At 45.2% G+C, this 255,656-nt stretch overlaps 1 protein-coding gene across 1 annotated transcript; it reads right to left on the reverse strand.

Moving 5' to 3' along the window:
* Positions 1-85,047: 85,047 nt before the first annotated feature.
* On the reverse strand, positions 85,048-243,075 carry LOC146829901 (baculoviral IAP repeat-containing protein 5.1-like). Its single transcript, XM_085606746.1, has 4 exons — positions 242,685-243,075; positions 210,102-210,211; positions 155,387-155,504; positions 85,048-85,492 (listed from the first exon to the last, which is right to left on the reverse strand). The coding sequence occupies exons 1-4, from the start codon at positions 242,787-242,789 to the stop codon at positions 85,376-85,378; spliced, it is 450 nt and encodes a 149-aa protein (XP_085462872.1). The 5' UTR covers positions 242,790-243,075; the 3' UTR covers positions 85,048-85,375.
* Between the last annotated feature and the right edge of the window lie 12,581 nt (positions 243,076-255,656).

The raw sequence follows: 255,656 nt of genomic DNA on the forward strand, positions 1-255,656 counted from the left end.
ATGTACACATTTAGTGATTGCCTATCTGAAGCCTATGTAGGAGGAGTGTGGTGTGACTTACAAGTTCACCACTCCCTACAATAGCCAAGAAAATGGTCTAGTTGAAAGATCCACTAAAAGCATGAAAGGCATGATCCTGGGGGTACCTGAAAAACTGAGGAGGAGATGGGATGTCCTTACCACATGCATGCAATTCACCTTCAGTGAGGTCCCCCCAAAAGGTGTTGGCTTTAGTCTCTTTGGCCTAATCTTTGGACACCCCTTAAGGGGTCTACTAAACTTGGCTGGAGAGAGTTGGGAGAGACCCCTCAAGGAACTGAAATAGGAAATAGTGGACTATGTGCTTGGCCATTGCTCCAAGATGGCTGAGTACATAAAGAAGGCAAATAACATTTGATGGCCAGCCATGAGTTTGCTAAACACTGGTATGACCAGAATTCTACCATGGTTGAGTACCAACCAGGAAAGATGGCATAAGTCCTGGAGCCTGTACCACCCTTGAGCTTTGCAAGACAAGTGGACTGGGCACTAACCCATCATAGAGAAGGAGAAAGTCACAGACTCGGTAGACCTAGGAACCCCCAGGAGCCCTCACAGGGTCATTCATGGTAATAAGCTGAAGTTGCAGCATGACAGGGCAGAGCTGGCCATGATGATGGTCAGATGGAGACAAGGAAGAAGAGGGCGAACCTTTGCCTGACCCCTTGTCCTCTAATGTCAAGATGGGCATGATGAAGGAGTAATTCTATTCTCCACCTTAAAAGAACAGCAACAGAGGGACTGCTATCAGTTACTGAGGCAGTTTGCTGGACTGGTTTCTCTGAACCCAGGTCTGACAACATGGTGTACCCATGATTTGGCCACTGGTGACAGCTTGCCTGTCAAAAGCAAAATATACAGGTTGCCTGACCAGGTCCAGGCCAGCATCAAGGTGGAAGTTGCCAAGATGTTGGAGCTGGGGATGAAAGAGCCTTCTGGAGCTCCACGGGCCAGCCCCAGTAGTTCTGGTGACCAAGCCCGATCCTAAAGTGGGGAAGAATGAAATGAGGTCCTATGTAGACTACAGAGGCCTACATGCAGTCATGAAGACGGATGCGCACCCCATACAAAGAGCAGATTTGCTCATTGATAGGTTGGGGGGCATCCAAATATCGCAACACCTTTGACCTGACATCATGTTATTGGCAGATAGCTCTCACTCCAGAGGTTAAGGAGAGGTCTGCTTTTTCCACACCTGACGGCCACTTACATTTCAAAGTGATGTCTTTTGAACTGTAAAATGCACCTGCCACCTTCCAGAGGTTGGTGAATAGAGTGCTTTAAGGTCCTGGAAAGTTTTAGTGAAACTTATCTTGATGATATAGCTTTATTTAGATCTACCTAGGAGGCTCATCTGGTCCACCTGAAGGAAGTTCTTCAACCCCTGCAGCAAGAAGGCCTGATTATCAAGGCTCGCAAGTACCAGATAGGGCAAGGCTCTGTTGTGTAATTGGGACACCAAGTAGGTAGAGGCCATCTATGACCTCTTCAACACAAGATCCAGACAATTCTGGCTTACAAAGTTCCTAAGATTCTGAGCCAAGTCAGAGCCTGACTGGGTGTTACAGTAGGTTTGTGAAAGGGTATGGTACCATTGTGGCACCACCCATGGAACTTACCTCCAAATAGTAACCCAAAAAAGAGCAGTGTCAAAAGACGTAAAACCCTCAAGGAAGCTCTGTGTTCAGCATCTGTCCTGAAGGCATCTGATTTCAGTAAGGAATTAATTGTTAAGACAGGTGCCTCTGAACATGGGATTGGGTCAGTGTTGTCACAAGTAAATGAATTGGGACAGGATCAGCCAGCTGCCTTCATTAGCAGGCAACTGCTCCCTGGAAAAGCAACATTGGAATGTCATTGAGAGGGAAGCCTTTGCTGTGGTTTGGTACCTGAAGAAGCAAAGACCCTACAGGTTTGGATCTCACTTCAGAGTTCAATCCGACCAGTGACCACTCAGATGGCTGATGCAGGTGAGAAGAGACATCCCCAATTGGTTGAGGTGGGCCATTTCCCTACAGGAAATTGACTTTACAGTGGAACACAGATCTGGGAATGACCATGCCAATGCAGATGGCCGTTCCAGGTTCCACCAACAGGATAAAGGCTAGTGACTTAGCCCCTCTTCCAGATAAAAGGTCTTATGTAAGGAAATGCCTTTTTTTGTATGGTCACTCACAAAGTTTTGGACTGCTGCTGCTGGTTTTTTGACTCAGCAGACCTCAGTGCCTTGGCAGTTGGTGTTCAAGGGCAAAAGGGGCATTGCACAACCATCAATGGGAAGGAGAAGGAAAAAAAGCAGCTCATGTTAAATAAATTACATTTGATTTTTTTTTTTTTTTTTTATTTGGTGAGAGCTTGATGCCGGAACTGAACATGTGTGGAGCCAGGAAAACCTCACCCTGCAGGCACAAGCCAGGGCAGTGATAACAGGGGCAGCCGTTGGAAGGGATAGCAGTGCTGAATCTGTTTGCAGTTGTTTATAGGTCTCGCCCAGGGTGGAGTCAGCAGAGCTTCATTCAAGTAAAGTGGGGGTGCGCATCGATGAGCGCAAGGAAAGAGTGGGTGAAAACCACCATAGCGTGGACTATCTTTCCTCCACTATCACCCCTTGCTGGTTTGATTTTCAAAGCCAATGGGCAGGCTGGAGGAGTCCGGAATCACTTGGGTCTAGCTTTCAGTGTTATTTGTTGGACAAGTGTTGAAGAGCACATTATTGCAGAGGACAGCTCTTCATCTTTCGTCTGCTCTGCCAACTCACACCACTGGTTGATTGATGTGTTTTATTTGGGCCTGGGCAGAGCTTGCGGAGTTGCGCTACCCGGAGTTCCGCAGAAACTCCATTTTGCTTAGCAGAATTCCAGAAGGGGGCAGAGCTGCTCGGCGCGCCCCTTTGCGTGACTTTTTCACATTTTACACAGCGTGAAAGGCGTTTTGGAGCCAGAAACCACAAGCGAATGGCACCACTCAGTTTAAATGGGTGCAGCCATTTTTTTCCTGTTGTGTGCATGGTACTGTGCCTGGTTTTTCAGTCTGTCTTTAAACTTTTCAATCCTGTCGCTATGTAAATTATCTACTCCTCATTTTTATTTATTGTAGAAGTGTGTCTATGTGTTTGTATATTTTTCGTTTTTGCAATTTTCTTTTTTTTCATGACTTTTTCGTACTTTTTAAAACGTTTCCCCTGGACTTCCTTTGTCCTTCGTTCCTTTTCCTGTTTCTTTTCTTCCCCCCACCCAGTACCATGGCAGAGGAGGGTAGCAGTGGCACCAGGCCCCGTACGACTATCCACAAAACTTTAAGTCACCTGCACCACTAAGGGGAGCAGCTCTACGCAATTTCTTTTTTATGCAGCGCCACCTCCCTTCCATGCTGGCAGCAGGCCTGGCAGCGATTCCGCCTGGGGAACGTCGGCTGCATTGGGGGAGGGTGTGCTGGTGTGTGTGCCACACGACCCAGGTCCAGCGCATCCTAAAGCAGCTGAAGCACCGCTAGGTGGATATCATCAACTGCAAGCAATACCTGCTGGACCTACTAGACATGGAGATTGCTGGGCTTGGGGAGTAATAAGTTAAATTTATGTTAAGAATATTATGCGATCCAGTTTGTGCCAGCCAGGTGCTCAGCAATACCTACTCGTAGGCATTCGCTTTGATTATTTAGGAAGCCATTGCAGACTCCTCTGTTCTCCTGCCACCAAGATAGTAAATTAGTGATATCAGTGAGTTAGCGTTCTCTGTGACTTTTCAGTGATGTGTAGTATAAATCTATGCATTTCAAAAAAGGGAGACCGAGTTGGTCCATCAAGAAGATTGAGAAATGAGAATAGAATCAAAGATCATTCATTGCAATGCATTAGTTCTAAATGTAGTCTTTGTTAAGGAAATTTGTAATAGGGATTTTAGGACCAATATGGCCAACTCAACAATAATCGATACTAGTACTATCGGCGATCTGATTTAGAAAAGTACATATTTTTGGGGAGATTAACTGTATCGCTAATCTTTTTTTCTTTTCTTTATTTGTTGCATCAGAAACCAACGGTAAGAAGAAGAGGGATAGTTCAGAGGCAGGTCCGGGAGCCGGCGAGAAGGCACTGACCACAAGAGCAGCTGTCAAAGGTTCAGCTCATCCTAGTAAGTCCTAATATTTATTTTTATTATTTCCCAAACATTTTCCTCTGCCCACTATCATACTACTTTTAATGTTGCCTTGTTTATTTTATTCATAGTCTCCTCTTTTTCCAACTCCGTTATTGAATTTTTATTTAATTCTGGTTATCCTTGTTTTTTTACATATTTCATGGATTTTGTTTTGTAGCTGACTTTCTCCTGACTGTACTAGTTTCTAGTTTTCTTCTGCTTAGTTAGTAAACTTTCCCTCTCCCCTTTATATCTTGTGGTATTGAAAGACTAAGAACAGATTTTTGGTACTCTACAAGAGAGTGACCATGGTCAATGGCCCCCACATTGTTGTGTTATAATTCATTTATACAAAATACCATCAGTTTCCATGGCAGTGAAGCTGGGCCGGAAAGTATGAGGTCCCATTGTATTTGCCAACCAACACCATAAGTCCTTCATTGACCATTATTCCACCTCTTCAATCATTCAGAGTCATCATCATAGGCTATAGCTATGGCTCTCCATTACGAAACATTTTTGGTTGGCTTGACTACCTGGCTTTTCTAAAACTGTCAACCAACAAAATGCTTAAAGTGATTTTTAGGTCTCGCCTAGCTATTGCGTTTACGCAATCGCAATGCGAGACTCTAGTAAGAGGGGCATTTCAAAGTGCTCCCAAAAGTGGATTGCATGGCGAGCACGCGCACAATCACGTGCATCGTGCCGCCATGCAATCCACTTTTGGGGAAGCGCTTAGCTGGCTGGCCACGGGCGTGCGGTTATGCGCACAATGACGAGCAGAGGCGCCATATGGCTTTCCTCTCTCGTCATGGTGCGCGCACATCTCACACCACTCGCCAGCCAGCTTTCACTTTTGCGCCTCAGTATTGCCTGCTCGGCTTCAATGCTCCTCCCCCTCCACAGAGCGCGTCTCGCGGCCGCGTGTCTTTTTGTTGCTTGTTCTTGCTGTCCCTGCCTTCTCTACTCCCCCTCCCGTTGTCCACGCCTTCTCTAACCCGCACCCCTCTTGTTGTTTTCGCCTTCTCGACCCTGTCCCCCTCCCGTTGTCCACGCCTTCTCATTTGCAACTCCTCTTCGACTATCTCGCGCACGTTTATAGTTATGTAGAAAGTATTCACATTTTGCGATGAAAATAACTGATCCCAAACCTGCTTTATTTAAAGGATAATGCATTAATTAAGAGGGGACACAGATACTTAGCCTGGTGTCATTATACTGGAGTCGTCCAATCTGTCAAGCGGCACACTCGAACAGCGGGAAACTAACTTGGCGCCTACAGAGAAAGCATTGTTTGTGTGAGCCACATTTGTTCACATCCTGTTGGACTGCTACCAGCCCTTTCCTCGCTCACAGTGTGCACCTCAGCCAGCCGAGGGCTTTATAATGTTCTTAGTCATCTTCCAATGTCCATCCATGTCCTCAGGATCGCGTAATACAGCTGTTGTGTTCTACCAGCAAGTGTGCTGTGTGTCAGCATGTGTTTATGACGAAGAACAGCCCTGCATATCCCACATGTATCCCCCTCGCTATTTACGTGCAGCACATTGCCCGTTGATATCTCTCTCTCCCACTAATTATTCTTCCCTCTCCTGGTCTCTCTGTCTCTCTCTCGCCTTCTGCCTTTGTCGTCTTCAGTCTTTTTCTTTTTCTCTCCCTCTCTCTTTCACACATTCACACAGACACTCTCTCTGCATCTCATTATTTTCTCTCGGCATCTCTCTGTTCCTTCCCGGTCTCTTTAGCTCTCCGTTTATTCCTTACACCCTCTTTCATAGCTACGTTTATTTTGTATCGCAGTAACATATTTAGTTACCTGCCTTTTCAGGTCGCAATATCTATTATATTACCTACTGGCGGTCGCCAGTAGGTAGTTATAGTTAGGACCACGTTTCCATAGGAAAACCTCAACATTCTATTTTGAATAACTTTGGCGCCGGTCGACGAATCCTCGCGAATTTCTCAAAATAGGTGGGGCGCTATGCTCCACTCCTACCCTGAAAGTCTCGGGGGGATCCGTCAAGCGGGGGCTGAGATAAAAGGGGGGTCCCAAAACGCGTTTTTCCCATGCATTTTTCCATAGGACCTTTAGAACGAGCTACAGCCCGAACGGCTGAACAGAATTACTCAAAATTTGGCAGAGAGGTAGTCCCTAGGTCAAGGAAGTGCCTTTTGTAGGTTTGGTGTAAATCTGTTCAGTAGATTCTGAGGAAATAGCCTTTAAATCAATATATATATCTGAGCCCGCTTACGGTACGCTTACCGTACGCTTACGGTAAGCGTACGGTGGCGTGCGCGAGCGCGATTCTGATTGGCTCTTAGATCTTAGTAAACATTCGAATCGGCCGAAACCAGGAAGCGGCGGCCGCCATTTTCTGTGTTTCACTCTGAAAAAAAAAGAGTGAAAACAAGAAAAGGGGGCAATGAGGAGAGTTACAGACCCCCTTACATTTGTGAGGGGGACAAAGAAGGACTGTAAAGTACAAAACAAACATTTATTGATTTTTTAAAAAAATCACGGGGTACGCGTACGGTAAGCTTACGGTAAGCGTACGGAAGAAACATGGCGTGCGCGAAGGAGATTCTGATTGGCCCATAGATCTTAGTAAACATTCGAATCGGCCGAAACCAGGAAGCGGCGGCCGCCATTTTGTGTGTTTCACTCAGAAAAAAAACAGAGAAAACAAGGAAAGGGGGCAATGAGGAGAGTTACAGACCCCCTAACATTTGTAAGGGGGTCAAAGAAGGACAGAAAAGTACAAAAAAAACATTTATTGATTTTAAAAAAAATCACGGGGTACGCGTACCATAAGCTTACGGTAAGCGTACGGTAAAAAAAATAAAAATAAATAAATGAAAAGCAGATTTAAGAGTTTAGAAATTAGGGAGCTCTAAAAAGAGCTGTTGTGTTTATGAAGTCATTTTTTTAGTGGTACCTACAAGTAAGTACCGATGCAGAGTCTAAGGTTCAAGAGGAAGACTCTGTTCCCTTCATCATTGAAGTGCACACCATCTCCTCTATAAATGTCTTGCATGTCATAACGCAAGTTGTTGTGGTAAATGGCACCCATACCATAGTCACGGAGGAAAGCAGAAACAGATTTGTTGACGTGCTTTCTTGCTTTGTCAATCTGCGGACAGAAATGATTGGACCAGTTCCATTTTTGCCTTTGGCATATGTTGGAAAACACAAAGGCAGTTTTAGGGAAAAGTGTAAACAGTTGTGCAAAGGTGTCCTTCATAAGCATTTCCAGACCTACCCCAGTCAAAGTGCCTAGGTCATTGCCACCACAGTGCACTATTATGAGGTCAGGGTGTTGGATTTGAATGAAGGATTTCACCAATGGCATCAATTGGTGCCACTTTAACCCTCTCTGACCAATCCATTTAATGTCTACATTTGGCAAAGCAAGGTCTCTCACCATATCTGTTTTCTCTGCAAACTTTTCACTCCAGAAGACATAGCTGTGCCCTACAATCCACACTGTGAACATCTTCAAAGGAGAACTGGATGCACTCAGGAGGTGTCTTTCAGTAGAATGGCAATATGAAAAGAAAGACAGTTTGGAAATGGAGGCATACATATTTTTTTCAAAACAAAAAGAACTGATTGGCTGTTTCATACCATTCTAGAATAAAAACTAGGCTGTATGTGTAAATTAATAGAAGCATGTTTTGTATTGGTACAGAAAAATGTGTAACCAAAGAACAGTACTATGGATTTGCTGTAAGGTTTGAAAAGTCAAGCACTCTTGCTCTGTGGAATTGAAACATTGTGTGTCGAACTTCTGACCTAACTCCACATAGCAGTGTTCCATGAGCTGTTGCTATGGTAGCAGGCAGAAGTCAAGTTGGGGGAAGGGTACTAGGCAGAAGTCAAGTTGGGGGAAGGGTACTTTTGGAAAAGGGTTGGTTTTCAACCAATAGAAATGTGTGATTACATTTGAAAAAAAGGGGGAAGGACTGAGATTTGAAACTTACATGTATATGTGTGGAAAAATAGAGGGAAAGTTTGCCATTATCTGGTTCTGCTGAGAGGAGAGAGGTGAACACAACAGAGATCCTGGCTCTGATAATCTGCTGTTTGAGTGTCACATTTCTTTCACAACTAACTAATTTTAAAGGTGAGTTTACAGTTTGAGAGGGGATGTATGTGGTAACTTAAGAAATGAATAATAGAAATGGGAATTGTTTTTGTTGTAGTTACACATGGTGGTTTCATAATGTGTCAGTCTGTAAAAGTGATTTACACTTGCCCCGAAAAAAAAAAGAGCAGTAAGTGTGCTTTCAAATTGGCAAAGAAATTTCGTTTTGGGACTAATGTGAAAACATGACTCTGTGTGCATAGAAGAATTATAGGCAGAGATTTATTGCGTCTTGCTCTGGTGATTTCACAGTTGCATTAGATGGAAAGGGGGAGCGAATTTTTGGGGGAAGAAGCAGAGTCTTAGCACACACCCATGTGCTTGCCATGTATAGTCATGCACAGTATTTAGAAGCGAGTGGGGTTTTCAGGTTTAAGTCTGTAATGCAAATACATTCAGCATCACTAAGGCTGGTTGCCCTTGCTGGAGTGTAGGCAGTCACAGAGAATACACATGGTGGTGGTCTGAAAAAACAGCTTGGACATGTGCATTTAAATAAATCAAAAAAAGTGGTTTTATAATGTGTCAGTCTGTAAAAGTGATTTCCAATTGTAAAAAGTGATTTTCACTTGCCCCGAAAAAAAAAAGAGCAGTAAGTGTGCTTTCAAAATGGCAAAGAAATTTCGTTTTGGGACTAATGTGAAAACATGACTCTGTGTGCATAGAGGAATTATAGGCAGAGATTTATTGCGTCTTGCTCTGGTGATTTCACAGTTGCATTAGATGGAAAGGGGGAGCGAATTTTTTGGGGGAAGAAGCAGAGTCTTAGCACACACCCATGTGCTTGCCATGTATAGTCACGCACAGTATTTAGAAGCGAGTGGGGTTTTCAGGTTTAAGTCTGTAATGCAAATACATTCAGCATCACTAAGGCTGGTTGCCCTTGCTGGAGTGTAGGCAGTCACAGAGAATACACATGGTGGTGGTCTGAAAAAACAGCTTGGACATGTGCATTTAAATAAATCAAAAAAAGTGGTTTCATAATGTGTCAGTCTGTAAAAGTGATTTTCACTTGCCCCGAAAAAAAAAAGAGCAGTAAGTGTGCTTTAAAAATGGCAAAGAAATTTCGTTTTGGGACTAATGTGAAAACATGACTCTGTGTGCATAGAGGAATTATAGGCAGAGATTTATTGCGTCTTGCTCTGGTGATTTCACAGTTGCATTAGATGGAAAGGGGGAGCGAATTTTTGGGGGAAGAAGCAGAGTCTTAGCACACACCCATGTGCTTGCCATGTATAGTCATGCACAGTATTTAGAAGCGAGTGGGGTTTTCAGGTTTAAGTCTGTAATGCAAATACATTCAGCATCACTAAGGCTGGTTGCCCTTGCTGGAGTGTAGCACTCTGGACATGGGCTTTTTAAAAAATCTGAAAAGTGGTTTCATAATGTGACAGTTTGTAAAAGAGATTTTCACTTGCCCAAAAAAAAGAGCAGTTTGTGTGCATTCAAATTGGCAAAGAAATTTTGTTTTGTGACTATTGTGAAAAGAAATGTAGTAATATATTTAAATACAATAAAGGATTTTTTTTTAGTTTTTTTCAGGTATTGCTGAAGAACAGTGAACAAAATTTAAGATGCCTACAAAATCTCGAGTTCAAAAAACGCAAAAAAAAAAACTATATTTGAAGACAACTGGAGGACCAAAGTTAGTAGAAGATGCTCATGTTGGGAAAAAGAAAAAATCTTCTGGTAAGCAGAAAAAAGAATTTCTTAAAAAAATATTCAAAACAAAGAAAAATGTACAAAATGTCTGTCCAGGGAAGAATGTAACAAAACGAAGAGAACAGCAAAAAATTGAGAATTTAGTTAATGCAAATATACCTTCTGCAACTGAAAAGTTTTACATAAACAGAAAAACAGCGTTTAAAGAGATACGTAGAAAAATGTTTCAGAGAAGAGTTATGTCCAATTTGATAAAGGATGTGAAGAAATATAAGCAAAAGGCAAAATATTACAAGAGAAAAAAAGAAATTGAAGCCATTGCAGCAAAAGCATTAGAATTAAAAAGGAAACTATTCATATTAATTTTGAATAGGATGCGTACATTAGATAAAATGGTTAATGTACTGAAATCACAAAGCAAAAGCAAAAGAGTAGTGAACAGAACAAACTTTTGTAAAGTGTTTTTAGGAAAGTGGATGCATAGTTCAAGTAGTGAACCTTTTTTTAATGAAGAGAGCTATTTTCAAAGTAATAGTTTGCTGCATGCAGTTGACACCAGAGGTCGTTCATACGAAGTAAAAAATGGTTGCATAATGGAGAAGGAGATAATGGTTCCAAGAGATGAGGTACAAGTGATGGCAGATGAGGCAATGGGGAGACGTCCTAAAGCCCCAGTGTACACTTGGAATTGTAGTAGTATTTGCACTGTGCGTCAGGAATCTATTGACAGATTTCGAGAGTTTCTAAGAGAATATAGTAAAAAAAGTGTAAAACAGAAGATTAAGGTGCTTCAAAGTCTGGATCCATGCAGAGTGAGAGAGAATACTGGTTTGCAGGGTCATTCTCTGGCTTGTCTATCTAGAAAAGTGTGCAATAGTGTTTTCCATCATTTTAGGATGCTGGCTGTTCATCATACTGAAATGAGAAAGTTTGTGAGACGGTTGTATTTTGCCAAAAGTCCAGCAATAAAGTTAAATGAATTGAATAGGGCTCTGTTCCGAGGAACGGTATCAGATGTAGAGAAGGTTGTTGATGAAATTCAGTTTTGTTACTTTGGTCCTGAACAAAACAGTGCAGAGAAGGACACAGTAAATGAGGAAGAAGTGGAAGAGAATGTAGAACCTTCTGTAAGTAAGACATTTAATGATCACATAACAAAATTTGCAATAGTCTCTAATGAAAGACCAAATGTTACTTGTATTTGTTGCCGCAGAACTCATTATAGAAAACAAACTAGGAATGTTGATCTCTACAGAAAGAGTGAAAATGAAGATAATTATAAGTGGATGGATTTTGCCACATATATATTTCTTGAAAATTGTTTTGAATGGGGTGAAGATCAGCGTATTTGTAAATACTGTTACAACAAGTTAGAGGAAAATAGAATGCCGACCAGAGCTGTACATAATAATTTAGAATTGGATGCTATTCCTGCTGAACTTTCTGAATTAAATACATATGAGTCTATACTCATTCAATGTGTTCATCCGTTCCAGACCATAGTACGTATGGAGCCCAAAACTGGTAAATTACCTCCTTCAGATTTACTGAGAGGTTTAAAAGGTAGAGTGGTGTATTTGCCCTTGGATTTGAAAAAAAATATGGAAACTATTGATGCGGATACTTTGGAAACTGAACCATTAATTATTCTGGTTAATGGTGTACCTACAAAGAATAAGAAGATTTGGCAGGAGCTGGTAGATGTGCGGAAAGTACAAAGAGCAAATTTGTATTTGAAAAAAAATAACAAATGGTATGAATCAATTTATATAGAAGAAGAAGAAGAAGACGAAGATTTTCAAGAAGACACAGAAACACCAACTGGACAAATTGAAAAAGTGGAGAAGACAAAGGAAGAAGAAATTTATGAACATTTTAGCATACATCCTCTTCATTCGAAAGAAGTTATGGGAGACAATATTGATCTCTTTCAGATGAAGAAAGCAAAAGGAACTCCCGTGAGTGTATGGGAGGAGAGCTTGGAAGCTCGATGTTTTCCCCAGCTGTTTCCTACGGGAAAAGGAGGACGATACGATGAACGTCCAGAACAGATTCCAGCTTCAGAGTATCGGACTACAAGACTATATGCTGAAGATCCCAGATTTCGACAAAGTATTCCTTATTTGTTTCATCTTTTATTTGAAAGCGACTTGTCTGCACTGTCTTATGCAGTAAATCACATTTTAAAAAGTGGAGTACATTTACAAAATGTGTCTGCTAAGGATTTTATGGAGAAAGTGCAGCACCGAGATGATCATTTGGAAACACAACTGATCAATCTGATGGCTTGTCAGCGTGGGACAAATGAATATTGGTACCGACGCCATGGTGAACTAAAATGCATGTTACGCAATTTAGGAACACCAACATGGTTCCTTACCCTAAGCTGTGCCGAGTACGCTTGGGATGATTTACTGGATTTTCTACGAGAGGCCAATTCAAACATTAAAAACATCGAATACAAGACAGCAGGAGAACTGTGCTCATTGGATCCGGTTAATGTTTGCAGATATTTCAATCATAGATTTGAGGCTATGATGTCCTTCATCTGCAATAAAAAAAATCCACCCCTTGGAGAAGTAGTGGATTTCTTTTGGAGAAAAGAGTACCAGGCAAGAGGTGCTCCTCATATTCATATGCTGTTGTGGATCAAGGATGCCCCAAAGTTTGGAACAGATACTGATGAAGCAGTGTTATCTTACATTGAAGAATATGCAACATGTGGTATACCAAAAAGCACAGAAGAGAACAAGTTAAAGGAGCAAGTTTTACGTTTCCAAAGTCATCGGTGTGGAAAATACTGTCGACGGAAATACAAGAGCAAAGAAAAATACTACACTAAATGTCGATTTGGATTTCCTAGACCTGTTCTTTCAAATGGAAGAGTAAACAGTTTTATGTCAGCTGTGAGACATACTATCACAAGAAAATCACCTAAGAATACCTACAACCTTAAAAGAAAAGAAGAATCAAAAAATATAAATGACTACAACCCAGTCATTTTATCCATGTGGAACGCTAACATGGATATACAGTATGTAGCTGACAATTCCATTGCTGTTGCACGATATGTAACGTCTTACATTACGAAATCAGAAAAAACAGAATTGAAGGAAATGTGGGAAGAGATTTCTCACGAGAAGACTGTCAGTAAGAAGCTGTACAGTTTCAGTTTGAAGATGTTATCGCATCGAGAAATTGGATCCTACGAATGTTCAGATAGGTTATCTTCTGCAAGTCTCTACTCGAAGTCAAGAAGAATAATTTGGGCAAGTTTAGGCCTTGCAGCAATGAGAAATCGGGTACTGAAATCTGTTGGAGAAATAGAATATTTGTCCGAGAATGACCCAGAAAGTACAGATATATTGAAAACAAACATGTTGGACACATATTATCCCAAGAGAAGTCATCATCTGGAGAACATGTGTCTCTATGAAGTGTTGCAGAACTACATTTATTCACGGAAAGCTGCAGAAGACATTAATAATGGAAAATATAAAGTTGTTGGTGAAGAAGGATGTTTGGTGAAGCAAACCAAAGGAAGTTTGATAAATCACCGGAAGCTGAGTTGCGACACTACCGACAAGAAAGAATTTTACTACTTGGCTCTTTTACAGTTGTTTAAACCATGGCGTACAGAGGATGAACTACTGGGAGAATTTCAAAGCTATGAGGATTCATTTAATGCTTGCAAAGACAGCATACAATGCAATACATTCACAACTTATCTGCAAATGTTAAATGAAGAAATTGAACAGGAAACTACAATTGCAGCAGAAATAGCTAGAGACAGTTCTCAGGACAGCCAAAGTTCAGGAACACACAGTCAAGATCCCCTAGGACAAACAATCGTTGAAAATGAAGCATCAATAGCCATGAATGAAGTGGAAACAGCTATGAATCAAGCTCAAGAAGAATTTATAGACTTAGAAAATTTGGAAAGACAACTGAATCAAGAGCAGCAACAAATTTATGAAGAGATCAAAAACAAAATTGATCACGGATTTCTACATGTAAAAAAAGAGTGCTCATGCACATCATTTCATCCAATCAGGATGTATGTAAGCGGACAAGCTGGCACTGGAAAAAGTTTCCTAATTAAAGTCATCAGAAGCTACCTAAAGCAAAAAACGGATTCTACTTTGTCTTGTGTGGTTACTGCTCCAACTGGGTTAGCAGCATATAACATAAAAGGAATCACCTTACATCGTTTGCTAATGTTACCAGTGGAGCATGAGAACAAAATACAATTCAACAAGCTAACTGGAGAAGCATCCTTGGAAGTTTCACGAGTATTGAAGAAGATGCAAGTTCTCATTATTGATGAGGTGAGCATGGTATCAAACTTAATGCTTGCCTTTGTGCATTTAAGAATGCAGCAAATTTTGAAGACAGACTATGACATGTTATTTGGTGGAAAACACGTCATAGTTTTTGGAGATCTTTTGCAACTTACTCCAGTTAAAGGACAACCAGTGTTTAATACTGTGACACATGAAGACACGAAGAAGTCATTGGGAAGTATCGGTAATACAAATATTTGGTCCTTCTTCGAGTACAAGGAACTTACAACTAATATGAGGCAAGCAAACGATGAAGAATATGGAAGTATTCTGAAAGATATCAGGATTGGACTACTCACAGAGGCTGGCAAAAAAGCATTACAGACTCGGCTGCTACATAATTTATTTCCAAAGGAAGAAATAGTTGCAGAGAAGATATACAAGAACATTGCAGAAAACAAAAGTGTCATCTGCTTAATGCCTACTCTACGTGAATGCTCAATATTCAATGAGGAGCTTTTGAAATTGGAAAAGGAAGAGATCAGGAAATTGGAAGCAGTGGACAAAATTGAGGATGGAAGAATTACTGTCACAGTAACAGGCAAACTGAAAAATAAATTGGACTCACTAGAGAAGAACATCTCCAAAACAGCTGGATTAGAAAAAAATCTATATGTTTGCATGAACTGTAGAGTGTTTTTAAGGAGAAATTTGGATGTTGAGAAAGGTTTAGTTAATGGAGCGATGGGAAGAGTTGTGGGTTTTATTAATTATCAGAAAAAAGAAGGAATTGAATGTTTAAAAATAAAATTTGATCAGATAGATGAAGTTAAAGATATTTGTCGTTGTACAGTTCGTTTTATGCTTGTGAAAGACTTATATGTACGTAGGAAGCAGTTTCCGTTTTCTCTAGCATATGCTGTAACTATTCACAAGTCTCAAGGATTGACTGTAGATTGTGCATTTGTGAACATTGGTTCAACTGTGTTCAAAGAAGGTATGGCATATGTTGCTTTGTCACGAGTCAAAACATTATCAGGTTTATTCATGATAGACTTTGAAGAATCAAAAGTTAGTGCTGATACAAATTGTGTAAAGGAGTATAATAGATTAAGAAGAAGCTATGCTCCTCATTTAGGTCAGTATCCTGTGTTGGAGAAACGTGTAGTTTCTCGTAAAAGAAAAAATGAGAATATCTGTAGTGAAGATGTAGAGAAGAGGAAAAAAAAGAGGAGTGATGTAATTGCAAGCAAAAAGAAAAAGGAAAATGAAGAACAGGTTGTAGGATGTCATTTTGAAAATAGCTCTGGTGTCAACTGCTACGCAAATGTAGTGCTGAATGTTGCATTTTATCTGGAAAGTTTGCAAGAGCAGATAATAGTAAATCAGGGAAAAAGATTCTGTTCAGAGCTGAGTCTCCTTTTTCAAAAGTTGAGTAAAGATAAAACTCAAATAGAAAGTGCTACTGACATTAGAAAACTTTTAGATGTATGTTCAGGACGAACACAGTTTTCTCAAAATGAACAGCAAGATGCACATGAATTTTTGATGTATTTTCTTCAGGTAGTGGAAGAAGAAGGAGTTCCCATTGACATTTTTTTTGGTCTCTCTTATAAATGGGAACATAGTTGTGATAATTGTTATAATATATGTGGCTCTATTGTTGATAATGAAAGGTTTATTTATTTGACATTGCCAGAGAGTAAAACAGTCACTTTTGCAAAATTAGTTAAAGATGCTAATCATAGCATGAAATGTGGTGAGTGTAATTCTGACATGTTTTCAACATTAATTTTAAAGGAATACGGACAGTATGTAATTTTAATGATGCAACGATGTAGAGCTGATGGTTCAAAATTGGATACTTTAATAAAGAAGTTTACAGGACAGCAATTATCAATTTCAGGAAAAACTTTTGTAACTGTTGCAATAATTTTCCATGATGGACCTACTGTTACTTCTGGACATTACACAGTTTATCTAAAATGTGAAAAAGGCTGGACACTGTGTAATGATTCCCAATTGATTTTCAAACAACGTTTGCCTTTTGATTTAGCAAATTCCTATCTAATCTTCCTGAAACCTAAATTTTAGAGAGACTTGGCAAGATCTGGACAAAATAATTTTACCATTTTACTGGATTACCATTGCAATTTTGTAAAAAAAAGATTTTTAAAATTATCATTTGGCCTAATGGAAAGATAACCAATTGTAATGTGGACTTTTTTAATTTTTAATGCAATTTTGAAAAACCAATAATTTAGAGATTATCGGTAACTTCTGCACATTTTAAATTTTGGAATGTTATTGGACTGCCATTGGAAATTTTTTCAAAAATGATTTAAAAAATTACTATTTGGCCATGTGGAAAAGTAACCAATTCTATTGTGGACTAAATAAATTATTCAAAAAATTTTCGTGAACCAAAATGTTAGAGAATCGGTGAGATCTGGACAAATTAAACTTTAGAATTTTATTGGATTTCCGTTGGAAATTTATTCCAAAAAAAAAAATAAAATTACTATTTGGCCTAAAGGAAATGAAATCAGATGTATTTTGGAGTTATTTGAGATATAATATTGTGATTATAGTTCTGAAACAAACATATCAGACGGTATTTTAAAGAAATAAGTATTGGTATTAGATGATATTTTTTTACAATATTATGCATTTCTATAATGTTAAGTTTAATTAAAAAAAGAATCAGGGCTTTTTTAATACAATCTTTGTGATTGGTATTTTTTTTTGCCCGCTGTAAAATGATGAATGCAATTGCTTTCACAATTTATAGTGAAATGCAATATATTCTGAAAACAGCAAAAATAAGGCAAAAAGATGTTTTGGTAAAAAATGTAAATATGTGTACTGTATTATAAAATGTTTAAAAAATATTAATACTTTTTTCTTTTTTTCCAGATAGATATAGAAAATTTTCGAAAACTACAAACATTTTTAAAACTATTTCTTAAAAAAAGAAATGAATAAATATTTTTTCAGTGAGTATGGTAAGTCAATAATAATAATTGTAGTCTCTCAAGGACAATGTAATGTGATAAATGATTTTTAGTGTTTTTTTTTTAAAATAAAAAAAAAGTACGCGCACCGTACGCGTACGGTAAAAAAAAATAAAAAAAAGTTTTTAAAAACATATGTAAAAAAAAGATGAAAGATAAGGTTGGCTCTTAAAAGAACCGTTGTGTTCATGCAGGGACAGAGGAAAGGAAGCATGGGAAAATTATTCAAAGCGACAAATGTGCTGATCTATTTTGTTGTTCACTAGGGAAACACTGGTCTCCCTATGGCAAATTAGATCTTTACAAAATGTGCAATGAATATCAACCTTCCGAAATCGAGGGTTCATTTCCAGAGGGCCAGCAAAAGGAGATTCTCCCCCCACAGATGAAGGGCTCACCTGACCTGCAGAAGAAGGAGTAAGCCCTGCAGGTGATGGTCCAGGCTGAGCTGCTGTGGATGTACTGGCTCGTCTTTCTGAAGAGTTACCTCCAAAAAGATGACCATGTGTCCTTCTGTGTACATCCTGGAGGTGTCTCTTCATGGTGTGATTCCCAAAGGAATACTTCCTGTTAGGATTACCTCTAGAAAGTACACGCTGACACAGCTTGCAAGTAACTAAGGGTGCATTCACCTTTTGCTGGCCTTCTGGAAAAGTAAAATAATCCCAAACATAAGAAGGCTTTTGTTTCCTCGATCTCTGCCTCAAGACAGTGCTGCTAGTGCTAGCCTCACTCTCAGAAGAGCTCTGCTGTTCTGCCATCGTATCCCAAAGACAAACCAGCTCCTTCTCCCAAGGGATCACAAGCAGAAATGAGGGGAATGGGTGTGGTGTAGGAGAGTTCTAGAACTGAAAGTAGTTTCAACCAATCAAAAGTTGTGTTTCAAGATCACATGACCTACCGTACGCTTACGGTACGCTTACGGTACGCTTACGGCAAAAAGTACGCATGCGCGTAAAAAAGACACGCGCTTGCGCGCATGCGCATAACAGTCATTTCCCGGCACTTCCGCGTAAAAAAAAAAAATCTGAGCCTTGCTCACTGCTTGCTGCTTGCTGCTCCCACGGCTGGCAGTTGGGGTAGATGCAAGACACGGCCTGGACCGGCAAGTCAAAGACTGTCCTTGGAGCAATACCTCCTTGTTTCTGTGTTTCCGGCAGGGCAATCGGAATGAGCTCAGGGGCGAGCAGGGCACGCAGGTGAGCCACAAGCAACAGCGACCCAGGGCTACCACCTGGCTCGCACTCCGCGGCCGCTACTGATTGCGACCGCACCTTGGCATTCACCAGTCTCTTGCTCTCTGCACGCCGCTGATGGATTTGCTGTCAATGCAGGTGAAAGGCAGGCGTTTTGCGCGCTGTCCGCGTTGTCCGGGGTTTTCACTGGGGTGGGCAGGGGAAGGTTTGGCAGCCTTGTTGTCCCCCCCCCCCCGCGCGCTACTATTTTTCCGGGGAGCAATCGGGTCGAGTCGCGGGTGGAGTCTCGGTAGATTCTGAAGCCGCCCGCGGTGTATTTACTTTCCGTCCCTCTACCTTTAATGCTCCGAACTTTCCCTGAAAGCAGCTGGGCTCGTAAAAAGGTGTTTCTCTGCTTCCAGCCCCGGTGTGTACGGAGTGCGTCTCCCGGTTCTGCACCACTTGGGTAGGTGCAACACCAACTTATCTGCTAGGGGCTGAAGTGTGTTTGCCTTTCTGCCAATCAGTCTGAGTGTCTGCATGGTTCGGTGGGGGGTATTACGTAGTGCATAGGTGTATGAATGAGTGACTCACTGTTTGTATGTGTTGAACACAGCATGTGTGCAGGACTGTATGGGTGGATGAGTGTGTGCATGGATGTGTTATTGAGTGAATGACTGTCTCAATAGTGTCTTTATGAGTAACTACATATGTTTTAAACTAGTATATGTGACTATTGGTGTATATATGTGAGTATATGTGAGAGTGAGAGATTGAAAGAGTTCTTGTATGAATAAGTATGTGTTTCTATAAGTGATTGTTTAAAAGACTACGTATGTGTATGTTTCCGTAGAAGTAAGTGTGGTGGTGTGTGTATAACTGTATATGCAAGTAAATGTATGTTTGATTCTTTGTTAGCATGAGTGACTATGTGTGTGAGTAACTCTATGGATGAGTGGCATTGTGTAACAGGATGTATAGGTGTATGAGTACATATGATGAGTGAGTACATGTATGAGTGACTGAATTGGACTGTTGGTGAATGAGTGGATGTGTATGTGGATCTTAGAATTACTGAAAAGGTTGTTTTATCTGGTATTGGTATGTCCATTGTTTTGAACATTGTAGTTTCTATTTTTGAATGTGTGTGTCAAAGGTTATATTAGGGGAAGAGGAGGTCTGCCACTCTATCACAAGGATGATGTCATCAGTGATGTCATCAGTGATGTCATTTGAGATGTCATCAGTGATGTCATGAGTGATGTCACTGACCATGTCATGAGTGATGTAATATGTGACGTCATCAGCAGTGCATTGCGGGCGCGCGAGTTATAGTTAGCTGAACTAACTATAACGGGGCAATTTCATTGGTTTTTTACGAGTAAAATGTCCAGCTAACTATAACATGTGTGAAACCTATGGTTTTTTCACTGAATATATATATATATATATATATATATATATATATATATATATATATTACCTACTGGCGGTCGCCAGTAGGTAGTTATAGTTAGGACCACGTTTCCATAGGAAATCCGCAACATTCTATTTTGAATAACTTTGGCACCGGTCGACGAATCCTCGCGAATTTCTCAAAATAGGTGGGGCGCTACGCTCCGCTCCTACCCTGAAAGTCTCGGGGGGATCTGTCAAGCGGGGGCTGAGATAAAAGGGGGGTCCCAAAACGCGTTTTTCCCATGCATTTTTCCATAGGACCTTTAGAACGAGCTACAGCCCGAACGGCTGAACAGAATTACTCAAAATTTGGCAGAGAGGTAGTCCCTAGGTCAAGGAAGTGCCTTTTGTAGGTTTGGTGTAAATCTGTTCAGTAGATTCTGAGAAAATAGCCTTTAAATCAATATATATATCTGAGCCAGCTTACGGTACGCTTACCGTACGCTTACGGTAAGCGTACGGTGGCGTGCGCGAGCGCGATTCTGATTGGCTCTTAGATCTTAGTAAACATTCGAATCGGCCGAAACCAGGAAGCGGCGGCCGCCATTTTGTGTATTTCACTCTGAAAAAAAAGAGTGAAAACAAGGAAAGGGGGCAATGAGGAGAGTTACAGACCCCCTAACAATTGTAAGGGGGTCAAAGAAGGACAGAAAAGTACAAAAAAAACATTTATTGATTTTAAAAAAAATCACGGGGTACGCGTACGGTAAGCTTACGGTAAGCGTACGGTAAAAAAAATAAAAATAAATAAATGAAAAGCAGATTTAAGAGGTTAGAAATTAGGGAGCTCTAAAAAGAGCTGTTGTGTTTATGGAGTCATTTTTTTAGTGGTACCTACAAGTAAGTACCGATGCAGAGTCTAAGGTTCAAGAGGAAGACTCTGTTCCCTTCATCATTGAAGTGCACACCATCTCCTCTATAAATGTCTTGCATGTCGTAACGCAAGTTGTTGTGGTAAATGGCACCCATACCATAGTCACGGAGGAAAGCAGAAACAGATTTGTTGACGTGCTTTCTTGCTTTGTCAATCTGTGGACAGAAATGATTGGACCAGTTCCATTTTTGCCTTTGGCATATGTTGGAAAACACAAAGGCAGTTTTAGGGAAAAGTGTAAACAGTTGTGCAAAGGTGTCCTTCATAAGCATTTCCAGACCTACCCCAGTCAAAGTGCCTAGGTCATTGCCACCACAGTGCACTATTATGAGGTCAGGGTGTTGGATTTGAATGAAGGATTTCACCAATGGCATCAATTGGTGCCACTTTAACCCTCTCTGACCAATCCATTTAATGTCTACATTTGGCAAAGCAAGGTCTCTCACCATATCTGTTTTCTCTGCAAACTTTTCACTCCAGAAGACATAGCTGTGCCCTACAATCCACACTGTGAACATCTTCAAAGGAGAACTGGATGCACTCAGGAGGTGTCTTTCAGTAGAATGGCAATATGAAAAGAAAGACAGTTTGGAAATGGAGGCATACATATTTTTTACAAAACAAAAAGAACTGATTGGCTGTTTCATACCATTCTAGAAAAAAAACTAGGCTGTATGTGAAAATTAATAGAAGCATGTTTTGTATTGGTACAAAAAAATGTGTAACCAAAGAACAGTACTATGGATTTGCTGTTAGGTTTGAAAAGTCAAGCACTCTTGCTCTGTGGAATTGAAACATTGTGTGTCGAACTTCTGACCTAACTGCACACAGCAGTGTTCCATGAGCTGTTGCTATGGTAGCAGGCAGAAGTCAAGTTGGGGGAAGGGTACTAGGCAGAAGTCAAGTTGGGGGCAGGGTACTTTTGGAAAAGGGTTGGTTTTCAACCAATAGAAATGTGTCATTACATTTGAAAAAAAGGGGGAAGCACTGAGATTTGAAACTTACATGTATATGTGTGGAAAAATAGAGGGAAAGTTTGCCATTATCTGGTTCTGCTGAGAGGAGAGAGGTGAACACAACAGAGATCCTGGCTCTGATAATCTGCTGTTTGAGTGTCACATTTCTTTCACAACTAACTAATTTTAAAGGTGAGTTTACAGTTTGAGAGGGGATGTATGTGGTAACTTAAGAAATGAATAATAGAAATGGGAATTGTTTTTGTTGTAGTTACACATGGTGGTTTCATAATGTGTCAGTCAGTAAAAGTGATTTTCACTTGGCCCGAAAAAAAAAGAGCAGTAAGTGTGCTTTCAAATTGGCAAAGAAATTTCGTTTTGGCACTAATGTGAAAACATGACTCTGTGTGCATAGAAGAATTATAGGCAGAGATGTATTGCGTCTTGCTCTGGTGATTTCACAGTTGCAGTAGATGGAAAAGAGGAGCGAATTTTTGGGGGAAGAAGCAGAGGCTTAGCACACACCCATGTGCTTGCCATGTATAGTCATGCACAGTAATTAGAAGCGAGTGGGGTTTTCAGGTTTAAGTCTGTAATGCAAATACATTCAGCATCACTAAGGCTGGTTGCCCCTGCTGGAGTGTAGGCAGTCACAGAGAATAAGTATGTGTTTCTATAAGTGATTGTTTAAAAGACTAAGTATGTGTATGTTTCCGTAGAAGTAAGTGTGGTGGTGTGTGTATAACTGTATATGCAAGTAAATGTATGTTTGATTCTTTGTTAGCATGAGTGACTATGTGTGTGAGTAACTCTATGGATGAGTGGCATTGTGTAACAGGATGTATAGGTGTATGAGTACATATGATGAGTGAGTACATGTATGAGTGACTGAATTGGACTGTTGGTGAATGAGTGGATGTGTATGTGGATCTTAGAATTACTGAAAAGGTTGTTTTATCTGGTATTGGTATGTCCATTGTTTTGAACATTGTAGTTTCTATTTTTGAATGTGTGTGTCAAAGGTTATATTAGGGGAAGAGGAGGTCTGCCACTCTATCACAAGGATGATGTCATCAGTGATGTCATCAGTGATGTCATTTGAGATGTCATCAGTGATGTCATGAGTGATGTCACTGACCATGTCATGAGTGATGTAATATGTGACGTCATCAGCAGTGCATTGCGGGCGCGCGAGTTATAGTTAGCTGAACTAACTATAACGGGGCAATTTCATTGGTTTTTTACGAGTAAAATGTCCAGCTAACTATAACATGTGTGAAACCTATGGTTTTTTCACTGAATATATATATATATATATATATATATATATATATATATATTACCTACTGGCGGTCGCCAGTAGGTAGTTATAGTTAGGACCACGTTTCCATAGGAAATCCGCAACATTCTATTTTGAATAACTTTGGCACCGGTCGACGAATCCTCGCGAATTTCTCAAAATAGGTGGGGCGCTACGCTCCGCTCCTACCCTGAAAGTCTCGGGGGGATCTGTCAAGCGGGGGCTGAGATAAAAGGGGGGTCCCAAAACGCGTTTTTCCCATGCATTTTTCCATAGGACCTTTAGAACGAGCTACAGCCCGAACGGCTGAACAGAATTACTCAAAATTTGGCAGAGAGGTAGTCCCTAGGTCAAGGAAGTGCCTTTTGTAGGTTTGGTGTAAATCTGTTCAGTAGATTCTGAGAAAATAGCCTTTAAATCAATATATATATCTGAGCCAGCTTACGGTACGCTTACCGTACGCTTACGGTAAGCGTACGGTGGCGTGCGCGAGCGCGATTCTGATTGGCTCTTAGATCTTAGTAAACATTCGAATCGGCCGAAACCAGGAAGCGGCGGCCGCCATTTTGTGTATTTCACTCTGAAAAAAAAGAGTGAAAACAAGGAAAGGGGGCAATGAGGAGAGTTACAGACCCCCTAACAATTGTAAGGGGGTCAAAGAAGGACAGAAAAGTACAAAAAAAACATTTATTGATTTTAAAAAAAATCACGGGGTACGCGTACGGTAAGCTTACGGTAAGCGTACGGTAAAAAAAATAAAAATAAATAAATGAAAAGCAGATTTAAGAGTTTAGAAATTAGGGAGCTCTAAAAAGAGCTGTTGTGTTTATGGAGTCATTTTTTTAGTGGTACCTACAAGTAAGTACCGATGCAGAGTCTAAGGTTCAAGAGGAAGACTCTGTTCCCTTCATCATTGAAGTGCACACCATCTCCTCTATAAATGTCTTGCATGTCGTAACGCAAGTTGTTGTGGTAAATGGCACCCATACCATAGTCACGGAGGAAAGCAGAAACAGATTTGTTGACGTGCTTTCTTGCTTTGTCAATCTGTGGACAGAAATGATTGGACCAGTTCCATTTTTGCCTTTGGCATATGTTGGAAAACACAAAGGCAGTTTTAGGGAAAAGTGTAAACAGTTGTGCAAAGGTGTCCTTCATAAGCATTTCCAGACCTACCCCAGTCAAAGTGCCTAGGTCATTGCCACCACAGTGCACTATTATGAGGTCAGGGTGTTGGATTTGAATGAAGGATTTCACCAATGGCATCAATTGGTGCCACTTTAACCCTCTCTGACCAATCCATTTAATGTCTACATTTGGCAAAGCAAGGTCTCTCACCATATCTGTTTTCTCTGCAAACTTTTCACTCCAGAAGACATAGCTGTGCCCTACAATCCACACTGTGAACATCTTCAAAGGAGAACTGGATGCACTCAGGAGGTGTCTTTCAGTAGAATGGCAATATGAAAAGAAAGACAGTTTGGAAATGGAGGCATACATATTTTTTACAAAACAAAAAGAACTGATTGGCTGTTTCATACCATTCTAGAAAAAAAACTAGGCTGTATGTGAAAATTAATAGAAGCATGTTTTGTATTGGTACAAAAAAATGTGTAACCAAAGAACAGTACTATGGATTTGCTGTTAGGTTTGAAAAGTCAAGCACTCTTGCTCTGTGGAATTGAAACATTGTGTGTCGAACTTCTGACCTAACTGCACACAGCAGTGTTCCATGAGCTGTTGCTATGGTAGCAGGCAGAAGTCAAGTTGGGGGAAGGGTACTAGGCAGAAGTCAAGTTGGGGGCAGGGTACTTTTGGAAAAGGGTTGGTTTTCAACCAATAGAAATGTGTCATTACATTTGAAAAAAAGGGGGAAGCACTGAGATTTGAAACTTACATGTATATGTGTGGAAAAATAGAGGGAAAGTTTGCCATTATCTGGTTCTGCTGAGAGGAGAGAGGTGAACACAACAGAGATCCTGGCTCTGATAATCTGCTGTTTGAGTGTCACATTTCTTTCACAACTAACTAATTTTAAAGGTGAGTTTACAGTTTGAGAGGGGATGTATGTGGTAACTTAAGAAATGAATAATAGAAATGGGAATTGTTTTTGTTGTAGTTACACATGGTGGTTTCATAATGTGTCAGTCAGTAAAAGTGATTTTCACTTGGCCCGAAAAAAAAAGAGCAGTAAGTGTGCTTTCAAATTGGCAAAGAAATTTCGTTTTGGCACTAATGTGAAAACATGACTCTGTGTGCATAGAAGAATTATAGGCAGAGATGTATTGCGTCTTGCTCTGGTGATTTCACAGTTGCAGTAGATGGAAAAGAGGAGCGAATTTTTGGGGGAAGAAGCAGAGGCTTAGCACACACCCATGTGCTTGCCATGTATAGTCATGCACAGTAATTAGAAGCGAGTGGGGTTTTCAGGTTTAAGTCTGTAATGCAAATACATTCAGCATCACTAAGGCTGGTTGCCCCTGCTGGAGTGTAGGCAGTCACAGAGAATACACACGGTGGTGGTCTGAAAAAAAAACAGCTTGGACATGTGCATTTAAATAAATTTAAAAAAAAGGTTTCAGAATGTGTCAGTCTGTAAAAGTGATTTCAAATTGTAAAAAGAGATTTTCACTTGGCCCGAAAAAAAAAGAGCAGTAAGTGTGCTTTCAAATTGGCAAAGAAATTTCGTTTTGGCACTAATGTGAAAACATGACTCTGTGTGCATAGAAGAATTATAGGCAGAGATTTATTGCGTCTTGCTCTGGTGATTTCACAGTTGCAGTAGATGGAAAGGGGGAGCGAATTTTTGGGGGAAGAAGCAGAGGCTTAGCACACACCCATGTGCTTGCCATGTATAGTCATGCACAGTAATTAGAAGCGAGTGGGGTTTTCAGGTTTAAGTCTGTAATGCAAATACATTCAGCATCACTAAGGCTGGTTGCCCCTGCTGGAGTGTAGGCAGTCACAGAGAATACACACGGTGGTGGTCTGAAAAAAAAATAGCTTGGACATGTGCATTTAAATAAAATTAAAAAAAAGGTTTCAGAATGTGTCAGTCTGTAAAAGTGATTTCAAATTGTAAAAAGAGATTTTCACTTGGCCCGAAAAAAAAAGAGCAGTAAGTGTGCTTTCAAATTTGCAAAGAAATTTCGTTTTGGCACTAATGTGAAAACATGACTCTGTGTGCATGGAAGAATTATAGGCAGAGATTTATTGCGTCTTGCTCTGGTGATTTCACAGTTGCAGTAGATGGAAAGGGGGAGCGAATTTTTGGGGGAAGAAGCAGAGGCTTAGCACACACCCATGTGCTTGCCATGTATAGTCATGCACAGTAATTAGAAGCGAGTGGGGTTTTCAGGTTTAAGTCTGTAATGCAAATACATTCAGCATCACTAAGGCTGGTTGCCCCTGCTGGAGTGTAGGCAGTCACAGAGAATACACACGGTGGTGGTCTGAAAAAAAAACAGCTTGGACATGTGCATTTAAAGAAATTTAAAAAAAAGGTTTCAGAATGTGTCAGTCTGTAAAAGTGATTTCAAATTGTAAAAAGAGATTTTCACTTGGCCCGAAAAAAAAAGAGCAGTAAGTGTGCTTTCAAATTGGCAAAGAAATTTCGTTTTGGCACTAATGTGAAAACATGACTCTGTGTGCATAGAAGAATTATAGGCAGAGATTTATTGCGTCTTGCTCTGGTGATTTCACAGTTGCAGTAGATGGAAAAGAGGAGCGAATTTTTGAGGGAAGAAGCAGAGGCTTAGCACACACCCATGTGCTTGCCATGTATAGTCATGCACAGTAATTAGAAGCAAGTGGGGTTTTCAGGTTTAAGTCTGTAATGCAAATACATTCAGCATCACTAAGGCTGGTTGCCCCTGCTGGAGTGTAGGCAGTCACAGAGAATACACACGGTGGTGGTCTGAAAAAAAAACAGCTTGGACATGTGCATTTAAAAAAAATTTAAAAAAAAGGTTTCAGAATGTGTCAGTCTGTAAAAGTGATTTCAAATTGTAAAAAGAGATTTTCACTTGGCCCGAAAAAAAAAGAGCAGTAAGTGTGCTTTCAAATTGGCAAAGAAATTTCGTTTTGGCACTAATGTGAAAACATGACTCTGTGTGCATAGAAGAATTATAGGCAGAGATTTATTGCGTCTTGCTCTGGTGATTTCACAGTTGCAGTAGATGGAAAGGGGGAGCGAATTTTTGGGGGAAGAAGCAGAGGCTTAGCACACACCCATGTCCTTGCCGTGTATAGTCATGCACAGTATTTACAAGCCAGTGGGGTTTTCAGGTTTAAGTCTGTAATGCAAATACATTCAGCATCACTAAGGCTGGTTGCCCCTGCTGGAGTGTAGGCAGTCACAGAGAATACACACGGTGGTGGTCTGAAAAAAAAACAGCTTGGACATGTGCATTTAAATAAATTTAAAAAAAAGGTTTCAGAATGTGTCAGTCTGTAAAAGTGATTTCAAATTGTAAAAAGAGATTTTCATTTTAAAAACTATTTTTTAAAAAAACAAATGAATAAATATGTTTTTTGAGTGAGTATGGTAAGTCAATAATAATAATTGTAGTCTCTCAAGGACCTTCTAATGTGATAAATGATTTTTAGTGTTTTTTTTAAAAAATAAAAAAAAAGGTACGCTTACCGTACGCGTACGGTAAAAAAAAATAAAAAAAAGTTTTTAAAAACATATGTAAAAAAAAGATGAAAGATAAGGTTGGCTCTTAAAAGAACCGTTGTGTTCATGCAGGGACAGAGGAAAGAAAGATTGGGAATATTAGACGGTACGACAAGTGTGCTGATCTATTTTACTGTTCACCAGGGAAACACTGGTCTCCCTATAAGTAATTAGATCGTGACAAGTGGCGCACCGTACTTCAACCCTCGCAAACCGAGGGTTAATTTCCAGAGGGCCAGCAAAAGGAGATTCTCCCCCCACAGATGAAGGGCTCACCTGACCTGCAGAAGAAGGAGTCTGCCCTGCAGGTGATGGTCCAGGCTGAGCTGCTGTGGATGTACTGGCTCGTCTTTCTGAAGAGTTACCTCCAAAAAGATGACCATGTGTCCTTCTGTGTACATCCTGGAGGTGTCTCTTCATGGTGTGATTCCCAAAGGAATACTTCCTGTTAGGATTACCTCTAGAAAGTACACGCTTACACAGCTTGCAAGTAACTAAGGGTGCATTCACCTTTTGCTGGCCTTCTGGAAAAGTAAAATAATCCCAAACATAAGAAGGCTTTACTTTCCTCGCTCTCTGCCTCAAGACAGTGCTGCTGGTGCTAGCCTCACTCTCAGAAGAGCTCTGCTGTTCTGCCATCGTATCCCAAAGACAAACCAGCTCCTTCTCCCAAGGGATCACAAGCAGAAATGAGGGGAATGGGTGTGGTGTAGGAGAGTTCTAGAACTGAAAGTAGTTTCAACCAATCAAAAGTTGTGTTTCATGATCACATGACCTACCGTACGCTTACGGTACGCTTACGGTACGCTTACGGCAAAAGTGCGCATGCGCGTAAAAAAGACACGCGCTTGCGCGCATGCGCATAACAGTCACTCCCCGGCACTTCCGCGTAACGTGCGCGTGTTGCGTAAGCGCGCACGCGTCCCACGCGCAGTACGCGCGGCTACGCAAAGTACGTAACTATACGCAAGCAGCGTAGATAGATTACGGACGTTGCGTAAACCGTACGCTTACCGTGAGCTTACGGTACGCGTACTATAAAAAAAATAAATAAAAAAAAAAAAAATCTGGAAATAAATTTTACGTTTATTTTAAAAAATATATATAAAAAAATATTTAAGGATTTTAAAAATTTAAGCATAGTCTTTATAAAAGATAAGAAAATTAAATTAAAAATATGTTTGAAAAAAATGAAGAATAAAAAAAAAATAGCATTTAAAAAACCTTGCAAATTCAATGAAAAAACCATGGGTTTCACACACGTTATAGTTAGGAATTAGCATTTAAAAAACCTTGCAAATTCACTGAAAAAACCATGGGTTTCACACACGTTATAGTTAGGAATTAGCATTTAAAAAACCTTAGAAATTCACTGAAAAAACCATAGGTTTCACACACGTTATAGTTAGGAATTAGCATTTAAAAAACCTTAGAAATTCAGTGAAAAAACCATAGGTTTCACACATGTTATAGTTAGCTGGACATTTTACTCGTAAAAAACCAATGAAATTGCCCCGTTATAGTTAGTTCAGCTAACTATAACTCGCGCGCCCGCAATGCACTGCTGATGACGTCACATATTACATCACTCATGACATGGTCAGTGACATCACTCATGACATCACTGATGACATCTCAAATGACATCACTGATGACATCACTGATGACATCATCCTTGTGATAGAGTGGCAGACCTCCTCTCACCTTAATATAAGCTTTGATACACACATTCAAAAATAGAGACTAAAAATTTCAAAACAATGGACATACCAATACCAGTTACAACAACCTCTTCAGTAATTCTAAGATCCACATACACATCCACTCATTCACCAACAGTCCTATACAGTCACTCATACATGTACTCACTCATCATATGTACTCATACATCTATACATCCTGTTACACAATGCCACTCATCCATAGAGTTACTCACACACATAGTCACTCATGCTAATAAAGAATAAAACATACATTTACTTGCATGTACAGTAATACACACACCACCATACTTACTTCTACGGAAACTTACACATACTTAGTCTTTTAAACAATCACTTATAGAAACACATACTTATTCATACAGGAACTCTTTCAATCTCTCCCTCTCACATATACTCACATATATACACCAATAGTCACATATACTAGTTTAAAACATATGTAGTAACTCCTGAAGACACTATTGAGACAGTCATTCACTCACTAACACACCCATACACACACTCATCCACCCATACAGTCCTGCACACATGCTGTCTTCAACACATACAAACAGTGAGTCACTCATTCATGCATCTATGCACTACGTAATACCCCCCACCGTACCATACAGACACTCAGACTGATACTCAAAAAAACAACTAATAACCTATATAGACACCCATGTAGCTACTCACCAACCCATGCAGCCACTTATACACAAAGTGAGAGATACACTTAATCAGTCAGTTACACAATCAATTTTTCAAAAACAAATCATCCATTTAGACACTTATATACCCATTTATTCTTCCATCGACCTTGAGATATACATATATAAAACATATTTAATTTTCAGAAAAACACACATTCACTGGATGATGTCATCAGTGATGTCATCAGTGATGTCATTTGAGATGTCATCAGTGATGTCATGAGTGATGTCACTGACCATGTCATGAGTGATGTAATATGTGACGTCATCAGCAGTGCATTGCGGGCGCGCGAGTTATAGTTAGCTGAACTAACTATAACGGGGCAATTTCATTGGTTTTTTACGAGTAAAATGTCCAGCTAACTATAACATGTGTGAAACCTATGGATTTTTCACTGAATTTCTAAGGTTTTTTAAATGCTAATTCCTAACTATAACGTGTGTGAAACCTATGGTTTTTTCAGTGAATATATATATATATATATATGAAAAAAGCCTTACGCTGCTCCAGCATAAGAAAAGAGTCGCACTCAGGATTCAAATAGGCGAAAAACAATTTTATTGACTCTGACGCGTTTCAACGACAACCGTCTTTGTCAAAGAGTCATGCAGTAACCCGGAAGTGGTCAAGGGTTTAAAAGTACTTCCTCACAATTTAGTAGACATAGAGAACAGGGTGAGTTGCAAAGTGAAACTGCAGAGTTGATTCAATGAAAAACAGACTATCACAATAAATAAATGTGAAATCCATACATAGAATCACACAATTTCAAATACATATACATGATTCATCAAAGTAAAATACAGAGAATAAACATATATGTATGAAAAAAATAATAAAAATAAAAATTATAAAAAATATATATATATAATAAATGCCAAGTGGCAAAGAAGGCCAACATCGTAAGAGCAGTTTCTATCTAATTACTAGATGGTATTATGCAAGTGCATGAATAGCAGATGTCTCACCCACATTTAACATATATAAAGGCAATTGCCACTCCAAACACCGTAAAGGATATATAACCTTTCTCGTAGTTACCTACTGCGGGGGAAAGCTAAGTCACCCTATTCGACCACCTACGGGTTGCTAGTTAAACACAAAAAGGGGAACAATGTACAAGGATAGAACGTACCAGCAAGTTAACATCATCATATGTTGAAAACAAAAATCACATAAAACAACCTAGGCCAACCAAGATACACCTCGAGCAGCCGCTCAAGAGGACTAGCAAAAGGCCCAGGCATCAATGCATATATCCAAAGTGGATATAGGCAAGTCATAACCCAAAGTTACCAGGGCTGATGTGAGAAACAAGGGGATATAGAGAGAATAAAGAGGGAATAAAGGGACAAGGAGCTAGGATAAAGACAAAGGAAGAAGGGAGGGAAAAGGAAAGAAAAAGATAGAAAAAGATAAAGATAAAGATGAAGGTTAAGATAACAATGAGATAAGGGGCCATAGTGTCAAGGAAAAGTATGTATATGTATATATACTCTTAAAGATTCATTGGAAACTGTAATGGGCAAAAACACCAAAAACATCAGAGAAGGGTAGGAAAAGACCAGAAGTGATAATACCGAACAAAATTGCCAAGAAAAGCTACAATTCCATAGCAGGCACAAAGAATAATATCATGCTAATCATAAACAAAATAGAATCTGGTCCAACTATCCAAGATGAATGTGAAGATCCTCCTCCTGATTGAGCCCACCAGGGAACTTGCTGCATAATTTAATAATATATTCTGATTCTAGGCGCCTCAATCGCCGTTGCCGGTCACCACCTCTAGTATTAGCAGGAACCCTGTCGATACCAAAAAATGCAATCTTAGTATTGATATCCTTGATGTCACCATGCATTACATGACAATGTTTCGCAATAGCATAAGACATGTCACCATTTTTCACTGCGCGCAGATGTTCCAAAATGCGTTTCTTTACAGGGAAGATTGCACTCCCCACATAGCGTAGGCCACAAATACAGCTGATGACATATACAACATACTCTGTGTTACAATTGATGAAATTCCGTATTTTTCCTTGCTTGCCATTGGGGAGAGAAAAGGTTTTAACATTGGAACTGCAACTACACGCCTTACATCTACCACATTTGTAGAACCCTGGGAGTTCCCTCAACCAGGATTTGGATGTAGAACTGGGTGTAGTCAAGTGACTGTGAACTAAGAGGTCTCTTAAGGATCGACACTTGCGGTAAGTGATGTGAGGAGTAGGGCTGACCAATTTACCAATAATAACATCACTCCTAATAATATGCCAGTGTTTGCGTATTATCTGATGTAAATCTCGTGATGCGGAATTATATGTGGTGATCAATCTTACTTCTTGTTTATCACTAGCCTGAGGTTTAGGAGTAAGTAAACTGCTTCTTTCTCTAGTGTCCACTTTCCGAATGGCTGTTTTTAGATTCTTGGCAGTGTAGCCTCTACTCCTAAATCTTGTCTGCATGTTAGTGACCTCTTTCTCAAACAGTGCTTGGGTACTGCAATTTCTCTTTGCTCTTAAAAATTCACCATAGGGAATACTACGTTTTAAACCCACTGGATGGTGACTTCCAAAATGCAAGATACTATTGCCTGAAGTAGGTTTCCTATACAGTTTCGTTTGTAAGGTGCCCCCTCCTACCTCAACCTGAACATCTAAAAATTCAATGGTCTGAGGATCGGTTTTACTCGTGAATTCCAAATTCAGTTCATTCAGTGAAAGACCCTGGATAAAACAGTCAAGGTCATCCTGTGGACCGTCCCAAATCATGAAAATATCATCTATGTACCGGGTCCACAGGATGACATTTTCCTGATATTTTGCATTACCGTCATGCCACAGATGTTCCGCCTCCCACCACCCCATCATGAGGCAGGCGTAGCTCGGTGCAAAACAACTGCCCATCGCAGTCCCTGTGTATTGTTCGTACCACTGATCTTCAAATAAATAACAGTTATTATGCAAACAAAAGTGTAACATCTGTAATAAGACAGTGGTATGGTCAAACAGGGTTAGCGGTCTGTCCCTCAAGAAATATTTACATGCTGCAATACCAACGTCATGTTCAATGCAGGTATATAACGCGACAACATCAATTGTTGCCAGAATGTAAGTATCCTGCCAAGGGATCTCCTGTATTTTAGAGAGAAAGTCCATAGTATCCCTACAATAAGAGGGAAGGTTACATACATATGGACTAAGAAAATAGTCCAAATAAATGGAGGTGTTCTCTAAAAGACTCTGGTTCGCTGCAATTATTGGTCTTCCTGGAGGATCTGTCGGATGTTTATGCACCTTGGGCAAAAGGTAAAAGACTGGAACCATAGGTTTCTGTACGAGCAAAAAAAGATATTCATTTTTGCTCAATAAGTCGTTTTGTTGCCAGTCTTCTAGCATACCATGATATTCACATATGGTTTTATTGTATCTGCCCAAACTGGAACGTAAATAACTTCCAGAAAACTCCAATTGGCGCTTAGCCTCCGTGCGATATTTGTCAATGTCCCATAGGACCACATTTCCTTTGTCGGAAGGTTTTATGACAAAATTGGTCGCTTTTTCAAGGGACGCCAGTCCACTTCTCTGTGCGGGTGTCAAATTATGTGCAAAAGTATTCTGCTGTCTCCTCCATAAGTCAAGCATATCCTTAAGAATGACCTCATGAAAAGTATCGATCCCATCATGTAAGGTTATAGGATTAAACCTAGATTTTGGTTTAAAGTCATTCCTGGATTTCCTGCTAATCTCCATATCCATATTAATCAAAAGTTCTCGGTCCGTAGACCAATCCTTTGTACCTGTCTGAAATTCCCTGAGTATGGACAAAGTTTCGATATCACTGATAGATAAAGTACCCTCAGCCGGCTCCAAGGTGATAGTGCCATCATGTTTGGGATTACCAATATTGGTATTGCGTGCAGTGTGAATTTTGAGTAATTTCAGTTTGCGCATAAAGAAAAACAGATCTATACGTGTTTTTGCATAATCAAAATTCGCAGTAGGGCAAAATGAGAGGCCCAGCTCCAATACTGATCTCTCTTCTGGGGTGATTTCGTGGGAGGAAAGGTTAATAATAGAAAGATTGGTTTGCTCACCTTTCATCTGTTCCGTTTTGATCGCCTGGAGCCTCTCCCACGTGGCGTTTCGTTTTCGCTCCCCTTCCCCACCTCTCCTGCACCTTCTTTTCCTCGATCTCTGCCTCCTCCTTTGCCTCTTCCCCGAGCCGGTTTTTTTGTTGAATTGAGGCTCAGTTGGACAAAACGGTATTCCTCAAGTGCTGTGAAGGGACCTCTTTCTGAGCCCACTCGGCTTTCATCCTCCGACGAAGCAATTGAGCTGGACCCGGAGGCCTCCGATTCCTGGATATGAAGTGCTTCAACGTTCTTGTAGTCCCGTCTGATGGCATCGTACTTACGGCTGAAGGTCAGAATACGCCCTTGTGCGTAATCATTGCGATCCCGAATGAATTTCCATCTTTTCCTAGCTTTAATCCCATCTTCGTATTTTGTCAACCTTGTCGTCATTTCCTTAATGAAATTGGTAATTTCTTCCTGAGACGTTGATTTATTTAACTCTTCGCGAAGCTGTTTAAGCTCCTCCTCAATCTGCTGAAGTTCGATGGCAGCATATTTAGAGAGGAGCCCTAACATTTGTTTGCAGGTAGTCGCCATCAAACCCGACCATTCCTCCAATAGTTTCGGATTTGGATTTTGGTATGTGGGGGTCACCAGGATTCGCAGCCCCCTAGGTACACGCCCCACTTCGATATAGTTGTCGAGTGATATTACTTCCCAACTCCTATTAATTTGCTTCTTGCAAAGCTTCTCGAGTCTATTAAGGTCCTGACGCAGTGTTCTTTCACCACTGGACTCAGTGCCCTGGTCACGCGTGGGTGCTCCTTGCAGGTCCCCATCTATTTCTGAAAATAGTGTTTTCGCTTCGTCAAGTCTACTCCGAATAGATTCACACATAGTCCTGTTACTTCAGGATGTTCAATACACTTGCTGGTTTATATTCACCTCAATCGCCATTCACGAATCCTCTCTAGTTCAACCGACAGACACAGAAGTGTGATGTCAGGAACGAAAGGTCCCCTGCCGTTTTCAATCAGGTACACAGGAAAGGCCACCGTCTCACCAGGTCCCTCAAAAAGACGTCCGCCTCAAACAAATCGGCTCCGAGCTCGGAGTCGGCGTGCTGCAGCGGCGGCCAATCAGGACTCGTGTGGTGTGGAAATCCAAGCCTATTCCTTATCGGGGAAGGACTCCCCGTGATCCAAAAAAGGCGGCGGGAATCGGGAAAGAGAAGGTTTCGAGCCGTGTCCAGCTTTACATCCGATCACTTCCACCATGCGGGGACGGTGCGAACAAGCGGGCGCTGGACCCGCTATAATTTGAAAAAAGCCTTACGCTGCTCCAGCATAAGAAAAGATTCGCACTCAGGATTCAAATAGGCGAAAAACAATTTTATTGACTCTGACGCGTTTCAACGACAACCGTCTTTGTCAAAGAGTCATGCAGTAACCCGGAAGTGGTCAAGGGTTTAAAAGTAGTTCCTCACAATTTAGTAGACATAGAGAACAGGGTGAGTTGCAAAGTGAAACTGCAGAGTTGATTCAATGAAAAACAGACTATCACAATAAATAAATGTGAAATCCATACATAGAATCACACAATTTCAAATACATATACATAATTCATCAAAGTAAAATACAGAGAATAAACATATATGTATGAAAAAAATAATAAAAATAAAAATTATAAAAAATATATATATATAATAAATGCCAAATTATATATATATTCACTTAAAAAACCATAGGTTTCACACATGTTATAGTTAGCTGGACATTTCACTCATAAAAAACCAATGAAATTCCCCCGTTATAGTTACTGCAGGCAACTATAACTCACGCGACCGTAATCCTCTGCTGATGCTAATACTGTATTTAGACACTTATTTACCCATGTCTTCTTCCATTAATCTTTAGCTATACATATATTACAAATATTTATTTTTCAGAAAGACACATATGTCATCAGTGATGTAATATCTGACGTCATCAGCAGAGGATTGCGGTCGCCTGAGTTATAGTTGCCTGCAGTAACTATAACGGGGGAATTTCATTGGTTTTTTATGAGTGAAATGTCCAGCTAACTATAACATGTGTGAAACCTATGGTTTTTTAAGTGAATTTGCAAGGTTTTTTAAATGCTAATTCCTAACTATAACGTGTGTGAAACCTATGGTTTTCTCAGTGAATTTGTACGTTTTTTTAAATGCTAATTTATTTATGTATTATTTTTTTTATATATTTATTTTACAATAAACTACGTATTAAAAATGTATTATTTTTTTTTTTTGGTTTTCACCCTGCGAAGAATTATTTTTTTTTTGTAAAAAAAAAATTTTTTTTGTGTTTTTCAGGGTGCGCGCACTGTGCGCGCACCCCCGCGATTTAAAAAAAAAAAAAATTTTTTTTTTTGCCTTCGGGGTCCTTCAGGGACCCCCTGACAAAGGCTAGGGGGTCAGGAACTCTCTACCCTGCCCCCTTTTCACGTTCGCCACCTTCCTTTTTCACTCTCGCACTGAAAACAAACAAAATGGCGGCCGACACTTCCTGATTTCGACCGATTCGAACGTTGACTAACATGTAACCACCAATCAGAATTACGCTCGCGCACGTTAGGGTGCTCGCACGGTGCTCGCACGGTGCGCGCACCCTGCGCGCATATAGATATATATATGCTTTTAAATGCTATTTTCTCCGGAAATACTGAACAGATTTACACCAGACCTGCAAAAGGCACTTCCTTGACCTTATGGCTACCTCTCTGCCAAATTTCAAGTAATTCTGTTCAGCCGTTCAGGCTGTAGCTGTGTCTAAAGGTCCTATGGAAAAATGCATGGGAAAAACGCGTTTTGGGACCCCCCTTTTATCTCAGCCCCCGCTTGACGAATCCCCCCGAGACTTTCAGGGTAGGAGCGGAGCGTAGCGCCCCACCTATTTTGAAAAATTCGCGAGGATTCGTCGACCGGCGCCAAAGTTATTCAAAATAGAATGTTGCGGATTTCCTATGGAAACGTGGTCCTAACTATAACTACCTACTGGCGACCGCCAGTAGGTAATATATATATATATACACCACCATGTTTGTAAACAACGCTATGTCATGAACGTTAAAAAAAAAAAGGCAAGTGATGGTCCATTGCTGAATAAGTAATGCATGTAGGCACCAGCGGGCAGTGTAAATTCATGGCGATTGTCACAGAAAACGTTTGTGATAAGTGTACCTTGGACTTGCACCATGGAAAAGATAAACAGGTGGCAGCACTTAAATAGCCCGGGGCAACTCCGGGCACTGTTCATACCAAGAGGGCAAACAAAGAGCTGGCGACCAAGCACTGCCTGCGGTGATCAGCAGGCCGTGGAACACTGGTTAATCTCACCTGCTGTCAGTAGGTACGTGTGCACGATGGCTCGGTGGACTTATGCATTCGCTTCAGAAGTTTAAGGTCAAAGGTTCGAATCCCGGCAGGCCCTCTCAGCCTTTACCCTTCCGAGGTCGATACAGAGTGCCCTGTATTTGTGTAATAATTATCAAGTGCTACACAGCCGTGACGTGTAAATGTGTGCTTTACAGGTGTCATGCCAGACATCTGTACATGCTGTAGGACAGCACATTCATCTTTGTTCTCTGTCCGCCTGTACTGCTGCAGCCCTATCTGTATTTAAACTTGTCAACTCATGAAGTTGTATGGAACAGTCATATGGGGCCTGGGGCATAGGCATGTGCCTAATATGCCAATCTGGGCCATGCACAACCATAAGTGTGCTAGGGGTATCTAACACTGTGTACCCATGCCAGTCAAACGTTAATCCCAAGAAGTCTTTGATTTGCTCCAGAGACACCTCCCCCCCCCCACCAGATACACACACGTGTCTACCAGCACAGGGGCTCCCTTTCTTCAGGGTTCCCTGAAAGAGGCTGCCCCTGCCAAGGGTCGTGGCCACAGCTTCGAAGCGCTTGCACCTGATGTCAGAGTTTTCAATTGTGTTTATCGCACACCGCTGAGCTGGCTAACTTGTAATAAAACAGCTTCACAGCTCGGTCACTGGTAGTGTAAAGCACATGAGGAATAGTTCGGGAACATAAAATATCAGTTAACAAGCATTTGCAATGCAATAGGTCTTGCATTATTAAAGTTTGAGCTATTGGTGTTGCATTATTTAGCAATGCCAATAGCTCAAAGTTTAATAATGCAAGACCTATTGCATTGCAAATGCTTGTTGATAAAAGATACTACTAACCAACCTGTAGTGATATATTGCAGTTGTAGTTGTTTGATTAAAAATAAAATAAGGTGAGGCATATATGGCATCTAGAAAACGTGTAAAGTGGTTGTCTAGCTGCCTAGATCACCAGTGCAGAACCCATTTCTGCTGCAGAGGCAGATGGAGGGGGAGACACAACAGCGGCAGGGACGGGCAGTGGTAAGTCCCATTGCTTGCTTGTTGACAATTAGTATTATACTCACTATAAGGGCGTTGTGAGACTCATGAACCCCCCCGCATTAACAGCAACTGAGGTGGGTGAGATCTTATGGCCTTTTCTGTCTACAACTCAGTAAAAGCTCACATAATGAACACTAAAAAATTATGGATTGATAGAAACGGGAAAAACTGAATGCTAAAGGAAAGGATGCATGAGTGGGTCAAAGGATTTGTTGGTGTGTATTGAGTAAATGGATGGATGGGTGAGAGGATGGCTGAAAGGGTAGATACTATATGGACGGATATATGGATTTGAAATTTCTGTTAAAGACTTGATGAGAGGAAGTAAAGTTTATATAATGATGGCTATCAATGGGAGAACATAGAAGAGCGAAAGGATAAATTATTAATTGGTTGGATGAGGAAACAGGGGAGTTCTTCTGGAGAGGGGCATGCACACCTACTAAGCTTACTTGGTATTTAAATTTTTGGTCTACTCTCTTGACTTACTGTATTTGTCAAGCAAGGCAGATATGCATCCCACCCATCATCATTTATCACCACCCTCTCTGCCCATGGCATTTCGCCACCCATGACCTCAGTGCAGCATTGTGACTGCAGTGTTGGCGTGCAATGTGTGTCTGCTTCAGTTAATGCACCATTTACAAAGTTTTCAATGCATTGCAAACCAACCACAATGTGTGTTTCCCTTCACACACTCAATCACCGCTTAGCACTTCACATCTTTATTCTTTCCTAAGTTCTTTCTCATCTCACCAAAAGTTGAAAAAAACATTCTTGGCATGTGCCACATTTTTATGGCCATGGGAAGTGATTCATAAATATAGTTCATAGTTTCCATAACAGATTTACACCTGTTTATCCTACCCCTGGTCTGGTTGGACCAATGCCTCATTAGCTTTAGGGTACTTAGCACTGGGACCCTCACCCAGACTTTCCAGAGTAGGGAGGAATACAAGTATTGAGCCCGGCACAGGATTTCACTTCCATCTCTGGCAGTCACCCTTGAATCCTCTGTACCCTCGTTATCAGGCAACCCTGAAGAGGATGCACTTAAACTGGAATCTTGGTTAAGGCGGAAAGCCCATGAGCTTGACCCTTTGACGACACACTCTCCCAAGAAGGCCAGACCCTCAGCTCCCTGGCACAATGAGTCTCTGAGAACGAGTAAAAGTGCATGTAAATGCCTGGAGAGGAAGTGGCATACAAACTACAAACCTGAGGATAAAGTGGGGTATAAGGTGGCTCTGAAATCTCACTATACCAAGGTCATGGGTGCCAAGAAGAGCTACTTGGAGAACTAAATCATGACTTTCAACAATAAGGGAAAGGAGATTTTTAATATTGTGAAACTTTTCCCAGCCCCCACGGTGGCAATCAAGGCACTCCTGCACTCTGCGGAATGGACTGGCCTTCTGGCATAATTTTTCCTCGAAAAGATTGTGGCTATCCAGAAGTCCTTCTCAGAGGAGCCTCTGGATAACCAAGCACTTCGGTGCGCTCCTGTGAGGGAGCGCTCCATCGGGTAATTCCCCACGTTACTACATATCCCTTTTCTACAGTCTGAGACATCGCTTGTTAGCTTGAAGGGTTTAAAGTCCGGATCACCGGCAGACTCATATCCTGCTAAACTGCTGGCCTCTGTGGCCGCGACCATGAATCCTGTGGTCAATAAGGTGCTGAACTCTTCTCTCTCAACGGGCCACAGGCCTTCCATTTGGCAGCAGGCAAAAATCCTTCAGCTTCTGAAGAAACCTTCAACTGACCCAAATGTGCTGACTAATTACAGGCCTATCTCTCTTCTACTGGCTCTCTCTAAAGCGTTGGTGAAGTATCTCTGACTTTGCCGAGAATAATAATCTGCTTCATATCAGTCAATCTGGTTTCAGGGCTAATTTTAGCACTGAAACAGCCATTTTGGAGGTTACTGAACAAATCAAAGACAAGCTTGATCATGGTGGTAGAGCCATCCTTATTTTACTAGATTTGTCGGCGGCCTTCGACACGGTCCCTCACGATAGACTCCTGGAGAGGCTGAGGGACCTTGGTATACGCGGATCGGTCTGGAATGGCTGGTGTCCTTTCTGGAGGGCAGACACCAGGAAATTTGGACACCTCCTTTCGCTTCCCCCATTCCCAGCCTGAAAGTGGGGGTCCCTCAGGGTTCAGCTCTGAGCCCCACCCCCTTTAACCTATGCATGTCACCCCTCACATCTCTGGCAGAAGCCTGAGGGGCAAAAATAATATCTTATGCTGACAATACTCAGCCGATTTTCACCTGTGAGAAGGGAGCTGATTTTGACGGGGATAGGATTAGATCATGCCTCACCATGGTGTTCAACTGGCTCAGCAGGAACCAACTGAAATGTAATTCAGAGAACTTGATAATCGACTTTTTTGGCACCCCATCTGTGATTGGCACCCCATCTCTGATTGGAGACGGTGGTGGCCTGAGGAGATGTCCCCGCCTCTCTCAGCCCAAACCACAGTAAATAATCTCGGTATCTACATTGACAGCTTTCTCTCTATGAGATCACAAGTCCAATCCGTAGTGGGCATTGGCTGTGGCCTATTTCATATGCTGAGGAACTGTCTCCCTCTTCTCTCTCTGGACACCAGGGTGGTCCAGGCTCTGGTTACTTCCACACTGGACTATGCCAACATTCTGTATTTAGCCTTCACTGTTATCTCCTCCAGCGCCTCCAAGTGGTTCAAAATAATGTGGCCAGACTGGTCCTTAGGCTCAAGCCCAGGACTCACATGCCCCCGCACCTGAAGGCATTACACTGGCTCCCTATAAGCAAAAGGATCAATTTAAACACCATGGTACTGTTCTTTAAGCCCTTCATGAATAGGGCGCTGGTTACCTCAGGTCAACAGTTAGCCCCTACTTGCCGCCCAGAACTCTGAGGTCATCTTCCATGAGCCTGGCCTGTGTCCCAAGAATACGCCTAGCCCGGTCTGGGGGAAGATCTTTCAGGCTCTTGGGAGCTCAAGCCTAGAATCGACTCCTGCCTCACTCAGATCTACAGCTGACTTGGCAGTGATTAAGAAACTTCTAAAAACTTGGTTTTTAAAAGGCTAGGGGTGACAGTCAGATATGTTAGGCTGAGATTATAAGCGCCACTATACTCTTGCTGAGTAGCCGTGCGTTCTACAAATGTGCATCATTTATTCATTCATTTGTTTACATTTTTCACTTTTGACTTTTGCCAACTACAGTGACTGAATAAGCCAAAGCTTGGGCTCATGATGATCAGTGACGCCCCACTATTCTATAGCAAAAGCTCTACCTACCCGGCCTAATCCCTCTAACTTGCCCTGCAGTAGAGTAACTTGAGTTTGATTTCCTCACAGCCAAGCAAATGAATGGGTTAGAAATTATTTAGGTGGAGTGGGAGTAAAGTGAGTAAAGTGGGACTAAGTGTCTGATTTTTTTTTTTGTTTTTTTTTTTTTTAAAATGGGACTTTTATAGCGCAACGGCTACTCCAAAGGAGTGTCCCGGCGCTTTTGTGCTCCAGACCAAAGAAAGAGCTGGAAAACATAACAGTAAAAAGAGCAGGGGCCTAAAGAGGGGGCAGATTATCCAGTGAACAGCCAGGTTTTTAAGTCTTTTCTGAAGGCAAGCAGGTTAGCGGTGTTTCGCAAGGACACCGGTAAGGAATTCCATAGCTGCGGAGCAAGAAAGCTAAAGGACCGGCCGCCTAGCCGAGCCCTTTTGATGCGTGGCACCCGAGCCAAAGCCAAAGCTTCTGACCTGAGGGATCGTACAGGTCGATAGAAGTCCAGCCTCCTCTGAAGATATTTGGCACCATTGCCATGCAAGGCCTTATGGGCGAGAGTCATGGCCTTGAAAAGTATCCTCTTCCGCACCGGAAGCCAGTGAAGGGATACGAGGAGATTGGAGGCACTGGTGCGGCGGTGCAGGCCAAAAATTGCACGAGCAGCAGCGTTCTGAGTAACCTGCAAACGCTGGAGGAGGTATTCAGGCAGACCCAGATATAGGACATTTGCATAGTCCAATCTGGACCCTATGAGTGCCTGAACAGTGATCCTCCGATGTTCCTCCGAGAGAAGGGGAAAGAACTTGCGCAACATTCTGAGTATCCCAAAGCATGTTCCCGTAAGAGTGGAAACCTGGGATTTGAGCGAGAGCTCGTTGTCAATTTTAACCCCCAGGTTCTTAGCCCACTTAGAGGACTGAGTGGGAGGGAACATGTCAGCAGGCCACCATCCCTGCCAATCTGGTTCTGATGGGCATCCGAAGAATAGTATTTCGGATTTGTCCGAGTTGCATTTGAGGCTGTTGTGTGAAAACCAGCTAAAGACAGCCCCAAGGCACTCGCAGATCCTTTCTCCATCGAACTCTTCGCTCTTACGACAGGTGAATAGAAGCTGGGTGTCGTCAGCATAAGAGACGATCCGGGCCCCGTAGGACTCCGCCAGTGTCGCCAGAGGGGTCATAAGGATGTTAAATAGAGTGGGGCTCAGTACAGAGCCCTGAGGCACTCCGACTCCCAATGGCGGCATCTCGGCGGACCCGGGTGGGACCCATACCGTCTGCCGGCGGTTGGCCAGAAAGGAACGAAACCAGTTGAGCACCGTCCCCCCTAGACCGATGTTATGAAGTCTAGTGAGGAGATCCTCGTGGGGGACGGTGTCAAACGCCGCCGACAGGTCTAACATGACTAACATCACCCTGCCTCCTGTGTCCAGCACCTCCTTCACGATCTCCGAGACTTCCAGGAGCGCCGTCTCGGTGCTTAAGTTGGAACGAAAGCCCGATTGGGATTCATGAAGTAACTCATTAGACTCCAGGAAGTTAGAAAGCACGCTGTGCACGTGTTTCTCCAGGATCTTGGTCAGTGCTGGAAGGAGCAAGATTGGCCTATAATTAGAAGGCGCCTCTGGATCAAGATTGGGCTTCTTGATCAGGGGGATGACCATGGCTTGCTTCCAGGCCTGGGGCAGAAAACCCTGACTCAGGGATAAATTGAGGATAGGATTAGCTATGGGATTAATGACATCTGCCATTTTCGCTAAGAATTTTGCTGGACATGGATCTAATGGTGAGCCTGATTTAAGGTTCCTCATCAAGGCTAAGGATGCGGCAACCGGAAGGGGAGGAAAGTCTAGCAAAGCTGGGCCAGGAGGAGACAGGAAGACTGTCTCCGTCGGCATCGTAGATAAATCATCTAACGCTCTCGACGGGAAAGAATCCTGAATTAGCCTGATTTTGGTGGTGAAGAAATTGGCAATAGTGTTAGCCCAGGTCTCCACCGGGGCACCCTGAGTAGAGGTTGTCCGGGGGCTGGTGAATTCACGTACAATTGAAAAAATCTCCTTACAGGAGTTAGCTGCGTCTTCAATCCTTTTAGCGAAGTAACATTTCTTGCCCTGTAAGATAAGATCGTGGTAGGACTTCATCATGATTTTATAGCGTTGTTTGGCTTCAGGCTCATACTGGACTCTCCACGCCCGCTCAGCAGCTTTACATTGATTTCAAGTTCGGCAGATGGGAAACTCTGTGACGAACAGCCAAATGCAATCTATATATCTAGGTTTCCTCACTGTAGTGCAGTGCATTGTTTTTCCCACCGTCTACTTTCAGCAGAAAGGATATGTGCATTTTATATGTGACGTGTGTGAGCTGCAGACTGCAGAGAGTAGCAAAGTGACCGACACACTGGCTAGCATGCCTCCATTAATTTAGCACAACAACCTGAATGCCAAAGTGCATAATGCCATACTCATTAATGAGAGGTTTAAAAGAAAAAAAGAAAAAAAAGTATTTATTTCAATATGGTGCTATTCTGCCTTAATTCTTTTCAGCCTTACTAGCCAATTATTTTTAGGTGAGGCGTGTGTGGGTAAACCATGGCCCTGTGACTCTCCTAATCACATCAAATTATCATTGCCCCAGGGGACCAGCAATGTACTGCTTCTGTGCCACTATTAAATTTCAAACCAGCGTTTGCACGGAGCATTGTTTCCAATTTGTCTTTTTTTTTGGGCTGTTGGATTTTTCTTGATATAGTTCCTCCTGCTGGTACACACCACCATCGACATGGCAGGAGATAGCGGCCTGGCAATGGCTGGAGACTATACAAGCAAAATGCCACTGGATTGTGGCCCTGTAGGAGCAGGAGGAAGCAACATCTGCCTTTGCCCCAGGCCCCAGTTTCTCCAGCCAGCCACAGCCTAATAGCCAATACATCACTGCCAAGGCAGCCACTAGCTCTCAGGGTCCCTAACCGCTACTGCGGCCCCCTATGATCACCAATTCCAGGCCAGCCTCCTGCAGCTGATTTTTTTAGGTCTCGTGAGGTAAGCAGCGTATGCGCTGCCCTCGTCTTACGAGGCTTCTTGGAATCGATACGATTCCAGAAGCCTCGTCCCAGCTCGACCTTCAGTTTTGATTCGTGCGCGTCGTTTGGCATCACAAATTAAGCCGAAGGCAGTGCAATGATTGCATGCAAGGCATGTCAATCACTGCTTGTTGCTACCCTGTCTCCTTCTAGCCACGCCCACCGGGATTTGATCTTTTACCGCCGGCGTGACACACTCGCCTTTATTACTCCCGACGCACTTTTTTGTTTGCATTCCGCTTTGGCAGTCAGCTGGTGTTTACTTTCGCATCGCGCTTTCACTTAAAGTGAAATCGCGATGCGAAAATAAACACGCGGCTGCCTTTGCCAAAGCCGAAAGCTTGTTTACACCTGCGCACACAGCGTATTCAGTCCTCACTTGACTTTCCTGCCTTCACGTGTGGCATGCGGCATTCGATTCTATTCAGCGCCAGACACTCCACCCCACCACCTCCCCCAGAAGGCACAAGCAACACAAACCTCCAAATCCCTGGAGCAGTAATCGCAGCAATGCACAGGTGGCCTGTGTAAACAACGCCATTTCCATGCCTTACCTCAAGCCTGTAAACAAGGTTCATTCAATACCAGGTTCTGTGTCAATTGAAAAGACACTAACTTGTAAACTCGTCTCCGAGGGTTGTTTTTATGTTACTTTGTAAAAGAAGTATGTGTAAAATTCAAAAAGGAAACGTAAAAGAACGACATGGGTTTACAGTTCAAACAGATTACAAACTGGTTGCTTGAAAATAAACGGATTGTTTTCAGTACAGCACAGTTCTGACCTAATATTCATCTCTTGGTTCTTTCCCTTATTAGATCATGAACCAAGTGGAATAACATTAATATATTTGAAGTTTCAGTAAAGCCTATAATACAGTTAATGCACGTCTATCGCAGAAGACAGCCTTGCAAAGCAAGGCTTTTGTTTGCAAAAACATATGCATTCTTGTAACACCTTTTAATAATTGACAATAAAAAGCGAGCTCCAGGAGCATGCTTCCAACATAGATAGCACGCGATCCATGCAGCGTGGGATGGCGAACACCACAAAAGTCAGGGTTGTGTGTCACTCAGGGGTGTAGCAAGGCCCCTGCAGCGCGGGTAGGGGGGGGGGGGGGGTTTCAACCTTCCAGGAACCCCCATCCCTAACTCTTCAAGGGAGGCCCTATGCAGCCCAAGTGAGACATGCGAGACATAGGGGTGCTCATCACATTCTGGAGAGGGGGGTAAAGGGGGGGGGGGTCATTTCGTGACACGCCACTGCTGTCAATCAGTGCAAGTCCAAATCAGCATTTCTGACACCGTCAGCTCTCCGCATCCACCTCGACGGGCTCGCTGCATTGCGCCTAAACATTGGCTGCATCACATGCTCCAGGGTGCAGTCACGACAGGAGGCTAAAAGCGCATCTCGATCAATAGAACAAAACGGACTTGGGCGGGGACAGCAGGCATTACCCCACCCTTCCAGGGGCGTAACAAACACCCCCGCAGCCCCTGCAGTGCGGGGGGCCTCCAGTCATCAGTAGGTGAAGGGGGCCCCCTCAGCTATTCGGTAGAGAGCTGTGTGTCTCACCCTCTAAAGCAGCTGCATGTGCAGTTCATTGACACATCAAAACCTGGCATCTAAAACTAGCGCTGCACATAGCAAATCAATAGCGCTTCACATAGAGCCTTTTAACATAGTGCTGCACATAGCAAATCAATAGCGCTTCACATAGAGCCTTTTAACATAGTGCTGCACGTAGCAAATCAATCGCGTTTCACATATGGCACTTTAACATAGCAAATTATTAGAGCTTCAAATAGGGCATTTTAACAAAGCGCTGCACATAGCAAATCAACAGCGCTTCAAATATGGCACTCAGCATAGAGCGCTAAACCTGGCCGGTCATGGAAGTGAGGGACATTGGAAATCACTGAGGCGCTAGACAGCAAGCAGAGCACAGTCAATGCAAATATAGCACTCTGGCAGCACAGCGCTGCAAGACCCATGCATCTTCTTCTCCTGGGCAGGGGCTGGAGGCAGCACTCACGAGGCGCTAGATGGCTCACAGTCCCAGGGTCCCACCAAGGGAGTAGCGCCCACACTCCTCACCTCCTGGGCAATGGAAATCTAGCACTCCAGGGACAACAAGATAGCGCCTCTCTTCTGGCACTCCACATGCAGCGCTCACGAGGCGCTAGGGCCCAGAAGCACCGTCCCACACACCAAAGTAGCGCCCACGCTCCTCACCTCCTGGGAGTACAGTCCAGTCCAATAGAGCCCTCTCAAGGAGCTAGGTCCCACAGGATAACGCTGTAGCGCTCACGAGGCGCTAGGGCAGGAGAGCAGGCAGGCAATGCTGGGCCAGATCAGCAGACAGTGGGCACTCATCAGTACAGGACAGCAGCTCCTAGAAGCAGTCATCTCCCATAAAGTGGCACTCCTCCTGACATAGCAGTCTTCACTCCAGCAAGGGGGCTCTCACTAGCCCTGTGGACAGCAGCGGGGTACAGTTGGGCACAGGGGCCAGCACAGAGGCCCATGCGGCGGTACCTCCTGGCAGAGTGTCCCCTCTCATTCAGGTCAAAGCTCAGTCTGAGCACATGGCATCTCTACTGCTCTACATATCCACCCCTCCTCCCACCTACCAGCAAGGGCTAGAAGCTTCCAGAAGGCTCCTGGCAGTTCCCAACTGTCACTGTGGGGGAAGTGTGGAGCACCTTGTCACTTCAGACACTAGACCGCCAACCCACCTCAGGCAGGCAGCACAAGCAGACAGAAATGGCGTCCATTTTAAAAGTGACATTTTACAAAGGTGCATTTCTACAATGGTGGAAATAAAGGTGCGTACACCATTGCACAACATTTATTATTTTCCTCTCACACCACACATGGCATATACATTTCCTACCATGGGGGAGATGTGCCCTAAAGGGGGGGGGGGGTTCCTAATATAAGCCTATGTAAGGCAGAAAGCACCCCAAACAGGGTGATATTTTAAATGTGACATTTTTAAACAGCACAAATAACCCTCTGCACACCACTGCGCAGTATTTAACATTTTCCATTCAGCCACCCCCTGTCAGTAGAAAGGCTAGGGGGAAAAGCAAACAAAAATTCAGGGAAAAGGGCCAAGTCCAACAGTAGTCATCCCTTAATTACATAGACCACCCCCGTTTCAGAGACCCCGCTTTTTTGAATCCCACGTAAAGCCCTTGTCAGTGGCATCAAGAAGGCTCTGCATGGGACTGGCTGCATCATTCTGTATTAGGCCGGTCCCTACACATTCTTCTGCTGTATCTCGATTCTTGTATGTGAAGTCTTTTATAGCGCTTCGCAACCCACTTAATCGGCTCTAGTTAGGGTGACCAACTGGCATGGGTGCAAATTTAGGACAGTGACTAAAAATTCAGGGCAAAGGGTCAGTATTCAGGACAAAAATTCAGGACAGGAAGTCGAAATTCAGGACAAAAGGTACATTTTACAGACACATCAGAGGAGGTTGCACAAAAGTATATCAGTAAGTAAATAGACAACCACTTAAGTAAAAGTGAAAATAGGTTCATATTAGGTTGAGCCAATTGTGCACTTAATGGTTTTTCAGTATGCACAGCTTTGAGCAAATGTGCAGGTCTTTTTGTGGTAACAAAACCGCCACCACCTTTCCAGCCTCCCAGGGAAACGCATGATGCCTGGACCGGCCAGTCCGGTCTTGCCACCACCCTCCAGTGGTCCCCCTAATCTCCACAAAGACCCTCTGTCATGTGTATTTAATTTCTTTTATAGTGCTACTCATCCCAAGTAAGTAGGACAGGGTGTTGGGTGTGTTACATCACACACATATTATATAGAGACAATGACTCATATAAATGTGAAGGTCAATGTATAGGAAATGTTACTTAAGATAATGGGGGTAACAAGGTGTAATCATTCTTTCATCCATCATTCAATCTTTCACCATTCATTCTGTCCTTCCATCTGTGTGCCCATCCATATCAATATTCAACCATTTGCAAACCTATCCATCCTTCCATCCATCCATCATTCTACTCATCTATCCCTCCATCCATCTTTTCACCCTATCCATTCGTACACTCATCCATCCACTCTTCCACTCATCCATCCATTCACTCATCCATCTAGCCATTTAAACTTTCACCCATCCAGCCATACTTTCACTTACTCATTCATCCACCCAGTCACTCATCCTCCCACCCATTCACCCTTTGTCATCCATCCATCCTCCCTTTATCTCTCCATCCCCTTTCACTTAGTCATCCATCCTTCCATCCACCCAACCGTCTACTCATCCACTCATGAATCCATTCATTGACCCTATGACTCATCCATCCTTTCTCTCATCCATCCACCCTTTTACTCCTTTTTGTTTAAATCTTTGTATTAACATTTTCTTATAGCATTTTGCACATTTTTAGGGAAAAAATCCCAACAGTGTACAGGGTGCATGTGGCAGGGTTAACCAATAGAATAGATACAAATATTCCATTAGTCAATGTATTTCTTTTGAGATACATGGTAGCCCATTGCAAGAGTCCAAGTATCCCACCCCCTGGTAAAAGGGGGGTATCTAGTCCCAATGACCGCATCGCCAGAGTATGTAAACACAGCTAGAACATGGTGCGTTAGGCGTCAACCGTGGACATAGGGTACAACATAATGAGGACAACATAAGATGATGAGGGGTGCGAGGAGTCGCCTGGGACCTGTTTCTGTGCCTTGTAGAGCCCGGGGGTGGGGGGGGGGGGGAAGAGGAGAGGACTAGAGTTTGCCAGATCCAGTGACAAGGACAGGATTCATCCACCCTTTTACTCCTTCACTCACCTATCCACCCTTTTGTCCATTTACCCTACATTGCACTCACTCATCCAGCCTTACATCCACCCTTTCACTCATCCATCCATCCACTCTTCCATCCATTTACCCGTCCATCTACCCGTCCACCCATACATCGATGTATTTACCTTCTCTAATCCATCCGTCCACTCACTTATCCATCCATCCTTTCTCTCATTATCCATTCATTCAACCTTTCATTCATCCATTCACCCTTTCACTAATCCATCCAGCCATCCACCCATCCCTTCACTTACTCACTTTTTCACATTAATTATGAGCTGAGCCTTTGTCTGCAGAGTTGCAGACAGGAGAGGCCCATCAAGTGCTTCACCCTCGCTGTAGCTCCTAAAGCAAGGGGCGGGACGGGGGAGGGCTCACTAGACCCCTGTACATGGGCAATCCGAAAAAGTGGAAGTCATGAGTCATGCATGGAGCACAGTGCCACTGTGACATGGTGTTGTTTTCAGGGCTTTAAGTGGGATGAAAAAACTGGGGGGTCTCTCCAAAGGGGGTGTTCAATGTAACTAAGGGCATGGCTTAAAACAACTAAGCTAAATATTTGTGCTTAGCATAGTGTGCCGCTCGACTGGTAATTTGCTGCTTCTTTCATTGCATCCGGATATATAACACAACAAGTAGAGTTACACCTACAAGCCAGAACTATTGGCTTTGTCAATGGTTGTCAGTTGCCTAAAATAAAAAAGCAGCAACCATGGCTTTGTTGAATATAACACTGAAAATGCGTCAGTTTTAAAATGTTTTTTTTAACTTGTTTCACCGCCTTCTTTTCGTGAACCCGATTCTCGTGTAGCAGCATTGGCGTTTTTGTGCATTTCTTCCACCCGACTGAATGCCCTGCCCTAGACCGAGTCTGCAGGAGGCTCACCACATGCATTAAGAGTACAGACTGTCCCATTGTCATTCTGTATGTGGTAATCAGCCCATACAGAATGACAATGGGTGGATGGGGCTTGCCTTGCATTCTGTGTGCTCAGAGGATGAGCGCGTGGCGGCCCCATCAGGGAGGTGAGGCTTCTGGCAGGAGAACAGTGATGTTCCCCAATGCCCAAAACTACGGACAAAAGGCGCCCGTAAAAGGGATTGTCACGGACAACGGACGTGAGATCCAAATTACGGACGGTCCGTAAAATTTACGGATGGTTGGTCACCCAAGCTCTAGTTGAGTCAATAGGATCACATTTCTCTGAAAGAAGTATATGCATTCTCTTTTTTTACAGAGCACAAAACGCAAAGCCAACCTGTTAAATGTATATAGATTTAGTCGTTTTTCAGTAAAACGCAAGCACACAGCTGGTCTGCCTTTAGTTATTTAGGCTCCGGTCTGCTTTTAGTTATTTAGGCTCTCTCAATACCACGAAGGGTGTTTGATGTATTTCTTCACTAGCTCGGATATATTGTGCCGTGTTGATTAAATTCCTAATTAATTTTGTAACTGCACTAGATTGTACCGACTCTGTTTAGGGAAATGAATAACATCTCCAAAAATGCAACATGCTATTGGCTCGGTCAGGGCTGGCTGGAGTTTGTCAAATCTGGTATAGCTGACTTGGTGGGGTGTTCTCAATATCTATCAGATATACAATCTCCTCTTCATCAGGCCCATAGACTGGTATTAATGTATAGTAAGTTTACCAGATAGGCCATGTCACCAGGGGCATCTATTCCTTTTCGAAAGCATTGTAATTTGGAATCTATCTATCTGGCCAGAATAGAGAAATAAGGCTTTACATTTTAAGGATCGTATATTGTATTAATCTTTGCAATCAAGACAACCGAGGAAAGTTTTTCAGAGCGTACATTGCCAGGATTAATATATTTATTCCACAAAACAGAAAGCAGCTGACACAAGAACGAGAAGTTTCTGAAAGTAAACAGTTCTTATCGCATCCTGTTTGCCTTCTGCTCTTCATTTTGATCTACTTGCCATGGGTCGCAAGGGGAGTGCCATGGGTCGCAAGGGGAGTGCAATGGGTCGCAAGGGGAGTGCCATGGGTCGCAAGGGGAGTGCCATGGGTCGCAAGGGGAGTGCCATGGGTAGCAAGGTGTCGCAGGTGCGATCCCTGGCGACTTCTAAATGATAGTCCATGGCTGCATCCTTCCTCTTGGCTCTTTTCATTGGCTCCTGCCTCTGCTGCGGTGCCTCACTAGGAGCCCCGGCCTCGCAGCCAGCACTGACTACTAGAGAAGAGCACCAGGCACCAACATCTGGAGGGCCTAGGATGACGAGGTGTACTGGATTTGCCGGGACAGACCAGGTTTTTCACCAGCTGTCCCATTAGATTTCGACAATTTTAGCACATGTCCTGGTTTTCAGAGAGGGTCGACTAAAGACATAGGAAGGCACGTTTTTATGTGTTTCATGGGCAGTATGGCGGGTCGCTGGCTTGAGAGCTCTTGACTGGCATGGAGAATGGGGGAGTCATATCCATGTACTTTGCAGGGGGGGCCCCTCAAGTTTCGTTACGCCACTGCCCCTTTCCAGATTCCAGGAGAATCGTAAAAAGATTCCTCGTAAGTAAAGGACCGGCTTGCGGCTTCCTTCTCCCGCGCACGCCCTAGGCTCGGATCCTCACATACATCTTGCGTTTGTATAGGAATCTTGACGTCTATTCGTGTGAGCTGAAGGTCAGGGGAGATGTTTTGCCTTCAGCCAACCCCACTGCTCGGCGCCCTTATCTTGTAGGGCTGTCTCTGGTGCCCTGTGCAGAGCCAGTCCGCGTCCATAGAGTAATCTTTGGTGCCAACCTCGACCCCCACCCCGCCCTCCCTCTGGAACTGGGCGTTCATTGGTGACCAGCCTTGATGCGGTTTCGACCCTTGAGCTGCCAGCCTGTACTCGTCTCTCTGTGATTGGTCATTATTTGGTGGGGGTGCTGAGAAACCGGAAATAATTGCATAGGGTGTAATAGTTACATCCTTGCCCTTTTAAGAACGTTTCTTTTTTAATTTTGGAAGCTTTTAGTAATCGTGAACAAGGCTGGCTCAGAGCGTCTCTCGTTTATAATGGATCGATCGATCGGGGGAAATAAAACTGCGACGGCGCTCGCTTATATCCTTCTAATCAACCGTGTACGTCTGTGGTGTTTGGGGCCCTAGGCCCTCATGCTAGTAATAACAGACGCAGACACCTCGTTAGATGGTGGGTTAACTGGCCACGAGCACGTGCGCTCGGCCCTTTTATTAGCCTAGTCACCTGACCCAGTGACGTAGGTGGTGGGTGGGTGTAAAGTGTAGAGCATACACTTCTGAACACTAGAACGTGTCCATGCTAGGACACTACATACGTCCATAACCTTTGGCTTACATTGAAGGCAAGCATCTCATCTTGAACAAAATACGGTTTCATGGTCATTTCAAATTCATTTATTATTGAACAGGTTCATGGCCTTTTTTGTTCCATGGAGTTAGGCCCCGTATGCGTCTGGTTGGCCTTGGCGCCTCTTAAGGCAGGGTTTTAACCTGACTACATATGTTGATACCATCGTCCACAATGAAAGGTCTGCCAGTGGGTAAGGGATGTTTCCAAAGCTGTTGGTCTGCGGTCAGTGCTGCACAGATGTCTGCTGGGGCTAAGATGGAGGAGTCCTAGAGGCGCGCGCTCGGTTGGGTGAGAGCATTTGGCCACCTGTCTGACTGATGGCCAACTACAATAGCCTTCGAGGTGCTCACTGAGAAAAGGTAATTGGAGACAGGGAGATGTCACACTTCAAAATGTCTGCAGCTGCAGAATCCCCAGAGCAGGTGGGATCGGAAGTCGAAGGAGTCTAATGGCCAGTGATACTGTATGGTTGGCAGGCAGTTTTATTGTTTTATGTAACCGCTCTGTGTTGGGAGCCATTCTAAGGAGGAAAGGACTGGTGCGCCCCGGTCTGAATTTGCAGCCGTTTGTAATACGAGTGGTCGCAGATGCACGCGTAAGAGCCGCCAGGCTGCTGGTCACCAGCGGTGAGAAGGGCAGCGCTATAGTCGAGGTGGCAAGGGACGTTCTTCCGCCTTGTTAATGGTTCTCGTGCTTGAACTGCGTAACTCCACCACTGCCTCGTGGGATTCATAATATCATGAGGCCTGACTATTGTGCACATTAGCAGGCTGTGTGCACTGCACTTATAGGACACGCAAAGCCCTTCGAAGGCATCGGAACTAGGCGAGACGGCGGCTGTTTGGATACGTAAAGAAATGTATGTAGGAGAGGATGTGGCGTTACGCTAAAACTGCCGACCCTGGAACTCGTCGGCTCACTACCCTATGATTCTGGGCAAAAAACGTAATCTCTCTGTACCTAACAAATGATGATCTCATATAATTTAACTGGTACTCTCGTACAGCGCTCCAATAACTTTCTGTCAGCTTCGCGGTGTATAAAACTGCAAAAAACAACAAAAGTGGGGCAACTCTCAGAAATTAGGGCAGACTTAATTTTGAGCCTGAAAGCGCCAATGTGCAAATTTCTTCTACATTTCAAACTTACACGAATGCACAGGTGACCTGCGCAGTGGATGCTAAATGAGGGGAGGGATTTGTGGACACAATTACTGGGGGTAGGGGTTGCACAGTTTAACGTATTGGCATTGTAAATAACAATGCCTTTTATGTTTTAAAAACCATCACGTAAATAAAAGGCATTGCCATTAACAATCCCAATAGCTCAAAATTGTGTGAATGCACGACCGATTGCATTGCAAATGCTCGTTTGTTCTTTACTTTTACATTGCACTGCTGCCATTTTGTGAAGCCTGTGTTTCATAATAAGCTTATCAAAGTGTTTACTGGTTAGTTCTATACCCTTGTCTTGATACCCTCTGTAAGCAGCTTGACCATTAAGGGGGTATGTCTCCATGACCTACATGGCCTCCAACAACCTAGTTAAATAATGACTTATCTGCAGGAGATGATAGTTACTTACTAACTAAACTAGTTCACTTCACTCCATAGTTCTCTTACGTGAATGTATGAAGCAACGGATGCTCCCTCTCTCAATCTTTCAAAACCTTATTTACTGTAGGGTTTCCTAAGGTACCGTTCTTAATGGTGGTGGTAGCAGCAGCAGGCTAGTGCACTAACAGGGAAGGTATCACAGGCGAGGTGCCCCTCCCACCTAGGTGAGCTCCAACTGTAGGATTAATCAAAAGTGGCTTCTATTTATAACATAGCTGTACAAAGATTGAGACCAGACTACTACTACCGTGATGCAACAAACACCACCCGGCCTGGTAACAGAACAACAAATAGCAATAGGAACTTCTTCTGAGCAATGGGGAGCGAATATCTATTTAAAACTAAAGTTATGAAATCCTTGAGTCAGTAAAAATGGACATGAAGTTTGGACTGGATAAGGGTAAGCATTTACGCAACACAAGGTCTGAATGATGATGCTGACAAATGATGTTCTCCTGTACCTAAAATATGGATTACGTTTATGCCTGTCTCCTCCGGGCGTGTTAGTCAATTCTCTTAAATAGATCCCGAGTTTCAAGTTACTTGGAGCGGGGCTCAGGCATACGTCCTGTCTCCTGTGACCGTGTCGAAGGAGACAGGACGAACGCCTGCGCCCCTCCTTTAGTATCCTGAAACGAAACTAGACTGAAGAATTAGAATACGACCACATTTCAGCACTGGAATTAGTATGGTACAGGAGATCCTTGCTCCTGGATGAACATTTGCCAAACGAAGAGTTTTGAACACGTCCCATAAGCCACATAGGGCCGTTTTAGGCTGTCACCTCCTTTCTATGTCCTGATGAAGACCCGCATTGACTGGACAGTAGTGCGCTTCCAGGGTTGAAACGTCGACATATATACCCCCCGGACCAGTAGAAAGATTCTGCATAAAGACCCATTCACTCAATCTGCAGACCTATTCGATTACCTGTTTTTCTGGCCTTTTTGAATCTTCGAAACCTTCACAATCACTTTGTATATATTCTGCACCATCACTGAGCACCACATGTCACCTTGTCACAAAATTCTTTACTTGTTTTCGTATTTTGACAGCCATGCAATTCTATTTGGGTATTTATAAATGACGTAATTTATAAAATCTTGAATACCCCTTATGGTCTCATTGTGTGTATTATTTGTGATTTAATTGCCTTTCCTTGTGAATAATTCAAGGAGTGCTTCAACAGTTTAAAGAAATTATTCGTACCCGACAGAACCAACTGTTAGCTGACCGAAGCTCTGGCAGGGGAGGCCTGGACAATAGGTTTCCTGTCACAGGGATGATTGCCAAGGTTTGAGTTTTGGCGATGACATAGCTGCAGAAATTCTACGAACTCCGTCTCTTTTGGGGCCTGATAACAGTTCCACTTCTGGAGCCCAATCAGACGACCTCATGACCCTTACCACACTGAAACGGGAATGGCTTAAAATCACATTGCATGGAGCGATGATGACAGAATACCTGAGGGCCAACATCGCCCCGAATGGGTTAATTGTAAAAAAATTTCCCCGCCTCTTTCTTGACGATATGATCTTCAAAAAGGAATGGTCCCTGGTGTCATGGAAATGCACCAGGGATTGGTTGATTCTAATAATTAATACATCCAAGAGACTAGCTGATGCTCTACTGATCAGAATTCAGAATGCGGAGGGGGCTGTTAAAGTCACCTTAACCACGGCAATTTTTAAAACTAAATTGTCTGAAATCAACAATGAAATAGCGGAGAACAAAGAGTTTCTAATGAAACAGAAAATTACCAAACTACAAAAAGATATAAAAAAGTTTGATAAGGAAAAGGTTTACCCCTACCTTAAGGCGGATTATACATCAACGCTTAACAGCTACTCTTCTGAAGAGGAGTCTAGTGGTTCCAGACGCAACTCCAATACGAGTAGCGATTCTAGTGGGGGCAGCTTCTCTAACAATCGGAATAGACAGAGACAACAGAACTATTCCCACTACCCAATGATCCCGTTCCAGGGACAATATCAGCCGACCCCACCATTCTGGCACTTTCCCAACTTCCAATCTGGTCCCCCTCCGCCTCCTCCCTTCTACCAACAAGGCCCCCCTTTTTTAGGCAGAGGCTGGGGCAGAGGAAGAGGGCGGAGAAGAGGAGACGACAAGAAAGTACACTGGCAGGATCAACCCTCAACATCTATGGAGACCAGGAGCCAAGCCCAGAACAAGAGACGCTAGTTGTTAACCTCTCTTCCCGCACTCTAGATGACACAGAAAGGCGGGTACTTGAGAAGGGTCTGGGCTTCGTACCTACACCTAAGGTCGATTACTTTAAAGAAATGTGTGAAATTCAGGCCTTTTTTCGCAAAGTACGTCTTAGAGCTTACTTTCAGGATGGACCAGAGGGTCAATGTGAAGACTCTGGCCTCCATAAACCCTCTACCTTTACACCACATAGCGGGATGGTCCCTAACGAGGTGCTAACTTATGAACAGGCCGTTCTTAAAGATTGGAAGCAAGTTAAACCTACTGCGACTTTCCACAATATCACTAACGAGGAAGAAGCAGCACTACGCTCACTTAATGACGACCCCCTGATCACCATCAAACAAGCAGATAAGGGTGGCGCGACGGTAATCATGTCAACCTGTGATTACCGCACTGAGTGTGAACGCCAGCTACGGGATAGGAAATACTATACTCCCATCCAAGAGGATCCCACCAACAGGCTCAAGACCTTGATCACGAGCATGGTCTTCCATGCCGAAACTCAGGGCTGGATCACGAAAAAAGAGGCTAACTTTTTAGTCACTGGCGAACCTAGAACTCCTTACTTCTACTGTCTCCCCAAAATACATAAGGGCACTAATCCGACCCCAGGGAGACCTATTGTTTCTGGGATTGGTTCCCTGTTGGAACCCCTTTCCCAGTTTGCAGACTACTTTCTCAAACCTCTAGTCCAAAGCACCCCTTCATTCCTAAGAGACACCACCGATGTACTCAGGCTTCTAGAGGACACCCAACATCAGGGAGAGGTTGACTTCCTCATCACCCTTGATGTTGAGGCCCTCTATACAAATATCCCCCAGAGGGCTACCCTTGATGTTATAGAGGATGCACTGAGTAGTCTAGAATGGGTATCACCTACCCCCCGCCCTTTCATTATTGAATGTGCCACTCTAGCTCTAACAGAAAACTTTTTTGAGTTTGAAGGCCAATTATTCCATCAGACACAGGGCACGTCGATGGGGAGTACCTTTGCCCCTAGTGTGGCCTGCCTCTACATGGCAGCATTTGAGGAACGAGCCATCCATAATGAATCGAACCCTTATAGAGCTAATATCCTATTGTGGAAGAGGTTCATTGACGATATTTTGATCCTTTGGAAGGGTGATCAGGCACACTGCAATGAATTTTGCCAATGGATAAATACTTTAAATCCATATTTAAAATTCACGAGTACCATCTCTGACCACCAGCTTCCCTTTCTGGACCTCCTGATCATACTAGACGATCATCAAATGAGCACCACACTACATCGCAAACCTACTGACAGAAATAGTCTACTACATTTCAACAGCTACCACCCTGGGGCACTCAAACAAAATTTACCCTTTGGTCAATTCCTCCGTATTAGGAGGAACTGTAGCGCTGTTACTGACTTTAAAAAGGAGTCCAAAACCCTTATGACCAATCTTCTCCAGAGGGGGTACCAGAACCGGGACATCCAGAGATCCTACAAACGTGCCCGTAACAATAACAGGGAAGGGTTACTTGAACCAAGAGAGAAAAAAACTGACGACTGCCTCACCTGTGTGATTACCTACACTCCTAACTCTTCACAACTCAAGAAAATCATTAACAAACATTGGGGTATCCTCCACACCGGGGAACTTACAATACCGAACCCCCGTTTTGCCTTCAAACGCACCACCAATTTGAAGGAGAGATTGATACATACTAGACCCAAACCCAAACCACCAGTGAATACCACTCAATCGACTTTATGGAACCTTCCTCCTGTCAGGGGCCACTACCCTTGCGGTTCCTGTGTGGTGTGTCCTCAAACTAAAATAACCAAGGACATCGTCTTTCCTAACGGGACCACGTGGGAATGCAGAACGCACACTAACTGTAACACTGCCTACTGCGTGTATCTGATAACCTGCCCGTGTAATCTACCCTACATAGGGATGACGACTAGATCAGTGAAGACGAGAATCATTGAGCATCGGAGTAATTTCCGATGCAAAAAAATGAACACTAGGATGACCAAGCACTTCTGTGAAAATAACCACTCCCCTGACTCTTTCAAGTGGGTAGTTCTCCAGTCCCCTAAAAATGTCACCAAAACAAAACTATTCACCCTGGAGCAGAGGTGGGTGATGAGACTGTCTTCTAATACCGATGGATTGAACGAGGACATCCCGTGGAGCAGCCTTACAAACATTTGACGTGACAGAACTAGCTGTCTCCAATAGACGTTCTATACCTGTTTGGGTCCACCCTCGTTTGAGCTTGTGACGCTTAGACACCATAGCATATTAATACATGTACCTATAGGCATCCTCTGATACATTTATGTCAGTTTCCCAAACATGCGAGTTGGCAACACAATGATTACTTTACATCAGATACCTATAGATATCCTATGATACATGCATGTCAGTTTCCCTAACATTCGAGCTGGCAACGCAACACATGCGAGTTGGCAACACAATGATTACATTACATCAGGTGCCAACAATACGCATTTGTCATATATATAGATATGTTTTCTCGGCTCGAATCGTGGAATTACGTCCATACCAAGCATTCCGGACTGACACGACATCATATGGTTACCACAGCAACCCCAGCTCTAGCAACCAATAAGGGCTCCTCACGTAACACTGTTGTTGTTACATGTGACCCCGCGTCATCACTTCCTGTTGTTTACGCGGCACGTCCTGCTACACGCCCATATCCATCTCTCTTCCTCTACCGGAAGTAAACCTCGCGCACTAGTCTTTCCGCCAGCACCTCTCTGACGTACCAATTGGCACGCGGATCAGATTGGCTGGTCTACGCTAGATAATCCCTTCGGGAGTTCTGAGATTCGTCCCCCGAGTCGGCGTGGATCAAGGGTAGGTGGATAGGCGTCCTGTACTACGGACTTCTGTAAGTATTCTCTCGTGGGTCCCAGTGCCTGGGTCCTCATCTTGTGCGGATTTCCATGCTATATGATTAAGCTACTAAGTGAACAGCTCTCAATTCTATCTTCTTGCGGCTGCACTTTCTGCCCTCCCCTCCGGTCGCCGCTTTTTGTACCATTAGGACACTGTACTATCCGGTGTCTGCCTCCAGCGCCAGCTCGTTGGATCTCGCAGCCCTGCAGTTAAGGGTGAGTGGTTGAACCAAATTAACTGATATCTCTGCCCTGATGCCACTAAATACCTCCCGCATCCGGCGTTCTTAAATTTCTGCCCTAGCACCAGTCACAGTGGGAATCGGTCAATTTTTAAATACTCTCGTTTTAGTCCACTTCTAAAGGGTGTTCACAACTAGTACCACCTTATAGCTGAACACTTGGCAGTAGTGAAATTGCATGACAACTGATTATCGTAGTTGTTAAGAGATAAGATCTATAATGTTTGTCGCAATGCGATTGTTATTTACATGTATGTTTGTGTCCCTGTATATTTTTCTCTTTCAGGCATTTTACCTAACCTGCACTAGTCACCACTTATTAGGGTGCTGTATGTGTGGTAAGTGCCACAGTAGCCACTACCACTACCAATAAGTGTGTGAATCACCTGGTCCTGAAGAATTGCGGTTACTTTACTTAAGCAAGAAACATGTTGACCATCTATGACCACAGCGTAATACAGTCAATCTAACTGTAATATTACGCACTCTATTGTTTTTATTATAAGAGTGGGACCCCAGTCATTTAATAAACACTATTCAGGTTCCCCACTACTTATTTTTAATACACTCCCTTCACCACACACTTTCTCACTTGAAGGCCCTCACCTGCATTCACCCACCGGCAACTATGGAATAAAGATCTCCACTAAAAGGCGCCATTGGGGTCGCCGATCGGGGATTGCAGCGCCGCCCCGATTCGGAGCAGACCCGATGATGACACTTAACATCTGGGCCACATGCTGACGACATATGACAGCTAGTCTGCCGGGTGTGTGAGGGTCTTTTTCCTAAAGGAGGATTCTCCTCCTGACCTCGGGGACACATTTATCTCTTTACTCACCAATAATTCTCTCTAGGAACAGCATACTTTCTTATTTATTCGAGTACATCTGGGCTATGTATGCTGGACCTGTCATAAACAGCCCCTGTTCCTCCTCTTTTTAAGTACCGAGGTGTGACCACCTCCCAGACAGGCTTTAGTGTATTGGGGCTGGGTGGGTGCACTCTGAAAGTGCTTTGAAGTCTGCACTGGGGGCACATTTGGTGTCCCTGTGCATAGTCCAGCTCAAACCAGTTGCAGGGGCTACCAACCCCTGCCCTGGCGCGAAACTGGACAAAGGATATGGGTGTAGCCACCCCTCTATCCTGACCCTCCCATAGGTGGGTCCCCAGAGTTTGTCCCACCCCTTCCTTGGGTATAAGATAGGAACCCCTGGCTACAGGACTTTAGATTTACCTGGACAAAACTCTGACACAGAATCCCAGAACTTCAACTATCTACACGACGTTGGATGACCGAAGAATCTCCCTTGGAGTAAAGGAGTTACTCCCCTGCAAGGCAGGCACCAAAGACGCATCTGCCCGGTTTGCATCAATGCTGCTCCTGAAGGACACCAACGCTTTTGCAACACAGGAGGTGGGTTTCCAAGCTTCCCCGAGGCAGATACGTGCTCTCAGCAAACCTGAGATCCAAAGTCCTCGTGGGAACCGTGCAACCCGAACCCCTGGACACCATGACGATTTGCAGCAGCATATGCTTCTTAGTGATCCTTAGAGCTGTGCTTTGGGCTACTTGTAGTCCAGACCCCGAGCAGTGATTCCACCAAAGATTACTGGCCTACACTCCATGAGTCTCCCGTGGGCTAGTATTTAATGATTCCTCTCGAGGTCCCTGCGCGATCCCTTGTCCGTCGACTTGTGGGTCCCTGAGAAGGGTACGTTTACTTTCAATGGGATTTCCAGATGTGCCCTAATTCTCCACCGCGTGGGGAGTCCACAGAACCTTGCTGGTCTACACCAAAGCCAATTTTCTCTTACCGCGTGGGTTGCAGTTGCCAAGGCTTGTTGGTCTCCAATCCGGACACCGACCCCCCAGCACTCGACATCCTTCATGGGACAGCTCGCCTGCAGACTGTGGTCATAATTAATGTCTCCTGGTCCCCGTAGCAGTGGAGTCAAGCTTCATCTCTTCACACCTGAAACACCCAACATCAGTGGGCATTCATCTATCGTGCCCCTGGTCACTGGCAAGTGACCCAGACTCTGTTCCCTCTGCTTTCAAGTTCTTCACATCTTCGATCCAGGCTTGGATCACACCAGACACTTCTCCTTTCCACAGCAGCAACACTTTGCAGCAACTCTCCATTGACGACGATTACAGACACCATTTGACACCTATGCACCCCGCTTCCCTGGGTTAGGTAACACGAGTACTCCGTTGCTCACTTGGGTGCTGGCCTTAGAACCTTCTAAGTCTGAAAGGGTTTGCTCCAAATCCTCTCCTAAGTGTCCTTAAACTTTAAAGTTCCAACCCCGACTTTCGCATAGAATAGTATGGAGCTCGCGGCTGTATTCTCACACTGCACACGACCCCTGTGGGTCTTCTGTGTCACTACCTTGGGTGGTTCCTTGGGGTCCCAGTGATTCTATGTGCTCTAGGCACTGTGTCTAGTCAAGTCGTGGTTCTTATACCACTTTACTTTCTTAATATATGGTTTGGTCTCCTCCTGGGGCACAGTGTATATTGTGCTATTTACTGTCGTTCTAGTGTGTTAATATTGTGTATCATGATCTCATAAAGAGGTTAGTAGAGAGTGTTTACAAATAAATACATATATTTTATATGTACCTTGTGTGGATCTCTTTTCATTTGGTCATTCAAGAGGTTATAATCTGGTAAACCACTCCTTCAAGACTTAGCCTGAAGGCTGCTCTCCAGAGCTACCACTAGGATAGCTTTCAATAAAGGTTCTCTTTAATCTATAACCAATAAGGGGTTGTTTGAACTGGTGCAAGGTTCCCACTAGAACTAGTGGACAGCACATACCAGGCCAACTTCTCACAACGGCTAAATTTGCAGAAGTATCTGCAATTCTGTTGAGTAACAAGTACTCCTTAAATGTTTCTTTAATTCGTACTATAGTTGTCACTGGGTCTGTTAAATATGCCGAAGTCAGATTAAATGTACTCCTGACCATACCAAGGCACCATTTCCAACAGTTTTTCCCTCCCGGAAAATTGTGTTTAGTGCACCTCACAAGGACTCTGGACTCGCCCCGGTGGTGGAAGTTTATATCTTTTTTGCACTCAATGTCTTTGTTCACCAAATCAAACTCAGAATGGATCAATGTTTGCCGGGTGTTTTTTTGGGATGCTACACCTGTTCCTGTATGAGGGTGTGTGGCTGCGCTCTAGTCGGTCAGTAAGCCTGCCAGGGAAGGAAGGCCAGGTGGCCGCAGTTTATTGTTGGTAGTCATTCTGCCCTTCTGACTCTTTAGATCGCCTCTGCCAGTGACCGTTGAGTGTATAGCTCAGTTTAGAGAGACTATACAGAGTTTTGGCGGCTTTTCCTGCCAATGCAATGGCCTGCACTGTAGGTTTACCAGTATCTGACAGCCAGACTCCGAGATCATTGTATTTACTAGTCGTGCCTGTTTTCAGCGGGCCTAGTTGCCATTCAAGTTTATATTTTTTAATTCTTTGGCCGAAAATCTGGACCTTGGTGTTATCGGCCTTCGTTGCAGAGCGTTCCTTGTATTACATGAGTGACGTACATCTCGGGCCCCCGTGGCAGTGCAGGCTTGAGCCAGGAGTGGTCGTTGTGTTTCCAGACCATTTACATATTCTAGAATTCCCTGTTCTTGCCAGGGGCAGCAGCACCTATGAATGCTTCCATTGCTGCTCGGTTGGCCTTGGTTTTAGCTTTCAGGGTATTTTATTGTAAGTTGTTTCCTGGCCTCTTCCATTTTGCTTTCCATGAGAAAGTTCGTCTCTTTCCTATATTCTACAGTTCAAAGTTTGGCACTTTAATTTACTCTCCTGGGACTCTCTGGTCTCGAGAGTGGGAGACCCACCCTCTTGTGGGCACTCTAGGCCACTTTCTGTACTTTTGAGCTGTTGGTGCTTCCTGGAGCTTTTCTATCAATAAACCCCATTTCTCCACCAGGATAGCCTCATTTCCCCCACTCTGGCAAACATAGGCTGATTTCCAGTGTTCGTACTGGTCCATGCTGGCTGGGCCCCTTTGAGTCTTTCCATTAATGAACCAACATTATCTAAAAGCAAGAAAGTGGCCGATTTACAGCTTGAGCCAGGAGTGCCAGCCGTGGGCATGCAGGATTAGAGGAAGGGAGTGAAGTACATCTCGGGCCCTCGTGCCAGTGCAGACTTGAGCCAGGAGTGCCAGCCGTGGGCATGCAGGATTAGAGGAAGGGAGTGAAGTACATCTCGGGCCCTCGGGCCAGTGCAGACTTGAGCCAGGAGTGCCAGCCGTGGGCATGCTGGATTAGAGGAAGGGAGTGAAGTACATCTCGGGCCCTCGGGCCAGTGCAGGCTTGAGCCAGGAGTGCCAGGCGTGGGCATGCTGGATTAGAGGAAGGGAGTGAAGTACATCTCGGGCCCTCGTCCCAGTGCAGGCTTGAGCCAGGAGTGCCAGGCGTGGGCATGCTGGATTAGAGGAAGGAAGTGAAGTACATCTCGGGCCCTCGTCCCAGTGCAGGCTTGAGCCAGGAGTGCCAGGCATGGGCATGCTGGATTAGAGGAAGGGAGTGAAGTGCATCTTGGGCCCTCGTGCCAGTGCAGGCTTGAGCCAGGAGTGCCAGGCGTGGGCATGCTGGATTAGAGTAAGGTTCGTCTGGCCTAATGCGAGAGGGAATGTGTGCCCTTTCAGCAATGCCCCACCTAGGTCTGCTGTATATATGTAAAATAATGATGGGGGCAATGATGCAGCCGATAGAGCCCTTGGTTGGTGTAGATCGTCTCCGCGGCGTGAATCTGTGTACTCCTGGCCCTCACCCAGGGGTCAGTGCCTAGCCCTGTCATTGCCACCAGCAGTTGCCTAGGTATGCCCCATCCGGCAAGTTTCTTCCGGAGGATGTTGCGCTCTATGTCACCAAAACGCCGTGATGTAATCTATGAAACAAGCATATGGCGTGGCTCAGTCGTTTCAAAGGCCCCGGCGCCCAGACACAGAGAGCAATGACACTGGGCATCATAGAGGAGTGAGGCCTGCCCCCTGCCAGATCTAGAATTGCATCTCTTTGATCCATTCTTCCACCTCAGATAGGAGGCTGTTAGCCTGTAGTTTTCAGGTCGGTGTGATCCCTTTGTATGTATTGGATGCAGAATGAAGTGTTTCTAAACTTCTGGAATGAGCGAGGAAGCAAGGCGCTCATTGAGACTGAGCATCGGTGGAGCCCGGAAAGACTGACTATCCTTGAGAATGCTCCCGGGTGACCCCTTGGTCCAGGTCCCATCTTTACGAAAGCTCTTCGAGATATTCAGTGTCTCCAACTCAGTGACTGCCATTGGACCATGCTGCAAGCCTTCTAGGGCAGTGACCAACGGGTTCTTATTGATAGCCCTTGGTTTATCCGAGTTCACATATTGTTTTTTTTTTTTTATATGCACCTGCTCCATCGTTCTCCTTGCTGGTCGTTGTGTTTCCAGACCATTCATATATTCTAGAATTCCCTGGACTTGCCAGGGGCAGCAGCGCCTATGAATGCTTCCATTGCTGCTCGGTTGGCCTTTGTTTTAGCTTTCAGGTTATTTTATTGTAAGTTATTTCCTGGCCTCTTCTATTTTGCATGAGAAAGTTCGTCTCTTTCCTATATTCTACAGTTCAAAGTTTGGCACTTTAATTTACTCTCCTGGGACTCTCTGGTCTCGAGAGTGGGAGACCCACCCTCTTGTGGGCACTCTTGTGGCAAGAGGTTAACCTGTTTGGTCACGTGATCGGGATCGAGAGCAGGTGGAGCAGTTGGAGCTAGCAGCAAGCAGTTGCCGCGCTGAGATCGCTGAGACCGAAGCCGGGGGAAAAACTAGCATAGGCACGGGAACTGCTCGATCCCGCGGAGGCGGCCGGCGGTAGTCTGGTGCGGCTTGCGGGAGAAGCAGCCGCTTTAGAACCTCAGTGTGTCTGCCCGCCATGTCTGCCTAGTTTTGCCCTGCCCCGCCTTTTCTCGCCTTGATTCACCTTGTTCCACCCTCCTTCCTTCCTCTGGCGGCGGGCGGCGGCCCGCAAACTGCGTTGGGTGGAAAACTGAGGAGTGAGGTGTGGAGCCGGAGTTAGGAACCGGTCCAGAGTGGCGGTGTGGCCGTGGAACGTTGAGTAACGTGCTGTGTAACTCTTGGGTAAAGCTGGATTTGGCCTGGAATGTCCTCCTTGGCGGCTCTAGTGCTGGTATTGGAGGCACTGGTACTATAGTTCATCTAGCCAGGTAGGCCCAATCGCAGACGGTACACGGAGAGGAGGAGCAAGTGGCGAAGGAGGTAAAGGGAGGAGCAAGAGGTGCCGAGCTTGGAGTGGAGCTCTGAGCCGGATTGTGTTACGGTCTCCCGAAGGGCTTTTGTTCCCGCCTTCTCCCGGCTTCTCTCGTTCTGATTGCGTCCTGTTGTGCGGGCGCTCAGGTGGGGCGGTAGCGGCAGGAGAGGCCATTAACGGGCACTGACGGTGCCGCTGCGGTGCTGCTGGTGCAGCGCTGCGGAAGTGGAGTGGAGGGACTTTAAGGGACTTTGCCCTGTGATTCGACTATTTCAAGCGGTGGTGGAACAGTTGCTGTTGTGGTGTTAAGATGGTGGAGGAGGTGCCCTGGCTGGCGGTATTGCTGGTGCAGAAGATCAGAGGAGCCCTGGTCTGTTGCCTGCTGCTTGGTTCATTGTAACACCAAGGATACACTAAGAGCAGAGCCAAGCCTAGGAGTGGAGTGGAGTGGAGAGGAGGGAGGAAGTTGTTTAACATCTACTGTCTACGTGACCTGCTCTAATTTCTGCTCCCGTTACCGGTATCTAAGGTGTAAACAGTAAGTCGCCGAGCCGCAGGAGTCTCCTTGGAGGGTGCACTATGAGGTCGGGAAAGGAGCAGTCCCCTTTTCCTCCTATCAAAAGGAAAAGAAAAATACAACAAAAATTAATACTGGACACGTTTAAAATAAAACAGACAGGCGACCTACAGCCCCTTAAACCATTTAAGGTCCACACATTTGGGAAATTGGGAAAATAGCCGTCAAAGTTTGACTATATGAAAGATCCAATTGGTGCTATGCTAACAATGCTAACAAACTCATGTGAGCTTCAAACACCAATTAAACCACTGAATAGAGAGAAAACTATATCTCCAAAACAAGGAGCAAGTGAACAAGCTCACACGGAGTACGAAGTTGAAGCCGAACGAATCATACAGTTAACTAAAGATCAGCCTAGCCATTGGGGTCAAATAACGGACCTAGAGATGTTAACTATCCCACTTACGGGTTGTTCACAACAAGAGGATCCAAAGTGTACGAGCCCAATGATGGGAGATACTCCGCAGTTATTACCAACTAAGCACCCAATGCCAACAGAAGTGCAAGTAAAAATCAGAAAAGTTAATGGAATAGAGGGATCATCTAATCTGGGCCAAATAAAATCAACCAGATCAAACAAATCAACCAGATCAAGAAGCTGCAAATGATCTAAATAATGGGGTGAAAACTGTAAGGGACGTTAATACCCCATTGAAATCAGATCTTAATTTGTCTAAAATAAACTCCAAGCAAATACTGGACCAGCCAAAATGTATTCAAAATAACAGAGCTCAAACTAATAAGGACAAATACAAGAGCAACCCAGAATCTCTGCAGCGTTTGAGTACACCATATCAAAAAGATTGTTTTGAATAGTAATGCGCAATATATTAATTCTTATGACGAAGGTCATGAGTTTCAAGGATCACAAAAAGAGGAGTATAAGGATCTATCATTCATAAATGGGCAATATCATAGCCCAGGAACTCAGGTACCAGGAAGTGGAAATACAGGAGCAATTTGGGATTTATTTTTCAAAAACTCGCAATTAACCATGGAAGCCTTAACATATCAATCCAATAAAATGGAGGTACAAATAGATCTCCTGAGCACTATGGCTTCCTCTGTTGTCGGAATTGAGCAGAAGATAACAAACAATGTTAAATAATTTATTAGTAAGGGCACAATCTCAGCCAATATCTACATATGCAGCGTGTAGTTGAGCCCCACTAATTAATAAACTGGCGACCATTCCGGATATTTTAAAAACAATAATAGACGATGTAAAAGGGAATTTTTCTACTGTGGGAATCCAACCCACTAAGGTTGTCTGCCCTTCTAAAGATATAATAAAAAGTAAGGACAACAACATGGTTGCTAAAGAAAAAACAGTTGATGAAACAAAAGACCAAGAAGTGATAAACTTATGTTCATCACAATCAACAGTGACGGATGTAGCTCCGGAAGTCCACCTTACAAAAAGACAGAGAAAAAAACTGCGGAAAGCAAGAAACAAAATCTTTAAAAGTACAAAAAATATAAATACATCGAGTATAGTGAGATTGAATACAGGTAACAACCACGACCAACTATCAGATTGCGAAGGTGATGGCAAACAAATGTCTCCAACAAAACCCTTTTATCCTTTATTTAATAAGGATCTAATGGAGGCTCAAGCAATTATAAAAAATAAAAATCCAAATAAGCAAGCAGATAATATAACAATGACAGAGAACGGGAAAAATCAATCTATAGAGATAGTGCCAATGGAAAAAAATAAACACAAGGAAAATGAATTGGAAATAAAAAGATTAAAGAGTGAGAGTATCAGTCGGGATGAAACAAATAGAGATTTGTCAAAAATCTGGAAGGATATAAAATTATCACAAGATTTGGGAACCGAAAAGAAGCAGTCACACAGTTATCAATAATCACGGTCTCAAACTGTTAGTAATCATAATGGAAGGTTTATTGAGCAAGCTCAAGGTGATAAAAGCCTGCAACAAAGGGAACTAAATAATCCAGATCAAAAGGATGGAGCGATGCAAGTAATATTTACGCCGGAATATAAATCTAGGGGTAACAATGATATTCTGAATTGTGGAAACATTAAAATTGTGCAACGCAGTACCCGCATTGAAGAAATTCAAATGTACAGATATAGAACCAATTGAATTTTTCACAATTAAGAACAATAATCAAGAATCAACATTAGTAACTTGGACATCATCTACTGCTGCCAGTCTTATTATGCAAGAACAAACTTTTTCAGGATTGGGGAATAAAAATAACTCCCCCTCAACCTTCCTACCCTAGCCCCTTTGTTTTATCAAAATTATAATCAAATAAGAACTGAGAAGAATAAGAAGTACTGAATATTAAAAAACTCCATAGGAATGACCAATGGGTATCTTTTAAAATCATTAGAAGAAAAAAAAAAAAAAAAAAAGGAGACCCACTACTTGACACTGTCAAATTAGTTTGGTTAACAGCTGTTCTCCGCAATGGCAGGCAGGACTGACACCTACTAACTGAAGTACCTTTAAGAGGTCCAATAATCATGAACGAAAGGGTCAGATTATGTTCTTGGAATATAAATGGGGTTCAAGCAAAGATTCAAAATAATCAACTAGATACCCTGGGTAGTTTCCAAATCATTTGTTTACAAGAGGCGTGGGCTTTAGTCCCTTTTAGATTAGAAGTGTATAAAGGCTATTACTCATTAGCTAGGAGAACAAGTAACTACGGCAGACCAAGTGGGGGTTTGGCCACTTTTATATCAACCGGTCTAAAAATAGAAAGTGAAATGGACGTTCAAAGTCAAAAGGATTATTTAATTGTTAAAATACGATACAAGGAACAAAATGTAACTAAAACTCTTGTAATAATTAACATATACATTCATCCTGATATTAAGACACGAAGTCAATAGCGAGCAATCTGTTAATTATGATACTGCAGTTATTGGATAATGATATCCAACCAGAGCTCATTATTACCGGAGATTATAACATGAACATGCTATGGTCTTACGTTAGAGATGTTGATATACAATGGCAAAATTACTTATGGTCAATTCCACGTTTGTCATTAACAACGGATACGAAAGAACAAAAGAATGAAAAAATAGCCAAGACTCTAGTAAAAGAATTAGAAACTATAGGCCTAAGAGTGCTAAATGGTCGATTTCCTCAAGATTCACCACTTGCATGGACTTTCCAAGTTGGGGATCATAGGTCCAGAATAGATTACACCATAGCTTCGTTGAATCTATTCCATAAAATTTTCTCTTATCAAATAGAGAGAACAGATATAAGCGACCACGACCAACAATTAATTGAGCTAAACCTAAATGGCCTAAGATTCGAAAATTATATGACACTACCGGGAGAAATAGCGACAGTAAACTATAAGAAACTTTATTGGTCAGATAGCACCAAAGATTCTATTACAAACACTGCACAGGCAATTGCTGATTTTTACTTTGAAGGAGATTACTCGAACGCTATTGAAAAATGGTCTCTCTTCACTAAGGAATTAATTACCAGTGAATTTAAAAAATATGCCAATAAAGGTCAATGGAGAAATAAACCAGCATGCTCAATGGTGAAAATTTCGTTTGAAAGCCATCAATTAAAAAGAGAACGTAACAGAATCTTGAAACTGGTAAAAAAAATCCCAGTTAATTTAGTTTATAGAGTGAAACTTAAATAGATAAATAAAGAAGTTAGGAAAATGGTCTGGAAGGACAAAATGCAAGAAAAGCAATTGTTGTGGGCGAAAGCGCTATACGCTTGCAAAAGGAGTAATTCAAGAGACTTCTGGATTTTAGTAAACAAACTAAGTAGATCCAGTAGTAAATCTACTTCATCAACAGTGACTGAATCTGAATGGGTATCGTTTATAGATATGCATTTGAATCCTACCCCTAATATGGCTAAGAATCTTACTGATAGGATTATAAACGGAATAGGAGAAGAAAAGAATAACAACTCAATAGATCTAACAGAAAACCAAGTATGTAAATTAATAAAGAATCAGAGATCCAATGGTGCCCCTGGCCCTAATGGGATTCCCGCAGCATTGTATAAGAAGGAAGTTTCATACTGGTCGAGCTATTTAACACCAGTTTTTAACCACGCTCTTCAATCAAGAATAGTTCCGGATTCATGGAAGGGATCTATTATTTCACCTATATACAAAAGTGGGGACTGGTCCCTCCCATCCAATTATAGACTAATCACGCTCCAAGATATTGAAGCTAAATTATTTGCATCGGTTCTACTTAAGGAATTAATTGATCGGGCTAATGAAAATCATTTAATTCCATCAAACCAATCGAGTTTTGTACAAGGGCAAGGTACAACCACAAATGTGTTAACACTGGGAATCTTAATGGAAAAATATAAAACTAAAAAACAGCCATTATATTTATGTTTTGTTGATTTTAAAGCTGCCTTCGACTGTGTGAATACGCAGATTTTATGGAGGAAATAGGATCGTTGTGGTATTAGCTCCAGCCTTTTAAATGCAATACAATTGTTATATACTGATAATTGGACAAGAGTCCGGCTAGGAAATGGATCAAGGCTCTCGAGGAAAATTGAAACAACTCAAGGCCTAAAGCAAGGGTGTGTTTTAGCCCCATATTTATTTAACTTATTTTTATCAGATTTCACCCTTGAAATGAATAATGAACTAGCAGACTCACTGAAGCTGGCGGAGAAACAAATATCGAATTTATTATATGCTGATGACGTTGTTCTGCTAAGCCAAACAAGGATAGGGCTGCAGCGATTATTAAACAAAACATCAATGTATTCAATTGAGAACAAAATGAGTATAAACGAAACAAAAACAAAAGTAATGGAAGTTAGTAACAAGAAAAGGAAGGACAGTCATTATAAATGGTATCATCAAAAGCGGGAACTAGAAAAAGTACAATGTTATAAATATCTTGGGATACTATTTGATGAGAATGGAACCTTTAAATTCCATAAAAAGGAGGTGGGGAAAAGAGCCAAAAGTATCCAAGGGGCCTTCCGTCTACTTTATAGCTCTTTGGGAGGTCCAAATTATACCCCATTAATAAAAGTTATAAAAGTGAAATTGCTTCCAAGCCTTCAATACGGAAGTGAAATACTGCGTGGAATAGATTCTGCATTATTAAATAATGCTATTACAAACACATTTAAACATCTATTTCGGCTTCCACCTAATGTATCACCTGCTCAGATAAGGCTAGAATTTGGCTTTTGTAATCAACAATATGCAAGAATGGGTCAGTACATTAAGACCTGGAGACAAATTAAAACTAATATTAATAATCCAATGTGCACATTCTTGTGGAAAGAAATTGAACAAAATAAAAAACGGTCCTTCCATAAATATTTACAAAAAGTACTTGAAGATTTGTCAGTTGCTGAAATCTGGGAAATGTCCTTAACAGCACTTGGTTTTAAGAAAATAATAAATAAATCAGTTAAACATTTGTCCCTTTTAAAAGATAAAGAACTGTTTATTAAGAGATCCCATGCATGAATGTTGGTCCAGGAATATACAAGTCTTAAGGTCCAACCATACGTAGAAATACCATGGTCTGCAGAAACTAAAAACACTTTTATTAAAGCTCGATTTGGCAACTTACCTGGCTTAAAACATGCAGTGCCCTGGTTGAGACCATCTAAACCGACTATGTGCAGATTATGCAATCTATGGGATGAAAGTATTCTACATCTTGTTTGTATATGTACAGTAATGATGGTGGAAAGAAAACGATATTTGAAAAACTGCTTTATTGACAGAGGTGTTCGTACCTGCAGACACGCCATGGTAGTCTGTTTTAGACCAACGGATATTCAAATTATTTCCAATTTTACTAAATTTTTAATACTTGCTAAAAAGAAGTTGGATGCCTGTGAGTTGGACACAGGAAATCTGGAAGTCTTAAATAGCTAAGGACAAAACTTAGGACTAAATTTATGATCTCATGCATAAGTTATAGAAATATTAATTGATATATTTTATATTAAGTTCTGGAAAGATTTAGGTCTAGAAAACTTTTTAACTTTTAGAACTCTTTTAAAAAAAATTAACTATATTTCTAATTGGTGCGTTTTCGCAAAGAAAGTAGTAATTGTAAGATTTTTTGTAATTATGCAAATAAAATTTACCTTACCTTACCCCTCTTGTGGGCCCTCTTGTGTGCCCTCTTGTGGGCCCTCTTGTGGGCCCTCTAGGTCACTTTCTGTACTTTTGAGCTGTTGGTGCTTCCTGGAGCTTTTCTATCAATAAACCCCATTTCTCCACCAGGATAGCCTCATTTCCCCCACTCGGGCAAACATAGGCTGATTTCCAGTGTTCGTACTGGTCCATGCTGGCTGGGCCCCTTTGAGTCTTTCTATTAATGAACCAACATTAGTTAAAAGCAAGCAACCGGCCGATTTACAGCTCCTGTGTATTGTGGCACCCACACTGACTTCTAAAGATATGGGACGGTGATCACTTTCGCTTCTTTGTAGGACCTGGCAGCTTATGCATCTCTTTAACAAAATCCTTGCTCAGGAAGATGTCATCCAAAGTTGAAATATCTTTGGAATTTGAGTTTAATTTGCCCCCCAGACCCTTCTTGATCATTCAATAGCCGCTTAAATTCAGAGACAAGCTTCAGGGGTGGTTGGAGAGTGACCCCCTAGATTGTCTCAGATTGGCCCAGGTCTTGGGTTTGAAGCCGCCAGCCACAATGCACTCGTACCCCAGATGCTCAAACAGAAATGCTTGCATTTACTCAGTCATATTCTTGGAGTTGGTTGTTATAACAGCTCCGTGGGTGTAAACATAGATTTAGGAACCAAAATTGAATTAGTTCTGGCATCCAGTGTGAGGCGTTCATGTTAACTGCCTGTACATCCCAAGAGTTACTAATCCATTCTTTAACTTTTACCAGCAGCTCTAATTTCACACATATAGAAAGGTTATCCACAGGTCTTCCACACACGTTTTTCGTATGTGCAACAGTATTACTTGTTTGGAACCCTGGAAAGGGGATGGAGCAGTCAACCATCTTTCTTGTAAACATAATATTATATGTCGCAATGGTAAGTACTCCAGTGTCTTTGTGTTCACCCCAAGGGAAGACGAGCCTGCCACTATCCAGCTGGTTATTTTTAGCGAGGTTCTTAGGAGCTTTGCGAGGTTTCCATCCACTCTAGGATTTCAACCCCCCTTGTTACGAGGACTAAATGGAGCCAAGCCTATTCAGACGTTTCCGCGTGTGTGCATTGTTGACTCATCAATACAGTGACTGTGTTTGGGCTCCTTGTCAATTGAACTGTGATCTATCCCCCCTGGAAGAGGGCGTTCCTTGGTGGTCCCTCTGCAGGATGCAGGTTATTTCTTTGTGTTGCACTAAGCGGTGTTGCCTCTGTGATAGCACATAGGGATATTTTTCAGTTTGAGGAGTATGCCCCATTCTTTAAATTGTTTACTTTCTAAAACAATGTTCTGAACGTCACTATTGTTGACCCACTCCGTTAGAGGGGATTCTCTTCCCCTGATCCATGGGGAGCACATGAATCTCACAGAAGTCAGATGCGCCGATGTGAAGTAGGATAGGGTATGTTCTATAAGAGCTGCATAATATTAGACCGGTTTAGAATATCCCACTGACCGCAGGGATAAATATTAACGCGGATGCTAAGGGTGATGGGAACTGTTCATTTACTCCCTTTTATTGGGTGGTTTGAGGATGGCAGTTTGGTCTTATGTTGTTGTTAATTTGTGGTGGGTTTTATCTAGGGTCCTGTTCGTTTTGTGCGGTCACACCTACATGCAGTAGCCATCTGCGAACTTCTTTTACCTCCCATGTTGGTCTCTTCCTCCCCCACAGATCATTATAAGTGTGCAGGTTCGCTGCATGGGGTCCAATTGGTGGAGTTTTCCATTCTATATTCCGCTTTAGTGCCCTTGGTGAGTCTTGCTGCATGGGGCGGGTGTAGTGCGTTCCTGGCCTGTTGCTCTCTCCTGGGCGGCCACCTGTGGCGTGGTTGGACGTTTGGATAAACAAGAGTTTTTTAATTTTGCGGCACTGCCTTTGATGTTACTAATCATTGCCTGTGAGAATGTTATTATTTAGTCATTGAGTGCTGTTTGGGGGCATAGTCAGTGTAATTTTTACCTTTCCCCTGTGTATCCTGGTGTACTTCTGTTTACTAGTGTGGGTTTCCTTTCTCCCCATTCCCCAGCTTGTTTGATGTTGCTAGTTTATAACTTATAACATCACTTGCCCTACAGGCTGCCATGGAATTTAACCTTGCCTTTGTTTACACAGCGGTCTATTTTCATCTAATAAGATCAAGCCTCCCAGGCTATCAGGACTCACCTGCCAGGAGTAGGCTTTTAAACTGGCTTTAAAATGGATTCAAACTGAAGTATATTTGGCACCGGGTGGCAATGCATGAGCAATCATTAGGCTTTGGTCCCCTTGAGAGTGGTAATACCAAACACTGATCGCAGACTAGGATTAATACTAGCTGCTCATGAGAGTCTGGCTTCTGCACACGCCAGGGTGGTTGCTACAATTTCATACCATAGCTCGACTACCACAGACATCTAGTGATTTCAAACAAGCCATTCGCTTGTGTTTATCTGGACCACTGCGGCCCTCTACAATAAGATGGCGCTTACAAGATATCTTAGCAGCAGTGGATTCCTGCTCTGGGTTCCTGCAGGTATGGCCACAGCAGCCGACTGACGCCTGAACTGTTATAAAGGATATGCAAGTCTTTATCGGGACATATGCAATTGTCATATTCCACTCCAAACAGGGTCCAGCGTTTAGCTCTCTGGCTTACAGAGGCCATGGCAATTTTATGTTTGACATTGCATTACTCCTTACACTATCATCCTGAGGGAAATTCGGTAGGGGAGAGGAAAAACCATGACTTAAAGCAGTCTTTAACAGCAAGGTTCCTAGACTCCGGTCGCAGTTGGGACCATCACCTATATGGGGTCCAAAGGGCGCTCGACAACATGCTGACAAAAACCCGGAGTGGTCAGGCTTCCTATGAAATCCTGTTTGGTGTGAAGATGTCGGCCCCAGACCGTGAAAATCCAAGCACAGGGGCAGCAGAAACATCATTTGACATCAATGAACATTTGACTCTTTTATAGGAACTGAATGATTTTCAGGATGAACAAAGCAAAATAGTACTGGTTAGGCATGGCTGGGTCCCTAAGGTTGGGAATCTTGCCATGCAGAAAATTCTGGGGGGGGGGGGGCCGGGGAGGGTTTGGGCCAACCTACAGAGCACCTATACCTGTCCTGGCTGTTGAAGGTACCACACCTATACTTCTAACGCCCCTTTCCGGTCGCAAAGACAAACAATTTGTCTACATTGATCTGATCAAACCTCACTATGTGGCTGATTCTCAACAGTAAGCCACATGGGCTCCTGTGTAGCTACCTGCCTCCTCTCATGGCCATACAGGAAGTTCAGATAGAAGCTTTGATAATTGAAGAAGCATCCTCTCTCCAATGAGAGACAACTATCAACAACAACAAAGTATGTCTTCTACCTGTTACTACTACAACTGTACAGTCAACTAATACAAAAATACAAATTTCAATTAGGAAACCCAACAATAATAAGGTCTAAGTCAATGTACCACAGGTAGAATGATCTCTCAGTTCTACCTGTCAAGCTTCCAAAAACTGATCGGACGGCCTCAGGCTACGTCATTGACTTTGATGACTTCTCTTCTGAAGTAACAATAACAATGCCAGTACTGATGGACTTTTTGACTCCACTTTCTTATGTGGGAACATTTCGAAAGAAAACAAAATGAACGGGGGACCTTTTGTTTAGTCGATTTAATCAATCTATTTATGCGTTTTGTTTTGAATTCCACAAAAACTTTTTTTGTGTATTTCCACAATTAACATTGAACTAATAACACAAAATATTTACTGTACATAGATAGACACATTCAACCACAGTCATATCAACATTCATTCCCATACCACACTGGACAGTCCAGAACCAAACATACTATGTATAAACAGACAATCTGAATTCTCTTTAAAGACACAATTTACAATTTGGCCATAGAGAATGATGTATTCTGTAGGGAACAATATTAAGGGTTCCAAAAGATTCTTTGAATTCATTAGGCCAAAAGATAGAGGTCGACGCGTTTCAAGCCCCTTCTAGTGCTGGGGCTCTCATCAGGACCTGGGAGCTGAAAGGAGAACACAAAGGGACTCTTACTAGACTGCTTCCGCCTTTTAAATGCAACAGCCTCGTTATTAAAAGTGAGTTGTACCTGTGGATGGTGTGTACACCAGATCTTTTGCCGTGTAAAATCTAAGTAAAAAAGTTAGACCCAGAATTAATCCAACTATGTCGTATTGCCAAACCAAAATTCAAAAAACCACCAAACATACAAGTGACATTTATACTGTTTGACTTACGTGTATAGATGATGGGACAGAATTAATCTAAAGAAGAATAAAGGAATGATGTCAGGTCGTTGTCTTAACAGGCACGGGATATTACAATCAATTACCTGTGATGTATCAGATGCGCTGTGCACGCGGCTCAGAGGTGAATAGCCTACCTTGAATCAACGACTTCTCTTCTGAGGCATCGGATCCACCACCATAATCGCCACCTCTACCTTTCAAGCTGAAAGTGCGTGTTGATCTTCAGCTAAAAAGGACCTATTTTGTTTGTCATTGGTTACATCTTTGGATTACAATTGGGTTACTTTTCCTGATCCTCTGGATTGGGGACTCTCTTTTTCCTGCTTCTAAATGGACATTATCTTCCAGAACATTCTGCAGTGCAACTGGTAAACTTGGTACTCAGACCACATACAGCATCGCACTGTGAACGGAGAGACCTTTTCCTGGTTAACATTTTCAGAGGTTCCAGGTCCTAAGGGGATTGTTTGGGATAGAGTATCGTATGATGTGTTTGCTCACACTGAACTATTACAAATTCCACATTGGTTTGAAATTCCTTTGAATTATGTCACTGCCCCTTACACGGTTTGATGTTCGGTACATTAATACAGTGCATGAACTGCTAGAAGATCTAGAGCAGGGTTCTCAAGTCAGTCCTGGAGCGCCGGATCGATGCCAGGTTAAGACAACATTTATCTAAATGGGGATATGCTAAAAATCTGGAATGGATCTGGCCCTCCAGGAACAACTTTGAGAACCCTGATCATGATCATTCAATTATGTTTTCCTCTGATGAATTGTATGATGGTAAATCGAATTATGAGAAGATACTTTGATTCCAACATTACAGTCTTCACTTTCTGTATATGACTAGTATTCGTGGTGCTGTTTTCAAATATACACAATGGTATCATTGCCTGACATCACCATGGGGTAGTTAAAAAAATATTTGCGCAAAAATGAGAGAGGGTCTATTTTATATCATAGGGTGCCCCAGGCCCGTTCTGTCCACACCTGAGGTGTCCTTGCCCTGCCAGCCTTATTTGTAGGCTGTGTTAAATTGACCAGAGGGTCCTGTGTTACTATATAACAAGTACCCTGAGCCATCCTTGTCACTCAGCAAAGCATGAACCCCTGTGTAGGCCCTGTCAGCCCAATTTGTAGGCCTACTGTTAAGTTGACCAAACTCCTGCACCCATCTTTACTGAACAGCATGCCCTAGGCTTGTCTGACCAAAATCCCTGACAGCCTCTCTCAGCGAGGCCTCCTGCTCCAAACTATAGAGCCCCCACCCTACCCGTGTGCAAAGTTCACTAGCGCAAAGTTCACCGTTTCCCTGTTCTTTCGACAGGCAGCAGACTGCATCCTGGGCCAGAACATACTTTTAGGGAAGTTGCCACCGCAGATGTGTCAGGCTGAGGCAGGAATGTGGCAAAACAGGACGTGCAGATTTATATATGTATATTTTATTCCTTTGCATTACATATTTTCTGCTTGCCCTATGCAATTTACGACAAGCGTTTGGCCTGAGAAAATAACCTTTCCACCTAGTCTACGTTCCGCATTTAGTGGGATAGCGACGACATGTCTGATAAAAGTTGCAGACCAAGCTTTTAGGGTAGACTGACCCCCCCCCTAGGTAGAAGTAGCATGAGATGACGTTATTGTAGGCGCTTCTCATAGCCTAAAACCATATAAAAGGGGAGCTCACACAGTCCTCGGCGGACTACCCCACCCGTCTGTTAGTAGATGGCAGGCGTGTGTGGGTGCTCCCCAAGAGCTCTTGTTTTTAAGATACAATTTAACTTGCCAATATATTTGCTGTATATGCTATGTATTCTATTTTGCTATGCTATTTTGTTCCTAAATTGGTGTTTTCTAATTGAGCAGTTCATACTTAGATCACATTTGCAAAGTTGCTTTCTTTTAGGTTTTAGATAGGTACGCGAGTATTCTCAGTATTTTAGATCAAGTGTGTTTTGCCTTCTGAGAACATTTTCCTTGATGTAACTTATGTTTTTCATAATGCATTTATAAATGGGTTGTTGAAGTTTTCTGAAGTGTCTCTCTCCAAACGAGTTCAATGCCTTCTGATTCATGCGAGGTCACTATATATGTATTTTTCTGCCCGTTTCTTGAAGTTGCATCTTCTTAATAAAGCTGTAAGGCTTTCAGCCTCAGTTTCCATGGCTCACATATCTGTTTCCTTCATTTTTAGAGCGAGCGTTCCCAGACACCGCGGCTCAAATTAAGGTGCCCCTTTTGCCCCTAACTCACTCCCTCGATCATACGGTGAAGGTTCCCTGAGCCCTGTGCTCAACCCCCTGCCTTCTTTACCCTTAAGAAAATCTCCCTCCAACAAAATTTTACTTATGTTTCTGGTTATGATACAGCTGATCCGGCCTCATTTTTTTGTAGGCATGCAACAAAACCTGCAAATTAAAATATGCTGACACCAACCTGATATATTCAACCTTTCTTTCCCGGCTGTCTGTACAGGATTTCTACTTTTAGAGGGACACTATAGATGTAACATCTATTTGGGGTACAAGAGACTGGCAGGTTTGGGGAACTGAGGCATTGTTTGGAGCATGCCTGATACCACAACAACGGACATTCCTGAATAAAACTGTCCAACAAGCAACATGTCTTGGAACAGCAAAGATAAACAATTTGTACACACCATGAACTCCCAACATTTGCATGGTTCGAAAATTGGCACAATTTACACACTACAGTGAGGATAGATTGGATGTACAATTCGTCTGACCCCCAACTGGAAGTGATGGTAACTTTGGCCACTGGACACTTACGGGTGCCAGGCATGATTCCTGGGTAACCGACTTTTTATTAGGTCCCTGGAAGCGACGTTAAAAGTGCTTCTTGTATGCCATGTACAATGAATTATGGAAAGTTTTCAGCAGGATGCTGCTGAAAGAATGTGCAAAATTGACAGATTTAATTTAGAAAAAGCTTGGGTAGTGGTTGACAATGGTATGACCACCTTATTCTCTAGGATATAATCTTTGGGCAACATAGTGTCGTCTGCAATAGCCATTATACAACAGGATATGTCCTCATTACAACATGGGCAGTCACAATTTAGGACTATTATGCTATTGACCTGGACACTTAAAATATTACGTCCTGGCCATGTGCCAAGGCAACGTGCTAATGCCACTAGTCTGTTTCCCTACATCACCTGACTGAACAGCAGATACTCACAGCACAAAGATGAAAAAAAAAGCCATGTTACACATTTGAAAGCTAGCGAAGTTACCTTTCAGAGTTGCGGAAATACCGTCCACGGAATTAATAATCCATGGGTATTACTTTGCCAATTTCGACATTTAATTTCCAATTTTGTCAGCAACATCACCAAGTAGGCAGATATGAAGCATTAGAGGAATGGTTTGTACATGATGCTGGCTTGCACAGAACTCACAAAGATGCTTCTCATTATAAATAAACAAGCAGAGCATTTCTGGATTTAGTGACAGGAGCGCTTTGCGATCATTGGTGAGATCTCATACGCTGAAGCTTTGGCACAGCAATGTCCCGATATCTCTACAATGGTGTCCAGCTGATGACCAAGATGGGGCCCTACATTTTTTCCCTTCAGGTAACATCATACAATACAGGGAGTCTTGGCAGAACACAAACTCACATACCCTAGATATTTAGGTTAGGGATTGTATAGTAAGAGTATGTCTGATTTTTTATAATGTTTTATATGTTTGAATATTGTCTTATCAGAATGGCAGATCCTTTAATTCTGTTCACTGTCCTGGTACCAATAACTTTCATTGTTTTATACAAGAATCATGTTGATTCAATAAACATTGAAAACATCCCTCTGTGTATTTCTTGTATATTTCTCTTAGAATTAGAGAGCAGGAGTGACTGAGTAAAAGGGTTTTAAATGGGTTACAATGATCCCGGAGGGATCAGGGTCATCATATTCAGTTGTTGCCAGAACCATTTGCTCCCTGCCTAGGTTTAGGGGAACTTATGGTAGCACTGTGAGTTAGCTGGTCTATAGGACAACAAATCCTGAGGGGGGTGTAAAGAATTAGTCTGGCACAATCATAACAGTTATGCTATCCACAAATGCAGAGTTCTTACCGCACGGCAAAAAACACATCAGTATTTCAGAATTAGGTGGTGCATCTGCATTCTTCTCAGATTGTCCGTCAATCTTGAATGTCTGGCTGAAGCGGTCCGGTAAGATAAGCAGGAGTGTTATGGAGTTTTCACCTTTTTTGTCAAGAAGAGAGGGCCTTCTGATGGTAAAAAAGAAATAGGCAGAGCAAGAGTATATTCTGCTGCAATAATTCATTTTAGGACTCCTGTGCGATCGATTAACCGAAATGTGAGAGCAAATTACAACCAATCTCAGACAAGTGGCAGGATGTACAGGGCTGATAAATCTTACAACGGTCATCAAAACATTTAGCCAAGTGCATGCATAATGTGATGATGTGATATTGAGTCTGTCTCCAGTTACTTACAAGAACACCCCCCACAATCCCACCACATATTAGAGGAGTTAGAAATTTGAGCAAGCACATACACTCAGCATCGCAATTTCCAAATTAATGCACCTCTCATCAGTCACCAGAGCTGAGTGGGCCTCTTAGAGTCTTCATCATGTTAGTTTCCCTGAAGTTGAAAGCTTTGTATTCTGGCTGTTGTTCAGGTAATCCTGCCCTGAGTCTTTCCATCATTCTCCTGACTCAGAGTAATGAATCTGTCCAACCCCATCCTGACTCCCTACCCAAATGAGAGAGATCAGCCTGCAGACAGTGCACGCCTGTTGATGAACAAGAAGGGAAACGAGGAGTAATTTTTTGTGTAGATTTCTGTTTTTTAACTAAGTGGACTGGTCTGATCTTTCAAGATTAATCTGTTAACCAGAAGAAGAAAACAAAAAAAAACCAAAAAAACAAAAAAAAACAACAAAAAAAAGAGTGGACCTAGTAAGCAAATCTCGCTAAGTGTCAAAAGGAAAAATGTTCACCCATTAGGCCACAAACGTTTCAAATCATCACGATAAAGCTTACCAATTATAGTTTAACACCCTCCCTCACTATCTGCCATCACATGCATCATCCCTCGCTATCAGTCACTCAATATTTTACTAATTGGTGGAATATATTTACCGGTTCCAATCAAAGCAGTGTGGTACGCAATTTTCAATCCTCTTTGATGCACACAACACACATTGTGACAGTCTTGTGAATCAAATGTTCTGGGGCATGCCTGCTAATGGATAAAAAAAGGTTAGGCATGGGATGAAGGCATGCATTGCCCCTCCAATATCCTTCAAGAGAATGGGGGAGGTTTCTTGACTGTACACTGCTCCAACTCCAATTCAGCCATACATGTGTCTAAAATGGTGGAGCTGCATAAGTCAGTCAGACGCAAACACAACATATAACGCTCCCCTAGCTATATCCACCTTTTTTTCGCCAAAACAGTTGGGTGATAAAAGGTTCTAGTGGTTCATACTCAGTGAGGGATATAGAGTTGGTGCTCAAACTCAGGTGGTTCACCCAGACGTTGGTCAGCTAACAGACCAATTGCCCTCATTCTCCTCCTGTGTAGGACTGGGTGGATCTTGTGGTGTTTCAATCTGCGGAATTCCACAGAGTTACCAAAAAAGTCTGCCAAATCCCGCAGAGTTCCACGAGTGGGCGAAGTATTGCTCGGCCACCTCTAATGAAGTCCCCTTGGCTACCGAGGGTCGTTGGGGCCAAGAACCCCTACTGTTGCCACAAGTACAACCTAAGAAACATTTTAATCGTATATTTTCATTGCAAATGCTTTCAGTTCTTCATCACTCGAAGCAATTTCCCTGAAGCAGCTCTACTGCAATCAACTGGAGCACAGTGAGAAAGAATATTTTCTCCTTTCAATGCTTTATCATGCGGTAAAGCAGCAAATGCGGGGCTCCTTTATTTAAAAAGGACTTCGCTTGTTGTGAATGATTTAGTGTTGAATGCCTGCTAGACATTTTCCCACAATGGTGCACGGGTAACTTTCTTACCTTGTGTTATGGAGCCGCATTAATGCACTCATCTGGATGTACTGAAGAGGAGGGGCTTTTATCAAAAGTCTGGCTCATCAGTGAATTCAGACTTAAGGTGAAGATGATGTGTGTGCAACAGCAGATGTTCCACGGACCCTAATCAGTACTTAAGTTTTAAAAAATAGAAATGCCAGGGCCATACGTTTTGCTCAGGGGTCACTGCTGATGCTGCAAACTATCGGCGCCCAATGCAACAATCTATGTTGGGCACCTCAACCCCAAAGAAATGCCTTCTAAAAGACATCCCTCAAAACTGGCACCCAGGCAAGCCTCTTTGGCCTCCGTTTCCGTTGGTTCGGGACGGGAGTACAGATGGCGTGTAGACATGCAGAAAAAAAGCTGAGCCGTCAAGCATGCTTGAAATGCGTGCACACAGGGGGAGAACGATTAAGTAAACAAGCACAGGGTAAGCGCTGTGCATGCAAAACATTTAAAATGTTCCTCAAAAGCAGATGAAAACAGTACTTTGGTGACGGGACACAAAGCACAGCACGAGGAAAACAGGACATGGTGTGCTACAGCCAATAGAAACAGGAAAAGTAAGTGACAAGCATAGGAACCAATGAAAAAGCAATGGGCGGGATGCAAGCCTCTTAAGATTTATATTGCATACAATATATTTCACAAGCACTGCGCAAGTGCTGTGCAGGCAAAACAAAAGAAACCAATTGGAAAGGGAGGAGGTAAGGAAAGACGGCACAGTCACAAAGGGAGAAAGAGGGAACCTGCAAGGGTTAGCTAAGGGGATCAGGAGTTTGGGGTAGTGGGTTAAAGATTAACAGACATTGTATTCAGCCTTCCAACCTTTAATTACATGGGCCCCAGGCTTCTAAGTAGAGCTACTGCACTCGCTCACAAATTAAGTACTGCTCAGCCACATTCGTTTTATGTGAAGTTCAGGGTTCTTGATCTTCATACGTGATAATATTTAACAGCACAAACCTAGCAAAGCAAATATCATTTAAATCAAGATGTTTATTGAAAACACAGGGGGAAAAAAAACACCATAAACTACAATATCTAATTTGTTTAAAGACAGATCTACCATGTATAAAAAGTGTAAAACCTACCAAATGTTAATGCACTTCCTCCTTTATACCAAAGAGAGCAGCATTGTGCAAGATGTCAGCAGTGTCAGATTTCACCAATGGGGATATTATTTAGGAAAAGAGGACCATTTACAGTGAAGGAGTATGACGTTGTCTACTTAGTAAAGTAGTAATTATTGCATAGGATACACTCATTTGAGCAGATGTGGGACAGATGTCGAACTGGATTGAACAGCATCCCCAATATCCCCGTGTAGGGCGTTTTACCAAGGCTGTGACGTGGTGCAGAGGAGGGGCAGGGTGAGGGGTTGCAAAATGCGGCATACGGCCGATTTCAGGTAAGTTACGAAAAAAATTAATAAAACGAATTTCGTTGCGCGCGCTGCATCGCCAAATGCAATGCAGCGCGCGCAACGAAATTCGTGTTATTAATTTTTTTTGTAACTTACCTGAAATCGGCCGTATGCCGCATTTTGCAAACCCCCACCCTGCCTCTCCTCTGCGCCACGTCACCGCCCCGGTAAAACGCCCTACACGGGCCGTCGCTGCCCAGCTGAATGATCACCTGGTTCAGGAAAACTCAGCATTTTGTACATTCCTATCTCAAAGTGCAAGTTTAATGACGAGGAAGTGTTCATGGGCCGCGACACATCAAGGTGTAGAGGCGAAGAGCCATCCCCAGTGGAGGTCTTGTTTCCTTGAAGCTCTGTATCCAAGAGGCCTCCTTTGCTCTGATGTGGACTGTGTCTACAGCCACCACCGCTGCTTGAGAAGTTCAGTATCCTTCCTAGGGCTCCAAGTCCACAACACACCCGTGCTCAGCTTCAAAGTACTTCTGGAGACGTTTGGTGGTGCTGGCCAACTCTTCTTGGATGTGAACAATCTTTTCCTTGGTCTTTTTATGCTGAAATTCCAAACATATGTAAAGTTCAGTAGATTTACATTCAGTTTATAAAAGAAAAAAGTAAAAAAATTAACAGACGACCGCAGGTGGATATACTCTTGCTTGTTCCTACCCAGCATACATAGATTTGGTTTAGTGAAGGAATCTACCCCAAAGTGGTTCAAGATTCAGTCACATATGAAGTCAGAGTTCCTTTCACTGTCGACTCAGTTTTGTGCATTTGTGTACTGGCAGGTGGGATGAGCATAAAAAGGAGTGGGGTATTCAATGTATACATTCCCTAAACCCAGACCTGGAAACTTCACATTCCACAGAGACAATTCACACCATAGGTAGGAAAGTGCCCCGTTTGGCATGGTTACCCCCTACCTTTTTACCAGATATCTGATGCTAACTTGACTGAGTGTGTGCTGAGATCCTGCAAACTAGTCCCCAGCACCTGTGTTCTTTCCCCAAACCATACCTTTGTAACCACATTGGCACATTTCTGGTCACAGGTAAGCGCCTTGTAAATTTGATCTTTTCTCCGAACCAAACAGAATTGAGCTTAAAGAGAAGGTTGTGGTCAAACAAGCACTTTACGCACTTTTTAACTCAGAAAGAATGGGCAGGGAATTACTTAAATCTACCGTTGTCACATACATGGGGAATGAATTGTGTCGGCAACCACTTCCACGCTACCTTACTCTCCCCATGTCTAATTGGGAAAGATCCTTGCTTTTCCGTTTAAGGGCAGGTTCTGTAAAATTTTTGCTTGCTTTCCCTTTGGGTTATCACCATACAACACAATATAACCCATGTCCGTGCGATGGTATTAGTATACAGAATGATTTGCACTTCCTATTCTTCTGTAAATTTTATTTAAAATATATTAATTGGTTTTTAACTCCCTATTTCAGAAAACAAGGACCCCTTTCCTTGGGGGAGTCCCGTTTAATGTTATTTTCCCTGGATACAGATGAATTAATTTTTCGCACTAGCACTTTCTTGAGATTGATAGTACGCGTACGTAAAATGATGGAAAATCCCTGAAAATTGTCTTATGAGAGCTGTATTTTGAATTACTGTGAAAATGAATTTCTTATTGTAGTATTTTTATGGATTGTATTTTTATTGATGTGTAAATGAATTGTTTTTATTGTTTTACTTTTATGGATTTTATGAAATCCGAATAAAGGTCTTTTGAATTGAATTGAATTGAGAAGGGACTGAGAAAAGTGACAGTAGACAGAATCAGAATCATCAAAGGAATGAGAGCTCCTATGACACAAAGAAGTGAGAATGTTCCTAGGAATGGTTGGCTATTGTCGTCAGTGGATCAGTAATTTTTCCCCGATTGCCAAACCATTGATAAAATTGACAAAAAGTAAGGTAAAAGACCCTATTGAATTAAACAAGGAAGAATTGGCAGCATTTAAGAAATTAAAGGACAGCCTATGTGAAGCACCTGCCCTGGGTATGCCAGACTATGAGAAGGAATTCGAGTTGTATTGCAGTGAGAGAAACGGATGTGCACTCGCAGTGCTAATACAGAAACATGGAGGATTGAGGAGACCAATTGCATATTTCTCGTCAATGCTTGACCCAGTAGCCGTAGGTTTGCCAGGATGTCTAAAAGCAGTAGCTGCTACATGCCGAAGCTTAGAGCAAAGTGAAAGAATTGTGATGGGATATCCATTAAGAGTGTTTGTACCTCATGATGTGGCGATCCTTTTAACAAGGAGTCGAACACAATACATGTCACATAGTCGGCTGACTAAATATGAGAAAGTCATTCTAGGTGCAACCAATGTGAGTCTCGAGAGATGTGTGAATGTGAATCCAGCCACACTGAAGTACTGGGTAATTTAGACCCAGCGGTGCAGGGACACACACCCTATGACTTCTGGGTTCACCCTGTTCCGGACCTACAGAAACACAGAGTCTTCTGGGTGAAGTCAAAGAATCGTTTATTGGCTGCAGACCAATGACAGGTATCCTAGAAGTACAACAGCGTGTATGTTCTCAGGAGACTGCTGAAAATCATAGGAATGGACTTCATCTTAAATACCCTTTTTCCTGCCTCAAGCATACATTCCTAGGTTTTATGATACGGCAATATGCAAGTGTACATTACAAAGAAAAGGCAGAGTCATGATGACCATCCCACATTCCAGTTCGGCCAGCCCACAATGATTTATACAACAAGGTTCAGATCCCACATTACATGTAAACAGATCCCCCCAATAAACATGAGCATCTCCTGTTTTGGGAACCAAGTCATAAAGCAGGAACAGCCAGGTGCGAAAGAGATTAGCCAGGGGCTTGTGTAGAATGAAAGGGTTTTATGACGGGTCAAGCCCTGATGCTAATCACAGGTGGAGAGAGGAAGGGGAGCTCGTGAGACCAGTTTGACCCGGGGCAGCAGAGCCAGCTGCCCAGGTCACAGAGAAGTCAGAGAAGAAGCCCATGTACTGTGAGGCCCGTATTTGCTCCATTATAGCCTATGTGAGGGCAATGACAAGATGGCCACTGCTTCCAAAATGGAACCCGCGTAGTGCAGCAGAATAACGTGTACACAGTGCATTCATAGCTAGAACGATAAGTAAAGCACTCGTACATGCCGCATTTACCATTTGCGGTTCGCTAATACCAAGATAGACAGGGGTAGGGCCCTGTTCCCTACGTGGTCCCGAATATTAAAGTACGACAGACCCTCCTTTTGCCCTTACATAGGCAATCACTATACTCATCTTAATCCGAGTCTAGGTCAATGTTCACGAAGTCATGGAGATGTTGCTGTAGCATCATCCTATTACTTAGCTTGTCCCTCGATACAGGTTTCCTTACACATAAGGTAGCACAGAGGCCACATATCGCAGGAGTACACTGTATACACAGACAGAACAGGAAAAGAATGGCTAAGATCATTCCAATGACCATCAGAACTTTCCAACCCCAGGCAGATATCAGTTCCCAGAACCACCCCACCAGTGACCAATCTCCCTTATCCACGTGTATGGATTCAGATATTTTATGGAGTTTGGAGATGGCTTGATACACTGTTGGAGCATTATCTGGTATGAAAATGCAGCAACTGGATTGGATAACCCTGCATACCCCACCGCGGTCTGCAAGAATAACGTCTAGAACCATGCGGTTCTGCAAAGTCATAAGGCGATCCGCTTGGAGCTCAGCTGTCAAATTACCAAGGGCACCAGCCGTTACATTAACGGTGGATTCAACCACACGAGTCAGCTGTCTCAGGTTCCTACTATTGACCATAGGTCCCCAAAACGGCAGGAAACCCAAGAAGAAGTCTCCCGCTTCCTGACCGGCAGTGTCCTCCTTACTAATCACACCTCTCACAACTCTGGTCTTGTGATAGTCGGAGGCGGCAGTAAATGTAGGCGGTAGCAGATTCGCAATATAACATGTGCCCGAGAAATCAGGGGGCAACCATGTATATGCTCGGTCATTACAGATGAAATATGTACCCTTGGCAGTTAAAAACGCAGGGGAAAACTGTGACGGGAACGTGTACGTTTCAGTGCAGTCACTTCTTCCCAGTTGAGCTCTAGGGTTCTGACCATTACCCTGTAAGCAGAACCGACCCATGTGGGGTACGACCCAGATTGGAGATGAGATTTTTCGCTGTCTTTCACCCAGACTAATACTATACCCCGTCGCGTTCCATCCTACATAAGGTCTCAACTCTTCTTTGGGAATGGATGAGTATGCATCAATATCCCTACTCATATCGGCAATTCCTCTCACTAAGGCTTTATTATTTGTACCAGGTCTGATGGAACGCGGTTGGCGAGGGGAGTATGTCTCTAGGGCGTAGAGAAACATGGTCTGGAATGCCCATGACGATCCATTATAACTATATGGCAGCACCAAATAAGGAATACCCTTGTTAATGGTATGTGGCATTAACCCACACACCCAGCAATTGGTCGTATTCACTACTAGTTGGTGCTGGTGCAAGAGCTGGATAAACGAGTTATTTACAAACTCCGATCGTCTGGTCTGTTCGTGTTCAGGCAAAGGGTGAAAAGAGTGAGAGGAGGCAGTAGAAAGAGGTATAGGCTGTTCAGTGGGTGCAATGGGCTTTTGAGTGGAGAAAAACACAAATCCTACAATAAACATCATAATACTACACAGTGTAAAAAGGCACAAAAAGACAAAACATTTACTTTTTACAATTCTACACATTCTGGTTTTAAAGTTCATTTCCTCAATCGGTCTCTCCATCTTAAAAAACTCCATCCTCTACTCGGGCCGCTCGCGGCGGATGAGTTTCTTCTGCTAAGGAGTACGCCTGTCAGTCCAGGGAAACGCCCTAGACCAACCAGAACCGTTGACCTAACGTCTTCGGCCTGTACCCCAAAGTCTTGGCACCGCGACCCTGCGGCAGAACCCGGATGGTGGTTCGAAAAACAAAAATCAAGAAAGTCCTTCAGATGGGAGAGCAAAAAGTGTCCAAAAAGGAAATAGTAAGGAAATCTTTATTTGTCCATGGGCCTGGGTCTCAAATTATAGCGGAGATGGCCAAGTGCCGTTTGGTCTTGGAACAAAAGTTCAGGCTCAGTGGTGTCCAGTCGATTTGATGGCGGCACAGCTTCCTGCAGAATATTGTCACTCTCTTGGACTGAAGCTGTGTCTTTTAGGCGTGCGTCACTGAATGGTACAAAACGAGGTACAGTGTCTGTCTCAGTGTCGGCGATACCCTCCTTGACCCACTGGTCATATGGCAGAGGCAAGGGGACTATTTTGCAGTGGGTACCATGTATCCAATGCTTCCTTCCTTTTACTCGCACCGCTGATCTCGTCGACAGAAGCACAAGATGAGGGCCGATCCAGCGAGGCTCGTCGTTGCCCTTACGCTGGAAATTCCGGACCAGGACCCACGAACCAGGGTTGATAGGGTGTCCAGGAGGTTCAGCAGCTTGGGGAAGAGTATCATGTACCTGTTGGTGCAAAACACGCAGTTTAACAGTCAAATCATACAGGTAATCGAGCAGTACTGGATGCTCAATCTCACTGAACTTCGTAGGCCTTGGCACACCCCATACGTTGGCCGGGCGGCCAAAGACTACTTCATAGGGACTAAGTCCCACTCGTGAGTGTATGGTCATTCTGGTGGACAGGAGTGCTAAAGGCAGGGCGTCAGGCCATTTAAGACCGGTGCTCGCCTGGATTTTGGCCAACTTGAGCTTTAAGGCTCCATTGTAGCGCTCTACTAGTCCAGCCGATTGGGGGTGATTTGCAGCGTGGAACTTCTGCTTTATCCCTAGCCCTTCACATACATTCTTCATCACTTTACCCACAAACTCACTTCCGTTATCACACCACACCATTCTTGGCATTCCAAACCTGGGGAAAAACTCCTTCACAAGGGCTTTGGCTGTGGATAGGGCAGTGTTATCTTTCAGAGGATAAGCCTCTATCCATTTTGAGAAAGCACAAACAACCACCAGTACATATTTCAGGTTGTTGCATCTTTCCATGTGAATAAAGTCCAGCTGTAAAACTTCGAATGGACATGATGGGGGTGCAAAGTGACCGGCTGGAGTTGGGGTTCCCCTACCAGGGTTGTACTTCAAGCATACTATGCAATTCTTGACCACATTCTCTGCACACTTGGGAATCCCAGCATTCTGCCATACTGGAGCCAACAACTTGCATATACCTTTCGTACTGATATGTGCCATTCCATGTGCCATAGTAACCACTGGAAGCACATATGCATCAGGCAACAACCATCGCCTATGTTCTGTCAGATCAATCCAACAACCATTCTCATCCAACTTACCCATACTTTCTCTCCACTTGCTTAACTCTTCTTCTGTAGCTTCAGCCTGAAGCGACTTCACACTCTCTATTGTGTTCTCACACATTCCAACATCATTAACCCATCTTGCGGGGCCTGCAACATACATTCTAGTCTTCACATTTTGTGCTGTTTCTTTCGCGGTCTCATCAGCAAACGCATTCCCACGTCCAACATCATCTGTAACTTTCCTGTGCGCACTGCATTTCATGATCGCAACTTGCAACGGTAGGGTCAGTGACTCAAGGAGATCATTCACCAACTTGCCATTCTGAATTTTAGCTCCATGCGACGTCAGGAACCCACGCTCTTTCCACAGTCGTCCAAAATTATGAGCCACGCCAAAGGCGTACTGGCTATCTGTGTATATATTAACTCTCATTCCTTCAGACAACACGCATGCTCTCGTGAGGGCAATTAATTCTGCTGCTTGGGCCGAATTATGTGGCACTCGTGCAGTTTCCACGACCGTGTGTAAAGTCGTGATAGCATATGCAGCAGTCGTGTCACCATTAGGGAGTTTAAAACATGAACCATCCACCCATAAAGTACCCTCACACTCAGTCAGGGGAGTATCTTTTAAATCTACTCTCCCTTTCGTCTCTTCTTCTGTTCTGAACAGACAATCATGTTGCTCAATCTCATCTGAGTCTGCTGGAATTGGCAATAACGTAGCTGGATTCAGCGTATTACATCTTTTTATGTGTATATGATTCGCTAACAGTGTGAGTTCATACCCTGATAATCGCGCACTAGTCAAGTGTTGTGTCTTGGTCCTATTTAATAATGTGTCTACAGCGTGTGGGACCATAACGAGCAATGTGTTGTCCATTACCAGACCAGCAGATTGTCGGATAGACATTGCTGCAGCAGCTGTCGCTCTCAGACAGCTTGGCAATGCCCTCGCTACAGGGTCCAAGGTGGATGAAAAATACGCGCATGGGCGCGGTCTGTCGCCAAAAGGCTGTGTTAACACTGACAACGCACATCCATCTTTCTCGTGAACATACAATGTAAAAGGCTTGCTATAGTCAGGAGTGCCCAACACAGGTGCTGAACACAATGCATTGCGCAATTCCACAAAACTTTTCTGGCACTCTTCAGACCATGGGATAGGATTCGGTGTGTCTTTGCATGTTAATGCTAATAAAGGTTTTGCCAACAAAGAAAAACTAGGAATCCAATGCCTACAGTATGAAGTAATGCCCAAGAAAGCACGCACTTCTCTCTGTGTTTTTGGCACACTCAACTGTGCAATGGCTTGAATTCTTTCTGGGGTCAGTTTCCTTCCCTCCTTCGATAAGAGATGACCTAAGTAGGTCACTTCTTGTCGACAATATTGCAGCTTAGAGAGAGACACTTTGTGATGAAAAGCGGATAAATGGCGCAACAATGACAATGTGGCTTCTTTACAGATCTTCTCAGTATCCGCGGCGATTAGTAGATCGTCCACGTACTGAATCAGGATAGCGCCACTAGGTAAGACAAGTGCATCAAGCTGCGCTTTCAAAGCTTGACTGTATATGGATGGACTCTCGCAGTAGCCCTGGGGAGCGCGTTTGAAGCGGAAGCTTCGGCCTCCCAGACTAAAACCAAAAATGTCTCTGCTCTCTTCTGCAATTGGGATACTAAAGAAAGCATTTTTTAAATCAATCACTGAAAACCATGCAGCAGAGGCTGGAATCATCGTTAACAAGGCAGTTATATCAGGGACAACCGGAAACTGTGGCACAACAATCTTATTAACCTCTCTAAGATCAATCACAAATCTGTAAACAGGTGGCTGTGAAGGGTCCGTTCGTTTTAAGACAGGTAAAATCGGACTATTGCAAACGTTGCCTCTTGTCTCTTCAATCACACCCTTATTAATCAAGTCGCCGACAATGTCTAACAATGCTTTCTGGCCTTCATTAGAGATTTTGTACTGGGGAATACGTGGCAGTCTGACATTAGTCTTTAAAGTCACCACGTATGGCGGTATCTCCAAGAGGCCCACGTCATTGGGACCAGTAGCCCAAAGGGCATCCGGAAGGGATGACAATTCAGGTGGCATTGTGTTTTTAGACAAGTATATTGGGGAAATCACTTTCTTGCCTAATGTAAGTTGTACTCCTGAAGGAGAACAGTACAGTGTAGCATGCAATCTTTTCAACAAATCTAATCCCAGCAAATTCTCACCACAACCTGTTGTCAGAATCAGGGGTGCTTTCAGCTCGCAAGGCCCAACAGAAAGTGACATGGGACTAGAAATCGGGTTCCTAACCGGGGCGCCAGAAAAACCTACTGAAACATTTATATCGCCAGACAAAGGTGCGCCAGGGAGTTTTGAATGCATGATTGAACTCTTTGCAGCACCAGTGTCTAGCAGAAAAGGCTCCGTTACATTTGCTGTAGTCACATCAACATACGGTCCACTCTGATCCACTGGCACTGAAACAACTCCCTCTCTCTGTCTATGGCTGTCCTAGTAATCACTACTTTCTGCATCACCGTCCTCCACATAATAATCATTATTGTAATACTGGGCCGTATTACTAGTCGCGTTAGCTTGCTGATCAAAGCTATTAATGGCGCTTTGGGGCGGAAGAGGACGCGCGTTCTGGGGAACACTTCCACGCCCTCTGCCTCTAGGAGCTTGCTGACCACCCCTACCTCTAGCGCCATACACATTACCGTTCCGTTGCATTAATTTAGGGCAACTATATTTATAATGACCTTCCTCTTTGCAGTATGAACATTGGTTGGGACCCACAGGGACACGTGGTTGATAATACCCATTCATTTGCTGATTGTTCTGAAATTGTTGGGGTTGGTGATAAACACCTTGGGGTTGCCTATAATTATTCTGACCTCCACGTGGTGGATAGGCCTGCTGTAAAAGGACCTTTGTCTTTAATTCCTTTGTTTTCTTCTCTGTCCTATCTTTCTCGTCTTTATCTCTATTTTCATAATACTGTGCAGTAGCCAGTATTTGCGCTGAGGAAGAAACGGCCCAAGAACTCTCTGAATCTTTCAACTTTTTACACAGGTCAGGAAGTAAATTCTGCACAAACTTATCCACAAATAACCGTTGGCCACCCTCAGTACTCATATCCTGCCCACTGTGGTCAATAAACGTTTCCTCAAACCTAGTAAAGAAGTCTGACACTGTCTCATCCTTCTTCTGTTTACACGCAGATAACTTGTCCCAATTTACGCGCATTGCAGGCATTAGTGTCTTCATATATGTGATGATTCTACCAGGCAGTTCAGCTACTAAAGGCTCAGGTTTCGCGCCACCAGTTTGTCTAGTATCAGCAGCAATAATGTTAGCCCATGTATCCCCTAGTTCTGCATCGTGATCTGCATTACGTATTGACCCCCATAGAGGCTGTGGAACAACATTACCAAACAACATGTCTATGTCTGCCAAATTCATAACGCATGATCCTGCTGTTTGTGACAACTCTTTATAATAACCTGCTGGGTTTTTACGGGGATCGGGTAATGTCTGCTTAAGCGCTAACACCTCAGAGCGCTTCCATGGAACATGCACCCAAACACGTTGGAAATGCGCTGGCACAGCGGGGTTATTACCGACAGCTGCAACTGCTTCCTTCCATACCGGGGGAACTTCTCTCATGGGGTATTGTCGCGCTTTTGCCTTTTTCCCCACAAGGACCTCTTGTTCAAACAATGACTGTTGGCAATCGTCATTCCTAAGTGACAATACAACCGCAACTGCTTTATCTACTTCGCGGTCCACAATTATACCAGTTCCAAAATCGAACCTCACTCTACACAATTCCTGCGGGCTCGGATTTTTACCACTATCCTCCAATTCTTCACAGAGAAATTCGCACATTTTCTCAAACACATATCTCTGTTTTGGGGCATCCCATTGATGGAAAACGCTGACAACTGATTCCACATCATATAATGAAGGGAAAGCAATCCATCTACGCGCCATGCTGTCTATTACCTTTTTCTCATCAGGGTTAGGCAATTGGCTGCGCAACTGCTTACGCAGTAAACCAGGAGCCGCACCAGATGACTCAAAGAGGGGCGACATTAATGTAGTAACCACATTAGCTAAGCGCTGTCGCGCTGAAGGAGAAGCTGAAGCGGAAACAGGGGGAAAAACAGAGGGAAGAAAAGAGGATGTAGAAACGGGTACTGGAGTGGTGCAAGGGAGAGTGTTAGGGGAGGCAGCTGCTGGATTAAGCAAAGTCGCAGGAAGTGCGGGGGCAGTTGGAAGCACTACCGGAGGCGCTTGAGAGGACTGCGCTACAGGAATAGGAACTGGTTGCAAAGCAACTGGCGGTTGCGGCGAGGCTTGCAGTATATGCACTGGAGGTGGCATATTTACAAGCTGGGGAGGCGCCGTGGCAGTTTGAGCATACGGGGGTGGCGAACTCAACAAATGTGACATCAGGGGATCTTTCTCCTTTTCTTCTGACTCATCCTGCTTAGAATGTGGCAAAGCTGGATAACATTTGTCAATCCCTAACTTACGCTGCCTGTGTAATTGCTCGCTCATCTGCTCCTCCTCATTGTCTTTAAATTGTACAGCTGCTTGCATTACTGACATACCTCTCTCTCTCTTATTCTTTTTCGCTAGCTTAATTTCCTTCTGTTTGGCTTCCTTTCGCCATAAGCGGAAAGAGTCAAACATCGCCGGCCGGGCTTTCTTCTTAAACAATTTAATTTCCAAATTATCTAAAATATCGGTATCAAAACTACCATTTTGGGGCCATTTTAAAACACCGTCCTTCCTGGTGTAGTGGATCCACACTTCGTTATATGCAATGGGGCCTACGCCATGTTTTACATAGAGCTCATAAGTTGGAGTTCCAACCGGAGGAACCGGGCATGATTCTTCCAGCTGGAAATCTCTTCCACAACCCAAACAAAATATTCTACCAAATATTCTAGAACCAGGCATCTTCGCTCACTAGTCTAGATCCAAACGTCAGAGGATTATCGATTACGATATTCTCGTGAATACACGAGGCCTCTGGCTTTGGGGTTTGCAAACACCAAATCACCTATTACCAAATCAAACCAAACGATCCCGAGGGATACCAAAACAAATGGGAGACGCTCCACGTATACTTAACTGAATATTGCTAATCGATGGCGTCACCAGAAGACTCTCTCGATTGTTTCGCTCTCTCAAACTCGTCAAGGGTCCAAAACAGGTCGATTAATCAGGGCAGCAGTCCTTCGTAGCCGTCGGGACGCGGAGAACCTCGCAGAAAAGACTTTCGGACCACGTCGACATGCAGGGGTCGATGAAGTGGCGGCCTTCCTCCGGAATTTCCACACGAAGCTCCTCACGAACCTCTGGCTTGGACTGGTACCGCTGAAATCGTCCCGAGTTGGGCGCCAAACTGAAGTACTGGGTAATTTAGACCCAGCGGTGCAGGGACACACACCCTATGACTTCTGGGTTCACCCTGTTCCGGACCTACAGAAACACAGAGTCTTCTGGGTGAAGTCAAAGAATCGTTTATTGGCTGCAGACCAATGACAGGTATCCTAGAAGTACAACAGCGTGTATGTTCTCAGGAGACTGCTGAAAATCATAGGAATGGACTTCATCTTAAATACCCTTTTTCCTGCCTCAAGCATACATTCCTAGGTTTTATGATACGGCAATATGCAAGTGTACATTACAAAGAAAAGGCAGAGTCATGATGACCATCCCACATTCCAGTTCGGCCAGCCCACAATGATTTATACAACAAGGTTCAGATCCCACATTACATGTAAACAGATCCCCCCAATAAACATGAGCATCTCCTGTTTTGGGAACCAAGTCATAAAGCAGGAACAGCCAGGTGCGAAAGAGATTAGCCAGGGGCTTGTGTAGAATGAAAGGGTTTTATGACGGGTCAAGCCCTGATGCTAATCACAGGTGGAGAGAGGAAGGGGAGCTCGTGAGACCAGTTTGACCCGGGGCAGCAGAGCCAGCTGCCCAGGTCACAGAGAAGTCAGAGAAGAAGCCCATGTACTGTGAGGCCCGTATTTGCTCCATTATAGCCTATGTGAGGGCAATGACAAGATGGCCACTGCTTCCAAAATGGAACCCGCGTAGTGCAGCAGAATAACGTGTACACAGTGCATTCATAGCTAGAACGATAAGTAAAGCACTCGTACATGCCGCATTTACCATTTGCGGTTCGCTAATACCAAGATAGACAGGGGTAGGGCCCTGTTCCCTACGTGGTCCCGAATATTAAAGTACGACAACACTATTACCGGATGCTGAAAAAGTGGAGGTAAGAGATGAAGTTGATCATGATTGTTTGGATGTGCTTGACTTTTGTACGAAACCAAGACCAGACATAAAAGATTTGCCATTACCAGAAAGTGATTATGTGATGTTTGTGGATGGATCTTGTTTGAGAACGGATGAAGGATTGCTGAGTGCGGCATATGCAATATGCACAGTTGCAGCAGTCATGGAAGCATCCCACTTGAAAGGAGTAAAATCCGCTCAAGTAGCAGAACTAGTGGCATTGACAAAAGCATGTAAGATTGGGAAGAATATGGGAGTGACTGTGATAACTAACAGCCAGTATGGCTTCGGAGTTGTCCACGATTTTGGCCAACTTTGGCTACAGAGAGGTTTCCTGACCTCAAGTAGAACTCCTATAAAGAATGCAGAAGTGGTTGGAAAATTGCTGGAGGCAATACAGCTGCCTAGAGAATTGGCTGTTGTGAAATGTGCTGCTCATGGTCAAAGTAGTGATTATATCACTACGGGGAATCGCTACACCAATGACATGGCCCAATATTGTGCACGAAATCAGTATTCAATCAATCGGGCAAAGGAAAAGAAAATGTCTTCTTGCTCCTTAATGTTTACTAATGTTGTGGGAACATGGGAAGAAGTGAGACAGTTGCAGGATGAAGCAGGAGATGAGGAAATGATACAGTGGGTAAAAGCAGGATTGGCACCCAGAGAGAAAGATCATGTGTGGGTCTATCGGGATGGGAGACCAGTAATGCCTGATAGCATGATGTCAACCATGGCACGAATGTATCATGGCCAAGGACACATAGGGAGGGATGCCATGATAAGGGCTTTTCAGCAAACCTGGTACAATGCCAAGTTCAGGTTGGTAGCAGAGAGTCTTTGTCAAAGATGCTGGATATGTCAGCAATACAATCCTGGGAGGAAGACAGTGGTGAACCTAGGAACAATAGGCCGAGAAGGAGGACCTTTCACCAGAATGCAAATAGATTTCATTGAAATGCCCCCTTGCAACAGGTTGAGGTATGTTTTGGTGATAGTCTGTTTATTCTCCAGGTGGGTGGAGTCATTCCCAACAAGAAGGAATGATGGAATAACAGTGGCTAAGCTATTGTTAAGAGAATTCATCCCAAGGTTTGGGTTCCCAGTGACCATTGAATCAGATAGAGGAGGACATTTTTATAATGAAATTAGGAGATTGATCTGTGAAGCATTGAGTGTGCAACGAAAACTACATTGGGCCTACCGACCAGAGGCTTCTGGTGTGGTTGAACAAATGAATGGTACCATCAAAAACAGAATAGGGAAACTGTGTTTGGCCACAGGTATGAAATGGCCTGATGTCTTGCCTCAAGTCCTGATGACAATCAGATCCACCCCAGACAGAACTACAGGTTTGATTCCCCACGAGATCATCATGGAACGCGCCATGAGACACGTATTTGTACCAGCAACAAATTGATGACTATAACAGATGACCTGGTTTTGGATTACTGTAAAGGCCTGGCTGACGCAGTCCATTCTGTGTTTCACCAGGTTGGAGCGGATGCCACCACACTTGAAAGGAAACCGGCCCATGATCTGAACCCAGGGGACTGGGTGAGAATAAAGGTCCACAGAAGAAGAAAGTGCTTGGTTCCAAGGTGGGGAAGGCCAAGGCAAGTTGTACTGACCACAACAACTGCTGTGAAGTGTGCTGGACTGAAAAATTGGATCCATGCAAGTCACACTTTGAGAGTTCCAAATCCAGCAGACAGCATTGGCAAAGAATATTTTGATGATTCAGAATCAAGTGCTGAATCAGATTACGAGAATTCAAAGACAAAAGAAAATCCTGAAAGGGGGGAGAAAGGGCCAAGACTAACTAATTCCACGAAGTGATCCCCTGAGGAAAAGACTGCAGATTTCAGATACAAATTCAGATTCTGGAGACGAGCAAGAAATACCAAATACCAGAGAAGAACACAAAAAGAAGAAAAAAAAAAGAACACTCCCAACAGAAGTAACATTTACACCAGATGAGAGAGTAGGAGAAGTTCCACCAGAAATAATTCTTGAAGATGATGAAGGGACAGAAATAGAGAGAGAGGGACAGATTTCTGCAGAAAAACCCCGAGGAGGTGTAGGGACAACCAACACTGAGTTAGGTGAAGGGACAAGTAGACAACAGGAAGATTGCGTGTCGGAGATCCGAGGAGGGACAGAAGTAGGGAAAACCCAAGAGGTGGAAAAGGAAACTATTGGAGAGGAAAAGAAGATTGAGACAGAATCTGAAGACAGTGAAAATGAGATACCTGAAGGTCGAGTTCTGAGAAAGAGAACTTGGATTGAGGAGAGAAACATTAAGGAAGGCAAATCAAGGAAAAATGCGAAAGGAAACCTTTGGCCAAATAAGATAAAGAGACTGAGATATCGATTAACACGAGTTAATCCATCAAAAGCTGAACAAGTGAATGAAGTGTCGAGTCAGAACCAAACAAAAGAAAAAGAGATAAGTGTGTCTGAAGAAAACAAAAGAACAAGGAAACCAAACCAGAAGTACAAGTCACCAGAATGGACGTATGTGGCACTGTCTGAACCAGGAGAAGAGGCAGATAGTCAAGGAAATCCAGAGGAGGCTTTGCTGAAATTGGTTAAGGAAGAAGAAGCAGCGGGAATCCTGAAAGTTATCTTGTCCGACATTGAAGAAGAAGCGGAAATTCAGGAATTTCTGTATTTGAATGATGAGAAGAAAGTGAAAAATGATGAAATGCCAAACTGAATAATTTCAAGAAGACATTTGCGAAAGAAAATTTGAGAGACTAAAATTAGAAATTGAGTAACTAAAATAACCTGTTAAGTGCTTAGTGCTTAAGGTGGAAAACCTGTAGTGGGAGTAGAAGAGGCTAAGTCAAAAGACACGGTCTATTTCAACAAAGATAGCTAACATAGATGATAACAAGAGTAGATGTACCTTTATGAAGAGATGGTGTAAGATGTGTTGTTGTACAGGATTATTAATGCTTCTTTGGAGCATACTTGCTCTACTGATCACTTTCAAAGTAACTTTAGATACATTAGAAGGACACACTGGAAATATGACTAACATAGGGAAGATTTCTCAAAAGGTAGTTCCAACTAGAATGAGTGATGAACATTTACCTAAGGATAGGTCTATAACTGATTTTTCTAACAATGTGTTTTCAAAATTACTATATGAATATATAAAGACAATGGATGTAAGGAATTGCTACGTATGCATGCAGTTGCCTGCCTCTGTTTCCGAAGGAGTGACTTATCATCACCTTCTAGCAACCTATGGAATATCATGTAGTGTGTTAACCAGTATATTTTATCAAGTAGGGAAATTAGATAACATTCTTGGACAATTACCTATGAATAACGAATTAAACCCTGCTAAAACTGCTAACGTAGTAGGTGAAATTTTTATAGAAACCAAGGAATTAACATTAGAATATATTTTTAGAAATAATTTAACTTGCAGTTTGAAGAAAGAAGAAAAGACATTCTCAGACATGGTTGAGGAAAGGAGATTAAAGAAGCACAGAAAAGCAGAAGAAAGTAAATTGGGTAAAACGGTTTGGGACATAGATAAAGAAAAGAAGTTTGAAAATGAAGCCAGTCCAACTATGGCTATAGATACACCACAGAAAGGCAAATTATGTATTATGAGAGAAAGATCTCAATATGATTATTATTTTATAGGGACTAGTGAGTGTCATGATACATATTTTATTGCAACCGGATGGAGATTTAGAGGTGGAAATGATCCAGTTTTTCCCTGGATTATATTACATTTGTGGGAATAAGGCTTATTATCGATTGCCAGACCATTGGTATGGCACATGTTATGTTGGCCTGGTCTTTCCAAAAATCTTTCATATGGATAGAGTAGAAAATAATGGACAAAATAATCAACTAATGTGTAGTAGAAGAGAATCTTGGGCAGAAATTGTAGGTGATATTTTTGGAGCCTTGATACCGGCAGTGGGAATATCTTTGAATGCAAATAATATTCGGAAACTATCAACAGTAGTGGATCGCTTGTCAACAAGCACCGCTGGAGGATTCTTATTGGTAAATACTGAAATGGTTGCCATGCGTGCTATGGTAATGCAAAATCGACTTGCCCTTGATATCTTATTGGCAAAAGAGGGTGGAGTCTGTGGAATGCTGAAAGTTCAACATTGTTGCACTTACATTCCTGACAAAAGCAAAGATCTAAAAGTTTATATCAAAAACATTACAGAATTGCATGATGAAATAGTACCACTGGAGGTTGAAAGTGTCTGGACTAAAATTAGTAATAAGATGGCTGCTATTAAGAATTATTTAGTCACAATAGGTAGTACCTTTATAGGGAAAATATTATTTCCACTAAAGTGTGTAATTTTCATATTATTAATATTTAGACTAGGATGTATGTGTTGTAGACATAGTAAAAACAAAAAGACTTAAACGAGAAAATATTAAAAAGAAACTAGAAAGAGAATTTGAGGAGATAGAATTGGAGGAGTGGAAGGAGAGTATGTATGAATCAGCAAAAAGAGAAAAATGAAAGGGAAACTGAACTATAATATGAGCAAGAAAACATTTACATTTCCGTAAAAATGGGAAGATAAGAAAAATTCGTGGGTTTTGTGTTTTTTGTGGTGATAAAATCACCAAAGTGGGGATTGCTGGAGCGGGTATTATTATTATTTTTTTTTAGGTACCCACTTAATTTTCGCATGTTTATATTAAAATGAATAATTAATCATAAAATAATTAATGGTTTGATGTGTGGTGTTTAATCAACTTTATTAACAGAAAGAATACACGTGGGAATGCATTTGCATGGCTAAAATAATATGTGAACTAAGTTTGTATGCATATTAATATAATAAATGTTTTGTGAGGTTACAGCAATTTGTGCTTAAATTAACAAGTATTAACGGCTTTAAATGTTGCTTATTGCTAGATAAATACGTACACATATGGGTATTAGTAAAGGGATAACACTGTTTAAATCATTTCAATGTATTAATTGAGTTTTGTGTCTCTTTTGCTTAAGTTGACCATTCTGGCCTGCCTGAAAATGGCTGCCGACTGAATCCGACTGTATTGTATGACATCAGTGGTGAACCAGGAGAAGTGCGCCTGCGCAAACTTCAGCAGCCGTGTCCCCTCGGTAACCTGATTACAACTGTACCCAGCAAGGCCACCCTGGGCGACGCGCCAGTTCCCCTGGATGTGCAACAAAGATACATGGGACTAATAAATTGACAATGGTCTTTAGCATTTGAAACTTTTTCCACATGGGAACTACATCGAATGTTACCTGATGCACCAAGATGTATTTTGATGGACCAATGAGAGCCTGTTAAATTTGTAAAGGATACTTCTTGTAACGTAAATTCACTATAAATAATGGTAGACTAGAGAGGTATAGGTCGTCGTCATTTCCAGTTTCCTGATGTTATGCTGATGGAGAGGACGGTGACTCTGCATGACAGAATAGAACTTTGACGGATTGACTGAGGACCGAATTCTGACTTAGAAAACGACAATTAGCCAGAATAGGTAAATATGATAAATGGAGATTGAATTATTAAGACTTAACCTGCATTTAATTAGATAAAGAAATAATTGAATTTATACATGCGTAGGGTTGTCATTTCATTGAAAGTATTGTTTGATTATTGTCGAATTAGTAATGTGACATTAAATTCAATCAACTAAATTGATCCAATCGACCCTTTAGATGGAAGGGGTACTAAGTGTGACATAGGGAAAGTATTAGTAGCCTTCCAAAAGTATTCAGTGGTTTGGGAAACAAATGTCCTCTTGTTAGGTGCGGACAGTTTGATAGAATGAATGTTGGTGTTATGGGCCCCACCAGCATATGAGTTGTGTGATGTGTGTGACTGAGAAATCATTCCGTCCGTGGTAATAGAGAGGAATTGAGAATCCCTCACTGCGTCACGAGCAGCTAGGAGCGATAATTGATAACATATGGCGCCAGATGCGCGCTCCCGCAAGTGAATCACCAGACGTGCACGTGTTGCCACTGGAAGCAATGCAACGCGTGCACGTTTTTGCCGGGAGAGCTGTGCAGATTACTAAAGGTCTCTTTCCTACGCAGCGCATGCGCGCTGCGTAGGGGAGACCTAAAAAGGACTCCATGGGGACCGTGTGCAGTGTGTGAACATGACTGCGTGCTCCATACAACTCTTTGCAAGTCACGGTTGGATTTTAAAAGATTAAGAACCCTTCCCAGTGGACCCTGAAGAAACCCCTTGGAGGAGAGATGGTTGGAGAGACACCCCCACCCGTGGACACCCTAGAACCCATGTTACCTACACCAGGGAAGCCGGGTGCATAGGGATGAAGTGGTGTAAGAAACCACCACCAAATCCAATAGAGAATTTCAGGAAAGTGCCTCTGCTGGAAGAGCAGAAAGTGCCAGAGGGAATCCAAACGTGGATTCTTGAAAAAGAGTACCTGAAAGCAGAGAGAGCAGGGTACTTGGAAGACGAATGCCCTCAGATATCGGAGCTTGAGGTAAGATGATCGGCGCTTGAGCTGTGGGGACTATGATGCTGAGGATGACCAGGAGTCACATACAAGCTGTCCCACAAAGGATGTTGAGTTCTGAGGGGGTCTGTGTCTGGCGGGAGCACCAACATGCCATGGCAAATGCAACCCACGCAGAAAGTCACAAAGGTGCACAATTGGTACCAGCAAGGTCCAGGAGACTCACCAAAAGCAGGGGAGTCAGAGGAGCCTAAAGAAGACATAGATGACCCTCCACAGGACCCACAGGCCAAAGACACTGGAGTTGGAGGAGGACCTCAGGCAGCTTGCTAAAAAGCAGCAGGCCACAGAATACGTGATGCATTGTGGATGAAGATCTTGGTGGAAGATATTGCCAGAAGTTGGGGCTACTTGGAGCCCGATGCACTTGTTGTGTAGTGTAGTTCCTATATTACCGATAGGCTCTGCACATTGGAATAATATACCCTATAGTTTTGACATAGGACTGAGGTCAGTATGTCTATCGAGTACATTAAACTTAATTACTTGTGTAAGCCAGCTAACTCAGACGTCATTAAAAACTTCTCGAATAAACAAGGAATTCGTTTCTGACAACCGCATAAACATGACAACTTTGTTTCCCCTAGAATCGGAACAATCTCAGAATCGTGTAAACAATAGATAATAGTTTCACTCAGTCAATCGTGCATGCTTCGTTTCTACAGAGTCACACAGAAATAGATGGGCGTTTCAATAAAAAGGGTTTATTGAACAGTCTTATTTCTTGTGCAAGAGAGATGAACTGCTGCAATCGTAAGACAGAATGTGAAGTATAATACGTACAGCGTTAGCAGTAAGATAAAATAATACTGCAATAGCACGGTTTATAGCTATGACAGATATTCATAAAAATACATACATAAAATAACACCGGCTAAAATGTTAATACTTATCGGATGCTTCTAGCTAGTTCTACCCCAGTGTACCTAACCTAAGTGTAGTACGAGGTAAGAAGTAGGTGCTGTTTGTCTATAGTCTAGTTTAGCTACAGTTGCCAAGATTTGCCAAAAGTCCCTCTAGGTTCTAGTCCGCTCCATACCTTAGAATGAGTGAGGTTGGAATCTCTTTCCAAGTCTCAATCTCTAACACCCCGCAAGTGGAGTCAAACACTGGAGCTGGATTCTCTGCGAGGAGGATAACAGGGTCTGGTCAGTGCGTTAGGCGGGGACTTTACTTCCTTCCGAATATGCCATGGAGAGCCACGTCATGCAAGTAGGCAGCCGAACCGTGGTTTGCCATGGTAAGTGAAGGTATATTTATACCGTGAAGGTGTTTAAGAATGCCAGTATTGATGTAAAAGTCGGGCAGAAGAACGTCATGAATGAACCCCTAAGCAACAGATGTTCATGCATAATAAATGAGTTCTTGGGGAAATCAATATCCAAGCAAGAGGAAGTCCTAAAGAGTCTGGATTTCCAAGAACTCGTGACGTAGATGAACGGATGTAGGTGGCCATGCCTGTATTTGGTTAGCATGGGTAATGCCTAAATAAGGGTAGGATTTCTATGCCTAAATATGGGCAATGCGAAATGTGCCTATATAAGGACATAAATCGGGAAACCTATATACGGTATCTAAATCGACACACAACACCCACTCCACTTTCGTATGAACGACATTACTAAATTCTAAACATGCTAAACATATCTAAAATATAGCTGCACATGGATGGCTAAGAACAGGTCTAAAAATACACTGAACTGCATAAAAACTGTTGCATTGCATAAAAATATATTTACAATGAATGCTAAACGAATGAACATACATACATACATACAGGCGCGCAACACCCATTGGGCTCACCTGGCTTCAGCCCCCCCCCCCCCCCACGTCATGTGTGTCAGCCCGGCTGAGACAGCCTCGCGGGCTGGCGTCCGTCTAATTGCAGCCGGACCAGAGTACTTCACAGGTCTTTAAAAGACCATTTACTCGTTAATGAGGCTTTTGTTTTGTTTTCACCCCTTCTTACAGCCACTCTGCCTATGGCTGGAAGACTTAGCCCCCCTCCGAAATCTTTTTCAGCCCCCCCCGAAATTTGGCTCTAGTTGCCCGCATGTATATTATCTACTGGCGGTCGCCAGTAGATATTTATAATTAGGACCGTGTTGCCATAGGAAATCCGCAACATGCTATTTGGAATAACTTTAGCGCCGGTTGACGAATCCTCGCGAAATTTTCAAAATAGGTGGGGCGCTCCGCTCCTACCCTGAAAGTCTCGGGGGGGGGGGGGGGGATTCGCCAAGCGGGGGCTGAGAAAAAAGGGGGGTCCCAAAACATGTTTTCCCCATGCAATTTTCCATAGGGACCTTTAGTCCAAGGTACAGCCCGAACGGCTGAACAGAATTACTTGAAATTTGGCAAAGAGGTAGTCCTCAGCTCAGGGTTGTGCCTTTTGCATATATGGAGTCAATCTGTTAAGTAGTTCCTGAGAAAATCAAAAGTAAAATCATATATATATCTGGGCGGAGCCTAACCACACATCTCATTCTGAGATCTGATTGGCTGTCAGCACTTCATCCAAGAAGTGTTGGCAGCCATCTTGGGACCAATATACATGATAGCACCTCATTAAAAAGCATTGCAGTTAATAGAAGGTTTTAAGACTTTAGTTACATTATAAATCATTTGTTGATGGTACCATACTCATTTAAGGAATTGTGGTGTGTTCTAAGGTGATTTTACCAAGTGAAAAAGCCTTCTGCTGTGATATCATGAACCATGTTTTAGAGAAAACTATTTTCTCATGCTTTTCCCACAGAGGTTTGGAAGGTGATCTATAAGCTAAACTGAGAGCATATTTTCTGTAAATTCACATTATCTTTCTCAGTCATGTGAGAATGAAGTCTGACATTCTCAGTAAAACATGTACATCCAACAAGGGCAGAGACTGTCAGTTGATTCCTTTGTGTTCTACTGCAGCTTCCCAGAGTGTTCTAAAGAACAACTAGAGCGCTAACAGTCTTACTTATGACAAAAGTATGGCACACCTGAAGCCATCTTGATTGGAATAAAGTGGTAACACTTAAAACATTTAATTTACAAAGGAACAAAATGAGGGGGTTCATTTTGCCATATAAATTATGATTAGTGCTGCAGAAAGAAAAACACATTTTGACTTCTGAAATCCTCTTATTTCATAAAAAAATTCTGACATGCAGACTGAAACATGCACTTTCAATATCAGCAGCAGATTTGCCTGGTGAGCAGTAGCTTTACTACAGTGATCTAATGAGCAACTAGAGTGCTAACATTCAGAATTTATGGAAAATGTGTGACACATCTGAATGCCTTCTTGATGGAATCAAAGTAAAAAACTGAAAGTATTTCCTACTGAGGAGACTGCAGTAAATGAGGAAATTAGGAGACTTCTTAACAAATAAATCTCCCAAGATGGCCACCAGAGACACAAGAGCCCAAATGTAGCCCAAATATCGCCCAGATGTAGCCCAAATGTAGCCCAAATGTAGCCCAATGACAGAACGTCCCAGAGTGTTCTTAAGATCAACTAGAGCGCTTACTGTCTTACTTATGACAAAAGTATGGCATACCTGAAGCCATCTTGATTGGAATAAACTGGTAACACTTAAAACATTTAATTTATAAAGGACCAAAATGAGGGGGTTCATTTTGCCTTAGAAATTATGATTAGTGCTGAAGAAAGAAAAATTAGGGCATATTTTGAGTGACTTCTCAAATCCTCTTCTATTTCATTAAAAAATTCTGATATGCAGACTGAAACATGCACTTCTAATACTAGCAGCAGACTTCTGTGGTGAGCAGTAGATTTACTACAGTGATCTAATGAGCAACTAGAGTGCTAACATTCAGAATGTATGGCAAATGTGTGACATATCTGAATACCTTCTTGATGGAATCAAAGTAAAAAACTGAAAGCATTTCCTACTGAGGAGACTGCACTAAATGAGGAAATTAGGAAACTTCATAACAAATAAATCTCCTAAAATGACCACCAGAGACAAAAGAGCCCAAATGTAGCCCAATGACAGAAGTGTGCAAAACACTTATTTTTTGAGTATTTGCAGTTTTATATAGTGCAGACTTGTCAGGTATTGGAGTGCTTTACATGAGCATTGGTTACATCACACAAGATCAAATTCATTTTGGTTGTAGACATGGGGAGATTAAGTGATTTGACCAGAATCACAGAATGTTGTGCTGAAGAAGAAACTCCAACCTGGTTCCCCAGTTGCAAAGTCTGCAGCTCTGGAAGTAACACCACACCCTCTCCCCTTGGATGCAACATTTAATCAAGTGGTCAACTGGATAAAAAAACTAAGATTACAAATATTTTAAAAGTTCTTTGTCGCTATTTGAAAACTCAGAAAATATGTCCTCATTTTAGTTTTTTAGAGCACTAACAATAATTTTGATGCAAATAAGACCATCTCATATATGTAATTTCTAAAGGAAATGCTCTAGGCATTACAGTTTTGATTACATCAAGATGACGTCAGGCGTTCCACACTTTTGTAATAAATATAGAATGTTAGCAATCTAGTTGTTCATTGGGATACTGTTGAGAGGCAGAGGCCAGGGGCACGGACTCTGAAAATTGAAGGCAGGTAGGAGAGTGCAGAGGCAACAATTTGACCACACTAGGCAGGCAGGAAGGGCAGTGGCAGCACAACAGACTATGGAGGGCAGTGGAAAGGGGGGCAGGGGCTACAAACCAACAATACAGGACTGGCAAGAGAGGCTGTGGTGATGTAATAGATCATTGTGGGCAGAAGGAAGAGGCAGTGGTAGTACAACCATACATGCCAACAGACCCGTTTCAGCCAGGAAACATCCAATGTTTTTAAGCTCCAATGGCTTTACTTGATCTGTCTCCTGTCTACAATCTTCTCTTTTTCAATGTAACTCAAAGGGGAAAATCAATACCCCAGATTTATTTCAAAATCTCCCTCTTACCAAGTTCAAAATGTTCGCAAGTATGGTACATTGGATCATGGTAGGCAGGAGGAATTGGGGTAGGGACATGGACTCGGATAACAGAGGACAGGAGGGACATTGAGAGGTGCACCAAATTGACCCTACAGGGCAGGCATCAGGGTTTGCAGCAGCACAATACACCACACAGGGCATGCGGGACGGGAGTGCAGCACAACAATCCATAGAAAGCAATAGGGAGGGGACAGGACCATGCACATGGACAACAGACAACAGAGGGGACAGAGGGGACAGAGGCAATGGTAGCTAGCTGACCATAATGGACAGACAGGAGAGAAAGCTGCAGCATAACAGACCATAAAGGGCAGGAGGGACGAATCAGGGGCATTACAATGGAACCGACAAGCCAGGAAGGAGGGAATAGAGGTCTGCACATGGAAACAGAGGGCTGGGGGAAAGGGGGCAGGGCAGGAGCAGCAAGATGACCATGGAGGTCAGGCAGGATGGGCACTAGAAACAAGACAACATGGAGAGCAACAGTGAGACTGATGGCATACACACAGACCATGGAGGGAAGGTGGGAGGGGGGTCAGGAGCAGCTAGCTGACCACACAGGGAAGGTGGGAGGGGCCATGGCAGCACAGAAGACCATGCATGGCAAGCGGGAGGGTTAGTGGCAGCACAATGGCTATGATGGGCAAGAAGGAGGGTGCAGGGGCATGCACAAAGGACCATGGAGGATAGAAGGGAGGGTCAGGACCTGGGCACAGACAAGAGAGTTCAGGGGAAGGGGCCTCACAACAGACCGCACGGGGCAGGCAAGAGGAGCAGTTGCAGCACAACAGACCAGGGAGGGCAGAAGGGTGTGGCAGTAAAATGGACCATGAAGGACAGGAGGAAGGGGATAGGGGCATGGCATGTGGACAGGCAGGGTGGACGTGGCAGGGACAGGTTACAGTCATCTGACAATGCTAGGCAGGTGGGAGGGGAGTGGCAGCTCAACAGAACACTCAGAGTAGATAGGAGTGGCAGGTCCATGGAACATGGTGGTCAAAGAGGATGGAGCAGGGGCATGCACAAAGACATCGGAGGGCAGGGGGAAGGAGAATAGGGGCAGCAAGCTAAGCACAGAGGCTAAGCAGGAGGTCAATGATGGCCCATAGAATGGGGCAATGGAGGGCAGGAGGAGTGGACTGGTACATCATGCTAAATGGAGGGCAGTGGCAGCACATCAGACCATGCATGGCAGGAGGGAGGAGGCTAGTCCATGGATTCAGACAACAGAGGATAGGGAGGAGGTGGATGGGGCAACAAGCTAACTGTTCATAGAAGGTGGGTATTAGGAACTTTATTGTTTTTAAAATGTGTGTCTGTGCGAACTACTTAAAATATGAACAAGTATGCAGCATAATCTCACTTTTATTCAGGAAGAAGAGGACGTTTGGGACTGTGACTCCGGGCTCACTTGGCAGAAACATCCCCTGACCTTCCAACCCCCATCGCAAAATGTAATGCCCGTGAAAAGGGTAGGTGGACGCAGTGTTATATAGATGATAGTCCTGAGAGCACGATTGAAAATGAAAACTAGATATAGTATATGGTATAAACTATGCACCAAAAAGTGTGATATAAGATGAACCGGGGCGTGAAATATAATATTCCCCTGAACTTTGTCTGTGCACAGGTCCTGACCCTCCCTTCTATCCTCCATCGTCCTTTGTGCATGCCCCTGCACCCTCCTTCTTGCCCATCATAGCCATTGTGCTGCCACTAACCCTCCCACTTGCCATGCATGGTCTTCTGGGCTGCCATGGCCCCTCCCACCTTCCCTGTGTGGTCAGTTAGCTGCCCTTGACCCCCTCCCACCTTCCCTCCATGGTCTGTGTGTATGCCATCACAGTCTCACTGTTGCTCTTCATGGTGTGTCTTGCTTCTAATGCCCATCCTGCCTGACCTCCATTGCTATCTTGCTGCTCCTGCCCAGCCCCCTTGCCCCCAGCCCTCTGTTTACATGTGCAGACCCCTACTCCCTCCCTCCTGGCTTGTCTGTTCCATTGTAATGCCCCTTATCCGTCCCTCCTGCCCTTTATGGTCTGTTATGCTGCAGCTTTCTCTCCTGTCTGTCCATTATGGTCAGCTAGCTACCATTGCCTCTTGCCCCTCTGTTCTCTGTTGTCCATGTGCATGGTCCTGTCCCCTCCCTCTTGCTTTCTATGGATTGTTGTGCTGCACTCCCGTCCTGCATGCCCTGTGTGGTGTATTGTGCTGCTGCAAACCCTGATGCCTGCCCTGCAGGGTCAGTTTGGTGCAACTCTCCATGTCCCTCCTGTCCTCTGTTATCCAAGTCCATGTCCCTACCCCATTTCCTTCCATGATCCAATGTACCATAGTTGCGAACATTTTGAACTTGGCAAGAGGGAGATTTTGAAAAAAAACTGGGGTATTGATTTTCCCCTTTGAGTTACATTGAAAAAGAGGAGATTGTAGACAGGAGACAGATCAAATAAAGCCCATTTGAGCTTAAAAACATTGGACGTTTCCTGGCTGAATCGGGTCTGTTGGCATGTATGGTTGTACTACCATTGCCTCTTCCTTCTGCCCACAATGGTCTATTACATTGCCACAGCTTCTCTTGCAAGTCCTGTATTGTTGGTTTGTTGCCCCTGCCCCCCTTTCCACTGCCCTCCATAGTCTGTTGTGCTTCCACGGCCCTTCCTGCCTGCTCAGTGTGGTTAAATTGTTGCCTTTGCACCCTCCTACCTGCCTTCAATTTTCAGAGTCCATGCCCCTGGCCTCTGCCTCTCAACAGTATCCTAATGAACAACTAGATTGCTAACATTCTATATTTATTACAAAAGTGTGGAACGCCGGACATCATCTTGATGTAATCAAAACTGTAATACCTAGAGCATTTCCTTTAGAAATTACATATATGAGAGGGTCTTATTGGCATCAAAATTATGGTTAGTGCTCTAAAAGACTAAAATAAGGACATATTTTCTGAGTTTTCAAATAGCGACAAAGCACTTTTAAATTATTTGTTATCTTTATGTTTTTTTATCCAGTTGACCACTTGATTAAATGTTGCACTTAGGGGAGAGGATGTGGTGTTACTTCCAGAACTGCAGACTTTGCAACTGGGGAACCAGGTTGAAGTTTCTGCTTCAGCTCGACATTCTGTGATTCTGGTCAAATCACTTAGTCTCCCCATGTCTACAACCAAAATGAATTTGTTCTTGTGTGATGTAACCAATGCTCATGTAAAGCACTCCAATACCGGACAAGTCTGCACTATATGACACTGCAAAAACACAAAATAATAAGTGTTTTGCACACTTCTGTCATTGGGCTATATTTGGGCTACATCTGGGTGATTTTGGGCTACATTTGGGCTCTTTTGTCTCCGGTGGCCATCTTGGGAGATTTATTTGTTATGAAGTTTCCTAATTTCCTCATGTACTGCAGTCTCCTCAGTAGGAAATGCTTTCAGTTTTTTACTTTGATTCCATCATGAAGGTATTCAGATATGTCACACATTTGCCATAAATTCGGAATGTTAGCACTCTTTTTGCTCATTAGATCACTGTAGTAAAACTACTGTTCACCATGGAAGTCTGCTCCTGGTATTAAAAGTGCATGTTTCAGTCTGCATGTCAGAATTTTTTAATGAAATAGAAGAGGATTTGAGAAGTCACTCAAAATGTGCCCTCATTTTCTTTCTTCAGCATTAATCATAATTTCTATGGCAAAATGAACCCCCTCATTGTGTTCCTTTTTAAATTAAATGTTTTATGTGTTACCAGTTTATTCCAATCAAGATGGTTTCAGGTGTGCCATACTTTTGTCATCATGAAGACAGTAAGCGCTCTAGTTGTTTTTAAGAACATTATGGGACATTCTGTCATTGGGCTATACTTGGGCTACATCTGGGTGATATTTGGGCTACATTTGGGCTCTTTTGTCTCTGGTGGCCATCTTGGGAGACTTATTTGTTATGAAGTTTCCTACTTTCCTCATTTACTGCAGTCTCCTCAGTAGGAAATACTTTCAGTTTTTTACTTTGATTCCATCAAGAAGGCATTCAGATGTGTCACACATTTGCCATAAATTCAGAATGTTAGCACTCTTTTTGCTCATTAGATCACTGTAGTAAAGCTACTGCTCACCAGGGAAGTCTGCTGCTGGTATTGAAAGTGCATGTTTCAGTCTGCATGTCAGAATTTTTTAATGAAATAGAAGAGGATTTGAGAAGTCACTCAAAATGTGCCCTAATTTTTCTTTCTGCAGCACTAATCATACTTTTTATGGAAAAATGAACACCCTCATTTTGTTCCTTTTTAAATTAAATGTTTTAAGAGTTACCACTTTAATCCAAGCAAGATGCTTCAGGTGTGCCATACGTTTATCATAAGTAGGACTGTTAGCGCTCTAGTAGTTCTCTCTGGGAAGCTGTAGTAGAACACAAAGGAATCAACTGACAGTCTCTGCCCTTGTTGGATGTACATGTTTTACTGAGAATGTCAGACTTCATTCTCACATGACTGAGAAAGATAATCTGAATTTACAGAAAATAAGCTCTCAGTTTAGCTTATAGATCACCTTCCAAACCTCTGTGGGAAAAGCATGAGAAAATATTTTTCTCTCAATCATGATATCCCAGCAGAAGGCTTTTTCACATGGTGAAATCACCTTAGAACATACCACAATTCCTAAAATGAGTATGGTACCATCAACAAATGATTTATAATGTAACTAAAGTCTTAAAACCTTCTATTAACTGCAATGCTTTTTAATGAGGTGCTATCATGTATATTGGTCCCAAGATGGCTGCCAACACTTCTTGGATGAAGTGCTGCCAGCCAATCAGATCTCAGGATGAGATGTGTGGTTAGGCTCCGCCCACATTTATATATGCTTTTAAATGCTATTTCCTCAGGAAATACTGAACAGATTTACACAAGACCTTTTTCTCAGCCCCCGCTTAACGAATCATCCCGAGACTTTCAGGGTAGGAGCTGAACAGAGCATCCCATTAGTTTTGAAACTTTCGCGAGGATTCGTCAACCGGCGCCAAAGTTATTCAAAATAGAATTTTGAGATTTCCTATGGAAACTAGGTTGTAACTATAACTATCTACTGGCGACCGCCAGTAGATAATAATCTACTGGCGGTCGCCAGTAGATGGTTATAGTTAGGACCTATTTTACATAGGAAATCCGCAACATTCTATAGGGAATATCTTTGGCGCCGGTTGATGAATCTTTGCGAAATTTTCCAAACGTTTGGCCAGCTCCGCTCTGCTCCTACCCTGAAAGTTTCGTGGTGATTCATCAAGCGGGGACCGATTAAAAAAAAAAAAGGGGGGTCCCAAAACGCGTTTTCCCCATGCAATTTCCCATAGGATCTGTTGTCGCAGCTACAGCCCGAACCGCTGAATGGAATGACACCAAATTTGGCAAAGAGGTAGTCCTTAGTTCGAACTCGTGCCTTTTGCATATTTGGTGTGAATCTGTTCAGTAGTTCCTGAGAAAATGGCCGGGGAGGATCCGCGAACCCTCCCCGAACGGAGCGCGCACCCTCCCGATCACGCGCTGAATGCTAATTGGCTGTCGAGCGTCTCTCTACATTCGAAACCAGGAACTGTTGGCGGCCTTTTTCTGCATCGGTAGAAGCGAGGCTGAAGAAGCAAGGGGAATAAGTGCGTAAAACATATAAAGGGGGTAGAGTGGAAATACTCTGACCCTCTAGAGGTGGCCCCCCTTTTTTTTTTTCTTTTTTTTTAAAAAGCGGCGAAATGCACGCACGGTGCGCGCATCCTATCGCGTTGGATGCACGGATCCTCTCGCGGTGGGTTCGCGGATCCACGGCAACGTTTTTTGAAAAACAACAAGAAATCATTGGTTGTATAACAACTTTTTACACTGAAAGGTAGGGTGTATATTTTTGTTTTTTAAAGGTATGATTGTTATTGGTTAACAAAAGCAGATTGTAAGGAACATTATATATGATAAGCTGATTGTGTGCTGAACTTGTGACCTCAGTGCAGTGTTCCATGAACTGTTTCTATGGTAACAGGCGGAAGGCAGATTGGGGGAAGGGTTGAAATGTATTTCAGTTGGAAAGGGTTGAAATGTTTAACCAATAGAAATGTGTGTTTGCTTTTGAGTTTATGTGCGAAGGATTGTGATTTGATGTTTACATGTATATGTGTGGAAAATGAAAGGGAAACTTTTTTATTCTTTGCTTTTGCTGAGAAGTGCACAGTGCAGAGATTCTGTAAAAGAAAATATGGTGAGTGTTTGATATACTTCTTAATCTACAAAAGAACTTGAAAGAGGAGTTATTTAATTGTGAGGGGATGTATGTAGACTATTTTGATTTTAATCAGACTAATGTATTTTTCCTGCTGAAGTGTAGGGAGTACTTTTTTGTCTACAATGTGTGTGCATGTAGAAACCATTCTGTGATAGGCATTTGTGTTTTTCATGTGTTTGTAGACAGATAACTGTGCAGTTTTTATATTTTGGTAGAATTAGAAACCAGTCATTGTTTATGAATTTGTGAAATGAGTTATGTTATGTTTCTATACTAAAATGTAGTACTACTTCTAGATGAAATGTGTTTTGGTATAGTGCAAGGGATAGTGTTGTTTGTCTAGAATCACACAGTGAGTCTGTGTGCATTTGGGAACCACTGTGAGAGAAGTATTTGGTAACATCGTGTATTTGCTGACAGATAACGGTTTTAAAACCAGTCAGGTTGTCAAGTTTTAGTAGCATTAGAAGACAGTTATGGCTTATGCTTTCATTAAATGAGTCAGGCTTTGACACAAAAGTGCAGTCCTGAAATATGTAGATTGTGTGCAGTTCCCTTACCACTTGCACTGTAGTGAATGAGTTTTGGTAAACTCCTAGGGATAGTGGTGCTTGTCTAGAATCACACTGTGAGTCTGTGTGCATTTGGGTAAGGATTGTGAGAAGCATTTGGTAACATTGTGTATTTACTGACATATAACTGTTTTAAAACATGTCATGTTGTCAAGTTTTAGTAGCATTAGGAGACAGTTATGGCTTATGCTTTCATTATATGAGTCAGGCATTGACAGTAAATTGCAATTGTGAAATATGTAGATTGTGTGCAGTTCCCTTACCACTTGCACTGTAGTGAATGAGTTTTGGTAAACTCATAGGGATAGTGGTGCTTGTCTAGAATCACACTGAGTCTGTGTGCATTTGGGAACCACTGTGAGAATCATTTGGTAACATCATGTATTTGTTGACAGATAACGGTTTTAAAATCTGTCATGATGTGAAGTTTTAGTAGCATTAGAATCCAGTCTTTGCTTATATGTTGATTAAATGAGTCATGCCTCGACACTGATGTGCTGTACTTAAATATGTAGATTATGTGCAGTACCATTAACTCTTCCAGAGTAGTGAATGAGTTTTGGTCAACTCCTAGGATAGTGTTGCTTGTCTAAAATCACACTGTGAGTCTGTGTGCATTTGGGTAAGGATTGTGAGAGAAGCATTTGGTAATATCGTGTATTTGCTGACATATACCCATTTTAAAACCGGTCATGTTGTGAAGTTTTAGTAGCATTAGAAGCCAGTCTTTGCTTATGCTTTGATTATATGAGTCAGGCTCTGACATAAAAGTGCAGTCCTGAAATATGAAGATTGCGTGCAGTTCGCTTACCACTTCCACAGTAGTGAATGATTTTTGGTAAACTTCTAGGTATAGCGGTTGTTGTGTAGAATCACACTGAGTCTGTGTGCATTTGAGAACCACTGTGAGAGAGGCATTTGGTAACATCGTGTATTTGCTGACAGATCACTAATTTAAAACCTCTCATGTTGTCAAGTTTTAGTAGCATTAGAAGCTAGTCTTTGCTTATGCATTGATAAAATGAGTCAGGGTTTGACACTAAGGTGCAGTACCATGTACTATTCTGCTCACTGTGGCAGAAGTGAAAATTTAAAAGTTTTACCTAAGCACTGTCCTAGATGTAGTCTGATTATTTATTCAGTTTCTAAGTACCAAATAGACTGCTTCAAATGTCTATGCAGTATGCATGTAGTGTTCTAACATACTATACACTTGTCTTTTACACCTTCAATTCCCTAGTCAGTATCCATACACTTCCAGGAAATATCCGGTCACTTCCTTTGCAGTCCTCTAGAGACCCATTCAGCATAACGTACTAATCCATTCACTGCGCCAAACCCTAATAAATTCACCCAGGCACTCTCCTTGCAGTACTCTAATCATTCAGTCAGTACCCAAGTACTCATCCAGGGACCCAGGCCTTAGTATATGGACTGCTTCAAACCCTTATCCACTATGCATGCAGTCCTCTAACCACCTACACAATTGTCTTTCACACTTTCAATTTCCTAGTCAGTATCCATACAGTCCAGCACTAGTGACTGCCTTTGCACTCCTCTAGTGACTCATTCAGTACCAAGTACTAATCCATTCCCTGTGCGAAAAGCCTAGCACTAATAAATTCACCTAGGCACTCTCCTTGCTGTACTCTAATCATTCAGTCAGTACCCAAGTAGTCATGCAGTGAGCCAGGCCTTAGCACATGGACTGCTTTAAATGCCTATGCAGTATGGATGTAGTCCTCTAATCACCTACACAGTTGTGTTTCACACCTTCTATTCCCTAGTTAGTATTCATACTCTTCTAGCAAACACCCTGTGACTCACCCAGTGTGTCTCCTTATAGTACTGTAATCATTTAGTCAGTTAGCATGTAGTCTTTTAGTGAGGTAGGCTTTAGGGCATGAACTGCCTCAAAGTAGTATGCACTATGCATGTAGTGTTTTAACGATCATCACACTTGTGGTTCAGGGATATAGTTTCTTAGTCAGTTTTTATATAAAATGTGTTTGTACAGTAATGGAATAGTATACATTTGAAAGTTATTAATATACATTTATTTGTGATTCTTTTTTACAGATACAGAACAGGAGTGTTTCTAGTCTGTTTGCACTCTTCTCGTGCAAGATTGTTTGGATGAAGGGTCTTTAGGTATTTCATCATTCTTGCTGTGCCGCACAAGTATTTTTTGTTAGGATCCCCTGTAACAGAACTCTTTGGCAAATCTTGCAAATGAAGAAGGTGGCATTAGTCTTGGTTTGCCCCTTGGAAAAAGTTACAAATTTCTTCACCACTGAAGAAAAACGTAGTGGGCGTGGGGCCTTCTGCAAAAAAGATTCCTCAGGTTAGGTAAATATTTTAAAGCGGCAACATTTACAGTTTTTGTAAGTTAAACTTATAAAATTTTGTTAGCTGTATACATTTTATATATCTGTGATTTGTTTCTTGTGGTATTTTGTTAAGAATACCATGTTTTTTTTTTTAACAATCTTTTTGATTTTCCAGGTCTGTTGTCGACATCCGTGGTTCCCACAGGAGTGTTCCGCTTTGTTGTTTTGTATTATTGTGGTTACATTTTGTTTATTAGTTTATATTTATGTTAATAAAAATATAAAGTTTGAAAATAGTTTATCGTTTATATATTTATTATTATAAAAAATAAAGTTTGGAAAAAAAATTAATAATGTTTTTGGTTGTTCTCTTAACTGCTGTGTGACTCTTTCTTGTTCTTATTACTGTTATTTGATGGAGTCCACCATGGTGTTAAATTTTGGGGCACTTATCACTGGAATACTAGTGATATCTGCAGTTTGCTCCAACTTCTGAATAGTGTGTTAGATTTATCTCAACTTTACTTCCGTTAAAGTGCTGATAATGAAATCGAGAGTAGCCGTTCCCGTGCAAAAAGACATGAGGTGCACCTTTCCGATTTATTCTAAATACTAAAATCCTGTATTGTATTGCACTGAGGTATTGGCTGCACTTACAGTGTACACGCGAAATCTATTAAGAAATCTCATTGTATTTATATTGATTGGGAATAGTGCGTCAGGTGCTGGATCTTGACGAGATACACTGCTCAGTTCGTATATTGTTCGGCACACGAAAAAAAAAAAAATCACATCACAACTTTCACACCAATTGCAATGCGAAACAAATTCCGGCGATAAGACACGTTAGCACCAGGGATTTTACACCTGCTTTCTGCTGGTGTTAAGCAGGACAACTACCTGCACCATGAAAGGGAACACCGCCAAGAGCCACACCAGAACACCCACAGGTGCCATAGAGTCAATGAGCATGATACAGGGATACCCGTGAGGGCCAGAAGACTCATTGCAACAATGTCAGGACCACCAATGCCCCCCAAACCCATATCTTAGTAAGTATGTCCCTGTGGTCATTGTCTTAGCATGATAGGCACGAGCCCTGCAACATCATAGTGTGCTGTCACCTCAGCATTGGCAGTGAGCCTGGATGTGTAGCTACGTACGCATCCTCCTGCATGCACAACTGGCGTGTGCTGGTCTGGGGTTCACAGGTCAGTGCAGGGGTGTGCCTATCTGGCAAGGGGAACGGTGTGTCTCGGACATGTCTGTGTACAGGAAGTGCGGTAAGTGTGTCTGTGTTCTGGTGTGGCCTGTTGCAAGAGCCGCAGCAGTCGATGTTGTAAAGTGGCATGCACCACCTCCAAACGGCACTGTGATGTTGTAGTTGGAATGTAGCAGGACATACGCAAATAGGCATTACAATGGTGTGCAGTACGAGTGCACAAGATACAACAGCTCACCGTACAAAAGTGTGGGGGCTCGTGGGAGGGAGGAGCAGCCGTTTGGCAACATAACACACAGTGAACTCGACCATGTGCCACATGCTGGGCATCTGATCCATGAGGACCACGGTCGCAGACATCCCACAACACCAACGACAAGCCTTTGTACACATCCTGTATGAATGCAGCGTGGTTTTCACTTCTAGGCTCGTTCAGTGGTGTGATGTTGGCGGGTTGTGTGACTTGTGCTCCTTGTTGGTGTGTTTCATTTTGGCCATTGTTAGTCTATATGTGTGTTGTACTTAATTGTGCATGTGTGCCATTCTGCCCATGTCCCCCCTCTCCCTGCTTCTTCCTCTTCCTAGTGCTGTTGTGTCTATAATTTTGTTGCTGCACACATAAATACATGTAAAGAATAAATTAGAATAGTTCCTTGATTGTTTTAAGTTTCAAAACTTCTCTATTGGTTTCTTTTTAATTTTCCATATGAACCGTTTTTTAAATATTCAACAACCCATAGAAGTCAGAAGTGCAACGTATTCTATCAACACACTTTCTAGAACATTCTACAACATGTGCAGGTTAAAAGTTCATCAATTTTTTAAAACTTGACGATATTTTTTTGTAACATTTTCTTGAATATTTAACGACACGTGCAGGTTAAAAGTTGACGATTGTTTTAAGTTTGAACAGTGCCTTCCAAATGCAAGTAGCAGGTGTGGTTGATCTGAGCAAATTTTATCCTTTGATATGTACTCCACGTCGAAACTGCTTTTTCTTAACCAATCACAAAGATGCTTTTCCACAAAACTAAATGTGCATCCTACTTTTAAAAAAGAATGCTTTTCATGATATCTTTAGAGATATGTTATAGATAGGAATTAGCATTTAAAAAAAACTTTGAAATTCACTGAAAAAACCATAGGTTTCAGGGTAGGCCTGGGCGAAGCACTACGCTACGCTCGCGTAGTTTGCGAAGTTCGCGCTACTTCGCACTACGCGAACTGCACGTAGCACAGTGCGAACACGCGTAGCGTAGTGTTGCGTAGTGCTGCGGTCATTTTTTGCTTGCTCGCGGTCCTCAACGTCAAGTTGGCGACCGCGAGCAAGCAAAATGACATCCCGGCGAGACTTTTTCCTTGTTCGCGATCGCGAGCATGCAAAATAAACCTCCCGGCGAGATTCCCAACGCGAGGAGGTCAGGTTTCTCATTGCGAGGGGTCGCGACCGCTCGCGATGAGAAACTACCAGTTCGCGTTGAGAAAGCTGCCGCTCGAGTAAAAATCTACTCGAGCAGCAGAAAACTACAGCTCGCACTGTGCAAGATGCCATTTTCAATGATCGCACAGTGCCGGTTGCTTGTCCGCACTGTGCAATCATTGAAAACAACATCTTGCACAGTGCGAACATGTTACTACGCAGTTCCTGAAGTGCTACGCGTAGCTCGCGTAGTGCGAACTTCACTTTGCGTAGCTTCGCGAAGTGCTACTTCGCGAACTACGCCCACCCTTATTTCAGGGGCGTTATAGTTAGGAATTGGCATTTAAAAAACTTTAGAAATTCACTGAAAAAACCATAGGTTTCAGGGGCGTTATAGTTAGCTGGACATTTCCCTCGTACAAAACCCTAGAAATTCCCCTGTTATAGTTAGTTCAGCTAACTATAACTCGCGCCCCCGCAATGCACTGCTGATGACGTCACATATTACATCACTCATGACATGGTCAGTGACATCACTGATAACATCTCAAATGACATCACTGATGACATCACTGATGACATCATCCAGTGAGTATGTGTTTCTGAACAGTTTTAATATGTTTTATATATATAGGGAAAGGCCTGTTGAAAAATAAGTGGGTGTACAAGTGTGTGAATGGATGATTTTCGAGGTGCGTAACAGACTCTATAAGTGAGTCATTAAATGTATCTTACTGCAGACTAGTGACTAAACTGTGAATGTCTGTATGTTGGTGTATAAGTGGCTGCATGGTTTTGTGAATAGCTATATGAGTGTCTATATGGGTTATTGATTGGTTGTCTGAGTATCTGTATGGGTGCCTGAGTGTTTGTGTGGGTAGGGTGTGTGTGACTCTGTGACTAGATGTGTGAGTGGGTGATTCAGTGGGTGCATGTTTTTAAGAGTGCATCTGTGATGGACTGTATGGTTGGGTGAGTGTATATATGGGTGTGTTAGTGATTGAATGTATATCTCAGTTGTACATGTGTCAGTAACTACATATGTGAAACGCAGTGTATATGTGTGTAAGAGTATATAACTATCTATATGTGAGAGTGTGTGATTTTGGGAGTGGCTGTATGCACCATAGCGCAAGGATATCTGTGTCATGTGCGGTTTGTTTTTCTGCAGGAAGACACAGAATTTGTTAGTATTTTTAGGAGTAAGTGAACTTGAGTTTTTTTTAACTGTATAGGTGAGTAAATTTTACTGTGATTAATTATTTCCATGACTGACTAGATGTATCAGTACCTCAACGGATCATTGGCGGTGTGTGAGTGTCTATATAGGTGTATAAATGCACAGAGTAACTGTAAGTATGAGTGACTGTACAGGTGAGTGAGTGGAGATGTATGTATGTGTCAATTTCATTAATTATCTTTTTTTTTAAATACTGTATCACCATTTTTTAAACTTATTTTATAAGTTTTAAAAAATTGATGAACTTTTAACCTGCATGTGTTGTAGAATGTTCTAGAAAGTGTGTCGATAGAATACGTTGCACTTCTGACTTCTATGTGTTGTTGAATATTTAAAAAGCGGTTAATATGGAAAAATTAAAAAGAAACCAATAGAGAAGTTTTGAAACCTAAAAGAATCAAGGAACTATTCTAATTTATTGTTTACATGTATTTATGTGTGCAGCAACAAAATTATAGGCACAACAGCACTAGGAAGAGGAAGAAGCAGGGAGGGGGGGGGAGATGGGCAGAATGGCACACATGCACAATTAAGTACAACACACATATAGACTAACAATGGCCAAAATAAAACACCCCAACAAGGAGCACAAGTCACACAACCCGCCAACATCACACCACTGAAAGAGCAAAGAAGTGAAAACCACGCTGCATTCATAGAGGATGTGTACAAAGACCAGTCGTTGGTGTTGTGGGATGTCTGCGACTGTGGTCATCATGGATGAGATGCCCAGCATGTGGCACATGGTCGAGTTCACTGTGTGTTATGTTGCCAAACGGCTGCTCCTCCCTCCCACGAGCCCCCACACTTTTGTACGGTGAGCTGTTGTATCTCGTGCACTCGTACGGCGAGCCATTGTAATGCCTATTTGCGCATGTCCTGCTACATGCCAACTACAACATCACAGTGCCGTTTGGAGGTGGTGCACGCCACTTAACAACATCGACTGCTGCAGCTCTTGCAACAGGCCACACCAGAACACAGAGACACACTTACCGCACTTCCTGTACACGGACATGTCCGAGACACCCCGTTTCCCTTGCCAGATAGGCACACCCCTGCACGGACCTGTGGACCCCAGACCAGCACACACCAGTTGTGCATGCAGGAGGATGCGTACGTAGCTACACATCCAGGCTCACTGCCAACGCTGAGGTGACAGCACACTATGATGTTGCAGGGCTCATGCCTATCATGCTAAGACAATGCCCACAGGGACACACTTACTAAGATATGGGTTGGGGGGGCATTGGTGGTCCTGGAATTGTTGAGATGAGTCTTCTGGCCCTCATGGGTATCCCTATATCATGCTCATTGACTCTATGGCACCTGTGGGTGTTCTGGTGTGGCTCTTGGCTGTGTTCCCTTTCATGGTGCAGGTAGTTATCCTGCTCAACACCAGCAGAAAGCAGGTGTAAAATCCCTGGTGCTAACGTGTCTTTTCTCCGGAATTTGTTTCGCATTGCAATTGGTGTGAAAGTTGGGATGTGATTTTTTTCGTGTGCAGAACAATATACGAACTGAGCAGTGTATCTCGTCAAGATCCAGCACCTGACGCACTATTCCCAATCAATATAAATACAATGAGATTTCTTAATAGATTTCGTGTGTACACTGTAAGTGCAGCCAATACCTCAGTGCAATACAATACAGGTTTTTAGTATTTAGAATAAATGCAAACGTGCACCTTATGTCTGTTTGCACGGGAACGGCTACTCTCTATTTCATTATCAGCACTTTAACGGAAGTAAAGTTCAGAAAAATCTAACACACTATTCAGAAGTTGGTGCAAACTGCAGATGTTACTAACATTCCAGCGATAAGTGCCCCAAAATTTAACACCATGGTGGACTCCATCAAATAACAGTAATAAGAACAAGAAAGAGTCACACAGCTGTTAAGAGAACAACCAAAAACTTATTAAAAAAAAATTTCAAACTTTATTTTTTATAATAAAATATATAAACGATAAACTATTTTCAAACTTTATATTTTTATTAACATAAATATAAACAATAAACTAATAAACAAAATGTAACAACAATAAAACAAAACAACAAAGCGGAACACTCCTGTGGGAACCACGGATGTCGATGACAGACCTGCAAAATCAAAAAGATTGTTAAAAAAAAAAAAAAAACATGGTATTCTTAACAAAATACCACAAGAAACAAATCACAGATATGTAAAATGCATACAGCTAACAAAATTGTATAAGTTTAACTTACAAAAACTGTAAATGTTGCAGCTTTAAAATATTTACCGAATCTGAGGAATTTTTTTTGCAGAAGGCACCACGCCCACAACGTTTTCCTTCAGTGGTGAGGAAATTTTTTACTTTTCCCGAGGGGCAAACAAAGATCAATGCCACCTTGGTCACGTGCAAGATTTGCAAAAGAGTTCTCTCATGAGGGGATCCTAACAAGAAATACTCGTACGGCATGGCAAGTATGATGAAACACCGAAGGACCCTTCATCCAAACAATATTGCACGAGAAGAGTGCAAACGGATGAGAAACCTCCTATTCTGTATCTGTAAAAAAGAATCACACATAAATGTATATTAATAACTTTCAAATTTATACTATTCCATTACTGTACAAACACATTTTATATAAAAACTGACTAAGAAACTATAGCCCTGAACCACAAGTGTGACGATCGTTAAAACACTACATGCATAGTGCATACTACTTTGAAGCAGTTCATGCCCTAAAGCCTATCTCACTAAAAGACTACATGCTAACTGACTAAATGATTACAGTACTATAAGGAGACACACTGGGTGAGTGACATGGGGTTTGCTAGAAGAGTATGAATACTAACTAGGGAATTGAAGGTGTGAAACACAACTGTGTAGGTGATAAGAGGACTGCATCAATACTGCATAGGCATTTAAAGAAGTCCATGTGCTAAGGCCTGGCTCACTGCATGACTACTTGGGTACTGACTGAATGATTAGACTACAACAAAGAGAGTGCCTAGGTGAATTTATTAGTGCTAGGGAATGGATTAGTACTTGGTACTGAATGAGTCACTAGAGGAGTGCAAAGGCAGTCACAAGTGCTGGACTGTATGGATACTGACTAGGAAATTGAAAGTGTGAAAGACAAGTATCTAGGTGGTTACAAGACTGCATGCACAGTGGATAACGGTTTGAAGCAGTCCATATACTAAGGCCTGGGTCACTGGATGAGTACTTGGGTACTGACTGAATGATTAGAGTACTGCAAGGAGAGTGCCTGGGTGAATTTATTAGGGTTTGGCGCAGTGAATAGATTAGTACATTATGCTGAATGGGTCACTAGAGGAGTGCAAATGGAGTGACAGGGTGTTTGCTGGAAGTGAACGGATACGGACTGGGGAATTGAAGGAGTGAAAGACAAGTGTGTAGGTGCTTAGAGGACTGCATGCATAGTGGATAGGGGTTTGAAGAAGTCCATGTGCAAAGACCTGGCTCTGTGCATGAATACTTAGGCAGTGACTGAATCATTAGAGTACTGGAAAGAGTGTCTTGGTGAATTTATAAATGTTTGGGTTTTGGCACAGTGAATGGATTAGTACATGCTGTTGAATGGGTCTCTAGAGGACTGCAAAGTAAGTGACAGGATATTTCCTGGAAGTGTATGGATACTGACTAGGAAATTGAAGGTGTAAAAGACAAGTGTATAGTATGTTAGAACACTACATGCATACTGCATAGACATTTGAAGCAGTCTATTTGGTACTTAGATTCTGACTAAATAATCAGACTACTTCTAGGACAGTGCTTAGGTAAAACCTTTAAATTTTCAGTTCTGCCACAGTGAACAGAATAGTACATGGTACTGCACCTTAATGTCAAACCCGGACTCATGTTATCAATGCATAAGCAAAGACTAGCTTCTAATGCTACTAAAACTTGACAACATGAGAGGTTTTAAATTAGTTATCTGTCAGCAAATACACTATGTTACCAAATTCCTCTCTCACAGTGGTTCTCAAATGCACACAGACTCACAGTGTGATTCTACACAGCAACCACTATACCTAGAAGTTTACCAAAAATCATTCACTACTGTGGTAGTGGTAAGCGAACTGCACACAATCTTCATATTTCAGGACTGCACTTTTATGTCAAAGCCTGACTCATAATCAAAGCATAAGCAAAGACTGGCTTCTAATTCTACTAAAACTTCACAACATTACCGGTTTTAAAACGGGTATATGTCAGCAAATACACGATGTTACCAACTGCTTCTCTTATAATCCTTACCCAAATGCACACAGACTCAGTGTGATTTTACACAAGCAACACTATCCTAGGAGTTTAGCACAAATCATTCACTACAGTGCAAGTGGTAAGGGAACTGCACACAATCTAAATATTTCACAATTGCAATTTACTGTCAATGCCAGACTCATATAAAGAAAGCATAAGCCATAACTGTCTTCTAATGCTACTAAAACTTGACAACATAACATGTTTTACCACACTTATCTGTCAGCAAATACACGATGTTACCAAACACTTCTCTCACAGTGGTTCCCAAATGCACACAGACTCACAGTGCGATTCTAGACAAACAACACTATCCCTAAGAGTTTACCAAAACTCATTCACTACAGTGGAAGTGGTAAAGGAACTGCATACAATCTACATATTTCACAACTACACTTTAATGTCAATGCCTGACTAATTTAATCAATGCATAAGCAAAGACTGGCTTCTAATGCTACTAAAACTTCACAACATGACCGGTTTCAAAACAGTTTTCTATCAGCAAATGCACGATGTTACCAAATGCTTCTCACACAATCCTTACCCAAATGCACACAGACTCCCAGTGTGATTTTAGACAATCAACACTATCCTAGGACTTTACCAAAAATCATTCACTACTGTGGAAGGGGTAAGGGGACTGCACACACTCTACATATTTAAGTACAGCACATCAGTGTCAAGGCATGACTCATTTAATCAACATATAAGCAAAGACTGGATTCTAATGCTACTAAAACTTCACAACATGACAGATTTTAAAACAGTTATCTGTCAGCAAATACATGATTTTACCAAATGATTCTCTCACACAGATCCCAAATACACACTAACTCACAGTGTGATTCTAGACAAGCACCACTATCCCTAGGAGTTTACCAAAACTCATTCACTACAGTGCAAGTGGTAAGGGAACTGCACACAATCTACATATTTCAGGACTGCACTTTTGTGTCAAAGCCTGACTCATTTAATGAAAGCATAAGCCATAACTGTCTTCGAATGCTACTAAAACTTGACAACATGACTGGTTTTAAAACAGTTATCGGTCAGCAAATACACGATGGTACCAAATGCTTCCCTCACAGTGGTTCCAAAATGCACACAGACTACTGTGTGATTCTAGACAAACAACACTATCCCTTGCACTATACCAAAACACATTTCATCTAGAAGTAGTACTACATTTTAGTATAGAAACATAACATAACTCATTTCACAAATTCATAAACAATGACTGGTTTCTAATTCTACCAAAATATAAAAACTGCACAGTTATCTGTCTACAAACACATGAAAAACACAAATGCCCATCACAGAATGGTTTCTACATGCACACACACGGTCAATAAGATTGTAGAGAAAAAAAAAAGTACTCCCTACACTTTAGCAGGAAAAATACATTAGTCTGATTAAAATAGTCTACATACATCCCCTCACAATTAAATAACTCATCTTTTAAGCTCTTTTGTAGATTAAGGAGTATATCAATCACTCACCATATTTTCTTTTACAGAATCACTGCACTGTGCACCTCTCAGCAAAAGCAAAGAATGAAAAAGTTTCCCTTTCATTTTCCACACATATACATGTAAACATCAAATCACAATCCTTCGCACATAAACTCAAAAGCAAACACACATTTTTATTGGTTAAACATTTCAACCCTTTCCAACTGAAATACATTTCAACCCTTCCCCCAATCTGCCTTCTGCCTGTTACCATAGAAACAGGTCATGGAACACTGCACTGAGCTCACAGGTCACAAGTTCAGCACACAATGTTTCTACACAAGACAGAAAGTGTGCTTGACTTTTCAACATATCAGCTTATCATATATAATGTTCCTTACAATCTGCTTTTGTTAACCAATAACAATCATACCTTTAAAAAACAAAAATATACACCCTACCTTTCAGTGTAGAAAGTTGTTATACAACCAATGATTTCTTGTAGTTTTTCAAAAAACGTTGCCGTGGATCCGCGAACCCACCACGAGAGGATCCGTGCATCCAACGCGATAGGATGCGCGCACCGTGCGTGCATTTCGCCGCTTTTTAAAAAAAAGAAAAAAAGGGGGGCCACCTCTAGAGGGTCAGAGTATTTCCACTCGACCCCCTTTATATGTTTTACGCACTTATTCCCCTTGCTTCTTCAGCCTCGCTTCTACCGATGCAGAAAAAGGCCGCCAACAGTTCCTGGTTTCGAATGTAGAGAGACGCTCGACAGCCAATTAGCATTCAGCGCGTGATCGGGAGGGTGCGCGCTCCGTTCGGGGAGGGTTCGCGGATCCTCCCTGGCCATAGATATCACTAACTTTTTTACTCTAATTTTCTCAGGAACTACTGAACAGATTCACACCAAATATGCAAAAGGCACGAGTTCGAACTAAGGACTACCTCTTTGCCAAATTTGGTGTCATTCCATTCAGCGGTTCGGACTGTAGCTGCGACAACAGATCCTATGGGAAATTGCATGGGGAAAACGCGTTTTGGGACCCCCCTTTTTTTTAATTTTTTTTATTTTTTTTAAAAATCGGTCCCCGCTGGATGAATCACCACGAAACTTTCAGGGTAGGAGCGGAGCGGAGCTGGCCAAACGTTTGGAAAATTTCCCAATAGAATGTTGCGGATTTCCTATGTAAAATAGGTCCTAACTATAACCATCTACTGGCGACCGCCAGTAGATTATATATATATATATATATTCACTTAAAAAACCATAGGTTTCACACATGTTATAGTTAGCTGGACATTTCACTCGTAAAAAACCAATGAAATTCCCCCGTTCTAGTTAGTGCAGGCAACTATAACTCATGCAACCGCAATCCACTGCTGAAGACGTCAGATATTACATCACTGTATTTAGACACTTATTTACCCATGTATTCTTTCATTAATCTTTAGCTATACATATATTACAAATATTTATTTTACAGAAAGACACATATGTCATCAGTGATGTAATATTGGACGTCTTCAGCAGTGGATTGTGGTCGCGTGAGTTATAGTTGCCTGCACTAACTATAACGGGGGAATTTCATTGGTTTTTTACGAGTGAAATGTCCAGCTAATTAGAACATGTGTGAAACCTATGGTTTTTAAGTGAATTTGAAAGGTTTTTTAAATGCCAATTCCTAACTATAACGTGTGTGAAACCTATGGTTTTTTCAGTGAATTTCAAAGGTTTTTTAAATGCTAATTTATGTAGGTTTATTTTATTTTTTTTTAAATGGGATTTTCACCGTGCGCACACCGTGCGCGCACGGTGCGCGATCCTCGCGATTTTTTGGTAAAAAATTTAAAAAAATGTTTTCGCCCTTGGGGGTACTTCAGGGACCCCCTGACAAAGGCTAGGGGGGGTCAGGAACAGTCCACCCTGCCCCCTTTTCAAGTTCTCCACCTTTGTTTTTCACTGCGAGAGACAAAATGGCGGCCGACACTTCCTGATTTCGACCGATTCGAATGTTTACTGACATCTAACAACCAATCAGAATTTCGCTCGCGCACGGCAGGGTGCGCGCACGGTGCGCACATATAGATATTTATATGGTTTTAAATGCTATTTTCTCAGGAAATACTGAACAGTTACACGAGACCTGCAAAAGGCACTTCCTTGACCTGAGGACTACCTCTCTGCCAAATTTCAAGTAATTCTGTTCAGCCGTTCGGGCTGTACCTTCGACTAAAGGTCCTATGGAAAAATGCATGGGGAAAATGCGTTTTGGGACCCCCCTTTAATCTCGGCCCCCGCTTGACTAATCACCCCGAGACTTTCAGGGTAGGAGCTGAATGGAGCGCCCCATTAGTTTTGAAAATTTCGCGAGGATTCGTCAACCGGCGCCAAAGTTATTCAAAATAGAATTTTGAGATTTCCTATGGAAACTCGGTCCTAACTATAACTATCTACTGGCGACCGCCAGTAGATAATATATATATACACATACACACACATATACATACATACACATTATGAAATGGCTCGTAAAGACAGAAGAAAAAAAGGCCGAAACCATTTCATGTCAAGGTACAGAAATCAATAGTTATTGACAAGGTGACATATTGTCTCTGAAAGTGTATCAAAGAAATCTGTTCTCTATGAATAGTTCTACAATAAGCAGATTACTGTGCCATAAAACGAAAAATTGAAATTTGGAGAACAAAAAAAATAATTAATCAGAGTAAAAAGTTCCAAGTTTAGTCTTTGTTTTGAAAAATGAAGGCCAAATTCAGAGTCTAACCCTGTAGACAAAAAGTTATCTACCGTTGTAGGTGAAAGTTGGATTACCTCGTTTAGAAGATTCATCGCACCTAGATGAGAAGCATCGCCTACAGCATTGGTCGCATCAGCAATGTTCGTATCGGATGTTACCTGCGTGCCAGTTTCCTCTCGTACCTCAGCAGTAGAAATTTGCGTCTGTGATCTCAATGAACGCCGTCATCAGGATTGGTAGCAGCTGGGGGACAACACACAGCATGGGTCGTTACTGGGTCCAGCAGAGTATCGATATCCGTAGGCATGACTGATGGGAGTGTTAGACAGATGTCTAGCACACATTCTTCACTGCAAAGCAGGCAGCGTAGAACAGGTAAGACGCAATCTTGCCAGATTGGTCTAAATGACAGAAACCATGTGGTATTTAATTCTAGTAGATGAGGTAAATCTAAAATTTGGACGATGCGCTCACGACACTATTTCCAATAGAGCTCTCTCTATGGTACTGGGAGTGACGCTGGTGATTTGGCTTGCCATATCGGAGCAGTAAGAGCAAAAATAGGATCCCTGCAACGAGTCCAAAAAGTAGTGGCAGTCCGCTAACCAAAGAGTGCACGAAATTGGGAATTATTCCGAGGACTGCCTGAAAAGGTGCCAACAGTCCCGAACACACGGTCTTAAATACATGTATAATACCGCTCGTATCAGACAGGTTTAAGATACGTTCTAACATTTCTGAGAAATGTATAGGGCAGTTTGTATTCAAAAGGGCATGCATCTCGGCAAAAGTCATTGCGACTTGTAGATCATAGGTTTCTTTGGCCGAGGTCAGTGGCACATTTTGTTGTAAAAGAATGGCTTTCATTCTGCTTAGAGTATCAATTTGTATAGAAGAGATGTTCAGTGAAGGCCATAGAGGCGACTCCCTGACTGTCTGTATTTGTGGAAACAAGACTTGCATATAGCAAGTGACCCTGGATGTAACTGTTACTAGATATGGGATACCTGGCAACATGCCACAGCACCTGTGATCATTCAACATGAGGTAACTTCCATTCGAAAGTAGTCCAAAAATTTAATTAATCACTGCAGCTGGTGAGCCTTGCAGGTGACATGATAAGTTTGTAGCGGCACCATCACAGGCCCCGTGTAAATTAATACCCCGACAAAGGAGAGAACCGCTTAGTGCGTTTTCACAGTTTGTACCGCTAAGAAACACTTCACGCCCCCACTCCAACATCTATGTATGTATGTATGTATATAATATTTATTAAGCGCAACAAACACCCCTTGGGTACCCTGGCGCTGCAATACTTGGTTTGGAGGACCAATCGAACCAGAGAGACAACAGAGGAAGTGGACAATAATCAGAGGACAGAGTCAAATTCTAGGAAACAACCAGGTCTTAATCCTTTTTCTGAACCGCAGCAGGGAATTACATTGTCTGATACCAGGTGGCAGCTCATTCCATAGCCTTGCTCCAGCAATGCTGAAAGCCCATCCACCCACTCTGACCCTATTAAACCTAGGAACTTTCGCCAGACAGGCCGAAGAGGAGCGGAGAGGTCATGTGGGGATATGGGAATATACCAGAGAAATTTTTCTTGCAAAGGTTTCGGTCCCAAGCCATGCAAGGCCTCGAACACTATACACAAGGACTTAAACTGTACTCTTTGCAACACTGGTAGCCAGTGTAGCTCAGCCAAGCATTTTGATGCAGAAGAGTCTAGCGGTTTAGCCAAAGCTAATCTTGGTGCCATGTTTTAAACGGGTTGTAAACGTTGGATCAAATATTTAGGAGAATCCAGCAACAGGGCATTACAATAATCAAGGCGACTTAAAATTGCGCCCTGCACTACTAATGCTCTGGCCGAGGCAGGCCACAATGGAAGAATCTTTCTTAAGGCTTTAATTAGCCCAAAACAGCATCCTGCCGTTTTGTTCAACTGTGCCTCCAGGGTCAGATTAGCACTAAACAGAACTCCCAAATTACAGACCGTATGGTCTGGGACCAAAGGGGAGGAAGTACCTAGTGGCCAGAAATTATGGGGGGAGAGGTAGAGGCACCTTCCCTACTGTGCAATGCACTATTTCGGTTTTCTCAGAATTGAATTGTAGAAAATTCAGCCGTAGCCATTGCACAGTATCACGCATACAGGCATGAAAATCCTCCAACGCCGAAGGTTGGGCACCATCCAAAGATAAAATGATCTGGGTATCATTAGCATAATTTGTCAGCTTCACCTTATGAGCCTGAATTATATCGATCAGAGGACTGACATCTACATTAAACATAATCGGGCTGATAGCAGACCCCTGTGGGACACTATGGCCGATATTGATAAAGGTAGATTGAAACGGCGGAAGGGCTACCGCCTGACGCCTACCGAAAGATAAGAGCGGAACCAGGCCAAAGCGGTACCTGCCACTCCTGCTTCCTTAAGGCGGGTCAGCAAAATACTGTGGTTGACCGTGTCGAAAGCGGCAGACAAGTCAAGCAATATTAATATTGCAGATTGTCCCTTGTCTGCCAACAACCGAGGGTCATCCATCATGGTCACCAAAGCAGACTTCGTACCATGCTCTGGACGAAAGCCAAATTGGACATCCGCCAGCTTGTTGTTACTCTCCAGAAACACAGACAGAACTGCTGACCCAGCGTTCAAGGATCTTCACGGGGTATGGTAAGAGGGAGATTGGTTGATAGCTTTCTGGGCGTGCTGGATCAAGAGTAGCCTTCTTCAGGAGAGGAGTAACCACCGCCTGTTTCCAGCTAGAGGGCACCTCCCCACTGGAAAGTGAATGGTTACAGATCTAAGACTAGGAAATAGATCTGAAGCATATTCCTTCCAGATTTTATGAGGAAGAGGGTCCAGTGGGGAGCTGGAAGAGACCCCCATAGCCAGCCCACCAAACTCCTCCTCTGGTAACAATTCAAAATGCTCCAGAGTGCTCAAGTTCGCAGTCCCAGCTTCCACCTCTACACATGAAATCTTCCCTGCAGCAGTAGATGAGATCGTTATCAATCCACTAATATGGCTTGCTGCTACCGCTGGAATAGTAGTTTTAAATCCATTTATGATGGTACTGATCTTTTCCTCAAAAAAAATTGCCAGTCTGTCGCAGAGATCCCGAGATGGCAGAATCTCATTTTGCAAGCATTTAGGATTGGCAATCTCATCGACCAATCTAAAAACACATTTAGATTTATTAGATTATTTCAGAATAGTTTCTTCAAAATATTCTGATTTGGCCAAGAAGCTTGCTTTTTTTATAGATGGACATAGCTGTTTTCCATGCAGTCTTATCCTCATCTACATAATGCTTTCGCCATTTCCTTTCAGCCTGTTTACAATTCAATTTCAGATTTTTTAGATGTGTGTAAGGTAAATCCCAGGATGTCTTGATGTATTCTTTACCCAACCTTTCATATTTGCCTGCTGGTATATGTTTTAGGCAATACTGAAAATGGAAAGTTGTAACAGGCAAAGTAATTTTACCATGTATGATCCACTCAGTAGCTGAATTTTCTGCCACCGTGAATGGTAATTTTTCCAGTTTTTCAAATGCTCAACACCGTGTAGTCTGCTCCCCTTTGTGCCAGTTTGATCTGTTTATCAGTGAGATTGAATTCTGAAAACAGTGACGTAGAGTTGATTAAGCGCCAAGGCACATAGCCTGCACGCAAGTTTTGTAGTGTCCAGCCTAATAGCATGATAGAACGTAGTTGAGACTGACCATGTTGCAGCATGACCAAGTCTTGTTCCATGATGTCTATGGTAGAAGACACAATGCTGTCCAATGAATATATCCTGGACGACAGTCGTTAACCCATTGTCTACTACAGAGAGAGATTTCTCTAAATTAATACGATCAATTTCTCGTATTCGTTCTGCAGTCTCTGCTTGGGTAATTTTCCATATTTCATTATAAGCAGCGTAGATACCAGCATATATTAAACGTTTTTGACGCGGGTTTCTTGGTTCTAGCAAGAATTCCCTAAGGTCTGTGCCTTCTTTAAGTTAAGATAAAAGTGCCTTGATTGGCTACAGAAATGATGTAAAACAACAGTTTCCCTACACTGTATGTTGTTACTACCCCTGGATGCCGTCTTTGAACATAGCGTGGGTCTGGCCTATTGATAGTGAAACCCTGTGTTTTGTTCAGGAATCGATCTTGACAGTTGCTTGCGTCTGTGGGCCAGAGCAACTATTTTTTCCATTCTGGATCTGATCTGTTGTGATGCAAAATATTATGTAAGTCGACCTCCCCCAGTGTAGTGCTATTGCAGGTATCAGTATGGTCTGTGTTTTCATGTCTTTGATCTTGGCTAACCCAAGGCAAGACGTTTGCTGGACAGTGTCATTCAAAAACATAATTTGCTCAGGGATGATACAGGCTCTAAACAAAGCTTCTACCTCCTGCACTTGCCAAGCTTTTGTACCCCATACAGATTTTGTCTCAATGTTGCCTTTCCAAAAGTTGAAACCCTGTCTAGGCAGTTGGGCAATAAAGGCTGCAGTTAACATCTTTTTCATTCCTTTCTTGTTCATATTCTTAAAATAAAACTATTCTGGATTTCATAGGTTGAACCCTGAAAAATATGGAAATTTCATTGCAAAAGTTTTTGACCTACCCTTTGGAGGTGTAGGACAATGTTCCCATTGGTTATACATAAATACATTTCTAGGTGATGCAGTTTTATGCAAGAATTGATGACCATAATGGTTATAACAATACATTTGTTCATAGTCTGATGAACCCTCTAAATATTCATGCTTTGTGAATACTGCAGACATTTCTAGATCAGACATCATGTTATTAACAGTCTCGAAGTGCCAATCATCAGAAAAGGTACTAGAGGTAATAAAGTCACTTATTTAAAATTTCATTAAGTGTGGAATCTCCAAATTTTCCGACGGGGCAAAAATTTCATATTCAGATCAGTCCCAAACTATACCATCTGGTATAGGAAAGGCTGGGATGTTCACTGCTGACAAGTCTCTTGCTTCACGATGGGATGATTTGTGTGGCTGGAGAAGTAAGTTCACTTTTTTACTTGCTGTGTCCATTTGAATATATCTTCCATTTATCAGCATACCCAGAGTTATTACCAGAGCTAACCAAAGTAGAAAGAAGAATATTCCCAAAACAATCCATAGTTCAGTCCATGGTGAAACCAGACAAGTCTTTCACCGGAGATGAAAGAAGTCTGTTGCTTGTTCTTTGAAAGTTCTTTGGGGTGGCATCGTTTCAGGTTCGCTGGGATCCTCAGAAAACGTATCAAAGTTAATGAAATAGCCAGAGGCTGTTCTGTCAATGGTTGGAATTGCACCAGGATTCGTTGAATTCACTGGAACCAGTTGATCACTTGTTACTTCGTTGTAGACATGTGTTTCAGGACGAACTGTTATTTGGGTCTCAAGAGGGACGAAGTCCATAGCTTTATTGCTTAGTCCTTTATTTCTCACTGCAGAATCTTCAAAGGTGATGAGTCTCTCAGTTTGAACCTCTTGGATTGTAGCTAGCGGAGCACGCCTGCTACATCTTCGGAGTCCACTTGGCCTACTGCTTAGTATCGGCCACATAGTGTGATTTGACCAGGTCAATTGACACAAATCTTTTCTCCTTTTTACCAGCAAGGGGCGACAGTAGTACTGTTCTGGATTGCTTGGACAGATACTGGTTGTCTGTAAGAAGGCCCAAATTCCTTCTTGTCCGCGATCTTTTCTTCTGACTAGATCACCAAGCTTTGGGATCCAGACAGGCCTTGCTGGACGGTTGGTTTTTCCCCGGTAGTGGTTGGCTTCGAAACAAAGCAACATGTTCCTGATCTCAGTTCATTTAGGTCCTGTAAAACAGCCAAACAGTCTTTGATATCAAACCTTTTATTTTCCACCACTGTGCCATTCATGTCAAGGTCCGGAATCAACATTCTAGTTCCAAATAGGACTTGGCGTGACACCCCCTAGAGAACTTCTTGGCAATTGTTTAACGAGAGTTGGACCCCATAAAGAGGTTTGACCCACCCATCACCCAAACCGACTACCCTAGCTGTTATAAACTGCTTTATGTCCCGTTTTTTTCTTTCCACAACAGTATTTCCCTCAGGATGGAATGGAGAAGAATACCGCAATGCTACGCCCAAACTGGCCAGCGCTTCTTTGTAAGCTCGAGAGATAAACGCAGGATCCTGGTCAGAATGTAGTGTGCCAATTGCCATGTGCCGATAAAGACTCGCAAATCTTTTATAACAGTTCGAGCGTCAGCCGAGCGCTGAGGCCACATCCAAAGGAACCTTGATTTAGTGTTTGTGGGATAGTATTTGTCCTAGAGGACGCATGCACGTAGATAGTCTAATGCTGTCTGAACTGGGCTGGCTATGTTGTAGTCAGGTGTCTAGTGGCGTTCTGCACTGCGATCTATATTGCAGTCTATGCAGTTATTGATGATGAAGATATGAATCAGTGTATTCATTCCTGGCCACCAGTACATCTTAGTTTTAAAATTGTTTTAGAGATCCCCTGATGTGTCAGACCCTCTCCCAGATGTGCCTCGTAAATCAAAGCTGCTCTTTGTTCTACGTTTGGTATTACCCAATCCCCCACTCCAGGGCTTCGAGCAAACGGAACATTGTTCGCTTCAATTATATATTAGTATTTGAGTGGAAACTTTTTTAGGTAACACTGCACCGCTGCCTCTGCTTGAAGCATTGACAGCCAGTATTATTTCACTGTCTATTTTTGTTTTTGAACGAGTAATTGCAGCTACGGAAGCCATTTGCACAGCCCCTTTTGCGGCTTTATCAGCCAATGAATTCCCTTCAACGTGAACGTCATCACGTTGATGACTCAGCGTGTGTATCACGCGAGTGTTTTGTAAGCCCGTTTAGCAACTACTTGTTCCCAAAGTGTTTTATGCTTGATTGTGCCACCTTTTGCATCTTTGAAACCATTTTGAAGCCAATTCTGTAAATATTCATTCTATGATTGAACACAATAAAAAGAATCGCACACTACGAGTGTGGGGAATTCGCGATCTGTATTTTCAAGTGCCCTTTTAAATGCTTGTAGTTCAGCTCGCTGAGCTGTACAATCTCCTAGAGATTGCGTTTTTGTGACCATTGGTCTAAATTTTCCATCTTGCACAAGACCTTTAACGATCTCGCATGCTGCACTATAAGCTTTCTTACCCCCACCGTAGCGGGTTGTGCAGATCGTTCAGTATAAATTATTAATTTGTACTAGTCAAGCGGGAGAATTTCAGTAGGCAGAGGAATTTCGTGTTTGTATTGGAGGAATGCTTGCGTTTTTAAATAAGGATCAAAAACATATTCAACATCAGTTGCAGCAAGAGAATTAACCCACTGTATCCATCTTGGTTGTAAAGCTTTTGCATTCGGAATACACGCTTTTGTAACTGCCTCTAAGGCTGGTACAGGGGTTACGACCATAATGCACCTCCAGGTTGCTTTCCCCGGTCCACCGCGGGTCCTAATCCCGATCGTGTGGAGGGAAGTCGCTTCCGATTGGAGGGTTGCGGTCTAGTCTCCTCCCCTCTCCCGAAGCCGATGCAGAGCAGAACGCACAGCGGACGCGCTTGAGGTAGTGGCTGGCGCTAGCTGTTGGCGCTGCTACCACGGATATGGTGCTGTTTTTAAACCAATTTAGTGTCACTTATTCTTGCTGCACTGTGTTTTTAAACAAAAAAAGATCAAAACCTCTATACAAAGAGAATACCTGACTCACGAGGGCTTCTCACTCTGCCACACCCCCAGGTTGCTTTCCCCAGTCCACCGCGGGTCCTAATCCCGATCGTGTGGAGGGAAGTCGCATCCGATTGGAGGGTTGCGGTCTAGTCTCCTCCCCTCTCCCCATATAAGCCGATGCAGAGCAGAAGGCGCAGCGGGCGCGCCGGCGGCACGCCAAAGGTAAGCCCGTCTGCGCCCGTCAGCGCCCGTCCACGGCCGGCAGGGGCCAGGTGCCACAAACCCTGCTTGCCTCTCATCCCGCAGAGCAGTTTACAGCTCCTCTTTCCTCCTCAAACTTAGAGGAACAACCCCCGCCAATTGCCACCTTCTCTGGAACCTTGCCAACCCGTATACACCGTGCCCACTCTGATTTCCATCCCCATTCGGCCCCAACCACTAAAAAGACCAAAATAACCATGTACCTCCTGAACTGCAGGTCATTGCCTAAACACTCCACGGAAATTTCCCTACTTCTAGAAGAGCTTCATCCTGACGTCCTATACCTCACAGAGACCTGGCTCAATCTGGATTCAGAGCCCGACCTGGTCCAGACCCTCCCTCTGGGATATTTAATCTCACGGGAAGACTGGAAAATAGGAAAAGGCGGTGGCCTAGCAATCATCTTCAGGAGACAGCTATAAGTGCCGCAGCACCCCTAACACACTACCCAACTGCGAAAGTCTCTTTCGCCATTGACTTCTCCCCTACTAGTACGTTCTCCGGCATACTCGTATATCGGCCACCCGGTACGTTAGGACAATTCACCAACAACCTTCCCCCCCCATCATTGCCAGCCTAGCCGGTAGCTCATCCAATTTTACACTTTTAGGCGACCTCAACATCCATTTCGATAACATCCTGGACCACACTGCCTCAGAAATATCCTCAAGTCTATCTGCACTACAAATGACACAATTAGTCTCCAAACCTACCCACATCAAGGGCCATCTACTGGACGCCGTATTTAGTAACAGTGTAAACCTCTCTGTAGGAATCCCCTCTCCTCTTCCCTGGTCAGATCACTTTCTGATTCCCCTATTATGGACAACCGCCATCTCCCATCCCCCCCCATCATCACCGACACTCGTAGAGATCGCAACTGGTCCAATCTTCCTTTAGAAAAATGGCAGGCAGCCCTCGAAACCTCCAGACCTCCCTACAACACCAACCCCACCATAGCAAACGAGGACTAGAACCAGTGGATTTTGGACTCACTTGACTCCGTGCTCCCCATGAAATGCACCAAAACTAAGCACTCTACAAAAACCGCTCCCTGGTACTCCACTGATCTGCGTGACCTGAAACGCCAATACAGGAGACTGGAAAGGCAGTGGCGGCTGGACTATTCTTCATCCATGAAGACCGCCTACAGACTAGCGATCCGAACCTACAAAAACGAGATAAAGATACCCAATCCACTTTCTTTGAAGATAAAATTGACGCAGCTGTCTCCCGACCAAAAGAAATTTCGCAAAAACCCTCCTCAAACTCCCGGACAATCCTTCTAACACTACTAATATACAAACCCGTTGTAATGACTTGGCGGAGTTCTTCCACCAAAAAATTCAAACTATCTACACCTCCTTTACCCCCGCCCCGACCGACCCTACCCCTCCTTTACCCTTCGAGCTAGGATCCCAGCTCCAGGCCACCTTTGATTCCTTTCCCCCCCTCTTAACCCCACCACGCTAGAACCTATTCTGCGCCAGGTAAAATCTGGCTCCCCCAATGACCCAGCACCTCCACGCACCTTGCTGACTGCCACTGGGAACATCCTCCCCACCATACTCAACCTACTTAATGCGTCCCTATCCACCGGCAGCATCTCGCTGACCTGGAAGCGTGCTATGGTCAAGGCCCTTCTGAAAATCCCAATGTAGACCCAGACAACCCCACTAATTACCGCCCAATATTTTTGCTGCCATGGATGAGCAAAATCCTGGAAAAATATGCCAATACCATTCTGGCAAAATTCCTTGAAACCAACCACCTACTCGATCCTTCCCAGACTGGTTTCCGGCCCATGCACGGGACCGAAACAGCCCTAGTCGCAGTAACGGAGGAAGCCAAAAACATCCTGGACCAGGGAGGATGCACAGCAATCATCCTTCTCGACTTAAGCGCAGCCTTCGACACGGTTAGCCATAATATCCTTTTACATCGGCTCACCAACTTAAGAGTTTCAGTGATTGCGTTGGACTGGCTCAAATCCTTTCTCTCCGACCGCTATTTCCAGGGCTTCGAGGGAGATTTTACCTCCCCGGATAAACCCCTCGGCTGCGGAGTGCCACAGGGCTCCTCCTTAAGCCTTACTCTGTTTAATATATACATGAGCCCCCTAGCTGAGATTGTCCACCCTTTTGGAATAAAAATAGTCACCTACGCCGACGATACTCAGCTAGTGGTGGCTCTCAATCAATCCTCCACCCCACAAAACAGCCTGAGGAACTGCCTCGAAGAGGTGACCAAATGGATGACCTCTTCATGTCTCAAACTCAACGGGGACAAAACCGAATTGATGTTCTTAGGCAATCCCTCTCCGCTACCCATCACCCTATCATGGCCGACCTCTCTCGGCCCTGCCCCATCCCTAAGGACAAAATAAAGAGCCTTGGCATCTGGCTGGACAAGTCCCTTAATTTTAATCATCAAGCAGTCAAACTGTCTGCCACCTGTTTTGGTCTACTCCGGCTCCTGCGTAAGAATCTCACCCTATTGCCACCCCAACCACGACAGATAATGGTTCAGGGCCTCAATCTGTCTCGGGTGGATTTCGGGAATGCTCTCTCTAGGGGCCCCCCAAGCCACCCTGCGTAAGCTTCAAAACTGCGCCGCCCGAACCCTGCTCCTGTTACCCCGGAGGCTCTCCGTCGATCCCGGCCTAAGGAACCTCCACTGGCTCCCGGTCAGGGAGAGGATCGACTTCAAGGCCCTATGTATTGCCCATCGAGCCTTTTGGAAAACCGGTGCGGCCATTAACCACTCACTTATTGCCCCCTATAAACCCACCAGACAGCTCAGGTCTGCCTCCTCCTTCCTCGCCACGGTACCCAGGATTAAGAAAACCAGGTGTGGAGGCCGCTCCTTCTCCTATAACGCAGCCATCCTATGGAACTCCATTCCCCTTTCTCTTCGTTCTGAGCCCAACCTTCTGTGGTTCCGTAAGCAACTAAAAACCCTGCTCATCAATAGATCAGTATAAACACTTAGCCCTCCACCCACATGCTTGGTCCGTAGCGCTAGGACGCCTCAGGGTAGCTACCGTGCTCTAAAAATGGTCTTTTCATTTCATTTCATGCGTTTCCCCTGTGCTAGGGCTCTCTCTTTTGCTACAGTGGTTTGAACTGCTGTCAGATTTTTTTCTGTTGATATAAACTTCATTTCTGCTTGCGTATACAAATGTGATTTGTATGCAATTGGTACTTTTTCACCTTTGTTAAAAGCTAAGTAGGTGAATCCGCATTGACCCGGAATGATTCGGATCACAAAGTTGCGTACGTTTACGCGTGTTTGTAAGTGTTTTGTTGCGAACATGTCAGCTTGAAGTGAACGCAGGATATTTGTGTGTTCCTGTGTCCAATGTGTGATTTTATAATCAGGTTTGATTAATTCGTAGAGCGGTTTAACCCTTTCTGCGTAGTTTAGAATGTAGGTTCTTCCAAAATTTAGGAAACCTAGAATTGACTTAGTTTTTCACTGTTTTTGAAGGTTGGAGCAGTGCACACTTTTCTAAAAACAAAAGTGTGCTGCCAGGCTTTTGCCTTCACCCGATAGTTCATATCCTAGGAAAAGGACGTTGAGATGGGCAATTCTTGATTTTTTTTAAATTGAATTTATAACCCTCAGAGGTGAAGCACAGTATAATGTTATTCACCCTGTTCAGGTCATCGTCTGTCAGATAGGTATCATCGACATATGACAATACCTCGTCATCATACATTTGTAGTAACTGTTACCCTTGCTGGGAATAACAGTGGACTATTCTTGAATCCCTGAGGGAGACGACAGAATTGACGCTGGGTCCCCATTATTGAGAAAGCTGTCAAATACCTACTTTCAGGTGCTATGTTTTGACAAAAGAAACCGTTAGAAATATCGAATGTGATTTTATATTTTTTCCGCACAATGTTATTCATTAAAGCTGTATTGTGTGCATTTTGCACTGCAAATGTTTTACAACAAGAGTTTAGGTGTCTGTAATCCAAAACTAGACAATCTGTATTGTCTGGTTTGGAAACAGGAAACAAAGGATTGTTCATTGATGAGGTGCATATTTTAATCACCCCCTTAGTATTAAAGTTGATCTAAGATCTCTCTGACCTGTTTTTTTACTTCTTGCCTAATTCGATACTGCCTTTGTGCAGTTGGTTGATTTTTGAACTGGATCTTATGGTGAGGGGAGTCCTCATCCCATCCTACATGATTTTTGTATAATGCTGAGGCTTGAGCCACTGCTCATTTCCTGGTATGAGTATATTTTAAATGTACTTGAACATGGTTAGAGAAGGCTGGCATAATGAGGTCTTCGCCATGTGGGACAAATTCTGGTGGCCAGTCCCGTTCCGCTAGAAGTAGATCATAACCCTTTGAAAGTCGCTCCCAAAAGAGTGCTTTCACTTTCCTTGGTATGTCTCCCTCCATCCGGAGTGTTATTTCATATAACACTTGTGGAGAACTAACCCTGGTGTCTGCAGTCTCAACTTGAATGTCTTCATTCAGGTCCACTGTCTCCAGAAGTCCCTTCAGGTTCTGGCGAGCTATTGTTACTTCTGCTGCACTGTCCAACATTGTCTGAGCCCATTCTCAGTCCTTGAGTTTTGTTCTCAGAATCCTCGGCATGTTTGATCTTCAGGCCTGCTACTTTCTTCTTGGAGAATTGAGGTTTTGGTTTGTTTTTCTGAACATGTTGATCATTTTAGGACTTCACGCGTTCTTTTTGATCTGACCGTCCTCTTCTTTCGGATGTCTGTGACGATATCTGAAAGGTACGAGAGGAACGTGCATCATTATATTGATACCGGTCAGGTTTTCTCAAATTATCCCTATTCCTTAGTTTATACCTCCTTTCAGAAGGCTCCTTTTGAGGAGACCTACCTATGGCTTAAGAATCTTTCTCTTTTGAATGTGGTTTGTTAATTTCCCACTTCTTTTTAGAAGAGGTAGGATTGTTTTTAGTAAAAGCCTCTCAGGACTGTCAGACAGTTGTAGTTTAACTGATTTCCCTCCCAAACTGTCTCGGCCTAATTCTTCATAGGATTTTTCAATTATCCTGGCTAGTTCTTGTGGTTGTTCTGTTACATCAAATTCCCTTAATTTCTGATGGATTGCCACTGATGCTGCTTCTCTTTAATATTAGATAATATTATTGTTGAGACCTGGTCGCAATTTTTCAGTAACTTCAAACCTAAATTCAGAGCAGGCTCTGCCCCGTATTCATTTTGAATTTGTTTCAGGACATCAGGTATTACCGCCATAGATGGAACACCATGTGTTTTAGTGGAGATTGCAGCAAAGACTGTGCCCCAAGTGGTGCAGTCTTCCAGATGTGGTGTTAACCCCATTGGTAAACAAATGGTTAGAATCCTATGTTTCTCATAAGGGCTGGTAATAGAAAATACCGCTTTGATTTGAGTAATTTTCTGAGCTATCCAGAATGGAATTTGTCCACGTTTTGTGGGCATCTTACCCCGGACTGCGTGTAACGTCTGTGGAGTAATTTTTAGTGTATTCCCCCGATGAGGGGCTGGATTTTGAATGGTTAACGGTGGTTGGACTGTGAAAGTCCGCATGACATATTGAATTAATTGTCTGTAGATTTTTATTAACTCTAAGTTGAGTAAGTAATTCTACGTCTGACATTTCTTCAATGTCAGGATGAGGTGTGTAGCCGGCTAAAATCGGCCATGTTGCTCCTGGTCTACCTAGTGGACCGAGCCTGGTAATGTGATTATAATGTTTTAGGGAGTCTTTAAACCAGAGCTCATGCTTCTGGTATGAGAGTGGAATTTCAATATCCTCGAAAGGAATATATTCCTCAGGTGGTTCAACTTCTTTGTAGAAGTGAAACGTTTTAGTTACTGGATTTGATTCTGGAAATACTATCCAGGATTAGAATACCTCTGTCTGGTGAGATTCATGTACCTCTATCACAAAAACAGCTCTACCACCTCTTGGTGTTAGGCCATGTTTTATAAGTTTTAGAGTGATGGCTCTCCTTAAATTTGGAGCGATGATTTTCGCATTTTCATCGGTTTCATTAAAACCTGTATAATCAAAAGCTGCTGCGATTTTGTCAGGTACAGCTCCACCGGTTCCGGTGTTATTATCCTCGTGTAGGGACATTTTTTTAATGAAAATTGCTGAGCAAGTTTCAAGGAACAAAGATAAGGTGCACAATATTTTGGAACACTCTATCCTTTAACGCTGAACAAACCAAACAGCTAAAACATAGGAATTTTTTTTGTCCTACTTAACTATGGCGGATATTATCCCTATCTACTCCAGACGTCTTATCGAGTATTAGGAGTAGGGGTCTCTGAGAAAAGCACGACTGAGTTACTTCAGTATCTAGCGTTAAATTAGTGCCTTACCAAACCGTTGGGCGTCATGTAGTGTAGTTCCTAAATTCCGGATAGGCTCTGCGCATTGGAATAATATACCCTATTGTTTTGACATAGGACGGAGGTCAGTATGTCTCCATCGAGTACATTAAACATAATAACTTGTGTGTGTCAGCTAACTCAAGTCTCTAGAAACTTCTCGAATAAACAAGGAGGAATTAGTTTCTGACAACCGCACAAACATGACAACTTTGTTTCCCCTTAGAATTGGAACAATCTCAGAATCGTAGAAACAATAGATAATAGTCACTCAGTCAATCGTGCATGCTTCGTTTCTACAGCGTCACACAGAAATAGATAGACGGGCGTTTCAATAAAAAGGGTTTATTGAACAGTCTTATTTCTCGTGCAAGAGATATGAACTGCTACAATCGTAAGACAGAAAGTGAAGTATAATACGTACAGCGTTAGCAGTAAGATAAAATAATACTGCAATAGCACGGTTTATAGCTATGACAGATATTCATAAAAATACATACATAAAATAAGAGGCTAAAATGTAATACTCATCTGATGCTTCTAGCTAGTTCTACCCCAGTGTACCTAACCTAAGTGTAGTACGAGGTAAGAAGTAGGTGCTGTTTGTCTATAGTCTAGTTTAGCTATAGTTGCCAAGATTTGCCAAAAGTCATTCTAGGTTCTAGTCCGCTCCATACCTTAGAATGAGTGAGGTTGGAATCTCTTTCAGAGTCTCTATCTCTAACACCCCGCAAGGGTAGTCAGAAAAACTGGAGCTGGATTCTATGCGAGGAGGATGACAGCGTCTGGTCAGTGCATCAGGCGGGGACTTGACTTCCTTCCGAACTTGCCGTGGCGAGCCGCGTCGTGAAAGTAGGCAGCCGAACCGTGGTTTGCCATGGTAAGTGAAGATATATTTATACCTTGAAGGTGTTTAGGAATGCCAGTATTGGCGTAAACGTCGGGCAGAAGAAGGTCATGAATGAACCCCTAAGGAATAGATGTTCATGCATAATGAATGAGTTCTTGGAGAAATCAATATCCAAGCAAGGGGGAAGTCCTAAAGGCTTACGAGTCTGGTTTTCCAAGAACTTGTTGTGACGTAGATGAACAGATGTAGGTGGCCATGCCTGTATTTGGTTAGCATGGATAATGCCTAAATAAGGGTAGGATTTCTATGCCTAAATATGGGCAATGCGAAATCTGCCTATATAAGGACATAAATCGGGAAACCTATATACGGTATCTAAATCGACACACAACAGTTGCAAAGTTTCCAACAAGCCTTTGCACTTGCAAAAGTATGCGGTGCACAGGGGTTCAGTTATTGCAGCCCCAACGAGGGATACTGGCCTCAAGCTTGGTGAGAGGGCAGCTCAGGCATCAAGGGATGTAGAAAACTACCACATGTGTTGTTAAACCCTTCGGAGTTCACAGGAGCTTGGAATCAACAGAGCGGTCAGCAGTGATGAGGTGCCTGTGAATGCAGGGATGTGACTCCTTCACTTCAAGGTAGATTCTTTCAAGTGTCTTTAAATGCTCCATAGGTCTAGGAGGGTTTCTGTATGAAGCACAGACGATGCAGCAGACAAGCAGGGAGACGAAGACTGGCCTTTTACAAAGTCCAGAGTATCAAGATGGTCGAAGTTGAAGTGGTATTGTAATTGAATCCTGTCCCATGACGAATCTAGGGACCCACCCTCTGGTAAGCCTTTAAGTACCTTAGGGAAAGGGCTGGGACAATTCAGGGGACCGTCCCAAGCGCGGGTCTGGATGGGGGGGGTGAGGGGGGGCGGGGGGGGGGCGTTTACTCCAATGTCCTTTGTCCAGTTTCGTGCCAAAGTGGAAGCCAACTGCTCCCAGAACTGGACTAAGCACAGAGACACCAAATGTGCCCCTCGTGCAGATTTTCTGGTGCTGGCAAGCGCACCCACCCAGCCCTAATACACTAAATCCTGTCTGGGAGGTGGTCACACCTCCCTGTAACAGGATGCCTATTGTTCCACCTTCCTCTGCTCAAGCTTGGCTCATAAGCAAGAGGGCAGAAATGGGTCTCTGGTCGCGGCAACCATTTTGTGCTGTCCAGTCCAAGAAGGCTGGTACGGGGAATACAGAGCCTAATGGAGGGCTCTTTCAGTGCTTGGAATCATACCTCCCACACAGTTTATGGAATGGGGGTATGATTCCAACATGTTTGATACCAAACATGATCGGATTCGTCGCAGCCAGTTTTGAGAGGTTATCGCTTAATTACGCGGTGCCCCTCTATATAGTACATGGCTGCTTCACTGACAACCCGGGAGAATGGACTCCGTAGGCTGCAGAGGTGTACTGCTCATGCAGGACACCCTCACACTTAGAACCAAGCACCCTGCCTTCAGGATTGTCAAGGGTCTGCTATAGGGGTGACATAGGTTTTAAGTGCAGGGACCCTTAGATATAGCAAACCTATATATGTAGTAAGTGGTGCAAGCACCAACTTACACAGGCTGCAATGGCAGGCCTGTAGTGGCATTTTGCATGTTCTCCCATAGGTGGCACAATACATGCTGCAGCCCATGGGAGGCCTCTGGAGTACCTATGCCCTGGGTACATGGGTACCATATAGTAGGGACTGACAACGGTACCCCAGTATCCAATCTGGGATTTACATATGTACTGAACACTACAGTTTAGAAGAAAGCATATAAACTGGGGTCCTGATTAGCAGGATCCCAGTCAGACTAGTCCAAAACAGCATCACATCAAGCAAAATGTGGGGGTAACCATAACAAGCAGATCCTATTTTCCTACACAGAGGCACTTTCAAAGTGGTAATCTACATTATGTTTACAATCATGTCATCCATAAGGTCTCCCCTAGGTGCCCCAGGGGTGGGGTGCCATGTAACTATAAGCAGGGACATTATAAAAGATGTTTTATAAGCCACGGTGAGGGGAAAACTGCCAATTCAGTTTTTCCCATTGTAGATTATTAGATCCATAGGCTAACATGAGAATGTTATTAAATTATAACTATTGCTAGGGAGGGGCTAAAAAATGTGATTCGATGACTTAAAATATGGGCAATGATAAATCTAAAAACTTGCCACTGTTGAATTGATCATAACTAGTACAGAAATTAAGTTATAGAACTTTCTCTTCTGTAAGCCAAAGTCCAGCCTTCTAGTAGCCTTGGTCAGCCTTAGCAGGCTTAGCTAGGCTGCCTTGATGAGGTGTTAAGTGGCCGCTTAGAGCAAGGGTTATCGGATGTAGAGAGCTCTACAGCTGCAGAAAAAAGGTCATAAAGGGGGGCTGGGTGAACCAAGCTAGGCTTCAAAGAGGGGGGACAGTAAAGAAATGCCAGGCCTACCTACCCAAGCGGTACAAAAGGGGGTGGTGATGGACGGAGCATCAGAACCAATCAAACACTCACACCCAGTCAACAGATCTGGGTTTGATCCATCACCGTTCTTTAGTCCACTCTGCCACCCCAGTTCAGACATGGCCTTATGCAAATCAGTCTGACCCTGTGCCTCATGGGAACAGTCCAGCCCGAACTGCCAAGCCATGCCTTCCCTGGACCGGAAACAAGCTTCCTAGGACCGGTTTCTGGCATTTCAGCCGTCTTCAGCCAGGCTTGCTTGAATCCAGTGGCAAAGTGAGCAAGGGACTCACGTCTGAGCATACCCTGCCAACTTATGGCGAACAAAGCGGTGAAAAAGGGGGTGGTGATGGACGGAGCATCAGAACCAATCAAACACTCACACCCAGTCAACAGATCTGGGTTTGATCCATCACCGTTCTTTAGTCCACTCTGCCACCCCAGTTCAGACATGGCCTTATGCAAATCAGTCTGACCCTGTGCCTCATGGGAACAGTCCAGCCCGAACTGCCAAGCCATGCCTTCCCTGGACCGGAAACAAGCTTCCTAGGACCGGTTTCTGGCATTTCAGCCGTCTTCAGCCAGGCTTGCTTGAATCCAGTGGCAAAGTGAGCAAGGGACTCACGTCTGAGCATACCCTGCCAACTTATGGCGAACAAAGCGGTAAAAAAGGGGGTGGTGATGGACGGAGCATCAGAACCAATCAAACACTCACACCCAGTCAACAGATCTGGGTTTGATCCATCACCGTTCTTTAGTCCACTCTGCCACCCCAGTTCAGACATGGCCTTATGCAAATCAGTCTGACCCTGTGCCTCATGGGAACAGTCCAGCCCGAACTGCCAAGCCATGCCTTCCCTGGACCGGAAACAAGCTTCCTAGGACCGGTTTCTGGCATTTCAGCCGTCTTCAGCCAGGCTTGCTTGAATCCAGTGGCAAAGTGAGCAAGGGACTCACGTCTGAGCATACCCTGCCAACTTATGGCGAACAAAGCGGTAAAAAAGGGGGTGGTGATGGACGGAGCATCAGAACCAATCAAACACTCACACCCAGTCAACAGATCTGGGTTTGATCCATCACCGTTCTTTAGTCCACTCTGCCACCCCAGTTCAGACATGGCCTTATGCAAATCAGTCTGACCCTGTGCCTCATGGGAACAGTCCAGCCCGAACTGCCAAGCCATGCCTTCCCTGGACCGGAAACAAGCTTCCTAGGACCGGTTTCTGGCATTTCAGCCGTCTTCAGCCAGGCTTGCTTGAATCCAGTGGCAAAGTGAGCAAGGGACTCACGTCTGAGCATACCCTGCCAACTTATGGCGAACAAAGCGGTAAAAAAGGGGGTGGTGATGGACGGAGCATCAGAACCAATCAAACACTCACACCCAGTCAACAGATCTGGGTTTGATCCATCACCGTTCTTTAGTCCACTCTGCCACCCCAGTTCAGACATGGCCTTATGCAAATCAGTCTGACCCTGTGCCTCATGGGAACAGTCCAGCCCGAACTGCCAAGCCATGCCTTCCCTGGACCGGAAACAAGCTTCCTAGGACCGGTTTCTGGCATTTCAGCCGTCTTCAGCCAGGCTTGCCATGAGGCACAGGGTCAGACTGATTTGCATATGGCCATGTCTGAACTGGGGTGGCAGAGTGGGCTAAAGAACGGTGATGGATCAAACCCAGATCTGTTGACTGGGTGTGAGTATTTGATTGGTTCTGATGCTCTGTCCATCACCACCCCCTTTTGTACCGCTTTGTTCGCCATAAGTTGGCAGGGTATGCTCAGACGTGAGTCCCTTGCTCACTTTGCCACTGGATTCAAGCAAGCCTGGCTGAAGACGGCTGAAATGCCAGAAACCGGTCCTAGGAAGCTTGTTTCCGGTCCAGGGAAGGCATGGCTTGGCAGTTCGGGCTGGACTGTTCCCATGAGGCACAGGGTCAGACTGATTTGCATATGGCCATGTCTGAACTGGGGTGGCAGAGTGGGCTAAAGAACGGTGATGGATCAAACCCAGATCTGTTGACTGGGTGTGAGTATTTGATTGGTTCTGATGCTCTGTCCATCACCACCCCCTTTTGTACCGCTTTGTTCGCCATAAGTTGGCAGGGTATGCTCAGACGTGAGTCCCTTGCTCACTTTGCCACTGGATTCAAGCAAGCCTGGCTGAAGACGGCTGAAATGCCAGAAACCGGTCCTAGGAAGCTTGTTTCCGGTCCAGGGAAGGCATGGCTTGGCAGTTCGGGCTGGACTGTTCCCATGAGGCACAGGGTCAGACTGATTTGCATATGGCCATGTCTGAACTGGGGTGGCAGAGTGGGCTAAAGAACGGTGATGGATCAAACCCAGATCTGTTGACTGGGTGTGAGTATTTGATTGGTTCTGATGCTCTGTCCATCACCACCCCCTTTTGTACAGGCCTACCTACCCAGCATTCTGTACCCCCAGCCAGATGGCGGGGCCAGGAAAGGAATTTGCAGAAGGGCAGGGAGTATGCCAATGCAAATGAGCCACACCAGTAGGTTGGTTTAGCCCAGTCTTACCCTCTTGGAGAGGATTTGTCCATCATGAATTTTAAAGTGCAGTGCTTTGTGGAACAAGAATATACCACAATTAAGAGGAAGCTGTCAGGCTTTTGGGTGGCACCCTGCACTCCATTGGACAGGGGTGCGCCCCTGCTTGTTGCCACAGATCATTGTATAAATATGTGGGAGCTGCTGAGAAACTGAGTTCTGAATTTGATATTTCTATCTGAAACTACAAGAATTGCCCTGCTGAAATCCTGGTCTGCACCACAGGACTGCTCTCTGAAATACTGCTCCTGTTGCACACTTGGAACACAGCGCTGAGGATTAAGGAATGGACTTCCTAACAGCAACAGGTTAAAAGAGCTTGCCTGGCCAATATCCCTCAAGAAGTTCCAAGTCTGGAGTCTGTCCAGCGGACCTTTAAGGATTTGGCAAGGTGCATTGTGGGAACTGTAGTTCAAACTTCCAGGGACCATCTCAGAACTTCTAGACCCTTGGATTTGTGGTTTTGGACACTTTGAACCCTCAAGAGGAACTTCAGGAAGAGGTTCCAAAAGTTTGGAAGACACTTTGGAAAAAGCTCCATAAATTAGATCGACACGATGCAGAGAGTCAAGCCGGCTACCTTCAACCGCGACCTGGCCTGGATTTCAGGTTTATCCTGCTGAAAGCTTCAGAACTCCAGACTTGCAGGATTTGACAAGGCCTCTCTGAACATCAACACAATGAAGTTGCCTTGAAATAGACCTGCTAGAGGGGACCGAAGTGTAGCGGTAACATTTTGCCAGGGGCCTCCCGATTTGTGTATCTAACCAGGGCTCCATCGCAGTCGGCCTCAAACTTTGATCTTGTCTCGGTCAAACGCGACCAGATGTCCCAGGTTGGTGCTGTATGTTTTTAAGCACTATATAGTGGTTAATCTTTCAAATGTATATTTCCAGGTCCCTATAATGGATTTTTTCTTTCTGGTGTCATTTTAAAGATAAAAATATTTCCTCATTTTATAAAATGGTGTGGGATTTTTATTGTGCATTGTTTCTTACTTATTTAATGCTTTGTTGTTTTACATGCTTTACATACCGGAGTTAACCTAACCTGCTCACATCGATCTACTGAGTGTTGAGTGTTGAGCCAGGGCTAATGTTTTTAGAGCTTGTCTGGACCTCATGTGGAGTGGATGGGCTTGTTGCTAGTGGTAGGTGCATACCTCCCCTTACTAGTAATCCATCCTTCAACACAAGGGATCCTAAAAATTTTTTTTTTAAAAAGGTCGAGTTTTAACTAGGGTGGAGGAAGTTTCACAGCTATCATGTAGGGTTCACCTGAAATCTGAAATGGATCAGGTAATGTTCGGTCTATGGAAGAGTCGAGGGGGAGGGGGGGGGGGGAGAATCTGACATACTTAAGTACTTACTGGAAGAAATTAGGTTGATGGTGTGATTCCCCGTGTGTGGAGTTGGCAACCATTTGAGAGAAGCCTAGAGGAGCCATATTTTCTTCAAAACAGAGTGTGTCTTCGACAGAAGGGCCGTCCCAGTGAATGTTAAAAGTTTCTTAGTACAATACAGTGCAAGAAGCGCAACACAGCTTCATTAAAGGAGTTCAGGGAGGGGCCCACTTAGGTGGGTGTCCTACAACTCAGAAAGCCACCAACAGACAGTTGGGTGTTCAGTGCAATAGAGCAATTAGAGCACAAATATGTGCTTAAGAATAATAGCAAAGCATCCTTCTCTACCATGAACTCAGTCTAGTTCTGAATCTTGTGGCCGCCAGAAAAGGCAGTTTCCAAGATAGGTTTGAAGAGGCCGACAGCCAGGTTTCTGTGATAAAAAGGACGTCAGGCCTCTCATCACAAAGGTGGTCATGCAAGCAGACTGCGTGCTTTTGAAGGGACCACACGTTTACAAGGAAAGCTTTAATAGGGTCTTCATGTTGATTGGTGGAGGAGGAGCTACAACAGGCAGCTCTTAAAGGGTGAGACTTTAACTCAGTTGCAGAGTGCAGGTAGGAGCATTATCTGCCTCATGAGGGAGTAGCGAGTTAGGACAAGTAGTCAAGATATTAAGGACCAATAGCTCCTCTCTCGCGTATGTCAATCTTAGCGAAGAGTCTCTCAGAGAAAGGCTATATTGGCTGCCGCTGGCCTCTGACACCGATGAGCTATCCCTAGGTGCACCTTCAGCACACCAGTGGCTCGTCTGCTGCCCCATCTTCCCATGGCTCTTCCAAACAGTGTTGCGAGAGCCAATCAGAGCAATCTGCCCTGACCACTGCAAACCCTGGAGCGGGAAAGCAAAGAAGATGCAGTGGAATTACACAGCCGCCATAAAAGTGCAGAAAGGAAGTGCCAGTGCAATTTCAATTCAATTTTAAAACAGTTTTAAAAACAGGATAAAAAAGGCAATTAAAAGAACTAAAAAACTTGACATGAAGAAGAGTGCCTCTTACTTTCCAGCTGGATACACCAAGCAGATTTGTTCCAGTGAAACACCTTCTGAATGAAGATTCTAAAATGGGAGTCTGAAACCTCCAGCGGGCAAGGCTGCAGGCTGTATCTGTGGAAATCCTTGATGTGCCAGCCAGGGTTGAGTTTGGAAAATGAGCAGCCCCTCCTCCTCAGCTACACCCAGCTTGTTCTGGGACCAGATCTGCCTCCCTTTCTGCTGGTTCGAATCGGTTAAGAGAGGGCTTACGGAACAAAAGGCTTCTCTCCCCCAGGTGTCCATTTTATGCTTATCTGAGTGAGCAGCCTTTATCCTGGTCCTTTTAAAGTTAATGACGCTCTCGGACCCGCCCCAACTGCTCTGCCTGAGATGGTATGTCACACACCTCACACCCAGGTTTTCCACCTTTGTTCCTGCTATGGGAACAGTTTTCACACCTCATAAGGGAAACCGCTGCAAGGCCTTCTTCTGCAGGATAATGTTTATTAGCCTACTGGAGACTTACGCAGGTAAAGTAACTTTTTAAAAGTCACTTTTCCTAAATGTTGATTATAAATTGGACTTGGCCATTGAATTGTATTTTTAATAAACAATTAAAATAGTTAGAATTATTCCAGTAGCTGCTCCTAAACTGGAGAAACGACGATTACGATTTGTGTCTGCACTCTAGTTTCGCGTATGACAGCTAAAGCCCTTTACTGTAAAAATAGCTTTTGGGGGTCGTCACTGTAGGTGCGCATGTAAATCTTTTAAATACTATGTGCCCTACTTTGTGGGCTTCCAAGGCCTACTTAGGGAGGAATATTTAAAAGTAGTGTTTCTTTCCTGTTAGAAGCCAATTTTTGAACAAGCTGGTCTGTATGCTTAAAAGCTGCAGAAATCAGGCTTCGCTGGTGGCAATTTTAAATAATTTTAGTTTTACTATTTTGGTTACTGCCCAGCTACGAAGCCGAAATGTAAATTTCATTGTAGAACGGGTTTCTTGATAATAAATGATAAGTCCTGATATTATACGAGATAAAACAAAAGCAACAAAACCACAGGCCTCAGAATGCACAAGAAAAGACCTGCAATCTTTTCTAAAATGTAGTCAGTATATGCACTTTATTAATGCCACGCGACACTTTTTTGCGAAAATTGCACATAATATCTTATCCAGGATTACAGATTAATTTTTAGTATCAATGTTGCTGGATTATATGCATCGTTTTGTAGAAGGTTGAAGTATACATTACATGTTTATTGACATTTTATCGATTTTAGCTTACAAATCTGTAATATCCAATTAATATTTGCTCATTTTCATTAAACGAAGTTAGTATATGCACTATATTAATGCTACGTGATACTTTTTGGGAAAATTGCACACTATGCATTATTTAAAACTTAAACTTATAGAATAACTTTAGTATTGATTTTGCTGGAATACATGTAGTTTTGCAGAAGGCAGCATTATATATTACATGTTATTATTGCTATTAGTTTTAGCCTTTGTGAAGGTTTTTTTGGTCTGCTTATATGGTTATGTTTAACTAACCGAATAAAGCTTTGAACTGAACTGAAACTGACCTGCAATGTGTGAGCTACAACCTTGGACTGGGGGAACTGGGGAGCTGTGCGATGGAGCGGAGAATAGACGTGCATGCTAATGAAGTGTGATCCACATATGGATGATGAAAATACTACATTTTACGTCTCGTTGAGAGTGCAAACCTAGGTGAACATCCTTATCATTTAGTCGACCGAGAGGAACAGAGGCTTGGCTGCCCCACGCAAAACCAATGAATGCTTTCCTCTGTGGAGACCAAAGCACTTTTAGATTGTTCGCCTTTACAAAGCGCATTGATGCCACTGGTTGTCTTGTAGCGGCCTTGGCTCTCTAGAGTGCATTTCAACAGAGCACTAGGATATTTCATCCAGCAGTCTCTTGAATGACTGCATGCAATGGAAATCAGTATATAGATCCTGTATGTTTTGATTAGTGAATATTGTGTTGCAACAGCACCGGGTTGTTGCTAGGGCAATGCATAACAGATCTTTCAGTGGGACAACTTTATACAATACACACGGTTTGCCCCTTCCCCCTCACTCAATCCACAAACACAGACATTAGTACTTACAACACAACTCTTGAACCTTTCCAGCTCCAGTTTCAAGAACTCCTCCACCGTGAGTGCTCTAAAGTCCTTCTGCATACTCAGGAAGCCGCAGGTTGCAGAGCGCTTGGAGTGCTCATGCCTAGGGGGAAGGAGAAGAGACCATTGAATGGAGGCTTTAAAGGACTGCACTGGACTTGCAGCAAACATGAAGGAGAAGAGACCATTGAATGGAGGCTTTAAAGGACTGCACCGGACTAGAAGCAAACATGAAGGAGAAGAGACCATTGAATGGACGCTGTAAAGGACTGCACTGGACTAGAAGCAAACATGAAGGAGAAGAGACCATTTAATGGATGCTGTAAAGGACTGCACTGGACTCGAAGCAAACATGAAGGAGAAGAGACCATTGAATGGACGCTGTAAAGGACCGCACTGGACTAGAAGCAAACATGAAGGAGAAGAGACCATTGAATGGACGCTTTAAAGGACTGCACCGGACTAGAAGCAAACATGAAGGAGAAGAGACCATTGAATGGAAGCTTTAAAGGACTGCACTGGACTCGAAGCAAACATGAAGGAGAAGAGACCATTGAATGGAAGCTGTAAAGGACTGCACTGGACTAGAAGCAAACATGAAGGAGAAGAGACCGTTGAATGGAGGCTGTAAAGGACTGCACTGGACTTGAAGCAAACATGAAGGAGAAGAGACCATTGAATGGAGGCTTTAAAGGACTGCACTGGACTAGAAGCAAACATGAAGGAGAAGAGACCATTGAATGGACGCTGTAAAGGACTGCACCGGACTAGAAGCAAACATGAAGGAGAAGAGACCATTGAATGGAGGCTGTAAAGGACTACACTGGACTAGAAGCAAACATGAAGGAGAAGAAGAGACCGTTGAATGGAGGCTGTACAGGACTGCACTGGACTTGAAGCAAACATGAAGGAGAAGAGACCATTGAATGGAAGCTCTAAAGGACTGCACTGGACTAGAAGCAAACATGAAGGAGAAGAGACCATTGAATGGAGGCTTTAAAGGACTGCACTGGACTAGAAGCAAACATGAAGGAGAAGAGACCATTGAATGGACGCTGTAAAGGACTGCACCGGACTAGAAGCAAACATGAAGGAGAAGAGACCATTGAATGGAGGCTGTAAAGGACTGCACTGGACTAGAAGCAAACATGAAGGAGAAGAGACCATTGAATGGACGCTGTAAAGGACCGCACTGGACTAGAAGCAAACATGAAGGAGAAGAGACCATTGAATGGACGCTGTAAAGGACTGCACTGGACTAGAAGCAAACATGAAGGAGAAGAGACCATTGAATGGAGGCTTTAAAGGACTGCACTGGACTAGAAGCAAACATGAAGGAGAAGAGACCATTGAATGGAGGCTTTGAAGGACTGCACTGGACTTGAAGCAAACATGAAGGAGAAGAGACCGTTGAATGGACGCTTTGAAGGACTGCACTGGACTTGAAGCAAACATGAAGGAGAAGAGACCGTTGAATGGACGCTTTGAAGGACTGCACTGGACTAGAAGCAAACATGAAGGAGAAGAGACCATTGAATGGAAGCTTGAAAGGACTGCACTGGACTCGAAGCAAACATGAAGGAGAAGAGACCATTGAATGGACGCTGTAAAGGACTGCACTGGACTAGAAGCAAACATGAAGGAGAAGAGACCATTGAATGGACGCTGTAAAGGACTGCACTGGACTAGAAGCAAACATGAAGGAGAAGAGACCATTGAATGGAAGCTTGAAAGGACTGCACTGGACTAGAAGCAAACATGAAGGAGAAGGGACCATTGAATGGAGGCTGTAAAGGACTGCACTGGACTAGAAGCAAACATGAAGGAGAAGAGACCATTGAATGGACGCTGTAAAGGACTGCACTGGACTATTAGCAAACATGAAGGAGAAGAGACCATTGAATGGACGCTGTAAAGGACTGCACTGGACTTGAAGCAAACATGAAGGAGAAGAGACCATTGAATGGAGGCTGTAAAGGACTGCACTGGACTATTAGCAAACATGAAGGAGAAGAGACCATTGAATGGACGCTGTAAAGGACTGCACTGGACTAGAAGCAAACATGAAGGAGAAGAGACCATTGAATGGAAGCTTGAAAGGACTGCACTGGACTAGAAGCAAACATGAAGGAGAAGAGACCATTGAATGGAGGCTGTAAAGGACTGCACTGGACTATTAGCAAACATGAAGGAGAAGAGACCATTGAATGGAAGCTGTAAAGGACTGCACTGGACTAGAAGCAAACATGAAGGAGAAGAGACCATTGAATGGACGCTGTAAAGGACTGCACTGGACTTGAAGCAAACATGAAGGAGAAGAGACCATTGAATGGAAGCTTTAAAGGACTGCACTGGACTAGAAGCAAACATGAAGGAGAAGAGACCATTGAATGGACGCTGTAAAGGACTGCACTGGACTAGAAGCAAACATGAAGGAGAAGAGACCATTGAATGGACGCTGTAAAGGACTGCACTGGACTAGAAGCAAACATGAAGGAGAAGAGACCATTGAATGGAGGCTGTAAAGGACTGCACTGGACTAGAAGCAAACATGAAGGAGAAGAGACCATTGAATGGACGCTGTAAAGGACTGCACTGGACTTGAAGCAAACATGAAGGAGAAGAGACCATTGAATGGACGCTGTAAAGGACTGCACTGGACTCGAAGCAAACATGAAGGAGAAGAGACCATTGAATGGACGCTGTAAAGGACTGCACTGGACTTGAAGCAAACATGAAGGAGAAGAGACCATTGAATGGAAGCTTTAAAGGACTGCACTGGACTAGAAGCAAACATGAAGGAGAAGAGACCATTGAATGGACGCTGTAAAGAACTGCACTGGACTAGAAGCAAACATGAAGGAGAAGAGACCATTGAATGGAGGCTGTAAAGGACTGCACTGGACTAGAAGCAAACATGAAGGAGAAGAGACCATTGAATGGAAGCTTGAAAGGACTGCACTGGACTTGAGGCAAACATGAAGGAGAAGAGACCATTGAATGGAAGCTTTAAAGGACTGCACTGGACTAGAAGCAAACATGAAGGAGAAGAGACCATTGAATGGAAGCTTGAAAGGACTGCACTGGACTAGAAGCAAACATGAAGGAGAAGAGACCATTGAATGGACGCTGTAAAGGACTGCACTGGACTTGAGGCAAACATGAAGGAGAAGAGACCATTGAATGGAAGCTTGAAAGGACTGCACTGGACTTGAAGCAAACATGAAGGAGAAGAGACCATTGAATGGACGCTGTAAAGGACAGCACTGGACTAGAAGCAAACATGAAGGAGAAGAGACCATTGAATGGAGGCTGTAAAGGACTGCACTGGACTAGAAGCAAACATGAAGGAGAAGAGACCATTGAATGGAAGCTGTAAAGGACTGCACTGGACTTGAAGCAAACATGAAGGAGAAGAGACCATTGAATGGCCGCTGTAAAGGACTGCACTGGACTAGAAGCAAACATGAAGGAGAAGAGACCATTGAATGGAGGCTGTAAAGGACTGCACTGGACTATTAGCAAACATGAAGGAGAAGAGACCATTGAATGGACGCTGTAAAGGACCGCACTGGACTAGAAGCAAACATGAAGGAGAAGAGACCATTGAATGGACGCTGTAAAGGACCGCACTGGACTAGAAGCAAACATGAAGGAGAAGAGACCATTGAATGGACGCTGTAAAGGACTGCACTGGACTTGAAGCAAACATGAAGGAGAAGAGACCATTGAATGGAAGCTTTAAAGGACTGCACTGGACTCGAAGCAAACATGAAGGAGAAGAGACCATTGAATGGACGCTTGAAAGGACTGCACTGGACTTGAAGCAAACATGAAGGAGAAGAGACTATTGAATGGACGCTGTAAAGGACCGCACTGGACTAGAAGCAAACATGAAGGAGAAGAGACCGTTGAATGGACGCTGTAAAGGACTGCACTGGACTAGAAGCAAACATGAAGGAGAAGAGACCATTGAATGGAAGCTTGAAAGGACTGCACTGGACTTGAAGCAAACATGAAGGAGAAGAGACCATTGAATGGACGCTGTAAAGGACCGCACTGGACTAGAAGCAAACATGAAGGAGAAGAGACCATTGAATGGACGCTGTAAAGGACTGCACTGGACTTGAAGCAAACATGAAGGAGAAGAGACCATTGAATGGACGCTGTAAAGGACTGCACTGGACTAGAAGCAAACATGAAGGAGAAGAGACCATTGAATGGAGGCGGTAAAGGACTACACTGGACTAGAAGCAAACATGAAGGAGAAGAGACCATTGAATGGAAGCTTGAAAGGACTGCACTGGACTAGAAGCAAACATGAAGGAGAAGAGACCATTGAATGGAGGCTGTAAAGGACTGCACTGGACTTGAGGCAAACATGAAGGAGAAGAGACCATTGAATGGACGCTGTAAAGGACAGCACTGGACTAGAAGCAAACATGAAGGAGAAGAGACCATTGAATGGAGGCTGTAAAGGACTGCACTGGACTAGAAGCAAACATGAAGGAGAAGGGACCATTGAATGGAGGCTGTAAAGGACTGCACTGGACTTGAAGCAAACATGAAGGAGAAGAGACCATTGAATGGACGCTGTAAAGGACAGCACTGGACTAGAAGCAAACATGAAGGAGAAGAGACCATTGAATGGAGGCTGTAAAGGACTGCACTGGACTAGAAGCAAACATGAAGGAGAAGAGACCATTGAATGGAGGCTTTAAAGGACTGCACTGGACTAGAAGCAAACATGAAGGAGAAGAGACCATTGAATGGACGCTGTAAAGGACTGCACTGGACTTGAGGCAAACATGAAGGAGAAGAGACCATTGAATGGAAGCTTGAAAGGACTGCACTGGACTATTAGCAAACATGAAGGAGAAGAGACCATTGAATGGACGCTGTAAAGGACTGCACTGGACTTGAAGCAAACATGAAGGAGAAGAGACCATTGAATGGAAGCTTGAAAGGACTGCACTGGACTTGAAGCAAACATGAAGGAGAAGAGACCATTGAATGGAGGCTGTAAAGGACTGCACTGGACTAGAAGCAAACATGAAGGAGAAGAGACCATTGAATGGACGCTGTAAAGGACTGCACTGGACTAGAAGCAAACATGAAGGAGAAGAGACCATTGAATGGACGCTGTAAAGGACTGCACTGGACTAGAAGGAAACATGAAGGAGAAGAGACCATTGAATGGAGGCTGTAAAGGACTGCACTGGACTAGAAGCAAACATGAAGGAGAAGAGACCATTGAATGGAAGCTTGAAAGAACTGCACTGGACTAGAAGCAAACATGAAGGAGAAGAGACCATTGAATGGAAGCTGTAAAGGACTGCACTGGACTAGAAGCAAACATGAAGGAGAAGAGACCATTGAATGGAAGCTTGAAAGGACTGCACTGGACTTGAAGCAAACATGAAGGAGAAGAGACCATTGAATGGACGCTGTAAAGGACCGCACTGGACTAGAAGCAAACATGAAGGAGAAGAGACCATTGAATGGACGCTGTAAAGGACTGCACTGGACTTGAAGCAAACATGAAGGAGAAGAGACCATTGAATGGACGCTGTAAAGGACTGCACTGGACTAGAAGCAAACATGAAGGAGAAGAGACCATTGAATGGAGGCTGTAAAGGACTGCACTGGACTCGAAGCAAACATGAAGGAGAAGAGACCATTGAATGGAGGCTTTAAAGGACTGCACCGGACTAGAAGCAAACATGAAGGAGAAGAGACCATTGAATGGAGGCTTTAAAGGACTGCACTGGACTAGAAGCAAACATGAAGGAGAAGAGACCATTGAATGGACGCTGTAAAGGACTGCACTGGACTTGAGGCAAACATGAAGGAGAAGAGACCATTGAATGGAAGCTTGAAAGAACTGCACTGGACTAGAAGCAAACATGAAGGAGAAGAGACCATTGAATGGAGGCTGTAAAGGACTGCACTGGACTAGAAGCAAACATGAAGGAGAAGAGACCATTGAATGGACGCTGTAAAGGACCGCACTGGACTTGAGGCAAACATGAAGGAGAAGAGACCATTGAATGGAAGCTTGAAAGGACTGCACTGGACTAGAAGCAAACATGAAGGAGAAGAGACCGTTGAATGGACGCTTTGAAGGACTGCACTGGACTTGAAGCAAACATGAAGGAGAAGAGACCGTTGAATGGACGCTTGAAAGGACTGCACTGGACTCGAAGCAAACATGAAGGAGAAGAGACCATTGAATGGAGGCTGTAAAGGACTGCACTGGACTTGAGGCAAACATGAAGGAGAAGAGACCATTGAATGGAAGCTTGAAAGGACTGCACTGGACTAGAAGCAAACATGAAGGAGAAGAGACCATTGAATGGAAGCTTGAAAGGACTGCACTGGACTAGAAGCAAACATGAAGGAGAAGAGACCATTGAATGGAGGCTGTAAAGGACTGCACTGGACTATTAGCAAACATGAAGGAGAAGAGACCATTGAATGGACGCTGTAAAGGACTGCACTGGACTAGAAGCAAACATGAAGGAGAAGAGACCATTGAATGGAGGCTGTAAAGGACTGCACTGGACTAGAAGCAAACATGAAGGAGAAGAAGAGACCGTTGAATGGAGGCTGTAAAGGACTGCACTGGACTAGAAGCAAACATGAAGGAGAAGAGACCATTGAATGGAAGCTCTAAAGGACTGCACTGGACTTGAAGGAGTTTTACTGCAAAGACAGAATGAATGCATGGGACAATGGATCACAATTGGTGGAGACCCCAATAAAAAGAGAAGTCATCCTGCAAAATGCGTGTGCAACAAACTGATCAGTCAAAGATCTATATTGGTGGTGGATGCTCAGCACCTGTTGCAGGTTCTTCTAGGAGATTAAGGAGATTGGAAAGTCTGTGGTGCAGTGGAACATCTCCTGGAGAGCCCACGACATCCAGGGATTGTGCGCCTTTCCACAAAGACAAGCAAGGGAAACAAAGGAGGTGTTAGACTCGAATGTCAAAAAAAAGGATTTGGTGCCAATTACCTTAAAAGACGGCATTCTTCATTGTGAGTAAAGTAATCTTCAATTTATAAGGAGCCGCGAAAGGGCAACAGAGGTGCACTCGAATTGAAGGGTTTAAAAACAAAATAACAGCATTTTCCCTCCCCTAAAAGAAAATAGAAGGAAAGTAGGAACACGACTGGCGACAAGCTAATAGAAAGGAAGAGAAGCTACACCACATTCATTCTGGATGCTGTATTTTGCAAAAGGTTAGTAAGTTGGGTCACTGAGTTAAAGAAAATATTCATCAAAATACACAATAGAAAATGTTCATTATACTCCAAGCACTAAAGTCCCTTAGGGGCAGGGCAATTGCCCCATCCCCACTTATTTCTTGTATTCCTGAAGTCTCCCCGACTATTTTCTTTATTAGACAGAATTAGGAAAGGCTGGAACAGCATTCAGGTTTATACCACTTCCCTCAGAGGTAATGTAAACCCTAGTAACCTATAGTTAAGAGCGCCTTATATGCGTGTGTTGGACCTGGCCTTCTCTGAAAGGTGCGTGATTTTAGAAAACAGGAGGGTTAAGGCAACGTTTGGGCCAGCACCCTCCTGTTTTCTGAAACCCTTTGTGTTGGCTTCTAGGACTCTTTATTAGTGCTACAGTGCTTGTGCTCTTTCCTTTGAACACGGTAACATCGGCTTACACCCAATTGGCACATATAATTTACTTGCAAGATCCTAGTTAAGTGGGCTACATGTACCTAGGGCCTGCAAATAAATACTGCTAGTGGTCCTGCAGCACTAATTGTGCCGCCCACTGGAGCCTTCTCAACACGTATCAGGCCTGCCTGAATACTTGTCAATCAATCAGGACTTGTAGAGTGCGGCTTACCACCAAGGTATCCAGGTGCTGGTGGTGGAGCAGGTAAAGCAAAAATGTGTATACCTTCTCTATTTGCATGACAAAATACTAATTACGTAACTATTCTAAATATTTACCTGTATTAGCTGTTTGGAGTGTTATTCTTAATCAATATATGCACCTTAATAAACACAAATTACAGGTGGGATTAAAATGCAAATTGCATGGCTAATAATTCTAATGATCAACTGTGGTACGCATATTAACCGTAGGACGGGTTGTAAATTGCATGATTGATATTGCTTTTGTAATGGTTTCCGCTCCTGTTATTGTGGAATGGTGAGTATTCTTGCTTTAAATGTTGCTATAAACTAGGAAAATACTAATATATATTGGGATTAGTGTGGGTGTGAACATTAGAATCTTCATTTCCGTATATTAATAATTTTTATGTTTGTTTTGCTTAAGTTGTCATTCGGGCCTACTAGGCCGCGATATTCAAAATGGAGTTCGGAAGTGGCCACCGTCGTGTGAGCGCGATGCCTACTGCGCAGACTCAGATGGCTCTGAAGATCTCCAGCTGACCTCTAAATCAGACTACGTGTTCCTTGTCAAGGATAGGAACGTGGAGGATTGCCAGGACCCAGCTAGCGTGAATGACAGAAAAGACAATAGTGACCTGTATCCAGAGGTCTACATGTTGTTACTTCGGAACTTTTCGCATGAGAACTATACAAACTAAAAGATGACATGTTCAACTCCCTGAGAACCAAGAAAACCTGGGAACACAGTTCACTATTTCAAATTTTAGGGGCCTAGCCAATCAGGACTCTTCTCCTCCTAGAAAGCGTTGCATATTATCCTAGAATTTACTATATAAGGGGAACTTTAGAAGAGGGTGAGCTAGTGCGTTCCGAATTTCCGTTGGTGACTGCTGGTGAGGAGGATCGATTTGCTTGCACGATTGCTTGGTCCTTTGGATACCTTTGGGACTGCGTCGTGCCGAGCGAAAGAACTTTTCCCGGACTTATTTGGGTCTTAGCCTGCATTTGATTGGACAATTTCACCAGAAGGGATTTTGATTTATGCAGGGCTGACAGGTTTCGGGACATGGTCACCGGTATGAAATTTGAGGTAAATATGATTGTTATGCAAATTTGTGCCAAATATTCATTGAAAACTGATTTGATTAAATGCAGACTATGCCAATGAGAGTGAATTAATTAGATAAACTAAACATTGATTAACAGAGAAAAGGGTTTGTGATTCTTTTAATAAGGTATCGATTAATCAAAGGTTCCGAAGCTTTAATGTGTTTTAGCTGGTTCTAAATCACCATCAACCAGTCCAACTAACTGGTCCATCAACCAAGAGGTGGAGTGCCTTGATGTTAAAGTTAGGATTCTATAGGTACTAATGTATAAAATGTATATATTGTAAAGAATTTTCTTCCCATAGGTAATAAGGTACCCCCACATGTCCAGCGCTTCTTCCCTCCTGGGTGCAGACTCGGAGTGAGACGTATGTGCGTTGGTGTTATGGGCCCCACCAATGAGTGCGTGTATGAATGAGTTAGTGCGATGACTGGTCTGTGACGCAGGGAGGATATGTAAATTTGCCCTTTTCCGCTGGAGCACTGGGATAAACTCAAATGAAGTGATGTTCCATATGCAATTGACAATGCTTCTCTTCTTCCTCTGGTGTTTTCTTGATGCATGTAAAGACCACATACGATACGGGCACGGACCAGATATGTGGGTAGAAGTTACTGTTTACACTAAGGTAGCAAGAGCCAAAGCGTAAATATATTATTTCCGCCTCAGCCACGCCAAAAGATCCACATTATCACAATATAGATTTTATTCAGAGCAATGGATGAATTTAATTATGAATGGACCTAAGTGGATTTAAAAAAAAAAAAAAACACTAGATGAATTTAACATTTAAAATATCTTCGATAATTTATTAATTTATAAGTGGATCCTTTTATGTTCATTTTTTCTATATTTAGTTTCATATACAATTGTGCATTGTATATTTGCAATTGCTTTTGAATGATTTTCACTTGCTTCATGAATTGCATATTTTATTGTGGAGATATTGGGTTCTCCAGTTGGAGGAACACTAGGTTTATCATGTTCATGAACTGCTGTCCATCTCATGAGGTGGTGGGGCTCACTCCCTTGGGGTAAGGCTTGTGGAAGCCGAAATCCGTCAGCGAGTTGGAAGTGGCTGCTAATAAAAGGAAAATAAAGAAAGTGCCACACGTACTGGAGTGCTTGCTGTTTTTCAGCTTGCAGACTATGTTAAGGAAAATATATATATATGACCCCAAGAGAGGTCGAAACGCGTATGTTTTTTGTGCCATTAAATCTTTAACGCGTTTACTGCAGCAATTGGAGTGGCTTGTTTTTCCCCGCTGAAGCCTAGGGGTTGGAAATTCTGGGGCGATTATATATATATATATATATATATATATATATATATATATATATATTCAGTGAAAAAACCATAGGTTTCACACATGTTATAGTTAGCTGGACATTTTACTCGTAAAAAACCAATGAAATTGCCCCGTTATAGTTAGTTCAGCTAACTATAACTCGCGCGCCCGCAATGCACTGCTGATGACGTCACATATTACATCACTCATGACATGGTCAGTGACATCACTCATGACACTAAAAATCATTTATCACATTACATTGTCCTTGAGAGACTACAATTATTATTATTGACTTACCATACTCACTGAACAAATATTTATTCATTTGTTTTTTTAAAAAATAGTTTTAAAAATGTTTGTAGTTTTCGAAAATTTTCTATATCTATCTGGAAAAAAAGAAAAAAGTATTAATATTTTAAAAACATTTTATAATACAGTACACATATTTACATTTTTTTCCAAAAAACATTTTTGCCTTATTTTTGCTGTTTTCAGAATATATTGCATTTCACTATAAATTGTGAAAGCAATTGCATTCATCATTTTACAGCGGGCAAAAAAAAATACCAATCACAAAGATTGTATTAAAAATGCCCTGATTCTTTTTTTACTTAAACTTAACATTATAGAAATGCATAATATTGTAAAAAAATATCATCTAATACCAATAGTTATTTCTTTAAAATACCGTCTGATATGTTTGTTTCAGAAGTATAATCACAATATTATATCTCAAATAACTCCAAAATACATCTGATTTCATTTCCTTTAGACCAAATAGTAATTTTAAATTTTTTTTTGGAATAAATTTCCAACGGTAATCCAATAAAATTCTAAAGTTTAATTTGTCCAGATCTCACCGATTCTCTGTAACATTTTGGTTCACGAAAATTTTTTGAATAATTTATTAAGTCCACAATAGAATTGGTTACTTTTCCACATGGCCAAATAGTAATTTTTTAAAACATTTTTGAAAAAATTTCCAATGGCAGTCCAATAACATTCCAAAATTTAAAATGTGCAGAAGTTACCGATAATCTCTAAATTATTGGTTTTTCAAAGTTTCCTTAAAAATTAAAAAAGTCCACATTACAATTGGTTATCTTTCCATTAGGCCAAATGATAATTTAAAAAATGTTTTTTTTACAAAATTGCAATGGTAATCCAGTAAAATGGTAAAATTGTTTTGTCCAGATCTTGCCAAGTCTCTCTAAAATTTAGGTTTCAGGAAGATTAGATAGGAATTTGCTAAATCAAAAGGCAAACGTTGTTTGAAAATCAATTGGGAATCATTACACAGTGTCCAGCCTTTTTCACATTTAAGATAAACTGTGTAATGTCCAGAAGTAACACTAGGTCCATCATGGAAAATTATTGCAACAGTTAAAAAAGTTTTTCCTGAAATTGATAATTGCTGTCCTGTAAACTTCTTTATTAAAGTATCCAATTTTGAACCATCAGCTCTACATCGTTGCATCATTAAAATTACATACTGTCCGTATTCCTTTAAAATTAATGTTGAAAACATGTCAGAATTACACTCACCACATTTCATGCTACGATTAGCATCTTTAACTAATTTTGCAAAAGTGACTGTTTTACTCTCTGGCAATGTCAAATAAATAAACCTTTCATTATCAACAATAGAGCCACATATATTATAACAATTATCACAACTATGTTCCCATTTATAAGAGAGACCAAAAAAAATGTCAATGGGAACTCGTTCTTCTTCCACTACCTGAAGAAAATACATCAAAAATTCATGTGCATCTTGCTGTTCATTTTGAGAAAACTGTGTTCGTCCTGAACATACATCTAAAAGTTTTCTAATGTCAGTAGCACTTTCTATTTGAGTTTTATCTTTACTCAGCTTTTGAAAAAGGAGACTCAGCTCTGAACAGAATCTTTTTCCCTGATTTACTATTATCTGCTCTTGCAAACTTTCCAGATAAAATGCAACATTCAGCACTACATTTGCGTAGCAGTTGACACCAGAGCTATTTTCAAAATGACATCCTACAACCTGTTCTTCATTTTCCTTTTTCTTTTTGCTTGCAATTACAATCACCTCTTTTTTTTCCTCTTCTCTACATCTTCACTACAGATATTCTCATTTTTTCTTTTACGAGAAACTACACGTTTCTCCAACACAGGATACTGACCTAAATGAGGAGCATAGCTTCTTCTTAATCTATTATACTCTTTTACACAGTTTGTATCAGCACTAACTTTTGACTCATCAAAGTCTATCATGAATAAACCTGATAATGTTTTGACTCGTGACAAAGCAACATATGCCATACCTTCTTTGAACACAGTTGAACCAATGTTCACAAATGCACAATCTACAGTCAATCCTTGAGACTTGTGAATAGTTACAGCATATGCTAGAGAAAACGGAAACTGCTTCCTACGTACATATAAGTCTTTCACAAGCATAAAACGAACTGTACAACGACAAATATCTTTAACTTCATCTATCTGATCAAATTTTATTTTTAAACATTCAACTCCTTCTTTTTTCTGGTAATTAATAAAACCCACAACTCTTCCCATCGCTCCATTAACTAAACCTTTCTCAACATCCAAATTTCTCCTTAAAAACACTCTACAGTTCATGCAAACATATAGATTTTTTTCTAATCCAGCTGTTTTGGAGATGTTCTTCTCTAGTGAGTCCAATTTATTTTTCAGTTTGCCTGTTACTGTGACAGTAATTCTTCCATCCTCAATTTTGTCCACTGCTTCCAATTTCCTGATCTCTTCCTTTTCCAATTTCAAAAGCTCCTCATTGAATATTGAGCATTCACGTAGAGTTGGCATTAAGCAGATGACACTTTTGTTTTCTGCAATGTTCTTGTATATCTTCTCTGCAACTATTTCTTCCTTTGGAAATAAATTATGTAGCAGCCGACTCTGTAATGCTTTTTTGCCAACTTCTGTCAGTAGTCCAATCCTGATATCTTTCAGAATACTTCCATATTCTTCATCGTTTGCTTGCCTCATATTAGTAGTAAGTTCCTTGTACTCAAAGAAGGACCAAATATTTGTATTTCCGATGCTTCCCAATGACTTCTTCGTGTCTTCATGTGTCACAGTATTAAACACTGGTTGTCCTTTAACTGGAGTAAGTTGCAAAAGATCTCCAAAAACTAGGACGTGTTTTCCACCAAATAACATGTCATAGTCGGTCTTCAAAATTTGCTGCATTCTTAAATGCACAAAGGCAAGCATTAGGTTTGATACCATGCTCACCTAATCAATAATGAGAACTTGCATCTTCTTCAATACTCTTGAAACTTCCAAGGATGCTTCTCCAGTTAGCTTGTTGAATTGTATTTTGTTCTCATGCTCCACTGGTAACATTAGCAAACGATGTAAGGTGATTCCTTTTATGTTATATGCTGCTAACCCAGTTGGAGCAGTAACCACACAAGACAAAGTAGAATCCGTTTTTTGCTGTAGGTAGCTTCTGATGACTTTTATTAGGAAACTTTTTCCAGTTCCAGCTTGTCCGCTTACATACATCCTGATTGGATGAAATGATGTGCATGAGCACTCTTTTTTTACATGTAGAAATCCGTGATCAATTTTGTTTTTGATCTCTTCATAAATTTGTTGCTGCTCTTGATTCAGTTGTCTTTCCAAATTTACTAAGTCTATAAATTCTTCTTGAGCTTGATTCATAGCCGTTTCCACTTCATTCATGGCTATTGATGCTTCATTTTCAATGATTGGTTGTCCTAGGGGATCTTGACTGTGTGTTCCTGAACTTTGGCTGTCCTGAGAACTGTCTCTAGCTATTTCTGCTGCAATTGTAGTTTCCTGTTCAATTTCTTCATTTAACATTTGCAGATAAGTTGTGAATGTATTGCATTGTATGCTGTCTTTGCAAGCATTAAATGAATCTTCATAGCTTTGAAATTCTCCCAGTAGTTCATCCTCTGTACGCCATGGTTTAAACAACTGTAAAAGAGCCAAGTAGTAAAATTCTTTCTTGTCAGTAGTGTCGCAACTCAGCTTCCGGTGATTTATCAAACTTCCTTTTGTTTGCTTCACCAAACATCCTTCTTCACCAACGACTTTATATTTTCCATTATTGATGTCTTCTGCGGCTTTCCTTGAATAAATGTAGTTCTGCAGCACTTCATAGAGACACATGTTCTCCAGATGTTGACTTCACTTGGGATAATATGTGTCCAACATGTTTGTTTTCAATATATCTGTACTTTCTGGGTCATTCTCGACCAAATATTCAATTTCTCCTACAGATTTCAGTACCCGATTTCTCATTGCTGCAAGGCCTAAACTTGTCCAAATTATTCTTCTTGACTTCGAGTAGAGACTTGCAGAAGATAACCTATCTGAACATTCGTAGGATCCAATTTCTCGATGCGATAACATCTTCAAACTGAAACTGTACAGCTTCTTACTGACAGTCTTCTCGTGAGAAATCTCTTCCCACATTTCCTTCAATTCTGTTTTTTCTGATTTCGTAATGTAAGACGTTACATATCGTGCAACAGCAATGGAATTGTCAGCTACATACTGTATATCCATGTTAGCATTCCACATGGATAAAATGACTGGGTTGTAGTCATTTATATTTTTTGATTCTTCTTTTCTTTTAAGGTTGTAGGTATTCTTAGGTGATTTTCTTGTGATAGTATGTCTCACAGCTGACATAAAACTGTTTACTCTTCCATTTGAAAGAACAGGTCTAGGAAATCCAAATCGACATTTAGTGTAGTATTTTTCTTTGCTCTTGTATTTCCGTCGACAGTATTTTCCACACCGATGACTTTGGAAACGTAAAACTTGCTCCTTTAACTTGTTCTCTTCTGTGCTTTTTGGTATAGCACATGTTGCATATTCTTGAATGTAAGATAACACTGCTTCATCAGCATCTGTTCCAAACTTTGGGGCATCCTTGATCCACAACAGCATATGAATATGAGGAGCACCTCTTGCCTGGTACTCTTTTCTCCAAAAGAAATCCACTACTTCTCCAAGGGGTGGATTTTTTTTATTGCAGATGAAGGACATCATAGCCTCAAATCTATGATTGAAATATCTGCAAACATTAACCGGATCCAATGAGCACAGTTCTCCTGCGGTCTTGTATTCGATGTTTTTAATGTTTGAATTGGCCTCTCGTAGAAAATCCGGTAAATCATCCCAAGCGTACTCGGCACAGCTTAGGGTAAGGAACCATGTTGGTGTTCCTAAATTCCGTAACATGCATTTTAGTTCACCATGGCGTCGGTACCAATATTCATTTGTCCCACGCTGACAAGCCATCAGATTGATCAGTTGTGTTTCCAAATGATAATCTCGGTGCTGCACTTTCTCCATAAAATCCTTAGCAGACACATTTTGTAAATGTACTCCACTTTTTAAAATGTGATTTACTGCATAAGACAGTGCAGACAAGTCGCTTTCAAATAAAAGATGGAACAAATAAGGAATACTTTGTCGAAATCTGGGATCTTCAGCATATAGTCTTGTAGTCCGATACTCTGAAGCTGGAATCTGTTCTGGACGTTCATCGTATCGTCCTCCTTTTCCTTTAGGAAACAGCTGAGGAAAACATCGAGCTTCCAAGCTCTCCTCCCATACACTCACAGGAGTTCCTTTTGCTTTCTTCATCTGAAAGAGATCAATATTGTCTCCCATAACTTCTTTCGAATGAAGAGGATGTATGCTAAAATGTTCATAAATTTCTTCTTCCTTTGACTTGTCCACTTTTTGAATTTGTCCAGTTGGTGTTTCTGTCTCTTCTTGAAAATCTTCTTCTTCTTCTTCTTCTTCTATATAAATTGATTCATACCATTTGTTATTTTTTTTCAAATACAAATTTGCTCTTTGTACTTTCCGCACATCTACCAGCTCCTGCCAAATCTTCTTATTCTTTGTAGGTACACCATTAACCAGAATAATTAATGGTTCAGTTTCCAAAGTATCCGCATCAATAGTTTCCATATTTTTTTTCAAATCCAAGGGCAAATACACCACTCTACCTTTTAAACCTCTCAGTAAATCTGAAGGAGGTAATTTACCAGTTTTGGGCTCCATACGTACTATGGTCTGGAACGGATGAACACATTGAATGAGTATAGACTCATATGTATTTAATTCAGAAAGTTCAGCAGGAATAGCATCCAATTCTAAAATATTATGTACAGCTCTGGTCGGCATTCTATTTTCCTCTAACTTGTTGTAACAGTATTTACAAATACGCTGATCTTCACCCCATTCAAAACAATTTTCTAGAAATATATATGTGGCAAAATCCTTCCACTTATAATTATCTTCATTTTCACTCTTTCTGTAGAGATCAACATTCCTAGTTTGTTTTCTATAATGAGTTCTGCGGCAACAAATACAAGTAACATTTGGTCTTTCATTAGAGACTATTGCAAATTTTGTTATGTGATCATTAAATGTCTTACTTACAGAAGGTTCTACATTCTCTTCCACTTCTTCCTCATTTACTGTGTCCTTCTCTGCACTGTTTTGTTCAGGACCAAAGTAACAAAACTGAATTTCATCAACAACCTTCTCTACATCTGATACCGTTCCTCGGAACAGAGCCCTATTCAATTCATTTAACTTTATTGCTGGACTTTTGGCAAAATACAACCGTCTCACAAACTTTCTCATTCCAGTATGATGAACAGCCAGCATCCTAAAATGATGGAAAACACTATTGCACACTTTTCTAGATAGACAAGCCAGAGAATGACCCTGCAAACCAGTATTCTCTCTCACTCTGCATGGATCCAGACTTTGAAGCACCTTAATCTTCTGTTTTACACTTTTTTTACTATATTCTCTTAGAAACTCTCGAAATTTGTCAATAGATTCCTGACGCACAGTGCAAATACTACTACAATTCCAAGTGTACACTGGGGCTTTAGGACGTCTCCCCATTGCCTCATCTGCCATCACTTGTACCTCATCTCTTGGAACCATTATCTCCTTCTCCATTATGCAACCATTTGTTACTTCGTATGAACGACCTCTGGTGTCAACTGCATGCAGTAAACTATTACTTTGAAAATAGCTCTCTTCATTAAAAAAAGGTTCACTACTTGAACTATGCATCCACTTTCCTAAAAACACTTTACAAAAGTTTGTTCTGTTCACTACTCTTTTCCTTTTGCTATGTGATTTCAGTACATTAACCATTTTGTCTAATGTACGCATCCTATTCAAAATTAATATGAATAGTTTCCTTTTTAATTCTAATGCCTTTGCTGCAATGGCTTCAATTTCTTTTTTTCTCTTGTAATATTTTGCCTTTTGCTTATATTTCTTCACATCCTTTATCAAATTGGACATAACTCTTCTCTGAAACATTTTTCTACGTATCTCTTTAAACGCTGTTTTTCTGTTTATGTAAATCTTTTCAGTTGCAGAAGGTATATTTGCATTAACTAAATTCTCAATTTTTTCCTGTTCTCTTCCTTTTGTAACATTCTTTCCAGTACAGACATTTTGTACATTTTTCTTTGTTTTGAATATATTTTTAAGAAATTGTTTTTTCTGCTTACCAGAAGATTTTTTCTTTTTCCCAACATGAGCATCTTCTACTAACTTTGGTCCTCCAGTTGTCTTCAAATATAGTTTTTTTTTTAGCGTTTTTTGAACTCTGGATTTTGTAGGCATCTTAAATTTTGTTCACTGCTCTTCAGCAATACCTGAAAAAAACTAAAAAAAAAAATCCTTTATTGTATTTAAATATATTACTACATTTCTTTTCACAATAGTCACAAAACGAAATTTCTTTGCCAATTTGAATGCACACAAACTGCTCTTTTTTTTGGGCAAGTGAAAATCACTTTTACAAACTGTCACATTATGAAACCACTTTTCAGATTTTTTAAAAAGCCCATGTCCAGAGTGCTACACTCCAGCAAGGGCAACCAGCCTTAGTGATGCTGAATGTATTTGCATTACAGACTGAAACCTGAAAACCCCACTCGCTTGTAAATACTGTGCATGACTATACATGGCAAGCACATGGGTGTGTGCTAAGACTCTGCTTCTTCCCCCAAAAATTCGCTCCCCCTTTCCATCTAATGCAACTGTGAAATCACCAGAGCAAGACGCAATAAATCTCTGCCTATAATTCCTCTCTGCACACAGTCATGTTTTCACATTAGTCCCAAAACGAAATTTCTTTGCCAATTTGAAAGCACACTTACTGCTCTTTTTTTTTTTTTCGGGGCAAGTGAAAATCACTTTTTACAAGTGAAAATCACTTTTACAGACTGACACATTATGAAACCACTTTTTTTGATTTATTTAAATGCACATGTCCAAACTGTTTTTTCAGACCACCACCATGTGTATTCTCGGTGACTGCCTACACTCCAGCAAGGGCAACCAGCCTTAGTGATGCTGAATGTATTTGCATTACAGACTGAAACCTGAAAACCCCACTCGCTTGTAAATACTGTGCATGACTATACATGGCAAGCACATGGGTGTGTGCTAAGACTCTGCTTCTTCCCCCAAAAATTCGCTCCCCCTTTCCATCTAATGCAACTGTGAAATCACCAGAGCAAGACGCAATAAATCTCTGCCTATAATTCCTCTCTGCACACAGAGTCATGTTTTCACATTAGTCCCAAAACAAAATTTCTTTGCCAATTTGAAAGCACACTTACTGCTCTTTTTTTTTTCGGGGGCAAGTGAAAATCACTTTTTACAAGTGAAAATCACTTTTACAGACTAACACATTATGAAACCACTTTTTTTGATTTATTTAAATGCACATGTCCAAACTGTTTTTTCAGACCACCACCATGTGTATTCTCGGTGACTGCCTACACTCCAGCAAGGGCAACCAGCCTTAGTGATGCTGAATGTATTTGCATTACAGACTGAAACCTGAAAACCCCACTCGCTTGTAAATACTGTGCATGACTATACATGGCAAGCACATGGGTGTGTGCTAAGACTCTGCTTCTTCCCCCAAAAATTCGCTCCCCCTTTCCATCTAATGTAACTGTGAAATCACCAGAGCAATACGCAATAAATCTCTGCCTATAATTCCTCTCTGCACACAGAGTCATGTTTTCACATTAGTCCCAAAACTAAATTTCTTTGCCAATTTGAAAGTACACTTACTGCTCTTTTTTTTTTCGGGGCAAGTGAAACTCACTTTTTACAAGTGAAAATCACTTTTACAGACTGACACATTATGAAACCACTTTTTTTGATTTATTTAAATGCACATGTCCAAACTGTTTTTTCAGACCACCACCATGTGTATTCTCGGTGACTGCCTACACTCCAGCAAGGGCAACCAGCCTTAGTGATGCTGAATGTATTTGCATTACAGACTGAAACCTGAAAACCCCACTCGCTTGTAAAAACTGTGCATGACTATACATGGCAAGCACATGGGTGTGTGCTAAGACTCTGCTTCTTCCCCCAAAAATTCGCTCCCCCTTTCCATCTAATGCAACTGTGAAATCACCAGAGCAAGACGCAATAAATCTCTGCCTATAATTCCTCTCTGCACACAGAGTCATGTTTTCACATTAGTCCCAAAACGAAATTTCTTTGCCAATTTGAAAGCACACTTACTGCTCTTTTTTTTTTTCGGCGCAAGTGAAAATCACTTTTACAGACTGACACATTATGAAACCACTTTTTTTGATTTATTTAAATGCACATGTCCAAACTGTTTTTTCAGACCACCACCATGTGTATTCTCGGTGACTGCCTACACTCCAGCAAGGGCAACCAGCCTTAGTGATGCTGAATGTATTTGCATTACAGACTGAAACCTGAAAACCCCACTCGCTTGTAAATACTGTGCATGACTATACATGGCAAGCACATGGGTGTGTGCTAAGACTCTGCTTCTTCCCCCAAAAATTCGCTCCCCCTTTCCATCTAATGCAACTGTGAAATCACCAGAGCAATACGCAATAAATCTCTGCCTATAATTCCTCTCTGCACACAGAGTCATGTTTTCACATTAGTCCCAAAACGAAATTTCTTTGCCAATTTGAAAGCACACTTACTGCTCTTTTTTTTTTTTTCGGGGCAAGTGAAAATCACTTTTTACAAGTGAAAATCACTTTTACAGACTGACACATTATGAAACCACTTTTTTTGATTTATTTAAATGCACATGTCCAAACTGTTTTTTCAGACCACCACCATGTGTATTCTCGGTGACTGCCTACACTCCAGCAAGGGCAACCAGCCTTAGTGATGCTGAATGTATTTGCATTACAGACTGAAACCTGAAAACCCCACTCGCTTGTAAATACTGTGCATGACTATACATGGCAAGCACATGGGTGTGTGCTAAGACTCTACTTCTTCCCCCAAAAATTTGCTCCCCCTTTCCATCTAATGCAACTGTGAAATCACCAGAGCAATACGCTTTAAATCTCTGCCTATAATTCCTCTCTGCACACAGAGTCATGTTTTCACATTAGTCCCAAAACTAAATTTCTTTGCCAATTTGAAAGCACACTTACTGCTCTTTTTTTTTTTCGGGGCAAGTGAAAATCACTTTTACAGACTGACACATTATGAAACCACCATGTGTAACTACAACAAAAACAATTTCCATTTCTATTATTCATTTCTTAAGTTACCACATACATCCCCTCTCAAACTGTAAACTCACCTTTAAAATTAGTTAGTTGTGAAAGAAATGTGACACTCAAACAGCAGATTATCAGAGCCAGGATCTCTGTTGTGTTCACCTCTCTCCTCTCAGCAGAACCAGATAATGGCAAACTTTCCCTCTATTTTTCCACACATATACTTGTAAGTTTCAAATCTCAGTGCTTCCCCCTTTTTTTCAAATGTAATCACACATTTCTATTGGTTGAAAACCAACCCTTTTCCAAAAGTACCCTTCCCCCAACTTGACTTCTGCCTAGTACCCTTCCCCCAACTTGACTTCTGCCTGCTACCATAGCAACAGCTCATGGAACACTGCTGTGTGGAGTTAGGTCAGAAGTTCGCCAAACAATGTTTCAATTCCACAGAGCAAGAGTGCTTGACTTTTCAAACCTAACAGCAAATCCATAGTACTGTTCTTTGGTTACACATTTTTTTTTACCAATACAAAACATGCTTCTATTAATTTACACATACAGCCTAGTTTTTATTCTAGAATGGTATGAAACAGCCAATCAGTTCTTTTTGTTTTGAAAAAAATATGTATGCCTCCATTTCCAAACTGTCTTTCTTTTCATATTGCCATTCTACTGAAAGACACCTCCTGAGTGCATCCAGTTCTCCTTTGAAGATGTTCACAGTGTGGATTGTAGGGCACAGCTATGTCTTCTGGAGTGAAAAGTTTGCAGAGAAAACAGGTATGCTGAGAGACCTTGCTTTGCCAAATGTAGACAGTAAATGGATTGGTCAGAGAGGGTTAAAGTGGCACCAATTGATGCCATTGGTGAAATCCTTCATTCAAATCCAACACCCTGACCTCATAATAGTACACTGTGGTGGCAATGACCTAGGCACTTTGACTGGGGTAGGTCTGGAAATGCTTATGAAGGACACCTTTGCACAACTGTTTACACTTTTCCCTAAAACTGCCTTTGTGTTTTCCAACATATGCCAAAGGCAAAAATGGAACTGGTCCAATCATTTCTGTTCACAGATTGACAAAGCAAGAAAGCACGTCAACAAATCTGTTTCTGCTTTCCTCCGTGACTATGGTATGGGTGCCATTTACCACAACAACTTGCGTTATGACATGCAAGACATTTATAGAGGAGATGGTGTGCACTTCAATGATGAAGGGAACAGAGTCTTCCTCTTGAACCTTAGACTCTGCATCGGTACTTACTTGTAGGTACCACTAAAAAAATGACTTCATAAACACAACAGCTCTTTTTAGAGCTCCCTAATATCTAAAAACTCTTAAATCTGCTTTTCATTTATTTATTTTTATTTTTTTTTACCGTACGCTTACCGTAAGCTTACCGTACGCGTACCCCGTGATTTTTTTTAAAATCAATAAATGTTTTTTTTGTACTTTTCTGTCCTTCTTTGACCCCCTTACAAATGTTAGGGGGTCTGTAACTCTCCTCATTGCCCCCTTTCCTTGTTTTCACTCTTTTTTTTCAGAGTGAAATACACAAAATGGCGGCCGCCGCTTCCTGGTTTCGACCGATTCGAATGTTTACTAAGATCTAAGAGCCAATCAGAATCGCGCTCGCGCACGCCACCGTACGCTTACCGTAAGCGTACGGTAAGCGTACCGTAAGCGGGCTCAGATATATATATTGATTTAAAGGCTATTTTCTCAGAATCTACTGAACAGATTTACACCAAACCTACAAAAGGCACTTCCTTGACCTAGGGACTACATCTCTGCCAAATTTTGAGTAATTCTGTTCAGCCGTTCGGGCTGTAGCTCGTTCTAAAGGTCCTATGGAAAAATGCATGGGAAAAACGCGTTTTGGGACCCCCCTTTTATCTCAGCCCCCGCTTGACGAATCCCCCCGAGACTTTCAGGGTAGGAGCGGAGCGTAGCGCCCCACCTATTTTGAGAAATTCGCGAGGATTCGTCAACCGGCGCCAAAGTTATTCAAAATAGAATGTTGCGGATTTCCTATGGAAAAGGGGTCCTAACTATAACTACCTACTGGCGACCGCCAGTAGGTAATATATATATATATATATATATATTCCCCCCTCCCCCACAGTGCGGAGGATCAGCGGAGCTAACCGGTCTAGAGAGAAGTTCACCAGATAAACAAAGCAGCAATGGCAGCCTCTGTAGTTCCCTGGGACTCCGTCTCCTGTCCGGATAAGAAAAGCTAGAACAAAATAAATAAAATAAGGGGGCTGAGTAACTATAATTTTACTGTGAACTCAGAGGATTTGTGCAAAAAATGATTTCTTTACAAAAAAGCTATAGCCGGCTCCTGCATTCCCATTGAATGGGGCAGATTGCAGGAAGCCAGCGGGGACCACGTGGCTTCCCTTAAGGCACACTACAAAAATGAGAGCTGTGGATGTCCTGGGTGAGAATGGAACAACCACAAACGTCCATTAAAAAAATTAACAAAATAAAATAATAAAAAGAGGGGAAGAATAGTGAATGTACATATACATTTGTTTATATATATTAGTGTCTTTAGGACAAAAACAATAGGTCTGCTTTATATATGTTCATGTGCTGACCCCGCCATAAAGCCAATAGGCCCACTTTTTACACTTTGGTTCTGACCCTTTCACAGAGTCAGTAGGTCCGTCTCACTAAAATGACGCCCTTGATGTTGTAGCATCACATACTCGGCTGGATGTGCCGGCTGGGTTGGCACGGGGCCCGGCCGGAGGAAAACTGTGCACAGGAGTTTGGATTTGATCCTCCGTTCCACCTGGAGTCCGTAGTGAGATGGGGCGATGTACACCCTTTGCATCACAGCCTTTTTTGTACACCCTCTTGTGCGCATCTGTGTAAACTCTGCTGCGTTGGCCAAGTCAAGACAGGACAGGACCATTCTCCTGGTGCGGTCAACGGGTGGTCTATGGGAGAAGTGGACAACCATCCCACTTACCAGGAGGTGGCGGATGATGCTTCGACAACTATTGTGAACTAGTGTTCAATGGAAAGTGTTTTATTCGACTGGATCCAGGGGCTTCTCCCCAATTGACTTGGAACCAAAGCTTCACCTTGTACCTTTGGATATTGGAAGAGGAAACTGATCATATGGATTTTGACGATTATTAGGATTTTGTTTTTTCACATGTTTATGTGGCGGTAGCCATCAGTCATCCTGTGGGAGATCGGATCCAGGGATGTTATGCTCAGATCTTGGTTTTAGAGTGCTGGTCTAGTCATCTGGACCCAGTGGTCTAGTGGACTCAGCAGAAACTTACAGTTTGCTGTGTCATGCTGCTCATAGGTCGAGTAGGAGGAGAATATCAGATTGCCCTGCATTAGGAAGGATGAAAGGTCTCACGTGATGTATGGTAGAGCTGCTCCTGTGCCCCTCCCCTGCCTGAATCCCCCGCTCCTCCTCTGCCCGAATCCCCCCCTCCTCCTCTGCCTCAATCCCCCCTCCTCCTCCGCCTCAATCCCCCCTCCTCCTCCGCCTGAAACCCACCCCCCTCCTCTGCCTAAAACCCACCCCCCCTCTGCCTAAAACCCACCCCTGCTCCTCTGCCTCAATCCCCCCTCCTCCTCTGCCTCAATCCCCCCCCTCCTCCTCTGCCTCAATCCCCCCCCTCCTCCTCTGCCTCAATCCCCCTCCTCCTCCTCTGCCTCAATCCCCCTCCTCCTCTGCCTCAATCCCCCTCCTCCTCTGCCTCAATCCCCCTCCTCCTCAATCTCCCCCCCTCCTCCTCTGCCTCAATCCCCCTTCCAGCTCTGCCTCAATCCGCCTCAATCCCCCCCCTCCAGCTCCGCCTCAATCCCCCCCTCCAGCTCCGCCTCAATCCCCCCCTCCAGCTCCGCCTCAATCCCCCCCTCCTCCTCTGCCTCAATCACCTCCTCCCCCTCTGCCTCAATCTCCCCCCCCCCTAGCTCTGCCTCAATCCACCCCCCCCAGCTCTGCCCACCTTGTGACTTCACTCTCCTCTAGGGTGTGGTTTGAGATGGTTCTTTCTTACGGCTCCGACGGCTGTAGTTTGTGTCTTCAGGGGGGAGGGGGGGGGGTATTGCCTTAGTTTAATGTGCCCTCTTCCATGTCGGAGGGAGCCATTTATGAATTCAGGGCCAAGAGTGGTCCGGTTTGGGTGGCTAGCTGCTCCCGAGCAGGTTTACGCAGGGAGGTTTGTTTGAGGCCTTTAAATCTGATTGATGTTCTGGGAACTTGATTGAAACTCCTGGTTGAGGAGGTGACGACATCGGATGGAGTTTGGAATCCCTCTGGGAAGGAAAGACACGTGTCAAACCACGTGTTATGCCACCACCGCCTTCCAGGGCCCTTCCTCACACGAGCCCCAGAATCAAGCGGTCATCTCCATTCGTGGCTAAACCACGCCCAGAGAAAGTGGATGCTAAAGGGAACGAGAGTGAAGCCTAGAGACATGAGACATGCCCTGGAAGCCCGCAGGGGTCACGCACTGGACTGCCCGGAGTCAGCGGGGGGCGTGTAACGGTTGAACTTCGAGCCTGCAGACACAGGAGCCGCGGGCATCTGACCTGCTGGACTGAAATCTGTACCCTGTTTTAGTGGGACTTTCGTGCCCAAAAGGCGGTCACAGATTTCAGCTTCTTACCAAGACATGCCGTTGGGAGTTACCGGCAGCGCAGGCGAACCGTGAGTGTAGCCCTTGAGCTGTGGCGTTTGCAGCAGCCGCAAGTGGGAAGATACCGGCAGCACTGGCGTGATGAACCTTGAGGGGGCCACCCTGCAAGGCACCTGGGGGGAGGGGGGTGCCGGGCTCAATCAGGAGCCCTGCAGCCAGAGTGCTGTGCTGAGGGGGGGGGGGGCCTGAAGCTTGGGGGCCCCCGCACCACGGGGGCCAGTGCTACGCCCCTGACCGACAGTGTGTGCAGCATTATACAACATTCAAAACACAGCACTGAGACCGCCCTCATCGCAGCAACAGACGACATTCGAACTCTACTGGACAATGGAGACACAGTCGCCCTCATCCTCCTCGACCTCTCTGCAGCATTCGACACAGTCTGCCACAGCACCCTTTTACAACGCCTCAGCAACATCGGAATACATGGAAAAGCACTTGGATGGATCACCTCGTTCCTCACCGGAAGAACCCAGAGAGTCCGCCTCCCACCATTCAAGTCCGAGGCCACCGAAGTCATCTGTGGCGTACCACAAGGTTCCTCTCTCAGCCCCACCCTCTTCAACGTATACATGAGCCCCCTCGCGACCATCGCCCGCCAACACAACCTCAACATCATCTCTTACGCGGATGACACTCAACTGATCCTTTCCCTCACCAAGGACCCCAGCACCGCCAAATCTAACCTACACGAAGGAATGAAAGAAGTTGCTGAATGGATGAAACTCAGCCGTCTGAAACTGAACTCAGATAAAACAGAAGTCCTCATCCTAGGTACATCCCCCTCTGCATGGGACGACTCTTGGTGGCCGGAAGCCCTTGGAAAAGCACCCATCCCGACAGACCACGCACGGAATCTAGGCGTTATCCTGGATTCTTCACTTTCAATGAACAGACAAGTCAGCGCCGTATCCTCATCCTGCTTCAACATTCTTCGCATGCTCAAAAAAACATTCCGCTGGATCCCCACCGAAACCAGGAAAACAGTCACCCATGCTCTGGTCACGAGCCGACTGGACTACGGAAACACCCTCTACGCAGGCACTACCGCTAAACTCCAAAAGAAACTCCAACGAATCCAAAACGCCTCAGCCAGAATCATATTAGACATCCCACGCAACGAACACATCTCTGGTCACCTGAAAGACCTCCACTGGCTACCCGTCAATAAGAGAATCACTTTCCGACTGCTAACCCACGCACACAAATCACTCTACGACATCGGACCAGAATGCCTCAACTCAAGACTGTCCTTCTACACCCCTTCCCGCCAGCTACGCTCCTCCAGCCAAGCCCTCGCCACTGTACCTCGCATCAACAAGACCACAATGGGAGGTAGATCCTTCTCTTACCTGGCTGCTAAAACATGGAACTCACTCCCCACCCACCTTCGCCTTACCCAGAACCACCTAGCTTTCAGAAAGCAACTTAAAACGTGGATATTTGACAAGTAATCCTCCTCCCCCCCCCTTAGCGCCTGAGACCCTCTGGGTATGTAGTGCGCTATATAAATTCTCTGACTTGACTTGACTTGATTCAACACGATCGTTCATAAAATTGCTTGTGCTTAGCCAGTCATTTTGTCTTACCCCATGTTATGCGGTTAAAAGCACAAGGAATTTGCGGCGTTTGAAATGGACCACAAAGCTGTTGTCTCAAGAAATTCCTGATGCTGACCTACTGGAAGAGTGATGGACTCATGATGTGACGCGTCTAGGGAAATCGCAGTATTGCACACAAGCTCTTTGAGAATCAAGTCCTCGATGGCTGGGTGAGGAGACCGGAAGTGCGCCTAAACTCAGAATTGAAGCAAAGCTTTAGCGCCTGGTCAAGTGCAGGCACCACATTGAACTTCCAAAACCACACAAGTTATTGGTGGTAAGGTGCCAGTTTCGGTAACACAACACCAAGGGATTAGACAATGAGATGGTGTGCCAAATTGTTGGATTTAAGGGCAATCTTGAACATTTTTCAGTGTTCTGGATCACCAAGTGCAGTGAAGGTGCAGACTCTATTCTGGAAGCAAAAGCTGTCTCAAAGACGAAGTAAGAAGTGTATACAACATGAGCTGAACCTGCAAACAGGAGGAGAACTGACCGGAAAAAGTGTGTACTTACAGCTTGAACAGTGAACATGCTGCAGCACAGCCTGTGTATGCCCCCACCGGTGAGGAACAGGCGAGGTGTCGCTCACTGGAGTGCTCAACATGGTGGTGCCTACTATGGCTGGGATTGTCATGTTAGGTTTGAGTAAAGCTGTCCGCCATATTTAATAGGGTTTGCATGAGATGTGATGCAGAATGGTAGTTGCATGGTAAATATACATGTGGAGTGTTGTGCAACGTGAGGCAGAAGTTGTCATTTCATTCTTTATTTCGGTTCAAAATAAAACCATAAAAGTCACATAAAAAAAGACAATAGAAGAAAATACATATCATGCCGGCATCAGTAGGGAAAGGAAAATAAGGAAGGAGCAGCTCTATTTAAAGGTAAAAAGGCAATCCTAGTCATTAATACATTTACACACCAACCAAAAAAATCCTATTAAAAAGGCTTAAATAATTCAAATCTAGACATAAAATGTTTTTTAAAAAAAATTTAAAAAAAGTTCATTCGATCAATAAAGAATGATTTTTACAGGGCATATTATTTCTAACAATCCCACACAATTCCATACATTTTTTTTTTTTTTTTACAATTTGGGCCATAATTTAAAGCTTATGAGCAGGTAGAATAGTACACTTTGTTTTAAAAATATTATTTTTGTACTCGGTTCTTTTCCATCGGTAGTTATTGACATGTGAGCCTTAGGAAACTTCTACTCATTTAAAATGTCAGTCAAACTTTAGCTCTTATAAGACTCACATTGAATAAAATTCTACTAATACTAAAAACAATTTTTTGGGATGTATCCATTTTCAATATTCGTTCTGCCTCAGTGCAAGTTCTAATATTCAGATTAAGGCAAATTGGTTTAATCCATTTACTCCTTGCTTTGCCATATGCACGGCAGAAGAATAAGACATGCAAATCGTTCTCCTTTGAAGCATTTTTGCATAGTTCGCACCATTCATTATTGTTTTTATTCCGGTTTACTGCCCAGTTTGATGTATTTGCATTAATATTTAGTACACCATACCTAAACTTCATATATAGGGCTTTAGCCAATGGAGGACGTATCTCGTCCATAAACATTTCAAAGCTGGCTATTCCCTTGTGTAGGAGAAACTTTGATGTCAATATACCGTTGTCTGCGCTATACATCAAGTTATTTTGGATGCAAGTCCAAAAAGTGGCTTTTAGCAATATTTTGCTACACCCAATCAGTTGTGTCGGTGCTTCCCAGAAATATTGGAGACCTAGGTGCCGATCACAATCCGGTAAAAAAAAGGCCCGTCGGACTCGTATCCGGTCTTTTTACCGTACGAATCGGACAAGTGCCGTACAAACTGGCAATCAGATTCGCATGGTAAAAAGTCCATACGAACCGCCTCGGGAATAAATCCCCACACGTCCTCGGGTCGGAAAATGTGTCCGACACGTCCTCGGACGATTTACCGTACAAATGTGAAAAGTCAAGTCCGACCGAGGAATCACGATCCTACCCGTGCGTCCGACCGTACAACCGTATGGTAAAAACACCGTCCGCACCGAACTCCCACAGCAACCATGGAGACATGTGCCCGCATACGCAACCAACACTCCCCCCAGCACCCATACGTTCGAGTCGTACTCCCAGTGTATGCACACCCCCCCCTGTATGTACACCCGTGTACATGTCCAACCCCCACCCGTGTATGTACACCCCAGTACGGGCGCGTCGAACCCCCACCCCTGTACGTGTCGTACCACCGTGCATGGACACCCCAGTACGTTCGAGTAGAACCCCCACCCGTGTACATGTCGTACCACCGTGTATGGACACCCCAGTACGTTCGAGTAGTACCCCCACCCGTGTACATGTCGTACCACCGTGTATGGACACCCCAGTACGTTCGAGTAGTACCCCCACCCGTGTACATGTCGTACCACCGTGTATGGACACCCCAGTACGTTCGCGTCGAACCCCCACCCCTGTACGTGTCGTACCACCGTGTATGGACACCCCAGTACGTTCGAGTAGTACCCCCACCCGTGTACATGTCGTACCACCGTGTATGGACACCCCAGTACGTTCGAGTCGAACCCCCACCCATGTACGTGTCGTACCACCGTGTATGGACACCCCAGTACGTTCGCGTCGAACCCCCACCCCTGTACGTGTCGTACCACCGTATATGTACACCCCAGTACGTTCGAGTAGTACCCCCACCCGTGTACATGTCGTACCACCGTGTATGGACACCCCAGTACGTTCGAGTCGAACCCCCACCCCTGTACGTGTCGTACCACCGTGTATGGACACCCCAGTACGTTTGCGTCGAACCCCCACCCCTGTACGTGTCGTACCACCGTATATGTACACCCCAGTACGTTCGAGTAGTACCCCCACCCGTGTACATGTCGTACCACCGTGTATGGACACCCCAGTACGTTCGAGTCGAACCCCCACCCCTGTACGTGTCGTACCACCGTGTATGGACACCCCAGTACGTTTGCGTCGAACCCCCACCCCTGTACGTGTCGTACCACCGTATATGTACACCCCAGTACGTTCGAGTAGTACCCCCACCCGTGTACATGTCGTACCACCGTGTATGGACACCCCAGTATGTCAGAGTCGCACCCCCACCACAACCTCCTAAGTACGGAGCGCACCCCAGGCCCCAACATCACAACCGCATGTACGAGTCGTACCAAGCCACACACAAGGACAGCACTGTACAACCAAATGGCCCATGTACACACCGTACACACGCTAAAAACGCACGTACACAACCAGGACCAAACAAAACAACACAAGAATACACCATTCGAATGGCACAAAGCCACTAAACATGGCCAACAAACACTAAAAAAACACATTCACTGACCTGCAACTGCCAAAAACAAACAGAGGCCCCAAACACCACCACTCCTTATAACACACCCACCCAAACTTCAAACACAGCCACACCCACCAATGGACCAATAAAAAGGGCCCACACACACAAACCATGAGCCTTTGCAACAGACTTACTGCTGCCAGACCCCACAGACAACCCACAGCACCAAACTAGAAGCTTCAACACACCATACACTTGCACACCTTCACACAACCACCTTCACAAACACACCCTCATCACATTCACACACACACACACCTGCACAACCACACCCACACACCCACAACCATCCACACACCCCCCATCCACCCCCACACCCCTCACCATGCCCACTAACAAGAATCCAAAGTTCAGTAACCGAGAGTTGGAGGTCCTTGTGGATGAAATCCTCAGAGTCGAGCCACAGCTCTTTGGAACACTGGTCAGACAGACCAGCATTGCAGCAAAAACTGCCCTGTGGCAGACCATCGTCGATGCTGTGAATGCTGTTGGCGACTCCAGAAGGACCAGGCAGGAATGCCAGAACAGGTGGTACGATCTGCGGAGGAGGGTCCGAGCCAAGATGACAGAGGAACACAACAACGCCAACGCCACTGGAGGAGGGCCCTCCCGCAGACCCGTACACTACCAGCCCTGGGAGGAGAGGGTGATGGCCATACAGCCGGTGGAGGCAGTCGAAGGATTAGGAGGACTCCGAGACCCGGGTGAGTACACAAACAACGCACCTCACATGGGGGGGAACGTCATCCACAACCAAAATCACTAACAGGCACGCAACCACCCCAAGCTATCGCATGACTCAACCACACTCCATGAACACGCACATGCCACTGCTGCCACCATGCCCCATGCACCCAGCTGGACAATGGCAAGTCACAGGCCACCGAAGACACCAACACATGACACGGTAACACGGATGGCGGGAGGGTGGGCCCCAAAATTCACATAGTGCAACTCAGAAGCAGACAACAATGCCCTCTGCCCATATGGCCTAGGTCATAGCCATACAAACACTGTGTCCCCACACAGGAAAGACTCGCCAGCAAATGGCGGACGCCTTGCATCAACACATGGGGGTGAAGGCACGGTTTTGCACATGTCAGCAGCTAATGAACAGCCAACATTGTCAAAAAGTGGCAGCACACACCACCACAGCAGCAGCGCAGACACAGACACTACACCCAATGGGTGCCTGGAGATCATAAACAAACTCACATCAACAAGCCAAGGGCCATTCAAAGATCTGCTAACAGTGTGTGTCCAGGAAGCTGGGCTGAGGTGACAGAGGGTGACACACAGAGGGAGGGAGAGGGTGTCACAGAGGGAGGGACACACAGGGACACCGACAGAGGGAGGAGGCTGACACACGGAGGGAGGGAGAGGGGGACAGAGAGGGAGGGAGAGGGGGACAGAGAGGGAGGGAGACACAGAGAGAGCAAATCAGCCGTGTGGTGTGTGGGAATGTCTGCTCGTCAGCAGGTAGACTGCGTGCATGTCGCCAAGGGTGGCCAGTGGCAGAACCCCCCCCTCTTCCCCATGGCAAAACACAGGGCCATGTCACAACCTGTTCACGAGCACAACGACAGCTACCTGCAATATATAAGTGTGTGGATCCACTCCATGTGCACATGTACAGTGCTACACGGAAGGCACCAATGCATGGCTCGCCACACCTGCCCACTCCACTGCTGACTGCAGTCACACTTGACGCAGCAAGTAAGACTGTGCCACACATAGTTAAAGGGGACAAAGTGGTGCCCAAGGGACACACCCATGCACAAGTGCACTCTGAGTGGAATGCAAGACAGATCCTAATTGCAAGAGGAAATGTTCCAACGTTGAAACTGATGAAACATGGATGTTGCATGGATCCAAATTAACATTGTCTCTCTCACACACAGGTCAACGTCGTGGTTCACCCCCCAACACTGGGGGGGAAGACTCACGGGACCCGGATCTGCGGGGGCCCGATCCCACCGGCAGCGACGACTCTCACCACTCTGTGGACGACCCCGACCAACCTGGCCCCTCTGGTGTCCAACCACCTGCAGCACCTGCGTCAGGTACAACTGGGCCAACCACCACCCCCACTCCTGCCACATCCCAGGAGACACCCAGGATCCCTGCCCCACCACCACCAAGCAGCCAGGCTGGCCAGGAGGGACACGGTGTCCCGGGCACCCAGGAGGAGGCAGGCGTCAACGCCAATGCCACCCCTCAGGGGTCCCGGAGACCCGATGTGCCCACAAGGGCAGGCCAGGTGCAAGTGGGCAGGGGTGGTGGGAGTGGAGGACGGCGGAGGCGCGAGCCTGACCAGTTGGCTGGGGAACCGGTATATTCCAATGTCTGTAACATCCTGGACTCATACCGGCAGGACACCACGGGCATGGCCCAGGTTGTGTCCACCCTCAATGAGATCAAGGGGACCCTCGATGAGATAAAGACCCAGCAGGCCCAGCAACATGCGGAGCAACATGCCTGTCTACTGCAACACCAACGGAGGATGGAGGACAGACAGGCTGAGCAAGTGACGGTGTTCCAGGGGATTCACGATACACTCCGTCGGATGGCCGACAACATGGGCAACCCTCCCTGTGCCAGAAGGCGTAGAACATCACCACCCACAGGGAGGGAGGAGGAGGAGGAAACATCCGACGGAGCTTCCCAAGCATCGTCATGGCCTGCTTCCGAGGGTTCCCGCAGGAGGCCGGGTCGGCCACGGAAAGGACCGTGAGGGTCGGCGCTACATCACCATCTCCCAGGACACCTGGCCTGGCACCTGGCCCACTGGAGCAACAGCATCACAGCATCAAGAGACATTCTCTGCCACATGGCCCTGCTGGTCACTGTCTGACCAATGTTGACAAAGACTGTGGCATGGACTCTGAGGATTCCCAATGGCAAGGACACCAACTCCCCTACTGAACTTTGGATTAAAAACTCCCTGAAAGCCCCTCACGTCATAACCCCCCCCCCCAACCCCCCAACAAAATAAAAATTCACACCATTAAGAGAAGAAGCCTGCTGGTTGCATTATTACCTTACATGTGTGTCGTAAAGTCTAAACATGCCTGAGTTCCCTTTAGACTTCAACCATCCACACCCTGGGGCCTGAGTCTGGCACAGGACACATGGGCCACAGTGTATTAGGCAAGACAGACATGGAGCACCATACACACCCGTGATGGGCCCAACCAGCTGAGGGGGTGGACGCACAACCGTGCTGACAAACACATTGAGTACAGCAACAGTCATGCGCAGAGGTCAGGGATCCAGGCCAGTGTCCTGGGGTACACCCAGGTATGTGTAGACAGGTGGCAGAACCATGTCCTGCAAGCTTGAGTCCGGTGGATGCAGAGAATGGGAGCCTGGCCAACGTTGGATGCATGGGGATGACACATGTCACAATACCCACACAGTCATGGACATCATGCATAATACACAGGCTCAGCCCACACACACAGCTTGCATCTTGCTACTCGACACATAGACACATAGCCACTAGCAGGGGAAACCATGCCAGACATGCTGGATGCACCGTGGCAACACACCAGCATTGACTGAGAAGAGGCACCTTGGAGGCATAGGGACACCTTTATTAGTCATGTATTTGGGATAGCAGAGGCAACTTGAAGTCCACATGTACACCTCATGTGGAGTAACATGTGGGTCCAACACTGGCACCCCCCTTCAGCAGCACAAATGCGTGATAGCCATGGAACTGGCACACAATTGTCGGCCAACAGCTAAACACCCACAGCTGCTCACGGAGAGACTGCCATACACCATTGATCCGCTGATGTAGAAGTCCCACACCATGTCAAGCCAATGCAAACCGTATGTGTCAGAGGGCAGTGTTACACACATTGATGCCATCATCACAATCCACCATCCCATCACTGATGACTGTCAACCGGTCAGACCATCTATTCAGGTGTACACAGCTGCATGTCGTGTCCCATGGTGATGCCACATGGCTGCAGAGGAACCAAACAGGGGCAGTGTGCATACATCGTGAACAACTGCCACACCCAATACACCCCTGATGCATCCCTTACCCTATGGAGACTTCAAAACGTGTCCGTGCCTGTAACGCTGAGTCTGCACACGATGACGTGTCCATGAGGAATAGCAGTGCCACAACAATGCCAGCAGCAGACGGCATGCGCAAGTACCTGGGGAAGAGAGACACACAAGAAGTCAGACACAAGAAGCACAGACACTTGCATGTGCATTAACTTGACACATGTATGGATGACAACATGCTAGGTCACAATTATGACTGGGGAAATACAACCATCACTGCCACCGTCACTCCAGTGACACACCCACACACACCTCTGACTCACGTGCCATACATGCAGGTGGAGACACACATCACAACACATGCCACACGGGGACCAATGCGTGCACACTCAGACACTGGTACTCAACACTAAGCAAAGAAGTCGCGTATGAGCCGAGTCCGGATGTCCTCTTGCGGCTCCACATCACTAGCCCCATTGCCAAGCCCTTCGTCCTCCACGGGTGGATGGTCCTGGTCATGTTCATCCAGGATGAGTGGCACAGCTTTCTCAACTGCCATGTTGTGCAGCATGCAGCAGACCATGAAGATTTAGCAGACCTTCGCAGGGGCATATGGGAGCGCACCGCCGGTCTTGTGGAGGCACCGAAATCGGCTCTTCAGCAAGCCAAACGTCCTCTCGATCACTCGCCTTGTCCGGCCATGGGCGGTGTTGTAGCGGAGCTGGGCCGGCGTGATGGGGTTGCGGAGAGGTGTGAGCAGCCATGGCATGTTGGGATAGCCAGCGTCCCCTACATGGGAAGCACATGGACATCGTTACAACTGGTGAAGCGGTCGTGCTGGTAGGCTATGCAAAATACAGGACAGACAGACTGTACCCACCAACAACACATGCTCGTTCGTTGCGCAGCTGCATCATCATTTCAGGCATCCTGCTACGCCTCATGATGTAGGCATCGTGTGCTGATCCTGGAAAACGAGCACAGACATGTGAAATCACCATGTTGGACAGACACACCACAAGGGCATTGATGGAGTGGTAGTGCTTCCGATTGCGGTACGCTACCTCCCGTGCATGTGGTGGTACAAAAGCTACATGTGTCCCATCTAAGGACCCAATGACATGGGGCATCCCTACCAGGGCATAGAATCCACGCTTGACCACAGTCAACTGTTCAGGGCTTGGGAACTTGATGAAGTCATCCAGGTGAATCAACATGGCCTCTAAGAAATCATGCAGCACACGGCAGAACATGCTCTGGGACAAACCACCAACATGAGCTATGGTATATTGAAAGGTACCCGTGGCAAGAAAATGTAGGGCTGCCATTACCTTCACCTGGGGTGTCAGTGCCGTAGGATACCTGTGCTGCGGTTGCAGGTGTGGTGCCAGTCTCGCCGTCAACTCCAGAATCAACGGTTGGGGGAAGCGGTAGCACCGGATACTGTCATTCTCCCGCATGTCAGCCAAGTCCAGAATTGGTCGGGCAAGAGGTGGCGCTCTGCAGTAATGAGGAAGTGACAAGGAAGAGTGAGTGCACTATGACAACAAATTATATGTACTGAGCACATGTTAATCTGTTAATACACATATGCTACATAGGGAGTCAGGTATGTGCCACATGCCCTGGACACGTATGGCTGCCAGGTGACACTCCTACCAAGACCCAGATACACACGGAGATTGAGAACCTCCCCATGCCATGCCATGGGATTAGCTGTGTCCCAGTGCAAGTGTACAGCCAGACGCAAGACAGGAGTGACCTACACCCAAACATCAGCAGCAGTAGGATGGCGATTGCAGAGACTGGTAGCGGAACACTAGAGCCACAGGTGACATTAGGACAGCCCACACACCTTGCCATGAAGGTGCACATGCCATGACTCACCACGCATTCATTGAGAGGATGCAGACATGTCCTTGTCACGCAACTCCGTGTCCCATGCATACATGCGCACCTCACATCCGATACCACATGTGGCATGGTGTGCGGAACAGTGTGCAATGTCAATCTACACACAGACACATGTTTTTGCTGCAACAGCTGCAGCTCATGAGGGTGCTCCAACATCAACCTACTGGGAAGCCCCCACACATACATGACATAGTCACATCGTGCACCGTGGGTAGTGACATGTCTGGTGTGGTAACCCCTGTTGCGGGCATCAGGGGACACTTGCGTGTGTTGTTGACCGTGCCATGCCAGTGATGCGCATCCCAAGTGTGCAGTACGACATGCACACATGTCAAATGAGTCAAGGGCATGCCTGGCACACATTGCACCGTCACACATTACATCTGTACACATCTCATCATACATCTGGTGCCTTCTCGACTCAGGAGTAAAGTTCCACATCACAGCCTGTCACACCTGTGGCCCACACATGTAGTAATGCACAGACAATGCCTTGATGTCCATCCATGGACAAGTATGTCCGCCCTATTCCTTCCTGTGTGCTGCCTGTCACCACTGTGATGTGTGAAATCCGCCATACTGCTGCTAGGAGGGCCTGTGTACGTTCCCATATCACTATGGGAGTGCTGCCGTATGTGTACCCATCGTGATAGTGAGCGTACAGGCATGTGTACGGTCCGTACCACTACGAGTACGCATACGCAAGAACAACCATAGTGATAGGGAGCGTACAGGCGCCTGTACGCTCACTATCACTATGGGTGTCCTCGCGTATGCGTACTCATAGTGGTACGGGCCGTACACGCGCCTGTATGCTCACTATCACTATGGGTGTCCTCGCGTATGCGTACTCGTAGTGGTACGGGCCGTACACGCGCCTGTACGCTCACTATCACTATGGGTGTCCTCGCGTATGCGTACTCGTAGTGGTACGGGCCGTACACGCGCCTGTACGCTCACTATCACTATGGGTGTCCTCGCGTATGCGTACAGGTAGTGAGCGTACATGCATGTGTACGGGCGTACCACTACGAGTACGCATACGCGAGGACACCCATAGTGATAGTGAGCGTACAGGCGCGTGTACGGCCCGTACCACTACGAGTACGCATACGCGAGGACACCCATAGTGATAGTGAACGTAGGCACGCGTGTACGGGCCGTTGCTATGCATTTGGGGTGCCCTAGGGCCCCGGAACGCACCGTACCTGTGTGTGAAGCTCCAAATTACATAGAGGACACATGAGGGACAAGCATTAAGGCCTACATGCATGCTGGTTGTCATGGTGACCAAGTTCAAATTTTGAATTTGTTCAGGAAGGTGCACAGCAGAAGTCAGTTGGAATGAATCTACTTTGTTGCAATGTGTTTGTGGGGCTGACATCATGCAGGAGAAAAAAACAGATTGAGAACCCACAGACTGCTAGGTTTGAAGGGATTGGAGGAAACATAGGATGCAAATGTGAGTGACCAATCACTCTGTACTCCTGTGCATGAGATGGGCCAGCAAGGCAGATATAAGGCAGCCAGGTCCCATGAGGGATCACTTGCCTGCACATCTTTGTATTCCACGACCCAGCTGCTGCTACTGATTCCCTGGAACCATGTCAAGGGCTGTGGAGAGGTCACAGCCATTCACCCTGGAGGAGAACATTGCTTTGGTGGATGTGATCCTCCCACGGTACCCCATGCTGTATGGGCGACCAGGTTATCAGGTGAGTGCAGTGTCCACTGCCACAGACTGTCCCTTTTTTGTGACTGTGACTACTGCCATTATGTCCATGTGTGACACACATGCCATGTACTGTAGGGGGGTCACAGGGGGGGGGAATGCATGATGTCTCCCAGAAGTGCCCTGAGACAGGAGGGGTGGGTGCAGAGACCTCCCAGCAGTGCCCTGAGACAGGAGGGGTGGGTGCAGAGTCCTCCCAGCAGTGCCCTGAGACAGGCGGGGTGGGTGCAGAGACCTCCCAGCAGTGCCCTGAGACAGGAGGGGTGGGTGCAGAGTCCTCCCAGCAGTGCCCTGAGACAGGAGGGGTGGGTGCAGAGTCCTCCCAGCAGTGCCCTGAGACAGGAGGGGTGGGTGCAGAGACCTTCCAGCAGTGCCCTGAGACAGGAGGGGTGGGTGCAGATACCTCCCAGCAGTGCCCTGAGACAGGAGGGGTGGGTGCAGAGTCCTCCCAGCAGTGCCCTGAGACAGGAGGGGTGGGTGCAGAGTCCTCCCAGCAGTGCCCTGAGACAGGAGGGGTGGGTGCAGAGTCCTCCCAGCAGTGCCCTGAGACAGGAGGGGTGGGTGTGATGCACAGTGTGAGCCTGGCTCCTTGCTAGTGTAGTTGCCCTCATTCCACCTGTGTTCCCTCTATGGCACGTACTGCTTTTGGCCTTCCCCCAGAGGCTCATGTCCCTATGACAAAGGTGCAATGCGTTGGATGCATACTATGCCTTGTTGTAAATGGCAAATGTGTTCTAATCTGTGTCCCTGTGACATGTGCCAGGTGTATTGATGTAGTGTCACTTGTTCATCCTCACAGGTAGACGCCTCTGCCAAGGCACAGATCTGGCTGGACGCCGTCAGCGCCTTAAGGAGTGCGGATGGTCGGAGGCGGCGCATGTCCCAGGTGAGGAAACGCTGGCAGGATATCCGGTGCTGGACGAGGAGGATCGCACGGGTCCTGCTGGGGGACTCACCTGAGAGCCACAAGAACCGGGGCCGCCGCCGTCTCTCCCACATCCAGAAACGTGTGCTGGCGGTGGTCTTTCCAGACATGGACAGGCGCCTACAGGAGATGCAGCAGCAGGAAGGGGGTAGGTACATGTGTGTTTGTTGTGTTTCACCAGCATTTGTGGGTGCACTGTTCCATGGATACACTTCCAGGGTTTATGGTGCTGTGCAGATCCTGATACCCACAATATTGCAGTGCTCCCCTGCCTCCCTTCCCCTCCACCATGTATATTGACGTGAGCTGTATTACAAGTGTCCACTGTCCATCCTGACCTGATTTTCCAAGTACATACTCACGGTGCCCATTGCCTGTGTTTCTTGTAGCAATCATCTGATGATGCCCATTTGTACATGATTATTTGGACAGGCGCAACTTGGGTATTGTGTGTGCAATCCTGATTTGTTGCATCCCATGTGTATTTCAGCCAGACTAAGAGATGTAAGTGCTTCCTGTGTCTCCACAGATTTGTCTCATGTAGGGAGTGGGTGGTGTGGGCATGGCCTACATGTCAGGACCTGTACTCTCCTTGCTAGGACTGGCCAGTGTGTGATGTTTGTCTGGACATACACTCAAGGTGCAGTGTGCCAGTCATGGTGGGCATTTTATCATGATGACCTATGCTGCATGTGCCTCTAGTTCCTGGATGTGGTCCCTGCTCATCCCTATTGCCTGCCACGCTGTGTGTTGCAGATGCAGTGCTGGATTGTCCCCAGGGCCTTGGTCCTCAGTCGAAGTTCCATGTCATCTCATTTGCTAATGTGTCATGCTCTCCATAGATATTTCCATGGCATGGTGGGTCACACAACTGTGCCTTGCAGGGCCTACATATGTACCTTGTTTTGTAGTTGTGACTCTTCCTTTGTTTCAGGCGATGCACTGTAACCGCAGTTGATTGGACTCATGTGACATATGTTTACAGGTGTATGATTAATTTCTGTCTCTTCACCCTGCCCACAGCATCGTCGGGGGACACGGAGGGAGACATTGACACAGACGGCGCGGAGGGACCGAGCACCAGTGCCAGCGGTGACATCGCGCATGGCACATCGAGTGGGACAGAGGCGGTGGAGAGTGACCCCGGGGACCTGTCGACTGGCACAACAGACTATGAAGCTGACGGGTCCGAGGTTGAGCTCTCCGAGTGGGCGGTGGCTGCACCACCATCTGACAGCAGCCCTACATCTGTCACCGCCCCCTCCATTGGCATCACCCTCCTCCCACGTGCTCGTGTCCCTTCCCAACGTGCCCGGTCACCGCATGTCTCCTTCGTGCCAGGCACCGCACCCCCTGCCCCTGTCTCCACTGCTGCCGCCAATGCTGAGTCTGTGGACATCCAGCGGCAGTTGCAGATTGGTCAGACTGCGATCCTTAATGTCCTCCATGGCCACAGCCAGGTCCTCAACAACATGGAGGCATACTTGGAGGGCATTCATTCATCGCAGGCTGACCAACGCAACTTGCTGAGGTCCATAGACTCCACACTGACTGCAGCAGTGGGTCTCCTGCAGTGCTACATCCCACCCCCTACCCCTGCCCCTTCCACACTTCCCACTCCCATGCCTGTCCCACATACACACAGACGTAAGCATGCACCCACCACAACAGACACAGGCACCACACCAGCAGGGAAGGTCCGCCGCACACCTCCTGACACGCACACACAGGGTGAAGTAGGCACACCCACTGGGTCGGGGGGCAAACGTGTGACACGCAGCCAGAGTGGGAGTCCGCATTCCACAAAATCCACTCCCTCCAAATCCCCTCCCCTCAGCTCTCCTGGCCACATCTCCCCCAAAGACTCCTTCATGGCCGCTCTGTCCCTGAGCCCCACAGTGACACCACCCGCAAGCGGTCACGGAAGTCCACGGTCAGGGTGGTTGAGTCCCCCCCCCCTGTCCACACCCTCCCCCAGTGGCGCTGCGACCCATCCCTCTGACCCCCCACCCCCTCCTTGGGGGCTGTGGTTCCTTCGGGTGCAGGGGAGTTCCTGGAGGACCTTGCCGAGGTGTGCAGCGTGCTCCTAGAATCCAGCTTTGGCCCTGCCCCACCCCCTGTGGTGGAGTCCTCCATCCCTGCACCCATGTCGCCTACCCCTCGCCCTCCTGTCCCTGCGGTGCCTGGTTCTTCCCCCCCCCCCCCCACATGATGCCCTCACCCCTGTGGAAGACGACGGCTTGTAACTGTGCAGGCAAGCTAGGGGACACGCATCCCACTGTGTCCCCCATCCAGCTGTGACTCCTGGACTGCCCTATGGGCTTTGTAAATATTGAACTTACTACATACCAGTTATTTGATCCTGCTGAATAAAGCTAATTTTTTTTCCCTTGGAACACTCCTGCTTTGCTGGTATTGCTGTTGGTGGGGCTGCTACATGGTTGTGGGTGGTGTTCATGTGTTGGGTGTGTGGGAAATGTAGTGTGCTGGTCATAGGGGGGACCCTGGGATCTGTGTGCCATCACACGGTGTTAGATAGCTTTCTCCATTCATGTAAGCAGTTGCTGCATGGTGCAATTGGCCAAAGGTGTATTCCTTCCTCTGTGTACCCTGACTTCTTCCCCGCAGGGTGTGCCCTGACTTTGGCGCTGAGCTGTGTGTACATTAGCTGGGTGTGTGACGGAGTCCTTCAACTTTGCACATGCATGCTGGCCCATTCTCCACCTGCATCATTCGTGGCATCCTTGGTAGTCATTGTACTTGTGTTTGTGGACTATTGACATGACTTCATGTGGACATGTTTTATTTTTGGCCCTCTGCATGCGTATACTCCCAGCCTCGCACACATGTGGTACGTGTACTGCAGGGTCTTTGTGCACCTGACTGACATTTGTGGGCATGGTATCTGTGGCTACTCCACCCTTTGCGTTCCAAGGGCAATGCTGGGAGTGTTAGGCACCCACCCCTCTCATGTCTGGGCACTGCTGGGGGGACTCTGCACACACCCCTCTCATGTCAGGGCACTGCTGGGAGGACTCTGCACACACCCCTCTCATGTCAGGGCACTACTGGGAGGACTCTGCACCCACCCCTCTCATGTCAGGGCACTGCTGGGAGTGATAGGCACCCACCCCTCCTGTCTCAGGGCACTGCTGGGAGGTCTCTGCACCCACCCCTCCTGTCTCAGGGCACTGCTGGGAGGACTCTGCACCCACCCCTTTCATGTCAGGGCACTGCTGGGAGTGATAGGCACCCACCCCTCCTGTCTCAGGGCACTGCTGGGAGGTCTCTGCACCCAGCCCTCCTGTCTCAGGGCACTGCTGGGAGGACTCTGCACACACCCCTCCTGTCTCAGGGCACTGCTGGGAGGTCTCTGCACCCACCCCTCCTGTCTCAGGGCACTGCTGGGAGGTCTCTGCACCCACCCCTCCTGTCTCAGGGCACTGCTGGGAGGTCTCTGCACCCACCCCTCATGTCTCAGGGCACTGCTGGGAGGACTCTGCACACACCCCTCTCATGTCAGGGCACTGCTGGGAGGACTCTGCACACACCCCTCTCATGTCAGGGCACTACTGGGAGGACTCTGCACACACCCCTCTCATGTCAGGGCACTACTGGGAGGACTCTGCACACACCCCTCTCATGTCAGGGCACTGCTGGGAGTGATAGGCACCCACCCCTCCTGTCTCAGGGCACTGCTGGGAGGTCTCTGCACCCACCCCTCATGTCTCAGGGCACTGCTGGGAGGACTCTGCACCCACCCCTCTCATGTCAGGGCACTACTGGGAGGACTCTGCACCCACCCCTCTCATGTCAGGGCACTGCTGGGAGTGATAGGCACCCACCCCTCCTGTCTAAGGGGCACTGCTGGGAGGTCTCTGCACCCACCCCTCCTGTCTCAGGGCACTGCTGGGAGGACTCTGCACACACCCCTCTCATGTCAGGGCACTGCTGGGAGTGATAGGCACCCACCCCTCCTGTCTCTGGTCACTGCTGGGAGGACTCTGCACCCACCCCTCTCATGTCAGGGCACTGCTGGGAGGACTCTGCACACACCCCTCCTGTCTCAGGGCACTGCTGGGAGGTCTCTGCACCCACCCCTCCTGTCTCAGGGCACTGCTGGGAGGTCTCTGCACCCACCCCTCCTGTCTCAGGGCACTGCTGGGAGGACTCTGCACACACCCCTCTCATGTCAGGGCACTGCTGGGAGTGATAGGCACCCACCCCTCCTGTCTCTGGTCACTGCTGGGAGGACTCTGCACACACCCCTCTCATGTCAGGGCACTGCTGGGAGGACTCTGCACACACCCCTCTCATGTCAGGGCACTACTGGGAGGACTCTGCACACACCCCTCTCATGTCAGGGCACTACTGGGAGGACTCTGCACACACCCCTCTCATGTCAGGGCACTGCTGGGAGTGATAGGCACCCACCCCTCCTGTCTCTGGTCACTGCTGGGAGGACTCTGCACCCACCCCTCTCATGTCAGGGCACTGCTGGGAGTGATAGGCACCCACCCCTCCTGTCTCAGGGCACTGCTGGGAGGTCTCTGCACCCACCCCTCATGTCTCAGGGCACTGCTGGGAGGACTCTGCACACACCCCTCTCATGTCAGGGCACTGCTGGGAGGACTCTGCACACACCCCTCTCATGTCAGGGCACTACTGGGAGGACTCTGCACACACCCCTCTCATGTCAGGGCACTACTGGGAGGACTCTGCACACACCCCTCTCATGTCAGGGCACTGCTGGGAGTGATAGGCACCCACCCCTCCTGTCTCTGGTCACTGCTGGGAGGACTCTGCACCCACCCCTCTCATGTCAGGGCACTGCTGGGAGTGATAGGCACCCACCCCTCCTGTCTCAGGGCACTGCTGGGAGGTCTCTGCACCCACCCCTCCTGTCTCAGGGCACTGCTGGGAGGACTCTGCACCCACCCCTCCTGTCTCAGGGCACTGCTGGGAGTGTTAGGCACCCACCCCTCCTGTCTCAGGGCACTGCTGGGAGTGTTAGGCACACACCTCTCTCATGTCTGGGCACTGCTGGGAGGACTCTGCACACACCCCTCCTGTCTCAGGGCACTGCTGGGAGTGTTAGGCACACACCCCTCTCATGTCTGGGCACTGCTGGGTGGACTCTGCACACACCTCTCCGATTTGACAATATGTACGCTCATTACATACACGGATGTGGGTACGCTCCATGCATTCGAGGTGGGGGTACGTGTCGTACTTACACTGTTGGGGTGGGGGTTACGCTCCATGATGCCGCGGGTGGAGGTACGTGTGGTCCTTGCGCGGTTGGGGTGGGGGTACGCTCCAGGCATACGCGGGTGGGGGTACGGGTCGTACTTACGCTGTTGGGGTGGGGGGTACGATCCATGCATACGCGGGTGGGGGTACGTGTGGTACTTACACTGTTGGGGTGGGAGGTACGCTCCATGATGCCGCGGGTGGAGGTACGTGTGGTCCTTGCGCGGTTGGGGTGGGGGGTACGCTCCAGGCATACGCGGGTGGGGGTACGGGTCGTACTTACGCTGTTGGGGTGGGGGGTACGATCCATGCATACGCGGGTGGGGGTACGTGTGGTACTTACACTGTTGGGGTGGGAGGTACGCTCCATGATGCCGCGGGTGGGGGTACGTGTGGTCCTTGCGCGGTTGGGGTGGGGGGTACGCTCCAGGCATACGCGGGTGGGGGTACGGGTCGTACTTACGCTGTTGGGGTGGGGGGTATGCTCCATGCATACGCGGGTGGGGGTACGGGTCGTACTTACGCTGTTGGGGTGGGGGGTACGCTCCATGCATACGCGGGTGGGGGTACGTGTGGTACTTACACTGTTGGGGTGGGGGGTACGCTCCATGCATTCGAGGTGGGGGTACGGGTCGTACTTACACTGTTGGGGTGGGGGTGCGCTCCATGCATACTGGGTGGGGGTACGGTCCGTACATATCCGTCCCCACGCTATGTGATGCTTGTGCGGCCCGTCCCCAGGCCTTTGCCACGTGGGTACGATCCGTCCCGCCATTGTTGGGGTGACGTAGGTGTGGGCGTGGTACGACTCGTACCCACGCTCTTAAGGCGAGGGTACGGGACGTACCGGTCTGGTTGTGTTGCCGGTTCGCGTCGTGAGGGACTTCCGTTGTGGCGGTCGCTGGCTTAGCTGGACACGCCCCCACCCCCTCGTAGTGACCAGGGCCTGGGAGTCAGGTATGTCCAGGGCATGTGTGCTGTGTGACTTTGGTGGGGGGCTTGTGGCCTGCCCTGGTCCTGCCACCCCCCCCCCCCCCCACCCTTTCCCCCTCCCTTAGTTGTTCTGACCTTCTGCGGCGTCTGCGTCGTAACCTGTAGAGGAGGTCGACTGCTATGAGGGCCGGGATGACACGTAGGTTCGGGTCCATGTCTGTCCGTCGCGTACGGGTACCCCTTGTTCGGGTCGTCCTGTCTGTCCGTCGCGTACTGTTCCTCCTTGGTCGCGTCGTCCTGTCTGTCGGTCGCGTACTGGTACTCCTTGTTCGCGTCGTCCTGTCTGTCCGTCGCGTACTGGTCGTCCTTGTTCGCGTCGTCCTGATTTCCCGGCAGTTTTTGGCAGCCGGAAGATATTCCCCGTGCGGGATGACGTCGGTGCGAATCGTAATTCCTGGTTCGTGAATGGCAGGCTGCGAGCGTCCCGACGTCAGGTCGGCGCTTTCCCGGATCGCATTTGTAGGTTTATTTTCGTCGGTCGGGGTTTTGTACGATTCGTACGGAAATGGTGTTTCCGTGCAAATCGTAATTCCATGCTTGTACATTTTTACGACCGGGGACGCGTCGGACGGAGAATATGCTCCGTCCGACGGTTCGTACCCGGTTTTTACAGGATCGTGATCGGCACCCTAATTCCTCGAACCAGAAGGAAACATGTTTTATCCACGGAGTACCCCTACCTTGATCAATTTCTAAAATCTTTGAGGCCCTCTTTGTAACTGGTCAGTTCAGGGGTTGACTAGGGTCGCACCCAAAATAATAGGGGTCGTAGTACTGCGTGGTGATCCAAACGTTTAACATTCAGATCCGTCAGGATGGGTATTAGTGGTGTTCTTACTGGCAACCCCAACACCCTCCTAATGAATTTTTTTTCTCCCGGTTCAAAGGTCTTTTTGCAATGTGGTCCCCAAATTTCAGCACCGTATAATGCGGCTGCTTGTACTTTATATTTATACACCTCCAGGGCAGGAGTCATTGCTTTTGAGGTGTTACTCCCATGCATCTTTGTTATCGGGAACGAATTTTGAAGTTGGGCAATATTATTTTTTTCCAGCTGCTGTTTCCAAGACAGCTTTGCATCCAACATTATCCCTAAATAATTAAAACAATGTACGTACTCTAGCTTTTGGCCTCTAATAGATAAATTCTGCTTGAAGGACTTGTGTGGGTTTATAGCCATGCACTTTGTTTTACCAGAGTTTATTTCAAGGCCCTTTTCGTTACAATATATATAAAAACTATTCAATAGGGATTATAGACATCAGAATTGTATCGTCAGCAAATAAAAGGGCTGGCATTGGGTCCCCCCTCCCCCCCCCAACTTAGGAGAATCATGTGCACAGTCCAATAAATAACTCGGGATGTCATTAACATAAAGAGAGAATAGCGTGGGTGCCAACACACACCCTTGACGTACACCCCGTCTGACTAGAATTGCCTCTGTTAATTCACCCCTTTGGCCCCATCTTACTTCAGCAAAGTTGTCCTCATGTAATCTTATTATTTGCTTCAGTGGCTCAGCGGGAACACCCTGTTTTAGAGATTCCCAGAGCAAATTCCGAGGCACAAGATCGAAAGCGGCCTTAAGGTCTATAAAAGCTATATATATAACTCGCCCTTTTTTATATTTATGTATTTCCAGCATAAACATAAAAATCCAAAAAACATGGTCGATTGTACTCGTTTTTGTTCTAAATCCCGCCTAGAATTTTGAAATCACCTTGTTTTCATCGAGCCAATCGTTTAATCTCCATAAAATATGTCTGGAATACATTTTTTGTAAAATATCAATTAGGCTAATTGGTCGGTAGTTTCCAGGGTCATCACGATTACCTTTTTTAAAAATAGTAACAATTTCTGCCCCTTTCCATTGTTCCGGTATCGGCGAACCACCCGCAATTGCATTACAAAGATAGTTAATATAAGGGCCCCAGACACTATCATCGTGTTTTAATAAGTCCCCCGGGATTTTGTCAGGCCCTGGGGCTGTGCCTGGTTTACCTGCTCCAATTGCTAGGAATGTTTCTTCCAAGCTCAAATGCAGGATATTTGTATTTGAACTGGGGACCACCGATATAGGGCAGGATAGTTCTACTATTTGATTGTCAGCATATAGTTTAGAAAAACGCTCCTCCCACATCTTTGCATCTAAAAAAGGTCCTTAGCATCCCTACTTGTCTTACTACCTTTGGCTATTATACGCCAAAAACCTTTTGATCTTTAGATTTAGCCGCTTCAATTAACTCTATCCAGGTGTTATCCTCCCACTCTTTCTTTGCTTGTTCTAGAATTTGCTTGTATTTAGTTCTCTTCTCCCTTGTGTCTATTACATTATACTTTTTTATTGCCAGTAGGAGATCGGCTTTTGCCTCGCCTCACACCTTGTTATACCACAAATTAGCTCCAGATTTTACTCCAGTTCCCACACTACCTTGTTCTCCTGGTAATTTACTTAATATTGGTACCAATGCTTCCTGCAACTGGGAATGTGCGGTCATTATCGGGAATTCCACTTCTGGGACGTCTAAATGTGACTGAATAATATCGGAAAAAACATTATATATTTGTATCATGGACTCCACCTTGCCTAATATATTCGGCCACTATAAGGCACGACGATTATTGCTCACTATACTACCATCAAGTGAAGGCATTATTTCCCCTTTATTCTGAGCTTTACCCATAAAGAAGTCTGATTTTATTAACAAATGCAAGGGTCGATGGTCGCTGTCGGAGCTAACATCTACTTTCATATCTAGTATATTTGGCCAGAAATTTACAGATGCTATTATGTAGTCAATACAGCTCCTATAAGTGCCTCTACAGAAGGTAGGAGTATTAGGTTTATCTGAAGATACACAGCCGTTACATGCTCTAAGCCAGAAGTTTTGTATTTAGTTACATACATGTGCTATGGGTTCTGAGGGAACACATGCGGAAGAGGGCTAAGTTGAGTTTCAGAATGGCAAGCATTAACCCTTTTGTTGTAAGAGCCTGTTATGTAAGAGCATCAGTACATAGATAGTGTCCCTGGGTTTGCAAAGTATGTGGGAAAGGATGCATGTATGTGTTGTGACTGGGACAGTGGTAGTGTTCTGTCGCAAGGATAAGTGAGGGTTAAATTCACCCTTTGCCTCCTGTTATCCGCGAGTGAAGGTTGTAAGATACTCATTTTGAGTGTGGGTTGGGTCTGAATTTATTGTAGTATCCTCTGCTTGCTAGGATGAGTGCGGGTTAAGCAGACCCTTTGCCTACAGCTGTAGTTAGTGTTGGAGTCCAATTGCCATTTAAGGTAATGTAGAGCCCTGTGGTTTGGGGACGAGCAATGAATGAGAGATACTTTTGCCTACTGCTATGCATAAGTGTGGTTGAAGGAGACATTTTTATAAGTTAAGTTTTATGTAATGTCTTGTGGTGCAAGGACGAGCGAGGGTTGGAGCGCACCTGTTGCCTACTGCTATGCAAGAGTGTGGTTGAAAGAGACCTTTTATGATTCTACTTGGTTGAAAAGTTTTTTATGAGCTGCTCCCTGTGTACACAACATGCCCTTAGCTTTGGGCAGGAGTGTGGGATGAGACACACCCTTTTCTTTGCCCACTATGTCACAAGATGTCCTGGGTCAGGATGAGTTTAGGGTTGAAAGAAACCCATTTTGTAGGTTTATTATTTCTAAGAGAGGGAAATGCGTTCTTTCCTGAAGTATATTGCATTCTCTCCCTAGTTTCCACGATACCTGCTGCTCGGCCTCGTGTGGGTGTGATGTCATAGAATGTTTATGTATGCTTGAGAGATCAGCTGGAGAGCAGAGGCTGGCCAGCAGGAGGCTGATCCTGGTGGGGCATTCATGTTCCATTCATATAACATCTCTAAGCTGTAACCAAGACGATTATCTTTAAATAAACATGATCAGAAAACCTACACTGCCTGCCAAGGCCCTTTCATTGACTGCAACAAATACTTTGGTTCTGATCATTCTCACCTGATGCACCTGTAATTGAGAGGGAGACCCAACGACGAGTGTCCTTCGAAGCTGTGGCAGAAAGGCCAAAGCAGAGAATCTACTTAAAAAGGGAGGAAATCACACATGGGTGCTGGTGGCAGCTGCGTCGTTATCTCTGGGTCTTGTGACCTGTGTCGTGAGTTTCAGGGTCCATTTTTTTAGCTTTGTTATTTGGGTTTCAAGAGGTGGTAATAAGAGTCAATGAGGAGAGATCTCTGTGGTCTTCTTGAATTATGCTGCGTCTGCATTGTTTACACAAATGGAAAGTTCCTCCTTGAAGGAGTCATTTCCATTGGGTTTCATTCTACTTCCCTCGGCCTCCTTTGTGTTTGTTGACTGAGGGAGCTGTTGAATGTCAGCATCGTGTTTGGGAGTCTTGTGTGGAACAGGAGGTGGATTATAGGTTTCCTTACTCTCTAAGAAAGGTTATCAAATTTAAATCTGGGTGGGGAAATGTTTACATTTTCCAAGATAATTTTTTCATGCTGTATTGCCTGGTGTCGTAACGGAATAAAAGGTCCGTATTCTGCGATGGTATCCTCATGTAGTTTATTGGTAATAAATAAATGAAGTAAGGTACAGATGAAGGATGAAACAAAACCAAGTAAAGAACCCCAACAGGAGCAGCCTGCTTGCTGCTCAGCCCTACTCTCAACTGACATTCACGCACGCATAAAACACTATGACATCATACACTCATGCTAACATTCTACACCACACACTGGCTGAGCAGCAAGCTGGAAGCAGATACCACACATCTTCCCCCTTTAATAAAAACACAAAATTGAAAATGCAAGAATAAGCATAATAGCGACATTACAGGGAAGACGCAAGAAGTCTGAATGTCAATAAACATAAGTAACTAAATGAGAATATATAGCAAATATAACGATAGAGGTTTCTGCAATAAAACAATAGAATTAATATGCAGACTAACGATGAGGAGATAAACAGTAAAATAAGGAAGCAAAAGGGGATAAGCAAACCTCGACAAGGAATAACAGAAATAATCCAAATAACACACACCCATCTTCTCCCTTTAATAGAACGACAAAGAAAACATACGTAGGAAGCGCAAAAGAAGAGGAAAAATAGGAAATGTCAACAAGCTAAAAAGAACTAACAAAATACAGAAGGACAACAATACCGTAGCCATAAAAATGAAACACACATAACAAAAGGAATTGACGCTCCAAATCACCACCTAACAAACTAGTTGGCCATACCAGAATGAAGATGGCAAGAAGAAACCGCAAAGAAAACAGACAGTGCATGTCAAAGACATAAAGATAAAACACTCTCAAATGAATAAGAGATATGTAAGGAAAACTCATTTAGAATGAGATAATACCATGAGACTAGCAAAGTAGGTAAGTGACACAATGTAAAATCAACGTACAGGTAAGATGTAAGATAAAAATACAGAGTGTCATATATACCAAGAACCAGAATATGTAGATAAGATAACAGAATTAACAAACATAAGCTATTACAACACAATTACATAACTAACATATGCCCAAAAGAAAGGCACTGTAAGGAAATGTAACGTAAAGTAATGTAAACCACTAATGTATGCAAGAAACATTATGAATGACGAATCACGAAGAATAAGGAACATGTAAAATAAGGTAACATCTTGGATAACATAGTAAGTGACCTGACGAGTCACGAACACGGATCACGAAGGATAAGGCACATGTAAAATAAGGTAACACCCTTGATAACATAGTAAGTGACCTGACGAGTCACGAAACATGGCAAGGTAACATACCATAAAGGATAGCAGTGTTGGTGACCTGGCAAGTCACGTAACATAGGAATGTAACATACTGTGATACCTAACACTGGTGACCTGACAAGTCACGTAACATAAGAATGTAAAATCACTCTTAGATCTCAATAAGAAATGCCCTATGGAATTTTTAAACCTATTAACGTTGCAATAAATACGATGATAAAAACACTCTAGATTCTCCAATAAGAATTGAGAAGGAATCACTGTAAAGTAAGGTACACAGCCGGTAGGCTATTTAAACAAATGCACTAAGCAATGTAAATTCTGACATTGTAAATTCTAACAGTCTAAATTACTGTAACGTAATGTAAAATAACACTAACAAAATGTGACAAATGTCAGCGTAATGCGAAAACAAAAGAAATGCAAGTTGCAAACTGGTTCATATGAGAAATGATAACATTTTAAACTTTAGGCAAGGTTCCAATAAAAAAAATAAGATAAAACAAATAAAGTGGTCACCGTTGTCATTGTTAGTGTGCAGCTGATGCATTATACGGAAACAGTACCTCGTGAAGAAACGTTAGACCTTTGAAGAACAGTTGATGCAAGTAAAACACTGGAGAAATTGTATTCTACGTGTCTAGACTTATTTTCCTTGAAGAGGTGCAGACCGCTAGATGGCACTACACCGTAATCGATAGAACAGCAAAAGTTACACTCACGGTCTTCAAACCCTAAGGAAAAACAAATAAATGTAAATCTCCACCATGAAGTATTGCAGAATGCAGAAGTGAGGAACGCTGTAAACGTTGTCCATATTAAAACGTGGTTGGCAGGATGAATACAGTAAACCACATAATGAAAGAAAGGACAAATCCAAAATGGCGGCACGCAATTTGACGTCGTGCCGGGTGGTTCACTGCACGCCAGTGCAGCAAAACGCCCATTCAGCAGTTCCCTATTTCTCTGCAACGTCACAAATGAGGTATTGCAGCGTGGAAGTAATGAAGGTAAGAGCGCGCGGATCTGTATGCGCTCGTGTCGTTTTCGAAAATATGGCTGAGTCGGTTAAAATGCCAAGGCATGGTGCATACAGGAGGCAAGGCACAACCCAGATAAATAACTAAAGTACTCGCAGCTAATGTTCCAAACATCGTAAACCTTCATCTCAAACAAATGAAAGCATGCGTGTGCTGATGACCTCTTCTTTTAGTTGTATTAATCAGTTAAAAAAGGTTTGCCGAAGCGAAGCACATTAGGGGAGATCTAAGTCTTCAGTTCACAAAACTAGCAGCTCAACCGTTGTATCTCCTATGATAATCTTCACAACACAAACGAGTGGAACAGTTCCAAACTATTCGCGGCAGGCAAACTACATCAAAAACGCCGAACCAAATTCCACTGTTGACACAATGCACAGCTGACAGCGGTAGCTGTTGCGAGAACCAGTTGGGTTTCAATCTTTGCTCACAAACGGCAGCAAACAGAAGAGCCAGCTGGGAGTAGGAATCAGAAGAGAGGACGGAAGGTTGGCATCAGGACGGCAAATAGCAGAAGGAGCAGGTAGACCGAAATGCTGGTTTCAAAAAGTGCATTCACAAGGTAGTAGCATAGTGCTCCAGGGCAGCAGTAAAAACCGAATTGAAAGGCTTGATGCGCGTAAATAGTAAGAAAACCCCTTGGTAAGTTACAGTAGGCAGAAAGAAAGAATTGAAATGGAGACTGGCACGTAGGTGATGAGGGCGACCGGTGGGAGGTCACTGTTGGGGTTCGTATTCTGCGATGGTATCCTCATGTAGTTTATTGGTAATAAATAAATGAAGTAAGGTACAGATGAAGGATGAAACAAAACCAAGTAAAGAACCCCAACAGGAGCAGCCTGCTTGCTGCTCAGCCCTACTCTCAACTGACATTCATGCACGCATAAAACACTATGACATCATACACTCATGCTAACATTCTACACCATACACTGGCTGAGCAGCAAGCTGGAAGCAGATATCACACCTGGGTACCAAATCCCCCAGAAATGTGTACTACACGTGCTCAAAGGGTTTGATGAGCCGGTCGGTTGCATTTTTGCAACATTGTGAAGCTACACGGATGCACTGAGAAGGTTACACTGGCAGGAGTGAACGGGTTCTGGTGAGCCACCTGGAATTCCCAAGCTTGGAGGTAGGTTCTGAGGCTTCAAGCTAAAGCATTGGACACTGCCTATGCCGACTACGGAGACCCAATTCGTCCTTCTTATAGATAGAGGGGCATGTGGCTTCTTTTGTTTCCTATTGGTTTCCTGGGTAAAATTTGGAATTGAAATTCAAATTTAATTTTGTCTTAATTTTTACTTTTAACTATCTACTCTTGTGATGCATGGATTTTCAACCATGGTTTCTGTAGTGGAAGATCTAGAGATCCCACAAAGGTAACTGTGTTGTCGCGTTTCTACTTTTCTGTGGGTGAGGCAGTTCTCCCTATTACATGGACATTCAAGGCCTAGTCCTCTGCCCTGTCCAACTGTCCAGCAGGCCACCAAAAATCTCAGCAGAGGGCCATTCATTGATCACCAGCTAGAAATTAGGGCCCAGAGAGACAACCGCTGTGCCAGACTCCAGTCACTCCGCTCCCAGGAGCAGGACTTTCATTGATGTATTGAGGATCAGAACATGTTAGTAGAGGACAACATGATCTGGAAAAAACCCTACATTTCCACGCTGCTGTATCAATATATGCAATATCCACCATTTCCTCCTTTGAAAATATTTGTCAATCACTAGCTGATATTGAAGCATGCCCATGGTCTCCTCATTAACCACCCTCTAGTGACTTTCAAACAGGAAGACAAAATGCCCTGAAGAACAAATAAAACTCCATACATAATTGCTGAAGTAGTGAGGGCTTGTCAGCGAGAAGCCTAAACGTGTCCTGTGAATTTAATTCACACCAAATGAAGCCGAAACGTGCCCTGTGAATTTAATTCACCACAAATGGAATGGTTGAAGAAAGTGGAACCTGAAGTTGCAACTCACCAGGGGTCACCGTCAGGCTCCCATCCCTCCATCTCACCAGGGGTCACCGTCAGGGTCACCGTCAGGCTCCCATCCCTCCAACTCACCAGGGGTCACCGTCAGGCTCCCATCCCTCCCATCCCTCCAACTCACCAGAGGTCACCGTCAGGCTCCCATCCCTCCAACTCACCAGGGGTCACCGTCAGGCTCCCATCCCTCCAACTCACCAGGGGTCACCGTCAGGCTCCCATCCCTCCCATCCCTCCAACTCACCAGGGGTCACCGTCAGGCCCCCATCCCTCCCATCCCTCCAACTCACCAGGGGTCACCGTCAGGCTCCCATCCCTCCAACTCACCAGGGGTCATCGTCAGGCTCCCATCCCTCCAACTCACCAGGGGTCACCGTCAGGCTCCCATCCCTCCAACTCACCAGGGGTCACCGTCAGGCTCCCATCCCTCCAACTCACCAGGGGTCACCGTCAGGCTCCCATCCCTCCAACTCACCAGGGGTCACCGTCAGGTTCCCATCCCTCCAACTCACCAGGGGTCACCGTCAGGCTCCCATCCCTCCAACTCACCAGGGGTCATCGTCAGGCTCCCATCCCTCCAGCTCGATCAGGCAAAAGAAGCAGCGGGCAACGTCAGGCTCGTTATTGGTGGGACTGTGCACAAAGCCAGCTTTGGCCATCTGCAAAGCATAGAAGATATTCATGAAGTCTAAGCAAGGTTATCGATATACAGCATCTGCGGACCTCAACGTGATCAGTATATCAACATCAGTTGACCAGGAGGCTGTGGCCACCAGAGACCCAGGAATGCCAGATCCAAGCCTCAATTTCAGGACAACCACATTTGATGTGTGCACACAACTGATCTGCATAGAAATCACGTACAAGGCAATGATCAAGAAAAATCTATCATTGAGCAGTTTATGCTTCACCTACATGGGACACGTGACCCCTTCTGTACTAGGTATAAAAGTCAATCAGATGTTCAGGAGGGGAAGAGAGAGAATCCATTTTGGATCTGGTCTTGGACAATGGAATGGAAGGTGCAATTCTTGTGAGTTTCAGGCCAGATAGAGAATTGAGTCAGTGTTAAGAAGCATGAAAAGTAAACAGCTCTTGTAGACCAATGTAGAGGAGCAGAGCCCTCAACTCTGACTCTTTAGAGACTGCACAAACCATCCTCTACAACTGCAGGTCTCCGAGCACTCCACCCCAGGGCACTTGCTTACGAAATACAACATACTCTGCAACACTGTACATTGTGCAATGCTGAGGGCTGGGAGAGATCCTCTAAGCTCAGAGGTGTCTGGAATAGGTATTAGCTAGGGCTCGGCTCCGAACTAACTTTAGAGTAGGAAGACCGAATTGAGGTCCTGGTGTTCATCGCTGCACGGACTAAGAAGTCGCCAGACAGCATCACTACCAATGTGAGATTTGTTTTATCGGTAGTGGAACGGCTACCACAGCAAGTTTGCAGTGGTGCCCGAGACAGAAAAGACATCTGATGGGCCCCTGTGACCCTCCTAGACCCCCCCCCACCCCACCTACAAGCAGGAGCTTGTCTATGGTTGGCTGTCTGGAGCCAGGGCAATCCTCATCACTGTACTACTTTGTCTGCCTCCTGTTCCACCATTCAGTGAGGCGGGACTGGGTGGCTGGCCTTGCGCGTGTGTGGAGCAAGTTTAGACCCTCGGCCAAACGAAACAAACTCTCTAGGTGACTGGTGCAGGCACGCGACCTATCCAGCACTTGTCACATCGATGTTTATAGATTTATAAAAATACTTCAGACTATTCCTTACTCATATGGGTTTTCAAGAGGGGGTTATAAAAGTCAAACGAGGAGAGATCTCTGTATTTCTTGAATAAAGCCTGTGCCTGCATTTGTTTACACCAATGGAAAATTCCTCCTTGAAGGCGTCATTTCCTTTGGATTTCATTCTACTTCCGTCGATATCCTTCGTGTTTGTTGATGGAGGAAGCTGTTGAACGTCAGCCTCGTGTTTGGGAGTCTGTTGTGTGGAATAAAAGGTGGATTATAGGTTCCTTACTCTCGGATAAGAAAGATTGATCAAAAGTAGATGTGGATGGGGGGGGCTTCACATTTTCCCCGGACAGTTTTCCATTACGTGGGTAGCGAATCTCCAGAAAATGAGGCTGCCCGTGGCGCACGCCACGTGCCCACCTAAAAGGGCGGCCACCTTAGTGCCCATTCACACATCACCACGCACTAGTTGTGGGGACCTGGGGAGTCCCCCCCACCCCACCAGTCCAGCACCGAGGTTGCATCACTCCCGTTGCACAGAGGGTTGGGGTGAGGTATTGATAGCTGCCCTTGCCCACTGGCCTCCCTCTTTGCCCCTTCTGGCCACTCAGTCCATGGGTCCACCCCCAGTCCGGGTCGCGAAATGTTCTAGGATCGGCAGAGTCGGTTGTTTCCTGCAGTGACTCTGGGCCCTTTGGGCAGTTTGTGTTGTTTCCTGGAAACGCTCTCTTGGGGTGGCTTGGGGGGGGGGGGGGAAGAGACCCTTGCCCATAGGCGAGTAAAATCAGAGCCCACTGCTGCCCCCCCCCCTTTCTTAAATCTGGATATTGGGTACGGGGGATGCAATGTGCCCATGTAGGACAGCGTGGTTGAGTGAGAACATTAGTCACTGCTTCGACCGGTGGCGGGCAGGGGGGGGGGGGGGGGGGGGGGAGGAAGCATATGAGCACAGCATGGGAGGCCCTTCACCTGGGCATGCCCATGCCCTGAAGGGGGTAGCCACCTGCCAGCACCTGAGGTGACTTTGGCGACGAGAGCATGGGTAACTGGGCTCACCGTCCGCATCAAACTGTCTCGGGAGGAGGGCTCGCTCTGGGCAGAGAACAGGCAAGGCCCCAGAGTGGCTTTTGCCCTCCTGGCCACGCCGTCCAGTCATGTCGTGGTGGACGACGTGGTCCCTTGGTTGTCACTGTTGTTCCCTCGCTGTCATGGTGCCCTTGAGCTGGGAGGCAGCATCGGGCGTTGATTTCTTGCGCTGAGTCTGGGCCCCCCTTTTGGGGGCAGTTTCCTTTTGTCTCCTGGTGGCACCCGTTGCTACGGCATGCCCCGCGCCGGCAGGGAGAGGATGGCATTGAAGCAGTGCTGCCTCCTGGTGTGCCCCTGCTGGAGCAGGGTTTAGTTTTAAAAATGTTATGTACCCTCTCCATTTTGCATGTTTAGATTAATAAGATTAATTAACTAATAGTAATTGAATTAACTGGTTTGGTGTGATACTAATCAATCTTACTAATATAAAGAATACACGTGGGAATTGCATTTGCATGGCCTAACTAATACGTAAACTAAAATATGTACGCATATTGACTGTAGATAAGTAGAATTTTACATGTTGCTTCTGTGATGTATTTGGTGAATCGTGCTTTAATACTGTGAGTATAAACCGCAATGAGTTTTGCTTTTGCTAGATAAATGCATACACATATGGGTATTAGCAAGGGGATAACATTTTATTAGTCATTTCCATGTATTAATTACGTTTTTGTGTTTCTTTGCTCAAGTTGACCATTTGGTGGCCACAAAAATGGCAGACGTCCCTATTGAAATGATGACTTCATTGAGAAAGTCTCTGGGTGAAGTGCGCATGCGTCACCATCAGCAGCAGTGACCTCGCAACGACCCTAAACCCGACTGTACCCATCAAGGCAACTCTGGGATATTTGCCAGATGTCTAAAAGAAACAATGAAAGATACTTTCTTACCGGGGAAATATGGACTACATCTAAAGAAACATTTTCCCTATGGGAATGAAGTGAAATGGATTTTGCCAGCCAATCAGACATTCCAAAATAATAGTTGATACTTTTGGAATGTAAATTTACTATAAAATGTCATAGAATAGAGAGGTAAGGATCGCATTTGACCGCACTTTTCGATTTCCTGACGTTATGCTGACGGAGAGGACGGTGTCACTGCAGGACAGCTGATTTCCCAAAGACTAATAGATTGAACTGATGACCAAAGATTTTGACTTAGAGGACGACTTTTAGCCAGAATAGGTAAATATGATGGTCAGCTGCTTGATTAATTTTCAATTTGATTATTAGATAAAGATTTAAGATTATTATAAGAACTGTGTTGGGTCATTATTATGAAAAGTGTATATTTTATGTGAATACATTATAGATTGAGTGTCACTTTAACCTGCAGCTAAGCTGATCCATGGCCTATCCATGGGATGAGTACTAAGAAGGTGAAACTTAGGATAGAGAAGTCTAATGTTAATTAGGGACAAGTGTGTATTTCCTCCCATTACAGCGAACAGAATAATAACCTCCCTGGGAAACAAATTAATAGATGTTTGAATGCCGGTGTTATGGGCCCCACCAGCGAGTGTAGAGATTGAGTGTCTGTGTGATCTATGATCTGTGACGGCGGGAGGGATTTTGGCATTCCGAGCTGCATCACCCTGCGCAGGCAGGGAGAGGATGGCATTGAAGCAGTGCTGCCTCCTGGTGTGCCCAGCACCGGCAGAGGGAGAATGGCATGGAAGCAGTGCTGCCTCCTAGTGTGCCCCGCGTCGTCAGAGGGAGGATGGCATTGAAGCAGTGCTGCCTCCTAGAGCGCCGTGTACCAGCAGAGGGAGGATGGCATTGAAGCAGTGCTGCCTCCTGGTGTGCCCCGCGTCGTCAGAGGGAGGATGGCATTGAAGCAGTGCTGCCTCCTGGTGTGCCCTTCGCCGGCAGAGAGAGGATGGCATTGAAGCAGTGCTGCCTCCTAGTGTGCCCTGCGCCGGCAGAGGGAGGATGGCACTGAAGCAGTGCTGCCTCCTAGAGTGCAGTGTGCCGGCAGGGAAAGGATGGCATTGAAGCAGTGCTGCCTCCTAGTGTGCCCTGCGCCGGCAGAGGGAGGATGGCACTGAAGCAGTGCTGCCTCCTAGAGTGCAGTGTGCCGGCAGGGAAAGGATGGCATTGAAGCAGTGCTGCCTCCTAGAGTGCTGTGCGCCAGCAGAGGGAGGATGGCATGGAAGCAGTGCTGCCTCCTGGTGTGCCCAGCACCGGCAGAGGGAGAATGGCATGGAAGCAGTGCTGCCTCCTAGTGTGCCCCGCGTCGTCAGAGGGAGGATGGCACTGAAGCAGTGCTGCGTCCTAGAGTGCAGTGTGCCGGCAGGGAAAGGATGGCATGGAAGCAGTGCTGCCTCCTAGAGTGCCCCGCGTCGTCAGAGGGAGGATGGCATTGAAGCAGTGCTGCCTCCTGGAGTGCTGTGCGCCAGCAGAGGGAGGATGGCATTGAAGCAGTGCGGCCTCCTGGTGTGCCCTGCGCCAGCAGAGGGAGGATGGCATGGAAGCAGTGCTGCCTCCTATAGTGCCCCGCGCCGGCAGAGGGAGGATGGCATTGAAGCAGTGCTGCTTCCTGGAGTGCTGTGCGCCAGCAGAGGGAGGATGGCATTGAAGCAGTGCTGCCTCCTGGAGTGCTGTGCGCCAGCAGAGGGAGGATGGCATTGAAGCAGTGCTGCCTCCTGGTGTGCCCTTCGCCGGCAGAGAGAGGATGGCATTGAAGAAGTGCTGCCTCCTAGTGTGCCCCGCGCCGTCAGAGAGAGGATGGCATTGAAGCAGTGCTGCTCCTAGAGTGCTGTGCGCCAGCAGAGGGAGGATGGCATTGAAGCAGTGCTGCCTCCTGGTGTGCCCTTCGCCGGCAGAGAGAGGATGGCATTGAGGCAGTGCTGCCTCCTAGTGTGCCCCGCGTCGTCAGAGGGAGGTCTAATGTCCCTGAGACTTAAACAGGAGGCAAGCTCAAATCAGGCCCTTGGGGAGTTGCTTCAGCAAGATGTGTGAGAAGGTGGCCTGATATATGCTGTTCACTAGTTCTAGTGGGCACCTTGTATCAGTCCAAACAACCCCTTATGGTGATAGGTTAAAGACAACCTTTATTGAAAGCTATCCTAGTGGTAGCTATGGAGAGCAGCTTTCAGGCTAAGTCTTGAAGGAATGTAAAGCAGCTTGTTTTACCAGTCTATAATCTCTTGAATGATCAAATGAAAAGACAACCACTCCAGGTATATATTCAAAATATATGTATTTAAGATAAATCACACCCCTCTAGTCTCTTTATGAGACTGGAGTTTGAAGTACTTCTGTTACAAGTGTTTAAGCATCAGTAAAAGCACAAATACATGTTTAAGCCCTAGGGGCGTACCAAACCATATACTAAGAAAGTGGTAAAAGAACCACGACTGAGATAGGCACCTTGCCTATCATCTCTAGAATCGCTGGGGCCCTAAGGAACCACCCAAGGTAGGGACGCTGGGGACCTACGGGAGCCGTATGCAGTGTGGAGACACAAACGCGGGTTCCTATTCCTTCCTATGGGGAATGTCGCGGTTGGAATTTTAAAGATTAGGGACACTTCTAATCGAAGTAGGACCAAACCCTTTTGGACTAAGGCAGTTCTAGGGCTAGCACCCTCGAGAGTACCGGAGTACTTGAGTTACCTCACCCAGGGAATCCGGGTGCATAGGTGCCTTTTGGTGTCGAGTTGCATCGTCGATTCCAATAGAACCCTGCAAAGAACTGCAGCTGCCGCCGAGAAGAGGAGAGGTGTCTGGAGAGATCCAAGCCTGGATCTGGGATGTAAGGAACCTGAAAGCAGTGGGGACAGAGTCTGGGTCACTTGCCAGTGACCTAGGGCAGGATGGACCAATGCCCACAGATGTCGGGTGCTTCAGGTGAGTGGTCGAGTGTCTTGACTCTTCAGCCACATGGTCCAGGAGGCGTCGACAAAGTCCATGAGCTGGATTCAAGCAGTCCCACAAAGTCTGTCATGTGCTGCGGTGTCGGCGACCAGAAAGGACCTAACAAGCCTTGGCAACGGCAAGTCTCAGGATATCAGAGAAAGGACTGCGGAGCAGACCAGCAAGGTCTGATGGACTCACCCAGCAAGGGTAAGTAAGCACAAGTCTGGAGCAACCAGAAAAGCACAGTTAGAAGTGGAGTTGCCTTCGTGGGGACCTGCTAGCCAACGGGCTAGTGATCGCGAAGGAGCCTCGAGCGGTCGCACTTGGAGCTAGCCCACGGGTCACTCGTGGAGTGGAGGCCAACAATTTTTGATGCTGGAGGTGCTCAAGGCTGGGGCTACTAGGAGCCCAAAGCACAACTTCGAGGATGACCAGGAAGGTGTTGTTGCCGCAAAAGTTCACGGTGTCCAGGGGTCACGTTTCCATGTTACCCACAATAGCCACGGGCCTCAGCTTTGCTGTGGACTCAGGATAGCCTCAGGGAAGTCTGGAAATCCACCTCTGGTGATGCAGAGACTTCGGCGTCTGGCAGGAGCTTCAGCAATGCAGACTGGTCAGTTGCTTCTTTGGTGCCTGCCAAGCAGGGGAGTCACTCCTTGACCCCAAGGGAGATTTCTTCTGTCTTCTAGTCGAGATAGAAAGTCGAAGGTCCAGGATATATGTTTCTGAGGTTCGTCCAGGGTAATCTGAAGTCCTAGGGACTGGCTTCCTATACTTATACTAAGTTTAGGGGATGGACTACCTCCAAGGCTCCACCTATGGGTGGGCCTGGGGTGGGGATGGTTACGCCCCTTCCCCTTTGTCCAGGTTCGCGCCAGAGCAAGGGCTGAGTGCCCCTGCAACCAGTTTGAACCTAGCTATGCACAGGGACACCTTGAGTGCCCCAGGCAGTGTCTCAAAAGCATTCTGTGAATGCACCCACCCTGCCCCAATATGCATCTGCCTGTCTGGGGAGGTGGTTACACCTCCCTGTGACAGGAAACCTATTTTCCGGGCCTCTCCTGCTGGAGTTTCCCCCAGCAGCAGGAGGCCAGACCCGTGTCTGTGGCAGTGGCATCCATTTTGTGATGCCAGGGCTTTGAAAGGATTTAACCGGGTTTAGCCAGTGTGAATATGTCTCTCCCTCTAGAAGGGTGGAATGCTACCCCCGCCGCCAGAACTGGCGAGGGGGTAGTATTCCAAAATGTTTGACACCAAACACGACATGTTTTGATGCAGCCATTCCAAAGTTGGCATTTACCGCGAGGTTATAATGCACTTAAGAGTATGATATGGCTGTATCACGGAACAGCCATAAGGAAATATTTCCGAATGCTGCAGAGGGGCTCAGCTCATGCTTGGGCACCCTCTCACATAAAACCAAGCACTCTGTCTTCAGGATTGTCAAGGCCTGCCATAGGAGTGGCTTATATGTTTATATGTGTCTGTATAAGGTAGCGATATAGGTAGCCTATACCACAGTAAGGGGTGCACGCACACCCTTACCCTGGTTGCAGTAGCAGACATGCGGTGTCATTTTGGAGTGCTTCCCAGGGGTAGCATAATACATGCTGCAGCCCCCGGTAGGCCTCTGAGGTGCCTATCCCCTAGGTACATAGTATACCATATACTAGGGACTTATAAGGCACTCCAGAATCCAATTAGATATGTACCTAATGAACATGCAAACCATTTCAGAGAGGAAGCAGCTAGGCTGTGGTCCTGATTAGCAGGGCCACAGCCAGACTAAGGTCGAAAAACAGTGAAACACCAGCAAACAGTGGGGGTACCCATGTGAAGCAGATCCTATTCGCCTACAAGCTGGATAAAAGTTTCAAAGTCCTTTCCCTCCCTTTACATGGACAGAGGTTCTTCTTGACATCCAGAAGTAACACCCTGTAGGGGTTTTAGCACTGACCTTTATACCCCAAAAGTCTTTGTTCTCAAAATTCACAAGTCACTGAACCCAGCCAGAACCAGCTTGGTGTCCTCCTGGAGCACTTTATTTAGGAGGCTACATCCTGCCTTTCAGGGAGAGGGGTTCTGCAATCAGAGGCACAGTGGGAGGTGGAGCCCTGCTCAGATCAAAGGGTCACTTCTCCCCATGCTCCAACTGCAGATCTCTCTGTTCAATCCAGGTCGGGCTCAGCCTGCCCTGCCCTCCAAAACCAGACAGCCAATACAGATAACAGCAGAGCACACTGGAAGGCTTAGGCAAGAAAATACCCACTTTCTAAAAGTGTCACTTTCACACACGGAATATGGAAACAATCTTCGCTACCAGATGCACTTTAAAATTCTGAGCTCAGGCATACTAAATTCGGCTTTCCTATCAGGTGCCTTGGCTCAATTAGGAATATAGAAGGAAATGCAGTTAATTCACAATAGGGAGCATTCGCGCTGTGGCACTGGATGGCAGCGGCACAGCGCCCAGAGCCACTAACACCAGCAAACACAGAGGAGACAAAAGCGAAAGATGGAAGGGAGACCCAGCCAATGGTGCCAGGTCTAACAGATTGGCCACGGTGCAGTTTGTTAAAACGTAATATATATTTTTAATGAACTCAACAGCTGGCTTGTTGTCGTCATACATGACTTCGTAACCCCTACGGCATGTCTCCTGCTCTGGTTCCCTCACACGGCAAAGACGAAAGTGACGAGCAAATTCATTGACCTAGGTCTCATGTTGGCCCAGAGAGAAATTACATGGCACTGAAAATCCCAGGAGGGCCCCTCAGTTAGGAGATGGACGGCTGAGCTGTTGAAATGGTCTGGATGTGAGAGTGTGCTCAAAAGGCGACAGGCTGTCAGGACAGGTAATGAAAAGGGCTTGGAGTGGGAGAGGGCTTGGGAGATGATAGTACGGGCTCTGCAAGACTACCTGCTGGAGGGTGCGGAGCACGAACATTCGGAAGGCAGGGTTCCCTGAGGCTTGAGAGACCACATGCAAAACCCGATAAATGGCAAGCCATAGAGTCAGAACACACGAGTAGAACCCACAGCAGCAGCAGTTGGGGGGTGGGAGGGGTGGGGGGGGGGGGGGTAGTTCATGGGGTATAGTTGTAGGGACAATAAGAGCGCCGGCAGACCGGCTCTCTGACTAAGGACCAGAAGGGAGTGGGGTTCCAGAGCAGCTCTCCTTGGGTACCTCTAATGTGATATTGGAAAGGCCGTAGGCACTGCGCCTCCGGGAGGGAGCTAATGTGGACCGGTGCTGTGGATAAGGATAATCCTGGTGCAGCCAACTCTGAGTGGCTGACTACATTTGGCGGCGTTTGTGGGGAGGGAGTTTGATGGGTATAAAAGCAGATACTATATTACGCTGTTGACCTGACATCTCTGTGAGGTGATCGCCTTGACACTCTGAGTCACTGTGATGGTACGCCACCCGGCCCCCGGGATGTGGGCTGAATGGCTGTGTGCATGGTTATAACGACAGATGAGCTTTGAGATGTCGTGCGTGTACAGGTTGACTTACTGGATGCCTTGTTTACAACTCTGCAATAAAAACAAGTTTAAAAAAATAATAAAAAAATTTAAAAATGACTTCGTAACCCCTTGAGGGTGGGGGGGGGGTCGGGGTGTTGATCCTTGTATACGGGGCTGCCAGTGTGGTACTGAAAATCCCGGACCCGTGTTATAAACATCGTCGTAACATGACGACTTTGGTATCAGCGGACCGAGAATGACTAGAACACTATATACAATCATTTGCGTCATATTCGGGTGACGAAATCACCCTGCAATCAGAGTTTCCGTCCTGAACCCTCAGGTTCCATTTTAAACGGCAGCCATTTTATGATTGCCCTCACATAGGCCAATGACTAAGGCCTAAGACGAGTCCGAATGACACGTACACCTATGCGGACTCCTCTGTGACCTGGGCAAGCTGAGGTTACTGCCTGAAGCTAAACCTATTCGGCCAGTTCCTTTCCCAGTAGCCGAATGAGATTAGTATCAAGGCACAACATATAAAACCGTTCATCACACACAAACCATGCCTAATCTTACACACACCTGCCCCTGTATCTTTCTTTTACGAGGAGGAGGTGCCCGTTTTTATTGGGGGTCCGTCGATATCCGATGAAAGTACTGAGCCTTGCCGGGTAATTGATTGAGGGCTGGACAAACTGAAATATGGGCTTGTCATCATGACTCTGCTTTTCCTTTGTAGTGAAAATATGTGAATGGTCAACTGTAAAATAAGGGATGTTTTGCCTAAAGCATAATATTTTGTATAAAAAGAGAAGGCTGGCTTTTGTAAAGCGGCAGTCTCCTGAGAATATACACCGTGTTGTACTTCTAGGACACCTGTTACTGGCTGCAGCCAATAAATACGATCTTTGACTTCACCAAGAAGACTCTGTGTTTCTGTAGTCTGAAACAGGAAGGACTCGAAGTCTTTGGGTGTGTTCCCTGGCACCGCTGGGTTCTAAAAACCCAGTACTTCAGTTGGTGCCCAACGCGGGGCGATTTCAGCGGTACCGGTCCAAGCCAGAGGTTCGTGAGGAGCTTCGTGTGAAAATTCTGGAGGAAGGCCGCCACTTCATCGACCCCTGTATGTCGACGTGGTCCGAAAGTCTTTGCTGCGAGGTTCCCCGCTTCCCGACGGCTACAAAGGACTGCTGCCCTGACTATCACCCTGTTTTGGACCCTTGAAGATTGGTAGAGCGAAACGGTAAACGAGTCTTCTGGTGACGCCATCGATACCTCAGTTAAGTATAAGTGGAGCGTCTCCCAGTCCTTAGTTTGGTTCTTAGTTTGGTATCCCCTTGGGATCTTTGATTTGGAATTTGCAAGTACCAAAGCCGAGGGATTCGTGTATTCACGAGACTATCGTATTCGATAAACCCTTGAAGTTTGAAGCTAGACTGGAGGGCGAAGAGGCCTGGTCTTAGCAGACTTGGAAATTTGTTTTGTCTTAGTTGTAATAGGGATTCCCGATTGGAGGACTCGTGTCCGGTTCCTCCGATTGGAACTCCAACCTATGATCTATATGTAAAACATGGCATAGGCCCCCTCACATATAATGAAGTATGGATCCGATACACCAGGAAAGATGGTGTTTTAAAATGGCCCCAATATGGTAGTTTTGACACAGAGATTCTGGATAATCTGGAGGGTAAACTTTTTAAGAAGAAAGCCCGGCCAGCGATGTTTGACTCTTTCCGCCTATGGCGTAAAGAAGCCAAACAGAAGGAAATTAAATTAGCAAAGAGAAATAAGAGAGAAAAAGGTATCTCGATAATGCAAGCTGCTATACAGTTTAAAGATAATGAAGAACAACAGATAAGTGAGCAGTTGCACAGGCAACGTAAAATGGTGATCGATAAATTTTTGCCACTTCTTCAGCAAGACGCAGCAAAAGAACTTGAGAAAGATGCTTTAATGTCACACTTGTTGAGTTCGCCACCCCCTTATGCGCAGAGTGCTACAGCACCTCCGCAACCTTTAGTTGTGCAACCTCCGGTTATTGTGCCTCAGGTTCTTCCAGAGCCGCCAGCTCCTTTTCAGTTGGCTCCTACTCCTATGTCGCAGCCCCCTCAAGGGCCACCGACTTCGCTACCTGCTCCATCTGTACTTCCTACGACTTTGTCTACTACATCGACCGCCTCTTCTGGTGTTCTTCCTGATACCGCCTCTGCGTTTGCATCTGCGTCTGCCTTGCCTCCCTCTGTTTTTCCTCCTGTTCTTTCGTCAACTTCCCCTTCTGTCTGACAGAGAATGACTGATACTGTTGCTAGCCTTATATTTCCTCTCTTTGGGTCATCTGGTGTGACCCCTGATTCGGAGCGTAAGCAGTCGCGTATTCAACTGCCTGATTCTCGAGAGAGAGAAATGTTTGACCGTATGGCGCGTAAATGGGTTGCTTACCCTTCTAGATATGGTGTGGAGTCTGTTATGGATGTCTTCCGTCAATGGGAAGAACCAAAACAAAGATACGTTTTTGAGAAAATGTGTGCTTTCCTTTGTGAGGAATTGGAGGATAATGATTTGGAAACAAATCCGCCTGATTTGTGTCATGTACGGTTTGAGTTTGCAAAGGGTACGATTGTGGGTTCCGATGTTGAGAAAGCAGTTGCGACGTTGTTGTCTTTTAGGAATAAGGATCCTTCTCAGTCACTGTTTGAACAGGACTCCTCTGTTAAAAAGGTGCGACAGTACCCAATGAGAGAAGTCCCTCTGGTATGGAAGGACGCCGTTGCGGCTGATGCCGCTAATCAAATTGCTGCTGTTCCAGCTCATTTTCAGCGTGTTTGGGTACATGTTCCTTGGAAGCGAGCTGAAGTTTTAGCCCTTAAGCAGACTTTGCCTGACCCCCGTAAAAACCCTGCAGGGTATTATAAGGAATTATCACAGACTGCAGACTCATGCATTATGAATTTAGCCGACATAGACATGTTATTTGGGAATGTTGTTCCACAGCCTTTGTGGGGATTGATTCGCCATACAGATCATGTGCAAGAGTTAGATGACTCATGGGCTAATATTAGTGCTGCAAATGATAGACAAGTTGGTGGTGCCAAGCCTGAGCCTTTGGTAGCGGAACTTCCTGCTAGGATCATTACTTACATGAAGACTTTAATGCCTGCGATACATGTGAATTGGGATAAATTGTCTGCGTGTAAGCAGAAGAAAGATGAAACAGTGTCTGATTTCTTTACCAGGTTTGAGGAAACGTTTATCGACCACAGTGGTCAAGATATGAGTACAGAAGGTGGTCAACGGTTGTTGGTTGACAAGTTTGTGCACAATTTGCTTCCCGAGCTGTGTAAGAAATTGAAAGATTCAGAGAGTTCCTGGGCTGTTTCCTCTTCAGCACAGATATTGGCTACCGCACAGTACTACGAAAAAAGGGATGAAGATGAGAAGGATAGAGCAGACAAGAAAACTAAAGAATTAAAGACAAAGGTCCTTTTACAACAGGCGTATCCGCCACGTGGTGGTCAGAGTAACTATCAGCAACCTCAACAGTTTCAGAGAAACTCGCAAAGGTTCGAGTTTTCCCAACCACGTGTTCCTGTAGGTCCCAATCAGTGTTCATATTGTAAAGAAGAGGGTCATTTCAAGTATAGTTGTCCTATTCTGTTACAGCGTACGAATGGTGCTTTTGGCACAAGAGGTCGAGGTGTTCAACAAGCTCCTAGAGGTAGAGGACGTGGAAGTTTCCCCCAAAACGAGCATTCCTTTCCATCTCAAAATTCAATGAATAGTTTTGACCAGCAAACTAACGCGTCTGGTAGGACGGCTCAGTACTATGCTGACGACTACTATGCAGAAGATGAGAATAGGAAAGGTAATGATTGCTAGGACAGCCATGGACAAAGAGAGGGAGTCGTTTCAGTTCCAGTAGATCAGAGTGGACCTTATATTCAGGTGATTACATCAGGTGTGTCAGAGCCTTTTCTGTTGGATACTGGTGCTACAAAAAGTTCTATTATGCACTCAAAACTCCCTGGTGCACCTTTGTCTGGCGAGATGAATGTTTCAGTAGGTTTTTCTGGCGCCCCGGTTAGGAACCAGATTTCTAGTCCTATGCCCCTTTCTGTTGGACCTTGTGAATTGGAAGCACCCCTTATTCTGACGACAGGTTGTGGTGAAAACCTGTTGGGATTGGATTTGTTGAAAAAAATTGTATGCGACATTATATTGTTCTCCCTCGGGAGTACAACTTACACTGGGTAGGGAAGTGATCTCTCCAATGTATTTGTCGAAGGATAAACTTCCGACCGAATTGTCGTTTCTTACGGATATCCTTTGGACTACTGGTCCTAATGATGTGGGTCTTTTGGAAATACCGCCATATGTTGTAACATTGAAAGCCAATGTTAAATTGCCACGCATTCCCCAGTACAAGATCTCTAGTGAAGGTGAAAAGGCGTTGCTAGCGATCATTTATGATTTGATTGAAAAAGATGTAATTGAAGAGACAAGAGGCAACGTTTGTAATAGTCCTGTTCTGCCGGTTTTGAAACGTACTGACCTTTCTCAGCCACCTGTTTACAGGTTCGTGATTGATCTTAGAGAGGTCAATAAAATAGTTGTGCCACAGTTTCCAGTTGTTCCTGATATCACTGCCCTATTGACTATGATTCCAGCTTCCGCCACCTGGTTCTCGGTGATTGACTTAAAGAATGCTTTCTTCAGCATCCCGATTGCCGAGGAGAGCAGGGATATTTTTGGCTTCAGTTTAGGAGGACGAAGCTTCCGCTTCAAACGCGCTCCTCAAGGCTACTGTGAGAGTCCATCAATATATAGTCAGGCTTTAAAAACACAGCTTGATGCAATTGTTTTACCTGATGGCGCTACCCTTATTCAGTACGTCGATGATTTGCTAATCGCTGCAGATACTGAAGAGATTTGTAAAGAAGCCACCGTGTCGTTGTTGCGTCATTTGTCTGATTTACATCACAAAGTGTCTCTTTCGAAACTGCAATATTGTCGACAAGAAGTGACCTACTTAGGTCATCTCTTGTCGAAGGAGGGAAGGAAACTGACCCCAGAAAGAATTCAGGCAATTGCAAAATTGAGTGTGCCAAGGACACAGAGAGAAGTACGTGCTTTCTTGGGCATTACATCGTACTGCAGACAATGGATACCGAATTTTTCTTTGCTGGCCAAACCTTTGGTAGCATTGACCCGTAAAGACACACCGAATCCCGTTCCGTGGTCTGCAGATTGTCAGAAAAGTTTTTCCGAATTGCGTAATGCATTGTGTTCGGCCCCTGTGTGGGGTACCCCCGACTACAGTAAGCCCTTTACACTGTATGTCCATGAGAAAGAGGGTTGTGCATTGTCAGTGCTGACACAGTCTTTTGGAGGCAAGCAGCGTCCATGCGCGTATTTTTCGTCGACTTTGGATCCGATAGCTAAAGCATTGCCGAGTTGCTTGAGAAACACCGCGTCAGCGGCTGTTTCTATTCGACAGTCTGCTGGGTTAGTGATGAATAATACGTTGATTGTGATGGTTCCACATGCAGTGGACACGTTGTTAAACAGGACCAAGACACAGCACTTAACTAGTGCTCGATTGTCAGGTTACGAGTTGACATCGTTAGCGAGTCATGTGAACATAAAGAGGTGCAATACGTTGAATCCAGCCACGTTATTGCCGATTCCAGTAGAGACAGATGATGTTGAACAGCATGATTGTTTTCTCAGGACAGAAGAAGAAACGAAAGGGAGAGTAGATCTTAAAGATACTCCTCTTGTAAAGTGTGATGGTACCTTATGGGTGGATGGTTCATGCTTCAAGCTTCCGAATGGTGATACGACTGCAGCATATGCTGTCACGACTTTGCATACGATTGTTGAAGCTGCACGTATACCACATAATTCAGCTCAAGCAGCAGAGTTGATTGCACTTACGAGAGCGTGTGTGTTATCGAAAGGAATGAAAGTGACCATATATACCGACAGCCAGTATGCGTTTGGTGTGGCCCATAGTTTTGGACGATTGTGGAAAGAACGTGGGTTCCTGACCTCGCATGGAGCTAAAATTCAGCATGGTCAGTTGGTGAATGAGCTTCTTGAGTCACTGACCTTGCCGTTACAAGTTGCGATTGTGAAAAGCAGTGCACACAACAAGGTTACTGATGATGTTGGTCGTGGCAATGCATTTGCTGATGAAATCGCAAAAGAAACAGCAAAAGATGTGATGAATCGAATGTATGCTGCAGGCCCTGCAAGATGGGTTGGTGACGTTGGAATGTGTGAAGATACGATAGAGAGTGTGAAGTCTCTTAAAGCTGAAGCTTCAGAGAAAGAATGGAGTGTGTGGAAAGAAAGTACGGGTAAATTGGATGAAAATGGTTGTTGGGTTGACTTGTCAGAACATCAGCGATGGTTGTTACCCGACGCGTATGTACTTGCAGTGGTGACAATGGCTCATGGAATGGCCCATATCAGTGTGAAAGGGATTTGTAAGTTGTTGGCTCCAGTATGGCAAAATGCTGGAATTCCTAAATGTGCAGAGAATGTGGTCAAGAATTGCATGGTGTGTCTGAAATACAATCCTGGTAGGGGAACCCCAACTCCAGCTGGTCATTTTGCGCCCCCAAAGTATCCGTTCGAGGTTTTGCAGCTAGATTTCATCCACATGGAAAGGTGCAACAACTTGAAATACGTACTCGTTGTTGTTTGTGCCTTTTCAAGGTGGGTAGAAGCATATCCCTTAGAAGACAACACTGCCTTATCCACAGCTAAAACCCTTGCCAAAGAATTTTTCCCTAGGTTTGGAATGCCGAGAATGGTCTGGAGTGATAATGGGAGTGAATTTGTGGGTCGAGTGATGAAAAAAGTATGTGAGGGGCTAGGTATCCAGCAAAAATTCCACGCTGCAAATCACCCCCAATCAGCTGGACTAGTAGAGTGCTATAATGGCACGCTAAAACTGAAGTTGGCAAAGATACAAGCGAGCTCTGGTCTTAAATGGCCCGACGCTCTGCCCTTAGCACTCCTATCAACAAGAATGACTGTGCATTCGCGAGTGGGACTTAGTCCCTATGAAATTGTGTTCGGCCGCCCGGCCAACATATGGGGAGTGCCAAGGCCGACAAAATTCAGTGAGATCGAACACCCTGTACTGCTCGATTATTTGTATGAATTGACGGCCAAATTGCGTGTTTTACACCAACAGGTTCACGATACTCTGCCTCAGGTCTCTGAAGCTCCAGGACATCTTATCGATCCTGGATCATGGGTGCTGGTCAAGAACTTCCAGCGGACAAAGAATGACCAGCCCCGTTGGACCGGCCCCCACCTCGTCCTTCTCTCAACAGGATCAGCTGTTCGAGTGGAGGGGAAAAAGAACTGGATCCACGGCGTGCACTGCAAGAGGGTCCCTTTGCCTCTACCGTACGACCGATGGGTCCAGGAGGGGATCGCTGACTCCGAGACTGAGATGGTGCCTCGTTTTCTGCCATTTAGTGATGCACGTGTAAAAGGAACAATTTCTGAACGAGAAAGTGACAACATTTTGCAGGAAGCTGTGCCACCGTCAATTCGATTGAACACTACAGAGCCTGAACTCTTGTTTCAGAACCAGACAGTACCTGGAAAAAGCCGTTATAATTTGAGGTCAAGGACCATGGACAAATAAAAAGTTCTTTTTCTTTGCTATTTTTGAAAGTGCAGCTCTCTCTCTCTCATCTGAGAAACTTTCTTGTTTTTGTTTTTCGAACCGCCATCCGGGTTCAGCTGTAGGGTCGTGGTTGCCCAAGTCTTTGGAGTGCAGCTGAAGACGTTAGGTCAACAGTTCTGGTCGGTCTAAGGGAGTTGCCCTGGACTGACAGAAGCATTCCTTAGCATAGAACACCCTACCATCGCGAACAGCAATTAGAGAGGATGGAGTTTTTCGAGAATGAGAGACCTGCCAAACAGATGGACTTTAAAGCCAGAATGTGTATGATGATGGCAAAGAAACGATTTTTGATATTATGTATTTTCATGTTGCTTAGCGTAATAACGTTTTTTATAGGATATGCTTTATTCTCTTTTCAAGTGACATTTGCACCCACTACACAGCCCATACCTCCTTCTACTGTCTCCTCGCATTCTTTTCACCCTCTGCCTGAACACGAGTCCGCTAGGAGATTAGAATTTGTCAACAATTCCTTCATTCAGCTTCTACACCAACACCAATTAGTAGTGAACACAAACTAACTGTTGGGTGTGTGGTCTTATGCCCCATACTACCGATAAAGGAATCCCCTATCTGGTTCTGCCTTTCAGCCATTATGGTTCTGCGTGGGCATATAGAACGGTGTTCATATACGCTCATGAAGCCAACCCCCTACGTTCTGTGAAAGATAATCCTAAGAATAATGCTCTAGTTAAGGGTATAGTAGATATGATTAGGGAAGAGATTTCCTATGAGACTATCCCGAGAGATGAGACACTAGCATATATTGGATGGAACACAACAGGATATGGAGTTAGTCTGAGTGAGAACCAGCGAGCAAAGAGATCCTCCCCGATTTGGATTGTACCCCATCAGGGTCACCTATGTCTGCAAGGTAATGGCAGGAATCCCAGAGCTCAGTTAGGGAGAAGTATCTGCACTGAAACATATGTTTTTGCGTCTCAGACTTCCCCTTCGTTCCTAGCAGCTAAGGGTACCTATTTCATCTGCCATAATAGAGCCTATACATGGTTGCCCCCTGACTTCTCGGGCACATGTTTTGTTTCCTTCCTGTTGCCTCCCACCTACACGACCACGGCAGATTACCATAAGACAAGGATGGTTAGAGGTGTCATCAGTCAAGAAGACACTACAGGACAAGAATTTTGAGATTTCGTAAAGGGTTCTCTGCCGTTTTGGGGTCCTATGGTTAACAGCAGGAACATAAGGCAATTGACAAGGGTGGTTGAATCCACGGTAGTTGAAACAGCCGGTGCCCTTAGTAATTTGACTGCTGAGCTCCAGTCGGATCGCCTTATGACTCTTCAGAACAGGGTCGCACTAGACGTCATACTTGCAGACCGAGGTGGGGTATGTAAAGTGATCCAATCAAGTTGCTGTGTTTTCATTCCCAGATAACGCTCCGACAGTCTACCAGGCCATTTCCAAACTGCACAAGATCTCCGAATCTATTCACGTGGATAAAGGAGATTGGTAATTGATGGGGTGGTTCTGGGAACTGGTATCCACCTGGGGATGGAAAATTCTGGTAATCATTAGGATGATCTTAGCTGTTCTTTTCCTGTCTTGTCTGTGTGTACAGTGTGCTCCTGCAATATGTGGCCTCTGTGCTACATCGTGTGCAAGGAAACCTGTATCAAGAGAAGAGCTAAGTAATAGGATGATGCTACAGCAACATCTCCACGACTTCATGAATATAGACCTGGACTCAGATTAGAGCGAGTATAGGTTATTGCCTATGTAAGGGCAAAAGGAGGGTCTGTGGTACTGAAAATCCCGGACCCGTGTTATAAACATCGTCGTAACATGACGACTTTGGTATCAGCGGACCGAGAATGACTAGAACACTATATACAATCATTTGCGTCATATTCGGGTGACGAAATCACCCTACAATCAGAGTTTCCGTCCTGAACCCTCAGGTTCCATTTTAAACGGCAGCCATTTTATGATTGCCCTCACATAGGCCAATGACTAAGGCCTAAGACGAGTCCGAATGACACGTACACCTATGCGGACTCCTCTGTGACCTGGGCAAGCTGAGGTTACTGCCTGAAGCTAAACCTGTTCGGCCAGTTCCTTTCCCAGTAGCCGAATGAGATTAGTATCAAGGCACAACATATAAAACCGTTCATCACACACAAACCATGCCTAATCTTACACACACCTACCCCTGTATCTTTCTTTTACGAGGAGGAGGTGCCCGTTTTTATTGGGGGTCCGTCGATATCCGATGAAAGTACTGAGCCTTGCCGGGTAATTGATTGAGGGCTGGACAAACTGAAATATGGGCTTGTCATCATGACTCTGTTTTTCCTTAGTAGTGAAAATATGTGAATGATCAACTGTAAAATAAGGGATGTTTTGCCTAAAGCATAAAATTTTGTATAAAAAGAGAAGGCTGGCTTTTGTAAAGCGGCTGTCTCCTGAGAATATACACCGTGTTGTACTTCTAGGACACCTGTTACTGGCTGCAGCCAATAAATACGATCTTGGACTTCACCAAGAAGACTCTGTGTTTCTGTAGTCTGAAATAGGAAGGACTCGAAGTCTTTGGGTGTGTTCCCTGGCACCGCTGGGTTCTAAAAACCCAGTACTTCACCAGAAACGGTTTGTAATATGAAGGCGGCCCCCGCAGTGGGCGGATGTGAGAAGTTGGCCTGGCATATGCTGGTCACTAGTTATAGTGGCCACCTTGCACCAGTCCAATTTGACTCTTATGGTAGATAGGTTTAAGACAACCTTTTAAAGAAAGCTATCCTAGTGGTAGCTGTGGAGAGCAGCCTTCAGGCTAAGTCTCTGAGGAATGTAAAGCAGCTTGTTTTACCTTATAATCTCTTGAATTACCAAATGAAAGGACACCACACAGGTATATATATCAAATATATATGTATTTAATTTCTACATACATTCTACTAATCTCTTTATGAGATTAGAGCCAGGTAAACATTCAAAATGTCAACAGTTCTCAATAAATTAAGCACAAATATGGTTGGAGCCCTAGGGGCGTACCAGACCATATACTAAGAAAATGGGTTAACAAAGTCGACTTACAAAATGACAAAGCCTAGGGCATCACTGGGGCTTCACTACTGCAGTGTTAGCAGGTGAGTAACCAGCCCACGGGAGACTTGTGCAGTGTCTAAACACAGCCGCGGGTTTCCTATAGGTTACAATGGAGCAAGTCGCGGTTTGTATTTTACAGTTTTAGGGCACTTCAAAGAAGTCAACAAGCAAGCCACTTACAGGGTAAGTATTTCGAGGGCCAACACACACTTGGGCACCGGAGTGCACGAGTTACCTCACCCAGGGAAGCCGGGTGCATAGGTGTCTTTTGTGATCGGGTCGAGATGCTGTTTTCAATGGAGATCACTGAAGACTTGCTGCTTGCGACGACTGAAGAGGTGTCCGCTGGAATCCGAAGGTGGATTGAAGATGAAGAGGACCTGAAAATTGAAGGGACAGTGTTCACAGTCACTTGCCAGTGACCTGTGGCCAGCAAGATGGATGACCACAGATGTCGCGTCGGTTCAGGTCATCGATGGTGTATGGTCTCTTCACTCACGAGGTCCAGGAGAGATCGATGATGACCAGCAGCTGGATTCGGAGTGTCCCACAACGTCTGCAGCCGATGACAGTGTCGGCAACCAGATTGGAGCCAACAAGCCTTGGCAACTGCAAGTCTCGCGTAAACTGAAGATTGACGATGGTGCAGACCAGCAAGGTCTGATGGACTCACCCAGCGAGGGTGAGTGAGGGCAGGCCCGGAGCAACCAGGAGAGCTCTTGAAGTCGGTTAGAAAGTCTTCGGGGGGGGTCACTAGCCAATGGGCAAGTAACCGCGAAGACAACTTCACAGGAAAAGTTTCACACAAACCTACAGTCACTCGGGACGGGGTAGGCCGCTGATTTTGGAACAAGACCTGCTGGGGACTTGGGCCACAAATGGTCCAAAGCACAAGTTCGTAGAACGTGGTTTAGGGTTTGCACTCGAAATTAGTGCACGGTTCCCAGGTATTGCAGTTCCTCGTCACTCGTGGGGTCCAGATGCCACAGCTTTGCTGGGGACTCAAAATGGCCTCTGAGAGGTCAGGAAATCCCCTTCTGGGGCCGCAGGGACTTCGGACTCTGGCGGGAGCGGTGAAGTTTGCAACAGTCGATTTAGGTTTTTGGTGCCTGCCAAGCAGGGGAGTCACTCCTTGACTCCAAGGGAGATTCTTCAGTCTCCCAAAGATAGTGAAACGTCGAAGGGCCAGGATTCTTCTTTGTAGAGCGTCGTCCAGGGTTAATCTGAATTGCATTGGCAATGCTTGCTATCTTATAGTGAAGATAAGGGAGGAACTAGCTCTATGACCACTCCTCTAGGAGGGTCAGGGTAGTGGGTGGTTACACCCACTTCCCTTTGTCCAGTTTCACGCCAGAGCAGGGGCAGGTAGCCCCTGAACCGGTTTGAGCTGGCATATGCACAGAGGAGCCTACTGCTCCCCCAGTGCAGGACTTCAAAGCACTCTAAGAGTGCACCCACCCAGCTCCAATACACTAAATCCTGTCTGGGAGGTGGTGACACCTCCCTGTGACAGGATACCTTTTGTTGGGCCTCCTCCACTGCGAGTTTCGGTCAGCAGCAGGAGGGCAGCCCAGTGTCTGTGCTGGTGGCATCCATTTTGTGATGCCAGGGCTCTTGGAGATTTCTACCATTTAGTACAGTGGGTACATGTCATCCCCTCTAGAAGGGTGGGATCATACTCCCACACCAGATACTGGTGTGGGGGTATGATTCCAAGTTGTTTGACACCAAACACAACATGTTTTGATGCAGTCATTCCAAAGTTAGCATTTACCGCGAGGTTATAATGCACTTAAGAGTATATGGTTTAACTGCATCCACAAACAGCAGCAGAGAATAGACTCTGCCAGCTGCAGAGGGGTCCTGCTCATGCAGAATCACCCCCTCACATAGTAAACCAAGCACCCTGTCCACAGGATTGATAGGGCCTGCAATAGGGGTGGCTGGTAGGTTTATAGGTGTGTGTGTATGGTGAGATATAGGGAACCTATACCTCAGTGAGAAGTGCTTACACTACCTCACACAGGCTGCAGTAGCAGGCCTGTGATGTCAGATTGAGAATGCTTCCCAGGGGTGGCATAATACATGCTGCAGCCCCTGGTAGGCCTGTGAAGTACCAATGCCCTAGGTACCTAAGGTACCATATACTAGGGGCTCATAAGGTACCACAGTATCCAATCACTAGTGCATCTAATATGCACACAAAGTCGTTTAGAGAGATCAGTGAGACTGGGGCTCTGATTAGCAGGGACCCAGCCAGACTATAACCAGATATCGGTGTTAAAATCAGAAAAAAAGTGGGGGCAACATAAGTGCAGATCCTACTCTCCTACAGCAGAGCCAGGGCCGGACGGCGGGGGTTGGGAGGGGGGGCACCAGCGGCCCTGGCAAGAATGCCAAAACCATCCCCCTCCTCTACGATCGCAGTCTCCCCCCTCCCTGCAGCAATAACCTGGCGGGTCGAGGAACCAGGAGCTGCGCCTGGGCCTCGAGGCGCTACAACCCCCGGGGATGCCCGAGGGAATCAAAAGGCAGTGGTCGAAGTGGGGGAAAGAAAAGTAGGGGAACTGTGGGCGGAGAATCAGAGGGCGGGAATAAACCAAGGATTGGATCAGTGGGCAGAGCCGGAAGTGTGGCCAGAATGCGCAAACATCCCAATTTTTAGTATTTGTTTGGCATTTCACTACCCAGTTTAATCAACCAATGGATACACATGATTATTTAAGGTTATAATGAGTTATTGACATTAAAACACATTCACAAAGTGGGGTATGCTTCTAATCACAGAATGTCCCAAATACGATAAAATGTGGAAGCACAAACTATTTGTCGCCGAGCCATGGAGTTTGTCATCAGCACTTCTCCCTTTTTCCACAACAGCAGTTCAAACATGAATGGCAAAATATCCTAGTTTGCAAATGTTTTCTATATAATTATGGCTCTGCCATATTTGCCTCATAATGCAGGATCTGCTGCATGATCTGACCATTTAAAACTAATAAATTGTTTATAGCTCAAACGTTAATAAAAAAATGTGACTTGTGTTGCTGCGGAGTAGATGGCTTATTGCAAAGGCTGACTGATCACCTTTCTCACTGTTGCATTTGTATGTTACACTGGTACTAATAAGGCAAAATCTTTCTTGAGACTGTTAGCATGTGTACACATGTCAAAATAATAAAATATCAGAAAATATACTGCATTACTCTGCAGCCTTTTTTTAATATATAATTTAGTCAACACTGCGGCATAATGTTGTCCTCCTTTGCTTGCTGCATAATTAATTCCAGTGGCCCCACAGCAAGCAGCACATGTTAAAAGTGCTTGTGAATGAAGCAGAGAGACTGAAGTTTGTGAACTTAATTTGGTGTGCGTGCAAATTCTGCATTGCCAATCCCTGGTAAGTTGTAGCTACTACTGCTGAAACAAGGCCAATGGAGGTACCTATGGGTGAGGCAGACTGGCCTCAAGGGCAGGTCCGGCCTTAGCACTGGTGGTGCCCTGTGCATTAATGTTGGTTATTGCACCCCCAATGACCACCTCTACTATGGATTCCCTCACTACCACCCTTTAACAGTGCCCCTCAAGTCTCCATAACCACACTCTCTCTGATGCATTTAATTTGATTTACAGCGCCGCTCATACCAGTGTAGGGTGTCAGAGCACTTTACATCACATATGTGTGTAAATCAATGTATAGAAAATGTTACATAAGACTAAGGACTACAAGGTGTAGGAGTCACATGACAACCATACTAGTAGGCCATATAGGTTAATAGTGATTGGTCTGGAGAAACACAAGCTAAGAATTTAAAACGTAATACCGTGGTTGGGGGTCTCTTTAATAATCAGAATTGATTTCTGTCCAAAAGAACACTTTTTGCAATATTGGGATAACCAAAGACTGGAGGAAAAAACACAATGCTCTAATTTATATCTTGGAGTTTGCATGCAGCTCTTAGATGACAGTTAATAGCGCACTGTTCTATGTTAGGATTTTAACTTATAAACTGCAAGCAACAAAAGGATTTCTCTGACAAATGCAGCAGCCCACTGACCTATTTACATTATGTGCACTTTGTTATCTGCATGGTACATGTTCTTTGCAGGAGGCACATTAACCCTCTGTGCTACCTTTCCATGAGTCAAAACTTCCACTAGATAAAACTCTGATCTCTCTCTAGGAAGAACATTAAACACCAGAGTCATCATGACATTTTTATTGTTGCCGAAAATTGCTGGAGGCCAGGAAGGAGGCAGCAAGCGCTTTTAAAACCTTAATATACTTGCAAACATAATGCCGCCACCCAAAGTCAGCGCCCAGTCACACCGGGTGCACTGCCCTAGAGCTGGCCCTTCTCAGGGGTCCTGTGACCACAGTGACAGAGTCACTGTTGTTCTTGGTTGTGCTGCTTCATTGGCCTACCAGCAAGACTGGAGGTGAACTTCAGTATGGATTGTGGTGGACAAACCTTGAAGGTTAACCTACACTTGTCATGCTAGGGTCCACCTGCTGGTGCTAAGACACCAGCGCTTCTAAGGTCTTGCGGGGCCTTAGAAGGTCTAGCATGGGATTGTGCTCTCTCAGGAGAGTGGTCTGGTGGACTGGTTATTAAGGCTGAACCTGGTTCCCCAGTTCCAAATTCAGCAGCTCTGGCCATAGTGCCACATCCTCTCCCCCACTGAACACCATACTGCCCCACTGAGAAACTCTCACTGCTTTCAACTACAACCCAATTGCTGCCGGCTATAAACACCTGGATGAGGCTCAATTTAAATGACGCAATAAACAAGAGCAATATGCGGCCTACAAAAAAAAGTAACATCATCCTGGAAAAAGCAAACACTCATAGGGGATGCAAAATGTTGCAAACCATGTGAAATGTAAGCAGGAACAACATGGTTACCTTAACGATCTCTCACTCACTATTCAGAAATCAGTGAGTGCTTTTGCCTGAAAAGTTAAAGACATGACTACAGGGCCCTGAATGGACCCATTTCAATGTCCATTGCTAATATCCTTACAAAACGTTAGCAGTATGGTAAAAAGACCACATCCCTGAATGCAGAGCTGCAGTACACATTTTGTTTTCCAATCCACACTTTGCAGTACCTCCAGGATTGGTGCACTAGTTGCAAGCCCAGGAAAACAAAGACGAGGAAACAGAAACAGCGCTTCACTCGCAAACTCTGTAAAAGTGGCGCAAATGGGTGTGAATGAAATCAACCTGGCCAGTTTGCTTCCACTGTCTTACTTTATTTAGGTATTTTTCATATTTTTAACCTTTTATTACAGAGGCTGCACTTTGGAATTAAATAAGACATTTCCAGGAAAAAATATTTTCTTTTTTGGATCCATTTCACAGGGGAGCAAATAAAAGAAAGTAGATGAAAGAGAGTGAGAACCCCATCTTGAAGTCACGGTTTTCAGTAGGAGAAGAGCTGCTAGACAGAAAGAGAGGGAAGAATGAAAGAGTGGGGGGGGGGGAGGCAGCTGAAGCAGCAGAGCAGAAGTGGACACCAGGCGGGCAACTAGAGCCAAATTTCGGATGGGGGCTGAACAAGATTAGGGGGGGGGGGGCTAAGTCTTCCAGCCATAGGCAGAGTGGCTGTAAGAAGGGGTGAAAACAAAACAAAAGCCTCATTAACGAGTGTACTGGTGTGCAGTCTAGTAGTGGGGAGGGCGGAGCGTAGGTGGAGCGAGGGAAGAGGAGGTGCTAGGAAAGGGAAACGGGGCAGTTAGAGTAGGGACACTGAAGGTAGAGGATAAGAATAAAGAAGCCTCCCTGAACCTACCGTGTCTGTCGTGATTGAAGGGTGACGCAGGGGGACACGACAGCTGGCGACGAGGGTGGGATGAGCAGCAGACTCTCCCGGACCCGACGACGTGAACGACCCGCCGGAGACCGAGTGGTGGCAGGTGACGGCGGGAGCGCTGACACGCGCGCGGTGCACCCGGAGTCTGACCCGGGGCCTGCAGACAACAGAGGCGAACGCGGATGAGAAGGGGAAGCCCAGATCCTGCTCAAGGAACCCCCCCCCCCCCCGCGTGAGAAGTGCTTCGTAGAAGGCAATCTCAACACATGAGAGCCCCCCCCCCTGCGCATGAAATAGGAAGATACACGTGCGAGCAGCGGTGAAGCCTCCCTACCTGGTGCAAGCGGCAGTCTCCAGGAGTGGGTGAGTGAAGCTCTAACACGCTGCGGCAGGCAGAAAGCAATGATCGAGCCTCGTGTGAGGCCCCACGTGTGCAGTGACCCGGCGGCCATCTTAAAGTCAGGCAGCCTCGGAGGGACATCCCCATTGAAGTGAATAGGCGGCCATCTTAAAGTCAGGCGCCCAGAACAAATTTAAACAAGCACAAGCCAACGCAAACAAGCACGAGCTAATACAAGCGAGTGAACAAACAAACACGAGCAAAGTCCACTGCAAGTGTGAAAGCAAACAAGCACAAGCAACAGCAAAAGTGAAAGAAGAATACAACCAGCAAGCACAAGCCAACGTCAATGCAAAGCAAATGAGCACGAGCTAATACAGGCAAGTGAACAAACAAACACGAGCACAGTCACAACGAACTTGGGAAGCCACCTGAGCTGACGGAAGTGGGTTGAGTCGCACACACGATGTCGAACCACGGATCACCGACCCGTCAGGAAGCGAAGCCAATCGTCATGGGACTGTCGCATTTGCGCCCTCCGGAGCCTCTTGCGCTCGTTGTCGGTAGCAGTATGGGCCCTCGCTGGGAGGAATGGATAGAGGACTTTGAGGACTACATCAAAGGCTCCAAGGTACTCGGGGATGAGGACCAGCTAATTGCACTCCGCAATCTAGTGGGGAAAGATGTCAGCAAGATGATCAAGGAAATTCCCGCTGCAGATGCAGGAACATACGCCAAAGTTCGTGAGGCCCTGGATAAAAAATTCATACACAAGAAGAATGTGGACTATGAGAGGTATGTGTTCCAGCGGGCGCGACAAGAGAAAGATGAGATAATGGGCGCCTACATTACGCGACTTCGGCGGCTAGCGCGTCACTGCGATTTCGAATCGTTCTCAACGGATGATGCCATACGCTTGCGCGTAATCGACGGCTGTCAGTCGGAGACCCTTCGACGAAAACTGCTAAAGAAGACTCACACCCTGGACGAAATCGAAGAACTAACAAGAGTGCACGACCAGGCCGAGGAACATGCCAAGTCCATGGAGTCAGGGTGCACGGAGCGCAAGGAGCTTGCATGCCAAGTGCACACTAGTCGTCCCCGCCGGGGGTCGAAAGAGCGCGAGCGACATGCCCGACCATCTTCGCGCCGCCGCTACCCAGAACATCGGCGACCTGACTCGGGGAGGAGGAGCAAGCGACATGATCACGCAAAGAAATCGGCTGCGAGACGGTGCTACAGATGTGGATATGACTTTCCACACAGCGGGACATGCCCGGCCATGGGGCAACAGTGCCGCAAGTGCGGCCGGAGTCATCACTTTGAAGCTATGTGCGGGGAATACCGCCGTGAGAAAGACAAAGACAAGACCGCGCCTGAGTCGTCGAGAAGAGACACCCGCCGGCACCATGTACGAGCAGTGCATGTCCGCCAGAAATCATCATCAAGGTCCTCCCATTCCAGCAGGGAGTCGCGGTCGTCCAGGTGGTCAAGGAGATCTCCATCTCGTGAATCAGGGTCATCTTCAGACGAACAAGAGTATTCGGTGGAGTACGCGAACATGATCGCTGACCCGGACCAACTCAAAAAATACCCCCGTCTGGACATCAGTGTTGGTGGCCACAACACGAAGTTCGTGATGGACAGCGGGGCGTCACTGAACTACATCCCAGTGACTGAATACAGGAAGATGAATCCTCGCCCCCGACTGAACCCTGCGCACGTCCGTGTCTACACCTGGATGTCCAGAGAACCACTTCCGTGTCTTGGAAAATTCCCGACTGTACTGAGGCACCAAACGACATCGGTTCCAGCGGTGATACATGTCATCGAGGGGCCGGAAGCGGACTGTCTCCTCAGCCTACTGACGGCCGAACGGCTAAGACTGGTTGAAATTCTCTATCGCGTCACCGATGACGGTGACACCGTCCGCAAGTTCCCAAAACTGTTCACAGGACTCGGAAAAATGAATAGGGGCCAGATCCGCTTGCATATCGATGAACAGGTTCAACCGGTTGCCCAGCATCCCCGAAAGGTTCCTTTTCACCTTCAACAGGCTGTAGAAGATGAACTGCAAGACCTCCTGACAGCCGACATCATCGAGCGTACAGAGGGCCCCACGCCGTGGGTATCGCCAGTGGTGATCGTCCCGAAGAAAGGAACTCCAGGGAAAGTCCGACTCTGTGTGGATATGCGCATGCCCAACACAGCTATCGAGAGAGAACGCCACCCAGGACCCCATCTGAGTGACATGATAGCCGCACTAAATGGTGCGCGCGTGTTTTCCAAACTCGACCTCAACAAAGGGTACCATCAACTGGAACTCCATGAAGACTCTCGATACATCACAACGTTTGCGACGCACCTGGGGCTGTTCCGGTATAAAAGGCTGAATTTTGGCATATCATCAGCTGCCGAGATATTCCAAGAAGACATCCGGCAGACTATCCATCACATCCCCAACACACTGAATTACAGTGATGACATCCTAGTGTACGGGGCGAACATTCAAGCTCATGACACAGCCCTCGACAGAGTCTGCCACGCGCTCTTGGACGCAAACTTAACTCTCAACAAAGAGAATTGCGAATTCCATCAAGAAAAGCTGAAATTCTTCGGGCACGTCTTCTCTGGTGCAGGGATGAAGCCGGACCCGGACAAAGTGAGCTCGCTGAATGACACCAAGAGTCCACGGGATGTCAGCGACGTGCGGTCCTTCCTAGGGATGGCGAGCTACTGCTCACGGTACATCGAAGACTACGCCACTCTCAGCCACCCCCTCCGGAGACTGACAAAACAAGGCCAGGCATTTGAGTGGACTCCGGAGTGCGAGCGAGCATTTCGGAACATCAAACAAGCGGTGGGAAAAGCCGACAGTCTGGCGTACTTCAGCCCGGACCGGAAAACTGAGATCACAGTGGACGCCAGCCCCGTTGGTCTAGGTGCTATCCTGGCCCAATACGATAAGGACACTGACCAGCGTCACATAGTGGCCCATGCCAGCCGAAGTCTCTCCGACACGGAGAAGGCCTACTCCCAACCCGAGAAAGAGAGCCTCGCGGTAGTATGGGCCTGCGAACACTTTCACGTGTTCATATATGGAAAACACTTCACCATGGTGACAGACCACCAAGTGCTCGTCACCATCTTTGGGAACCCGCGCTCCAAAATGCCACCCCGCATCGAACGATGGGGACTACGTCTGCAAGAATATACTTTCACCATTGTCCACAAACCATGGAAGTCGGCCAACCCAGCCGATTACATGTCAAGGCACCCCGAAGCTACCCAACGTCCCACTCCGTCCGTAGCTGAGGAGTACATCCACTTCGTAGTGGCCCAGGCACGGCCGCCGGCTGTTCCCCTAGAAGCCATCCAGCAAGCCACCTCGCAGGATGAGCTGCTACAAAGGGTGATTCACCGGGTACAAACACATCGGTGGAGACAGGACGATACACCTGAGGAGAGTGACCCAGAGAAGTGCCAAGAGCTGCAGGCATTCAAGAATGTGAGCGAGGAACTATCCGTCACAGCGGAAGGACTGCTCCTGAGAGACCACCGGATTGTCATCCCACAGCACCTGCGCCAAGGAGTCATCAACCTGGCCCATGAAAGCCATCGAGGCGTGGTTGCGACCAAGAGAGCCCTTCGTGAACGTGTCTGGTTCCCATTTCTTGACAAAATGGTAGAACGTACCCTCAAAGACTGTCCGCAGTGCCAAGTGGTGGGGCGCGGTGATCCTCCAGCCCCGCTCCAAATGACACCATTACCATCAGGAGTGTGGCAGGAACTAGCCATGGACTTCTACGGCCCAATGCAGTCGGGCAAGTACGTGCTGGTGGTTGTTGATGAGTACTCGAGATTCCCCATCGCCCGATTCGTCCCTTCCACCGGAGCAACTGCCACGCTTGCCGTCCTTGACGAGGTATTTGCAGCTTGGGGAGTACCCAAGGTAGTGAAGACGGACAATGGCCCGCCGTTCAATGGGCAAGAGTTCAGTGACTTCATGAAACTAATGGATATCCGACACCGGCGAATAACACCGCTATGGCCTCAGGCTAACGGCACTGTTGAAAGATTCATGGCCACTCTCAAGAGAACATTCCAGCAGGCCGTGCTTGATAGAAGAGACATGCAAACAGCCCTCAATGACGTGCTCCGATCATACCGAACGACACCGCATGCCACCACAGGCAAATGCCCAGCGACGCTCATGCTGGGGCGTCCTATTCGGACACGAATACCCACCTGGGAAGGAGCATTACGACCCGTGTCCCCAGGTCGCATCCATCAAGAAATGGCGACCACTGACCGGGCTCGCAAAGAGGGCATGAAAACGTATGCTGATGGTCGGAGGCGAGCCCGATCGCTCTCCTTCCGAGAGGGAGACTGTGTGGTGGTTAAGCAGGAGCAATGTAAGAAAACGGACAGCAGGTTTCGAGCAGAGCCTCTGACAGTCACCCGTCAAAAGGGAACCATGCTGACGGCAGAATCAGACAGTAGGCGCATCACTTGAAATGTGTCTCATTTTCAAAGATGTAGCTCGGCTCTGCAGGATGCGCTAGAGTCACGACTCCAGCCTCCGAGAACTGATCAGACTGAACTACGAGGTGAGACTGCTACTGGCCCGGAGGAAAGAAGCGAAGGCAACCATACTGCGGTACCAGAAGGCCGGTCTCTCAGACCACGACAGACAATCCGCCAGCCACGTCGGCTAATTGAAGAGATGTAAATATTTTGTGAGTTTGTTCTGTTAACAAAGGGGGAGATGTACTGGTGTGCGGTCTAGTAGTGGGGAGGGCGGAGCGTAGGTGGAGCGAGGGAAGAGGAGGTGCTAGGAAAGGGAAACGGGGCAGTTAGAGTAGGGACACTGAAGGTAGAGGATAAGAATAAAGAAGCCTCCCTGAACCTACCGTGTCTGTCAAAGACCTGTGAAGTACGGGCTGACACACATGATGGGGGGGGCTGAAGCCCGGTGAGCCCAATGGGTGTTGCGCGCCTGGTGGACACTATTTTTCTTCTCTGAGCAAGAAGGAGAACTCCAGTTACTGCTCTGCCGCCCGTCCTCGAACGCCAGGAAACGCCGAGCTTTATTTAAAGGCCATGGTGATTTCTTGCTTCCCGGGACGCATTTTCAAAATAAAAAAGTAGGGGGAACGGAATCCTTGGAATAGAATAAGTAGGGGCACGCCGTGCCCTTCCGATCCCGCCCACTTCGACCACTGATCAAAGATAACTACAACCCCCGGGAGTGGACGGATGTAGAGCGGGCTGGGTACAGACAGAGACAGCCAGCCAGCCACCCTACTACAATCTACAGCCACCACGTGGTTTACCACCATCATTAATAAACCTACTGCAGGGAGTGAAACGAGCACCAAGGGGCAGAAGTGGCGTCAAACCTTCGTGTGAAGACCGCCCGCGTCTTAGGAAGGGTGATTGATGCCTGCCAATGACAGGCCATGATGACGTCATTCCGGCTCTGGATACATACCTCACGGGTCTGGTTCGCGCTCTATAAAAAAACTGTAAAATAAATAACATCTAGAGCATCATCATCATCCTCCCCCCCCCCTCCCCCCCTCACACACCCTTGGTCAGGAGCAGCGCAGGATGGATTGATCCATGCTTACATTTACAATCCCTTCGCCTCACGGCCTTTATAACGTCTAGTGGTTTCAATAGCCAGTGTTTAAAGCGCCCGAGATCTCCGACTCCGCCTGTCGAATGCACGAGGGAGGGCGAAGAAAAGAGACAGCAACAGTTCACAACTGGCATTAGAGAGACATTGAGGCGCCTTAGTGCAGTCCAGGACTTTACAACTCCGGCTCCCAGGCACGACCGTCCAGTTAACTGAATAAAGACTACAACTCCCAAAATGCATTGATTTAGCTAAGGACAGCCTTCGGCAAACAAGGTTGTGTCCTCGGGACACGTAGTAAGCTGCTCACCCGAACATCTACCCCGCTCTTAGCTCCCTCCAGCTCAGACGCTACCTCCAGGAGTTGGGGTGCAGGGTTTCGTGGTACTTACATTTTCTGGGGTACACATGCAGTTCTCCGCGAAGGGCCAGTCCCCGAAAGTCTTCAGCCGGTTGGTGAAGTCGTACATCTCCCGGTACTGATGCAATATCTCCATTTTCGACACCACACAGGCCAGGAGCCAAAGGAAAAAGACTAAAGAGGGTGCGCCGAGACTTGGGCCGGAGAAACCAGAAGGAAGAGGACTTGTCTTAGCCGAGCGGGTCCGAGCACTTGCTTCACGCTAGCCACACCCCGCCCACTTGTAGCCCTAACCCTGGAGGGTGTCCAACGCCTGCCTGAAGGCCCCGGGGCTTTGTTACTACCGGCTGTCTGTCGGTCAGTCAGTGGCCTCAGCAGGAGAGCTGTCCTTACCCGTCAGTCAGTGTGGCCTCCTACCAGGAGGGCTTCGGCCAGTCAGTGGCCTTACTCCCGGCAGGGCTGTCAGTCCGTCTGTCAGCCAGTGGCCTCTTAACCAGGAGGGCTGTCCGTCAGTCAGTCCCTCAGTCAGTGTCCTCAGCAGGAGGGCTGTCCGTCCCATGCCCTGCCCTGCCCTGCTCGGGGTCAGTGCAGCCACGACGGCTGTCTGTCACTTGGAGGGATTGGAGCCGGACCTCTCCCTTCCTGGGCCCCTCCTGCCGGGCGGGCTCTGAAACGACAAACACACCCTGGAGATGCCGCAACTGGGCGAAAACACCGTCAAATACCGATTTATGAGGGGACTCCTCGATCCTGCAGGACGGAGCTTGTGTTACCCAGTTACACACCCAGGACTGGACAACAAACAGAGGAGGGTGAGCCAAGGGTCTGGGGTCCAAACGAGAGCCGGGCCAAGGGTCTGGGGTCCCAACGAGAGCCGGGCCAAGGGTCTGGGGTCCCAACGAGAGCCGGGCCAAGGGTCTGGGGTCCCAACGAGAGCCGGGCCAAGGGTCCCAACGAGAGCCGGGCCAAGGTTCTGGCGTCCCAATGAGAGCCGGGCCAAGGGTCTGGGGTCCCAACGAGAGCCGGGCCAAGGGTCCCAACGAGAGCTGGGCCAAGGTTCTGGCGTCCCAATGAGAGCAGGGCCAAGGGTCTGGGGTCCCAACGAGAGCCGGGCCAAGGGTCTGGGGTCCCAACGAGAGCCGGGCCAAGGGTCTGGCATCCCAACGAGAGCCGGGCCAAGGGTCTGGGGTCCCAACGAGAGCCGGGCCAAGGGTCTGGGGTCCCAACGAGAGCCGGGCCAAGGGTCTGGGGTCCCAACGAGAGCCGGGCCAAGGTTCTGGCGTCCCAACGAGAGCCTGGCCAAGGTTCTGGCGTCCCAACGAGAGCCGGGCCAAGGGTCTAGCGTCCCAACGAGAGTCGGGCCAAGGGTCTGGGGTCCCAACGAGAGTCAGGCCAAGGGTCTGGCGTCCCAACGAGAGCCAGGCCAAGGGTCTGGGGTCCCAACGAGTGCCGGGCCAAGGGTCTGCGGTCCCAACGAGAGCCGGGCCAAGGGTCTGGGGTCCCAACCAGAGCCGGGCCAAGGGTCCGGGGTCCCAACCAGAGCCGGGCCAAGGGTCCGGGGTCCCAACCAGTGCCGGGCCAAGGGTCCGGGGTCCCAACCAGTGCCGGGCCAAGGGTCCGGGGTCCCAACCAGTGCCGGGCCAAGGGTCCGGGGTCCCAACCAGTGCCGGGCCAAGGGTCCGGGGTCCCAACGAGAGCCGGGCCAAGGGTCCGGGGTCCCAACGAGAGCCGGGCCAAGGGTCCGGGGTCCCAACGAGAGCCGGGCCAAGGGTCCGGGGTCCCAACAAGAGCCGGGCCAAGGGTCCGGGGTCCCAACGAGAGCCGGGCCAAGGGTCCGGGGTCGCAGCGAGAGCCGGGCCAAGGGTCTGGGGTCGCAGCGAGAGCCGGGTCAAGGGTCTGGGGTCCCAGCGAGAGCCGGGCCAAGGGTCTGGGGTCCCAGCGAGAGCCGGGCCAAGGGTCTGGGGTCCCATCGAGAGCCGGGCCAAGGGTCTAGGGTCCCAGCGAGAGCCGGGCCAAGGGTCTGGCGTCCCAACGAGAGCCGGGCCAAGGGTCTGGCGTCCCAACGAGAGCCGGGCCAAGGGTCTGGGGCCCCAACGAGAGCCGGGCCAAGGGTCTGGGGCCCCAACGAGAGTCGGGCCAAGGGTCCCGTCAGGAGCTGAGCCCGAAGTATACTGGGCTCGAGGTCCCTAGAGGACCTCGAGCTGAGCCAGAGCCGGCATCTGGTTACTCATTCTGTAGCCGACCCACCTCTAGCCACAAGCAGCACCATTCACATGAAAAAAAAAAGTGCGATATCCAGAACTCTCAGGTTTCTGAGGCCCATGCTTGAGTAGCTCATCAAATCCAGGAATTTACTTCGACTTCTGGGACCTGTAGTCCTGATTTTTAATGGGTTAAGTAGAACTACAAATCCCCAAATCCTAATGAAAAATACAGCATGGATGACGTACTCTTGGAGGTGGGTAACTTGAGAGCTCTTGTGATAGCTGTTCACACGTGAGGCAGCTCGGGGTCTCTGGGAGTACCAGAGGACTCCCTGTAACTCGGCCCCTGCTCGAGTACTCAGCCTCCATTTTAAAGACTCGCTCATTTGAGGTGTGGTCGTATTCCTTTATCTCCATCACACTCAATGGCAGCTTTAGTGACAAGGAGTCATGTCACAGCTACCAACTGGCCCTTGTCATGTATGAGGCCTGAAGCAAATCCTGGTTGCATTGCATTCTGGGACTTGTAGTACCCTATTATAAGTCTCAGTGCAAGCATCTCCGTGTATATTCCATTTTAGAACAAAAAGCCAAGCTTGGCAGACCAGACACACATGCCATGATATCCATGGCAACCATGCACACCATAACTGAAATCATATAGAATAGTTACCATTTCACAATTCCTCTCTTCGAAGGCTTACAAATGATGTATATTTGTCACTCAAATGAGAAGAATGCTCCAGGTTCACCCTTTCTATGCCCTCTGTTTCTTCTGCTACTGACACCCCTAGTATAAATACTACACTACAAGTCCCACAATGCAAAGAAAATCCAGAAATGGATAGGCTCCATACCTGGCATGGGTTTATTAGACGAATGTCCTGTTCTGAACATTTATTAAATAAAAAGGACTAGCTGAACTGCCCCCATGAATTGTCTGCATGACATGAACCACTTCACGGTTATAAACAAAGCCAAACAAAAAAACATTTTAGAAGGTGCCATAATCCCTAAGGTATCCGTGCGCCAAAAGCAATCGTTCTAGACACACATCTACAAAGCAATGTCCTCTGCTTTTTAGGAAACTTTGGGGGATATTATCAAGAAGTGGCGATAATTATCGCTAACCGCCGTTAGCGTGACTTTTTTTATCGCCGTCTACCACGGGAAATTATCGCCGTGTTAGCGGCGTATTAACAACACGCCGTCAACAGGCGATAGTTTCTCTTACCGGGTGAAATGTCCGGCGATAAAATTAGCGGGATGGCGATAAAAATCCTCCCGCTAATGTTAAAAAAAAGTGGTGATAAGCCCCTTAGCGATAAAAAAACGCACGTTAGGCAGCCCAACATGAGTGATTTTTCCCTCTAACTTAAAAAAATAGCCTAACAGTCCACCTCCCATAGGAAAGATGCCCCCAAAAGTTTTATGCATATTGGAGCAGCCAGGGCCAAGTGCAGCACACATAAACAACCCCCTCAAGCCACCCAAAATCAGGATGACCAGGATGAGAGCCTGGATGCCCCGCTGGACCTGCGTCTTGAGCCTGGATGCCTCCCTGGACCTGCCTCTGGAGCCTGGATGCCTCCCTGGACCTGCGCCTGAAGCCTGGATGCCCGCTGGACCTGTGTCTTGAGCCTGGATGCCTTCCTGGACCTGCGTCTGGAGCCTGGATGCCCCGCTGGACCTGCGTCTGTAGCCTGGATGTCTCCCTGGACCTGCGTCTGGAGCCTGGATGCCCCGCTGGACCTGCTTCTTGAGCCTAGATGCCTCGCTGGACCTGGTCTGGAGCCTGGAGTGGGATGTGGAGGAGCTGTGAAGTCGATGAGCCGTGGCAGGAGACATTGAATCATGACGATCGCCAGTACTCGGCGGTGAAGTCTGGCAGGTCGCATGGAGCCACATAGCTGAGTTGTGTGAGAAGACCGCCTTGCGACTCTTGGAGCAGTTAATGGTAGAGGCGCTCTTGCGCACCAACATTGTGAGGTCCACATCGCATACCACGATCCACCACTACACCGGGGTGCATGGAGGGGATTACCAACGGTGTGTGCCATCTCCCTGCATCACAGGCCGTATGATGTTGGGCTGGCCATACGCTGTGGAGGCTGAGACCCCTGTGCTACAGTGAACTTGTGTGACATGAGCGCTGTGCCTTCACGGCTAAGGATACCCTTCTGCATCAACTGCATCGGGAGGTCCACCAGCGTACTAGGCGGCGACTGCTGTACCCAGCCAAGTGAAATCACACCAGGCTGAGGCTCCTGTGACTGAGTCACAGATTTGGAGAGAGTGCAGTGGATTGTGCCACGGTGTCAATGTCCAGTTAAGGAGAAGGTGGGACGCGCAGCTCAAGACGGCCAGGGGGTGAGTCGCTCACGCCTAACGCACATAGATGACACCCCCCAGTGGCGGCTCTTCCTCTATGGCAGAAGAGCGTTGCCCCCACCGCCTCAAGCAGTGCAGAAGTGGAACAATCATCACATGCTGATAACTCAATCAATGAATCAATCAGGGGAATTGTAAGCACGCTACTCACCCATGAGGGTATCAAGGCGCTGGGGGGGAGGGATCTGCAGAACTGTTAGCTGAAGAGCCAGGTCTTGAGGGTCTTCCTGAAGGTGTTCAGGGAGAGGCCGCGTCTGATGTCTGCCGGCAGCTCGTTTCAGGTCTTGGATGAAATGTGGGAGAAGGATCTGCCACCTGCTCTTGCTCTTTGGATGCACAGGGTTTTGGCCGGTGCAAGTTTGGAAGAACGGATGTCTCTTTTGGGCACGTGGAAGTTGATTCTGTCGTTGAGGTATTTGGGTCCATTGTTGTATAGGCCATTGTCGGCGTGAGTAAGGATTTTGAAGGTGACTCTTTTCTCCATGGAGAGCCAGTGGAGTCTACGTAGGCGTTGGCTGATGTGTTCGTGCCGGGAGATGCCGAGGATGAGTCTGGCGGCGGTGTTCTGTAATGTCTGGAGTTTGCGGAGAAGGGACTTGTAAATGCCGGCGTAATATGTATTTCATTAGTCCAGTCTGCTGGTGATGAGTGCATGTCTTCCTTGACTCTGGGGGGCTCCATTTGAAGGTCTTGCGGAGGATGCGGAGGGTGTTGAAGCAGCTGGAGGCGATGGTGTAGACCTGTCGGTTCATGGTGAGGGATGAGTCGAGTACGATGCCGAGGTTTTTGGCGTGGTCCGAGGGGGTAGGTGGGCTTCCAAGGATGGCGGACACCAGTTGTTGTCCCATGCTGAAGGGGTGGTTCCAAGCACGAGGACAACTGTCTTCTCAGCGTTGAGCTACAGGCAGCTGTTGGTCATCCAGACTTCGAAGTCATGCATTCCTTTCTGGAAGTTGAGTCTGGCAGTGGTGGGGTCTTTGGTGCGGGAGAGGATGAGCTGGGTGTCATCAGTGTAGGATACGATGTTGAGGCCTTGTTGTCTGACGATGGCGGTGAGGGGGGCCATGTAGATGTTGAAGAGGGTCGGGCTCAGAGATGACCCCTGTGGGACTCCGCAGGTGATTTACGTGTGATTGGAGAGGAAGGGTGGCAGTCTGATCCTTTGGCTTCTTCCGGTGAGGAATGATCGGATCCATTCTAGGGCTGTTGCTTGTATGCCGGTGTTGTGAAGTCTGGCGACTAGTTTGCGGTGGGAGTCGGTGTCGAAGGCCGCTGAAGGGTTGAGTAGGATGAAGGCTGCAGAGTGGCCTTGGTCCAGGAGGGTGCAGATGTCGTCTGTGGCGGCGAGTAGAGCGATCTCGGTGCTGTGGTAGATGTGAGGAGGGCAGGGGTCGGTGGGGGGCCCCCGAGTGGGTGCCTTTCATGGTTGAGGTGGCGTATTCGGTTCTGACCGGCGTCCAGGTGGAGATGGTGGGCTGGCTGGTGTGCCGAGGGGGCAGGGGGGCGGCTGTGGCGTCTGGTGGATGGTCGGCAAAGTCGTTGCAAAGTTTTTTGATCTTGAGGTAGAATTAGGTTCCACACTTTTCGCAGGGGGTCTTAGGACAGTGTGATGTCTGTGGCTTTGCTGCATGGGTTGGTGAATTCATGAATGACCTTGAAGAGTTGCTTGTAGTTGGTGGAGTTGTTGAGCATTTGGTTGTGGTAGTCCGTCATGGCGTCCTTGTAGGTGGTGTAGATTTCGGATGTCTTGGTGTTTCTCCAGTTCTTCTCCAGGCATCTGCAGGAGCATCTTGCTTTTTGGAGATCAGCGGTGAACCAGGTGGCTTTCCTGGGGTGCTGTTTGTTGGACTTGCGTGGCGGGGCGAGCTTGTATGCGCAGTTGGAGATCCATGTGTGGAGTTCTCTGGCTGCGACGCTGGCGTCGGATATGTTGGAGGTCGGGTTGGTGGTTAAGGTCTGGCGGCAGTGTAGGCAGCAGAACTGGCCGTGGGTCGTGTTTGGCGACCCACGGCCAGTTTGAGAAACTTTAAATTACCCCATTACTGCTCTCACAATGCGTTGTGTTCAAATGTGATATTAAGGCACCTGTGTTGTCGGAGTTGCGTTGTTAACGATGTACTGCCTGCGTTGTAATGGTCCTCAGCTGAGCCAAAGGCAACCCATAGGCTACGCCGTTTGCGTCCGTCTGCCCCTGGACCTCGTTCAGCACCAAGGAGCATTCCTCTTGGATACTCCACTGCTACACCACCAGCGCCCTCCTCGCCATCAACCCTGGACGCCACCTCGCCTGCCAGGACCAACCTCTGTTCCATGCCGGACATCGCCTTTGCCATCATTGATGACTGCAGTATCACTTGCAAGGAGCACCGCGACCGTCAAAGAGGAGGCATTGCCGTCACCTAGAGAGTCGCACTCCGACTGACAACGCACTCTAATGTGCCAAGGGTGACCATGGACCACGTCAACTCCCAGATCCAGACCAAGCCCAAGAAGATTCTCTGCGGCACCCTCATGTGGAGTACCCCCGGCCACGGCCCCCATTCTCAAATATCATTGTAGACCTCATTGCACCCCAGGGTCTCCCATCCACCGACTCGGGCATATTATCAAGGGCTTATCGCCGCTTTAGCGGCACTTTTTTGCCGCTAAAGAGCCGATAATTTTATCTCACTATTAGCAAGCTGCAGCAAACTGGCCTTAGTATGAGTATTTGTGCGATAGCGGCCCGTTTTTTTTATCTCAAAGCATGTTAGCGATATTTATCGCTAATGACATGCAAAGTAAGCGTTCCCGTGCAAAGAGGCACGCAAACACCACTGCTCCATATTATCAAGGGGCTCCTTAAAATTCTGAAGAGCAGGTTTTGGTGATGCCCAGCGCTACAAGCAATGTTGCAGCGCTGCCCTGCGACAAAACAACAGTATAGGAATGCGCATAATCAATAAGATAGTGCGCATACCTGTGCCCCAGTCATGAAAAGTGTTGCTGCGCTGCGACAAGACAGCGTTGCAAAACTTCTCACTATGCCCTTCTTGCGACAGCATGGATGCACTGTAATCACTCGACAGCGCTCCATGACGCCAGTGATGACAGATACGTCAGGAATCCTGACGTATCTGCTGGCGCTAAAGTCAAGCATTGCTGCAATCGTGTCACAACCATGACGCAACTCCAGCAATGCCTGGGTCCAGGCCATCCCTACAGCACTGCCTCGCCCTCACGCCTGCCATTAGGCAGGCGGAATGTACTGCCGCAGTGCTGTTCAGGAGGGGTGCCCTAATGCCAGTGCTGTTGGGGATCTATCGGTGGTGGTTGCGTGCTGCGGTGTCATCATTTGGAAGCATTGGTGGAGTGTTGGTGCAGAGGGAGTTGATGAGATGTTCTTCGCTGGCCTTGATCCAGCTGCGAGGTGGTGCGATGATGGCGGTGGCGTCTGGTGGGCAAGGTGAAGACGTAATGTTACCAATGATGGTCGGTCCTGGAGAGTCCGGTGTTGTGGCTGTAGTTGAAGTACCTGCTGGCAGAGGTGACGTGTTCGACCGTGTGTCCTACTATGTGGCCTGTTGAGGTGACTTGCTGCTTGGGTCTGATGTCGGGGACCCTCTCTAGGAGGGGGTGGTGCTATGGTCACTGGGGTTGTCCAGGTGGAACTTGAGTACACCGAGTCGGATGTCGTTGGTGGATGGGAGACCCTGGGGTGCAATGAGGTCTACAATGGCATTGGCTTTTAGGGGGTCATGACACGGGGTGAATTTTGGGTTACAATATGAAAATGTGGGTGTTTTATAGGGTAAAATACTAAAAATGAGGTGTTTTTTGGGGTAAAAAATAAAAAATGGTGTGTGCATTTGTTTCCAATGTGATTTTTGTGTGTGTTTTGGGGACTCAAAAAGAATTCCATGGTTCACGGTTGGGTTTGTGGTGCAAAGGTCAGTTTTGGGTTGCACTCACTGAAGTGGGAACAGTGATCTTTATGTCTCCGCTATGCAACACCCACTCTACTGTTTCAATGTGCCTAGTATCAGTATGCATTGGAATGGAATGCGAGGAGATGGTATGCGTCGCAACTGCGTATGTGCCTTTGGCTCACGAGTGGTACTCCCACTGTGCATTGGTGCACAGCGGCCAACATCGAGAAGTGCAGGGGGGCTGGACAGCTGTGAGGTGGGAAGCGCCGGAAATAACACTAGATGGTACGTGGACGTGGGTATGTATGTGTGAGCGCTTATTGTTAAAAATGTATTGAGGGAAGTCTTACCTCGAAGCTGTATCCCGTGTCTTTGGAGCTCCTGCTCTCCTGAGTCTGCTTCCAGGAAAAGGAAGTAGGCAGCCAGGCTCCCTCCCCTGAGACTATCACAACGCTGTAATGCAGCGGAGGGATTGATAATCAGCAACAGGACAAGTCATGCAGCCAGGGGTCGGAGGGGTGGCCATATTTTCCATGCAGGTTGTAATGCAGCCTACACTGCAAACAGGGAAGTGCGCATGACTGCTTTGGGTGGCCTGAGTGGGCCGACCAAACAGTCATTGCGCACTTGAGCGGGCATGCCAATCCGCCCATGCCCTGCTCTGTGTTTGGAGCAGTCCGAACCTGAGGATACATAGCATGATTACATCAGTTAGTTGTCCCTTGTTTTTAACTTTTGATGTTTTTTTTTTGGCTTCTCGGAGCCTGCACTGCTCGCTTCCCGCCGCTGCTGCCCCTGTGGCCCCGCACCCCTGTCCTCGCCCATTGCCGCCTCCCAGCTGATCATTCCTCCCCCTCCCCTACTAAATGGCAGACGCTGCACGGTTGCGCAGTGGATGTGTGCCGCTGGCGCACAAAAGGCACGCTTAAGCCAAGCCCATCTGCGCCCGTCCGTGACCCGACCACAACCAGCACCAGGAACCCTGGATCTCGTAGCCCCCAATGCTATAGCACAGCCACCCTCCACGCACTCGACCCCAGAAAAGTCAGAGACTGCCACCAGGCCTCACCAAACATGACCCACGGCCAGTTCTCCAGTCTCCACTGCCGCCAGACCTTAACCACCACCCCGGACTCCAACACAGCCGACGCCAGCACCGGCAACACCCCAAGATGCATCCTCCTCAACGTGCGCTCCGTGCACAAACACGCCATGGACATCTGTAACCTACTCAACTCTCTCTCGCCCGACAATGACTTTTTCACAGGGACCTGGACCAACGCCTCCTCCGCCCCCAACATCAACACCGCCATCTCAGACGGATACAAGATCCAGAGGAAGGACCGCCCCAAACACCTGGGAGGGGGCCTCGCCATCGCCCACAAGAGCACCCCCCACCTCAACACCTCCAGCGAAACCTTCCCCTCTGCCGAACACCTGCACTTCCAGATCCAGACCAGCCACAACTCCACACTCCAAGGAACCCTCGTCTACAGACTCCCCAGCCCCCGGACACCCTTCGCCACCACCATCACCGACTTCATCGCACCCCATGCCATCACCTCAATGAACGACATACTCATTGGAGACCTGAACTTCCACCTCGACAACCCCAGCGACCCCAACTCCACCATCCTTCGTGACAACCTCGCCAACGTTGGACTTAAACAACTTGTCACCACACAGACCCACAGATCAGGCAACACCCTCGACCCCATCTTTGCGGCAAGAAACAGCGTTCACTTCAGCCACACAACGCAAACGCCATGGGCCGACCTCCACTGTGTACACTTCGCCGTTGACAAACAGAAGGCACCCAAACCAGCCCCACACACACCTGGGCGGAATTTGATCAAGGCAACCGATGAGCAACTCAACTCCACCCTCACCCGAGACAGCCACACCTAGGCATCCAACACCAATGTCACAGCCAGAGAACTCAACACTTGGATCTCCAATTGCGCATACAAGCTCGCCCCTCTATGCAACCCCGACAAACAGCTCCCCAGAAAAGCCGCCTGGTTCACCACTGATCTCCAAGAAGCAAGACGCACCTGCAGACGCCTGGAGAAGAACTGGAGAAACACCAAGACACCCAAAATCTACACCACCTACAAGGACGCCATGATGGACTACCACAACCAAATCAGGACCACCAAGAAGGACTTCATCCACAACAAACTACACGAAAACTTCACCAACTCCAAGCAACTCTTCAGTGTCATTCATGAATTCAACCACCCATGCAGCAAAGCCACAGACATCACCCCATCCCAAGACCTCTGTGATAAGCATGGAATCTACTTCCTCCTCAAGATCAAAATACTCTATGACAACTTCGCAGGACATCCAGCAGATGCCACAGCCCGCCCACCGCCCCCCAGACACACCAGCTAGCCCACTATCTCCACCTAGACGCTGGTCACAGCCAAAGACACCGCCTCGACCATGGAAAGTCATCCACTCAGGGACCCCCACCAACCCCTGCCCTCCTTACATCTACCACAGAGCCGCGTCCGCCATCGCACATGGACGACAACGCACCATCAACACCACCTTCAAAACAGGCACCTACCCAGATGACTGGAAGCGTGAAGAAGTCAGGCCCCTGCTCAAAAAGCCCACAGCTGACCCCACCGACCTCAAGAACTACCGTCCATCTCGCTCCTCCACTTCGCAGCCAAAGTTGCAGAGTAAACAGTCAACAGGGAACTGACACAATTCATTGAAGACCACGCCATCCTTGACCCGTCCCAATCTGGATTGCAAAGCAACCACAGCAATGAGGCCGTGCTACTCACCATCACAGACGACATCCGCAACCTCCTGGACCAAGGCCACTCTGGAGCCCGTATCCTACTCTACCTGTCAGCGGCCTTCGACACGTCTCCCAACACACACTAGTCACCAGACTACATGACTCCGGCATACAAGGAACTGCCCTAGACTGGATCTGCTCATTCCTCACCGGAAGAAGCCAAAGGATCAGACTGTCACCCTTCCTCTCTGATCCCACGTAAATCACCAGTGGAGTCCCACAGGGGTCATCTCTGAGCCCGACCCTCTTCAACATCTACATGGCCCCCTCGCCGCCATCGTCCGACAACATGGCCTCAAAATCGTATCCTACACTGATGACACCCAGCTCATCCTCTCCCTCAACAAAGACCCGACCACCGCCAGACTCAACTTCCAGAAATGAAAGCGCGATGTCGCAGTCTGGATGACCAACAGCTGCCTGAAGCTCAATGCTGAGAAGACAGAAGTCCTCGTCCTTGGAACCATTCAGCATGGGACAACACCTGGTGGCCGCCACCCTCGTAAGCCCACCTACCCCCTCGGACCATGCCAAAAACCTCTGCATCGTACTCGACTCATCCCTCACCATGAATCAACAGGTCTAAGCCGTCACCTCCAGCTGCTTCAACACCCTCCGCATCCTCCGCAAGACCTTCAAATGGATCCCCCCAGAGTCAAGGAAGACAGTCACCCATGCACTCATCACCAGCAGACTGGTCTATGGAAACCCACTCAATGCTGGCATTTACAAGTCCCTACTCCGCAAACTCCAGACTTTACAGACCACCACCGCCAGACTTGTCCTCGGCATCCCCCGGCACAAACACATCAGCCAACACCTACGTAGACTCCACTGGCTCTCCGTGGAGAAAAGTCACCTTCAAAATCCTCACTCTCGCCTACAAATGCCTACACAACTGACCCAAACACCTCAACAACAGAATCAACTTCCATGTCCCCAAAAGAAATATCTGATCTTCCAAACTTGCACTGGCCAAAACCCCGTGCATCCACACATCCAGAGCAGGTGGAAGATCCTTCTCCCACATTGCATCCAAGACCTGGAATGAGCTACCAGCAGACATCAGACATGCCCAGTCCCTGAACACCTTTAGGAAGTCCCTCAAGAACTGGCTCTTCGGCTAGCAAAGTTCAAAGATTGAATAAATGTGTATTCTACAGGACACTTGATTTTCATGTATAATTATTTGGGACGCAGGGGTTTCATCCCTAAAACAGCCATTTAAACGTACAAAATCAGTCTCCATGAGACACTTTAAGAGTACTGTGTCTTTGTTTGCAATTGACAATTTGGGAATATTGCCTGTGGGATCTTATAGGCTTCGAGAATTTCCATTTGGTTATCCTCAACCGAGGCTGGGGTAATCCGCAAGTTAAAATCACCCAGGATAACTGTGAGAGAAGATTGGAACTGGCCTCCCAAAGTGGACAAATCTTTGCTGAGCATCTGCACTTGTTTAGCACTAGAACTATGCAAACCGAGGGCCCCATACACATAAGCAAAGTATTAATAGCAGAGGAACCTTTGTACAAATCTACCAGGCGCCCAATCACAATGATTTGTAATTATACTGACATCTTTGGCAAACTTTGTTGAAATTAACTTTAGGTCACCTGATAATCGTTCTAGCCTTATTTAACTTGTATCTTATCTGAACCGTATTTAATCATTTAGTGTCA

Source organism: Triturus cristatus, chromosome 5_2 (genome assembly GCF_964204655.1).
Source record: "Triturus cristatus chromosome 5_2, aTriCri1.1, whole genome shotgun sequence".
In the NCBI taxonomy this organism is placed as follows: domain Eukaryota; kingdom Metazoa; phylum Chordata; class Amphibia; order Caudata; family Salamandridae; genus Triturus; species Triturus cristatus.

Coding starts and splice junctions, on each gene's coding strand:
- LOC146829901 (XM_085606746.1), bottom strand. CDS start 242,789: ATGGAGATATTGCATCAGTACCGGGAGATGTACGACTTCACCAACCGG. Junction 155,505..210,101: donor GAGCCTGACGATGACCCCTG/GTGAGTTGGAGG, acceptor CCTTCCCCCTAG/GCATGAGCACTCCAAGCGCT. Junction 85,493..155,386: donor AAAGGTTCAAGAGTTGTGTT/GTAAGTACTAAT, acceptor TTGGAATTTCAG/CATAAAAAGACCAAGGAAAA.